The sequence below is a fragment of the Plutella xylostella genome, chromosome 10 (assembly GCF_932276165.1).
Source record: "Plutella xylostella chromosome 10, ilPluXylo3.1, whole genome shotgun sequence".
NCBI lineage: Eukaryota > Metazoa > Arthropoda > Insecta > Lepidoptera > Plutellidae > Plutella > Plutella xylostella.
In genome coordinates, this window is record NC_063990.1 from 9,651,522 (window position 1) to 9,939,879 (window position 288,358).

Sequence of the window (288,358 nt, forward strand, 5' to 3'; positions counted from 1 at the left end):
ACTGAAATAGTTTCTCGATCAATGCAAGTAATGCAATCGTAAATTAGGTCAAATATTCCGATCTCTAATTATATTAAATACATAAAATATGTATACCTAACCTTAGATATGAAGAGTCTGTAAACAGTATGGCATGGGTGCACTGGACCGCTGTGGGCGCGGCTGAGGTCTATACTCGAACAAACACTCACTAGTTATAAATTTTCTTAAAAACAGTAACGATCAAAAACGCCTTTCGAATGTACAGAAAGATTAATATTTATTTCTATCGCGCGATATTGACGAAGGACAGTGGTGACACTCCCTTGTAAAAAAATTATATTTATTTAGGTGATATTTTTCTATTGGCTACTGATAAGATTTTATCTGTCGTTATGCGCCGCCGTGCGTCGTTGTAAGTAAAGTAGGTCCGCGCGGGGCCGATATTCTCTAGCAATAATTTATCAGGTTCCTAAGACAACTCTTGTAGTTAGGTTCTATTTTGCACGAATTTTGTAAAACACTGCCGCTTTGTTTCTAAAATTTATTTTATAAAAATATTAGTCGACCCATTGCTTCCTTTATTTTATAAAAAAAAGTCATTTTGTTTGTTAATCAAATTTTTAATAATATATGTATATGTGAGGCATTTACGTGCTGTATGAGGGACCGTTGCAATTGCAAAGTAAATATATTGAAATGGCATAATTTTTAGAACTAAAATAGGAATATTATGTAGTCATTTCTTTTTATTACTATAAGTGTAAATGGGAAAGAATTTATTTTGGAGAGTATCAGGAATGGATATTGAAGAGTCTTTGGAGTGCTGTGATCAAGATGGATATAATGCAGTCATATTTTTAAATAATACGTAAGAATTATTAAGTAATAATAAATAAATAACCTTGTGTACAGTAAGGTAGCGGTCTCCGCCGTCAATTGCGCCGCGGGTCACGACGCCATGCTCCGTGTGTTGGTCATATCAAAAAAGCAATAACGTTAATATAAAAATCGAATTATTTTTAAAAAAGTACTATTTTAACGAGTTGTTATCACTAGTAAATTAACTAAACTAATAAAAAACTAGAGAAATCCACCCCGGTGGTAGTTGTTTAAAAACAATAATTAAATAAATAAAATATATCCTCGATCCCGTATATGACTCACGAGAAACTGTAATGATCATATCATTTTGCAATATTCCTGTTTCAAAAGATTTTATATAAAATTGTATATAAGCGTACATATACGTAAGACGTATGTGCGGTCCGCACTAGGAGGCACGCCAGTAGCGGTTATTTACACTACATCGAATTGAAATTGGTGTACCTACGGATAAGTTACTGTTACCAGAATTAGGATACTGTATGAAGTAGTCAAGCACTACAAACTAAATTTTTACGATGCCAACTAACTTAATGCTCAATTTTGCCAAATTTTACTTGCCGAAAATATCTTGTCTAATGATGAATGATACCCGCGAGTGTCGATCTCTCCTCGCCGTAGCCGTGAGGAGGGCCCCTTAAATTTGCTCAATCATATGTTTCTTTACTAGCCAGCTCTGAACATTTCCAAGCTATTTTTGGCCCAAATTAAATGTATATCATTAGAAAACAATTGAAAGGTAATTTAAAACGTAAATTTAGAGGAATGGGAGACATTAGAATTATATCGAAAATATTGCAAGTAGAATAAAAAAAACTTGTGTGAAGAATGCTCGAGATGCAATATGTTAATTTAGTGCCAAATGATAATTTAACTCGTAGCAATATATCGTACCCTAATGTCCTCGTGTAACTTCTCAACTAGTGTTAATGACCTGTAAGGTATCAAACATTAAGTTTCTTTTTACAAGACTATATCGTTTTTACAGGGAAGTGTTTAATGTGTATTGTTGGACGGTTGAGGGGTGTTGAGATATAATACTCAGGTTACAGAGTGTAAAAGTAAAGGTTTCTAAAATAGACTTTTAAGTAAAAAGTCTCGATTTTCTCAGTGATACGGGACTCTAAATTGTTTGTTTCCGCCGGCGGGCGGCGACGCTCGCCACTAAAGGCGGCTTTTCTAAACCTAAATCTAAATAATACCTATTTAAATTGGTTAACTAATTTGTCATAGTCATAGATTTGATAGTTATAAATTACTGTTATTATTTCATTTTTACACTCTGTACAAATGCAAAGAAATGATGAAGCAAAGGAGCAAGAGAATTTATTTACTCAAATAGGTTTTTTAATAGTTTATAATTAATATTTTACTGAATTTTAATATTTACATTATTTTGCATTTTATTATACTTAGAGGCAGCTGTGTGAACAAGGGTGAATGATGAAACAATTTAAATTGATCTGGTTACAGGATTTTAATGAAAACGATACATCGAACATGACATATTGGGCACAAAATAATAGTTATCTAATGTTGTTGCTTTGCTATTACCAGTTTGATTATCAGATGTTAACATAACCCAGCGCACTCCGCTTGGAGTAGTGCCTTCATTCTGGCAGCTTGTGAGACGGTGGTCACTGGGCCAGCTCAGCCAATCACCGTCGAATATACTCAGTACTATAACCCTATATGTTAATAAACCCAGGTCCGCCCGATAACTCCCGGCTTTGTGGCGGGCGGCCGCGGGCCTCCTACAATATTCGCCAACCCTCAAGTTTCCGAGGCGACAAAGCGCCGCATGTCTATATGTGAGCATAAAAACTGTGTAAAACAGTGTTGTGCCAAATTGTGTGCTAGTCTTTATAAACAGAAATGGTTTGTTATGATTGTTTCAAATTTTATTAAGTCCAGAATGCGTTTGTTTTTGTGCTGTGAAAGTTTTTTTATATATCGATCTAATCAATCAACAATGTTGATCTCTTCCGTATTTTAAGGCACTGTGTGGTCATGTTGTTACTGATATTCTTACTCTTGATACTGTTACACTGTAGTTCTCCCCAACGTGTGGTGTGTTTCTGCCAGAACTAACTAATTTATTCATGTCATACTAATGTTGTTCTTACTCATGCATTTTTCTTGAATTTCCTTTAATTTCACATCAAACTATATGACCATATTGTGACTCCTATTAGAAAATGACTATTTACTTTGATAATTTGTTTACTTACAGGCATTATAAGTAGAAAAAAACATTTACTATGCACATAATCCATGTAGGGGTTTAAGAAATGGGGAATGTTTTCAAGGTACTTTTCAAATAAGTAATAAATGTTAACCTCATGTTCAAATACCTACTTAAAATTTCACTTGGCATAATAGAATTCCAATGCAAAATATTGATCTCTAGTTTTTATACTGTAATGCCTGTTTGTCCATCACAATAGTATATAATTCTATGAAATTGTTGTATTGAAAATGCTAATTTCGCCTATTTGTCTCTTTCAAAGCCATTTGATATGTTATTTACATTTATAGGTAAAACTAAATGCACACATTTTAATGCTTTGCCGCTTGTGCAATAATACTACTAAATTTCGTTTTGTTGCATCATGAAATGAAATTTATAATCATATATTTACTACTTTTAAAAGACAAGGCAGTAAATCCTAGGTTTTGTTGTGCATTTATTTTTTATTAAAAATATGAAAAGTCTACCCACAAACTCATTGTGGACTGTTATGTGTATGCGACATGAACACAGGAAGTCATCGTCGGTTTATTTTGTATAAATGATGTGAGTCAATTCTAGTAATATTCTCCTTTACTTTAGAATTAATTTATAAACAAAATTATTATAAAATTGCTCAACCAGATGCAATATATGAGTTATGATCAATTTGTATGTTTTTATATGTTAAATCATTTACTACATATTTCATTTATATTATATTACTTTGCAAGTAAAGGCAGCGCATGTTAGTCTATGTTAATTATTAAGAGAGGCCAAATGTTGACTTGCTAATGTGAGACTGTTTTGCCAAGAATCAGAAAGTATATTATTACCTACATTGTTTTAAAATAAATGCTTTTATATAAATACTATAACATTACTTTTCATTTTTCTCTCTTTTACAGGCCTTACGTAGCAGTAGTATTATCATTATCACATTCAATGCAGTTTGTAAGGTTCTTAATTTATAATTATAAGCGGGGTTTACACTTGCTATGAAAGCGAAAAAAATATTGTAAACTTTTGTTATGAAATAAATAATAATAATGATAAATGAACAAAACTTCAGTCAGTAAACATTGCATGAAAAACATGCTGAAAAATAAACTGCCACACCTTTACACCATTGCACAAGTTCCAGATGTAAACACGGCTTAACAAATTAGTCCAGAATGCTATGACATGAATATGGTTCGTAATTTTTGGCCGTCTTTCGTGCTCACCTTTATAACTATGTAGCTTTTTATCATATTTAAAAAGTGGCGCGAAATAAATACCAACATAAGACTTCCGGTAGAAATTAAAATATTTTTTCTGAGCTTTAGTAGAAATTCTGTGTAAGCAACATGGTAAGCAATAAATGCAATGCGCTCATCCTGTACACAGACTAAAAACATTGTTTACCTGTGAATTTGTAAGCTTGGAAGAAGGACCGTTTTCTATTTTATGCTGCTACCCCACTTTTGCGTATTTTCCAAAACTGCCATGTGTGTTCAGATATTCGTCAAAGTTATTGATAAATTTGCATATGAAATTTACCATTTGCCAAAAATAGCGAATATTTTTTTGGAAAATATGAATAGCGTGGTGGGGTGCTTGTGTATGCTTGGAACATGACGTCACCGCGTCAGTAAGCCGCGTCCGCTAGTGTGTCGGCTCCTTAATCATACATTGTGTTCTGTGTTCATTCTTGCAAATGTCATTTGGCTTTAATTTGGTTATCTGTGAAGCTACCTCTTCTTGCTTCTTGTTGGCTATTGTTTACAATATTTTTATTGGAAAATATTAAACTTCATGAAATAAAAGTCTATTTAGATACATTTATGTTGTTCTGTAAAAGCTTCATCAGCATTTATATTATTTTGGATTATTAGATGGCGTTTCCCCAGCCTAACGCACAAAGAGGTTAGTTTACTTTTAACACTAAACCAAACTCGGTTTCTGTTCAGAAAATAATGATTATTTGTTTTACAGAGTTAGCAAATAGGAAAATCCTCGAAGAGCTTCAATTAAAAAAGCAGATGTTACTGAAACAAGGTGCCGTAACTCCTTTGACTGCAACATCTATTTCGTTGACTCAGCCGAGCCCGGTCAGCCAGCTGCCTATGTGCTCCATCCCACCCGTGTCTGCCACTGCGGTACGTTCCACCACAGCCCAATACACAACCTTGACAGTGCTTTTGCGTTTTTATAGAACTATACTACCTACCTAAGGCTCCCTGTACATTAAAATACTAAACCTTATTTTCCAGGGATTTCCACAACTACCTGAGGCTAATATAGTTAACACAAGCCATAGAGCAGCCCTGCAGCACGCCAACGCCACATCCTGCGGGTACTTTGTGTCACAAGACTCATCCTTTGGCAATCAAATCTTACCTGTTCTACCTCGGTTCGACTCTAAGTGACGCTAAATAGGTAAAGAAAAAAATTAAATCCTACAATTTTATGAAGCCCAGAATATCAGCTGATTATGCCTTTTGCTCAATTTTGTAACATAGTAAACTCTAGTCTAGCACTAGTTATCTAGTTATGTTCACTCTAAACACACTAAAGAATAATATTCGGAAAAGCAGTTGTCCTCTACTTTCAATCATGAATTTTTCACTTTCCAGATATATTAACCAATCAGAATGTCAGCAGTGTTGAAGCTGAAGGTGCTGGAGGGGCACCTGCAGGAGCTGAGTGGGTTCTCTGTGCCCAAGCTGGAGCTGGAGCAGTACATCACTCCGCCGCACATTGCCGCTGTTGCTCTATACACCATACAGGTATTGTAATAGCTCATTACTCCTAGGTTTTTATGAAAGTGACCTAACAGAGTGTTATTTTGCACTGTGCCAACTCTTGGGCACTATAATCTACTCTGGCAGATATAGCTAAACTCAGTGAATAGGTTGCCCTGGTTGAAAATGTGTTGGTTTAGATGTGTGAACTAATCACAGTGGACTAGCATGATGGGAATTGGTCATAAACACCTCAAAGTCAAAAACTTCCAATATCTTTCAGACACAATACGAGGGCATAGAAGACAAGCTAGTTCTAGACGCAGGGTGCGGGCCGGGCATGCTGGGACTGGGTGCGGCCATGCTTGCAGCCGGGGCAGTGACAGCTGTGGACATTGACCCTGATGTCCTCACAACTTTCAGGGAAAATGTGGAAGAGATGGAGATTGCCAATGTAGATGCAGTGCAGTGTGATTTCCTTGGGCCTTGTGTTGGGAAGTAAGTAGACTTAGCAATAACAGCAATGCTCACAGGTAGCATTAACAACATTGAGGTTTTTAGGGTAGAGGTTTTATTTCTTCAGTTACGAATTTATGTTAAGGACCCGATATTAAAATTGGAATGGTTCCTCATGAGGCACATTTAGAATAGCAAATAGGTATTGTTATTATTGTGCCCCTTGATTTATTATCTAGCTTATATGAATTACTCACAAAATAATAATTTAAACATGTAATTCCTATGTTTCAGATGGGAGAACTACTTTGACACAGTTCTAATGAATCCTCCATTCGGCACGAAGCACAACGCGGGGATCGACATGCGCTTCCTGCAGCGAGGGCTCGACCTCAGCTGCGACAGCGTCTACTCACTGCACAAGTCTTCTACCAGGTGAGATATACACACAATATGTGTAGTTTAAAAGTACATCACAGCATGATAACTGAGTAAGTAAATTTAAGAAACTAAAATTAAGTTACAGTGAGACTCTCAGAGTCACTCCTCCATTTAAAATGTATTGATCCTTCTGTTGAGAACTTTGTATCACGGTTCAGCTATAACAGACCATAGACTTCGCAATCGCAACTATATCCCATTCCACGGAGAAAGACATCTGATACAAACAAAAACTACCATTATTCGAATGTAATAAGGTTTCTATAAGATGTGTTTCCCCGTGGAATGGAATATAAGAAAATAAAGTTATGTGATTTCTGGCTCACACATTTTGTTTTTCAAACGCGGTAGTTTAATTTGTTAAATACCTACTTAAATTTATTTGCATGTTGTTGCAGATCGCACATACAGAAGAGAATAAAAGAATGGGGAGTCAAAGGCAGCGTGATAGCAGAACTGAGGTACAACTTGGAGGCTTCATACAAGTTCCACAAACAACAAAGCAGAGATATCGCAGTGGATCTATGGAGGTTGCATCACACCTAGCACTAGTAATGAGGTCATAATCTTGCAGTTTCATACAATGAAATAGAGTTAAATTTACTCTGACTATGGAGATCATTAGGGAGAAAGAGCGTGGAAATAGCTTGTTTTGTACATTGACTAATTTAAATAAACATGTTGATGAATTAATTACCTGTAAAAAATATGATTAGTGTCGATAAATGAAATACATTGGAAACGTATACATTTTTATAATAAAATAAAAAAATATGATATTACAAAAAACAATCAGTCTTCCTTATCAATCATATTAACACAATCATCCGATAAAATAATCTATAAATTAGCGTTAAAATTACTTTAGTTTTCTTGGCAACAAAGTACAGTCAGCTGAGAGTCATTAATTAAAAACAACTACCATTTCACATGGAAAAATTACACATAGTTGATTAATTAATAAATTCATGTTTTGTTCACAAAACGAGACTGTACAAAAAACATGGCGGAACGTCAAAAAAACAAAATGGCGAGAGCCGCCATCTTTATTCATCGCCAAACTTGATGTTCTGCGCCAGTTTGATGGCTCCAGAGTAGTTGATGGTGACGGTGGAGCGTCTCATGTAGTTCTTCCACGAGTCGGAGCCGCACTCGCGGCCGCCCCCCGTCGCCTTCTCCCCCCCGAAGGCCCCGCCCACTTCGGCCCCGTTGGTGGGGATGTTGACGTTCACGATGCCGCAGTCGGAGCCGTGCGGGCCGATCCACTGCGGATGGGATGTTTGGTTAGTTAGGTGGTTGGTAACTTTGAGATGGTACGAAAGTGAGAATGTGATTGTCTATCAATAAAATGTATTTTTTTAAATTGTCCGACACACAGGACACACATTATCACACTACACTAGGTTCAAGATAAATGTTATTTTCCATGCCAAGAAGACAATTAAATTTTTGCCAATATACGGCGTGAACAAAAGTTGACCACACCAAGCAGTGCCACACCATTGGTCTCAGCAAAATAAGCATAACAAATCCTTTAAATCTCACCTTGAAGACATCTCCAAGGTTCTCAGTGAACAGACTAGAAGACAGTCCTTGCTCCACCTCGTTGTTGTACTGGATCCCGGTGTCGAGGTCCGGCACCTCTATGCAGTAGACAATAGGGGCGAAACACTCGCTCTTGACCAGCGGGGAGTCGTGGGGCAGGCCCGTCACAATGGTCGGCTCCACGAAGTAGCCCTCGCGCTCGATCACCTGATGCGTAGGGGGGGTTAACGTGAGATAGGAAAGAATTGTATTTTAGAGAAAGTCTTAAACAGTCATTTCCACAGCCCCTTTCCATTTTCACATCCAAAGACGACCGTAGCTTACATACTTCGATAATTCGATTGATAATTATTTATACGGTCCCGAGCATAGAACACCGGGGACTCGATTATACCAATGCAGCAGTGCTATCACCAGTGTTTTCGACTTAAATCGATACCTATTCGATAGGAAAATCACTGGAATTTGTATGTGTTTTATTAGTTTCTAACGTTACCGAAAGGGGCGCTGACGACTTGAGTTGACAGTTAGTAACGAGTCTCGTAGAGAAAATATTCTAGCTGTTAACGGAAACAACAGCACTTACTTTCCCTCCAAACTCGATTTTCCCGCCAGCCTTGACCACCTCGGCGACGGTTCTCTTGTAGTTCTCCACAGCGGCCGGCGTGTGCAGCGGACCAATCAGCGTCTCTGGCAGCAGTGGGTCGCCGATCTTGCTCACCACGCCGGCGAACGCCTTCGTGAGGCGAGACACTACTTGGCTGTACACCTGGAAGGGGAATTGGGTTATTGCGGGGTTGTAGTAGGGTTAAGAGGTTCGGATAGCTTGTAATTTCAATCAAATTGGTTGGTATAACCATTGGAAGTTTCCGGGTTTTGTATAGGTATGTGATTAGATTAGGTACCTATTTATAAGTTGATGGCAGATAGTAATAAAATGTAGGTGAATGTGTTTACTGTAGGTTTACTGCAGGTTATCTTTTACCATTCTGGATTAAAATGTTATCGAAGATTAACTCGCTCATTATCATCAAATAACTTGTTTCCTAATCAAATAATTAATTATAGAATCAAACACACAACACGCCCACTCATGCCCCGCGTGCCTTTACGCTACAATATCAGTTGTTCAATTTCTGGGAATATTTGTTGGTTTACCGTCGTCGACTCCCTAAGAACATCTTCAAACAACACCAACAGATGGCGCTGTACCAACTTTTATTCCCACTTACCTTCTTATGAATGAGTAGTCTCCTGGTAGTAGTGCACCTCTGCCCCGCGGTGCCGGCGCAGGCGAACAACGCGGCGGATAGAAGGAGGTCGAGGTTGGCGTCCTCGTTGACGATGATGGCGTTGTTGCCGCCGAGCTCCAACAGGTGGCGCCCGAAGCGACGCTGCACTTCTACTCCGACCTGTTGGTGAAATAATTTACGTTTGTACAGGTTTGAAGGTAATAAGTTAGTTTTATTATCATTTCGGTGACAGACACTAGAGCTGCACTAGGATTTGTCACCGTGGTGAACGGATAATTCAAGCAATAGCCAGTCAGATTAGCGTCTGTTCCTGACTGCCCAGAGTTTGTTGCTGACTGCCCAGAGTCTGTTGCTGACTGCCCAGGGTGTGCCACAGTCGAGGGGATATAATTTGATACGTCATTCGACGAGGTTCCTTTCGTGCACTCCCAGACTTTTAAATATTCTAGAGAATAGAACGCTTTAATTATAGTTCTTAATACAACTATAAAATAAATATCGTCCAGACATGAGTGCATATATAGTTAGTTGCACTTTTCTTACCTGCTGTCCAACAGCGGTGCTGCCAGTAAACGACACGAGCTTCATGCGCTCGTCCTTAACCAGCTGTTCGCCGATGGTCTTCCCTCCCACACACAGCGAGGCGATGGCGGTCGGGATGTTGTTCTTCTGCAGCACCGACTCCACGATCTTGGTGACGGCCACCGCGACCAGCGACGTGGTCTCTGATGGTTTCCATACGCTCGCGTCGCCGCAGATCTGGATAAAGTGGTTTTAGGTGTTTATGTAGCAGTATTGGATTGTATTAGATATTACATTTATGTTATTGTAATAGGCATAAGGGGTTTTAAAGGTCCTATTGGTAGTCATTGGTCTAGATATTAAATAATTCAGCTACAACCTGGTGAAAACCATACTAAAATGTTTTCTTTGTGAAAAAATCATTTAAGTAGTAGGTGGTTTTTTATGTTATTGAGTCACAATCATCCAAACTTACACTGTTTGATAACATAGCCAACATGTAGGTAAGTATTTTGTTATTAGAAAAGGTCAAGTTCACACATCACACGTTCCTTAACTTATCAAACAAACAAGAACCCCCTCTCTCCCTTATCCTCACCATAGCAATAGCGCTATTCCAGCCGAACACAGCGACGGGGAAGTTGAACGCGGTGATGATCCCGATCACCCCCAGAGGGTTCCACTTCTCGAGCAGAACGTGCCCGGGGCGCTCCGAGGGGATGATGCTGCCCGGGAGCGTCCGGGACAGGCCCAGCGCGAGGTCACACACGTGGATGTATTCTACGACTTCGCCTATCGCTTCCGGCAGGATCTTACCTGGATTGATGGGGAGGTTTAGATGTGGGTTATTGTGATAGGATATGGATGCCTGGGCAGGTAGAATCAGCGTTTACTTCATTAAAAGTGTAGGTACTTCTGTTATAGTTATCCAAAGCTTCCAAAGGCCTATGATTTACATGGGTACAATTGCTTGGCATCTATTACTCGATTATACAAGCATTAATCAATCAACTTTCGCCTCCTCACTTATAAACAACGTTATCATATCATAAAGTACCTACTTTTACTAATTTTGCCTGATTTTAAATCTGTTAGAGCCTCACACCCTAATTCCCTATTCTATGAATCTCTCTACTTACCCATCTCCAACGACACGAGCTGCCCCAGCGGCTGCAGCTTCTCTCTCAGCGCGTCACCGATCTGCCTCACGACCTCGCCTCTCGCCGGCGCGGGGAGCTCGGCCCAGGAGTGCCACGCCGCCTGCGCCGCCGCCGCGCATTGTTCGTAGTCGGCGGGGGTACCGGCTTGAACTTCAGCGATGACCTTGCCGCTGGCAGGGCTGAAGGACTGGATCGTCTGGTGGGGGAAGGGCAAGAGTTGTTAGTTTTGGTATTGGATGTTGGGAGAGAACGTATAGGATGAATGACTTGGCGGATAACAGTTAAGGTAGGCTGAAGAACATGGCCACGCCTGATAAAAATAAGTTACTTCTGCAATGGCCAACGACTACCTATGTCAAATTTCAACTTTTGTAACTACCAATGACGATTTTATTTACGTCGATCACTGGTAAAATTCCACTCTGTAGAGTTCATAATAGAGTTGCTTTGATAATATACCGATTATGCTGGACGTCGGCGTCACGTCATGGGTTATTGTTACTTATCTGATAGTAAATATAAGTATGTACTTACTTCTCCAGAAGCCGTCCATTTCCCATGGAACACGCCGGGATTCTTCTTTTCGAGGCCCAACTCCTTCAAGAAGGAGTATTTTGGGTCCTCAATGAGGTAAGACACACTTCGGGCGGACATCGGAACAGTGTTCACCCTAAAAGCCAACAGGCGACAAACTAACCGATTCATCGGAGCTACACGACTGCAGTTTATGGGCCTTAATTATAAATGAAGTAAGTCATGAACAAACAGATAAAATTATCTTATTTGTGAACAATTAAAGGCGTTCGCGGCGTTATCTTTCTGATAAAGCTGTTGTTGGGTCAGCCACCTCGCTAATGTGTAGGACTTTAAATTAATGATTAAATGTAAAATTACCTAATGTTATCGTTATCCCTATCAGTTGTTTTTTGTACCTATGTAACATAAATCTACCTCACCTCACAAGGTAGCTGAAGGACATCACTGATTTAAAGTATCTACCTACAGTTAGGTACAGTTTTGAAAACATTTTCACTAGGTATTGTGGTTACAGATACAAGTGATTTAACACTAGGATATAGTGCTATTGGCATTGATATTCTACTAATGGCAGACTACATGTTGATATTTTGATAACTGTTTCAACTCATAGTATCCATAGAATTAATATCAATATCCATATGAATTCTATTATTGCCTCTGACTACAATTTAATATGACTTAACTACATATAAGTTTGTATGGGAGTTTGATCATGTTAGATGAGTTCAAAAATAAATCAATGTCTAAATTATTAAAACCTATATTTTGCTAAGAGGTAACTTTTGACTATCACATAATACTACAATATCCTTTATAAGGCTCCTCCTCAGGTTTCCCCTCCCTCATCTCTTGTGCTCTGGCGGCGAGGTAAGTGTTGGCGTCCCTCTTCACCATCCAGTCAGGCAAAGGGGCGGACCAGTCCGGTGGAGGGCCATCCCTCTTCTTCCAGATATCATTTCTGTAATGCGCCCTTAGTCTCTGCATGCGCCGTTCTTTTTCACTCTCTATTACTGCTAGCTGTAAAATAGAATTATTTGGGTTATGTAAGTACGGTGGCCTGCGCCTAAAAGTATACAGGCGGAATTTTTAAAATAGCGATCCCTGATGATGAAGAGACCAGCTACATCTGTTGTAAATCCGGGGACGTGTTGTGTGTGATATGTGTAGCAGTGGTGTTTATGTGGATGTCCTTGAGCAGAATGAGAGCTTGAGATCGCAATTTTAAAAACTCCGCCTGTATATTTTTAGGCGCAGGCCACTGTACATACTACACAGTATTAATTTTTACTTTGAAATGCTATATCAGGGTTGGTGTTTATTTTTTAGTTGGTTTTTATTTTTCTTTTAAAAATTATACTTTTAATTTATAAAGAATTATTTTCAACTGTAGAAGAACTGAAAATGCTATCTTCACTTTGAATGGTTCTGAGTTGGTAGTACAATAATGGATGAATGATAGAAAACTCACCCCAGCCTTTGTATCTTCCTTATCTGTCCACTTGCAGCAGTTGTCATAATCTTTCTTCCACTGGTTGCAGTTCAAGACATCTCCATAAATGAAGTACTGGTGAAATCTGCCGCGTATACTTGTGCATTCTTTGTATTCATCCTTGTATAGGTCACATTCTCTTATCTATAAATATTCATCAGGTTATAGATAACAATCATACTCATAGTAATCGAGAGGTAAGATTTGTATCAGTGTATGTATGCAAGTTTGTAATAAAACTCAAAATCTACTAATAAACAAATATAAAAAACTACTTTCACCATCATAAAACTACATAATCCCTGAGTGACATGGGTTATACTTTTAAACCCATAATTTCCATGGGAAACTCTTTCAAGGAATCGAAGTTCGAAGCTCGCGCCTAAAAGCTAGTAAGTATTACATAAAGTAAAGGTTAGAAAGCAGGAAGTACAAACCAGCCACTTTTCATCTACTGGTATTTCTGGTGTATGGTTTTGAGGTTCTGTGGATTCATCTTTTTTGTTATCTTCAGCCTTGTTTTCTGAGGGCTCTGGCATTTTTGGAACTGCTATGTGAATCGTTTTAAATCAGATGCATAACCTCAAATAAACCTAATTTTGCTAGATAATTAACCCAACTATATTTATTTTATAAGAATCACGAGTGCAATTTGAAGTTTGTTCAACACTAAATGTGTATATTTTGGTTTAAATTACATTATTTGAGAAATAATAATTTTATAACCTTAAAGTTTATTGACAAGTTTGACAATCAGCTGATTTGTTATTCGGGTGCATTCCAAAATTGATTATTAAATAATAAATAAAGAAGCTATAGAGTGTAGAAAAGTATTATGTTCATACGAAGTTACGGAGACAATACACCATTCACACTTCACCTTCTCGTTAGAGAAGTTGTTATGATCCTTGCACCACACCTTTGCAGCATGCCGAAATGCAACATGCATCTATTATTCTAAGACTCAGTTCAGTGACACTTTTTCTATGGTAAATAGCTGATGTCATGACAGCTGTCACCATCACAAATAAATAAATGTCAGACTTTGTACTGCGCGATAACCCGTTGTGATAAAAGTTAATGAAAACTAGGAAATAACATTGCATTTAAACTGCTTTTCTGACCTTAGAGTTTCTTTGTAAGAATACAAACGTTATAAACTACATTCCACATACCAAAATGTCACTGAACAAGCTAGTTGGAGGTGATTGCGGAGGCAACAACTCTCTGTTGCAACTATCGTCGATCGTGAGCCGTGATGCAGCAGCAGCCAACCTCCCGCAGTCCGACCGGTTCGTCAATGAGTTCCTCGCTCAAAACTCGCAAACTCCGCAGACATTCAACATGAGCGCACTGCTAAACAACATGCCGGAAGCTGAGTCCATGAAGAACATAAATAAGATGGCACGAGCAGAGAGGAGCTCGTTTGCTCCAGCTCAGTCCGCGTCCATGACTTGGGCGCCGGGGCCCTCGGGGGCGTTCCTCCCGCAAGCCATGATGCAGCCACTGTTCATGCCACCAGCACCCATGATGGCACATCAGGGCCCATCCAATGTACAAATAGAATATTTGAATGAATCAGATCTCATGGAAACAACTGATGTTAAAGCCAAGGCTCAAGAGTATGTTAACAGTGTCAAAGATGATGATGAGCTTGCCTACAACCAATTCATGTCATTTATGAAGAAAATCAGTGCTGGTGAGATGAACTTAGGGGATGGTGTTGAAGCAGAACAAAAGCAAATAACTAAAGACAAAATTTTGGAGGAAATGGCTGAAAAATACAAAGATGAATGGGCAAAGTTAAGTGATGTGTCGGAATACTGGGACTCTGAAACTGCAAATGGAATACCACAAGAGTATACATTCACTGAGGGAAATGTAATGCTGGAAAACAAGAGTGCTCTGGAACTTGGTAAGGAGAAATTAAAGATGGGTGATATTCCTGGCGCAGTGTTGTGCTTTGAAGCAGCAGCTCAGCAGCAGCCTGAGCTGGCTGAGGCCTGGTTCCTGCTTGGCTCCACACAGGCTGAGAATGAACAGGATCCCCTCGCTATTGCAGCTCTTAAGAAGTCTCTACAAATAGACCCAACACAACTTGAAGCTTACATCACACTGGCAGCTGCATACACTAATGAAAATTTACCAAAATATGCATTTAGGTCTCTACTGGACTGGCTAAAAGCCAGTCCGAAGTACAGTGATATGATACCACAAGATGTTGACATCAGTAAGCTAGACAACAAGGCACTAGAAACTCATGTTAAAAACTTGTATTTAAAAGCAGCACAAATGAATCCAACTGAAATTGATCCAAATGTTCAAAATGCTCTTGGAGTGGTGTTCAACATTAGCCAGGAATATGACAAGGCAGTGGATTGCTTCAAGACTGCCCTGATGGTGGCCAGCCATGACTCCAAGCTGTGGAACCGGCTTGGTGCCACACTTGCCAACAGTGACAGGTCAGAGGAAGCTGTTGATGCATACCATGAAGCTTTGAATCTAGAGCCAGGATTTATTAGGGCAAGATACAATGTTGGCATAACTTGTATGAACCTGGGAGCCCACAGACAGGCTGCTGAGCATTTCCTGGTGGCTCTGAACCAGCAGGTGAAGGCCAAGAGCATGCACCCCGGGGCAGGCGACACCGACACCAGCTCCTCCACCATCTGGACCACCCTCCGGATGGTGTGCTCCTTCATGGGAGAACATGATGTGGCTAAACTAGTGGATGAAAGAAACTTAAGTGAATTAAATAAGTTCTTTGAAACTGAACAGTGAAGAGTGATTTACATCTGAATTATGAATTTTGGGATAAGTTAATAATGTTTAGTGGGTATTGTGCATTATTTACAGTGATCATTTCATACTCATTACTTTCCATTGGGCTTTTAAGGGTATTTTATTAATTATACTAAAATTATGAATTAAATAAATATATTTATAGTTGTTTTGTATGTTTTAAATTCTTTTATTTTCATGTAAAAAGCTACAAGTTTTGTCAGACAGTGGGCATCCTTGTGGGTGATTGCTGAAAAACCAGCATGGTTTTTGTTGGAGTTGGATTTTTTGCACTTTAGATTTCTTTGATTTCATTTCATTGTTTATTTCATCAACACTTTTGGGATGGCGAAGTTGCACCTTTCCTCCTTGTACTTTGAAAATGTGATGATGATTTTTTAATAAAGTCTGTAGACCACCACATTCAGATTTGAGAGATTTCAGCTGATCTGATGGTATTAACTGAACTAATTCTGTTAAATCAACACTTCTACCAGGAGACCACCTTACATCTGTATCCAGTTCTTTCATCAGATACTGGGCTATACAATCTACTATACTCACAATGAGGTTTTTATCAATTTTAGTGCAATTTCTAACTCTTTCTACAGGCTCTCTAGCCTTGAAGTCACTTATCCAATTTTCTGTCTTTTCATCAGATTTTGCAGGATTTATATTGATTAGTTTCTGTATACTGTAGCAATATTTACTATGGTCCTCTTCAGGATAAGTTCTGCCTCTGCCAACTAGACAAATTCTCTTAGTACTGGGTATCTTCAATCTATCAGTATCAGTTCTAAAGCCGCATTCTTGACACAACTTCTTGATGTAGTCTAGATATTCTGTGTACTGGCTTTTAGAAGAATTTTGCCTTTGATATTTACTGCCATCAAAATTGTAAGCACAGCATGGAAGTAGGAAGAAGTTGCAGGTATAGGAGCTCCTGGCCGCCACCACAGGGATCCACGGAGTCAGCTCATCTGAGTGGTTGCCAATTATCCAATCAGTACTCGGAAATAGATTCAAATCTGAAGGAGTCACTGTTTTTTCCTGTAAATAAAATAATGTTTAAAGTTAGATGAAACTGATTTTTTTTTAGTACAAAAGGGAGAGCCACTATAATAACAGTATTACCTCTAGAACAACATTACTGGGATAAATATCCCAGATGTTCCTCTTCCTTATGTCAATGCCAACACCCCCGTGGCCCTCCATGGCCAGTATGTAGACCAGCAGGCCATTCCCACAGCCGAGATCTACAAATGTTTGCTTCTCAACTGTTCCTTGTATTTGCCTCTCATCCTCCCAGAGCAGGAGCAAGTAGGTGGCGATGGCCACATCTTCATAAACAAATTTTGATGGGTCTGTGCATTCTGGCCAAATCTGAAAAAGTTATAATGCTTTTAAGTTTGAGGTTCTCAAAATGTTGAATCATTGCTGGGTGTAGTTTTTTTTGTGTATTTACAGAATTACATTTGAAATTATGCTTACTTTAACCATTTCCTTGCCATATTTAGTCTTGAGTTCATTATATTTTCTGTAATAGTTTTCATTGGACACTAAGGATAAAGATTCTTGTTTGTTGGGGTCCCTAGCACCAGTTTCCTCTCCCCATTTTATTAACTGCGGTAGAATGGTCTCACTCAGCCACTGAAATGATTTTGAATCTTCATCTGTGGAAAATAATGAATCTGAATAGAAGTGGGATGAGGTTTCTTTATATAGGTTTATAATATATTACAATAAAAGGTAGGGTATTTGGTGACTTAAACTGATTGATATACTTAAACTTTCAATATTTTTAAATAATATTTACCACATTCAGCTTTTAAGAATATATTTTTCTCTTTCAATTGTACAGAAAAACTAAAATCTGGACTTAATGTTTGTGTTATGCCCATTGGCGTGACATCAAAAAAGTAGACAATGGAATCCCCTCTGTTTTGGCACACCAGCTGCAACGCATGTGGCTCACTGTAGCTTTTTGGGAGTAACTCAATAAGCGTAACTTCAACAGGTTGGCCATCCATTATGAGAGTACTTTGTAGTCTTAATTTACTCAGTATACATTCCATAACTGCTTCAGTATCTTTTAATGAGTCTACTCTAGGACATACTGAAGGTAGCCAGGGATTCAGTAAAGGAGAGCAAGTTTGTTTACAAATAACTTTGCAACCCCATAACCTCTTATTCACAACGTGAGGTTTGTTTATCAATATATTGATGGCAGCCCAGAACCCATCATCAGACATCGAAGAAGCAGTAATTTTGCAACCAGACATTGCAGGTTTTATAAATATCGCTTTAGTAATTAAAGTAAATTTCTAAATTTTAGTATTTTGCCACTTGCCACTTGTACACAACAATGTACACAGATTATACTTCATCAAGACATTTTGACATTTCATGATTGCTTGAAATTTTTAGAATACTTAGAACAAGGACTTGTATGTCTTTAAATGAAACAAAATGAAAAGATTCAAAGGACAACCACATACATATATGTGTGTATTTGAGGTGTATTTTCGCTTTTAATGGTCTGAGAGGTAAGGTAAAAAAAAGATAAGCACCATGCGAAGTAAATGGAGAAAATAATTATCGAAGTGTCTAGGTTGTGGCTAGTCGTGCCAAAGCATCTCCACACTGGGCTCGCTAGGTTGTAACTAGTCGTGCCAAAGCATCTCCACACTGGGCTCGCTAGGTTGTGACTAGGCGCGTAAACAGCCATTCGCTAGTCAACGAACCACTCAAATATGCTCCATATTGCAACACAATAAAGTTAAATTTGTATTGTAAGTATATGACATGAACATGACACAAGTTGCTCTTTCTACTTTTAAGGTTATAATGGCGGTCATTGTAAACAAAGGTGTTGTTTTTTGTTGAAAAAAATTGAATTTATTTCAAAGAATGTAATTTGAGTCGCTTGAAGAACTGGACACGTTTATTACAAATTACGAATTAAATAATAAATTGTGTCCAGTTGTGGAAAAAGACTGCGAAAACTATTAAAAAGTCCAAAGCCGTGTGCCCAAAGAAATTAGCATCATGCAACGAAGATCTGAAATACTATAGTCTGACGTATGCATGTAAAATGGGAGGCCGGGCTTTTAAGTCGAAAGGCAGAGGCATACGGCATACGACGACTTATAAGGACAACTGCCCCATGATGCTAAAGTTGGCTTTGAACAATGATGGCTCGAGACTGAAGATTGTGGAAAAGGTTGAAAACCACAACCATCCTGTTAATAGAGAATGTCAGAAAATGTCTCATTTAATTATACCATACGTTGAATTATTAATAGTAGTTTTTATTATAAATAAAAGATAATATTATGTATGCTATACGTTGTTTATTTTTGTAGAATTAAATTCGGGGATAATCATGTTGCATGTGAAAGAAAACATCGTGAGGAAACCCCAATATCTAGATTAAGCACATCTAGATATGTGAACCCACCAATCCGCAGTGGACCAGCGTGGTGGGAAATGGTCAAAGCTTAGGAAGGCAGTTTAGACCTTCGAGTTATGCACAAAAGTTCCACTTGAGAGAGCCAGGTCTTACACCCCTACAGACAATATAATAGAATGACCCACTAACCCTAATCTATCTTACTGAGAACCAAATTTAAGTACAGTACTTAATTACATACAATACAATTACTTTATATTCATGCAATAGAAAACATATTGCCACAATAGCGTTATATTGTGTACAAAGGTCCTCTGGTAGCTGTTTCATCGCGACCCATCACGTCCGCACTGCTGGGGCACAATGAAGAGCAACTTGAGTCATGTTCATGTCATATACTTACAATACAAATTTAACTTTATAGAGTTGCAATATGGAGCATATTTGAGTGGTTCGTTGACTAGCGAATGGCTGTCTACGCGCCTAGTTACAACCTAGCGAGCCCAGTGTGGAGATGCTTTGGCACGACTAGTCACAAGCTAGCGAGCCCAGTGTGGAGATGCTTTGGCACGACTAGTCACAAGCTAGCGAGCCCAGTGTGGAGATACTTTGGCACGACTAGTCACAACCCATACACTACCAAAGTGTGAAACGACTAGCCACAACCTAGACACTACCAATAATTATTGCAACGCGCTCTGACGTCATGAAAGTATCCACAGATTAACTTAATTTTAATTTTGAACGTAGATTTTGACATAATTTTTGCTTGGTTGACGATTTGTAAACAGCTGTGTCCGTTCATCTCTTTTTCTCTCTCTGAATTCCTTAAAATCTCATTATTTACGTTTTCTATCTTTTAATTCGAGAATATAATTTGTAACCATCACACACATACTCTAAAACCTCGTTACATGCGATAGGTAATGTCATATACAGAGCTTGAACATGGGTACCAAGGATTGCGGCAAGCTACTCAAGCTCCTCAATTCTACGTCGGAGATGACGGGAACCTTGTCCCGATAAGAACACCCGTAAGTGTAAACGATGAGTTTCACTCATAATTTTTATAAACAAACACAATTTAATTAATCAATTGTGTAAAACAGTTCGCACACAAGTTGCTACTGTAGAAGACGAACGCCGACTATTGTACGACTTTATCTTTTTGTTTATTATTCGAGATCATTGACCCCGACCTAGTTGACATTCCTATGTTTAAATAATTATGCGCTGCTTGTGGATCTACAATTAATTCACATTGACCAGTTGGTTCAACTGTTATTGCTAGGAATATTGTCTATTTAAAAGTACTTGTGTGAGCATTTTATGGAGTATTACTATGACTATGATAATTGGGTAAGTGATGTTATAATTTTTACAAATTCACTAGTTCTATCCATTCAAGTGTAGTAAATGTGTGAGTAGTTAACTGTCTGAGTAACATCTTTCTTTGTACAGTATATAGGTAGGTACAATCTGAATGGTTCATTGTCAACCCTATTATGTAATAGCAAAAAGATAAAACTGAAGTTGGCACAGACTGTACTCTTTGTTTACCAGTTAGTAGCAGTTGTCAGTTCAAGGGCAGCACTAATCCTTGGTTACTTTTGTAATTCCTACTAACACAGGTTTGTAAACCAAGATTTACAGTCCGAACCAAATATTTATTTTACATTAAGTAATTCACTACTTCAAACAACCCATACAAAACACACTAGATAAACCTTAGTAAACAGTATAAGCCTTTATAAAGCCTGAAGCTGGGTTGTTACTGCATTACTTCATAGTTCACTGGTGTGAAGGAAATCTATTTTTATAACAGTATTAAATTACTTTGTATTATGAATGCTGTTCCAGTCAGAATGACAGACGGTGAGGTGTGTAACAGCATGCTAATTCGCTTCAAGTTTATCTCAGTTATCAATGGCACAGTGAGTGCCATCCAATCATTTGCAAGGTTGCCTGCCTTATCTGTGTATCAGTTTACAATATTATCTTGATATTCCATTAAAATGTGGGTATAGTGAGTGTGTGGAGTGCAATGGAGTGGCAGTGGCTCAAACACTGGTGGAGACTCAAGCTCTGGAGGAGTAAAAAGAAAAAGGATCAGAATGATGATGAGTTTTGTTATTGTGATGACTGCTTACATGATGTGAGAGGCTTGTTCTATTTTCTTTTTTTTAATGCTGTGTTGAGAATTATCATTGAAGTGGTATACAACTAACAAGACAGTGAATCATTGCAGTGTTTGTGAGTTTTACTAGGCATTTTGTTATTGTTTGAAGTTTAAGGTCATGGCCTAGCATAGATTCAGGTACAGGCAGGTTGTTAATATGTAAAATCTGATTATGCATAGGACTATAGCTAATATGTATTGTTATACCAATCAAGAATTATTATTTATAACAAGGTAGGTGGTGTATGATATGAGTCACTTGACTGCTTTGGAGACATTTATTCTCTTATCTTGCATGCAATATTTAATATTATATTTTTATTTTAGAAATTGTAGGTATTGCTGATTGTACCATAGGTACCTCTAAAACTATGACTACCTTCTGCTGTTACTATTTCCCACCATACTGGTGCACTGTGGTTCTTGATCTAGATGTGCAGGTTTAATTAATGGTTTCTTCATTCTAGGAGTGGTACACCCTTAAATTCTAAAGAACCTCTGTATATCTCATTGAATGTGTTTATGCCTGTAATTATTTTAGTTATAAGAATTTTTCTACACAATTTATATTGTTTGGAAATAAATAAATATGAAATATGAATATGCATATTGGCAGGGCGAGCTGGACATCTGCGAGCCGCTGGACCCGCACTGCGATGGCGGCAAGAAGGTGGTGGTGGGCGTCTGCGCCATGGCCAAGAAGTCGCAGTCCAAGCCCATGAAGGAGATCCTCACGAGGCTTGATGAGTTCGAGTACATCAAGATGCTCGTCTTCCCAGAGGAGGTTATCTTAAAGGTTCTCCCTCCTTCTCTAACATAATGGTGGAGCAAAATAGATTTTGAATTTATTTGTTGCTATTGTAAGGCCAGTCTTGTCTCCTTTTTGGTAAGGCTTGCACATTACACTGTCTCTCTCACGGCCTACGAATGGGTAGTTTCTATTGGTGTTGATTTCATATTATTTCTTTTATAGCTTAGAGTATTGTGTTTAGTAAATGAAATTGACTATAGGAACTATTCCATAGAAAGTAGTAACAAATACTGATTAAGTATCGTAATATCAACTTATCCTCATTTTAATTAAATATTGGTATAATTTTTCAGGCGAGCTGTAATTTGTGTTGAAAAACAGAGGTTTAAGTTCATTATTTTGTTTCACTACTTTGATATACTCACAGGAATGCACACATGTTATTCGTTTTATAAATGTAAACCTTGCAAGTATGAATATCCTATGTGCAAATTGGACCTCTTGTTTGGAATACACTTTGTATGTTTTGTGGTAAAGCTTTGATGTTATGCATGTGACAATGTAGCGGCTTTTTGATATAGTCATAATAAACATATTTATGTAGTTTTCACAGAGTGAAATCATTACTGGGTTTTGTTTGTAAAAGGAACGCACAATTAACTGTGCTACTTCATTTTTACATATTTTACACTTAACTTACAAAACTTATAACACCCTAAAACTTCAACTTTAACCCTTCAAACACCCTAAATTGCATGTTGTTAAAAACTAACAAAGGTACAAACTGTACTCAGCTGGTACTGGTACTGTAAACAAAAATCGCCCTTACAGCAACCGGTGGAAGAGTGGCCGATCTGCGACTGCCTGATCTCCTTCCACTCGAAGGGTTTCCCGCTGGACAAGGCCATCCAGTACGAGAAGCTGCGGAAGCCGTATGTCATCAATAATCTGCACATGCAGTACGATATACAGGTATTTATGTGCGCCTTCATTTGTTTATGCTTCTAGCTTTTCCCTGCGGATTTGTATTGTCTTTTATGATAATGAATCCCAATGGAATTTAAAGATGGAACAATATGCGATGCCGAGACGGCCGGTCGGTTGAGCTACTGCTTAGGTTAATCTATTTATACATAGGTAAACCATATAAGCACTACATATTTCACCCTAATTAGCCGTGCGTGTTAGGTACTACCTAAATGCGTAACTTCCAAATCCATTTAGCCAAATTATACACTTAATCCAATAAGGCAGCATTCATATTTTTCTGCGAAAAGGAAGCTGACGATTTTACCCCACTTGTCGCAACGTAAATTCCTTGAAGTCTAATTTGTTAGCACTTCCTACTAGGTACATACTTAATTATCTATCTCACGATTCCTAAGCCAAATGCGTATATTGTAACCACTGAAACAAACCTTTTATACACTGTAGAGTATGACCCACCATCGGATGGAGTTATCCATGTTTATTTCATCCTGGCGTTTCCGCCAGAGAACCTTTTACGCTACAGTGTACAACCATAATTATTGTAAGCCTCCACTGCCTATCCCGCTAGTGCAATAATAAAAGTCATACTTATGTATTAATGTCATGTTCATGTTTCAGGACCGCAGAAAGGTGTATTCCATCTTGGAGGGCGAGGGCATCGAGATCCCGCGCTACGCCGTGCTGGACCGGGACTCGCCCGACCCTAAACGTGAGTGTTGATGTATTATACAGGGTGTTTTAATTGCAAAGTATTAACTTAACCGAAAAATCGACAGCGTTTGGTTTCAAATTTCCTTTTGTGCTTCGTAAAAAATGTTGATGAAAAGATTTTATCATGTAGTAGATTTGAGATTGTATCTTGAGAACGCGGGCTCCCTTTGTGGTATCTTTGATATTATGTATGTTGTTGATGTTAGATAAAAATTGTGATAAGATTGTTATGTTGTTTCAAGAGCAATAAATTATTATTTTCTCAAGTACCTACATAATTTATTCAATAGCAAGCGATTAACCGTATGGCCCAAATCTATCCCTATCCAATTCACTTCACCATAAGATCCACCTGCCATATAATTGCCAAGGTTATCACCAAGAGATCGCTCTAAGCGATAAGGCCGCCTATATTCTATTCTATTCTAATTCACCTACCTCCTCCCCCGACAGAGCACGAGCTAGTGGAGTCCGAAGACCACGTGGAGGTGAACGGCGTGGTGTTCAACAAGCCGTTCGTGGAGAAGCCGGTGTCGGCCGAGGACCACAACATCTACATCTACTACCCCACCTCGGCGGGCGGAGGCAGCCAGAGACTGTTTAGGAAGGTGAGTTTAACCCTCGCATTACAGTAAAGCAATGAAAAAGTTCCAGTGACATAATGGAACATCAATGGCTGCTGGAACTTTTCCATTGCACGTGAGTGTATGTATGGGTGTTTAGTTTTTTATTATTATTATGTTCAGAAAAAATCTTGTACCTAACTGTTTACTTGTTGATGCCCTTTGAAGGAGCGGAAAGTGTCTGTCTAAATCGTTTATTCATCTATTCTATTGGCGAGAAAGTAAAAGTACTGTTCGTGATCCAGATACATTATACAGCGAGCCATAAAGGAGGTATTACGACGTCGTGCTAGGAATATGGCCGATTAAGTTACATACATTCACATCTGCAAAATCACGGGGAATAACCATAGTCAATTTATGAATCAATCAATCAATTAGACATAGCATATTGTGGCAGACTGAACCCAAGACATAAACCTAGTTTCTATTTTAAGAACCTAATCTACAATCATTTATGATGATGATGATGATGATGATGTCTTCCAAGCCGATACGGCTACGGCGACTGCTAATGGAGATTTAGGCTTCGTTGGTGTGCCCGGATGTGGCTTATGTAGACAATCATTTATAGCGGAATATCTAATGATGAGCTGAACCGGCCGGCCCCTGCATAATACAAGCTACGCTATTGATTTTAACATTACAGTGATGTAGGTATGTATTTTTACTCGCCGAAGTCACGCGAAAGGTGTTAGGAGGTTCTGGAACACAGTTCTAGGTAAAAAATCCAACAAACAAATATAAAAAAAGAAAAAGGCAAGCTTTGAACTTCCAATAATCATCATATATCATGCTATATGTGTTTTCAATCGCCTGTGTTTCTTTTACATAATAAATAATACATAAATAGTTCCATTACTTCCCAATTCTTCCAGTTACTAGTTTCTAGATAAGTCTATGTGACATGTGCGTCCACGAACACCTATTCAGTGATTCTCGGAATCCCTTGAAACAATATGTTGTTAACAAGTGCTCGTATTTCTCTTATGTAATACTCGTATTCTTCCTTAAGGTGTAAGTTGGCTGCGCTGCGAACGAGATGAAGTTACAATAAATGAATTTATTTATTTGAGTGTTGTCCAGCGAAATGTTAGCTGCCAATCTTATATAAATATCTACATAGAAACCGCAGTAGTGACGTTGCGACACGTCGTCTACTTCAATGTTACGTCGTACGCCGCCAGTTAGCACCTTGATTCTCTGTATTCCATAGTGACTGTATGTTCGTTGTCGACAGATCGGCAGCCGCAGCAGTATCTACTCGCCGGAGTCCCGGGTCCGGAAGACAGGCTCCTTTATTTATGAAGACTTCATGCCCACTGATGGTAAGTCTACATACCCTACATATGTGACTTGACTTTGACATGACTTAACTATTATTGAACCATTGTTATTTTATGTGTCTATATCAGACATGGTTCTACGTTATTGAATTGAATATATTATTATTCTAAACAGGACTACGTGACTATGTACACACGTATTTAATTTTAAATAAGCACGCACATAAACATACACAACAATAATGTATGCGTCATGGCCCCTAGGACCCGTACACCAAACTGCAAACTGAAAATTCGTCTCTCCTATATAACACCTACACACCTAAGTGGGGTATCGTTTTTACTGACACACTTTAGTGCCAATTTCGCCATAGTGGGTTAAAGCATAACCAGGGATTATTGGTTGACTTTTGACACATCTGTCACGAATTTTATATGGAGATGACGTATAATTGATGAACCAATCCCTGGTTACGATCTAACTGCCTACCTATGGCGAAATTAAAGCTTAACCCCCAAATAAAAAACTCCAATTTTCTCCAGGCACGGATGTGAAAGTCTACACAGTAGGGCCCGACTACGCTCACGCGGAGGCTCGTAAAAGCCCGGCTCTGGACGGCAAAGTTGAGCGAGACTCAGAAGGGAAGGAGATACGGTACCCAGTCATATTGAGCAACCAGGAGAAGCTGATATCGAGGAAGGTGTGTCTCGCGTTTAAGCAGACGGTTTGCGGGTTTGATTTGTTGAGGTGAGTGGCTAAAGTGTAGGTTTGTTTTGAGTAATGTGGCTGGCCTTTTGGGAAGAGGCAGTGGTGCATCTGCACTTTTTGGTGTGTTAATCATCTTACTGGCCTGAAAACAAATTACTGACTATAAAAACGGAAATTGAACCTTTGAGCCTCGGTATAACATAGTACATATATTATTTCACTTTGATATAGCGAGTAAGACCGTAAATATTGATGAAGGAAATAATGGTATAATGAAGTTATTGTATATTCATATCAATATTACTATTGATATTCATATTGATACTGTAATATTCGTATATTGATCCGATGCATAAATCACGAACAGTGCTTTCTTGTTATTAAAATACCACATTCCAATTCATATTATACTTTATAATACTCATTTCTGTTAATCTAAAGCCACTCAGGCCAAGGGAGCTACAAAACTGCGAACACTACACAAACACAATAATAAATAATTTATTTTCCTAATGAACTAAATCCCAAAACCTTTAACCCGCAGAGCGAACGGCAAGTCGTTCGTGTGCGACGTCAACGGCTTTTCCTTCGTGAAAAACTCAAACAAATACTACGATGACTGCGCAAAAATCCTCGGCAACATGATCCTCAGAGAACTGGCCCCAACGCTGCACATCCCGTGGTCGGTGCCGTTTCAGTTAGATGACCCGCCGATAGTGCCCACGACGTTTGGGAAAATGATGGAGTTGCGGTGCGTGGTGGCGGTGATTAGACACGGGGACCGCACGCCCAAGCAGAAGATGAAGGTGGAAGTGCGGCATCCTAGGTAAATAGCTTACCACTTATAGGTACTAAATTATAATTAGACAAGCGTTTTCGCGTAGCCTTGAAACAATTTCCAGTAGAAATATCGGAATAAAAAGTAGCCTTTAGCACAAGGGAATATGTTATGGAAGACGCATTGCCTGTTTGATCTGTCTCTTCTTCTGTTAAACTCATTTTCGTATTGGTATTAAATGCAGCTTCGAAACTTGGTCACCTTCTACTTGTAATTCAAAAAAAAAAAAAAAAATTATGTTTATTCTCCTACGTGACTATGCACACACGTATTAAATATGAAATAAGCAAGCACATAAAGCCAGCCACTTCATCATAGACAGTAGAATTAAATAAATAAATAACACACACACACACACACACACACACACACACACACACACACACACACACACACACACACACACACACACACACACACACACACACACACACACACACACACACACGCGCGCGCACTCACGCCTTGTACTAATGTACTCCCTTGCGGGGTAGGCAGAGGTGCATTGCTGCACCCACTTTTCGCCAGAGTGTTATGTTAGTCCCAATGTAATAGGGGGCGGGCCTATTGCCATTTTACGGGCACATCCAAGACCTGAGAACAAATATCTGTGTTTAAACAAATATCTGCCCCAGCCGGGAATCGAACCCGGGACCATCGGCTCAGTAGTCAGGGTCACTAACCACTACGCCATTCGGTCGTCTTGTAATTCATCCGACTTAAAATCTTTTTCAGTCTCATTCCCTAATAAAACCAGACTGCGCAGTGCTTAACTGCTCAGTGACTCTTACTGCTGGATTTTGTGGATTACTAAAAACTCCTCTCATTTAGACCTTTACCTATCTGTATCCCCTCCAGATTCTTCGAGATCTTCGAAAAATACGACGGCTTCAAACGCGGCCACGTAAAACTGAAGAAGCCGAAGCAACTGCAGGAGATCTTGGACATCGCTCGAGCGCTGTTAGCCGACATACACACGCACCACGCCGACCCCGAGATCGAGGAGAAGCAGGGCAAGCTCGAGCAGCTCAAGAGTGTTCTAGAGATGTGAGTACTGGAGTGAGTAGTTGATGTGACACTGAACAAGCCGATGAAAGACTTGCAGGAGATACTGGACATCTAGAAATGTGAGTCTTTTCACACAGCTGCATCGTGAATGGCACATGAAAGAAGACTGTCGGCATCATAATAAGACTATAATTGTGGACGGCGGTACATAAGCCACTTCCAATGTGCGTTATACACTCATCCTTCTTTGTCTTCCAACCACTACCGGCAGACTGTCCAATATAGCTTGCCCAGTTCGCAGGTCATATGTGTCTTGTCTTTTCTTGTATGTTACATCTATCTTGTCTTGTATTTCTACTGCCACATCAGCTTTCCGATTTTCATACCTACCTATTGCGGGTAGATGTGAAATAAAGTACACATTAACTTCTAAATTAAATTTAATTAATATAATTAATTACTAAATAAAAATAAATATTTTTATAATTTTATGAAATTGTGATAGTTTTTACCTGCGAGTGACTATTATAATCATTTATAACACCACAATATAAACAACACTGAGATGGAGCATATTGTTGACTCAATCAATGAACTGAAGGAGCATTTTACTGCAAAAATGGCAGACTTCCACACTCAGATGTCGAAGGCCCCGCCCTCCACCACCACAGACGGACTGGCTGCTGAATTCTCTGTCTTCCGGTCGTTCATCATGATGGCACTGAGCAGCCTCCAGCAGCAGGTGGGGATGTTGGTGCAGCACATCGACAAGATGGAAACACACAGCCGCCGGAAAATGCTTCTTCTGCACGGTGTTCCTGACAGTAAGAGCGAGGACACAGTTGCTGCCCTTGTGAAGGCTGTGACTGATCACATACAGGACCCTGGATTCGTCTGCGCCACCGACATTGCGCGTTGTCATAGGCTGGGCCGCGTTGGAGAGAAGCCTCGCCCTATCCTTGTCAAATTCAAGGACCTCTCAGTAAGGAACAGGGTATGGCACGCTAAATCGAAGCTCAAGGGCAGCGGACGGACGCTAGCAGAGTTCCTGACCAAGCCGCGTCACGATGCGTTCCTGGCAGCCCGGCAGCGGCTCGGCGTCTCGCGCTGCTGGACGAGGGGCGGCTGCGTCATTGTGCTGGACCGCGACGGGAAGCAGCACACCATCACGACACTGGCTGAGCTCAATGTGATCTGCCCGGCCGCGGCGGCGCCTGAAGTACCAGCCTCTGCGCCTGCGCCTAGAGAAGCGAAAACGGCCGGTGATGTGGCCTCATCTGCTAAGGCTAGGGTCAAGAGGGTTCCAAGGAAGTAGTCCCCATCACATGTTCATTTCCTGAGTTCATTCTTTTGCGTTCAATTACTTAAATTTGGTACCCTCCACTGGTTCAATGTGTATTTTTCTATTTTATTGGTTATGTCCGTGACGTAGTAAATTGTCAACTTGACAACTGACATTATGTGTTAGCGTGCGTTACACAGACTATTATTTGGTTAATTTTTCCTGTTATAACTTTACTTAGTTTTTGTTCTAAGGCCAAGTGTTGTGTGTAGTATAGATTGGCAAGTTGCTTGGCGACCCTCCTTGCGGGGTGAAAGACGCGGAGGGGACGAGGTACCCAAGACGACAGCGGGTAGCGGGAGGGTAGCGGGGAAGGGCAACGCGTGCACTGCATGTCATTGTTACGGCAGTCTCGGCCGAGCAGTCGAGGCGGCCACATGTCTTATATAGCCTGTCATAATTTGAGTGCGACCCACATGAGATCATTGATCCTGAGACCATTAGTCTTAGGATGAGTGTTGAGGCCTTTTTAATATTATCATTATATTATTATTAGGTATCTATAATTCGTCAACAAAATAACGTTAAAAACAACAAATCGTATAATGTCTCAATATAGGGGCTTCTTGTAGAACAGCGTACCGGATCAGTCATGCTACGCGGCTAAAGGTTGGTACTGCGCAGTCAGATACGAAAAAGTAAACAACAAAGACGAAGAGTCCATATGACAGTGCGTCAGTTGTCAGTTCTTGTAACTAGGAAAGCAACCAAAATTTATGTGATTTAATGAAAGTAATTAATGAGCAAAACACAGAGAAAAATTACAAAATTGATGAAATTTTGAAAGAAAATGGTCATATCGTGCTTCGCCTACCCCCATACCACCCGGAATTAAATCCTATTGAACTTGTGTGGCGGTACGTGAAAGGCGAGCTCGCAAGAACGTCGATTGACTCTAACTTAGATAAAGAGATAAAAGACTTAGAGTTGCTTTTCTCTAATTATTCGCCTAAAAAGTGGAGAAATTGTGACGACCATGTCATAAAAAATTAAGACGAATATTATAAATCTGATAGAGTATTTGACGATGTATTGGACAGGTATGTTATTGTTTATTTATAATTTATTGTAAATTAAACATAAATTGGTTTTTGTCTTAGATTTATAATTGAAGTTAATGAAAACGATGATGAAGATGAGGATGACGACGACGATGAACAAGTTCAAACAGAGAGTGAACATGAAAGTGACATGGAAATTGATTTATAAAATAAAACACTTTTACATAAATAAATTCAAATTGGTAGATATTCTGAAGGTAAACATCCAAATTTTAATGCTGTCAAACTATAAATTTTAAGCTAAATATGACATTTACGGGAACACTCATAGAATAAAATTTTACTTACGTCAGAAATAGTTACAAGCTATCGCGAGATTAATCCGGGCACACTTTTCTACGTGTGTAGCATGTCGTGCTACCTCGCCCCCGCCACTTCTTTCACCCCGCAAGGAGGGTCGCCAAGTAACTTGCCGCATTATAGTAATGTAAAGTTTGGAACGACATAAGTAATTGCGTTTTGTTTCTTTTTGCTTTTAATGTTGTTTTGTGATGTTGAAATATTTTTGTTAGTAAAATTGTCTGTATTAATAGTTGCTCGCAGGTACCTACAGGTATTTGCAAGTTTAGTTAAATACTTTAGTATATTATTATTTGTACTGTTAGTGTAGGTTAGTATAGTATATTATTTTATTAAGTCTATTTAAATTTATATTTATTTTTGCTGGTAGGTAGGTATAATGCAAGTAGCTCTTGATGTGAGTAGTGATGAAGAGTCACTAGCATCTGAATATTTCGATGGTTCCGAGTCAGATGAATTGAACAGTGCCGGAAGTAGTTTTCATAGCCTTCCTGATCTACCTGATGTCCTTGACTCCGTATTCACGGATGTGAAGGATAATTTCAACGTTATTCATATAAACGCACAGAGTATTCCGTCTCATTTTCCTGATATGCTGACATCTTTTGAAAACAAAAACCTACACGCCATTTTAGTTTCCGAGTCATGGCTCAAGCCATGTCTCCCGTCTGCTTCGTACGCGTTGCCTGGTTTTAGTCTCATACGCAATGATCGCACTGGCAGTGGTGGCGGTGGCGTAGCTATCTATCTCCGCTCGCACATTCCCTACTCCATACTTAGCTTGTCCCCTCAGCCACCCCCAGGCAATGCGGGCGAACATTTACTTATTGAAGTAACGTTGTCACACGCCAAAATATTACTTGGCGTGTATTACAGCTCTTCTTTGCGTGTAAATTTCTTCAGCTCTTTTGAAACGCTACTGGTCAACTATATCCCAAATTACAGTCATACCATTATTATGGGTGATTTTAACACTTGTCTCCTTAAAAATGATTCTCGGTCTTCTACCTTTCAATCTATAGTCAAGTCTAGCAACATGAATATTCTCCCACTTAGTGCCACTCATCATTTTCCTAACTGCGAACCCTCTCTTCTTGATATTATTCTCGTATCCTCTACTGATCATGTTGCTAAGCACGGCCAGTGCGGATCCACTGGTTTCTCTTATCATGACTTAATATACCTTTCGTATAAAGTCCGCCCACCTAAAGCGAAGTCAAGAACTCTCATGCTGCGTAGTTTTGGTGGTATGGATCTGGACAGTTTGCGTCGTGATGCTCATCGTACCGATTGGACGCCTGTTCTCAACGCAGCCAGCGTTGATGAACAGGTTTTTAAATTTAACTCCCTCCTTACCGATCTATACGATGTGCATGCACCAGTAAAAGCGATTCGGTTAAAGCATCTTCCGGCTCCCTGGCTCACTGATGATATTAAGAAGGTCATCCTTGAAAAGAATTCAGCCAAGACCAAATATAAACTCCGTGCCTCTGAAGCTAACAAGGAGAAGTATATTGCTATTCGTAATCGCTGCAATAAGTTGTGTAGGGATGCACAACGCCGCCATATCCATCAATCTGTAGAAAATGGCGATCCAGCCAAAGTTTGGAAGTTCCTTAGGTCACTGGGAGTTGGTAAATCTCGCAACAGTCCTATCCGTAAAGATTTAGACATTGAATCCTTGAATTCACATTTCTCTTCGTCCTCGGCCATGAATGATGCCGTGAAATCTAGCACACTCGGTCGCCTATCGGCCTTACCAACCCCTGACTTTCCTTCTTTCCAATTAAGTCAATTTTCCAATTGTGATGTTAAGAAGGTCATTATTTCCATTACTTCCAATGCAATTGGAAGCGACAGTTTAAGTCGTAACATGATAATCCCTATCCTAGATATTATCCTTCCCATTATCACACATATCCTCAATTCCTCCATCTCCTCTGGCATATTTCCCTCTGCCTGGAAAGATGCTCAAGTTGTCCCTTTACCTAAGAAATTCAACCCAACCTCATTTTCCGATTATCGCCCTATATCTATTCTTCCTTTCCTTTCAAAAGTCCTAGAACGCCTTGTACATTTCCAACTATCCAATTTCCTTACCCGCAATAACCTTATGAATCCTTACCAATCCGGTTTTCGCCCTGGCCATAGCACTGTCACAGCGCTCGTAAAGATCTCTGATGACATTCGCCAGGGCATGGACAATGGTCAAATCACAATCCTCTCCTTGTTAGACTTTAGTAATGCTTTCAATACTGTTAACTTCGAAATCTTGCTGGGAATACTTCGATCACTTAACATATCTCCAATGGTAATTGACTGGTTTCGCAGTTATCTGCAGGGGCGACGGCAGCGTATACGCATTGAGGACTCATACTCCCAATGGTGTGATATTGCAGCCGGTGTCCCACAAGGCGGTGTGCTATCACCTCTGCTCTTTGCTATTTTTATTAACTCCATTTCTAACAAACTTATTTCTTCCTACCATCTTTATGCAGACGATCTACAGATTTATACACATGCTTCTCCTTCTGATGTAGCTCAAGCAGTTAATTTTATGAACACTGACCTGACTAAAATCGTAGACTGGAGTAAACACCATGGCCTTATGGTCAATCCGAAGAAAACCCAAGTTATCCTCATCGGAAGTTCTAGGTTAATGAATAACAATTTTCTTCGGATGGTGCCGCCAATTTATTTTGACGGGGTTCATGTACCTTATAGTGATACAGTCAGGAATCTTGGCGTAATTTTTGACAAGTTTATGACATGGAGTCCTCAGCTGGAGGCGGTTAGCCGGAGGATGTTTGCATCAGGGGGATCACTTCGAAGACTACGCAATTTCCTTCCTACCTCCACCAAAATTGCTTTAGCTCAATCACTCCTTCTTCCCGTTCTTGACTACGCCGATGCCAGCTATCTTGATCTCACTGAGGAGCAACTTAATAAGCTTGAGCGTCTTCAAAATTACTGCATACGATTCATATTTGGCTTAAGAAAATATGATCATGTATCTGTATTCCGACAAAAACTCAAGTGGCTCCCAATTCGCCTTCGACGGAATACTCACATACTTTCACTACTTTATTCGGTACTGTTCAATCCTTGTTCTCCATCATACCTTAAGGAGCGTTTTGAGTTGAGATGCTCTACACATAGCCGCTCACTACGTTCATCTCATAACCTTCGCCTTCATGTTCCATCTTGCACAACTGTGTTTTATGAGGGCTCATTCACATTTCAGGCTGTTAAATTATGGAACGATCTGCCCATTGAAATCAGACTCGCACCCTCTCTACCATCCTTCAAAAACAAGCTCCGACAGCACTACTTAAGTTTATCTTATCCTGATTAGAATGCACCAGCAATTATTTATTTATTTTTAATAATATTTATGTATTATTATAGAATATATAGGTATATATTTATTATTAACTATGTAGGTTTTATATATTATTATATGTAGGTATTTACATATCGTTATACTTTATATTAATGTAGTTTATAAATATCTCTTATTTTCACACGCTACCCTTTTTCATTATTTCTATGTCCTTTCAATTTGGTTGTCTGGAAGAGATTACTTTTAGTAATAAGGCCGCCGATTGTGCTATTTATTTTCTGTTCATGTTTGTAATACTGTTTCTTTTTGTGTGCAATAAAGAGTATTTTATCTTTATCTTTATCTATTTTAGTTTCATCTCTTTCTCTCTCGCAGGTACGGCCACTTCTCTGGCATCAACCGCAAGGTGCAGATGAAGTACCAGCCGCGCGGGCGCCCGCGGGGCTCCTCCTCCGACGACGGTAACCCCCCGCCCGCCAATGGTTCTCGCACGATTACTCTCTTTTATACCTTAGTGTTAGTGCTTTACGGTTGACTGTGCAATGGTACGGGGTGAGGTGAGGTGGTGAGTTAACCAATATAATTCAAGCGGAAGTTTAGTGAGATTCGATTGGTGGATTCTAACGCTTCGCTGTCTTGCACCGTACCAGTGGACAGACAGCTGATGACCGATTTTAATATCCTACTTTTTATGTTTTGTGTGGAGTTTTGAGATATTTAGGAGGTACCTATTTGTCTAATAATAATAAGTGCAAAATGCAAAGCTTATTATTTTCTGAAAGTTATTGGTAAGCACACCCAGTGTCAGTTTGGATATTAAAATCGGCTATAAACAGCTGTTGTGCTGGCGATTTTGGAGTACAAGTAAAATATCTAAATACATACATTTTAGTGCATTTCAGTATTTGCATATGCGTTACGTGAATGCGAGGATTTTTCACACGCTACTTCCAAATTGCTAGTAGAACAAGACCTTTGTTCAAACAGACAATAAAGACGCGCGTAGTATTCGTAAAAGACGCAGTTTCCTAACCATTTCAATGTACACAAAGTAACTATTGTCTGTTTGTTCAATGACTCTTACGATATGCGTGAACAGGCTCGCATATTACCCTGCATATGCACTGCCCACATAGAAGCATAAATTGGACCTTATGATTAAAAAATATGATATAATTTATATCATCTCTTTTGAAATCCGATGCCCCTGTGAGCCTGTAAACGTATTTTGTTCATTTTAAAAATATCCAATGGAATGGATGCTTTTGAAACCTAAATACCTACGCATGGAAAGTATTTGTGAAGTCCTTTTTTGATGATCAAGATTGTAAAGTAAGCTTGTATATGTAGATTTTATTGGCTGTACTTAAAACTGTGTGTGGTTTATGCTTCAAAGTCGTCCATTTCTAATATGGAATTTAGTGGTGTGATTTTTGTTGTACGGATCACTTTAGAGTCACACCACAGTTTGTGTATATGTACAAGCATCAAAATTCACAGCGGTACGTTCTAGGCTTGTAAAATATAATTAATTAGATTGATACGCTTATGGGGCCGTCCATTAATCACGTGAGGCTCAAAGGGGGGGGGGGGGGGAGGGGTACTGAAAACCTCACGAAACATCACGAGGGGGGAGGGGGGGTTCTCATTAGACATCACGTGTATTAATTTTTTGTAAAAAATTAGGTATTTCTGAACCGATATTTTGGACGGCTCAAAAATATTAACGATTTGTAGTATGAGCTATATTTTTTCTAGTCAAAAATTGCCTTTACATAGACTTCCAAAAAAATACACGTGATCCAGGGGGGGGAGGGGGGGTTGGTCCCAAACCTCACCAAATATCACCAGGGGGGAGGGGGGGGGGGTCAAAAAATGAGAAAAACGACCTCACGTGATTAATGGACGGCCCCTATCATCATCATCATCATCAGTACCTAGCTGTAAATACACATAGCAAATAATGTGACGTGTAGAGCTACAAACCGGCTTAACGCATTTTATATCATGTTTATTTCTACAAAAATGTATATAAACAAACAAATCAATTATGTTACAAACTTTCATTACCTAATTCATGTACATGTGAGTTCTTTTGAAGATTAATATTTGTAAATATCGATCTGACCGAAAGCAACGTTTCAATCTAAGTTAATAAATCCTACATGCACAGAAATATATTTCGATGTCCAGTGCTATATCTGTTAAGTTTCATCTCAATCTGCGCAAAAGAGTAACTAACACATAGGTACCCTACCTACAAACTCCCTCTTACCATACCTACTACCAACACCAGAAAACCCGAATCCGCATAGCTAACCCTCCTCTTACCCACAGTAGACGGCACAGGGGAACCCTCCCTGGTGCTGATACTGAAGTGGGGCGGGGAGCTGACGCCGGCGGGGCGCGTGCAGGCCGAGGAGCTGGGCCGCATGTTCCGCTGCATGTACCCCGGCGGGCAGGGCCGCCACATACCAGGTGTGTACCCGAGTGGACAGGGCTGTGTACCAGGTGTGTACCCGAGTGGACAGGGAGCTGACGCCGGCGGGGCGCGTGCAGGCCGAGGAGCTGGGCCGCATGTTCCGCTGCATGTACCCCGGCGGGCAGGGCCGCCACATACCAGGTGTGTACCCGAGTGGACAGGGCTGTGTACCAGGTGTGTACCCGAGTGGACAGGGAGCTGACGCCGGCGGGGCGCGTGCAGGCCGAGGAGCTGGGCCGCATGTTCCGCTGCATGTACCCCGGCGGGCAGTGCCGCCACATACCAGGTGTGTACCCGAGTGGACAGGGCTGTGTACCAGGTGTGTACCCGAGTGGACAGGGTGTGTACCAGGTGTGTACCCGAGTGGACAGGTGTGTACCCGAGTGGACAGGGAGCTGACGCCGGCGGGGCGCGTGCAGGCCGAGGAGCTGGGCCGCATGTTCCGCTGCATGTACCCCGGCGGGCAGGGCCGCCACATACCAGGTGTGTACCCGAGTGGACAGGGGTGTATACCAGACGTGAACCGGAGTGGACACTGTCTAGTATGTGATCAGTGCTGGCTGACTTTAAACAAATTAGCATACATAAGATATTATCTAGTAATATCTACTCTACGTTATTAATACGTCATGCGCTGCCACTGAACCCAATCTGTCGGGCTATTGTATAGCAGTTCTAGTAATAGTTGCCAGGTTGCCACGAACGCGCTAAAAAGAAATACCCGCAATCTTTATGAACCTATCTTTATATATCTAAACATCACAATGTAACAATAATCAACCACCCCAACCTCCCCAGGTGAAGGCGGCACTCAAGGCTTAGGCCTCCTCCGCCTACACTCAACCTTCCGCCACGACCTCAAGATCTACGCGTCGGACGAGGGCCGCGTGCAGATGACCGCCGCCGCCTTCGCCAAGGGACTCCTGGCGCTGGAAGGAGAATTGACGCCTATACTGGTGCAGATGGTCAAGTCCGCTAATACGAATGGGTTGCTGGATAATGACTGTGATTCGTCTAAGGTGCAGAATATGTGAGTGTTTTTGGTTTATTATTTGAAAGGTAATCCTAGTTTCCTCGACGTTTTTTTTTTCCGCCTTTCTTACCACTGACGTTGTATGTTAATATAATCATAATATACCTAACGCGGCCATAATTATAAAGTACATATACATACTAACCCCATGTTATGTATACAATTATTCTTATTTATATTATAACGCTAACTCTATGACTTACCCCTCAAAACCTCAAGTTTATGTAATGTTGTCCACATTGGGCGAGGTCTATATCCAGTACCAGAAGCTCATTAGTTTATAACCATGTGTAATAAAGACCTCAACAACCCTCTCATACCTCCCCCAGGGCAAAATCCCGTCTCCACGAAGCGATGCAAGTAGACCGAGAGCTAACAGAAGAGGACAAAGCCCGCATCAACCCGTGCGGTGCCTCGAGCGTGGCCCGCGCGCTGCAGCTAGTCAAGAGCCCGGCGCAGTGCTGCGCGCACCTGCACACGCTCGTGCAGAGATTAGTGAACGTGGTCACGCATAAGAAGGACGAGCCGAAGACTAAGGGTGAGGGTTTAGAATGCTTTTAGATGGCTTTTAGGCTGATTGCGTCAAAGGTTCCATGAAAATAGTTGGAGGGACGCCCAACAGCTGAACTTTTTTTGCACTATTTTTTATAATTTATCTCCTCCGTGGTAGTCTGGAAAAAATACTCTTAGTAATAACGCCGCCATTTGTACCGTCTATGTTGTACATTTCCTTCTGTTATTTCGGTTTGTGTATGCAATAAAGAATTATCTATCTATATATCTTTGCTAGTAGCTAAAGTGTCCTAGCTAGACCTATAGGGGATAGGGAACCCTATAAGATGAATAGTATACAACAATATGCTTTATTCGTTCCAGACACGATCCTCTATCACGGCGAGACGTGGGAACTCATGGGGCGGCGCTGGGGCAAGATAGAGAAGGACTTCTGCACAAAGAACAAGACGTACGACATTTCAAAGATCCCAGATATATACGACTGCATCAAGTACGACTTGCAACACAATCAACACACGCTGCAGTTTGACATGGCGGAGGAGCTGTATATTTATGCTAAATATCTCGCTGATATTGTTATACCGCAGGTTAGTGACGTGTTTTTTAAAATACTACTTTGATGTCGTTTTTTTTATGTAAGCTGTAAGCAGCTGGACCATCAATTTCAAGGACATTAGATAGAAGGTGAAAATAAGACACAATGAAACTCCTATTTTCTACGCCCATAGTTGGGTAGTTAAATTAAAGTATAATTTCAGTAAAATGTTAGGTATATCTCCATGGAATCCCCTGTATTACCTATTGCCATACATAGTGATGAATCTATTAAATAATTTGCAGGAATACGGATTGACGATGCAAGAGAAACTGACAATAGGGCAAGGAATATGCACTCCACTGCTGAAGAAAATAAGGGCCGATCTTCAAAGAAACATCGAAGAATCTGGCGAAGAGACTGTCAATAGATTAAATCCGAGGTAATATAACTTACGCTACCTTGGAATGAAAGTTAAATTAACTTTACATATTTAATCCATAACTAATGTTTTTATAAGTCATTGATCCTAATTTTAAAAGTGTTGTTATTTTGAGGATACCTAACTCCAATAGCGCTATCGCCATCTGTGGCCGGATTCCTTTTTAATTGGCTCTCATGTATAGAAAAATTCCGACTCGGGTGTACCCACTCTCAGGTAACGCTTCAGGTAATTCCTTTCGAGCAGTACTTCTCAGTTTCTGAACCGATTTTCATGAAACTTGTGTCACCCCACAGGTACAGCCACGGCGTGTCGTCGCCGGGCCGGCACGTGCGCACGCGCTTGTACTTCACCAGCGAGAGCCACGTGCACTCGTTGTTGACTGTACTGCGGTTTGGGGGGCTGCTTGATGTAAGAACCTAACTAATTTTAATAATCTGGGTTGCTTGGTATTTTGATCATCATCATAATCATTAGTATTATCAGCGCGGAGAGCACGAAATAATATGTGACGCTAATCTAACAAACGAAAAAGGGCCGTAATCGTCCATTGCGTGACATATAGGCTTCTCTCAAGGAGCACTTAGCCTAGAAGGTGTTCTAGCGGGTCTCTACATACCTACCTAATACATTTGCAAGCATTGCTCTTCGATAATTTTCTTATTTATATATAAGCAAGTACACAAACAACAACAACAACAAAAAAATTACAAATATAATATAATTTTAAAATACCATAAACTAATATTTTGAACCATAACCAGGTGATGAAAGACGAGCAGTGGCGGCGCGCGATGGAATATGTCTCGATGGTGTCGGAGCTCAACTACATGTCGCAGATCGTCGTCATGCTGTACGAGGACCCCACCAAGGACCCCTGTTCTGAGGAGAGGTAAATATAAACCTCAAACCTCTTTGATCATAAATATCCTTCCACCCTAAGGTTGTCTTGAAAAAATCGCTTTGAGCGATAAGGCCGCCATTTTTGTACATATGTGTTAGTATTTAAGTTTTGTAAGTTTATTTCATGTGTGTGTGCAAATAAAGAATATTCTATCTATCTATCTATAAACCATATTAGGTATTCATATAACAATGCTACGCAACCATCTTTTTTCGTCAGGAATTTATTATTATGATAACAAAAGTTAGTGCCCGCGAGTTCCCCTCCGCCTTTGAAAGTTTTGCCGTGGGATTATCGGGATATAAAATACTATGTCCTTATCCTGGTTCTTAGTTACCGCCCTACTAATTTTTAGCCAAATCGGATCAGCCTATAATATAGATGACCTAAGTGCGGCCAGTCACACATAAATTTTATACAAGTTGCCTTTACACATAGAACTTGATAACTAACAGGTACAAACAACACTAACCCTCATCCCCTCGCCCCAGGTTCCACGTGGAGCTGCACTTCAGTCCAGGCGTGAACTGCTGCGTGCAGAAGAACCTGCCGCCCGGGCCCGGCTTCCGCCCGCACAGCCGCAACCATTCCACCACTAACAACTCCGTAAGTTGGAATAGATTATGCCTCCGGCGTGCCTGTAAAGCCTACACAATGCATAGCCGAGCGGCTATACGCCGGGTGCACGGCGGCACACAATGCAGCCCGGTAACACGGCCGGTGGGTAGCCCGGCAGCCGTGCCGCCGGCACTGTGTGTAACAGCCTCAAAAGGCTTGCGTCACTGCGATTGTTTTTTATTGGGATCTGCAATCGGTTAATTGTATACAGGCAGCATAAAAATACAAAAGCTGAGGATGTTAAAAGTCCAAATTATTATCTAAGTGATTGAAAGAATTGGCGCGATAATTGGAAAAAGTTTTGGTGCAGAATTCAGCGTTCCATATGCCTATCCAACAACATGGAATGATCATCACACTTTTTGACTTCCAGTGAAGATTTTTCACCCGAAACTTTATGAATTTAAATTTGTTTATAACATTATGAATATTAATGTAAAAACACTTTTTTGTTGACAGAGTTCCCCAGAGGAAGTAAAATGTATAGAAGAAGAAGGGGAGGAAGATCAAATGGCGAGCCAAGAAACTTTGCAACCTGTAAGTTTTATCACTATAATAGGTGCATCGAATAAGAAATAAACACGTGTTCGTTCGAACATAAATAAGTACTTACAACATTCCGTTATCGTTACAGGACCATTTAGATGAGATGGATCAATCGTTCTCACCGAATAAGGTATCCAAGTCAAAGCTTAGACCTTCGGATCCCATACCAATCTGGTAAGACATCAATATGACTTATTTTGTCTAACTAACAATAATTATCTACGTCTCATTTCATTTCTAACATTTGTGTTTTACGCCATTTCATTGTGACCGTACAATAATCATACCATATTTTTTTAGGAACGCAGCACATGAAAATAAGAGGTAAGATTTCATATAACCATCTACATACAATTGCATCAAATTTCTATAGTCTATCATCATGATCCAACCCATGTCTCCTCATTTATACTGACATAGGTACACTTAAAATTTAGGACTTCTTGGTGAAAACGGGTATTAGTCTTTCTAATTCAGCGAATAAGGTCACGACACGACCTCATTCAATTCCCTACTGCGACTCGTATTTGTTTCCTGATTCACAGATATTATAATACTATATCCGTATCCGATTTGTAGTTCCCCTATCAACGTGCGAACTATATTATTTATTTATTTGTTTGGAGGAAAACTTACAGCTAAACATTGTACATAGTAAATTTTGATTAGTAAAACATAGCCAACTAAAAGTTATCAGACCTTATCTTATCAAACCTTAGCACTTAAAGCCATATCGGAACACATAAGTGCGAGAGAGAGGCCGTATAAGATCGTTTGTAAGTGTTTAGGAGTTATGATATTTCAGAACGTAGTGTTATAGAATTATTAGACTATGGTATGTTTCTTTTTATGAAAGTTCTCTTCGAAATATGGCGTCTAGTAAATAAGATTATTTTGTGTCATCCCACAGACAACGAATTAAATTTAATTAAAATTCAATGTGGTGTATGTTCCAGTAACCTGCACTACACAGTGAGCGGGCACGAGGCGTCTACTCTAGCGGCGAGGCTGAACGAGGAGCTCCGCGCGAGGTCCCAGCATGCGCAGGAGATACGGGAACACGCTCATGTAATTAACTTCATTCTCGTCATCTATGTATCAATACAAGCCATATACAGGGTGTTTCAAAAAGTTCCAAAGTTTCTATGAAAAAGTATAATTTTTTTTCGTTAATTTTTTAAAACTTTTAGAACAAAAGCTGTTCCGTCACCCCTTTCGGCTCAGTATACCCTATTTGCAACACTCTATATACAGTCGTTAAGGTGATGGTACTACTGGGAGACCACACAGCCCTTGTTAACTTACACTAATGAATAATAAAAAAAAATACCCTTACTGTCTATTTCCAGAGCGAAGAGAAAGAGACGAAAGACAGCGAAGAACACTCCACGTCCACGCCGCGAGCGCGCAGCTACGACCAGCACAAGCAGACCAGCGACAACGGTAAGTATATAGAGAAGATGCGTATGTGTGAGTGTCTCTAACGTAAACTTGTGCCGTTTGTAATTCGAACGCATGTCAATGGAATAGAAGCTAACGGTGAAAGTTGGAACTTTTGGCGCTGCTGTCGCAAGTTTTAGATCACTCAAAATATAATATGTATAGAGAAGACGCGTATGTGTGAGTGTCTCTAACGGAAACTTGTGCCGTTTTCAAATGGAATGCATGATTGTGGAATAGGAGAGAACGGTGAAAGTTGGAACTATTGGCGCTGCTGTCGCAAGTGTTTCGCCAAAGGATATAGTTAGATCACACAAGATATACCTAAGAGAGTAATGATCCCATTTTAAATATTTCGTGTTGGTCGTCTAAAACAAATCCAAGTAAAATATTCACGAAGCATAGTTACAAAATATTGATGTTGCATGTAGTTATGGCTGAACCTATGGTTGGTAGTACCGGTAAATGGGTTTAAAAATTACATAGGTCACAGATTATACAAACTAAAAACAACTCTGCTTATAAATATGAATGCATTCTTCTTATTATATTATTTAGTTATTCATGCACTTTAGTAGATCTCATTTCCTGTGTAAATCTGTCTGTCTCACATCCTTTAAAAAACATTTTATTTTTAAATAACTAGGCCCCACTTGCGCAGACCTGGGTTAGCGAATTAACTCGGAGATATTTGACATAAGAAGGGTTAGATTATTAATTTGTCTTGCATCGCTTAAATATGAGCGCTAACCTTGGGATAAACTCTTAAATATTTAACCCCCCAATATTGGAGGGTTAAAACGCTAACCCGGCTTACGTCAAAAGAAAAGGTTTTTATCAATATTCTTGTATTCGTTGGAAATGTTTGATTATGATGATTAACTCATCATTCTAATATTTTTCCCCTATCTAGCAAAGTAGCAAATGGTCCCACTTGTGAAATTAAGAGCACGATGGTGTGGTTACATACATATATGCTCACGACTATGACTGTAATGTAGTTACTCAGAGGTGACTCACCCACTTTTCGCTGTACATTTTTGTACTCACGTGATAGGTCGCGAGCCGTATCGCCGCTTTTGAAAGAGTGCAATGCACTTTAGGGTACACATTTAGATCACGATGTTTTTTCACCGTAAGAGCTATGGTATACATTTTTGGAGATATTGTGTAGAGTAGGTAGAAAATAATACTCAGAGTGGACAGAATAATAATAATTTATTTACAGAAAATAAGCCTACTTATACGCGCGGTGCTAACTTAAATACTCGTGGCGTTGGGAATGCACGGGGACTCGTTCCTTTTCTGCGCTGTCGGAGGCTCTCCTCTCCGAGCTGCCGCGGTGACTGACGGTGGTGGTCGCTGCTGCTGCTTGCTTGAGCTTGCTGAACAGTTATTTTCGGAACTCCCTCTTTGTTTCCAGAAACAGCTCTTTACAGGGCTATCTTTGCTGTTATCTAAAGGACAACTTGCAACCGCGATGTGTTCAATATATTCAATACTTGCTGTTGTTATTGGTTGAGTATTGCTTGCTGGTACGGTTAGATTGAAGAGAGCTGCTTATGATAAGGTTCTTGAACGTTTTGTGGTAAGTAGAATGTGTGGTAGTAAGTAGTTGCCACACATTGTACTTAAATTCCAAAGAACTCATTGACATGTCTGCGCTAGGATCCAAACACGCATCTTTTGTGTGAGAAGCGAGCGCTTACCCGACTGAGCTACCGCCGTTTCTTTTCAATTTTTTATAATTTTCGTAATGTAAAATAAAAAAAATTCGTAATGTGGAAATCACAAATATGACACTTTGTAAACAAAATACAAATTACTGACAGATTGCGAAAATGGAAATAGAGAGGGATAGTTTTATCCAAAGACGTGAGGTGAGATAGAAGACAATGTTTTTTACGGCAATAGAAACTTGGTCCCTTTCAGCCTGGAACGGGACATAGATTCACAGAGTGCAAAAAGAAACGTCAGGTTAGCTAACTCAGGGTTATTTTCCATTAGCGCAATCAAAAGTCCGGGTTAAAATTTTACAAAGTTAACCCTGAGTTAGTTACCTCTGAGTTTATATTTTTAACCCTGTGATCCACGCAAGTGGGCCTAGATAACTCAATTTAACATTTTGTATATTGCGGTAGCTGGTTATCCGTATATAGTTCCATATCATTAGGCATAGCTTCATAATAATAAATAACTTAATCCTGTATTCATAAAATCTGTGACCTGTGTATTTTGACGGCTACATTAAATATTGTACAGGCTTAAAAAACAGCCCATAGTTCTTGAAAGAATTACAAAACTGTAACTCTATTTTGGTTTTGTCTTGTATGTTTTACTTCAGCTACTTTCTGACCTTCTCTTTACTCGAAGTGGTTTACAAAATGTGTCTTATGTGTTAATATTAATCCTTTGACAAGTTTGTGAAGTGTTTAGCTGCGTAGGTCAGTCTGGCCGGTGAGCTTGTGTGCTGTTGCCTCCCGCGGTCTTCGCATCCTCGGAATAATCACTACTCTACATTGTCTATGTTAGGTTAAAGCCCTGGCAACTAATATCGCCGTCCTCCTCTCTAGGTGACGTCATACGTGGCTTATAGAGAACTAAGCGATAAGGAAGCTGGTGTTAGAGCCTTGCATAGAAATGTTGAGTTCAAAAGGGTTTATTACGTGTCCATTACGTCGCGATTCAACTATGGGTTATCAACATCAGTCTGCACGCTTTTATTGTACGTTTACGTTTATTTATATGTTTGTTATCTATTGTACCTCATAGAAATATTATTTTTGATATTTATTTACCACCCGATTTCTGTTCAACAAAACGAAATTTATTAATCACACCTTTATTACTTTCTCTTCCTCATTCACGTTGTAACGCATTCGTACGCTCACGTAACCGCACGCCCCTCGCTCTCACCCACTAACCCGCGCGCCCCATGACATAACCCTAGCGCGCCATTGGTCGCCGCCGCGCACGCCCGAGTTCGACCTGGAGGGGGTCGAGTCCTCGACCAATGAGCTGCCGCTGTCGGCCATCTTGTTTGCGTCGGGCGGGGCTAACGATCGCGGGTCGGCAGGGAGGCGGCAGCGGCACAGCCTGGCCGGCCAGATGACCTACCTGAAGATGCTGGGGCTGGGGCGAGGCAAGCTGCCGGGAGGGCTGTTCTCCACGGCCGTCATCAGCGGGTCCAGTTCTGCGCCTAATCTTCGGGTGATGATCCCGAGTGCGACGGCTTCTACTAGTGAGTTGTCTGTTGTGTATGCTGTGACTTGTGCTGTAGAAATAATGTTTATTGGCAGTTCCTGAATCAGCGCACATAATTTCGATAGCTCAATAGCGCAATAAAGGTTGTTCGATTAAATTACTGGTCTAATAGATAGTCAAAGCAAAGGTTCTACAGCACATAGCACGATATGATATCAAATTAATTAATTAATATTACCAAGAGCAGCTTGAAAGCTGCGTTGCTTTAATCATATAATTATGATCCATCAATAGATCTTGAATGGAGACATCAATACTCTTTGCATGTACTAAGAATTTAACGTTAACTTTTTAGGACCTTTATGATAGGTGAAAAGGCACCAGCTCAGCATTTGCTGTAGAGAACTATGGCCACATGTTTTTTTTAGGATGATATTCAGTCACAAATAACAATTAATTTATAAGAAAGAAAGAACAACCACCATCGTTAGGGCTCTTAACCTCTCAAATGTCCGCCTTAAACCTTAAAATGTCCATAATAACGCTTTCAGCGGCCCTGGAAGGCTTCGGCGGCGTCCCGGCGATCCGCCCGCTCGAGACTCTTCACAACGCGCTGTCGCTGAGGCAACTGGACGCGTTCCTCGAGCGGGTCACCGCGGCGCCCGTGCTGGTGCCGCAGGCTGCTGGCAATAGTACGTATATATCTACATACTCAAATACTCATACATTTAACAAAACATAGGTACATCAACTGCCTCCCAGAAGAGAAGGCAAATCTCCAGGTGCCACGATCTTCATACATAATCATCAATCATACGAGATACATAGATTAAGTAAACGATCGTACGCAATTAGGTACCTACTATAGTTCACGTAATCTATGGAAGTTTTCATTGTAGGTGGGGGTGGAATGTGTCAAAACAATGTGCTATGCCCGCCACCCCCCACCACACGACCTTGTTGGAGGATAGTTCTTTTGTGATGCACCAAACTAAGACCAAACTGGTGACCCCGATGTGATAGTGATAGATAGTAAAGATGTGTAACATCAAAATCAAAATCAAAAATCAAAATAGTTTATTGTCATAAACACATTACATTCAAAAGTGGCAAGGGCCCTTGTACTAGGCGGTAGCCTGTCATCCAACATTCCTAATACTTACCTACTTAACTATGAATGGCAACCATGAGTGAAAGAGTGCCCATCCATACCTTATTAGGTTTAAGAGCACTGTATGCATTATTAAGAAATATTATAAATAAATGAAAAATAAACAAACAGGTGTAGGCTGGAGCGGCCCCTCTTCGCTCATGTCGTCGTCGGGCGAGGTGGCGAGCGCGCTGTCATCCGCCGGGCCCTCCTCGCCCAACTCCAACTACGCCTCCACGTCCGACGCCAAGACCATCAGTGACAGGTAAAGTATGATAATGTGACGTTATTTGTGTATAGGCTATGACGTTGTGGGTTTTGAACTAAACTTGTGTTGCCATTTCTTCTCACCGTTCGAGCAGCAAGATGGATTCATCTGTGTATTTTTTTATACTTTCGGGTTGCTTCTTTCTTTATCCGCGCAGTTTACAGTGTTGAACGGAAATGATATCCGATTTGCATAGAGTGTCGCCATCTAGTGATACATTGCTAGAAATAATGCGTGTACTTTTGCTATTCAATCGTAATCGGTGAGAATAAATGGCATTAACTGTATAAAGTGATATTTTTTACCGAAAAAGAGTATATATACCTTTTTTGCGGTTTTATGAGTTTTAAATATTTTCCTATATGTTTTAAAATGTCCTCTCCTTTTTAACGTAAATTAGGTGTTGCTACCTACTTCGTGTCAGTTTTGGCGAATGGCTAATATTTTTTATGTTCAGTTTTACCCCCTTTTCTGTCCCTCATGTTGGTAACTCTATTTTCATAATTCAATGCTATACTTAAACCTATCATTATGTATTCGTTTGTGTGAATATGTGAAAATTATTTATACATGTATATTCAGGTAGGTTTATTTTGTAAAACTACATTAATTCATATGGAATACTTTACACATGCTTTGGGTACAGCTAAATTGTACCTATGCACTGTTAAATACGGTTCAAATTCGAAATTATCTGGTCCGCTTGGGGAATTGGCACTGTAAGTATCGGGGCAATATAATATTAAGCATGCTAGACTTCTTATTGGGTATATCTTCCTAAATGTTAATTACATAGATTCATAGCTATGTATATTCACACCTGCAATACATTCTGCTTGTATCATTACATCTGTTCCTTGAGTTTTATATAAGTAACCATGCAGTAAATTTATATATATTTTTAATATGAATTTATGAATAATTAAATTAAATATTAATTAAATTATTACCTATTACCATTTTATTACTGACAAAGGAAACTCAAGGTGGAAGATCGGCAAACATCAGTCTGTATTATTGTATAAAAGATGGAGAATTTCAGAGAATGCAAAACGCAATAATGATAATGTTGAAGCAACAATTTACAATTTTCTTATGCCTATGCAGATACAGACTGGTGTTAGCTTACAGTACGATTCACGAAAGTTGACCATCAGATGAATTTATAAATAATCTCGAACGCATTAAAGAGCATTCAGAGCGCGTCAAAACCGCATTAGACAAATAGCACCACGGTTACGCGGTCTTGACGCAATCCGCCAACTCACCCGCACCAACAATCGGGCTGTCAAACAGTGGTCAGCTTACGTGAACCCGCCTGTACGTCACTGTCCATTACCATTCCAGTAGCAATTGGAGTAGAAGCAAGCTCCCCCAGTGGGACGGCGAGCCCGCGCTCGGGCTGGGCGCCGGCCTGCAGCCCTACGTGCCGCACGCCAACCGACCAGGTATGGCTGTCAACTTAGAACCTAACCCGCTTAGGGCCCCTTGCACCAACACATTAAATCTAGATTTAGTGTCAAATGTCGATTTAAGAAACGTCAGTCCATATACAATTTGACACTAAATCGAGATTTAACACTAAATCTAGATTTAATATGTTGGTGCAAGTGGCCCTTATTCATAGAAAAGTTACAGAACGTTTTTGCTATTAAACTGTTGTGTTTCTCTCTGGGAAAGAACAATTTGTTTTTTGACAGAGAGGGGCAAAACAGTTCAACAGCTAAAATGTTCTGTAACTTTTCTACACATGAATAAAGGGGTAGATTTGTATGCTTTAGAAAGGTTAAACGAAAGGTGTTGCGGGTGAATTTTTTAAAAGATGTGTTGTGTTTCGTTGACCGTTTCTTCTACTATTGACCGAGCCTTTTCCAAAATCGTGGTAAAGCCTACTCATATTTAGATCTTGATATTCATAAATAAGTCGTACCTAAGAACTCTATAGTACACACCTCTTAAAATTTAAACCTTCAAAAATACCTTTCGCTTATCCTTTTAAAACTTTACCCTGAACTTATACAAAAGTATGCCTATGTAGGATGGAATATTACTTACTGGTTCGCGTTTAAAAGGAACTTTGTCCTACAGAAGCTTACTTGACTTACTTTGTACTGGGGCACCTTTAAAAAGAGCATGTCACCTTAGGTATCTACTGTGAGAAGATAAGTACTTATTTAGTATGTTGAAGCATGACTTCACCTAGCATGAAAATCAATAACATCTATAAATAGTGCAGTCAAACAAATGAATGTGTGCATGAAATGCTACTACCTACGTGGCTGCTCACATAATACTGCATGATTTATTCACGAGCCAATGAGGTTGCGCACGCTAGCTCCTATTAACTTACTAACTAGCATGTTAAATTAATTATAAATGTATCTATGAATGTTGCATCTTGTCCCTTTGCCTACCTACCTACATTAATAATTAACCCTGCAATTTGATCACGGCTATATTTTAGGTGAACAAACCACATTATGGTTACTGCCAATGTATTTTCTTATGTCACCAATTGGTAGGTAATCAGACAGATCTATGTTTTAAAATCGGCATTGGCGAAGATATTAGACATTTTTTTTCCAATTCTTGGGTTGACATCGGTCTCAGGCATCCCACTGATTATATTCCTTTAACTAAAGCTTATTTTCAAACTGTGTCTCATATAGTAACTATCGAACAGGTTCATCTATTAGTGGTGACGTCACTCCGGTGTCGCTGGCCTCCGAGCTGGACTTCAACAGCAACGAGGCCACCGCCGGCTCCATCACTGACCACGACCTTATGGTATGTACAATAAGGCTTAGTATAGCGTATAGCCCATGTTATAGAGGCGTCTAAAGAAAGAAATAATACATGTTTATTCGTCGTAAAATGACGAAAATTCTTGACGAAAGTCAACTTAAAGCTATACCCCTAATGAAAATAATATTGTCGATTTGAAGCGGATGATATGAGACCTTTAGTGGTATATTTTATAATTCGTTATTGATAGAATCCTGTTTACATTGAAAGGTACCTTTTCATAATGTGATAATCCAATTCCAGAGTGCGACGGAAGGTGAAGAGGACGAGGAGACGCTGTCAGCGGACCCGTGCGGCTCCCCGCGCGCCGACGCCGGCGCCTCCACCTCCGCCGCGCTCGACTACTACGGACTCAACCTGCACAAGGACCTCCCATCCAGCAGCAAGAACTTCAACCAGGACGAACACAGAAACAAATGCACCAAAAGCGAAGCCACACAACACATAGACGCCCTCACACAGAGCAAAAGCAAAAACAAAAGAAACGAGGTTCTTAACGGCAGCAGAAGATCGAGCGACAGCAGCGCTCAGAAGAATAACTTGACCCCGCACGGCGTCACCGGCAGTCGGTTTACCACCACGCTGGTCGCCGAAGGGTCCCCCGCCCCCGCCACATCCCCAGAACGTAAGTCTCACGATAACACACCTAACTTATCCCCCGATGAAACTGTCCAGCCAGTTGTCACTAAAGCTAAAAACCCTAGTGTAAAACCAGGTTTTAACATAAGCGACTAACTTGTTATTGTTGATAGAAGCACTGTTGGTTGCGTCCGGTATCTCACAGGTATAATATACACAATATAAATAGACTAGACTTATTAGTTGCTTTTAGTATCATCATATAAGTACTATTAAGTACACACTAGGAGTTATAAAATTGGCACAAAGCGAATTTGTATTGTAAAAAATATACATTATCTAGACTGAATTTCAGACAAGTGGATTAATAAATAGTAGTGCCGCATTCAAGTTAGTGACTTTCAGTCACATCAGTTTTTGTACCATTTAATTTTTATCATAACTGACAAAATATCATCATTTTGTGGAAGATTATAATAATCAAAATAGGGTTCCTATTTAAGCATAGAGCATTTCAGACACATAATTTTATAATCATTTGTGATAAAAATATATTCTTCTATTTATGTAATTTAAAATAAGTTTGATAACATTTTCAGATTGCGATCTACATCGTGAATCAAGAGAGGAATAAATCGCTTATTTTATAAAACCATTAAAGTTGTGTAAATGTTTACGATCCCAAGTGATAATAGTTAACTGCAAAGCATACATGCTAATTTAGTGGAATATATTATGTATAAAACATAGATTTTTAAGGTTTTATTGAAATAAATTATTATTTAATTTAATATGTCTTTGACATTACTATTCCCTATGTAAAAACCTATTATCGTATGGTATATATACTCTCTGAAACAATCGGGCAATCCTCCTTCCTACTCTTGCTCATGTAACGGCCGCTATTATCACCCTGTTTATTTTATTGCATCAATACGATTGATTGCATATTATTCACATGTACTTACGCTTGTCTCTCAGAGGGGTAGGCAGACTATTAAAACACGTGCCAAGATATTGATAATTTGATAAAAGTAGGTACCTATTTATTTCGCTTCTTTCGCCTATTTGGTCGTCATGGATATTTAATCTAAATTATTTGCCTGTGTAGAGTAAGTAAATGAAACGCAAATACAGACTATCTAAACAATGTATTTTTAATTTAACCAAAAACACATTTATCACACAGCTCAAACATTAAAGCTTCAACAGAATAAGCTAAGCTTAAACTTAACATAATTAGGTTGTTACATATGAAAGTAGTATTTCGTATGCATAGGTACCTACTACTACCAGTAAATTTTGAGATTTTATAAATTAGAACTCTTATCCAAACAGTACAAAATTGAGATCAAAGTATACCCACTAAATCAAAATTCAAATTTCATATGTAACAACGAAATAATAATGACCAGAATAGATACTGCATAGGAAATCTACGAAGATTTGGCAGACTTCAGGCCAACTGTTCAGTCAGCCTTGATGGGTTTGCACTTGTTGATGAGTGAGAGCCCCATGTTGAGGAGGCCGCGGTGCTGGATCCCCGGCAGCAGCACCAACACCACCTCCACGAGGAAGATCAGCATCATGTTGTTGATCCAGATGGAGATCCAGGTGAATATGGTCAGCGTTCCAATTGTGACCACATAGTACTGAAATTTTAAAATATTTGTTTTAAAATATGAGGGAGTAAAAGTGTGAAAGATCAGAGTGAAGCAAAATGCTGATAATTTCTGAACAGTTTGTACTAACAGAATTCAAGACTACTCACCATGACAGGACTGTTGGTCCTCAATGCCATGTATCTCTTGCCAAAGTGGACAATCTTTTGTTTCAGAACTGCAACACTTTCACAAGTTTTCTCAAACTCCTTATCCTGTTCATTGGTCCACGACTTTGGATTGTAAATTGAGTTGCAGACTACAGGTAAAAGGAAGTCTATCATGTTGAGTGTCATGCCCGTGAATGCCAGAGCCGCTAGAAAGTCCAGGTCCATAAGCCAAAGTAAAAGATGGTAGAAAGACACTCCCGCAAGTAAGGCAGCGGGGTGCCACGGCTGCTCCCACAAGATGACAGACTTCATAGGCAGAATAGCCATGCGCCAGCTCTCAAAGAATCTCTTCAGTTTCTTTATGTCATGCTCCTGAAAACAATAAATACAGTGTAGGTTTATCAAGATTTCAAAATTCAGGAGCACATTTTAGGATCTTTACAATAAAATTCAGAAGTGAGAGTATGGTGCAGAAATGTTAAATCAATCCATGAATCAAAAAATTACAATACTTTAGAAGGTAGTTGAACAAGTATAATTTAATTAGCCGCTTTCATAAAATAGGAAAAACGGTCACAGAAAGAAAATAACTTACCATTTCCGAAATATTCTGTTCAGGCATTTCTTACGGATCACTTTAAATTATATGTTAACGTTAACTTTGGGTAGGTAAAAAATATATTTATTAGAATTTTTCGCTTCGACACGAATTAAATTCAAAACAAAGGCGAATAGAAAATTGACAGCTTCCTACGGGACGAGTATTGATCGCATCGCAGCATATCGCAGTCGTAGCCACAGACTAGAAATACATTGATTTGGTCGGACTCCTTATTCTAAGTACAGCAAATCATAATATTTTTTTTCGCTAGGTTTTCTTCAGGGTATAGATTTTGTTAAGGTCGATATACACGGTTACGTTTTATGGCTACTCCCGGGTTTCTTTGCAGAACGGGTTATTTTTCATTAAGTATGTCGCTGTGTACACCTTCTCGTTAAATAGACAGATATCTCTTCGAGAAATATTATGTTCCATGGTGTAGGTACACCTATTCTATTCTATTCTCTGTGGGAGTGTAAGTACCTGCACCTGGCTCTCTCGAGTGGAACCTTTGTGCATATCCCCAAGGTCTAAACTGCCTTCCTAAGCTTGGACCATTTCCCACCACGCTGGTCTACTGCGGGTTGGTGGGTTCACATATCTAGATGTGCTAAATCTAGATATGCAGGTTTCCTCACAATGTTTTCCTTCACCGTAAGAGCGATGGTATACATTGTACTTAAGTTAAAGGAACTCATTGGTACATGTCAGCGCCGGGATTCGAACTCGCATCTCTTGCGTGAGAAGCGAGCGCTTACCCGACTGAGCTACCACCGCTCTTGTAGGTACACCGAAACGGCAGCTTGTTTATTCCTTGAATCTGGCTGTTTAACCCCTGTATATTGTATCATGTTTACGTTCCTACGGTATGGTACAGCTACGCACTACAGGGGGCTGGTACAAAGAAGTAACCTACAGGGTTTCTGCCAATCTTCATTCGCAATAATAAAAATCCTTTAAAATTAAATAAGTTGTATTTATTTTTGTACAAAGAATAAAAAAATAAGCTTAAGGATTTACAGAACATTAGGTACATTCCTATTCCTACTTAGATATACTTAATACATATACACAAACACCTAGAATTATTTATACATAATTAAGTAAACAGGAGTGCAATGTGCTTAAATGTTGTGGAGAATATCACTTTGAGGAGCTGGTCCAGTTCAGTTTACCCTTTTGTAGTGCCTTTTGGCTGGTCTTGCAGCTTTATCATGGCTTAATGTCTGAAAAAGATAACATAATGATAAAACTTTTTATTACAACACATAACTTATGCCTGCAATGTAGAAATAGTCTTTCAGCCTTATCTCTACAAGTACTCAGAAGGGAAACATAAGCACTGAGCTAATATTTCGCAGAGCAAACTTATCCAGAATGGTTAAAGCTCATGCTATAATTATCTACTACTCAGTTATTCATAAAATTTTAGTGAAAAAGAGGGGTTCCGCTCATCTCGCATAATCTTTATTGACCAAAACTCATTTCGCATAACTCATATGGTCTAAACTTTTTTGGCCGAACCATCACTTTGCCAAGACTTATGTGGCATAAGGCTCGTTTCGTCTAAAACTCTTTAGGCACAATCTTTAAACACCTAAGTTTCGTTTGCTCAAATTTATGTTCGTCTATACCTATGTATAATCTTGTTTCTCGTAATATTATCTTAATAAATAATATATTAAGTACGTAGTAAATGTACAAATTGTGGTATTTTTCTCCTACATCCCGAAAATCACGATATTGTATGATCAAAAAATCGAAAGTTAACGACCAATATAATTATTACAAACCCCATGAGATCGAAACCTAAAAATAGGTGCGACGACGAGCAAAGCGAGGAGGAGCGTGTTAGGTGCACATGTTCATCAAAACCAAAGCGGAGCGCAGCGAAGCGGAGCGGAGCGTTTTTCAAACAGCGGAAACAATACAAGGCACCAGTTTGCGCTATGTAGGGAGACGCTCCGTCAAAGTTAAAGCCAAAATAATATTATTACTTTGTATAAACCTAATAAACCTATGCCATAACATTATTAGGCTATTCAAGATTTGGCCATACCATTATTAGGCTTAACAATGTTATGCGAAATAACTTTTTACTAAACGAGATTTATGCCATACGATTTTCGGCGTAACGAGACTTTGACCAAACGTTACTATGCAATACGAGATTAGGCAAATAAATCTTATGCCAAAAAAGGTAGAACCGAAAAAGAGTTATCTGTCCTCCCTAATATTGATATGTAACTGTAACTACTTACCACAACCACTCCTTCATCAGTAAACTTGTAATGGCGTTTAGTCTTATATTCTGAATCAGGGATCAATGACTCTGTTAATAATTCATCATCTCCAATAATTACTGTTTTGCTCTGAAAAAGTTTATACGAATTATAAGTTAGTACTACATTATGAAAATAAATAGTTTGCATCATGCATAACAATAAATTAAAATACAAAGTAGTTACTTTGAGAGTTGTGTCCGGCATTTTTTCATCATATTCCTCGCCAAGTGTAAAAGTGGATTCTATTGTCCTCATCATGGATGTGCTTTTAATAGTCATTTTATCTCCATCCAATGAAATTTCCATCAATGGGGATGACATACTCATCATCTTGCGGGCTAGATATGGAACACCTGAAAAGATAATGAAATAAGTACTTAATTACGTGCTTATCTAATTATTGTAAATATGTAGCTACATAAAAACAAACCTATCCAATCAAATGTCTAGGTTACCTTAATTTTCGACAAAGAATTAAAGCATTTGTACCGAAAATAAAAAAATAAATGATCAAAAACATGTTCTTGTGTGTTTATGTAAACTAAATATGTATTATAAAATACAAGAATACATTTATCAACCACTTACCAACCGCAGAGAAATAATCATCAATATCTTCGTTTTTAAAGTGCTGATATTTCCCCGGAATCGAAGGCATTTTGATTGAATTTTTACTTAAATAATTATTTTAAACAAAATAAACTTTCTACTTTGTGCAAGTCAGATAACACACAGACTATCTCAATGCGTCCACCTTTGACAGCTGCTATAGCACAGTGGGCAACTTGTTGCGTGATCTTTTCGGCTTGTTATCGGGTTATCGTTTTTATCTCAGGTTTTTCATAATAATTTACCTACTTTCTTCAATTATTCTCGGTTAAGTAGGTACTTATATTAATCGAGCACGTAGCTGATAAACCTAAACATAGTGATTAAAGTGTTTCTGATAAAACAATACAATACAACAAATCCATCGAATGCATCGAAACGACGACCATCAAGCTAGTAGGAAATTTGATCTAAAATAGAGACCTCTGTAGAGAACTTATTTATTTATGAATAAGGAATTTAACAAGAAGGATTTGGAGATAAAGGTCTTCTAGGAGATTATACTGCGGTCATTTTTCCGGTTATAGCACCAGAAATATTTAGTTTAATTTACGTTTTTTTGATATAATGTTGTTTACTAAAAACAATAAAGTGGGGTACATTTTCAAGTCTCTTTTCGTGGTACAAAGTATTTATTTTGTTTGTTGAGAACTACCTACATGATGGACATTTGGACATCACTTAGCATGTCAAATTTGACATGACAACACTTTTTTAGTCTGTGATTTCGGCATTGCACATCACTAGCGCGGGGTGCGGTGCGGTGTTGTGTTTTGTGAGTGAGTGACGTGATATTTCGATGTTTTGATCTGAAACTTTGAACAGGAAATTAAAGTATTATTAAATTTAAGCTTTAACTGTGAATACAATACGTTGGTTAAGTAATTACACTTAATACTTTAATTGTAAGTTAGATTATCAGTTTAAACACATCTGACGTTACCTGTTACGCGATAATTGTTGTTGTTCGGGAGTGTTGTACAATGAGTGATAAAGAGGACTACCTGACGTCGTACCGGGAGTTCTTCGAGAGTTTCGCGGCGACGGTGAACCCGGAGGACCAGCTGCCGGTGCACGTCGCCGGCTACACCATCACCGAGGCCGAGCTGCCGGGGGAGACCCTGTACTGGACCACACAGTACCTCACTGAGAAGTAAGATTTGTCACTAAGTATCTAACTATCGTTGAGCAGTGGTAGCATCAGGTATCGTGCCCGAATATCATCTGGAGGGAAAATAGTTGCAATGCCACTTGCAGTCTATGTTGTGAACTCTAGTAGCTTTAGGGCTGGCTTTATTGCTGGGAGCACTGGATTTGAATCACAAATGGGCTAGATATTTTTAGAGTTTGAATAGTCATATACACATAGGTGAAAAATATAGCTGAGACTTGAAAGAAAGCATATTACCACCTGTACGTATTGTTAACATAAAATAAAATAAGTATTTTATACCCTTTATTGCCCAAACGGCACTGAATCACCACTTGAAAGAATAACAACATACATCTATATACTATCCAACAAGCCAGACTTGTTGGATAGTATATAGATGTTTCATATTTGAGTCAAGTGTAGCCCACACAGGATAGATTTACTGTATTGGCCAAAGTGTTTTAAACAATAGGCATGATTTATTGCTGATAAACTTTAGTAAACTATGAAAGTTACCATTTATGAGATAAGCTAGAATTAAAGTGAGGGCAAGCCCTTATTAGTCACCACTCACTCCCACCCATCTTGGTATCAGGTGCGTGCTTTGTAGGGTATCAATCTATTTTATCTGTAGGTTTTGTAGATCATTCTTCCTTTATAAACCAAATCTATGTATGATGGATACAATCCTATTAGCAATTTATGTTGATCCAAAATTTGCTTAAAACTATTTCTTTTCGAATTAGTTTTGAATTTAGATTCTGTGTTGATTTTTAATACTTCATCAAGTTACTTAGAACATCAGAAACAGCATGGGAGTAAATTTATAAAGATAGAAACAACAGATTTATTAACATTTAAAGATGAAATATATCTAAGAACATAAGGGCACATTAATTATTTCTAAGCACATTAACAAAGCCTATAGTAGCCTATTTCACTATAAAATCAGAATACAATAATTTAACTTGAGTGTTTAATTTTCTTTACTAAACAAATCATTAATCAATTTTAAACTGTATGTTAGTTTTTTGCTGAATGTTGGTATATTTTTTTAAATGGCTATGCTTTAATTTAAATTATGAATTAGTACCTATATACAGTATGTATAATAAATTTGCGATTATTAAAGACAGAAGTAAGAATTTATTCAAGCCCTTTTGAATTTTGCTAATATTATTTATTATTTTTACACCACTTATTCTTTTGTACACTACATTTTATCTAATCATCTTATACATAATATTTAAGGCCCATATGGATATCATAAAAATTATCAATCAAGTACAAATGAAAATAAATGACCTGCATCCTATATTCTTATTGGAAAATGCCTCACAAATTCACTCAGCTTCACTGCCATCAACATTTTGAAAGCAAATGATGATGTGCTCAAATTAGCTTAAAAAATATATTAGCTTATACCAAGTGGACATCTCTACCAATATGACTATTATTAAATTCACACACTTCTCTTTGGAGGTATAATACACATTTATAATTTTATATACATACATGTATTCATTTTACGATCTAGCTTAAAGAGCACATAAACCAGTCTACCAATGCATACGTAAGGTACCCACACAGGAGTATATGAAATACGTACCGAAATTATGCAGCATTATGTTAGGTTTGCTAAAAGAGCTACTTCAAGAGCGTTAGCTTTTGTGGTAATAATAATAGCTGCTAGGCGACTAATACCGATTGTGACCGATGGCAGGGTCAAGGCTGGCTCGGGCTGGAGGCTGCAGGCACAGGCATCGCGATTTTTTATTATCTTTTATTGATATCGAATGTATGTATAGATTAGTAGAAAGAAGGCTTAAAAACCAAGATTAGTCAAAAGTCAGCAGTCAAAAGTCCAAAACCTGATGACAAACTTTACAACAAAATGCGATATCATCGGTATCAGTTTTACTAACCGCCTCCCGCATCGCCGCCTCCGATATGTTAGAGATCAACTAATCAATCACTAACAAGTATGACATAGGCATCTCCCAAGCAGCCCCACAGTACTCTGTCCTCAGCCTTCCTCATCCAAAATACAGCAGATCGTGGATCTAGCGGGCTGGAGGGCGTACCCGTATAAATAAAATGCTAAGGTACACTAGGACCGCGCGCACTCGCGGATGAATAGGTAATGAAATACTTTGGAAAGTCGTAAAGTGTCCTAAGGTTGCGAGTGGCAACTGCAAAGGTCGCCGACCTTGCAGGGCTTCAAGGGCTGCACCTTGCTATGTTCGGGGCTCAGAGCAGTCCATATTTGAGCAGGTGCTTGAGTTATTTGAAGTCTGGACGAATTCTGTCCTGCGGTGAACTCAGATGCCTAATAATGCGTTCATAATGGTACAGTCTTCTTATGTTTAGTATCGTTACTATGTTCGTGTGTTATTTGGTAAAGCATTTCATCTTTTGAGTTCAAATGTATAAACATTTTTCGTCAAATGTTATAGTATGATCCGTGGTATCAGCTGATGTCTTATAATTCGGGGTTTTGCTTCGTGTAGTATATTTTTATATCCTGCGATATGCCGCCCAGCCTTTGTACCCATATGTGCAAATTATTCGTTATCTTATCGTAACTTCACCAGAAACTAAACAAACTTACCTTTGTTTACCGCCCATCACTACATCTACATTATACATAAGGCATCACACCAACATTAACATACAAAACTATATCATCACATCTAATCTCTCTCATATATGATTCACATTCACCCGCTTATCAATAATAGAAACTAGTCGTTGATTTCAAACAATAACACCTGATTCCGTATTCATCAGTTGCGCATATTATCTGCCCGCTTATCTCGGTGCATTGTTTGGCTTCCACTTATGTAACAATTTTATGGTTCGCGAGACCGACTCGGGGTTACTCATCGTAGCGGAAGGTGTGGCCACACCTGTCACACTATGGTGTGAATAATTCTTATTGGAAAATTATCATGAATAACGTGAAAAAAGCTGAGGTTGGAACAAGGTGCACCATAATTTTCCAGGTGTAATAATCCTTTCTAAATAAGCTAAAAGCACAGCAAATCGAAGACAAAGCTCCGAACTTGCTAAAACAAAAAACCTTAAAACTAACATAAGGCCGAGGGATTTCAATAAATTAGAGGCATTATGCAATCGCTATCGTATATTTTTATTAAAATACATCTGCAAGGGAAATTTATTTTTAAAATTGCATTTCTATGAATGCCTAGCGCAGAAAGAAACTGGCTGTTTCAACGTGTTGCTGAATGGGAATTGAAGTTCTTACAGATGGTACTGAAAGTTCCCGAGAGTAAAATTCATATTAAATTTCAAGCCTTAGTTTGCATAAATAATACTGTAGAAATATGTTGTACTTACTTATATTCTACATTTCAATTTAAAATTTTCTGAGCTAATTAAGTAAATATAAAGAATATAACTAGCCGTATTTATTTTTCATATAAACTATTACATACATAGGTTACCTACCTTTATTCTAGTTCCTACCGTTATGGATAGGTACCTCGTATAGCAACGACTATGGTAGTAATTATGGCAGTTATGGCACTGTCGAATAATTTGGAGGGTAACAGAAAAAGTTGTGGTTCCACCCTGATTCCTTTACCTTTGGTCATCTTCACACACACTTTTCATCAAATTAAGATTTAAGTAAGTTACCGTAAGTAAGTACAGTACATAGATCATTTTTTTAATCTTATATCTAGCGGTCGAGTGGTCTACTGTTGTGGTAAACAAATAAGGAGCCTTAGATCATGCATCGCCAGTAAGATGCTCCATTTATTACAAAGTATGCAGGCAGAGCGAGTAAACATCGGTGTTACGCGCGTCCATCGGCCGGCGTTGCGTCATGTGTTCGCTTCGGCGCCCCAGTAATAGTGGCTCTTTGCATCGACAGTATCAACATCAAGCATTTACTATTGTTATCTATTTTTGAGCAGATCTAAAATCAAAAAGGCTAGCTGTAGGGCGTGTAGGTTTGATTTTTATCGAATTGTGAAACAGAATTAGAATTAGGTATATTTGTTTTCACATTTCAGGTATATTTTATTATTTTTCCACTTTTATGTTGGATCATTCAGTTTGATATAATGATGCCTACTTTCCGTTGAAATAGATTTAGTTTAGATGAGTAGATATCAAGTGCCACAGCGCTGCCGCTGCCGCTGATGGCTCATGCGCGGTGTTTGCCAAGCAGATTTGGCTCCCTAAAACGATTTTGTTAATACCTTCAGATATAGGATTTTCTAAAGGAAGTCTAACAGTATGTAGATTTTACAAGTATACTTCGTAATCTTCGTACACACCATAGAACCAGAAGGACTCTGGTTGGTGTACCGCCGTGTACCCTCTCAATGGTACAGTAACAAACAGTAGAATATAATATTATGTATTATTATATCTCATATATCTCATGAGTAAATAAATACTTAGTTCAATTTTAGATCACCTAGACAGTAACAATGTTATCTCGAAATGTACCTAAATAGATAGGTTACTCTATTTACAATTAGAGCAATTAGCACATTTGTATAATTTGCATTGTTATATTATAAACTGTGGCGTTATTAGGTACTTAATAAGCTTTAATTGAATTATTATACTGCGTTACGAAAATACTGACTTCCTAATTAATAAACAAGAATTCTGTAGATTCTCGTTACACTATACATCGTGGGCACATCTGGAATTGAGAATAATTATATCCCCAAACTTGGCAACAATTAAGATTTGTGTCTGCCTGTGACGCCGAGATAGCCCTTATCGTTCGGTGACCTGCCAAATTAATCTTAGCATGTTTGCAAACTAATGTGTTCACACAACACTGCTGGTTGGTGCAGATATTAGCATTTTTACAAGTTCTTTGAACCTTTAAAAGTTGTAAAAAACTCGTACAACCACTCCGTAGTGTAATATGATAAGTATTATGTACGGTGCAAACTGCAAAATTATGAATACAACCCTAGAAATTGCTAGCTGCTAATGAGGATTCTGTTGATGTACAGTTTTAAAGTAGTATAAGAAATAAGGAAACTTAAAGTTTAGCCTTGTATTTTTTTCTTCCTCATTTTTATCATGAAATTAACGTTATGTAAAATTTCTTCAAAACTTTCGAATGGCATTATATCATAAAAAAATAAGTGTCTCTTACAGTGTGAATGTGTTGTGTAATAATAATGAATGGATGTTGAACTTTCACTGCGGCTCGTGGGCAGCTCGTAGGATGCGCGGAACAATGCACAAAGCTGCGCGAATTAGACTATACTGAGCTGCGCGGGCGCAGGTGAGATGGTTATCTTTTAAAATCCAGGCCGATTTACTGTCAGTTTCACAACTGAAAACGTCAAGTTAATCAAAACTCTTGTATGGAACGCATCGCTGTGATTGGCTGAATTGTCATCGAGGAAGATGAATATCTTTTGGACTGGAGCGCTTTTAATTGCCCATCCGGCAAAAGCGATCGTTTAACTTTTCGTTTCCAAACATAATGATGATCAGCCTAATTAACAGCCCTAACTAACAACTAACCCCAGTTCTTACCCCAAACCTCTGGGCGCTGAAGCAAAACTTTACATGTACTGCAGTAAATCACAGTTGTACCCACAAAATTCAATAAATGTTTGCTACAATAGCGAATCTAGCGTCAGATCGTAACAAAACGTTTGGCCCCTCGCACTCCTAGCTCCTGGCTGTGACACCAGCTGTGCGACTGCGGCCGAGTGGGCTGATGCGGATGTGCACGATAATGGACACGAGAGAGGCGAGTCAACGCACCGGGAATGTGGGGGGAGGGGGGACTGGAGCTCCCTTTGATGCTGTACGAACGTAAAAACGCAAGCTTTGGCTGCAATTGCATTGTAGGTTTGTTTTTCAGACGCTTTCGGTTAAAAGCGGTGTGGAGGTGTTGTGCAATGAAAATTGTCTCGCGATGATTCGTACATAGATGTTAGGTGGATCACATTGTTGCAACCGCACCACTATGTACCTTTTATCCTGCATCATCACAGAACTACAAACTTTTTTTTTGCCTATTGAAAAAGCTGTGAAGTATAAAATTTTCACAATATAAACTTTATAGAAATAACTTAGTACATTCTGAATAGATCAACTCAATGGTTAAGCTAATATATTTTCAAGATCTTTGTCCTAAAACAGGAGCATCAACCTTTTTATGCCATTCTCGTATAGACAGACAGACGTGGTAGGGTAGACTATACATTTCTCTTTTATATCAAACGGTGCCACCATTTAGAAGCTAATGCCCCTATAGTTTATTTTCGTGGTTTTCTTTATCGTCCATGTGTTTATTTCTCATAGGATTCAGTACCAAACAATATAGAAGAATAGATGGTTCATAAATAAGAAAATAAACCTCTGTACCTATTATGATACATTATGCAGTAGGCAGAGGCCGAGTTTTCGCTACGCATAGAAATTATTGTAACTTATACCTACATAGTTTGCACTGGGAAATAGCGATTGTCTAATCTGCAGTTACCATCGGCACGCAAACTCATGTTATGCAAATTTAATTAATATTTTTCTATTTGAGGGTATAATTTGGCCGATATCAATATCATTGCACCTGCAAGCCCGCACACTGCACGTCGCGTGAGCCAAATAAACAAACGCATGCATCTTGTTGACTCATCTTCTAGATCGAACTAGGTACCTGCCAATATTATATTGGTAACCAAATACATCATGAGCTACCATTACACCATATATTGTTGTTATTTATATAGGAAGTGATGATTTGCGAATATAATGGTTCCCTAGGTAGATGTTGCCAGCGAGCTTCACTGTGCCATAAAATTTTCTCACGGGCATAAAAATAACCTAATGTGCCCTGGGCGTTGGTTTCCTGCATACCAAGTTTCATGAAAATCCGTTCTGTATAGTTTTTACGTGAAATTTATGATAAATTAACTTTTCATAGCCTTTCAGTAACTCAAGGATATTATGTATGGATGATATCATCCAACCCTGCTAGATAATAAATTCATAATTAATACTAAAGTGCCGTGTGGTTGTTTCCAGACAATGTCCGCTGCCGCTGCTGACGCCGCTGCGCCGCATCGTGCTGGAGGAGGTGCGCGCCGCCGCCAAGAAACAACCCACCGACTTCGGCTTCCGAACTGAAGAGAATGGTATGTACTTGTACTACCGTCAGCCTCTTCTTGGAATGAGCATCGCCGAGTGACGTATGACATGTCACTACAATCTGGTTAATCCTTCTTGCTCCTTGCCTATGTCCAGTATTGATTATAATACTTTTTAAAACACCTAGAGCTTTAGGGTAACTACGAGGAGTCGTCTACCTCATATTCTAACTGTACTAAGTTAAACTCGCATGTTGATGCTAATCACGCCATGGATATGAACTGCAATTAGTAAATATTTCAGACTAAAACCACTGTTTCCGCAACACCTGTCTGTAATAAAACAATGCACCCCATCGGTATGCCTCTGAAAAAGCACAGTAATATAAAAAATTGCATTGCACCGTCGTCTGCAACCCTTTATGGTGTGATATCACGGCAGGCGCCATGAAACCTCTATGCCAGTCAGCCAGCGTTGTTAGTACATACACAACTAGTTCCAGGAAACGAGGGACACCGCCTGGGTTATCGATGTTGTTTATACGAGTACCCGCCACCCGCCACAATTAGCTCTGAAACTCTGTAAGTTACGTGGGTTTTCAGCGATTACGGTATTACATAATTTTGTTGAGAGAAGTGCTATCCATTCAGTTCCGGTAAATTAATTTGGCACGTGTCGGTAGTGCTTGAAACAATACAAAAAAATATATACTGGACATCTATTAGTTAGGTATGTTGAGTGAAGGAGCACTACTAGTAGTGTTGCTAATATTTTATGTAGGTTTGTCCCGACTCATCTGAGACATTCTGGGAAACAGTATGATATAATAACATTTATTAGGCATTAAAATGACTTCAGTCTATCAGTGTATTGTATTACAGAACATGATCACAAACACTCGAGTACAAACAAACATCTATTTGCACTGGTCTTATAAATAACGTCTCGTCTCGTGACATCATGCGCACAACGCAGTGTACAATCATCACGTCCAACTAATGTAGTGTAGGGAAGTAGTCTAGGTAGGTACTGGGTAGACACCGGCTATTTAGATTCACATTACTGCGATAAGGAATAACTAGCGATCGCTAACTTGAATTAAAAACGTATACTTACAAACAGAAATCATTATTTGAATGTAGCTTTGTTAATAAAAACGTATTGTGAACATATTTTTCTTACATCTAACCAACAAGCCCAAAACCAATAGCTTGCCAACCTCATTTTCTCCAAAAGCCTATAAGACTCGGGTAAACCCAAAACCCGTAAAGTAACGGCCTTTATTAAGCGATGGGGTTCAAACCTTGTTTTATGACTCGGACTGACCGCTTGCCTCAAGTGGTCCCTGTGGTCGAAAGTTAAACACGACTTGAACTGAATATCGATCCCCTGTGCAATGGGACGGTTGTATGGAATAGGACTGCATAATAAAACCACTTTCGTTATTAAGTGAAAACTACGTTATTGAAGGCCTTATTTGTACTCTGGTAGACTTGAGTATGTAAGGTTGCTAACCACGATCGATGAATTGTAAGGTCGTAAAGTGCAGCTTTGAGATATTATTAGATTGGTCAAGTAGTCAAATTCAGGAACGATAAGTACAATATGATGGTGCTGTGTCATGGATTTCATAAGATATTATGGTAAAATATCGTATCTGCTATAGAAAGTATACCTTAGATACTGACATCTTATTTTATAATGACTTTCCTCTTCGCTCTGTTCATTAAAATATCGTATCTGCTATAGAAAGTATACCTTAGAAACAGACATCTTATTTTTATAATGACTTTCCTCTTCGCTCTTTTCATTAACTTGGCAAGAGAAGCTTTTCCGTCGCCCATATGGCTTATCGATCAATGTTGAAAGGACCATCTGCTCTAAGCTCAGACACATATAGGAAAGTTCTAAAAGGTTCCTAATGGCATCACTTACGCTACGCTTCATCTACCGAGCGATGTCGCTAGCTTAAATGTGTTCTGTGGACGTCGCAGTGAGATTAAACTTTGCAGCCTACTTCGGTAGAGTAGGTACATTGAAAAATATATAGCGTCTAATAAAATTCAGCTACGAATGTTATGATATAACCTGAATATAACATAATTATTGAAGTAATTATTTTAGGTAATCTTGTAAGGACCCACTCTTATTTTTGAATTGACAAGATTGTAATCATCATCGTCAGATCGTCAGACCTTTCAACACCTCCACTAGTCCTTATATCTTTGAAGAACCTACATTAAATATCTTTACTTTAAAGACATCTTGAAACGGCATAGCTAATTGCGAGTAATTAAGCTGTGGACGAGCTCTCTTAGCTCGATCGTTAATACTAAGTAGAAATGACGGCATGCCAATGCCAAGACGACTTAATTGAGCAGCTTTATTATAACTCCTTTATTATTAATGCATTCGAGAAAGGTGACCTTAAATATTAGAACCTAAATGCTTACTGGCTGTTGTTAGTAATTTCAGTTACCGTTCTGTAAACGATTTAACACTGTAAACAAATTTAATGTATACGTATACCTACGACACCTTCGCGAAGCCTAATTGGCTGGTACTGCTGGTGAAGGTATCCACCAAAGAGGTTCTCCACCATCACCACAAAAACCGCCATCTATGCAAAACCCGTCACACTAACCCATCCCCTCTCCATTCCAGTATACATAGCGCTGCGTCTGATGCAAGCAGTAACCGCCCGCGTCAACACAATATGCCTCCGGTACCTGGACAACGCCCAGCTGTCCACCCTCCCCCCGCCGCCCCCGCCGCACCTCCGCGAGCTGAAGACCACGTCCGCGGCGCACAAGAACACCCGCCGGGTGATGGAGGATAGGCATGTGGAGATCGGGAACTTGGAAGCCCTGTTTGGTATTGAGGTAGGTGACAAAACCGTACTAGCGGACCCACCTTTGGACTCTTACAAAACTGACAGCTTATTATAATAATCGAGAATACGTATAGCATTTGCTGCAACTATTGATGACTATGTTAAATGCGCATGATGGTAAAATCCACTGCTGCCGATCTCTATTCAGTAATCATTCGCCTATGGATATTCAGTAGATTATATTGCATAGTTCCAGAGTCATTGAGATAAAATGCGAGTTCCGTTAAGAAACTAAAGTTCGTATAGCGGTTCACTCTTTGCTAATAATAAAACCCGAGGCGGTGGGTGGCCATCATTACCTCTATTAAACTTTATGATGGAATTAGGAATATCGAATTAATGAAATCTGCACTGGGGTACAGTTGGTTTATCAATGTATATCCAACTACTATAAAACTGTAAACTGAATTGGCAGTCATATTTGTCGAAGAATCGATGACCGACGAGTTCTCGAGTGGAGACCACGAAAAGGCAAACATAGCCTTGAATGCTGCACCGACGGCCTTAGACAAGGAGTCGGTAGTAGTTGGATAAGGAAGGCCGAGGAGCAAGCGTTGTGGAGTTTCTTGGGAGAGATCTATGGTCTATAAAAGTTTATTTTTGTTGTGGTAAAAAGTAGCTTATTGCACTGCCAACATATAATACATACATGACTTACTCCGCTGACTCAGCGACCAGAAAATAAGTTTTTGCCCACAGACTCATATTGCTAAAATAATTTCTAATTGCACCTTAATCCAAGCCTAACCAATTCCATCTTACTATCCGCAGACGACAGAGCCGACGAGTTTCTACGCGGTATACGACGGACACGCGGGCTCCGCGGCCGCCGTGTACTGCGCCGCGCATTTACACCAGTACCTGGTGGAGAGCCCACACTTCAAGACAGACCTCCGGCATGCCTTGAGAGACGCGTTCTTGAGGACCGACGGGGAGTTTGTCAGCAAGAGTAATCAAGAGGTGAGGTTTGGTCTTACTTAGCGAAATATGGCTTACTAGCTGTTCCCGCGAGCTTCGCTTCGCCTTAAAAAGTTTTCCCGAGGGAATTCCGGGATAAAAAGTAGCCTATGTTCTTTCCCAGGGTCTACACCATATGTGTACCAAATTTCATTCAAATCCGTTCAGTAGTTTTGGCGTGAAAGAGTAACAGACAGACAGACAGACAGACAGACACAGTTACTTTCGCATTTATAATATTAGTTAGGATTAGGATTAGGATAATGATGACAGATCGAAAATAAGTGCTTTGGGAGAGGCCTACGTCCAGCAGTGGACTGCTATAGGCTAATGATGACGATGACGGTACGCAGATTTTAACCAATATACGATAGCGGCATTTAGAAGTTAGCTAGATGAATGAGGATGGGCAAGACAGGGTGTTGTGTGCACCTTGGGTGAAGGCATATATCTGGCAATGCATGATTATAGCCGATGATGGAATAGTCCTGTATGTCAGTAAGCATCTAGGGCTCTGCACCAGTACCTGGTGGAGAGCCCACACTTCAAGACAGACCTCTGGCACGCGCTGAGGGACGCCTTCCTGAGGACTGACGGGGAGTTTGTTAGCAAGAGCAATCAAGAGGTGAGTTACTGAGCGATTGATGAGAATGATGATGTGCAGCGGCCTTATGACGTGAGTTAGATGGATGAGGATATACGTCAGTAAGTATGTCGGGCTCGGCGGCCGCCGCCGTGTACTGCGATATAGATGGCTGTAGTGATGATGGAATGCAGATTTTATTATTATTACGATGGAGGCCTAGTAAGTAAGCTATATGAATAAGGATGAACGAGTCAGGAATTCAGGATGTTGTGTGCACCTTGGGTGAAGGCTTATATCTGGCAATGCCCGATTATAGCCTGCTGATGGAATAGTGACTGCCCTGTATGTCAGTAAGTATCTCGGGCTCGGCCGCGTTGTACTTCACCAGTACCTGGTGGAGAGCCCGCACTTCAAGACAGACCTGAGGCACGCCCTGAGGGACGCCTTCCTGAGGACTGACGGGGAGTTTGTTAGCAAGAGTAATCAAGAGGTTAGTGACTTTAGGGTGATAGCCGCGATAGATGGCTGTAGTGATGATGGAATGTAGATTTTATAATTATTACGATGGAGGCCTTGAAAAGTTAGCTAGATGAATGAGGAGGACAGGCCTTTGTCTAGCAGTGCACGATTATCAGATGGCATAACATAATGACAACCTGGAATCTATTCTCTAGTATCTAGCTCGATATGCCACATAGCAGAAATCTAACCCTCGACACATAACAGTCAGTGCTATGGACGAACGAGACCACCAAACAGAACGGATATACTCTCAAACCACCTCAAACACCTCTTCTCCTTCCTGTGCTTGTAAAATAAAGTCAGACTAGATTTATGTTTATGTAACCACCAATCTCCTTGTTCCAGCGAGCGAACGGCGGCAGCACAGCAGTGGTGATAGTGGTCCGCGGCAAGACGCTGCACGCGGCGTGGGCCGGCGACTCGCAGGCGCTGCTCGCCAAGCGCATGCGACTCATGCAGCTCGTGCACCCGCACAAACCTAGCAGACAGGTGGGTACTGTGTCTATACACCTGAAGGGCTAGCACGGTAGTCAAGAGCGAGCGCGACGGGGAACTTTTGTCACGTCTTAATAGCGCCCTGTGCTACAGGGCCTGGTGTAGTAGTCATTATAGTCCGTGGCAAGCTATAACAAGATTTTGATCCATCGAATGGGCGTGTAAAATAATCGGTTCTGCACCAAAGCCTCTCCAGTTGTGTCAATTATCCGTCCCATTATGTTAGCTCGACTTGAGAGTGCTTTTGTGTACTGTGCTAGTTTTATAAAAACTCCACACAAGTTATTGCTAATCTCGTGTTATTATTTCCGCAGGATGAAAAAGATCGAATAGAAGCGTCCGGAGGGACGGTGATGTACTGGGGCACGTGGCGGGTCAACGGACAGCTGGCCGTCTCCAGAGCTATAGGTGAGAACTCAGTATTTATTTATTATTTATTAGTTTCACATAATAATTATAGTTTTACAATGTGTGTCACAAAACTGTTCATATGTATATACATAGTTTGTCTGTTATTTAGTCAACTAGCTGTTGACCGCCAGTTTCGCTTCGCCTTAAAAGGTTTTCCACTGGGAATTCCGGGATAAAAAATAGCATAGGTATGTGTTAATCCAGGTTATCAGCTTACTGCATGCAAAATTTTATGAAAATTGGTCCCGCTGTTATTCTGTTACAGAGTAACAACCATCCATCCATGGTGGTTGTAGTTTTAATTATCGAAATTTCCGCTTGTAGCGCCATCTACAACACGATGATTTTTTTAAACTTTATGGTCACCAATATTTTTACTAGGTAAATAATGGAAAACATCTGAATATATATTATTCGGATGAGACTGAAACGAACTACGGTTCAGTTTCAGTTCAAACATAAAATGAGTAAAGTACATAACTCTACAAGTTCTAAAACTTATCGCACCCTTATGTAAATTTAAGTAGCTATAAAATGGTAATAGCATTTTCAAAGGATACTTAAGGTGTGTCTATAAAATATAGATGTTAACGCTTGTCAATACTTATTTACTACGCAACGTAACGGGTCATATCGCCGTACGATGCAAACTATTTTTTAAAGCAACCTCTAACATGTCATACGGTTAGGCAAAGGCTCCTTATATTTTAGCCATTTATGGCCGTCTTGTTGAACCTCCTTCCACTCCCGAAAGCTTTCGAAGTCTTCCCGCCATTTCCGTCTTGGTCTTCCTCGACTACTGCGTCCGTCACTGGGCACACACGTCACTTTGTGATGAACTAAGGAATTCGCTAAACCGGCTTGAGGTTCAAGTATTTTTGTATTTCCTTTGTCATTTTATCATAACTTTTAACTGATTATTCTGAAACAAAAAGTTTAGATATTGCTGTTATCATTATTATAAATTGAAAACTTAGTTTAAGAACTTATTAAACAGTGCTTTTAATAACTTAACTACCTACTCTAAATGCGACTTTTCTTTTAGCATCTTCACACACTTAGGTCTTTCTCCAATCAAAAGCTCTTAGACCTAATTGCTAATAAAACTTTATCACGGATCGGCAGTGGCAATAAAAACAAATTTCCCTTAGCTTAATATCTGGCCCGATTACGTCCACCATACGGAATGAGACTGTTATTGCACTTGCAAATTGCAACCTTGTGGAGTTTTGAGATGACCGTGTAAGGGCATCAAAGTTTATGGTGACCATAAATATTCTATGGCCCAAGTTTATATTTCGAATGCCTTCGTTTTAACAGCCCCGCGCTTTTTATGTGTGCATTCGGCGAGATTATTCCCTGGTTTTAATGCTTTGAGTAGTAGCTGTATAAATAAAATTATCTTTTCATTTCCTATGTCGCTCACAAGTTTACTGTCATCACTATGGTCTTTATTTGATTATTAGTTACTCGTTATGTTGCAGCAACTTTGCAGATACATAAAATAGGTAGACGGATCCCATCAATGTTTTATGATGTACATCTTCCAGATCTTCATGCTTTAGCGGTACTTGGACTACTGTGGTGTTATGATTTATTTCTGTCAGATACTTCATAGATAGTATTGCCTGCATAATGTAGGTATACATGTAATGTAAGACATCGCTCATACATAATCTTGATCTTTCATCCTGAATCACAAAATGATATGGCAGTGGCAGTCTCCTGCTGAATATCTTCAGTGCACTAGACGTATTATGATTATCAAGCTTTCTGCACTTACCAGCTACGTTTATATAGAGTTTCCTCCTTCCTTGCTGCAAGGCTACGCTACGTTAAGCTAGGCGCTGTCGCCACTTAAGAAGTGTAAAAAAAACATCAATCCCCCATAAATTCAAATGCCATTCATCTGTGGCTGTTAGCAACACAATAATAAACCCATTAATCCACCTGCGGAACGCTTTCATCGGAGCATAATGCAGAAACGTGTGAGTAAAAGGGCAAACCTCCCCTCTTCGCGGGTAGGTCGAGTTAATCGCTCGTTTCATTGTTATTGCCCGTTAGCGCATTCGGCGCCGTGCTAGCTATACCGCTCTACGACAGATGTATGGAGATCATTAGTGGAACACAGGACGGGAAAGCACAGGTCCTGATTGCTTGGTGGATTTACAATTATTATTGTATAATATATGATAGGATTGATCGGTGTAGTGTGCTAATTGATTGCTTCCAAGTGAGTAACCGGTATGTTTGTTGTAAACTTTATTGTTTATCAAAGTTGTAAACGCATAAATGCTACGCAGGCGATCGTATATCGTGCAGTCTGTACCTAGTGCAACTTACGAGTATCGTAGTTAGTTTTTTACAAATAGTACTGAGATTTATAAAAACCTTTGGGCGCTAATGAATAAAAACTACTTAAAAATGCATTGGGGCATATGCACCCTATCCCTTTTACACTCAAGCGCATTCAATACTTCCAGAAACAAATATTTTCCCAACAATAACTTGAAACAATATCCTCCTCAATCGGTTCGAAAGTACTAGGGCGCCAGGCGGCGCGGGAAGTGGGCCTGCCGCCACCCCTGCTTCCGCTACAACCCTACTTTCACTGCAAGTATCGATTAGTGTTGCCACGAATAGTGAATTGGCCGAATACCGAATACCGAATATTCGGCGACGCTGCCGGCCGAAGCGCCGAATATTCGGCCGCCGAATATTCGGCGCTACAACCTGTTTTTTTTGTTCCTGGAACTGCTTTGAAGAAGTCGCTACAGATTATATGAGAAATGCTAATTATTAGGAGGCAGAATGCTGTGGCAAACGAGTTGAATTTTTATTTGATAATAGTTCGCCTAGATCGGATGGCCGATCCTTACAAGTGGTGGTCAGCAAACAAAAAACAATACCCGAACCTTGTGAAATTTGCAAAAACTTATGTTTCTTCAGCTGGAAGTAGCGTTTATAGTGAGAGGTTATTTTCTGAGGATGGTTACAATGAAAAGCGCAATCGTGGGCTACGAAAAAATGCTGAAATGCTCGTTTTTATCCAGCACAACTTACTACTAGGGCATGCAATACCGCAATACCGGTATCGCGTAATACCGGGATCCCGGACAAAATCCACGTCTTTTTCAATACCGATATTGAAAGTTAATACCGGTATTGAGGTAATACCGGAATCGGACATTTTTTAGGCTATAAATCAAGCGATTAAGATATAGTTAGCCGTGTGCTCCTATATACTATAAATAATAAAATAAATAAATAGTCATTTATTTCAGGTAATGCATAGGTACCCATATTGTCTTAAAAATAATTAAAATTAAAATTTAAAATCTACATCTACAGTCTTAGGTCTTACAATAATAACTAGTATAATGTATAGGGTTACACTAGCTATTTGCAAAAGACAGTCATTTGCGATTCGCGTCCTGATGAACAGATATCCAATGCTTGTAAAAAGGATTGGTGATATCTTGCGACTATGAAAGTGCACTGGTTTTTATTCGTTACATACAGTTTTTGGCCTTTAGAAACCTACTTGTTAACCATGCGTTCAAAAATTTTAACTCTAATACTCAATTCTCGTAAAAAATATTACATAATACAGAATTTCATTGCTTTTTCTTGTTGTATTATGCCCTATACGACCTTTAAACAAAATATATATATGCCATTTATAACAAGGAAGTCTAATACCGGTATTAATACCGGGATCCCGGTATTGAGTTCTAATACCGTAACTCAATACCGGTATTGAAAATATTACCGGTATTGCATGCCCTACTTACTACTGATTAATTTTAAGTACTAAAATGTTGTGATTTGGATATAAATACACAATTTTGATTAAAATAAAAAGTTATTTTTTACATGATATACTATTCGGTATTCGGCCCGAATAGTACGCACTATTCGGCCGAATACCGAATACTGAAAAAACTGGCCGAATAGGCCGAATACCGAATAGTTGCCGAATATTCGTGGCATGTCTAGTATCGATCCTCCTTGCTCGGACATGCCATGCACGGTGACAGGGATGGAGTTTGGAACCATCGATTTGTTACTGGCCAGTATTTTAAATGGATAATAAAAGAAGTAAATCATTAAAAGAATGAATCATTTTGTTAATTTTACAGCTGCCGGTAAAAAATATTTTCTCATTGTATAAATTCATGTATTTCCAAATGAAATCCTTGGCGTATAATTGTATTGCTGATAATAAATGTTATTCATATATATATAACAAGACCGCTACTCTTGATGGAAATAAAGTAATAAAAAGCAGAAACTGTTAAATAATTAATCACTATTCTGGTCATCGGTGCAGTAATATCTGCTTCCCCACTTTATAGGCTCCGGAATAACACCCATCAAGGTTTTATGTTTTCTTTACAGCTCCATGCTACCCCCCTTAGGCATAGTCCAGTCCTAGTTCCACTGCAAACTATACCTAAGCTAATTTATCTTAGCATGAAAATCTTATAACGATTATTTATTTTAGCCAATGGAATGGAAGATAGTGTTTACGTGTCAACAAAACTTTATAATTACTGAAATATTTTTTTCTTTTATCTTTTTTTATCTAAAATGTTTATAAAGTTTTATTATTACAAAAAGGAAAAAAAACATACTTATATTCTATAATTTCTATAGCTATCGCTGGCTTCACATCTTTAAAACCTCATCGATGTCAGTTCACGCAAGATTGGTTCTGCGGAGGCTTTAGTTTGTAGTCGGGGGGTAGATGTCGATGGTCGTACGTGCACTTTCACGCTAGATTAGGCCCTTGTTGTCACGAAGTTGAGACCTTTTGTTTATTCCATGACTTCAGTCATGGGCTTTGTAGACATTTTACATACATAGGTACATATTAAAAAAATTAAAAAAACCGACTTCAAAAAACCACTAAAATGTAAGAAATAATTTAAGGTTTACACAAATTCTACTCGTATGTGACAGTACAAATATACCTAAGCAGGAACTGTTCTCTTTTGATGTTGGTGCGGTGACAAAGTAATCTGAAGAAATATGGCACCAACTTCAAAAAAGAACAGTTCCTGCTTAGGTATATTTGTACTGTCACATACGAGTAGAATTTGTGTAAACCTTAAATTATTTCTTACATTTTAGTGGTTTTTTGAAGTCAGTTTTTTTAATTTTTTTAATTATTATTTTATTTTATAGTTTTTAGTTTATTTGCAATATTTTTCAATCAAAAGTAAGGTGCAAATGATACCAAAAAGTCCTACTAATCAATACGAATCATTCAAGCCTAAACACGAAGTAGTTGCTATATACCGTTGAGGAGTTCCCCTGACTGCCTTCCGTTTCCATCATCAGATCAGCTCAAGGTCACCATCATATTTTTTTGTTATAAGAACTATATTTACATTCTTAATTTCATTAGAATCGGTTAATATGTGCCCAAAATGGAAATTCATACCCTGTTTTTACCCCTTTACCCACCCTTGGGGGTGAGATAAAATTCTGAAAAAAAAATGGGACCACCTGGGAGCTCAACCCAATACAACAAAAAAATAATTTTCAAAATCGGTCCATAAACGGCGGAGTAATCGGTGAACATACATAAAAAAAAATATAAAAAAAAAAAAAAAAAAGATCCCGACGAATTGAGAACCTCCTCCTTTTTTTGAAGTCGGTTAAAAATAGGTGACTCAGCTTGTGTTGTGAGCATAGCTCATCCGTAAATCAATCAGCTGAAAACTGTTATTGTTGATCAGTTGAGTTGGTTTGCAGATATTAGTTAAATACAGGGACGATTGAATTTTGAAATAACAACAATAAGAGGTCTTTAAAGCCCTCCTTATATTAAAAAAATACTTTATACAACCGTAACATACATTTACTAAGTTATGCAAAACCTAACCTTAAATCCCTTCACCAGGTGACGCCCAATACAAGCCGTACGTGACAGCGAAGCCCGAGATAGCGTCGGTGGACCTCGACGGAGATGAAGACTTCGTGGTGATCGCGTGCGACGGGCTGTGGGACTTCGTCAGCGAGGACCAGGTCGCCATAGCTGTGTACTGGCAGATCGGTGCTGACCCTGGTGAGTCTTCCTCTTCTTGTAACAACTCATAATAGCATACTTCCTGTCGTCTAAGCGCAGGCCGTACAGTTTCAGATACTAGTGCGACTATATGCTCGATGTGAGCTGATAGAATAGCCAGCCGAGCCGATCGAGCAGCTAAAGAATAACACAGGTAGAACAGTCACATCGAATATTTTAGCCAATATTCGCATAAAGCTCGAGATTCAGCTACAGCTGTCTACGAGGACCAAAGATAATCGTATGCATGTGTATTTAGTACACCTACCCGAGCAAGTCATAATGACGTGGACGAGAGGAGACCGGAAGCGTGTCATGTCCCTGAGGCTTAAACTTATTATTACGGGGTAGAGTTTGTAACCCACGCATGGCCTGTCGCTGAATGTAATAAACATCCCTTTGCTCTCCACTCCACTAGATAATTGTGTTAGTATTCCATCGTTATACAGGATGTTAAAATGGGAGTTTAGTAGCACTAAGTAAAATAGTAAGCGAAAAAGGGTAACTATAACAACCAGGGGGTCATTCATATCAACCTTTGTTCTACAACTTTTGAAATTCGCAGCTGAGGTACCCCACCTCCGCTTAGTATACCATTTATGCAACACCCTATATTTAACCTTAATAATATAGACCAGGTAGCGCGATGGAGCTTGAAGCTTTCATCGAATGGATAAAAGCAATATCCCTACATAAACCAATCAACGCAAACCTTTTTTGCAATGTCGACGGTACACGACAAGAGGTTGCTAGCGACAAGTGTACATAGTTTTATTATACCGTAAAATTAATAATACAATACAAGAACAGAAACTTACCCTTTACTCGCATAAATATATTTATTTATTTACAATTAATGTACGCATTAGATCCAAGATAGGTTATTGCCTTGACAAAATAAAATTAGCTTTACAGCGTGATTTGGCGATCGACACGGATGGCACATTGGCACGCCTTTCAATCTCATTATTAGATACCTGGGTACTGAACAAATACATGATTCGACCCATTTTGTACAAGTTTACAACTACATAGTACATGCTTTTGAAACAAGATATAAATCGCCATTGCAACTGCCTCTTTTCCATTCACATTCCTAATGTAATTGAAGGTCAATTTTAATTGTCTGTATTTCGTGTTGCCCTAAAATCTTTTCTAAAGTATTTAATGGACCAGGCCCTGTAGCACAGGTCGCTAATAAGACGTGACAAGAGTTCTCCGTCTCGCTCACTCTTAGGGCTGCGCGATTTGAGTGACGGCGATGCAAAACTTTTGTCACGTCTTAAATGCGCCCCGTACTAGCCCTTCTGGTCGCTAGAGGCGATAAGAGCTTTCATGTTGTTCGAATGTTTTTCTCGTTCTGTAAATATTAATGGTATTTGTAGCGCCCTACAGTTTTAACAGAAACGGGGAACTTTTGGGGGAGCTATTTCGATTGTTAATGACTTGAAATTTTGTTTTTAAAATAGCAATTCTTTAACGTTGATTGACAGTAGCTTTTAAAAAATGTCTACAATAGTTTGTCTTCGAGAGTCCTTCCTTGTTATTTCCTCGTTGTTTATGAATCAATATCGAGACCATTGTAATAATGCGAATCCATTCCGGGAAAATGGACACGGCTTTATCATGTCTCGTAAATTTAGCTGTGATATTTTCCTCAAAGCGACACTATGGTATAACGAACCCTCGCTAATATAGTAATCCGACTTGTTGACATATCACATTAAGGGGGTCTATTGTGTCGGCATCGGGATCCCCTGCAGTCTGTCAAACTGTGACAGTGTCCGAGATTGCGCCTCCCTCGGCTACGTATGAATAATTTTGATGAATGCCGCAAATGGTCTGGCTCGTGTTACTGACAATTAGCTGATAATATCTAGTTGCTTCATCCCCTTAATGCACTGTGTGCCGTAGATGTGTGTTTAGATATAACGTGTTCAATTTAATACTTTCCTTAACGTCCGCCACTGGGTATTATTATGTTGCTATCTAACAACTATCGATAGCGTCTGTAATTCCGCGACTTTCGCTTCTTCCCGACTATTTTAATGGCTAAGTTAATAGCCAATACGTTTCAATAGGTTCGAGAGAAACCTAAGACAGTAGGATTGTTTCAGTGTTTTATGGTTCGTAACGAGGCTGCAGCGGCTGCCTGCGGTCGCGCCGCCGCCGCCGCCGCCGCTGCCCCACACAATATTGTGTCGTAATTGCCCCGGAACTGGGGAACTCGAGAAATTGGATACTTTGTTTTCGCCTTTTGTCCCCTTTGTTTCCGCTCCTCCCCGCAAGTGTTGCCAACCTTCTTTCTAATTATTGCCATTTCGGAGATAAGAGCAAACAACGTCTACGGTTATTTGAAATCTGGGAAAGTCAATTGTTTTCGTTTTGTGATTTATTTCGCTGGATTGATGTGAAGGGATTGAATTAAATTTAAATGCGTTATCCCTTCCGGCGTCACGCTCCGGTGACTGCTGGCATTTGGGTGGATTATGCGATTTGTGAGCTTGAATGTGCGGAGCGAGCGCGGCTCTAATTCCCTCGGGACAGTCGGGGCGTGGGATTACAGACATTCAAACCTGTACAAAAGTGCGGGGCTTCAAAGCTTCCTATTACAAAAGGGGTACAGTACAGGTCACATTCCAGCTCGCAAGTCGTAGCACGTCGTCAGGTGCCACTCATATGACACTTTCCCTGAGTAGAGTTACTCGTTCGGAAAGTTTGGTCTCGTTCGAGTGTTGCTGTTACTTGGAGTGTGATGATTAACGGGGTTCGGTGAAAGGTTCTTTGAATTAATGTTAGTTTTGGATTGTGTGCGTGACGTGTTTGCTTTGGCCCTTTTACTCGAGCAAAGATATCGTGTATCGGTGGGATCGGGCTCTTTGTTTTTAATTTCCGTTACTAGTTATTGTCGCTGTTACTAGCTACTAGATTACAATCAAATATCGCATTAGGTATTACATTTTCAAGCAGTTACCTATTACGACTATGGCCACTAAAGTGATTTTGAATGTTATAGCTGGCGAAGTAAAATCAAATCACGCATTAGGTATTACATTTTCGAGCAGTTACCTATTACCACTATGGCCACTAAAGTGATTTTGAATGTTATTAAGGTTATGACTATGACTAACGTGACCATTTATTTTTTTTGTCAAAGCGGGACACCTGCGGAATTTCATATCCTTCCCTCAAAGATACTTATGTTATCTTTCTTTCTTATATTCTTATCTTTTCGCTCAGTTTGCTCAGTGCATCAATTGAAAGTTCAATCCCTACGATGAAAGATTGAAATGTGAAAGATGAAATGAATGGTGAATGACCGTTTTTTAATATTTATCTAATAATCTTGTAAAGTTAGTATATTTAGGATACCTAAGTACTTACTATGTTTTTAAAAATATACCAGACGGGTAGACTACATAAATCCGAATTATTTTTTTACGATATTTTACTTTTTTACGATATGAAAATAACGATTTTTTAAATTATGAATTTCATAGTTCTAGTAAATTTTAAGTTTCCGAATAACAAAAATTACTAAAAGTTGATAAACGAAATTTTAAACAACAGATTTATAAAAATGACCAAAGTAAATTTTTCTAATGTTATAATTTCAATGTTTTAAATGGACGATTTTTTAATATATCTAATTGTGTAAATAAACAATTTAACTTTTTTTTGCTTCGCTCCGCTTCACCGCGCTCCGCTTTGGTTTTCGACATCTATGTGCACCTAAACGCTCCTCCTCGATTTGCTCGTCGTCGCAACTATCTTTAGGTTTAGATCCTAAGGTTTTTAAGGTTAAACACCGTAAAAATCCGAGCAATTGTTTTGCTTTGTTGTGTAACTTAAAAACAACTACTACAAATAGTTTTCTATTTAAGAAATTTTTACTCTATATTTGAAACGCTCCGCTTAGTTTTTCGATATCTAAGTGCACCTAACACGCTCCTCCTCGCTTTGATCGTCGTCGCACCTATCTTTAGGTTTTGGTACGTTCATTTTATTTTTGACAAAATTACGAATTATCATATTTTCCGTCCGGATTTGATATTTTCGTCATTAATAAATAAATAAAAATAAATCTGTATTTTATTTTTTGTATATTAAAGTAATCGTATTTTTTAACGTTCGTGTATTTAACCATCGTAATAACAAACCTTCGTCATTATAATATCTATTCGATTTTTAAAAATAGTTATTGCAATATTTTGTAAATTTGGTACATATTCGGTGTTTCTATTACGGGAAAAAGTTTTTCGGAATTTTTGGGTGTTCTCATACCAGATGCTACAAAATTCTTAAACATCATACTTTGATTTTTTCAATAATTTGAGAAGTTTAATTTAAAGTTCTTATCAATAGTGCATCTTATCTTATTTTCACATTCATAAAAGTTAATACAGATAACTTTTTGGAAAACATGTACTCCCACATATTTCTTCTTTGTTAGGAAGCGGTAGGTGAGCGAGTTAAATTTATATAAGCATACACGATAGAGCTGTACACAAGTTACTTGCGGAGTCTCGGTGGAACTCGGACTCATATTACTCCCTTTAGTCTATGTGAGTAAGTGATAAGAAGATAAATAGTTGTCTCAAGTGATTACAAGAAAGAAAGGAAATATGGGATGAAGTTACAAAATGTAGGTAATTTAAATTATCGTTTTGCCTGTTTATCAAAGCGGGACATTTTTGCTCTCGCGGGGGACAGCGGGACGGACAGCTTGAAAGCGGGACTGTCCCGCCCAAAGCGGGACGTATGGTCACGTTAACTATGACCCTTCATTTGCCTAGCTAAGCCGTAGTAGGGCAAAAAGTAGTATCTACTTGTTTTAGTCCTAGGTCTAGCAGGGGTCCATAGTTGATTGATGAAAGTGTCGAAGAAGCTATAGTTTTTTTTTCACAAAACAAGTTAAATGGCCATCACATTTTCGAGTGGCGTGCACGCCGCGCAGTCTAGAGTGCGTCGCTCGCCGGCGATTGATCACAGATAACATTGTGCGTTTGATACTGCGATAAACGTTTAGTCACCGGCCCGCTGTACTTGCTACTCTCTGAATGAATCATCGGTACAGTGTTTTGTATAAAACGCTGTAAAATTGTACATTGAAATTATATTTGCGATAAAAATGATATTATTCAGCTCTATGATAAAGAGAAAATGATTCTTTATCGTGATGTAGACCTAATCGCAATTTTATTATGTTGCACCGTGATAACCTTAAGGAGATAGGCTTGATAACCTCTAATACATTCTTAGAACTACGATAAAAAAGCTTATGAATGGTCGAGTGATAAGCAGTAGTAGAAAATAGATTTAACCAATTCTGTAAGTTCTCTCTCTACATATACTTATATCAAAATTTCCTCCTCTTGTTGCTGCCACATCTCCACGTAGTCCACGCTAGTCGTGTCCGTGAGTGTACTTAGTGTTGTTTTCCCGTCCCTGCGCACGCGCAGCCCGCGGGACGCGCCGCGACCTTGACTCTAGCGGACGAGCTGCCAACTTTCATTCAACTCTTATCGACACCTATCACACATTATTCTGACGCTAATATTATTGCGAAATTTTGTTTAGATTTATTTCATAAACAAGTAAATATAAAATACACTCTGCTCAAACTCTCATGAGAATTAAGAATAATTTTTCGAAGTCCAAGTAGACAAGAGACATAATCCAATGTCCATATTGACCGTACATCGATGTCCATGTCCAGTAACTTTTTTTTTATAATCTCATTTATTTTATAAGCCATACATCCTAAGATTAAGTCGGCTTAAAAACTAACAAAAAAAAATAACAATTCTTAAATAATTAACAAAAATAGTACTTAGTAGTTCAACTATGGGAGTAGAACTTAACCTACAGATTTATAATAATCTTGTCTTAAGGTTAGGGAGTAAATGATAAAACTAAGGAACCGGCCACTGTGATCATGAGTGAGGCTTGAGCTGAGGATGCCGTGCACGAGGAAGAGGAGCTCCCCGGCCGTGCACTGAGTGTCGTGTAAGAAATCAAGTCGGGGTTGTTCGTTAATTTTACACTCGAGAACAAAGTGAACAAGATCCTCTTCCTTGTCACATAAAGTACAATTCGGACTGACCCTTTTTTTCATGTTAAAACTAAATTTATTAAATGGCATATGAGATGTTCTGATTCTGAAACATAAAACCAACTCTTTTCTATTCATATTTGATGTGGAAAACCAAGGTGTGCGCGGAGGTTCGCTTACAATGGTTCTGTACCAAATTCCCTTAGTTTTGGAACATTCATTGAAATATGTTTTAAATTCACTATGGTTGTTCTTTTTAATCAGTGGGAGATGATCCATAAAATGTGGTAGTATATTAAGCGGAATACCGTTTCGTAAAGCGTCTGACGACAGTGAGTCAGCCGTCTCGTTTCCCGCAATACCTACATGGGAAGGAACCCATTGTAAGCGAACTTCAGCCCCATTACGTATCAACCTTGCGATACATTTAATAACGAGGTAAGCTTCTTTTCTACCGATAATGTCGCCTTTTATACACCTTAACAAATGTTGAAGACTGCTCTTGGAGTCTGTAAAAATTACAATCTTATGATAATTTGTCGAACACATATAATTAACTGCTTCATTAATTGCTGCTAGTTCCACTCCCATAATAGGAATACAAAAGTTTTCAATACGAAACTTTGCCCCAAAATCGGCATCCTTATCGTAGAATGCGCAACTAGAACCATCCGTTGTTTTAGACCCGTCGGTGAATATGTGAGAGAAATTTCTATACAACTGGTTAATAGACTTCGCTACGTTGTTTAAGATCTCGTATTGATAATTTAGCTTTAGGTTCGTCAATAGTGTGAATTTTTGTCATAATTATTTGGTCCCAGGGAAGTGTTTTATCAGGGAAAGTAAGCTCGAATTGCGGCAGAATTTCGAATTTTGACATAGGCAGGTTAGAATATTTTCTGAAACTTTCCAATAACAATGGAAACTGATTTTTACGCCAGTACTTTAGACCTACCTTTAACATATTATCTAAGCGTTCTAATTGTTTTGTAAGATAATCACATTGTCTTGCGGAAAGCTTCAGGAAATATTTATCACTAAGATATGCTCTTCTATATTTTAGATGCGGTATACACAGTTCACTCTCCATTGTGAAAATGGGAGTATCTTTTATGAATCCTCCGCAAAAACGAAGACATTGATTTTGAACCACATCTAACTTATTTAAGAGACGCGGGCTGGCATTACCATACATCGTACTACCATAATCAAGTCTAGAGCGTACTAGAGCGATATATAGTCGTCTAAGCTGGACCGGGTGTACGCCCCATTTAGCTCCACTTAGCGCACTGAGAATATTGACGTAGGCTGTACATTTTTGAGCGATTTCCGTGATTTGCCTGGTCCAATTTAGACGACTATCCACCCAAATACCCAAGAACTTGACACAATTGAGAACTTCTATCTGGATGTCATCCACTTTAACAATTATATCAGGAATCCTATATCTTCTTGTAAGTATGCATAATTTTGTTTTGGAGAGTGCTAACTCTAAACCAATTTTATCTAACATGGATTTAAAGATATTGAGGCTTGACTGGATCGTTTCAATACAAATATTAATATTTTCGTTGATACAATATAGGGCAAAATCATCCGCGTATTGAGATACCTTAACTGTTTTTACAAGGGTGTTGCATATTTTAATTGTGACGATGTTAAATAAGATTGGAGACATAGGGTCACCTTGAGCCAGACCCTGTCTGCATATTCTTTTAATTTCAGTGCCATCACTAAGCCTATAAATCAACTCGCGTTCTTTAAGAAATTCCTTGATATATCTGCATAGTAAAGTATCGACACCTAATTCTATAAGCGATGAAATAAGAGGTTCTATTGCTACATTATTATAAGCATTACTTATGTCTCCATAGGCACACATAACGTATTGCCTGTTTATAAAAGCAGTCTCTGTGTCTACTATAAATCTGCTTAAATTATCTTGACAAGAAAGTCCGCGACGGAAACCTAGAGTACTGGGATTGAAGAGTTTATTTCTTTCAAAGTAATATTCTAAGCGACGTGTAATCATTAAATTAAAAGTTTTACATAGGCAGTTGATCATTGAGATAGGGCGATATTTTAGGGTATTTGGATTTCTTTTGGGAATTGCTATAAGTTTGATCTTACGCCACTGATCCGGTACCTCACCTCCTTTGTATATATCATTAAATATTTGTAATAATAATTCCTTCGCATTATTTGGCAAATGGGTAATCATGGAATATGTAATGTTATCTACACCGGTCGAAGTATCCGTCCTTTTAAGAATCACGTTTAATTCTGACAAGGTGAAAGGCTGCAGAGAGTTGGGATCATGATAAGTAATCTGACCTGGATGTAAGGAGACACTGTCTGGTGCAAGTTCGGTTAAAAAAGGAATGGCTGCGCTCTCTTGTAAATATTCTTTAGGGCTACGGTATCCTTTAAGCCATCTGAGTTTCCTCCAAACCTCACGCACTGACATATTAGAATCGATACTGTCACAAAAGCTCCGCCAAGCGTTTCCCTTCATCTGTTTTATTAATTTACGAGCAGCCATAATCTTTTCTTTGTATATCATATAATTTTCAACAGTGCGAGCTTTCCTAAAATATTTTAAAGCTAGCCTTCTCTCTGCAACTGCTTTGGACAGTTCAGGATTCCACCAAGGTTTCGGCCTGAATTTGTTAGGATTAGGACTATACTTAACAAACGGGATATTTATATTAGCACTATCTTCAATTACATGTAAGAGTTGATTGTAGTTACTTTGTAAATCGGCTACTAATTCTAGATCCTCACATGCTGATTGGATATGTTGTGTATACTCGACCCAGTTTGCTTTTTTTATATTTCTTCTGAGTTCGGGATTGTTTGGAGTTGTGTCTAACGTTTTCATGGAGATTATAAGATGATCGCTACCCAAAGATTCGTTACTCACATTCCAGTCAAAATCCAGTGCAAGATCAGCACTACAAAAAGAGATATCAGGTGAAGTACAAATTATACGATCATTGACTTTAACGCAACGGGTAAAGTCTCCATTGTTAAGAAAAACGTAATTATGTTTGAAACTTGCGTCTGAAAGGAGTCTACCCCGAGTGTCGGTTGCATATGACCAAGCCGTATGGTGAGCATTAAAATCTCCTAATATTAAAGTTTTTTCTGAAAAGTGACTAAAAAGCTCATCATAATCTTCTGTACCTGCATGAATATTTGAAGGAGAATATACGCCGATTATATGTTGTAGTTTACTACTGTTAAGGATTTCAACACATATGGTATCAATATTATTGTAAATAGAAGGACAAGTTTTAAGTGAACAACCAATAGATTGGTGGACTAGAATAGCCAAGCCTCCATATCCATCTGTTCGGTCATTTCTGAAAACAGAGTAGCCCGTCACATTTATATGTTTGTCATCATTTAACCAAGTTTCAGAGAGAATGCATATATGTACCTTTTCCTTGTGTAAATAAGAATCTAAATCACTTAATTTTAGAAGCAAACTTTGACAGTTCCACTGAATAATGTTGAGTTTAAAATTTATCTTATTATTAGCCATTACTTAATTTATCTTAAAAAGAAACAGGTACTTACTACGTATTTTATACATGAAAAGGTGATTAGAAATATTTGTACCTATACTTTAAATTTAAACAGTAGGATTGACAGAAGCTTCTTCAGTACACTTTACCTTTGCCTTTCTAGTTATAATTTTAAGTTTACTTACAATACGGGACAGTCTATTCTTCACGCTACGGTATGAGATGTTGGGTATCAAGTCAGTTAACAATTCAATTAAGGTATCAATCTCTTCAGTGTACCTAAACGTGATGTCTTTAATATTTTTTACCCCGTATGTATCTTCTAGGTATTCTTTGACTTCTTTTCCTGAGAGAGGGTAATTTTTAGATGAAGTTGCGATAAAATCATCAATTTGGTCCCACTTAATCGAGTCCAAGTCACTATGGGGTGTTCTTTTAAGTTTTTTCCCACTTGCGGTTTTGAAAACCTCGTCTGAACTGGAAAGGGAAACGTTGTCTAAGTCGTCGCCACTGTTGTCGATAGATAATGCAGTCTCTTCATTTATAATTTCAGACTCCATACATTCTTTCGAGGTAGAAGATTCCGTCGGTGGGTGCGGCCGTTTAGGGATAAGAGTGTCCGTATTCTGAGTCTCCATGTTGTTTCTACTACTAGCTTCATTGTTTTCTGGGCATTTCGACGCTACGTGGCCATCATTTTTGCAGATAAAACAGGTCATAGTATCTGACGAGAAATATATCCAGTATGTTGTCTCATCAAAGTCTATCGATACCTTTTCAGGGAGACGATTGAAATCTTCGGGTGTTACATAAAGTTGTCGTCGGAAACTTAAGATATGATTGTAACCGTTTTCGTTAATACCAGCGCGAAGGAAAGAGATAGGTGACATTGGCGTGATTTGCATTTCTTGAAGTCGCTTTTCTATTTCACTGTGTGGAATTATCGGGCATACGTTAGAGATAATTATTCGTTTATTTCTGTTTATGAGCGGTCGGATAGGCAATCTTTGATTTTGTATGGTAATGAATTGCTTATTTTCCACGATATCATCAGCAACAGACTTCGAAGATAAATAAACGCACACCCTGTTGTTTGATATTCTTGACAAGAATCGAATCTGGGAAGGGTCAACTATCTTTCCAAGGGCTTGCGCATAATCCTTAATCTGAACATTTTCTAATGAATCCAGGATGACAGCCTGGTCTTTCTTTGGGAACATTGTTGACTGAGTTACAGTAGCGTAACTAGGGTTTTTATTTAACGTTTGGGAGGACATAGTTATTTGTTCCTGTAGTCAGAAACGGGTTCACTCACTAGTATCACTTAATTGTATACGAAAACAAAGTTCGATGCCATTATTCGCACAATGAGGGTAACTCGTAAAAAGTTGGAGAGCGCGCGAGCGACGACCGGTCACGGTGACTAATCAGCCCGAACTGATCAGCCCGAACTGATGTCCAGTAACTTTTTATATGAACTTTCTCGATACTCAAAGTCCTGACCTGATAAAAAGTACACGCCTTTTGTCTTCAAATACGTACCAACTTGTCTCTTTTATTGTCAAAACTAGCGCGGTAGATGTTCAAAGAGACAGTTCCGAACAATTAGCCAACCGCCTCGGATGCGCCTGCAAATGAGCGTAATGAAAATAATAGCCCACTTTGTTTGATCACCATCGCGCCTGACACCCGAAAGTAGACAGAAAACATAATTTCACTATTTAAACATGGTAAAAAAAGAAAATGCTTATTGATAAATGAGAGTGGAGCCCCAGTTGCTTAACTAGCCGTGGGGTATTTGCATAGCCCATTAATGCTTCCAGTTAGATTGTGTCACTCAAACCTCGCTTGGGAATCTCAAGATAGGAGGCAAATCTGCGTGGATTCAATTTATTATTGATTAAAGAATGCAGCGAATGTACCAGCGGATGTGTGAACGAGCTGATTCCAGATATGATTAATCCATTCGCGCACCTGCCGCGATTATGACGCTCATTTCCATTAGAGCCTCGTATTTATAGATCGGTACATTTCCAGTGCAACATTTTCCGGCCAGTTATTATTTTCAACACTTTGTAATTACTGAGTACGCAAATGTCCAGCATCAGTTGTGCCAAATATTATTTTAAATTTCAAAATCCAATCGCAGCTACAACACTCACCATTTGTTTACCGAAGTGGTCGAAAGTTCTCGCAGATGATTGGTTTCCTATGAAAGTAGGGGCGAGTCTTGCTCCACATGACATGTCGGTCGGCGCTCAATTTGCATTGCAGACACGCGCGTGCCGCGGCGTAACTACCACAATAGCATGGTACATCCACCTCGCCGGCCGCTGATAATGATAATGCTTACGTATAGTTACGTACTCGTACTACCTGACGATTTTTTCCACCTCCAGCTTGACATGTAATCAACGCTCTTATTTATTACCGTGTCAAAAATTATCACGCCAATATATCACAGAAGCAATTAAGGAAATTATATGAAAATTAATTTATAGCAGTGCCAACCCACTGTGTTTACAAAACGATCCGTATCTGGAGTGATTATATTTCTAGTCGAGTGCTCGGGAGGGTGCACGCTGCAGCGGCATAAAAATGTACGCTCGCCGGCGGAGGAGGGTCGTTACCGCGCCCGAGCCTCTCTCGCTTTGACATCATTACATTTATTGAGCCGCCCCTGTCTCCTCGCCGCAAAACCCCAACTTTTGTTGCATCTCTTGCCACACTCGATACTCTGTCGTATCTGTAAGCCGCAAAGCTGCAAATCCCTCATCAAAAGCATCCGTGCTTCAAATATGTTTATCAAAATTTGCCATCTATTCCGGATTTCTAAGTCATTGTGACTCAATTAAGTTCGGGTGACTCGCGGCTGCTCGAGTTCTGCCAGTAGCTCGGAATTATTATCATCTTTTGTGGAAAGTTTCTCAATTGACTCGAGTCGACTGTGGGTAACGTTTTGTTAATTGTGCTCCCGTCAGCTTCCCCTGAGTTACGAGCCACGATATGTAGCAGGCCTGAATTGTAGTCGTAACAAAGTTTTCAGGTTTTCATAGCCTTCTGAATTATTCATCGCATATTTTTTGTGGTAAACTTTTATTCGTAGGAAATGGGATGTGGCTTTTCATGCCTTAACTTTCTAACCTTAAACGGGCGCCCGCAATTTGTCCCGGTCCTTTGTGTGGAGCCCTATCTCTCGAGGGCTGCCAAAGAACACCGTAATCCCTTCAATCGAATAACGGGGGATTACCGCTCGCAATTTATGCGGGCCTCGACAAATAATGTTAATGTAATTCCGCGACACAGATAGTGTATCGAATTTTAAAATAAGTGCACCGTCACGTCATCATGACCGAGGACGCGGTGACGCGCTCCGGATGTTCGTACATTTTAAGTTAGCTAAAGCCATCGCTTGCCTCAAGCGTGAATCCTATATCTTAGCAACAGAGTTAAGTTTTGTACGACAATATGTGGCGTCGAGAGACAACGGACATTGATCGTGAATATTGCATACTGGAGTGAACAGCTTGTTGGAAGTGTTCCAGAGAGTGTTACTCTTGTTTGGCGGATCCGGGCTACCACGTGGGCGACGCTAGGAGGTCACTGTAGCTTGCAAAAAACTAAGTTCCGGAGCGTTGCTGTCCTGAATTACCACGACTCTATTGTCGGACAGCTCTCTTTCGTTCATTTTTCTAAAACTAGAGTAACTCTTCTGCTGTTACTCTCCCGATGGATCCACTGGCACGGGTACCAGTGACACTGGTATACATTATGTGAGCAATCGCGGTAACATCGCCATATTTATTATCTGATGCATCTGTGTGCTTCTAGGACATGCTGGTAATATAACAAATGTGTTTTATGCACATTTTGAAGAGGTAGCAGATCATATTTCATACATCTTTGTTTATTATTGATATCCGGGAACGGCCGCTTCGTTACTTTTTTTAGGCACACTAGATTAGACAGTCTCATATTTTTAGTTATCTTTTCATATTTTCAGACTGCCTAGGCCTGAAGGCAAGAACTGGTTCAAAAATATTATTATTCCTGCTGTATATTCGTGGGCTGGCAGCTTAAGTTAAACATGAGTTATAATGTGCCCATAAATTGTAACAGGATTATAAAAAGACATCCAGAAATTCGGCTTAATTTCGCATGTTGAACACGCCCAAATATAGTGTTGCACGAAGTTTACAGGTTTGGTGCAGTGCATGGGGCTGGCGCGATCCCCTTCAGTCGGTATAAATAATACATGGTAATGTGATCCTGACAGGATCCTGACCGCGACCTGTCCCCTGCGTCGAATCGATCTCCGACCGCTGCGCCGCGTCAGGTGGTTTGACCCCAATGTCTATCGCTTACCTAGGATCAAATTCATTCAGGACAAGTATTAAAGTTTCGTAGCTTGCTATTTGCATAACAGTGTAATGACTCTTGTGGGTGGTAAATAGAAAGTGGGTGGAGCGGCGCGGTGGAAGCCGTGGTGTCGGTCGGAGTTATCATACAGCACGTCAACTCGTCTCTGCTAATTAATCCCACTATCGTACGTATACCATCGGCAACAAATTGCGGACATGCAGCCTTCCGTCACGACAACTGCAGCGAAACTATCTAATTGAGTTCACACATGAACAACGCCACAGAATGCATTGCGCCCACGCGCATGCCCGCAACTTTGCATTCGCTCCTACGCTCCTCATTATAATTAACTCCTTAGACTTAGACCTACTCGCTTAATTGCCTTCAATTATTTACATTCTGATTTATGCAGCGTTAATGTGAATTATTTCTGATTAACCAATTTAGGTCCCGTTGGGCCCTAAGTGGTTCTAGAGACAGTTTCTAGTTATGAGCCAATAAATCGCGATAAAGCACTAATTTATAGTAAAACTGTCTGCCGCTCATGTGCACGGGAAGTAATATTTCAAGCGGAGGCTATCTTATGATCGATTATTAGTGATGGATGGACGGAGGCCCACGTTCGGACACGTCGCCCGCGCTCCGACAGGGCAGCCCGCAGTAGCCAGCCCGCTCCAAATCGGGAAACGGATTGTTGTATATTCAGTCCCGAAATTGTATTTTTTCCGTGGAATAAATTTGCATGTCGAAGCACAATTGTCGATCTCGAGACAGTCTCTGTTTGTGGAGTGCTTGTTTGCTGATCCGTGTTTGTGCGGCCGCTGCCGCCGCCGCCGCCGCCGCCGCCGCCGCTCGGCCGCTGTGAGACGAGCTTTCCAACAATCGTGATGCAAAAAGATTATGTGCTATGAATAAGAATTTATGTTGTAGGGTTTGCTTGTCCACTCGGCGTCCGTAATGTGGCTGGAGTTTATTATGAGTTATTGCCGTATTTTAATTATTATCTCAGTAGTTTATGGGACAGCCGGCCGGCAATTGGTTTACCGGGAAGTGGAACGACCAGAATAGACATTACTAATGTCGCGTGGTAGTGCTTCATGACCATAAGTGAACTGGCCAGCGTGTAGAGACTTCTCGTGAGACACAAGTTTCCTATTTAATTGGTCTATTAGATATTCGAGATGTAATGAATCGTATCTTAAATCAGAGTTCTGAAAGTGGTTCCGTCAGTGGCGCCTGCGATCGCCTCGTCGGCTGTTTCTCACGGTGAGAGTAGAGCGCTATTGTGCTGGAAGGAATATGCATATCGTTGTTTGATGCACCGCCGCCCAAGACCGGGTTCAATCAATTTAATTAGAACTTCGTAAATTATTATCATCGGAAAGCTTTCTTGGTGCTCCTTCGGCTTCGGCACTCCTTTCACGTCTTGATACACTTCTACTAATACACACATACATAGTAGCTTAAAGTAATTCAAAACGGAATGATACACCTGTGCACAATGATATCTGTTGATGTAATTCACAGATAGCTGGTTTAATATCTGTGGTAGCGGTGAGCCGGCAGCCGGCGTTTGTACCACAACTCACAATAGACCATGTTGTTTTTGCGCAGGCCTGGGGTCGACGCCCGCCTGTTTCGGCGTAGCCACAACCAAAAGCCTGCTGTATTATTATTCTGATGAAAAAACATTACATAGAAGATAAATTAGCAATCCACCTGAATATTACATAGAAGTTTAATTCGACGCTAACATCAATTGAAATGTTTTCTAAGAGTTACCGCGTCTTTATGAGTTTTAGAATTTATTAGAGAGTATGAAAAGCGAACTTAATGTTGCACATTTAAACTTCTTTATATTCTTACTTTTTATAATACATAATTACATTTATTTTGGTTTCATTCAATGAAAGGATCTCCAAGAGACTGTACTGTCTAGCTCCTAAGTTTAAATCATGAAGAGTCGCAAATGGATTGGTGAGTTCACGTCAATCAATTACTCACTAGTTTTCTTTTGTGTCATCTTTTTTTACTGGATCCATTGAACACAAAGAAAGCTAATAAGAATTATTAGTATTAGAAATGCTTCCCAAATGTTTATCTATAAAAAATGCACATACGTCAATATAAGAAGTGATCGTTCAATTGAGATCTGTATCTATCATACTTTGTGTCTTAATATTTTTATCCAACACGCATCGGCATAACCTGCTTACACCACAACTAGTTCAAGGGTTCCAACCCGATAACAAAACAAACAAAATTAACCTTCATATACAAACACAAAGTACTCAATGCGAAAACAGTATTTGGCCTGGGGCCTTTTAATAACCAGTTCACAGTACACTCACAGGGGAATATACTACACTCGCGAGCAACCAAATCGACTCAAGCCTTCACGGCGCACATATACATTGATTTTCCTAAAACGATAAATGGTAAATATAAAAGTGATATGTCATTCGAAAGCTGAAGAATTAGGCTTTCAATTAAGATCAATACCATAAAAAAAAACTAAGCGCAGATTTAATGACGCATTTTAATTGCCCGTCAGTGTTAATTACCTCATTAGGAATCCACGCCTTGCGCTACCTGATCCCGCTATAAAACCTTTCCACATCCGGTGTACCTTATCAGTCGCTTGTTGCAAGTTGACCGGTACACATCTCGTTGCATTGTATTCCTTGTTTTCGCAAACCCATGGATACCACACCAGAAGAAGCTGCTCAAGTTGTTGCCTTGCTGCAACAAGGGTTAAGTCAGCGAGCAGTCGCTGCCCAGCTCCACTTGAGCCAGTCTGCTGTATCCCGAGTATACAGACGGTTCCAAGAGACTGGTGCCTTCAATCGAAGACCAAGAACGGGCCGCCACCGCTGCACTTCAGAGAGAGACGACCGCTTCATTGTCTCAACCTCGCTGCGCAATCGACACCTTACGGGCGTTGATGTGCAGCAAGAACTGAGACGTGTACGACAAGTGGCTGTCAGCGAGTGGACAGTGAGAAGACGCTTGAAGGAAGCCAACTTGACACCAAAAAGACCTGCATCAGGCCCCAAATTGACTGCAGGCCACCGACAAGCGCGTCTTCAGTTTGCTCGAGAGCATCTCGATTGGAGCATTGCGCAATGGCGGTCGGTCCTGTTTACTGATGAGTGCAGAGTGTGTCTGCATGGCAGTGACAGGAGAGGCCGGGTCTACCGGCGTCCGGGGGAACGATTTGCCCAATGTTGTTTCGCTGAAACAGTAGCATATGGCGGCGGTTCCTGCATGATGTGGGCTGGTATTTCTCTAGAGGGAAAAACCGCACTTGTTTTCGTGCCTGGAGGCGGCCGAGGAGGCGGGTTAACAGCTGATCGGTACATCACCGACATTCTACTCGGTCATGTTGTGCCCTATGCAGAATTTGTCGGTGAAGACTTCGTGCTAATGCACGACAATGCCCGCTGCCACACGGCACGAGTCAGTCGGCAGTTTCTGAGAGAGAAGGAATTGCGCACGATGGACTGGCCTGCGCTCAGTCCTGACCTGAATCCCATCGAACACTTATGGGACGAGCTCAAAAGAAGAGTTCGGGCCAGGAATCCAGTCCCTGCAAGCGTGGACGAGCTGAAGACAGCTTTATTAGAGGAGTGGGACGGCATTCCTCAGGAAACTGTCAAAAAGTTGATAAGGTCTATGAGAAACAGGCTGCAGGCTGTAATTAGGGCAAGAGGGGGCAATACAAAGTATTGATTTAAATAAATAAATTTTTATCTTAACATTTTTTGTTTAATTTGTATAATACGATACCCATACCCTTTTTTCCTAAATTCCCGTTTTTCCTACAATTGCGTTCAGACATCATTTATTTCAAAAATGATGAATGGATTTCAATAATAATGATATCAAATTAAAGCTGACATCTTAAGCTTTTAAATGACATATCATTTTTATTATTTCTATTCATAATTTTACTTGTATTAATGTATGTTTGCGCCGTCAAGGCTTGAGTCGATTTGGTTGCTCGCGAGTGTAGATAATTTTATCAATAAATATTAGACGTACCTACGTATGAGTAATCAGCTGACATATCCCTGGTAATCGTCCGTAATTGGCTATCAACTTGGAATGGGGATCGTGACATCCGCCGAGTGGCCAACACCCGCTACCTATCACTTCATGCTCCCCATCCGTCTCGTTAATAATTCTAATTTCTTCCAGCACTTAACCACAATCCTTATCTGATTGAAAATGGAAATCATTTTGAGTGGATAAAATTTTAAAGAGATGGATGAGGATCTAGTAAAGTAGACATCATCTCTGATCTTTCCAGTTCGCGAGCACGTTCGAATCTTTATTCGGGTGTTGTTAATGAAACATTGTTGTGGATGGTCGGCCGGTGACTCATACGCGGCTCGTATCAACGTCCACATCTATCCATTTATGTTATGAGGTGTGGACCTGATTGAAGCTCCGGGGCTTCATTGGGATTCAGCACGACCCCGGCTAAACTTCGCGTCGCCTTATCCGGCTGCCTTGTAATGTCTCCATTGTTAGGCTTACCTAATCCACCTATTATGTAGGCAGGAGCGTAGCCAATATTCCATCCTAGACTTACGTAAGGTTCATTTTGCAGTGATAGATTTTTCTACGAAGTTTCAGTCGTGATGGCTGCAATTACACTTGACTTTAATGGATTCTAGATTTGGCAGCGTTCAAGGTGATGATGGCGGAAAGGCTATTGGCTCTATGACTCTATGAGTGTATGCGCGTGATTAGCGTCCGATGTGTGCCCTGTAAACTGATGCTAGCCTTTAATGGCGTGTCTTACAACAACAACAAATGGTCAGCTTCAGACAGTGATGCATTATTGTTAGCTTTTATAGACTTTGGAAATATCTTGAATTTTTCGCATCTTCGTGATAGCGTTAGACACAGATATAATATGTGGCTTGAATCGCAAAACTTATTCAGGTGCCCGAGGGAATTTCTGAAACTTTGTAAGAGAATTCGCTTCGGTTCACATTTGGGCAGAGGCGGTCTGGAGCCGGTGGTTGCGTCAGATTTGCAGCAATTTCACGCAGCGCGGTCGGCGCTTCTCGTAGAAAAGTGAAGTGCGAAGTTTCGGCGAGCGCCGCCGCCGGAGCGTGGCGGGGTCGACGCCCGCTGCATCGCGCCGCGACCTGCAACTCTACGCCCCTGGACATTAAGCTCCTTATTCCCCACACTGAACGATCCAGCCGTGTCTGTAGCAATATTTAAAAGGTCGGGTTTATAATATATCGGATAAGTCGTCTCTCCAGATTTGGAGGTCCCGAATTTGGTGGCCCTGAAAGTATTGAAAGGAGTTGTTTGAAGGTACACAAAAAGTAGTGGTGTATAGCCGGCGAGGGTGCCGGCGCGCGGCAGGTGTGGGGCGGCGGCGGCGGCTCAGTCCGCGCCACACCGGCGAGCGAGCGCCCGCACCAGCCTGTCCCGACGCATGTGAGTGCGCCCCGCGCCCCCGCCCCCGGCCCCGCCGGCCCTACACATCGTGGTGGTGTATTTCAGCTGCAACAGTTTCGTGATCGTGTCAAAAAATATTGTGGAGTGAATTTTATTGTGTTTTCGATTTATTTATATCCGAAAGTAAATACACCACTACGGTATTGTATTTAGATTTTAAGTTTGAAGTGTTTGTTTTATATCTGAAGGGACGCTGTATTTTTTGGTGCTGAAATTCAGGTTTCCAATTAGATTCTATTTGGATTTTTCATGTATGTCTATCTATTTTCAAATTTCTATTTTTTTTATTTAATTGGTGTCCTACGACTACTTGTCGGCCCTTTCCAAGACAATAAGCAGAAAACAATTAATTTTAGTGAACATTAGTCACATGACACATAGTCATAGACAACTATTACTACTATTATTACCGACTCTGCTAAGCCACATTTAATGCTGCGCTTTCAATTAGATTAATTATTACCCGACGGGCGCAGCACGCAAGCTCTGCGCCATATTGTTACGAATATTTTAAAATTATAACTAAGTGAGTACATAGACACATGCTGCCGCCGGCTTTCTGCTCTACATAATGTATGGTTTCATCTGAATCTCATTACTGTTCTTAGACGCTTATTATGTTGTTCAATGATTAGGGAGACCTTTCTTTATATTGCCAGGGACATCGCGGAAACTTATTAGGTTTAAATTTTATGTGAAAAGCTATTAGATTTCCTATATTGATTTTTATTATTTTTATCCTGGAATAAATGTATACGTTTTTGTCTACGGCGCGTTAACTTTGCGTGCAACATAGCATATTCACTCAAATAAGCCCAACAAGAATATTTTAATGACTTGACTAATTGTATTTTATAGCTTGAATTACAATGGTTGTCTGCATGCAACCGAGTGGCACCATACACGGACTACAAGATGTGTTGGACACAGTAATAACTACCACAAAACGAAGAATACAGTTGTTAAACTAGCGGCTAGGATCACCGTTATAGCAATCATCAAACAATACCGAAAATTCCAATTATCCTAGCTCGATGCCTATTTAAAATTCTAGGAATAAAAGCGATTGTGTTTTTATCGATGAGACACGGGGAAACAAAGGCTATAGTGTAGCCGATGGATGGAGAATCTTCATTTAAGATCACATTCATCTTATTCCGCCGTTTAATTAATGAATTACACATGGTCTATCATCGATTGTTTCACTTTGTATCAATGGCGTTTCGTTCTTGGTTGCTATAATATGGCTAGAAGTGATGGATGTCCATTTCATTAGATAGGACAAAAGACCACCTCAGCCGTCGCCGCGGCCACATCGGGACCCCGCACGAACACCGGACCATCCGCCACTATCGCTCCCTGCCATCGCTCATCCCGCTTCTAATGTTCTGCTTTGTCTGTCGATACATATCTGTTTATAGCTCTAATGCAGCTGGCCTGGAATAAATCATGTTTAAACATAGACCAAGTTTAAACACTTTTGTTTGTCTTTTATTCAGGCCGTGCTTGCGAATCGGAATGAGTTTGCGCGTCAGAATTATTAGTCCGATCATGATCATAGCCACAAAAAAACATTAGTCATGTGCCGGTGACTCAGCCGAAGCCACCGACAAAAACTCAACACATCGTTGTATCACTCTCAGCTCAGCTGGAACGGGTAGTTGGGTTTTTGCAATATTAGATAGTTTGTGTGAATGGTATTTATTAGCATACAAGAGCCGGCTCATTGTTTCGGCTATCTGTGTAATCTGCTGCAACAGTCTGCATGCTAAACACCTCGTTGTGGAGACGGTTCCCAGGTCATTAGATACAGTTGCCCGTCTGTTCTCGTAATATTCGAGAGCACATTTCGGAGTATGAGTCGGTCTGACTGATTGCTCGGCAGATCTGTGGCGATCCCGTTCTCTCTACGGTACTTTTCTCGCTGCTGCTCTCGGGTAATGCGCTTCGTCTAGCGCCAATTACTCACGCAGTCAGCGCCGCAGCGCCCACCTCGCCTGTGACGGCTGAAATGACTGTCTGTCACCGCTATGGAATGATGGAGGCAATATGTATCACTCTCTGTTTGTTCAAGTTCAATTACTGACTCACGAAAGGATCGTTGTTGATGTTGTACACTTCTCATTGCAAGTAGAACTTGTTTAGTAGTCATTACCAACAAATAGATGGACGTTTTGACACAATGATGAACGTTAATATCGCTCTGTTAGCTTAAAGCAACCGGTCCGGTTAGTCCCGGAAGCACAGATTGTTTGAACAGCTGTTGTAAGAAAATCCTGAAATAAATTGCCCTGAGATACCATGCAAGTGTTGTTCAGTTCAAATCACTTGATATCAAATGTGGGTATCACGTGTGGCCTTTAGATTGGGAGATTTAAAACTTGATAGCGGTGTGTAGAGTGCGTTTTGTTGTGGCGGGTCGGAGGGCGGCCGTGACGTCAGCGCAGCTGTAGGGCGGGTGACGTCACGCGGTCGTCGACCCCGCACCCCCGCCCCCGCGCCGCCCCCGCCCCGCCGGCTGAATTACTTATATCTATTGTATTATGACCGCCGACCTGGGGCAACCTGCGCTTCAAGCACGCTGAAGTTTTTCAAAACAAATGAATGTATTTTTTGCAACCCAGTCCGCTCTTTTGTTCGGCTAGATATAAAAGTTCGCTACGAGTGCAATTTTGCGTTTCAGCGTTATGGAGGATCAGAACGCAAAGCCCATAGCATAGACTCGCTACACCTAAACAATAATTTATGTGTACAGTCGCGCGCGGAGTTTTCCCTTGAAACCGTGTAGTTTATGGAAAGGTGGGGATTGTGAGGCATTCGCATTCCCTACCTGAGTTGGTTTAGTGCGCCCCTGCAGCGTGTACACCTCCCCCGCTGTATGTGACCTCCCGAGGGTCGTGTATATCGTTAATAAGTGCTAAAATGTCATTTGCCCTTCCTTCCTCTATGGCTGAAAGAAAATAAAATATTTTTCTTACAGAAACATGGTTTATTCCGAGTTACAGTTTATGAGAAGACTCTAATCCCTAGGTTGTAGGTTTTCATTTTCTTTTCACATAAATACAGCTCTGATATTTACAGTTTGTTTCGTTGATTTTTTATCAAGTTTCGTCTCTTATATCCGCTTTGCGCGGAAAAACTAAATCGCGTTACAGATCACGCGATGATTACAATTTAATACTAGCTGCAGTAGAGTATGCAACCGGGTAGATATATGTTAATGAACAATAGAAAGTTATAACTTAATTAAACGCTTTCATTCTTTCAAAATTAAATTGCTAATCTAATTATTTTAACAAGTTAAAAATGAATATTTAGATGTTGCGTATAACTGAAGAAGAAAGTGAAGATGTCAAGATATTAATCATCATTAACAATAGTCATATTTTTGTATGCTGCCATAGTCTTGAAAATATAAACAAGAAGTGCAAGAATTTTCATCTGCAGATTATTCCCCGTACCTCTGTTATGAGCAGAACTTATCACCAAACTTATAAATCAACACGTAATGAAGTGCCAAAGGGGTGTATTACGATTGCAATTTTCCTCCAATACTTAATTGCTAACTAGGTCCGGTGTAGCTGTGTTTATTAACGTTTCATTACACTCGGGCATAACTTATCTTACAGTTACTAGAATAGGAATAGAATTACAATCGGAAATCAACATTATAAAGGTGCGAACATACTGATGCATGCAACCTGCGCTGGGCGAGGTATGCCTAAAACGTAGTGTTCTTTTCTCTATGGTATGCCTACTTCCGCAGCCGTACCTTATTCCTAGTATAGTAAACTCATAATTTGAAAGGTTCTTATGTAGTTTAAATTTCGAACGGCATTTCAAACTCTGAAACGACGGCTGTTGCGAATAAAGCTTCGTAGCGCGCTCAAAATATGTACCTACTACAAAATAAATAGGAAGTATAATTTTCAGATAAACATCGTTAAAAATCCCTGAAAGTGCAATCATAACTTTGAATGAATGAAAGGGTTGATGAAACATAATTTGTTTGTAATAAAAAAAAAATCTACCTGCTACCTTGTTCTGATCCGTCTGCGTTTGGATGCTACGAATAGATACGCACAAACTTATGCACATGTAATAAATGTAACAGTTTTTCGTTTAGGAGTTATAAGGCGTTGGTTTGGGCGTAGGTACCTCTAAAAATGCTTTGAATGGCCCTTTGGTTCTGTTCTGTGTTGTCGATTGCGTGCACGTTGCGTCCCCGCCGGCGGGGGGCTGGAGGGTTACTCTATACTGACGAAAAACGAACGAACGAGAGCTGTCGTGCAATCGACACGTTTGATATTATGAGACAGAGTCGTGGCTCGTGAAACAGCGCTCCGAAACTTGGCTTTTCGTCTTAGAGAGCGACCCCCCTGGTGCTGCTACGTGACCAAATGTCCCCCAGAAGGAACATCTAAAGCTGATTCTGTTACTTTTGCCGATCTAAAAAGGAAGCTTGTATCATCAAGAATTTATGTAAAGAATCCTGGCATTGAATGCCTATTTGATAATATTTATATTTAAAGAACAAAAATGCTAAGGCTCAAACAAAAATGCGTAAAAAACTAGACAAGACAGGTAATCGAAGTTGTAGAACGAAGAGTAGACTTTTATCTACTCGTTGGAATGAAATGGATTAGAACAGTTTCGGAAAATGCACCAGAATAAGCGTATGTCGATTGTAGAAGACACAGAATGCTTCGTCATCGTTTTATTTTGCTTATCCCGTTCCTTTTCATCAAGAAATACCGTTGGCCATCGCATTGAGTGCTACTATTGAAAAACTAAAGTAGTAGTAGTAGATTTGTCTAGAGGGCTATGTATACATACGTAAAACAAAGAATGTTGATCTCAAATATTCAGAAATATGAAAAGTACGTTACTTGCGGCCGACTCTACCGGCGACATTAATTAGTTCGTGTTCTCCAGATACCTCTGCGCTGCCAATCGAACTCATTAGCGCGCTGAACCTCACATATTTTAATTAACTAATGCCTACTTCACACGGGGAGGGTGGCCTGTTCGTTATCCACCGCGATTTATTACCACATGCGAGCCTTCACCAGCTTCACCATTGCACGCTATTAAAATCCCTTTCAACTATATTTTTTATACCCTGAATCAAGTACGAACTGTGTGACTAATGGCTCACAGTACGGTGAGCTAAATCGTGACCGCTTTGAGCAAAATAACATGAGCCGAAGAATACTAGACAGACAATAAATTGTAGTACCACTTTATTTATGGTGGTTCACTCACTGTATAAGTTTCAAAGTTTGTAACGTGAAATAAAGGCTTAAATCTGCTTTGAAATGGAACATACAGCGACACGACGCGAGCACCTGTAGCCGCCATGTTCCTCGGAACACATTCCCGTCGGCGCATGTCTAGCTCCTCGTCTCTATCAGCTCTCCGCCATTGCCCGACTTCTTGCCGCCGTCTCGAACGCTTTAATCGCAGTAAAGAAACTCGAAATGCGAGTAAAAAACACAATTGCCCAGTACACGTGCCTGCGATCCCCCTTATTTATCCTCACTGCATGCTCCGCTCGCTGCTCCCTCCGAGCCCATTCGTTTCTTTATTCATTGCGTCAAGAGTTAAAAGGTTAACGGGATCTCGATGCAGCAACAAATTCTCATCGGTTATTACATCCACTTTGTGTACTCAATTTAGGCTAACGCTTTCCTATCTAACTACTTTACGATGATATTTTAAAGCCGAACATGCATGACAGTACGAGTAGCATAATGAATATTAATAATCATGTCTGCGGTTGTAATAACGTCGAGGGGCGTGTGCGTTCATTCCCGCGCGGGTAATGCCGGCCGGTGCGTCGGGGGTGACTCGAATTAGACCCCGTCGCGTGTCACTCCGCCCGAATACTTTACTTTACGGCTCTCACCTTGTCTCTGACACCGCCACATTTACCACATGAAAACTTCTGCCCTCCGTCTTGTCATGGGCTATTTATAAAAGCTCCTTGTTTAGAAATGATTCTTGTGTCTCGGGTCGAATGAGAAAAACTGCTCAAATAAGCATCAGCAGTTTTTTTTTTGTTTTAATTCAGTAAATATAAGTTTCAAAGAATATACTACTCCATGGTCGACATCTCGTGTATTGACTGTACGACATCAAACGTCTTGACTAGTAATTGATTTGGATTAACATTGAGGTAAAACAGGCCACCGACTCTGTCAACTTCAATCCCATCGCGTCTAAAGTAATGCCTTGTGCTGTGTAGTTTAACTTCACGAAAATCTGTCTGTACTCGTAACCTAGCAGATTATGTGCACTGTTTTCCTTATTCTAATTACGGTTACATGACATTAATTATTTTACTAAAAGCAAACAATGAGGCAACTGCTGCACTCATTCCTGCCGGTAGACCGTATCACAATTTCGGGTCATCACTCACGCGTTCTCATAATCACTGTTGCAGCTGCATTGTTTCGGCATTCCTTACTTAATTAATGTTTAATTATTGAGTATACAAGTATCCATGGGCCGTGGCATCCAGTGTCTCGCTGAACTGGGAAGTGGAATGAGGATAAGCTGGTCCGACATCAACCCGTTAAGTATGTGCCATCAAGTGCCATCGCCAAATACATCAAGTGGCCGGCGCCAGGCCTCGTGTCGCCATGCCCCTTACAGACTGTTCTTTTTTGGCACCGATAAATCGGCGTATGTTTTCAGTGCATGTTGTCATCGTCATCTGGGAAAATCAATATAGGTATTTATAATAATATTGATGAGCTGATGGTCTGAAATAAATTATTTCAATTTGCACCTTAACGACTAATTTGATGGTTAAGTACCGTTTTCTTCCTGTCTCATCGGCAGCTTATAAGGCTTACCGTAGCAGACAATAGCAGGGTGTGCGGCGGGCTACGTGCGCTGATGCAAGCGCTGATTTCCTGCGGGCGGTGCGCGTGCGATCGCTTCCTAATTAGCAAGTGACGTCACACGGTGTCCGACAACTGCTACTGCTGACCATTAGCTCGGGCCCTCGCGCGGAAACGACAACGACCGCGGCTTTCTATGCTCTACTCAAATACTTCCCTAACATCCCACACGCCGTTATATGATGCCCTCAAAGGTCACCGAAACCCTGAACATTAGTTATCCAAACATCGACGCTGCTAATTGATGGCTTCATTAGCCAACAACCAGCTTCTACATATACGAGCGATGAGAAAATGTAGATAATTCAAATGGGCGCTAATTTCCATGTGCAAGTTCCAAGTGCTGTTATTAAATTTGAAATTGCAAGAGTTGGAAGCGTCGCTCCACAGCCGGGATGAGTGTTTCTAGCGATTGCGACGGATAAGGCAGGCGGTGCTCGGCCGCATCGCCGAGCGTGACTCATCTTAATAGTGGCAATTATGGTGGCTCGGCAACCGGCGCGGGAGAGACGAGACGGCCACGTGCCGCGAGCTGGACCGGCGGAGCGCCCGCGTCGCCCGCACTGCAGGCCCCCGTTACCAGCGACACGGCCCCACGGCTCACTGCCCGCGCTCAATCGAGGCTTACCGAAAACCTGCAATTTCATAGTAGACGGTACGCCGCGAACATTCCACGGCGGCGGCGGAAGTGTCACTGCCTTCGTCCGCAAAACGAAGGTCGAACGCTTATTGCCTGCAGTTGCACCAGACAACTGTCTAAATGAGGGAAAAACCAAGTTTTTCTTCTTGTTTACTAATGAGGCCAAATGCAGCCGTAAGAAACGAAACAAAAAGCCTATTATCAGCGCAACAGTCTAACCGCTAATAACCGTAAAAAGCTACATTTTCGCAATCATGTCCTTCCCGAAATCTTGGGACAAAAACACGATTCAGCCACAAGAAGTTTGATATTTATCAGTATTATGTGACGTTATGTGGAAAATATCGAATCTATCTCTAGTTTATAAAATACTAATCGATTTATGGCTTGTGCCGGTTTGACTAGAAATTAATATACAATTATACAATGTTGGTTTCATGCAGGCTGGCTCAGACTGTTTTAGTCTCAGATCCAAAACTTGACTCATTTCCTAATCCAATTTATTCCTGAGCAGTCCAGATAAGTATGTAGTAATTTCCTTGAATATAACAATGATGAATTATTGTGGTTATATTTCGCAATATTTCGTCTCAAAATGAACCATCTTGGCACTTTCATCAGCGCAAGTAGGTACTCACCAAAGATCGCTCTAATAAAAGTAACTGTTACGTTTCATGGTAGTCCGGTGCACAGTGGATTCGTGAGTCGTGTTTGCGCGGTCTGAAATGTCACGCGTTAGTCTGAGGTCCCGGCGAATGCCGTGGAAATACCATCACGATCTCATTTTCATGGTTATTGTAGAGGCCGGACCACGACCGGCGCGGCTCACACTTGCCATAGACACAGCGACAGACAACTCATATCGCGAGTTTAGTGCGATGACTCATTCGCAACACAACCATTACTCCCAACTTGATTTCGGAACCTGTTTTGATAACCTCTTCGTAATTCTTATTGCCACTTGATAATGAAATAGTTTTTTTTTCAACAACATCTGTGTGAGATTATTAAACACAATCCGTCATGCCAATATGTGTTGTTTCTATATTGTAAGCAACTTAGTTTTTGGCGTTCCAGAATCATCCAGCATGTGAAGAGGGTTTAGTAATTCCGAGTGACGTCATTAGCTGTGCACGCTCCGCTCCGCGGTTCATCTTATTTCCTACTTTCCCCGCAATGGCCGGCGCACCGCAACTCCTATCATCATCAGGCCCACGCGCGAATTATTATATTTACCACTTGATTGCGGATTTTACCGGACCACAGTTTATCTCGATGATAGCTCTGTCTCGGGATGCTCATTATAATTTTATAGTACAGAAGAAGTGCATTATTTTATTCCAGTTCGCGCCTAGTGTAAATTACTTACCTGCGTTACTTAGGTTTTGCTGTCATCAAAGCCAATATGTCCACCTAATAGGAAGAACTTGTCGAACTAGGCAATTTCCTCCCGATATGCGCACGACATAAACTTGTCAATTAATGCTCCGTCCCTTCGGTCGAGAGTCGAGATTGCTAATCTTCCTTTTACAGCTAATGCATTCGTTTTAACTACCACTCCCTATAACATCTTCTCTTATCGTAGTGATCGCACATATTTTACAATTACATTTGCGCATAAACTGACTGAACAAATAGCTAGGCAAAGATAGCCGCCTTTGTACGGTAATAGTTTCAACACGCCTTATTAAGCGATACATCCATAGACAATGGGCTACTAAATAACGCAATTCAAAGAACGGAACCACTTTCAGAATGTATCTATCTAATCTGGATCCTCCTACGTTCGACCCACATTGCATATCGGCTGGTTATTAAGCTGTCAATCGGCTGACAGTTTACGAAACGCCGTATTTACATCAATTAATAGGGGTATAGGTTTAAGTTGTCGGTTAATTGTGAAGTATGGTATCGTAAAGGATTCGTATCGGAGGAGGTATCATGTCGGCTCGTTACCCGCCGGCTCCGCAACTTGTGTTGTCCACCCACACGCGTTCCGATAAGCCCTACATGCTGCTACAAGCATGCTTCAAGCTAAAACAACGTTTACTGCGATAGCCCCAGGCTCTTCCCCAGTAGCTGTCTCTCCAGTGCCATGTCCGTTGCCATCGCTGGAAGCCTCGGTCCGATTGCCAGGCAACTTTATCACCGGGCCGACAACATCTCTCAGTGTATCTTGAATGTGTCTAGTAGGCTTTGGACACTGACAGATGCAAAGTAAACAAACTCTATCAAGCGAAGAAGTGTCTGTACGTACTTTGAGTCTGTACTTTTATCAATCTATTTCCACTAAATTGAATCCAAGCATTTTTTTTCGTAAAACTTGGCTTTATTTTTCAAGAAAAGAGCACCTTATGCCTTGCTTGGCCTGACACGCGATACAGGGCCAATATAAATACAATTGATCGCAGAAACAGGTTCCCTCCCGTAAGGCGCGACGCCCACGCGTGCAATATTCTTGTGACCCCACGTATTACCCTCCCGGTGACTCACTTGTACAAATGTACAGCCAAGGGCGAAACTAGCACTGAACGCACTTACTGTGACTGTTGACAGAACAAACATTTCTTGGAAACTTGGAAGGCATCATTTTATTTACCATTGCTGTATACCTAAAAATCCTCCTAAAAATACCATGACCTCTAAATGAATTTAATCTTCAAATAAATTATTTTGATATTAATAATGCACGCAATGCAATTTTGAAGATGCATTTATCATAAGATTCTATAATTTATTTTACCATGTTATTAATGTACTCTTTGATGGCGAAACCAATAAATTAAAAAATATTTATAACATTCTTCTTCTATAAACATTCAATGTAGAATAATTATTACACCTTATCCCATATATTTCACACTCAGGACAATACGTCGTTAAATGGCTCTGTGAAGCAACAAATCATCATCGTATAAATAGAGGCGCGTGGCTCATGCCAATGGGGACTACCGTTTTTTTGCTCACCAGTTGGCGCCACTGTCGACTGAGGTAAAGAGGTACCATAGCTGTCAAATTTATCAAAGGCGACTTTATCAAATTGGCGCCAAATAAAGTTTTTAAATCTTGAATCTTATAAGCTTATTAATTATAAAATAACTATCATCATATCGAGTTACTATGCCGCAATGTTGTTCAGATCCGTTATATTGGGAAAGAAAAGGAGGACGTATGTTACCAAGTGATAAAACTGTTCTAAAACAGTGGCTTGTGAAATAATTATTATCCGATAATCTCGTGTTTGTGAAAATCATTATAACCAATTTCAGAAAGAACATAATGTAAATAAGGATTAGGCATTTAATAAATACACTAAAAATAAAAGAATTACACACTGATTTAACTTTTATTTATCCTCTCCGTTTAAACACACTGCTATACAAAAAATATAACACATTAGTAATCCACACAATGAATGCTGGTTGAGTTGTTAGTTGAAACTTAATAATGGTAGTATAGTATACTAAGTATTCTATTATTTGTGGGGGTGTCAGTACCTGCACCTGGCTCACTCGAATGGAGCCTTTGTCCATGTCCGCCTTAAGGTCTAAACTCCACTCCTAAGCTTGGACCATTTCCTACCACACTGGTCCTCTGCAGGTTGGTGGGTTCGAAAATCTAGATATGCAGGTTTTATCACGATGTTTTCATTCACCGTAAGAGCGATGGTATGTACGGTGGCCTGCGTCTAAAAGTATACAGGCGGCGATTTTAAAATAGCGATCTCAAGCTCACATGCTGCTCAAGCACATCCACATAAACACCACTGCTACACACATCACACACAACACATCCCCGGATTTATAACAGATGTAGCTGGTCCCTTCATCATCAGGGATCGCTATTTTAAAAACTCCGCCTGTATACTTTTAGGCGCAGGCCACCGTACACTGTACATAAATTCCAAAGTAGTTACTCATTGGTGACAATATCTAGATCTGGAGTTTCATTTTTAGTGTTTTCACTGCTATACAAAGTTTCTTAAGGCCACTCAACAGTATACACTGAATCATTTTGTTGTATGATGCTGTCCTCTACGTTAACAACCAAGTTACTGTTACGGTCATAGTCTTGGTGTCTGTAAAAAGCAAAAACATAGCTGTTACCTAAGCAAACAAGCATACATTTCGTAAAAAATAAGTTTGTAAACAGTAAACAAACTAACCTCTGAATTAGCTGCTCTTTGAGACCGCTTATTTATGCGCCTCTTTTCCTTAATTCAGCTTTCAAAGCGTGCACATTCATCGATAAATAATCCATATTTGCGATAATTTCGCGAAAAGAGATCACTTTTCAACAGGGAAATGAACGAAAATATAATTTATCACGAAGCCCGCCAAACAAATTATATGAAAAGTAAAATGTCACTTAACCTCAGTCGACACCAGCGCCCCTAGCGGCAAATTCACACGCGTTACTCCCCATTGATTCATATTGTCTCCCACACCGAATATGACACATGGACTTGCATTTAACTCGTTTAATTTTACAATATGATTGGTTTAACTCCCCCTGAATGAATATATTTGAATGTCTGAAAGTCGTCTGGAAAACGCGACACAAATTATAAAATTAAGGCCGCTGAAGCCTAACGCTGAACAGCTGAGTCCGTAGAAACTTTAAGCCAGTCGGGTTTATAAAGTTTTCGAGTCCAACTTCCAACAAGCGGCTAACAAATGATTCAATAAAACGACGGCTGCCTGGCCTGTTCAAAAATATGAAGTTATTAAACTGTGAGCAGCCGGGCGGAGCCTCGTTGTCGGTGACATCATGCGGTTCCAGGTCACACGTCACCGAGGGATTTGCGAGCTCAGCTATCACATTCCCTTCGTATTAAACACTATTTACCCTGCATTAAATTAGACTAATGGATTGCCTTCACAATAATAGCCACACCTAATATTTGGCAACACAATTAGACCAATCATGTTTTGACGTCTTCGTCAGTGGTTTAGTCAGATATGAGTTAGATGTACTGGCTATAACAGACAGATGGTGGTCGCATCTGTGTGCGGTGGCGTCGGCGAGGCGGCGCACTCATTCGCTGTCTTTTTGCATCGCACTTATTTATACGCAAGTAGCAGCAAGTGCGGCACGCTCCACTTGCGCCGGCCCCTATCTGAACCACCACTTTTTATTTACATACCCACTGCTTTTATCAATCGAGAAACTCGTGTTTTTCCCCTTTGGAAAGAAGTGTCGCAGCTACATTCGTTTCTTTGTATCGACCGAGTCTGTCTTCTCGATAAGGCACAGCTTTCTCAGATTTACCATTACCCGTTGGGTTGCTTTCGGCAGAGTTTTTTTGCTCACGCAGCGTTGCATGCAAGTTTTGTAACATAAAGCCAGTAGAGTGCATCGCCCGACGCGACGCTTCAAGCTGTTTTGTAATTGCAATGACAAATTTATTGTCAATGCTGCCCGATGTCCTTTTAGGGGCAAGATTTCGAGTCTGGTTTAGTGTTGTTTTAACGACAAAAATATGTAGACTGCACCGAAACACTGACATTGGACGTCGAAATATGTGGCAGATAAAATTAAAGATAGCAGTAAATCCTGGGTTGCACAGTTTTTTTTAATTGAACAAATTCATTGTGAACACAACAGCAAATGTGAATAAAATCTCGTAGGTACTAAAACGTCTCGAGTGCTATTTTGGTTTGAAGTAAAGTAATAAACTGTGCTTCCTTTTGATGTTGAATATGTAAAGCTGGAAACGGATATTATAAAAAAGGAATTAGAATAAGCCGAGGCTCTTTTAAAAAGTATTACTAAATAAATAAAGTACTACGATGTTAATCTAAAAGCAGGTACAGATGTAATGAGCGTAATGTTCTCAACAAGCGGCAACCATCTGGAGCGCGGCGTGCCAGGAGTTATGTTTGCCATAATCCTACGGATGGCTGGCTTGCGACAGCTTTCGCGAAAAGCACAGAAATAGCCTCCCCCTTCGCGGTGATAATTCTGTCGATGCGCCGAATGCACTTTGCACACTCACCGCTGGAGACGCCATTTCATCCTCGCGGGATGTACGAGTCGGTGTAGCCAATTGTTACTCTTAAACGGATTATTTCTGCATGTACGTGCGCCCGTGCCTCGCATCTCGCATGCTTCATATTATTTTCTCCGCTGGCACTTTCTTTTGAAATACGATCATCAAGACCCGCATTGGCTTGCGTAAGTTAATATTGTAGTCGATATTCCAATTTAGCTTTCAATTGAATTAAGTGCCGTTATGTAAATTGTATTGAAACAAAACTAAAGTTGTATCATTTCATGGTGCTTTCTGGCCTTAATGGTTACCTACTACTGGTTGGTTGAATTTCCCATTTGGTGGTTTTATTGATTTTGCTATCTTTTAGTGATAATATAGGTGATATTTCGCGATGCAGGTGCGACCCACCCCCGGTCTACACCGCGATATGCACGACCGACTCACAGATAAGGCTCCGTGCACGTTATATTTACTCACACCCACGCTGCGAATATTTCCATGGTACGCTATAATCAATACTTTACTCGATTAGATATTGTACCAGATTATCAACACCGAGTGAGTTAAAAACTACAAAGTAAGCATAGTTTACATGAAAAGAAAAGTAAGAATTAAAAGAAAGTCTCATTTAGAAGATTAAAATTTAAAACCGTGACGAAATGCAACAACCAATTGATTTTTTTCTTTCAGTATGACGAACAATCGTTCTTCTTTGTCTGAGTATAAGAAATAAAATGGCATTTAATGTTATCGCTATCAGGTGAATGGCCGCGCCTTTCTCCGACAAACTTGCAGCCACTATTGATCCGCGGTGCTGGGGCACACCATTACACTTGCACATTGCCATGGAGCTCAATCCCTGGAAACTTTGATATCAGTTTCCTATGTAAAGTAGTCACTTTTAGTTTAGATATTATACCTATGATATTAAAAGTTTGTTAGATAGTTAGACAGATCTATTTATTCAATTCTTATGACTATTTTTAGTCCTCGACTTCTTGCATTGCATTGCAAATGTACTATGTATTTTTATATTATTTGCGGAGGTCGTAAAGGCTCGATTTCTCTCGGCCCCGGCCCAAAACACGCACAGTTGTTGTTCGTGAATCATTCGCAGCATTCGACACCTACCGAGTGCTTCAATCTAATGCTATTGCAATCGCTGCTCTCGAGACTTCTCTGCGATTCGATCTGCAGTACTCAGACACGATTGAAGTTATCGAAACATTCCATAAATTCTCACGCTTCACATTATATCCTGAGTATCCCTACTGCTTCTTACAGATAGTGTGTGTTTGTATTTCATGAAAGAGGAAAATATTTTAGATTTCTTATCTTTAAATTAGTACTAATTGCAAAAATAAATTTGACCTAACTGCTACCATGGTTTTTACCATTTCCGGTGGAAGCTACCTCCTTGACCGCTTCCTTCGGTCAGGGATGACGAACTTGGCACAATGGACAATACGTCAAGTCTAGACATTTCGATGCCGATGCAGTGCGCGTTAGACAACTGGAAACAGTCCTTGAGCCCAATGAGTTCTTGCGGTTAGCCAACTGACGGTTCATTGGTTTACAAGACAAGACGGTACAAATCGATGGACGCCATTTGAAATGATAAAAGCAAGTCGATTTACCACTTAAATGGCCTGTCTATTTAATGAAGAAATTGGTCCGAGTTGAAAGGTCGTACACTAAACATGTTACTAAATAAATGTGAGCAGTTAGACACGGTTCGCCGACAATGGGCGCGCAAGAACAAGGGTCCGATTGAAACATAAGTTTTGGTTAGCACAAGGCGGAGCGTCGTCGCTGGTACGGTTATGTTCGGTGTGAGTGGTATTAATCGTTGATTGTGAACGGGCGGGTTGCTCGCAGTGAGTCACACAGATGTGGGCCGCAGCGCAGACCGCATTGTATGTAAAGGAGGCGCAGGCGGCGCCCGCCGACGCTGAATTATCCTCGAGAAAGCGACGCTCCGCTCTCACTGATTCAGCTCAGATTGCACTATCATTTGCTTCATTTAGGTTGCAAACACTCGTTTCAACTATTAAAATAAGATCTATGGTTGCTTTTGTTTTTAAAATGTACACCACTTTTAGATCACAAATGGGTTTGTTTATGTACCCCTGCAGTGTACAGATGTTTCACTCACGATCTACTTCGCGATGTTAGTCTTTACAGATTCACGAAGCGATAATTTTTCGACGATCGTGAGTACCTTTCATTTCAAGATAATACATGTTTGAAGTCGGCTGAAAAGTGCTTCTCATATTTTTAATTCATTAAAATACTAATTTTATTAGTATAGAAGATTTTTTATAATATTACATTTTGAATCAGAATTTGGACCCTGTGTTCTTGACAAGAAAAAATCTAATTGCTATAGCAACGACATTAGTAAGTACGCGTAAATACTGGATCGTGACATTCAAATGTCTGGAGGTCGGCGGTCACGATAATTTTAATGCGTTGGATTCTCTCATGACCACGATTCAGTTTTACGAGCTGAAGGGTTTCGCAGATGCGGTTTATACACACACGTTCCCTTGACCTGCGTGAGAACATGCAAAGTTTATTTACTGAGCCTAGGAAATTAAATAAATATCCTCCTTCAATTTATTTCATGGAATAATAGTGTGTCTTCAGCATTCATGTTGATGTTCATTTCTGCCTAAATTGATGACAATGAATATGAATTGATAACTTCAGTCCTCATCTACAATTCAGATTAGTTCTGTTCAGGTGTTGAATGCCAATTGTTGTTCAATTTATGTGCAAATCATAGGAGCAATAATAAACTATGGTGCAAATTATAAGAGTTTGCAGTTGTGCATCATTGGCCGCGAAGCTATAGAGGCTGCTATAGCAATAAGAAGCTCCTTGTTATATTGTTGTTGCGTGACCTATCCCATTCTGCATAGAGAGTCCCATCTCGCCAGTGATAAAGTAGATTTATGTTGTCGATTGTTTTTGTTGGTGCGGTCATCAGCGGAGCGCATCCGCTTCCATTCCTGTTGTTTGTTTATGTTCGCCGAGTGGTTCTTGCGCTTCATCAGCTCTATTCCGGTCACGAATGTCTATTTCTTCCTTTACTAGTCGTGTAACACCATCTCTACAAATAGACGGTTTACAGTGTTCGTGCTTGGATTTTGCGAACTTGATTTTCTCATAAAATTTATCGAATATGAATGGTAGAGTAAGTCGATGTCTTGTCCAATACGACAATCATTGTCCATATAACAAAAGAACCAAAATGATCAGCATTATAAATTTAAAACGGGCAACAATCAATCGCAGTGAGGGTTTATTCGACTAAGTTGATCACAACACACGGTCCGCAGGCTCGCTCGGAAATTGCAGTTGATTGCATTCAGAGCGCTGCAGCCTGCAAATGAAGTACCTCCCTGCTGCGTCGCCCGGCTCAATTACGATAGCGTTCCCGTTTAATACACAGGATAGGGCTGGCACCATTCGTGCTGAACGATTCTATAGAATTCCACCTGGATATATGACGTAAGAGATCCGGCAAATTGCTTTTTCCCTTTAATTTATTATCCCTGTGAACTTTATGGTTAGTACCTAGTGATAGTAAGGTATAGACTTTAGCGGGACTTTCATGTACCTATATGAGTCATAAACATTGACAGCCCTAAATTTATCCCTGGCTGAGGCTTCCACTCTGCTCTCTCTAGCCTTAGCAAACTAACCGAGCGTCGAAACTCACATAAGTTAGCGTCCGTACGACATGGATTCTGCATTAACGCCAGTCATGTAATGATTGTTGATGTTTAATCTTTATAAAGACTCCTAACTACCACTTAATTCATATTTGGCAGCTATCTTTCGGTCAGATCATTCGCCTAAAACCTGAATACTATGTAATTTTAAGATGTTTAAAAAATAGATTTATTACGCTGTTATTACTATAGCCAGAGATATTCTACTTCAGACTAGTTTTTGCAAATCTTGGCATAAGTACTTGTTATTTTAACTACCCAAGTCATCGCCTCTTTGATATAGCTCTGCGAAGCACAACTTAAATTGCCATTGCTCACTACCATAGCTGCATGATTTTACGCAGCTGTGAATTCGTTGAAAAGTGTCGTGTTAGAGCCATTGCTGGGCAAGGGTAATTAGCGTCACCGTGGACGAAAGAGAAGCTGTTGTCTGTTGTGTCTGTGTCTCGAGCGTCTAGCCAGCGGGCAGCGGTCGTCGACCCGTCATCAGCGGCGTTACCGACTCGCAATTTTCGTGACCTTTCGTGAGCTCACCGCGCCAGATTCATCACGCCGCAGATTGCAACGCTTTGTTTGACATTCCTAATTTAAATCCTCCAACTTGCTCGGCTCTGCAGTGACTGGCTGGTGAGGAGTTGCCATGTATTTAAGTTTAAATTTGGAATTGCCTGCTTCCTGGTCGTTGACACTGTTGGAAGTTTATCAGATGTTGGCGACGACGCCGTGTTTGTATTGAGGATTGCAGCCCACACGCATTGACGCATTTATTTCAATGATAGCGGTCGCTTTTTAATTGTGATTGTTTATCAACATTGTAGTACTTTTCTTCGAATTGATATTGTGTTGTGAGTAATCTTTGCAAACATTTCCTTAACATACTTTTCCTCAACTACTATAAATGCTTTTCTGATCAGTTAATTAAATGAAGGTTAACATGGTAACAGAATTAGACCATTAAACTGTCGTATTGCCAAACAAAGTAGATTTAGGTAGGTGGGTGATTAATCAAGTCTAGGGCTTTATGGCACCCTTTTGGGCAGGTTGGGGCCCGGCGGCACTTGTTGCGTGGGACCGGCGCTCCTGCATTATACATCGGCCGGGGGCGTGTGTCACTGAACAACTGGCCGCACTAAATGCAAAACCTGAACGATTTATCGCCACTCATAACTCGGCCCGACCATAAACTTTGCATGATGCGACAACTCGCACATATAAACAACTCGTGCGAGTAATATTCAATAACCTCCCGAACAGACAAGAATGGCTTCCTAGATATGTTTATTGGCTTTGCTATTCCTTAAAGGAAAGGGCGGACGTCTGTGAATGGCTAGAAAATCAAGTCTTTATAAAGGCTGTGATGAAGTCTTTACGACGGCGGTAGGAACTATAACACGTCGCTGTAGCCGCCGCGCCGCAGCCGAACGCTCAGCCATTGACACAGTTCTCCGTCTACAGTTTCCTTAGTCATACATAACTTCAGCAATTTAGCGCTGGCAACTTTTAACGTTGCCGTTGATTGTCCCGTTACTTAAGCTAATGGATTTTAAAGTAACATTTACTTATTCTCTCGAAGCTTAATCCTGCTGCGCAAATAAACTTGAAAGTTTGTTAGAGACATGAGTTTGAAATCACGAAGTTGTCAGCGAGCACGACGCGGCACGGGGGGCATGCTGAGTCGACATCGACCGTCGAACGCCCCCCAATTACCGTGCGAATGCGTCGCGTTAATTAGAGCCGCGGTCGTGTGCGCCTGCGCAGGCCTCGCCGGGACGCCGCCGCCGCCGCCGCCGCCGCCGCCGCCGCCGCCGCCGCCGCTCGCTAACCAATTACCGGCTAACTGATGAACGCCGCACAAAAGTTCACACCCAATCCTATTACGCTTCGATTACCGTACGCTAAAGCTGAGAGGCGCCACGCTAGCTTTTATACAACTTATTTCCTACGCAATAGCGTAAGTGGCCAATTACCTACCTCTCAAGTTCGTATTTAGTGGGTGGCCATAAGCGACCTCTTCCTCGAAGCTTCGGAATCAAAATTATAAATGGCCGTACTAATTGTTGTGTAATTGCGCGCGGTGCATCGCTCTCCGGGCCCGACATACAACTGTGTCGAATCAATTCTGGACGACTCTTCTAAGAGTGTTTCTATACAATTTGCCGGCGTTTATAAACTTAGTTTATCGTTGGTAATGTCCAAGTTTCCTCGGTATAACGAATAAAGTTTAAACTGAATATCCCGAGTGTTGGTCGATTTAATCTTGTAGTCCGCCGACGCAGCAACAGTGTTGAGGGTGTAAAACCGTGCGCTGTGAGGTCGGTGCAATAACAACAAAGTTCTCAACCTCGCAGTTTTCACAAGGATGCGATTATTAAATTTTCCAAGCCTCTGAATTGCAGTTAATTTCACTTTGATAACATGGCTTTAATTACTGCAAGCAATAAGCCATTGATGCTTTTTAGCTTGTAGTCAATAAATGTTGAATAGCTGCTATTGTGCTCGGACATTTATGGCTAAATACCTGCCTATTAGCTACCTAAACACCTCTTTTCCATTAAACCTAAATGGGTGGTCTTCACTTCAGTGATAGATCGGTGGAAAGCTCTTAAAGTTTTCTGTACAATCTTTTCTAGCACATGACTTCCATTTCCTTTAGTGTAGTCATTGTTATTTGTGGACCCGCTATAAGTAGCTACGGCTAGTTGCTGAGAGCATTTGTCTGTTAAATATATTCTCTCAACAATATTTTATGTAAGAAGAGCCTTTTAGAAAGAACTTTCTTACACTAAGCAAGACTGAAGAAATTATTTTAAAATCTGAAAGAAATGGTTTTCTGATTGTGATTCTGATTTATAACAGTAACTGTTATACATCAGTCTTCTATTGGTTACCGTATATTGCTCATGAATTGCCGGTGGGAATAAAATATTATCCGTTCGATCTTCAATTACAGTGGCTATTACTCCGGTGCAACTTAAATTAAAACCCGGGATCAGTCGTCTGCTATAGATAATCACATCTAGTTAGTTATATATTTCTTCTACATCACTATTATTGCTTCGTGATGTTATAACTGGATAGATTGGATACTTCCTCAATTATTAATTTATGATACCGTACTTTCTATTATGCAAGGTAGTAAATTTTTCTAATTAACAACGAAAATATGCTAAGTAATCAGACCTGTATTAGCTATAATACAGGCTGTATTGATTGAACATGTTGATGATACTTATTACTTATTATAATTATAACAATAACATATGGCTAGTGCTTTGCGCGGTACAGTTAGACCGCAGGGTGTCGGGTTCGAGTCCCGGTTGCACAACGCATTCCTCGGCCACGCCGCACGCGTGCTCAGGAATGCCATTATTGAACAACGCCGTGTGTATGCGAAATTACATGTATATTATGTACTTGATACTATATTTAGGGAGGATGGAATGGAGGTGGAATTTCTCCAACTCTGTACATGATAAAGATATGTAAAGCGAAGTGGGAGTATGTAGGTACGGTCAGGTGCAGATAAACCTGACCCCCCTCAGAAGCATTGTTAGTATAAGAGGGGGGTCTTATACTAACAATGCTTCTGAGGGGGGTCAGGTTTATCTGCCCCTTACTGTACATACATTGTACTGCTAGTTTACAGATATTGAACAAAATAAAACAGACGCGCAATATTGTTTGATGCGGTCGGTGGCAAAACGTTTTATGAAAACCTTATCTTTTATATTAATTTTCCAACCATGTAGGTCATTGTAGGTATCCTATCAGTATGCTATCTAGAATATTGGGCACTCATAGGTTAGTGCATCAATAAATGATATACATATAAATATTATAGCTAAACTGAGCAGTATCTGTCCTATGCCTATTGCCTATGCCATTTTATACTTAGTCGTCGACTACTATTTTACTTTTAAAGTGAATTTTCTGTACATTTTAAATATTCTCCCTTCTTTTTCATGGTAATTTGCGCAGTTTAGTGGTCTATCTTCATAGTGCGCCGGAGCGGTAACTCTAGCGGGTAACTCTAGGCTGCACTGAGAGCCCCCCCCCTCCCTGCACCCCCCTGATCCTGCCTACAAACTGGGTGTCTGGGGGGTGAGGCTTTGAGGCATAGGGGGTCGTTCCTCGACACTTTTATACCTATATTGAATTGAATCTAACGTAGATGACAGATCTAGAGCTGGCAGCCTCTCGCCTCCTACCTCCACCCCAGATTCGATTTCCGTCCACAATTACATCAGTAATGGCATTAATATGCATGAGGACCGCTTCCCACTGGCCAGCAAACACACTGCAGCGGGAATTTGAATATTGTGGCTTATGAATGCCTATCTAAATTAGGATCGGGATTGCGGCAGCCATTGTTGACCAAAATACTTTAACATGCTCATTTTCAGTTTACGTTCGTGTTCAGATAGGATCTGATCGAGAGGTGTTTACTGATTGTACGATAGTTGTAGGTGGGTTGGCATTTTGTAGTAATGCAATCCTTATGCGGCGCAGTACTTGGCATCCGGCCGGCATCTGTTTTTTGCCCGAACAATGGCCGGTCGCATTCCGCGCGCGCACCGTTACCGCCGCTAATCCGCCGCCCATCGCCCGCGCGGCCATCAGCCGACCTGATAAAGCGAAATTATAAACATTCGCCACTTCCTCGCTCCACCGACCTCCTATTACAAGCCTTTATTACTTACATTACAGATGTTATCTCAGAAACCAGCTGCACACCTCGTGGCCTCCCCCCAATTTATCATCTCAATTTATGCAAGGCTTCTACGTAAACAATAACAATTCGCATAACTTATGAGCTTTGAGTCTTCTCTCTTAATAAAACTCGCGCGTGTCGCTTATAAAACAAATTAATAAGTTGGCATGAAGTTAGACGAGGTAGTCGGAGCTTAGAGGCGGGAGTCGGTTGGCGCCGCGCCAGACCAAACAGGGTAAAAAGCAAGGGCGGCGGCGACCGCGCCCCGAAATAGCGGGCAAAGTCAAGGCGGAGGATCCGCGGCGGGTGACATCTGCGTGACTCCCCGCGCCCGCCAGACGCGGCGGTGACCGCGCCCGGCCGCTCCCTGACCTCACCTCACAACCCTACTAGCCCCACTACATGCGATCACAACGTTAAACACCCACCATACTGTACATTGTCAGCACCTCGCCATAAACACTCCACCGGATAATGTGAGCATTTCACGCCAACCAGTAACTAATTGCAACCCGCCTCGATAAACCCTAAACTCCCAGAGTCAGTTCGGTTTGCGATATTCGAATGTGCGGCAGTGCTTCGGTCATAATTAAAATAACCCTCGCGACATAATTCACACTCATACGCGTCAGTAAGGAATTCGTAGAGCATTCTGAATTGAGAAATTAGTGAAGATAACGGGCGTCGTCAGCTACGGAGGCTCATCACGTACAGGCGTCGGTATGGAACACAATAGCGGCACCACAGTGCAGCCATGAGTCACGCGCCGGCCAACTCCGCACAAGGACGGTGTAGCTGTGCCAAAACAAAACATTATTAAAGAGCGTCGCGCCTTGCTCCATATCCGTCTTTCCTATTCAGCATTGTGCTGCAACAAATTGCATGCGAAATGTAGGCACTTCGCAACATCACCGATGTCACGCAGACATCACATTCATACTCGCCGGTTGGGTAACCCGGCCAGCCCCAGACACTGTGTAAATAATGGCTCGGCACATCTTAATTGCGTTTCTCGTCCTTCTGCGGTGATCAGATAACGAGATCTCTCGGTGTACACTTTCCATTTGTTAAAGTTTATGCGAATGTTAAATGAAAACGCCATTTGAGTTATGAAAATATCTTGTCGAAGCAGAATATTGAATCAGTCAATTTAGAAGTAGCACTAAACTATGTATAACTACACAGATAGAAGTAGGCTGAAATATCGAGGTAGCCTGGAAGAAATTGCTGTTAATATAAGGTCGTCAATTGTACGTTTTTGCCTCCTGTTAGCGATATCTATGTGTGTGTAATAAATAATTATCTATCTATCTATTCCCATGAAATGTTTAACCCCGAGAGGATTGGCCGAGGCTGTCTAGTAGGGTGTCTGTAGGTCGATTCAGTCGATAATATTATCCTTCGGGCCAGTTATCTTAAATTGAGTTGCCTAGATCTCGTCGTATAACGTAGTGTTATTGTTGCAGATGACCTGAAGGCGGTGTCGAAGCGACTGATCGTGCAGGCCAAGCGGCAACAGTCGTCGGACAACATCTCCGTGATCGTGGTGTTCCTCAAGGAGCCCGCCCTCATCAGCGCAGAGAACCGCCCGCCCATGGACCTGGGGTCAGTATCCACATAATGCTACACAAGTACAACCCATATAAAATGTCATGAAATGAATGTTTAAGGAGATAAAATTTTCAGGAGCCTGACAACATTAGAAATAAACTACAGTTTTTTTTTCTTTTTGTACACATATTATCAAGCAATAGACTCAGAACCTATTTCACAATGTCTGGATAAAGGTTTTAACTGTGGGATAAACATCATTAAGACATGTATGGTACCGCTGGACCGATGATGCTAGACAGATAGCCGCTAGTGGCTGGGTAAGGAAGGTTGCCACATTGCGGCGTTCAAGGAGGAGGAGTGGACGATTACGAGCTGATGATGATGATTTTAGGCAGCCTATAAAGGTGTTGCAAAAGTAGCATATAACGTGGGTCACTGCCTAACTGATTGACTGACTAACATGGGTTCACTGTGAACAACTTTTTTGTTCTAAGTTTGAATTTTGTAAATTAGTGAAGCACGCACGAAAAAGCTTGGTAGTTACTAGTTACTCATAGTAAGGATGATTACACTGTAACTGCAGCTTTTATCATGTTAACGCTGTTATTGTTACGGTTTATCCACGACAATGTTTCTCAGTAAACGGAACCCATTGTTATTATAATTTTATTTATAGTATGAAACATGATGTCATACACCATTAAAAATAATTCTTTCACGGTCTTGCAGTACGATAGCGACAACAACTGTATCGATATCGAAGTTATCGGTAATAAAAAGTTTGTTACTGCTCTTTAACTTCACAAATTCCGGCCATACCCAAACATTTCACTCCTGAAATTACAGTTTTATATAAAACTTCGATGTTATATACTGCTGCTTTGTAAATTTTAGCTTTGCTATACTCTTCCCAAGGATTGTTTCATAATTTTAGACCAAAAAAATGGGGTCTTTTCTTATCATTCGTTGTTGAGTTTTCGACTTGGATTATTTGTTACTATTTATTGTTAACTACAATCAAACTTATTCTTCTCTCTTATCTTAAAACTTTAAAAGTAAATTTTCTACTGATATTTTTAACAAAAAAAAGTATTTTTAGCATAAAACCTGAGTCAGCCAACGGATAAATATTGTTAAATGGCGGTAAGAGGACCGGTTATCGAGATGACAGCATGCGGGGCGGGTGCGGTATAGAGCCCGAGTGACGGACCCTGCACCCGGCGGCCTTGGCTAATAGAACCTTACCTTATCCGCCGCTTTTTGAAAACGAAAGTCCACACTTACTTTTACTTGTCACAGATCTTCTGCTATTTGCATATAATTATTTTAGCCTCCCTATTCTACGCTTAAGCTTCTGGATCTTCCCATTGCCTTAAAACGTTTTAAAACATTAATATTGAATTATTTTGTAGTGGGGTTTAATTCGCAATAACCCTAAAACCATTAGGTATTAGATAGGTATGCCTACCATGAAATAGTCTACCACTAGTCTCTTTTCAAATCCCATAGCCCCCCCAGATTCCAGATCGCTCAATTCGTTTTTAAGCTCTTTGTTCTACTTAAAACTCAACTTAAAAAACTAGTTATCTGCGTTAATGTAATATGCGAGAACGAATCGCTTTACAAACTACCTAATAATTATTTTTAATCTATTCCATTGTATAAATGCGATACATATCACTGAAATTAATCTCAGCCCACTCAATTAAATTACAAACAGCATTTCCCACACACAGACCAGAAATTGTAGCTCAATTCAATAACGCCCAGACGAAACCTAGATCAGTGAACATAGCAGTCCTGCAATGTATAAGTAAATGCTTCAATCGCCAAGCTTCGCCACACGTAATCCTGGCTGAGCCTTATTAATGCCGGTGTGCCCGTCATCTGGAATCGGAAACCTTACTCCGGTCTTACTTACACGAAGTTTGTGATCAAGATTATCCAATGCTAAAGAACGGTAGCCATCGCATCCCGTAAGTCTTCGTAAAGTCGGAGTAGGCCAACGGAAACGGGTGTCGGTCCCGATTGTAATAGGCTTTACCGGAATCGAACCCGGGGAGACGTGATGAATCTGGATCTGCCGACATTGAAATCGCGCCACCATTTGTCTCTCGCCCTCCTGTGTCGTTTATCCTCAATGAATTCCGGCTTTCGCATGATTTAAGTATGGATAATCCAGGATATTATAACGTCTTGCAATAAAATTAGATAGTTAGCGTAATATAGGTACTCCATCCTGGAAACTGGAAATAGGCAAACTATAAGACAAACTTGTGCAATAACTTTTCTTATATTTCGCAAATGAAGATTTATAGCCAACACTTAATGCTGATAATAATGATTTATAATCAACACCTTTCTTCTGAAATTGAGACTGTATACTTAAGCACATTTTCCTTACAGGCTGGACAACGCCCTGGCGAACGGGCCTCCGCCCTTCGCCGTGGACGCCGACGCCTGCAAGCGTCAGCTGGATGCCGTCCCTGACCCTGTCGATAATGGCATCCTGCATCCCGACAATGGCCTCATCCACCCGGACAATGGCATCCTCCACTCTGACAATGGCTTCATGCACTCTGACAACGGCCTCATCCACCCTGACAACGGGCTCATCCACCCTGACAATGGACTCATCCATGGTGACAATGGCCTCCTCCACTCTGACAACGGCCTCATCCATCCTGATAACGGGTTAGACTCGGACAGCGACAGCGAGGACGACCTGGGCCCGGAGACGGCCGTGGACGTGGATGTGGATGATGTGGATGCCGACAAGAACCACGCGGCCGCCGCGCCCACCCCTCCTGCACACACACGTGAGTTTTTTTTACGTTATTTACCTGTATTGTGTCCCACTGATGAGCAAAGGCCTCCTTATAGACAGTCCACCGTTAGATTCGATCATGTACTTCCTCCGAACTTTCAGGCAAAAACCTATCGAACTATCGAAGTCGTGAATTTATATTGTTTTTTGATTTTATGAATAATGTGCGTATCCGTATTTTATCACCCCTTTCGAATGTATCGATCAAAATCCTTTAGGATGGCATCGATGAATTTTGGTCCAATATTGGAATTGTAAATTTTTGCAGTTTTTAACACTTTTGCCGATTTTTGGAGCTATCAACGAAATATAAGAATTTATGTAGTACTTAACATTTTTCTTAGGTTTTCGGTGAGAAGTTTTTTCTAGACTTGCCAAGTGTTAATCTTGTGACCTACAATATGAGTCAGTTATAAATTCAAGGTTATCCAGGTTGTTAGTCAGCTGCTGAAAAACATTGTAATAGTGTGATGAATCACTCTCTCATACATATTATCATTATCTTGATTCTTATTTTCTATTGTAATATCCTGTATGGTAGGTAAGGTAGGTAGCTAATTTGCCACACTTTTAAGTGCACTACAGTCATCATACAGATACAATAACACATACTACAATATGCCGTACCCCTATACCGGAGAAAGCATAGAAACGCGCGTTTAGATTATCATACTTCAGTTCAGTTCAGTTCTTTATTGCCTTAAATTACATGTATATTGTTAGTCTTAGGTACAATAATAAAAGTATCAATGTAATTTTACCGCTTTGGGTGTAGCACAAAATAACAAAATTTAAGTATCCACAATTAACATTATAAATTAACATTGCCTTGCATTAACATTATAATTTAACATTACATTGCATGAGAATAGAAATAACAATTTAAATAACCACAATTAACATTTTAAGTTAACATTGCCTATGATTTAATTACATATCATTCTTACAATTATTGTTTTAATAGCAAGATAGGTATATGTTATCGATTTTTAATAAAAATAATTTCAATTCTTAGAGATATAATAGTAAATAAATAAAAAATAATTAAAATCAATCATTATAAATCATTAAGTATATTGAATTTGCATTACGTTTATAATTTTTAACCATTAATTTTATTCAACTCATAAAATTCATTGAGGCTATATGGGCAATGTTGAAGCAGGTAGGTTTTTAATTTCCAGAAAAATTTTGTTCCCGTCAATGATTTGATATCCTCTGGTAGGCTATTAAAAGTTTTTATTGCCGCTATTTTGACCGTTCGAGAGTATGTAGAGGTCCTGGTCTGTGGCACCTCCAAATCAAATTTAAGCCTCTCGTTAAGTCGGTTGCTCGGGCCCTGGGGTCTTGGGGGGAACTTTGATGGGTATCGCTTCACCAATTTACACAGCTCTTGGTTCTACCTTTTTTGGCATAAGATTTATTTGCCTAATCTCGTATTGCATAGTAACGTTTGGTCGATGTCTCGTTACGCCGAAAATCGTATGGCATAAATCTCGTTTAGTAAAAAGTTATTTCGCATAACATTGTTTAGCCTAATAATGGTATGGCCAAATCTTGAATAGCCTAATAATGCTATGGCATAGGTTTATACAAAGTAATAATATTCGTTTGGCTTTAACTTTGACGGAGCGTCTCCCTACATAGCGCAAACTGGTGCCTTGTATTGTTTCCGCTGTTTGGAAAACGCTCCGCTCCGCTTCGCTGCGCTCCGCTTTGGTTTTGATGAACATGTGCACCTAACACGCTCCTCCTCGCTTTGCTCGTCGTCGCACCTATTTTTAGGTTTCGATCTCATGGGGTTTGTAATAATTATATTGGTCGTTAACTTTCGATTTTTTGATCATACAATATCGTGATTTTCGGAATGTAGGAGAAAAATACCACAATTTGTACATTTACTACATACTTAATATATTATTTATAAAGATAACATTAGGAGAAACAAGATTATACATAGGTATAGACGAACATAAATTTGAGCAAACGAAACTTAGGTGTTTAAAGATTGTGTCTAAAGAGTTTTAGACGAAACGAGCCTTATGCCACATAAGTCTTGGCAAAGTGATGGTTCGGCCAAAAAAGTTTAGACCATACGAGTTATGCGAAATGAGTTTTGGTCAATAAAGATTATGCGAGATGAGCGGAACCCCTCGATTACATATAGAGATGTGATGGTGTGGATATTTAATTTCTTAAATGATTCCATACAAGACTCCCTATTTGATTTTAAACCATCCAGAATACGTATACAACGTTTTTGTAGAAGAAAAATAGTTCCAATGTGTACACTACCACCCCATACTGCCAGCCCATACAAAATCCTGGATTGGAAAAAAGCAAAGTAACTCTCGAGGCAAGCTTTGCTTGTGGAGATGTAGGACAGTGATCTAAGTGCGTAACAAAAGCTGCTTAATCGACTTTCAAGCATTTCGATGTGTTTCTTCCAGTTTAAGTATTCATCTACATAGATGCCTAGAAATTTTGCGTGAGGAACACTTTCAATAATTGAGTCATTATAATTTATCACAAGGTCATTTTTGGGTGTGTTATAGTTCCTGAAGTGGAGCATTTTAGTTTTATTAACATTTGTACTTAAATTTAATTGTTTATACCAGGTTATTATATTTTGAATTGACTCTGAAGTGACAGTTGCCCTATTGATTACGGTGTCTTTATCAAATTTGAAAAATACTGAAACATCATCAGCGAACATAATAATTTTTTCATTGATAATATTGGGAAGGTGGTTTACATACAATAGGAAAAGTAACGGTCCCAGTATGCTTCCCTGAGGCACGCCTCTTCTGACAATCAATACTTCCGACTCCATGTTGACCATTGTATGTTTTTGATTTATGACAGGCAAAAGTACGCTTTGCTCTCTGTCTTGAAGGTATGACCTAAACCAATCATTTACAGTGCCCCGAATCCCATACCTATCCAAAATATCTAGAAGAGTTTCATGGTCAACATGATCAAAGGCCTTTGAGAGATCTAGCAGAACTGTAGAGATGATCTGTCGATGGTCCAGAGCTTCTGCGACAAAGTCGGCCATGTCGAAGATCGCATCATTTGTGGATACGCCCTTCTGGAAACCGAATTGTTCCCTCGCAAGTACGCTATTCGACACTAAAAAGGACCGTAACCTGCTTATCATGATCTTTTCAAAAATTTTTGAAAGCGTTACCAGCAATGATATTGGTCGGTAGTTGTTAACGTCTAATTTGTCATCTTTTTTATGTATAGGTTTAATGTGTGCTTTTTTAAGACGAGCTGGGAATTTTCCTTGAGATAGTGACAAGTTTATCAAGAACATCAAGGGACCAGCAATTGCTTCAGATATGAACTTGATTACGCTGGTTGGAATGTTGTCATAGCCACAAGATTTCTTATTTTTTAATGAATGTATCGTTTTATGTAATTCTTCCAATGTCGTCGGTCTAGAAAACATCGTGTTAGAACTGTGTGTAGGTCGATTTATTTGATCGCTATCGTCTGTACCTGAACCAATTTTTGCTTCACCTGCGTTATTATTAAAGAAATTATTGAACAGGTCAGGAGCACCGGTATCAGATAAAAGCTTTTTATTTCCATCTGTTAGTCCTATGTAGCTATTTACTTCTATCTGTTTAGTGCCTTTGACGTGCTGATTTATTAAGTTCCAGGTAGCTTTTACCTTATCATCAGATTTCATAATTTTATTTTCATTGAATGTCCTTTTAGAATAAGATATAACCCTATTAAGAATTGAACAGAATATTTTGTATCGTTTAATTAAGTCTGAGTTTTTAGTTGTTTTCAATTCAATGAACAATTTTCTTTTCGTGTCGCATGACTTTTTTATACCTGGAGTGATCCAGCCACGATCATTTCGTGTATTTCCAGTTCGGACTCTGATCTCTGGACAGTAAGCATTAAATGCGTTGATTAAGATATCGTGAAAAACGTTGAATGCCGTGTCACAATCTAACGATCTGTAAACGTCTTCCCATGCTAATGAATGTAAGTAGTTTTTAAGTTTAAGTAAGTTTTCTTCCTTCGTGTCCCTGATTAAAGTGTAGAAATTAACTTGTTTTGTTACAGGGATAGCTAAATCCGCGTACTGTAGTGTATGATCTGACAGACCGATTTCTGTTACCTGTGCATGACCCAGTGCCACGTTAGATAGTATATTGTCGAGGCATGTGCTACTGTGGCTTGTTATGCGAGTTGGTTGATTAATATTTATATTCAATCCATATGATTCAGCAAGACATCTGAACTCTCTAGTTTCTGAGCTATTCATCAAGATATCCACATTAAAATCTCCACAAATAATAATTTTATGCTCTTTGTGTTTTTGGACAATGCTGAGTACATTTTCCATATTTTTAATGAAATTGTCATTTTTCACTTTTTTAGGCCTATAGATACACAAAATATAGGTACCATTCAAATTAATACCACACAATTCAAAAACATAAGGGATAGTCAAGTCACGGATTCTAGGTAGCTCTTTGTAAATAATATTTGAGCGAACAAAAATGCATGCCCCTCCTTTACTCCTATTTTTTTCGCGGGAGTAACTGGCAGCTAGTTTAAAACCTGACAACGAGAGCCTTTCTAGGTCTTCTTTCCGCCGGTGGTGTTCTGTAATACAAATGACATCGATATTTTTACCTTCTTCTGAACTCAGCCATGTTTCAAGGATTTGTATTTTAATATGATTACCCCTCTAGGTAAGCCTACCTAGTAACAGTACATTTATGAAAAAATATAAAACTTAATAATGTTATCTAAGTACCTCTGCTATGACTGCTATACTGAAAGGAACATTACTCATTCAATAAATAAAATTAATATTCGCCTACATCTCTGTCACCTTTGTAATATTTTGTAGACAGTGTGGGTTTGTTTATTGTATGCAGATGATGACGAATGGACGGTTCCTAATACATTCCAGTCTATCTCTGACTCGAGTTGAATGTAGAATAGAAAAAAAAAATCATCTATCTGGTTTGGGTTAGTAGGTAGGTAGGTGGTAGGGGAGACAGAGGTCCTTCCCCACCCCCAAATTAACAGCTGCGAGCAGGGTTGCCCGCTTTACAAGCTTTGAATTCTACTGTTTAGGCAGATACAGGAACAGGATATATTTTTTATAAATTATCGGTTGTATTTTTTTTGTATTTAGCTAGGTAGGTTTGTCATTAACTACGTTTGTCTGGACAACTTGCGGGTCACCACCCGCTTAACTAATTTAAGTACTTAATATTAAATAATAATAGATTATGATGTATAAATGTTGGGGTATACGAGTTCTCGAGTGGAGACCACGAACAGGCAAACGCAGCGTGGGACGCCCTCCTGCCCGCTGGACTGACGACCTTAGGCGGGTGGCGGGTAGTGGTTGGATGAGGAAGGCCGAGGACCGAGTGTTGTGGCGCTCCTTGGGAGATGCCTATGTCCAGCAGTGGATGATTATTGGCTGATGATAGTGATTTATTTATTTATTTATTGATTAGGTTTTTCAACAGACACACACTTTACATTTATAAAAAGAAAACATCACAATACATGCCACAGTGGGCATCCAATTACAGAAAAACACAACATTTACAACACAATCGAGCCAAACTTATGCACTAATAGCCGGCATATAACTTAATATCTTAAATTTATACAAGTTAAAACTAAACATTTTACAAAAACAAATTTTACATGAATTTTTTATGAATTAAGTACTTAATAAAAGAATTTTTTTTAAATTTTTCTAAACGACATGAAAACAGATCAAATTTTTGCGGGTCTTTTACAAAAAGTTCGTTATGCTGTCTACATATTCTGTTTAAAATTGAGAATTTTCCAACATTAGTTTTTGCAGCACGAATATAAAATGGACGATAGTTTGCAATGCGAGCACCACGACGCGGAACAACTATGTTAAGTTTAGAAAGCAGAAGAGGACACATAACTTTGTTGTTGAAAATTTTGTAGAGGAATATCTGATCAGCGTTTCGACGTCTATCTTCTAGCGAAAGTAAATTAAAATAACGTAATCGTTCATAGTAATGCGCCAGACTACGACGTTTGCCTTGATGTCCACTCAGATAGTACAGAAAACGTCTTTGTACTCGTTCGATTCTTTCTATATGGCAATTATAGTGAGGGTTCCAAATGGTAGAACAGTATTCTAGAGAACTACGGACCAATGCACAATAAGCTATTTTAAGAGTACTTTCATTTCTGAACTCACGGCAATTTCGCCATATGAAACCTAACATAGCGAGGCTTTTTTTAACTATATTATTTGTATGGACATTGAAGGTTAAGCGATCATCAATAGTAACCCCCAGGTCTTTTATTTCTGTAACTTTATCGAGTGTTTTCCCGTCTAGTCCATAAGAAGCTAAAATTGGTGTTTTTTTTTTTGTAAAGGATATATATTTACATTTTTTTGTGTTCAGAGGTAATTTGTTCACGATACTCCATTGTAAAACCTGTGAAAGATCCTTCTGCAAAAGTATTACATCACTGGAGCTTCTAATGGGCCTATATAATTTAAGGTCATCTGCAAAAAAAGAATAGTGGGAGCTTTGAATAATGTCAGCAAGATCATTTATAAAGACCAAAAATAGCTTTGGACCGAGATTTGAACCCTGTGGAACGCCAGACGGAGCCGCAAATGGAGAGGACTCATATCCAGCAACTACAACTTTTTGACTTCTATTTGTGAGGTATGAATTAAAACATTTCAATAGTTTGCCATGGACTCCGATACAGCTGAGTTTGTTAAGCAGGATTTTATGGTTTACCCGATCGAAGGCTTTACTTATATCAGTGTAAATCGCGTCAACTTGCAATCCCTGATCTATGTATTCCTGGAGGTCTGATATATAACATGCTAAGTTTGTATTTGTTGACTTATTTTTGAGGAAGCCATGCTGATTAATATTTATTATAGGGTCAAGCATTTGTGTAAAAGAGGGACTTACGACTGCTTCAAATACTCTTTCCATAATACTAAGCAGTGATATCGGCCTATAGTCCTCAATATCGGTAGCGTTGCCACCTTTTGGAATTGGTATCACATTCGCTAGTTTCCATTTATCGGGGAAGATGGCAGTATCGATAGATTTTACAAAGATCATATAAAGGGGCAGCACAAGTGCTTTTACAGTTTTTTTTAATAAAAATAGCTGGTAGACCGTCTGGTCCAGGACCCTGATTAATATCCAGCTTGAAAATGGCCCGTTCAATATTTTGAGGAGTTATTTCTATGGTTGACAAATAATCACACGCTAAATAAGTCGGAGGAATTGGGTCGAAGTTGCCGTTGTCATCATCCGCATAGACTGAAGCAAAATACTCGGCGAAACCGTTACAAATAGCTTGAGGGGACGAAAGTTTGTCTTTATTTAGATACATTGTACTTGGGATAGCTTCAATAGTTTTTCGTTTGTTTTTAAGAAAAGACCAGAAAGCCTTAATATTATGGGAGCATATACTGTCTTCAATGGATTTAAGATATATATTGTAGCATATTTTTATATTTTTATGACATAAAATACGAAGTTCACTATAATATAAAAATAATCTAATGGATTTTTATGTTTTTTGTATCTAGCATGTAGTTTATATTTTTCTTTTATAAGTTTTTTTAAGTTGCAGTTGTACCACACCGGATATTTATGATTAAGTTTTTTTTTCTTCGGAACATGTTTATCAATCAAATTATTTAAAATAGCATAAAACTTATCCAGCATTACATTGACATCTTCATCATGTCCAATTGCGTTTTTCCAATTCACAGCATTCAGATCTATATTGAGAAGAGTGTAGTTAGCCTTTCTAAAGTCATAACGAGGCACGATGATAGTGATGATAGTGATAGATGTATAAATCATGTTTAATCAGTATTTTATTTATGTAGCACACGATTAATACAATGTTTGTAAGAAAATAAATTATTTCAAAGTACATTTTCAACTGAAGGGTAAATAGTTAGTAAGCACGCATGGCATCCCCGACCCCCACGTGCGCCCCGCTCCCCCCGCCGCCCCGCGTCCCGCGCCCCGCCCCGCGCGCGCCGCTCAGTTGCTCTCTGAACTGCGTGGGGACTGTGTCGCTCCGCGCCGCTACATTCTGTTACCGGCTTTTGTCTTTTTACCGTGAACACCACCGATATTACCCGACAACGTTGATAACAATCTGTTCAGTGAAATTACCGTTTACGGTATGTGATTTTTAGTTGATGTTTGTTTAATTTCACATTCCGAACCGTTTGTGAAAGGTTATTTCTGTGTTGATTCATGCGGAGCACTGTTCTGGAAATAGAACACACTCGCCTGAAAGCGCATCCCCCTGCGGAGATCCTCGCTCAGGTTGTCTGCTGGTATTACGTGTTGAATATTGAGTTGTCGCCGCGGGCGTGTCGCCGGCCCCAACTCGAAATGGCGCCCGCGAGTGTCTCGCGAATTTGAATTTTTGCGACCGGTAAAAAGATCGTTGCGGCCGCGCGCCTTGTTATCATTATCACCGTGACTTCCCTCCGGAATGCGGCGTCTTGACTCGACGCTGGATTGTCTGTCTTTGTGATAAACTTGGTAGTGTGAGCTTAGGAAGTCTTAAGTACCAGGGTGTGTCACCTGTTGAGCCCTAGGGCTGACATAAGGGCCGAGGGCCGTGCTCAGACACGGCAGGTGCGCTTTGTTTACCCCCATGCTATTACTATTATCATCATTTGTCGGCCTTCAACTTTCCGAGCGAATGTTTTGACCCTGATACACGAGGAAAGTGATATCATACCCAGACTGAGACCGGTCGTCCTTAGCACGTTTCTTTTATGTTATCACCAGCGACAGATTAGCATTGTTAGCAGAACAAAAGTTATTTTAACTATTGTTAAGTTGTCAATTGTTTCATGTTTATAAATTAAACCTATCCCAACACAAAATCTGAATTTAATCAAAAACAGCTGACTGTGTGCAAAATGTCAACCTGAGCTAGGTCATCCGAAATCGTATCATATTTTTATTTACCTACTATTGCACAATATTATTGAGGAAGGTTAATATTTCCTAGCATTTTGTAGTGAACTAGTCATACATGTAGAAGTGTAACTCAGACTACTATGAATAAGGGTTACAACTACCATCTCTGAAGTACAGCTAGCATTCATAACACTAATCCATGTGTCCATTTGCACCCACAGTAGAAGAAGAGGGTCAGTCCGCTGGCGCGCTGGTGGAGAATGTAGGTGAGAGCGGCGAGGAGTCGGAGGACGAGTGGAACTACTTCAAGGGCGAGGGCGAGAGCAAGGAGGAGGCGCCGCCCAGCGACGAGCGCGACGACCTGCCGCGCTCCGAGACTCCCTGCCAGGATACTGTGAGACACTTACCTACATAATATATTATATTAGATTCTATTCGCTGCGGGGGTGTTAGACAACACCTTTTAAAATGGAACTTTCGCAATGTTGCTGAGTATCGCAGTGTTGTGTTCAGGCCCTTAGTGCCTGCACCTGGCTCACCCGAATGGAACCTTTGTGCATATCCTCAGTTTGGACCATTTCCCATCATGCTGGGTCATAAATCTTATTGAACAACTGATTTCAGAGTTATTTTCATTGTGAAAGTTGTTCAGTATGTCAGGCACATTGACGAATGTCACTGACAAAATTAAACCCAGTAGTGTATGAACAATGATGTATGAATACATCAATGTATGTCTTAGTACCACCTCTCAATCCACCAACTTGATACATCTATAAATCTGATAAAATTCTAATATTTTTTAATATTTATCAAAGGACTGATAAGTTACACTTTCACAAAAAACATTCCATAAGCAGTCATTCCTTAGGCAGTCGGGTAAAAAGAGCCAGTCACTGATTCTGGTAACCAAAAACAAATTTTAAGACTGGCATAATGAAGCAATATTGTTGTTACTGTTATTAATAATTCTAGTTTATGCTACGATTATCGAATAAAAACCTGCAAAATTGGTGCATTGCATGCAACTAATAGGTTACAAAAGAAGTCTGTATGATTATCACAATTTGTTTGTTTAATCAAAGTATGAATGGACACAGCTGCAAAAGTGCTGTACCAATTTATATTGTTGTATTTATTTAAGTGTATATCTGACCGAGGTTTTAAGATTTTATAGAGTTCCTTATTTAATTGAATAGAACGTTTAACACTGTTTAATCGTTTTATAACTGCAATTTTACAGTGCAAGGTGTTGTACTAACCTCATTGCCTCATTTTTGCAACACATTATCTCACCAAGGTTACTTCTCATGATCAAAACACTGACTACATTATGCCGAGTATCTACAGAATGTCCCTTGAGATGCATATCCATGCATAATTGCATATTCGAACTTTAGACGCAGACTGACCATGACAAAAATACATATTAAATTGATATCAAGTAACCCCTAAAGATAGTAGTAACTTTTTATTAGTCAGAAATAGACATGATGTAACTCTCTTGTGTAAATCAGCCAGTTAGGGCAATAAACCCAGTAGCATAACAGAGCTCATAATTGTAACAGACATTCGTAAACATTGCACAACAGACACACACTTCCTGTCTTTGTACATTTACTTTACATTAGTGCATACCGATCAAGATTTACAATCACACTGTGGTTGCTAATTACCGACGGTGCCTCAACGGAGCTTCTCCTTTGATTAATATACATTCTAAAGACATGCTTTTGGTTGTATGAAGGACCTTGGATGACTAAGTATGTAGGGTTTTATTGTAACTGAAGACAGTAATTAACATCAGTTTCACACCTGAGGACGTCAAGTTAAGCAGAATTTGAGTATGGGGTGAGGAATTGTGATTGGCTAAGTTGTCTACTGACCTATGGTCCATGCTTACTACTTAGGTACATATTCTCAAGCCAGAATCTAGACTCATGTAATCTGTTACACTCACACACACACATCTCATTTTTTGGTTTATGTCTTACCTCGGGTTTTATTCATAGCATATCTCACCGCAAAATTGCGCTAGTAGGAAATTATTTTACCGGCTGCTTATTACATTCAATTCTTCTAGCGTCAATTATATTCTATAAAACATTCTACAACTAACCAAAACCCCCCCATTCCAGTCCGCGTGGGAGACCAGCTCAGTGGACATGAACAGTTCCCCGCTAAACCCGGACGCGCCGGTGTTCGTCCCGGGCACGGCGGCCACGGACGTGCTGCTGGCGGAGTCCCCGCGCAAGCCGCTGCCCATGGACGATATCGAGCTGCCGGACCGCAAGCAGTTCGAGACGGAGGCTGTTGTGAGGCCCAAGGAATTGTTGGACCTGGATAACTGTGATCAGCTCAATGGGCATCATGTAAGTTGCAGTTCTACATGATATTTTTTCGGTAATGTTGGAGTTTATGACCGTTCAAAATCTCTGTTTTCTTTATCTTGAAAGATTTTGATGAATGTTAACCGTTAATTTTAATACCTTCTTATTTGGGAAACCTTACTTCGAGAAATATATATGTTACTGTAAAAGCCCGAACAACGGTAAATCCTAGGATTTACCAGTAAATCTTAGGATTTACCAACATGAGTTGGTAAATGTAAGGATTTGTGAAAATGGGTCATTTTTTTCGGGCTTTTACCATCAGAATTTGGTAAATGCTAGGTTTTACCACTGACACCTAGTAAAAGTTGGTTTTGGGAATAAAACAAAGATTAATTATTACCTATTCATTTATTTCAACCCAATAACCACTTGTCGAAAAGAAATTGGAGGTCAAGGTCATTCATCAACTTTAGGGCGATGCAATGCACCGGATGGTATTTATGTGTATAGTAATAGATGCGAATTATCATTTAATGCTTATTGGAAAATAACTTTATTTTCACTCATTCACTGAACGATAACTTAAACACGGAAACCGGAAGTAAAATAATTTTCACGTATTATTATTGTTGACGTCGAGTAAATTAGATTGCAATAATAAATATTTCTTAAGTTCGGTTAGTTATAAGTTATCATCATCATCACGACTCATTACGTCCCCACTGCTGGGGCACGGGTCTCCTTCCAATGAAGGAAGGGTTTCGATCTAGTCCACCACGCTGGCCTAGTGCGGGTTGGTGGACCCCAACACAAGCAAGCTTGTGCTGAGCGAGTTGTCGGGTAAGTGGGCAACCTGTTTCAAGCCGCCCGAAGGCCTCTGACTAGGCTTAACGACTGCTGCCGAAGCAGCAACCGGGACCCACGGCTTAACGTGCCGTCCGAAGCACGAAAGCATCCAGAAAAGAACCACTTGAAATCGGTCACCCATCCAATGGCTGACCATGCTGGTTGTTGCTAAACCTCAGTGATCAGTTACGACCACTGAAGCCCGCTCGACTACGGACGCTTTGTTCGACTACGGAGGTTATAAGTTATAACCTGGCTTTTTCAAATTTACCGTGCCTTAATGTAAATCCTAAGATTTACCAAGTGAATAGTGGTAAAAGTGCGAATCGCAAAATCTTTCGGGCTTTTACCATTAAGAGTTGGTAAATCTTAGGTTTTACGCGTAAATCTTAGGATTTACCGTTGTTCGGGCTTTTACAGTAACATATATACGTTAAGAATTTTACTGTAAAGTATATGCAAGATCCTAAGTGCCTAATATTTTTTAAATAATTTCATTAAAAATAAATCTTTACGTCAAATATTTGTACGAATATGTATTATAATTAACAATATTTTATTTTCATAACAACAGAACATCTCGCTCGACGATGCCGCCAAGCTGAACGGCAACGACAAGGGCGCCGACAGCTTCGGCACGGACAGCTTCGGAGCATTCGCGGCGGAAGCAGACTCCGCGCTGCTTCACGACCTCGAGCGCGTGCAGCGGGACACCACCGACTTCTGCAATATACAGGTGATTGCAGAGCTAGTAATATAGAGTAGAATTTTATAGGGATCTTGAGGGATGCATGAGAGGAGAAGTTTCATAGTAGGTAGTCCTATCCTACGTGAATGTTATAGTAGCATAGTTCCGTGCATTGTGCAAATTATTTTGAATTATCAATATCAATCCGTAATTATCATCAATATCAACCAAGACTTCGTCACCACTGACTATTTTATTATTCTGAAAACTGAGGTGGTATAACTAAAATATCTTACTGTAAGATCCTAAATAAAATTCATTAACTGTAACCTCACCTTCACAGGTATTCCAGGCGCACACAGAAACAAACCCGTTCGCGACGGAAGCGAACGAGGAGCTGCTGGAGCGGCTCAAGAACAAGGAGCGGGACCCGATGAGCATGAGCTTCTACCAGGAGAAGGACGCGGACTCGCGGCCCGCGTCGCCCGTGGACCTCAACGCCGTGCGCCCGCTGCCCGACAGCGACGACGACGACAACGCCGACCCACGCGATGATAAGGAGAACCTCCTGCCGCCCGACAACGACGCCGCCCTCGACCAGCTCGAGAACAACCTCGCCGACTTCACCAGGGACAACATCTCCGACTACGAGGCGGCCAACAACGCGCAGAACCTCGCCGACATAGACTTCGGCACCATCGACGCGCCCCAAACCGACACGCCCGAGTCGCACAAGCTCATGTTCGAGCAGATCCCCGAGATCCCCGACGGGAAGAGCTCCGAGCTCGGCTTCTGCGACGACTCCTCGCAGGACGTGGACATGGAGCCGGCCGAGCTGGCGGAGCCGGCGGGGGACGCCGACAGCGGCGTCACCAGCGAGCCCGACCAGCACGACAACGAGCTGGTGGACTTCACGTGTGAAGACACCAAGGAGGAGGACAGCGCGCCCGAGAAGATGCTCGACTTCGTGCAGCTGCAGGCGGGCGAGGGGCTCGACGCGGCGTCGCCCGCGCCCTGCGAGCCCGCGCGGGAGCCCACGCCCGAGCCGGCGAGAGAACCCACCCCGGAGCCGGCGGTGGAGGCCGCCCCCGAGCCCCCGCGGGACCCCACTCCCGAGCCGCAGCCGGAGCCCCCGCGCGAGGCGTCGCCGGAGCCCGAGCCCGAGCCCGCCTTCATGGCGTCCTCCGAGCCCGAGCCCGAGCCCGCCTTCATGGCGTCCTCCGAGCCCGAGCCTGCATTCACGGCTTCCCCTGCGCCCGAGCCCGCGTATACTGCGGAATCGGAGCCCGAGGTGGCGGCGTCCCCCGTCCCCGAGCCTGCCCACGCTGCGTCTCTTTTCCCCGAGCCTACCTACGCTGCGTCCCCCGTTCCCGAGCCTACATTCGCTGCATCCCCCGTCTCGGAGCCAGCCTATGCTGCGTCCCCAGCGCCGGAGCCTGCCTGTGCGGCATCTCCCGTGCCCGAGCTCGCGGTAGCGGCGTCGCCGGTGCCTGAGCCCGAGGTGGCGGCTTCACCAGTGCCTGATCCCGCCGACCTGGCGACCCCAGTGCCGGAGCCCGAGGCCGCCGCGCCCTCCCCCGCCCCGCGCGAGCCCTCCCCCGCGCCCGCCACGCTCCCCGTGGACGTGCCGCTGCCCCGCGACTCCCCCGCGCCGCAGGACACACACACAGAGCCCGCGCAGTCTCCAGCGCCAGTTGAAGAATCTCAGCAACAGTCGGCGAGCGCGGAGCTGCTGGCGCGGCTGAGCCCCGCGCCCGACGCCGCGCCCGACCTGCTGCCCGGCGAGCCCGCGCCCGCCGCGCCCGTGGCCGCCGCCGCCGCCGCCGCCGCCGCCGGGGCCGCCGCCGTTGCCGCCGGCACCGCAGCCGCCGCCGCGAAGGGCAAGACACCGATAAAGAAAACAGCACCAGCCACGAAGACGCCGGCGAAACTGACGCCTAAGCCTGCTGCACCCAAAACACCAGTGTCCGCAACTAAGAAGCCGGCAGCGAGTCCCGCCGCTCGGCCCTCCCCGCGCCCCGCGCCCGCACGCCCCTCCGCCACCGCCGCCGCTGCCAAGCCCGCGGCGACCGCGGCCGCGCGCCCCGCCGCCGCGCCCGCCGCGCGGACCTCGCTCACAGCGCGCGCCGCTCCCGCCGCCAAGCCAGCCGCGCCCCGCGCCGCCCCCGCGCCCCGCGCTGCCGCCCCCAAGCCCGCTCCGGCCAAGGAGCCCGCAGCCAAATCGGCCACGGCCCGCCCCGCAGCCGCCGCGCGCCCCGCGCCCCGCGCCGCGCCCGCCCCACGCGCCGCGCCCACCCCGCGCCCTGCGGCCCCGCGCACCACACTCGCTGCTAAACCCAAGGAGCCGGTGGAAAAGAAGCCGCTCACTAACGGCACCGCCGCGCCCGCCCGCAAGCCGCTGTCCGCACCCGCCGCCCGCCCCGCGCCCGCCGCCCGCGCCGCCCCCGCGCCCGCCCGCCCCGCGCCGCGGCCCGCGCCCCGACCCGCCACTACCACTGCTACAACTAAGTGAGTATACGACACTATCAGTTATCTTATTATCTTTTTAATTAATTAAACGCTCATAAAAATTACCACAGTATTGTTTATAAAAGCCCTCCACCATTACAAATCGGACCCTTGCTAATGATGAACCTCCCCCCCCCAGGAGCAGCAGCGCTCCGTCCCGGCCGCTGGACAAGCCGGGCAAGGAGCTCGCCAACCGCCGCGCCACCGCGCCGCGACCGCCGACCAAGATCGCGCCCGCCAAGGTACGTACACTGCCCTTATTCATAGCTCTTTGTATATCATTAAAAGATAATGTATCCGTACTAGATCATTGATAATTATAATAATATCTTATTGGAATGTATCCAATTATTCACATTGTAAATGTCACGAACACCTAACAACATTGCGGCTAGTAAATAACACGAGAAAACATTCGTCGGGAAATACCGCGGCGCGCGAGGTTACACCCAGTTTATTTTGGCTGTCATCCAAACTGCGTGCGAAGAAATTCCATTCAGATCATAATAAGGAGACTCCCGCATCTCATCTTGCTTTGAACTTTCGCTAATTAGATAAATTGTGCACTTGCAGGCTCCCGCGAAGCCGAACACGATGAGGCCGGTGCCGAAGAAGCCGCTCGAAGCGAAGAAGGCGGCGGAGATGAACGGACTGAGCAACGGAGACGGCGCCAAGCTGCCGCCCAGCCCCGGCGACGCGCTGCCCGACGTCATCGCGTAGACCCCCGGCCCCCGGCCCCCGGCACCCCGGCCAGACGGAAACGGGGCGCGACGGTCGTGGCGCCGCCACTGATCGTCTCCAATTCCTATTATTTCCGCTTGAATTTTGTGATTTTCTATAAGTGTATGATAGTTATTAACGTTACTGTTCGTAGCGGCATGATGTAGGTGCGGGAGGACTCCCACTTTATATTATAGAGTCGCTTTTTATAGACGAGACGTAAACTCGCGGCGCAACCGCCTTCGATACAATTATCAATATTATGATTATGAGTCTGTTTTAGAATTTTATATTACCAACGAATAATTGATTTTAAATCCGGCTTTTAATTTATTATCTTTGTATAACCGTATTATTTAAAATAAAAAATGTGAAGAAGGATCTGGAATCGTTTTATTTGCAATTTGATACAAGAATTTACAATATAAATTATAATAATCAAGCTCGCTCGTATTCCACGTGTAACAGATGTTGCCTAAACTAAGCTAAATTAACTTATGTATATAAAATTCTGTTTTCTAATATAAAATTCAGTTTCAAATTTCCTATATTAATTCTATCTTTGTGGATATTTTTTGTTACTTAATAATCTTAGGTAATTAAGTAATTGTAAGCATGTTATTCCAATAAAACATTTGTCATATAGTAATACTTTCACTGCGCCTCCTTGTCCATGTGCGGGAACCGGAAGTCTGTTCCCCGCAGGTTGTCGCTGATCCAGCGCTCCGCCTGCTGCGCCATCTCCTCGTCGAAGTGCTCGCGCCACCCGCCCGCCTTGCCTGTGCACATCACATATTAATTTTAAAACCAGTTAATTTTCGAATTTTAGACAGTTGCCTTGCCATAATGCTAAATAATTATCATTTAATTGTGAGACCGTGACAAACTCACATGGGGAGAACTGGTGCCAGACCATTTTGTAAAAGACACAATGCCATCCAGATCTGATAATAGCCATCAAAATACATCAATCATGTGGACCTATTAGAGAATTTGAGACAGTCTTTATAAAGATTTAATAACATTGGCTAATTATTGAATCCAGAATATGAAAGGATTCATAATTCGATCACATTACTCACAGGCAGGCACATTTAAAATAACATGCATTCTATGCATCTCACCTTTTCTTATGAATCCGCCCTCGCCCTTCACCATGATGCCGAGCTCGCTCATGACGTCATAGTTGACGGACTTGTTGCTCTTGAAGCTGTCGACGCTGAGGTGCCGGCAGAGCCGCTGGATCTGATCCTCCGAGTAGCGCTTGTTCAGGAATGTGGACACGCGACGCACCGCCGCCGGCAGGTCCTGTTAAACACACATCATCTTAAAATAGTATATATGTGTATATGATACAAGAAGTTCTAGTTTGCCCGCCGAACGAATCACTTAGCGATAATGCCGCCTAAACGTATCCCATCATTATAGAGTCCTCATACGTAAATAATGGGTACGGTAACTTTTGTTCACAGTACCTACTCATGACCTACGGGCCGAGCCACGTACCTTTGATAGTTCTTCATAGAAAAGGAACAGCATATTGGGATGATGTCTCTTTTCCCACGCTTCTTTTAGGTGATCGAAGTATGGAGTCCAGTGATCTGAAAAACCATTATACTATGAGAAAAGTTATACAATGACTCCACTGAAATATTATATTAATTAAGAAAAACGACGCATACTTTCCATAAACTTTAGCTGTAAGTTTTCCTTTTAAAAATAAATTAATAAATAAATAAAATAAACTTACGCAAATCCCGAATAAAGTAGTTCCAGTAGGTCTTAAAATCTCCCACATAACCCTGCGTCCTCATGGACCTGTTCAGGTGATAGAAGGAGACGACAACATCCCGGGGGTCGCGCGCCACGTACACCATCTTGCCGTGGTCGAGCAGCGCGGGCGGCAGCAGCGACAGCGGGAGGTGCGTCTTGATGAACCGCGCGCCGGTGACGGCCGCCAGCTGCTCTGTCCCAGGTTGGGAGACTAGCTCGAGGAGTTTCAGCTTCTGGGGACTGTGCTTGTTCTCTTCACGGAAACGCTCCTTCATTATCGGGTGGACGAATATTGAGAATCTGAAAATTACAGTTTGATTAAAGGTAACTAGATAAATAAATTATGTGCATAGTTGGCGGGTTGGCGCCTATGTAATATAGGAATAAGTACATATTACTATTGATAGGGGCCTATTTAAATATAAAGATAAAATACTCTTTATTGCACACAAACAGAAACAGTTTCACAAACATAGAAAAGAAAAATGGTACAATCGGCGGCCTTATTACTAAAAGTAATCTCTTCCAGACAACCACATTGAAAGGAAATATAAAGTATAAAGAAAGGGGTAACGTGTGACAAGACAAGAAAAAATACAACATAATTACTATGAACAACAATTTAGTATATTAATGTCTTACTCTAAAAACGGATATCTTTCTGTGAGTGGGATGGCGTCTGATTTCTCGTAGTCCAGGTCGTTGGCCACCATCCACACCAGCTCCTGAGTCCATGTTGTGCCTGTTACAATAATAACAATTAATAATTTGTTAATAATTCATTAATTCACCAATAGCTGGCGCAAGAGAAAATAGTGCACAAAACGGTGGCTATTTGGCATATCGGGGTTGGCATCCTCATCCTGCGAACTGCCCTTTAGCCCGCTAGCTAGCACTTTGACAGCTAGCCGGTAGTGGCTGGCTGAGGAATGGCGATTACAGAGTGGTCTAGCGCCTACTATTCAAGAAAGAGGCCTATGATTCCCGAAGTGGACGACAAAATACAGGCTGATGATAATGATGATGTAGTAGTGATGATACTAACCGGAGCGTGGGTAGCTCGCGACGAAGATGTCGGTGGGTCGGACGGGCATGTTGTAGATGTTCCTCGCCTCCTGCTTGTACTTATTGGGCAGGAAGTAGCGCTTCGGCCCCACCTGCACGAAGCCCGTCAGCTCGCCTGGAACACGCGGGGGGAGGTGTTAAGAGACACATATAGTTAACTAGTAGTATGAAATTGCGACATAATCCATATTTTTAAGCAGTACCGGCGTTAGGGTAGGGCGCGGTTGGGCGACCGCCCAGGGGCGCCGGACTTTAAAGGGCGCCGTTAAGCGGCGCCCCTTTATACAGGGTTATTGATAAGTAGACCTGATCCTTTCAGGAGGTGACAGAAGAAGGCATTTCCAGTCGATTGAACCCTATAATGTATTATGCGAAACTTAACCATTTCTAAGATATTTAATATTGATTTTTTTTTCCAAAATTTTATGATTAAAACCGAAAATAAAAATAACTAGCCATATTTCAATATTCTTTTTTGGATGTTTTGCATAAGTAAAACCTTAATAAACTAATTAAAATAATCAAATCTGCATTATTGGACTCAAATTAGACACAATACCTCAAAATAGTTAAACATTTAAAAAAAATATTCAAAACGCAAAAACAAATAAATCAAATTAAAAAAGAATTTTATATGACATTTTTTTGTATGTGTGTGACAGTTTAAAAACATAGTCAACTTATAAGCTTTCAAATAAGATAATTCAATATCAAATAGATTTAGATATCACCAAAATATGGCCAAAATAACCAGAGAAAGCGGAGAAAACTCAATAGAAGTTTCCATACTACAGTCTGACTGAATTCAACAGGACTGAAAACAATCACACTTTTTACCTTTAAATTGGGCTAATTATGTTACTTTTCCTGTTGAATTTTGTCCGTCTGTGCTGGTTGTTTTGGCCATATCTTGGTGATGCCAAAATCGATTTGATATTGAAATATCTTATTTGAAAGCTTATAAGTTGACAATGTTTTTAAGCTGAAGTGCACAAAAAAATGTCATATGAAATTCTTTTCACGTTCAACGTCATCAAAAATGTAGTGAATTTCCATTGGGGCCATGGCGGACAGTGCTGGGCGACAACAAGCTTTTCCATTCGGGCCGTGTCGGTCAACGGTGACCGCGAGTCAGAGTGTTTTTTTACTTGCTCCCAGAGGCCGACGGGCAGTAATTCTTAGGCGATTACAATGAAGGGTGACCCGCGTGGCTCTCTAGTATGTCCTATACCACTTGGTTTTTTGAAACTGTTTAAGATCAAATTTTTAAAATCAAATATCTAGGTCATGTTTTTTTTTTATTAGAAAGGGAAGTATGAGGATAAAATCACATGGTGGGTCGTTAGTAATTGATATACGTACATAACTTAACGAATCTTTTGAAAAACTGACGGTCTTTTAAGTTTGGGGCAAAGTTTGCTACTAGTGGGGGGTGGGCGACACACTGTGGCCGGGGCTGACCCGCGCGGCTCTGTGCAACGAATTTTCGGTTTTTCTTCCTTGGAGGCCGCGTCGGTCATTGCTGGGTGATACCCCATAACTCAGTAAATAATCAATATAAATACACCGCTGTTAAATAGAATACTATTAAAATCGGTTTATCTATTCAAATAACTCAAAAAAAAGTTGCGAAATTTTGACATTTTACTGATTTGAATTGGCCCGATTGAAATATACCACTGTCGCCCAGCAGTGACCGACATGGCGTGGACCGTGTTAATTTAATTTGTTTGTTTTTGCGTTTTGAATATTTTTTAAAAATGTTTAGCTATTTTGAGGTATTGTGTCTAATTTACGTCGAATAATGCACATTTGATTATCTACTTGCCAATAACCCTGTATTCCCATCTCTGTAAGCAAAAAAAAAACGATGTTTTGGCAACACTAGGATGGAACGCAGTGCTCAATCCGTTCGGTCGGAACACTACATACATACAGTTCATTTTACTGGGAATCCCCGACCACAGAGAAACACATTATCTATGTTTTTTTAACATTTTGGTTCAAAAGAGTTGGCGTTATTTTTGATGGAGCCGAACACAGCTCATTCTTATTCATTCAATCGGTGCACGCTCTTAAAAACAGTTATCGCAATTTCATATTTTAAAACAAACAGACGCAGTAATCAGGCGGTCCACGCTAAGTTACGAAGTGCCTGTTTTTTTTTTAATAAATGTTTATTTCTTTTCATAAATGGTTATTTTATTATTATCCTTCGCCTTTTTTCGTATGGGCTTGAATTGCAGTTAGGGGGCGCCGTAGAAATCTCGCCCAGGGCGCTGGTAGTACTAAAACCGGCACTGTCTTTAAGTTAGAGGTAAAGTACCTAAGTTAGCTTATTACTTTGTAGAAGTTAAAGTGCATCGATAATTGATAGTACTTTATCATTTAAGGCAGATTATTGCTCTCGGATAGTAGCACCACTAGGTAGGTACTATCATCATCATCATCATACATTGATAAAAGCTTAACTTTGTTTTTAAACTATGATACGCCTTTAAATGTTCTAGTGTAATATTGTAACTCTACGGTATAAATGTTGTTGACTTCGTCTTATATTGATAAGACGAAGTCAACAACATTGACAATGCATTGGCATTCATGTTAAATACTTAATTGTAGTCTTAACTATGTAGGTACTTCGGTAGTCTATGTCTAGTTATACATAGCAAATTCTACCCGTGTCAAGGAAAACACAGTCATCAAGTAGAGTCAGCAACATTCGATTCGAATAAATTTAGGGATGGTTGGTATTTCTAAATTAAAAAAGTAGGTATCTAGAGGTGAGCACCCAGAAAAGAAAGTTCTGCATTAAAATACAGCGCCCCTAGCGGTAACTATCATAAAAAAAAAATATATCAGACTTTTGTTAAAGTACAAATTGTACAAGTTATTTAAGTATACTTAACTTTATTGTATACGTAAGTACATATTTATTTGTAAACTGTACCAGACAGATAGTGATTATGTATGTAGGACTGTAGGTAGATACGGTAGAGCTATTTGCTAATAAATTAATAAGCACAGATGAATGAGTTGGTAAAATCCAAGGTATACACAACAATTATTAATCTGCTCTAGATTCACATACTTAATCCTGTTTTACACCTACAACTGATAAATCTAAATCTTTGTTAACAGTACCTAGGTTAAATAGGGCATTAGAAATTACTTTTATTTTATCTATAAAAACAAATTAGATTATGAATGAGTGTAGTGCGGATTGCTAACCCTTATCTACCTAAAATATTGTTTATTTGGGCTTCACTGAGGTCGGTGACCGGGCGACAGCTGTTGTGAATTTGGGTCACGAAGCCAACAAGCAATAAACGAAGTGTCTCTTTCGACCTCCGTTTTTTGAGACCATACCTAAAATTGGTAGTGATCTACCAGTTAGATAGGTATTTAGTAGCCGATGTGTAAAATGATAGCTTATTATTCATATTATTATATCAATTCTCTTACATGCCAAAGTGAAGACCTCTAACTCTAACCGTATCGTATCGTATGTTGCCTACCTACCTCAAGAAAACGACCTTAGCATCAAACATATTTAAAGGAAGCCAAGAGGCAGTAATTTAGTTGCTACAAGGTTAGTTAAACGATGTTTAATGAATAACGATATTTATGGCAGCATCCTTGATGCTAGTTTCACAACTGCGCTTGATCTTAATAGATCTATGCAGCCACATTCACGTACTAAGATCGTTAAATTTAAATTCCATACATACTGTGTTAAATCAATCGAAGTTAAATCAACAAATCGAGTAACTATAGATCCTCAGATCATTATAGTAGATCCGTCAAATTGAATAATTAAAATCTGAAGATGCTGAAGCTTTGATGATGATTTATTATTTTCTGTCTTCTGATATGGTTCGGAGATAACGCGGTTTTAACTTTTAGTTGTATTTTCCTAGTGCAACCTAGGTAAGTACTTAGATCATTAAATAAAGTACCTACCTACCCAACTAGTTACAAATAGTTTTTTACAGATCTATCTTATTCATCATCACTATTCATAACTCAAAACTCAAATAGAAAGTTTACTATTGGTAAACTTTGGTCTATATTTTATTACATTACTAGGTAAATGTATTAATTAAAAAAAAACAATACGCACTAACCAGTAAAATACTTCATCAGCTCATCAGCCAGTTCAGGCTCCACGTCCCTGATCTCGAAGGGCAGCACATTATTATTTTTCGCGTCCATATTTTTTTGTGTTCGAAATTTGAGTTCACGACATAAACACAAGTGACCTGCGCGCGCGCACCACGGTTAGTGAAAGTGTTGTGGAGCAGAGGCCTCGACCTCGCGGTACCACGGCTTGTTGACGAATGACAGGCCCTACTGAACTGCACTGAGGGTTACTGCAGACACGGCTGATAAGCATTATCATATCAACAATTTACTATGTAAATAGGTACATTGAATACATGATGTTATAAATAAGTCTACTAGTTGACTAGTCTAGTCTGATTATGGTCGCAACTGATAGGTAAGTAACTATAAGTATTTGATACTTACTTTTTGAATCAAAGCACTTAGTTAAGTATTACCTAATTGTCATTATATATTATATCATATATTATATGTCCTTGTTCTTTTCGAAAACTGTAAGTAAGTGAAATCGAAAACCTAATGATTTGGTACTTAAGTACCCCCTAGGAGGAAACACCCCCGCAATGAGGGATTCTCTTCACTTTTGACCCATGTAAAAATGGTCAAGTCAAAATCATGAAGAGCATTTGGTGTCTTTTTTTAAGTAGCAATATTAATGTGCTACTGTTGTCTTCTTAAATCAATCAATCCCTTATTTATCTCTCATTGCAGGTATGTATCCTCGTAGGGGATAAGATATTTTCATTAGTTTTTCTTTGCCCTAGATCTCTTACGGTTTTCGTTAGTTTAAAAAGAGTCAACCATAATTAAGAGATATTGAAATACCTACTTATTAAAATTTTGTACCTACCCCCTAAACGGTAAAAGGAAAGGAAACAAGCATGGCTCTGATTTCTTTCAGGGACTATTTAGAAACCAAATGCACGCAGAGCAACTATCTGTAAATTGATTACGATCACAAAATAATGAGTGTGTGAATGTTTTACTTTCTAATAGAGATATAAGTAACTTTCTTTGCATAAAATATAATTTAAACTAGTTTAAAGTAAAAACAAAGACACAACTTTCCAACGTTTTTTATTAAACTTACACAGATTTCAGCTTAGAGCGGAATCACTAAAAAATAAATAATAAATACACTTAAAATAACTTAGGGAGGTATGGCTTGAGATTCAGACGGATTCGGGTAGTTTTTCAGACTTGATATCCAGTTCATTTTGCGTGGGCTGCTGGGGTTCCTCCGCGGCGGCGGCGGCGGCGGGGGGCGCGGGGGGCGCGGGGTCGTCGCGGCAGGCCAGCGAGGCGGGGTCGCGGCGGCGCCCCGGCCCGCACTGCTCCGTGGCGCCCAGCAGCTTGAGCTCGTCGTCCCCCGCGGCCGCCGCCTCGGCCTCCACGGCGGCGCGGCGGCCCGCGATGGTGACGGTGCGGCCCTCCCCGCCCGCGCGCTCGCCGCCGATCTCCACGCGGTACGGCGTCGGGGGCTCCACGAAGGCCTCCAGCACGCGCACGGCGCCGCGCTCCTGCACCTTGCCGTCCGCGCTCTTCGTCAGTCCATTCAGGTACAGGCCCAGGTCCTGCAGGCCGAGGCTCGCCGGCGCCTTCTGCTGCGGCAGCGCCACGATCAGCACCACATTCTTGACGTCGGCCTGGAAGTTGAGGTCGCCGTCCTGGCGCTGGTCGACCAGCACGGGCGCGGCGGCGGCGGCGGCGGCCACGGTCAGCAGCGCTAGCAGCTGCATGCTCGGGGGCTGGCGGGGCACTGCCGCGCCGCACGCTCCGCGCCGCTTTTACCTCGCACCGACAACCAGTCGGAAACGAGTGCACACTAACGGTGAACACGACACGAGCCGGTCAGCCTAAGTAACACACGTTGGCAAAAACAACGTTATTTTTTATTACTTATTTATATTTTTTCCGAGCCTTTCTATGAAGTTGATGTATGTTGTACCTACCTACATGCCTACTTAGATAGCAGTAATCAGTGTTGACCTACTTGGTAACCGGTCCAAAGCCCGCTCTGCGCTGGTCAGCCGACAATAACAAGGTGAGTGTGATAGGATGTCACAGACAGAGGAGCGTTTTTGTTGCAAAGACTGATAGTTTTTGTTCAATATCTTTAAAAAATCAAGATAATATAGGTACTACCTAGCTAGCTTCTTGCATTGTTGCTTGCAAGTGACACCTATATTTTTTTGTGGATTGGTATCGAATTTCACAAAAAAACCGAGACTGTCCGAAGTACGTACACAATAGCCATCTTCGAATAAAAACTCCATCTACCGTCAAAATCTAATGTAACGCTATTTACAGAGGTGATCAGGGTGTATTCTTCTTCAAGTATTCTTGCGGCCATGGACTCCGCTTCGATATAGCTCACAGTTTGTTGAATAAGGTTGCAAAAAAAGGCTTAATTTATAATATTATGCCTACAAAATTAGTATTATTTGAATGAGCAGTCATGCAGCGACTGACGCTCATCTACTGTATGTATAATATTATGTTGGTCACCGACATGATAACAAGAAGATAGGAAATGGAATAGAAGTATAAATAGGTACCTCTGGGAATTAGACTAATCAGTTATGGCTATGGGCTATTGGCAGATTGAGATTAGGATAAGTAGGTTAGGTTAAACGCGACACTCCCAACACCTAGGGTAGGTGTTGGGAGTGTCGCGTTTAATACCCATTAAAAATTTAATACCGATTTTAAAACCCATTACAGATTCATCCAACCTTTAGGAAGTTACAAGCTGCCAACCTTACCCTGATGTGAAGACTTACTTACCTACCTAGTGGGTAAATAAGGAAACATCTTAATTAAAATTATTGAGTCGCTCACACAAAATCAACGATTCTAGAACTTGTTAAAAGTACTTACTTATATATTATGTGGGATGGGAGTGATATCTTAATACTTACACATACTATTGTAATAATCCGATACCGTGCCGTCGTTGGGTCGACAATGAGCACGCGCGTAGCTTCGTCGGTGCCGGCTATGTACCCGCCGCGCCGGTCACTCCAAGTCATTGCTATGATAACGCGACAAAAGGAAAGATGATCTTTGTAAAATAGATCTTCTATTTTTAGACACAATAAGACCGTAAGTAAGTAAATCGATTAATCTAACGGTAACAGTAGACCTTCAATGTTCCTATTAGTAGTAACATAGGTAATTATAGGTAAGTATACTTTCTCTAAGTAGGTATTGGAGACACCTAAGAAGTACCCTAATCTAAATTTTATCGGGGCATCACAACAAAATGTGTAAATATGACCTAAAATAATTTAATATAAGTACCTAAGTAGTTAAACCAGGTTGACTTTCTGAGTTTTTTTGCTAGGAAATGATTACTTCAGTAAATTCCTTTGATTAAAAATCACATAGGTAATAAATAGGTAGTTAGCTGTTGTTTGTCCAATTGTCATGTCTATCGATAGCCAGTGTCTAACCACAACTAGACATATAAGTACTTACTTTATATCATCATTCAAAGTGTTACATACATACATAAGTAATGCATATACATACCTACATAAGACTTAGGTTCTGCTAAAGTACCATACCGCTATTAAAAATATTGTAGGTAAATAAGACTATGTATACTTATCATGTTCAGTGTACATTACTGGGTAAAAACAAAACAGCAAAATTATGGCTTTTTCAATAAAAATTCTGTCATTTATTTTCAACGAAACACTTATCTTAATTAACAGCTAAAACTTACATAATACTTATAATTAATTTAATAAATGCATCATCTATCACTCTTTTAGGGCAATGGCGGCTATAACCTAAGTACATAGATATACTTTTGTTTATGAAACATTGTTGAGTATCGTGGCCAGGGTGCTGGTGGGACGTAGACTGGCAGGTCAGTGGTGCCGGGTCTTCCTCAGCAGGGGGATCAGCATGTTCGCCAGACGCATCTTCAGTCTGAAACAATAGAGAAAAAAAAACTAAAGTACACCGTATACCGTCATAGTCTAACGACTTCCTGGGCAGGTTTAAAAAAACTCTCATTTATCGTCTTCCTGAACTCTTGGTAGTTCATTTGATTTTATTAGATTATTTATTAGGACCTATCTTAAATTAATCCCTTTAACCATTACTTATTAAGTAAGTATAATTTCTACTCATTGCTGGCTGAGTTAAGTGCGAGGATCTTTTTATCTAACACAGGTAGATATAGTGGTACCTGTTAAACTATTTAAGTACCTCCTGCATATTTTAAGTAAGTAACTACCTAATTTGATTTATGAAAACCAACTAAGTAAGTTAAGTGAGCACACAGTAACTTATTTTAATAATCTTATGGTACCTTTGCGCCTTCTCTTGCTTCCTGGCGAAGGCTTCTTTCTTCTGTCCCTTGACGTCGTTGTTGAGGCTGACGTCGCTGAGTGGCGCGTCGGGCTTGGCCTCCTCCGGCTTGGCATCACCGGGCTTGGCGTCGTCGGGCTTGGGGTCCCCCGGCTTGGAGATGATGGGCTTCTCGGCGCCGGGCGGCTTGAGCGGCGCGTCGTAGTCCTGCAGCTCCAGCAGGTCGCTGAAGTCCAGCTCGGAGGCGGCGGACAGCAGCGCGTCGGCCGGCGCCACGGCGATCACCACGCCGTCGATGTTCAGCCGGTAGTTCTCGGAGCCGTTCTGCCGCTGGTCGTAGTGGTGCGCCTTGTCGCAGTCCGCGGGCGCCGCCGCCGCCGCCGCCGCCAGCAGCGCCAGCACGGCCGCCTCCAGCACTCGCCTGTAGTTGACCATCGCGCTGCCCGCTCGAGTCTGCACTGACGCCGCGCTCGCCGGCTCCGCTATGTAGCCACTCTCCCGTGCATTTTTTATTTATTCGCCGAGATAGCGGTACAGACAGCAGCCGGCGCGCCGATAGATGGATACGGCGGGAATTTCTAATAATATTACTGTTGGTCGGACAGGATCTCGTCGCCGTTAGCTTGCGGTCAGCGCGATTGCTGTCATCCGACAGGGATCACTCATCATCTTGTAATAGGCCTTCCTGGAACGTGATCGTGGCGAAAGATATAATTCCTACTTAGCAAAGTCTTTGATAATATTTTAGTAAAAATCTTTCCATATGCCACAGTGCGGCTTGCGTGAGGCTGTCTCGCGTCCGCTCGGCCGGGGCGATGTGGTTCACAGTCAGGGTCACGGCGCCCTCGTGACCTGGAACTGCCGCCTCCGCGACTGCGTTTGAAGAATGTAAATAAACAAACGAATTCATCAATTGTGTAACAATAATGTTACCGCGTCATTACCGTTTGTTAGGTTCCTAGTATAGTTACATCTTCCCATTAGCACTTAGATCGCCTTTATAGTTGTAGCGAGTTGAGTTATCGTACCGTCTATATTAACAACACAATTTCAGGGCAAAGAGCACAATATTTTGCTCTTGAAAAATATTATAAGTATGACCTCTATTATTTGAAGCACACATATTCCGATCATAGAATACTTACTAATTAATCACAACCTAACTTGCTATGGGCATTATCCAATCCATTTATTATCATCTCACAATCTCATCTTGGTAATCTAGAAGCTTCTAAATAATCCGAATCGGCGGAAAGTTTGGAGAGCGCGAGTGCAGAGGGTCTGAATAATTGGTCCACTAAAGACAGGTTTATTCGCTGCATCCGATCTCGGTCGCCGCTGTTAAACGGTGAACCTGCCTCGGTACTTTCCAACTAACTGTACTGCAGATAAACGGTACTACGTTAATACACTGTTGTGTTTGCCTCCCGAATAAACGATCGAGCTTTAGTGTTTAGTGCTGTGTCCTAGATTGCCTACAGGTAAATACAGTAAGTATCTACCAACCCTTTATAGGTAGGTAGGTAACTTGTTAGAATGCCTAAGTAGCATAGGTACGACTAGGTCGTCAATTAGGTATGTAGTTACCTAATTTGCTTATTATGTACTGGGTGATTTTTCAGTGAACAAAAGAATATATCAGCTTTTATTAACTTCCACTTCTTTGTTTCCATTTATTTATATTTCTGCCACAGAGGAAAAAATACTTAGTAGGTACTTACTACCTACGATTTCTACGACTTCACCATTTACTTACAAAGTATCTCCTTCACTTGCCTGGGAGATATTATTATACGGCAACATAGATTCTTCTATTATGTATAAGGATCAGATATTGGGGGTCACTTTTCGATAAATCGCGAGCAACGGCAACGGTCTAATATTGGATACTAGATAAAAATGGTCTATGGTCTCGGGTTCTATTTCGAACTGGGTGGTGATGATTAGCTTTATGACTTATTTTAATTTTTCGGATGCGCCCGTTTTTTTCGGATGGCTCTGTTCTAGATGGGGACTAACGTAAAACACTGTCGAGTGGACAGTAGGTACTTATATGCATGCAACGCGGTTATACAGTAGTTAATTATGGTCTGATTGGGTTATATTTGTTAAATAAAATACATTTTAGATTTAATGCTCAAATATATTTGTATTCTATGTTATATCTAAGTATAACTGGTGATCTTACATGATACACTCGATAATTTTGTTAATATAAGTTCGTCAACAAACAAGTCTAATATATTTCTAGAAACTTAAATTTAATGTAGTTATAATGCGGAAGACACTTAATAATATCAGTGGTAGAGGAAGATAAAATACACAACACTTTTAAGGCACATTGTTAATATCAGTTAAATAGGCTTTTCGAGTAAATATAGCTTTAATAAATTTTGATCCACACGTTTAAAAATCTAAAATTATGTAAAAATTATGATTTATGGAGCGGTTGCCCATCAGTAACGTTTTCTCTTACTTATTAAGTATTTTTTTTGCTCAGTAATCTTACAATTATCCAATCACTTGTTCTATAAAAACAAAACAAACAACATTGTAAAAGTAAATTATACTTTTGAATAAACACTTACAGCTAGTAACAGTTGAAGAGTTAAAGTATGGTAAGGCACACGAGATACATAAAAGGTAAGCACTCTTCACAATAATTGAATAGCAGTAATATCAACTCTTTTCAAATTTAATACCTAAATTTCAATATATTTTAAAACTATTTTAATACTATTGTTCCTTAATAGAGAACAGTAACTATTTGCGCAAAACTTAAACGACTTAACTCCTGGTCTAAATCATCTCAATATATTGTAGTTATAAGGGCCCGTACTCAAAACTGCTAATAGTCGCGATGCAAAAGGCAACCTGTCTACGTCATGACGTACACAGGTTGCCTTTTGCATCACGACTTTTGCGTGCACGCTCTCTACTAAGGTACATGTACAGTCAGCTGCATAAGTACCTGTATATTTTTAAATCTTGTCAAACTCACCAACTGCTTATTCATTTATTCAAACATTGACGGTTTGTTAAGTAGGTAGTTTGACAAGTTACAAATGTGAATAGCTACTTACGCAGCTGACCGTACATAGGGCATATGCGAGCGTCGTCGGCGTCGTTCGGAACGTTGCATCGCAGTATTGTGTTCAAGCTCTAAGGGTGCCTATCCTCCAGAGATATGCTATGCTGCATTGCCATTGCTGCATCTAATATCCACCAACCATATTTATTGGTCAGCATAGTACTGGTGGAGACGGCATTCTTTCATAGCGCATCATACCTGCATAGCACATCTCTGGTGGTTAGACCTTAAAGCCCGATTCGCACATAGATCATGACTATAAAAGAAGAATTTTCCCTAACACAGAACTTCTCCGGACCTGTGACGGCACGAAGCAACACTAATATGTGCGAATCGGGATGAATACCACACCAACGCAGCATAGCAAATCTCTAGTCAGTAGGCAACCTAATACTGGGAACAATTTCACCACCAAACCGCCTACTCCGCCACGCCGGCACACCTCTTGGCTGCCAGCGCCAGCACATGTCCGAAGTAGCCGTCGTCCCAGCGCAGCCGCTGCGGCGCCGCGCGCAGGTAGCGCTGCACGGGCGCCGCGCAGGGGGCGGGGGCGGGCGCGGGGGAGGGGGTGCAGAGCGCGCGGGACGCCGAGCAGACGGTGAGGGCTTGGCGCCAGATGCGGTCCGTCACTGGAAGAATGATATAACTGTAATTGCCTATAGTCGGCTATATGCTTTGTACCATTTATCCATAGTTAGTGACACCCTAGGGAAGCAACATTTACAGTGTAGCATTTGTTTACTATATTCTCTTAATGAACAACAACACGTGACGTCCGCTGCTGAACACAACTTTAATAAGTGCATCCCAATAAGTGGCACAATACTGTCCTCTTCATCCAGCCACCACCTCTTTCTAAGGTCATGCTGATGCTACATTAAACTACTCACAGAACTTCTGCATATCAACATCGCAATGCTTCAACAGTTCCTGCAGGTCGGTGACCGCGGCCCCGCCCCCCGCACGCGCCGCCGCCCCGCCCCCCGCTACCACCAGCGAGCCGGGCAGCACGCGCTGAGAGAGAACCTCTGAAATCTCGGCGGCTAGCAGCTGTGATGAAGATGTAAGGGTCATTTATACATGTATATTTATAGGAATAATATTATATGCCTTAAAACTGAACCTGGTAATATCTGGGGCGGATAATATGAATCATCACAACCCATCAAGTCGCCACTGCTGGGGCACGGGTCTCCTTTGCAATTCAATGCAAGGTACATTCATATTTATCAATTATTAATATTTGTAACTAAATATATTATATCAAACACTAATTTACATGTACAAACATACCTTGTTGTCTAGACTAGAGCTGTTTGCTGACTTATCCTTTATCACATGTAGACAATAACGTGTGGGTATGTGCTGAAACAAGGAGATAATAAATCAATTAATAATTTACACTTAACATTAGTTACATTTAACATCAATAACCCTGCCCGAGAAACCTTTACACCTTTATGTAACATCACCAAAGCATTAGATGCAAAGATGGATTGCTCTGTCAATGAAAGATATACCTCTTTTAGAGTTACTGAAACACTATTGGGTCCATCTATTTCCAAACCCGCTTACACTCAAAAGCAAACAAAAAAACACTCACATTAGTATCAGCGAGCATGAGCACTCTATGCACGTGCGTGTGGTCGGTGGTGTCGGGCGAGCGCCGCTGCAGGCAGTCGGGGTAGACCTCCACTAGCACCACGCTGCCTGGACCCCCGAGCCGGCTCCGCTGCTCCTCTTCTATCACTAGGTTGTCTAGCTTGTCGTAGAGCTGGGTCGCTACTCTGTGTTTTACACCTGCAATGTGGTGATAAGAGTTATTAGTGGAGTTGTAATTGTTTCGTTTGACGCAACTGCATACAAAGAATATGAAATCATGTGACAATAGTACTCTGAACAGTGTTTATCAGAACAATCATTATGTTATTAATGTTATTATATAACATTAAATACTTTACCTTCCAAGCCTTATGTATGACCTATAATGGTTGCATGAAAAAATAAAGTTTTGTTAGTGTAGAAAATCTGTTATGGAATTTCTATAGTTAGTATTGAGAGTATAGAAAAATACATTAAGAGAGAATAAGGACTAACCAAAGTGCTGAGCAGCGACTTCACAATCAGCGTCTTCGGCCCACGCGAGGGTGAGTTGCAGCACCTGCAGCATGGAGCAGGCCAGGCGGTAGAAGAAGGAGTCCGTGCGGATGGACACCCGCGTGCCGCAGCCCTCACAGCACCACTGCACCCTGTGATAAGTTGCTAAATTAATAACATTTCTACATTTAGGACACAACTTGTATTAATTAGTTATGCTGCCATAACTAATTAATACAAGTTTAACAAATTCTAAAAAAAGCATGTAGCCTGTAGGAGTGATGGCTGGTGATTGGACTAGTTAGAGTAGGCATCAGGCTACAATGGTACAAGATGTCCAGTGCTGCTGTATATGTCGCAGGCATCTGGTTTAATCTCCTGTTTGATTGAACCGCTAGCCCGTTCATTGGATGACGCTATTCAGTTGTATGACTAGGCCGAACGTTGATTGTACAAGCGTCACAAAACGTCCAACTAGTTAGCGGACTTAAAATCAGTCAGGTGGTGAATAAAACGAATATGGCGTCTAACAGCGAACAGCTGATACAAAAAGCACTTGTATTGTTATTTTTTGCAAATAAATTAGCTTTAAAGTGCGTTATTTATGTTAAAATAGTGTGACAACATGGATTTACCTATTATTACACCGCCGGCGGATAGTTTCAAATAAAAAAATGTGCTGAAACTGGATAATTATGAACAACAATATCAAGGTACGTTTATTTATATTGTTTAGTTAATTTGTGAGATGAGAGCTTTGTAACATAGTCTTTTTGTTGACTCTTGTCTGGTCATGTTCATCCTAACCAGACATTACAAAGTTGCTATACTATATCCCATTTAACGACTTCGCTGAATAACGTTTAGTCAAGACGTTGGACGTTACAGTCAACCACTTGACGAGTTGTTCTTTAGTCATTCAACTGAGTAGCGTCATCCAATGAACGGGCTAGCGGTTCAATCAAACAGGAGATTAAACCAGATGCCTGCGACATATATATTCCACCCAAAAGGCCCTACACTACAATCTGAGTTAATGGGTGGTTAGTTATAGGGTGATTTCAATTAAATTGGCTCAGATTAGCCAACTGTGCATTGTATTTAAAACAACATGAATGGTAACAAACCTGTCTACGACTCTCGCAGGTTTAGCCTTCAAACAGCATTCTGGAGTGTTCTTAGGACACTTCAACTCCCGAGGTATCAAGCCCAGCTGTTGAAATGTTTTGACCAATTTCATCTCAGTAGTACCTTCACCATCTTTGTGAATGATGTCCAGGTACAACTTCAAGTTCCTAAAAGATAATTATGGTGGCATTTTCTTCAAATTACTAATGAATATGTATGTTCATATAAAAAAAATAAAAAATTATATTTACCCAGGATGCACAGGAAAAGGAAACTTAAGTGATTCTTCACCACTTTTTACAGTGTTTTCACAAGTAGTAGAGTCAGCCTCCATGATTAGAAATTTATAGCTTTTATTAACACATCAAATGGGCCATTTTGAGATTGATTAGTAAATGCTGTATGTACCTATTAAGTATTTTATATTTTTATTACCATGCTTGGCTTGTTTTGTTTTGCATTTTTTTTGACAAGTGACAGTGATAATCTGAAATCTGACATCGACATGTGAGTTGAATGAATGAACGAATGAATAACAGCGGTGTTGCCAATGTTAAAATTATAGAGCTACAGCCCGACATTCAAAACGGAAGTGAATCCTAGTGGGAAACTTTTTGACGGTGTTGCCACCTTAGACTTTTTGGGTCTAGAACTAATTATAGGTGAACTCGTTCCAAGGACTTTATTGTTCTGAGATGATGGGGAATCTAGGCCTTTTAGATCTTAAAATATTGTATCAAATTCTTTAATTAGCGCCATGCTAACAACGCAATTCGCGAAATCGAGACGCCAAATCGGTTTACGCGCTGCAGCTGCGCTGCTACTAGCTCCGTGTCCGTGCCATACGAGTCGAATGTCCCTGTTCGATCTATCAGCTAAAGCTGCGTACAGACCAGCCCAACGATTGATATTTATCATAGATAATACAGGGCAGATTGCTGCAACGAAGGTCAACAAAACCCGTTCGTTGGGCCGCTCTGTACGCAGCTTATAAGCAAAATCTCTGACTGATTAATTTCATCATCACGACGTTAATCGACGCGCTCAGGAGCATTAAATAAATTTTATGTAAAAAAAATACCTGCTGTCTAACGCTATGTTACTCGTACCTACAGACGAAGTCTTTCTATTTAATTTCAAAATAATACCAAGTCATTCATCAAAAACCCGTGCTACGCCTTTCGTAGCAGGTCTACGACGCGGCGTAGCAGCTTCGTAGCATTACTACGCGGCGGCGTAGCATCGTAGCAAGCAACGTAATTATTTATTTTTATGCTTTATATTATTGTACAAGCCAAGCTAACTCTTGAATTTCACTAATTATATAATGTTGAGGAGTGTACCAAGCACAAGTACCAAGTACAAACAAGTTAGGTAATCACATAATACCTCTATGTGCAGATAGGTTACATTCAATGATCTATAGACAGTGTGTAATATATGTACGTATTGTAAAAGTTTTGTAAGTAAAACTCATCATACAGCAGAAAACACCGTTTATTTTTATAATGATGAGAGAATTTCAGATTAATAACCTACATACAGAGTATGACTATAAAAACCAATCTAATCTGAATTTTACAGATGTACTGTCCAGAATCTCACTTTTAATTTGTAATACATTATTTTATTACCATAACATTGATAGTAAGTAATCAGTGTTCCTTTACAAGAAGATTACAAGACATATAAAGAGGAATACAATTTTAAATATAAATTCTGAAATACTTATAGGTACAAGAAACTCTTCCGCAGAACGGATACTAATCTATTTCAACATTTTCGACTAAACTAAGTATAAAAAATAACATGATTTAAAATAAAATATAAACTCTAATATTCAATGTTTCACATTATCCAACGCCAAGCAATTACAAGGCTCTTCCTACAGATCAGAACCACTCGAGCAGCGATGTCTGTCGCTCATACCTCCCGACTGCCCGTTTGTAGCTGATTCATCATGGGTCAAGAAATATGAGGTAAAAAGGCATCACTACTCTGCTTAAGTAAAGTTCTGACGCCAGCTGTAAGTCAGAGAGACCAAGCACGAAAGGGAACGTTGTGGGCATATGAACAAGAGCTACTTTACTGAGTTCTAGCGATGCTACAAGTATTTCAAACACTTTTGTTATGAGGAAAAGTATCTGTGGTTAACTTGGATATGCACATACGTATATGTATCGGGTAGATTTGAACTTTGAGAGTCACACTTTCCTGTAAGTCTGTTGGATGAGGGCACATTCAGATGGTATGTATGTATATGTAGCAGCGGGAGGGTGGCTGGATAAGTATTATGTCTTGATACACATAAAACTCCTTATCACCCGCATTTAATGAGAGTCTAGATTTAGGTATCTCTATTTAACGTTTTAGACAACAGATAGATAAATAGAGCAATGTAAATGCAGCCTTCCTCTGAAGGTCTAGCAACAGCGAAGGCTTAGAAAAATACAAGATTCGCAAAACACATTAACACTGAGAGAAGTACATAGACGCGGTAGATGTGTCCCTGCAGGTGGCTGATTCTGTGAGGGGACATCGATGAGATATTTCGAACATTTAGGCTTAAAAACCTACAAACTTTCGTTGTTACTTAAAATCTTTATGAATAATCCAATTACACACTCATTATTGCAATCATAAATCTATGATATTATTTCCAGTTTGCTATACATCTTCGGGTACGATCCATTATGCATTTGTGTCCTATGAGAATTTTATATTATCAACTCCGTACATTATATTATTATTTAAATGCACGTATTAATATTAGAAATAAGCTTTATATATTCAGAATTTTAATGGTATTGCATTATTTATGGTTTACTTTTAACACTTACTAGCTATCTTCTGTTAATGTAATAAAACGCTATATGAATTGACACATAAGTATATAAACTATATATAATTGTGTACTTATACAAAATTAGCAATTCAACCAACAATACACATACTATTGATTATGAAAATATCTATTATACGAGTAAATTGTTTGTATGTAAGTATGTATAGTGTACGCGGTGACGATAGCTGGCGCAGGGCGGGCGGCCGGCTTGAACACGAGAATCACCGAATCGTTTATTTTATTGTAAACACTAGGCAATTAAACACCACTGCCAGGAGGTGCTTAATATTTATCAGAGTAAGAGATCATTGAAAGCGGACCTAGAAGTTTGCTTATGCCTAACGCTAACATTTTTACAAATAGGCAGCCGTTATGTTGAAGGGTTTTGGCAAGGTTAACTTTTTTCCTTGCGCCCATCGCCACTATTGTAGATGTATGAAAAGTTACAATGAATTCATATGCTGCAACTTTGAGCTTATATCTATTTAACAAGTAAGAAACATCGGATCAAAGATTTCATTTTCTAATAAAATTTAAATTGACTGATAGGTCAATATTATTAAGTATCAATACTTGCTTAGTAATCCAGTAATACTTTTAGGAGTACGCCTAAATAGCAAACCCATGTGTCAGACCACGGACAAGATGTTCCATAAAATGGACTCTGTATAGATCCAGTAATCACTACTTATGGTAGGATCCTATAGATAGATAATAACAGACTGGGGACAAGGCGAACAAAATTGAACCTTAAACCCTTCAATTAAGGCCTTGTCCGACGCTCCTCGTGAGGTTGTGCGAGTGCCCGGCTGCGGGTCACGCCCCACTATCTACTACTATTAATATAAATTGGTGTCAGGTACGATGCCTCGACCGGAGGCCTTCATATACTTAAATAGACTAAACGAGATACATAGATCGGACACGACTAGCTGGGGACTAACATACGTGTGAACTAGCGAGCGAACGCAGCGACTAAATGGTACTGAGGGCAGGAGAGCACATTGTGCTCCTGGGGTTACGAGTGTTGGGTGTTGGCGCGACGGTCGCGGCGCCGGGCGGGTCGTGCCGCGCCCGAGGCAGGTGGCGGGCGCCGGCCGCGGGAAGACAAGCGGGAATTGACCGACGGGGGCTCGCACCGCCACCCATCACGAAGCTACCGAGAGAAAAGAAGTGCCTAATTCCTCTACCGTTACAAAGGCAACTAGATGAAATCCTACTTCTTAAGAATAAAACTCTAATTATGTTATAAATGTTAAAAATAACATTGCTTGGAACCCTTATTATAATGATGCGACTGCGCGGCTGGGAGCGTGGTGGTTCGCGGGAGGCGGGGTGCCGGCAGTATCGGTTAGTGCCATGTCCTCGCGACTACCTCGCTTCTCTACCACCCTAGAACAAGGAGTCGCAGCTTCAGAGGAACTCGACTCCTTAGTCTATGGTCACAACGGTCGTCGCCACTTCTTGTGAATACTACTTTTTGTATTTACCTTAATTTATAACGTTCTTTAGATATAGGTAGCCTAAAATATCTTGGTGCTTAATTTTTTTCATGTGATTTGTCCTACTAGATTGTAATATTACATACATAAACAAATACTGCCTGATATCTAATCTTATATTGCTGTCGAAGACGTTTAAATTTATTAAAATTTATCCTAGCTAAGAGATCTAATTTATGTATTACTGTACAAAGTAGAGCATCTTAGTAGGTAAGAAATAAAAAACCGAGTAAAGTTAGTTATACAATTCAACAACTACAAATCTGACCATGAAAGCGCCAAGTTTTCAAAATGCCTGCACGTTTAAATTGAGAATTTCAAAGTATCTTATACTGTTTATTTAAAAGTTACACTCACAATAACAATTCATTAATTTTATTATAATGTTAAAATTAACTAAACAACAACTGCATCTACTATCACACATTCGAAAGTTTAAAAACAATTTTACATTTTGTAATCGAACATTATTGCTATGCGTGGGCGCGGGCGCCTCGCGATATGCTTCGTCCGCCGCAGCGTGCACGGTGCCTCGGCCCGAGCGTGGCGTGCCTCGGCGCGTGCCTCGCGCGGCACTGCACGCGCACGCCGCCTCATCTCTCTATCAGAACTCAGAACATAATCTAACGTTACCACTATTAGCAAACAGGTGAACTATGTTGACTAAACGAAATAATATCACAGATATGGTATCATTTAGATATCATACCGACGCTTGAATACAAGTTCTATGCTGACGCGACCAGTAGTAAGCTATACGGGGTCGCTCCGGTGTCCGGAGCGACCGACCAACGACATTCTCCAACTGCGAGCCAGTGGTATATCTAAATATATGAAAGATCTAAACGTTATAAATGGACTAAAACTATTAAATATCTCTTATACATGACAAAACAAAGTGTTAAATTATTCGAAATTCTGCTTAACAGCTAAACAGTTTTAGATTGTTGATGAATTTTACGTTTTGTCATAGGTTTAAGTTAGTTTTAGTTAGTTACTAAAAAGTGACGTCGTTTGATAATTTTTATTACAGAATGTTAATTGATTTGCCAATACGTCTCCAGTGATTAAAATGATATACGTTATTTGTCCTTATAAATACCTCTAAACAAAGTCACCACGAGGCGAATACTGATAATAGAATCTGCAGTTCCATCACTAATGCTTAACCGCTTGTTTGAATTCCCCTGAATTCCATAGTTAACATTGAGAAACTGTTGCATTTCAAAGCGGTTAAGTATTTTTGATGGTCCTGTCCATGTTTGCCTCCGATGTATTTGCTCATGCTTTGCCATTAAGTATAGCAATGTAGCGCATCGTCTTAAACTTAACATCAAAATTAGCGCAGTAGCAAAATCTTGAGATTACTAAAAAAATAGTCTATCAAACATTTAGTACTAGTTATTCTTTGAACAGCAAATTGCAAGATGCAATAAATTAAAATTAAATTATAAATAGCACGAACGTATCACGCCTGAAAAATAGTTCTACGTTAAGAGCAGCAACGCACTCTGACAGCAACGAAATATAGCAACGTTACATAAACGTTGGGGTTATAACGAAAGTAAAGTGTAGTCGATGATTCGCCTTGCTGGTGCAGCGAGGGCGCAGCCTTCGTAACTCCAACAGTTTCTTCTTTTGTTTGTAGTTTCTGAAACGTTGTACGGTGTTAGTTCACTGCAATGGTGTTGAGAGTTAGGCAAGCTATGATTATGATGCTGATTTTGGCCAAAGGGCATTTGACTGCTGGATATTGTTACTGTACTAGCTATGGTAGCTTTGTATTTCTATTGCAGTATTTACTAGTCTTCGTTTACCGCTATCGCATTTTACAGTAAATCATTATCATCACTACGTCTCAGGGAGCCTATTCGTTCACCTCATCTCTAGATTTTAAATTTAAGGAAACCAAGTTCTGAAATGAGACTGTTTACTAAGTCTTGTTTATTGCAGTCAAACACCCTGCGCGTCTATGTTGTACTCATGCCGCGGTGTAATGTGAAAGGGCATTTCGGCGATTCTATTTGAAACTTGATCTAGGAAAATTCAATTGCTACTGTCTTTGTAGAACCTAGTATCTTTTCAGTACCTACTTAACTAATCGTGTGTACTTAATGCTACCTTGAAGATTATGTGCACAGCTTATGCTATTACTTACCCCACGTTAACATTTAAATTTTGACAAAGATAGTGTGCATGCATAAAGTCCAATTGGAAGGCCAAAATAATTCACACAAACGCAGAAGTAAGAAAGTTAGAAAATTGAGGGAAAGAAAGAAATAGAAAAAGGGTTCTAAGTGAAGTGATTTTGAATAGTTTACGTGAAGAGAGATCAGAAAGTGAGCTCAGTGGTTGTCACAAGTCTGGCACAATGGCGCAGTATATTGTGATCATATTCCGTGAGGGTGAGTATCGTTTTCATTGTATTTGTATAGTAAACAGGTCTTCATGCAGGAATACAGAATTCGCTATGGGAGGGGTAAAAGATAGAGGAAGGTACAAGTAGTGATATATATTTAATGCACGTCTTATTACGTAGGAAATTTTAACCTCTGTAACACCTGATGAAATTATGTTTTTTCCCATTGCAAGTTGGTACTTATACGTATTACTATGATCAATATACTGCAAATGTTTTAGACGCACATTAAATATAATCCAAGATTACTCTCATTTCTTCTTCATGTAATGACGATGGCTGTGCATGCAAATACATCGTATAAAACCTCAATGCTGCTGAATGAATACTCTTGGCCGATGATTACTGACAAAGCGGCGCTAACAACGATGGCCAACCATCTTACGTTACGCAATCACTAAAACGGCTGCGTTATTCAAAACTGTGAATCTACTGGTCAATGACTGAAATGACTCAATATTATGTAAGTAATATATAAAAAAGTTAATGCGGTATCCAACAGGCCGAGTATCGTGGTTCAAACCTGCCGCGCGGTTAGAAGAACGTGTTATAGACGTAGCCGGTCGCAATGAGGCCGAGCACGAGCAGGCACAGCATAATCATTATCTTCTTCTGCACAATGGACAAACACAACACACATTAGTGGTGGAGGGGCGGGGTTACCTGCGCGCGCCGCCGCTACTTGAAGTAACTGATGAGGTAGCCCACGATCACCAGCCCCAGAATCAGCAGGCACACTAGGATCATGATCTTCTTCTGCCGGACACATGCAACAGTTCGCTTTACAGTCTCCGCCCAGAGCCCGCCCTCATACAACTACTACTGGGGTGGCTTTACAACGTATGTGCGTTATTCACCTTTGTATCGTTCGTACGAGGTACAAAGCTGCGGGTTCGAAAAGTAAAAAGAAAAGCGAATAGAAATTAAAATAAATAAATGTAATTTTAAAGAAATTATAAACATATTTACATCTTGGTTAAGATTCTTAGTTAAACAATTAATTAAATAGGGTTCACGAGACCTTCCCAGTAACTTTTGTTCCAATGTATGGTTATGAATATTTTTAATACATACCTACTAGGAAGATCCGTCTTAATCATAACAATCCTACTCAATAAAGAATTTGGTTATTATTAAATTTAAAGAATAATATGAAAAACATGGCATAAAATTATACTTCACAGTCTTTTGATTAAATAAATTAATATTTCGTACATAAGTATATGCTCACACTACGAAGAGTTATATCAGAGCCATCTTCTTAACCAGCAATTAATAAATAACAACTAGACATTTGCACAAATAACTAATGAAATGTTATAACCAAGTTAACAAAAGTTAGAATTCACATGAATATTCATATAACATTTATCCACTTTAAGATTTGTGCAAATATTACAATATAGACCGATTACGCCGAGTAAATGCGTGATTATTCCTGATTCACAAGAAAATATTAGTTACGTTATTAAATGTAATATAGATGTGAAAATTCAATGAAAATCTGATTGAATACGATTTACAATAAATTGAATGTACCTATTTGATACAAAGATCACACGAATACTTATTTTCCACGCACTATAGATCTATAAAAGTGATATTTTATAATAGTGACAGACAAATAAAATGCACCCATTAAATGCAAGACAATATAAGCAAAAAACAGAACTAACTTTATAAATATTTCAGTAAACAGAACAATTTTTAAATATTTGATATTGTGACTTGAAACTATTATAAACAATTTAAATTATATCTCTCAATGAATACTTCATAGTTCTTTATATTATTAACAAACTTAAATATTTGAATACTGGTTGAAACAACTTGTACTAATATTGGTTTTCCCGGCATTTCGTAAAAGGATAAACAATAAAATCAAAAGAACTACTTTGTTAGTTTATGGTTAACAAAGTACTATAGTATTTTAAATAAGAAACAATCACATAGTTATATCTTTGATATTAGAATATGCACGAATTGCAAGATTTTCGTGATTTTCATACAGTGTACTTGTATTAAACGGTGCCCTAACACTTGTGATGAGACTTATATCTACTTGATAACTTAATAGATAATGTGTATTTACATAAGATTAATTATATAATAGTTCCTATTATAGGTATATTTAGATAGCCTGGCTACAACGGGTAAGCTATATTGAGACCTTATGTTAAATAGAGCACAATCTACTTATTGCACTTTACACATATTGTCTTGTGGATATCTATAATAGTATTATTATGTTGATTATCTATTCTAGCTAGCTACTTAGCTACATTATAGACTTGATTCTACTGTAGAATGCTACTATGATATCAAAATGTATAGGTACTTAATAAGATGATTGTTTTCACTTTTAAATCAACACACATTACATTTATCAGTAGAATCAGGTGAAAGGTTAATGTTGCACATTTGGAAATGTTCTTTAAATGTCTTCTATCTTTATAAGAAATTATATTATTTCCATAAAGCAACATGAACCTGGTAAATAGCTAGCAATCTTTACAAATGCTCAGTGACGTCATTAGTGTTTTGTTTTTCACTATAATCCTGATCAGATTATGATTATAAAGTTTGCGATAGCGCAGTGCAAGCAAGGTAAGGAAATAGCACCTATGATTGCTTTAACGACACATGACGTCACTGTGCCACACTACACGACTAAAACAATGGTATACAGTAGAGGCAAATGAATATCATATCTGAATTGTCCGGGACAAGTCAGCAGAGGTGCCGGGCCGCTCCGCCGCCGCTTACGTCAGCGTGGTGACCAGTATGATAATTAATACTACCAACGTGACGGACAGGCATATTACGATGAAGATCTTTTTCTGCAATGACAAAGGAAAAACAAAAACAAAATAAAATCGCTGCAACGCTAGTCGGTCGTGGTGGCAAGCTGCTCGAAACAAACATAAATGTGAATCTTGAAATTGAAATTTCACCATTATTTTGCTTCCAAACCAAAAACAGGATAGGGGTATTTTTTCACGTTATTGTTTAGTTATTAATATGAGGTCAAGGTTTTTCCTTAAAAATATCACGTTTTTGGTTTGAGTTATTTTGGGATGAAGGATTTCATGTTTGCATTAATGGGATGGCACTAATAAAATTGTGCTTTGCTTGAAAAGATAGAAGCATACTGTCGGATGCGTTGGGTTGGGACTATCAAATGTTTCTGAATCCAATTACATGTAATTCTTTAGTGATTCAATTCCAGTGAAAAGCATGTAGCAAAACAAAACAGCCCTCATGTTTCCCTCAGATCCACATCCTCTTTATACTTTCACCCGTAGAAATTGGAAATGTGCAATATCTATATGAACCAAGTGCAAATGTCTACAGAGAAACGAACGAGGTTCTATTCTTTCCCATTCAATCATCATCTTTCTGTCAAAACAGAGAAGAGAGAATGAGGTCTAAAGTAGCCGACATTATAATATATATATATTTTGTTGAAAGTTTCAAGAAAGTAACATTTCTTTCAACCGCACTGCCTCGTAACATATACCAAAAGTCATTCGTATATTATTATGTTCACTATTGTGATTGCGTTAAAACATAACACTGACAAGACACTTTAAAAATGTTGAGAATAAGCTATCTGAATTCGTTTCTTTGCAGACGATTGGGTAATTCAAATATTCGCTATAATACGTACGTTGTAGCATTCCGCCGAGAGCCATGCAGAAAAGAAGGGAGCGGAGGCAGTGGGAATGCCTAATGAATTGAGAATACATGGCTTTAAAAAAGCTGTTATTCCTACGGGCTATGGATAAATTCCGCTCCTCTCTTTCGACATCGAAAACACACTGTAATATTTACATGCAGATTTGCAGAAGCTAGTGCAGGAATACTGTACAATTTTTCACAGTGAAAAAGATATGATAATTTAAGTATGTCAAAACAAATCCGTATTTGTTTCACTGTGAAAATATTGCCTAATTGCATACTCCCATGCAGTTAATATAAACGAAATTGAATGGTATTGACTTGAATTTGAAGTTTTTATATTCTCATATAATACTTACGTAGTATAAACCATTTTCTCGCAATATTTTTTTATAAGAGGTTGTTCAATTCATTGCAACTTTTATCATTAAAATATGTTTCATTGGATATTTTTTATTATTTGGAATTATGTAGGTAAAGCATGCAATTAAACAGATTTTAAAACTATTATCCGATAATAATTTCCGTTCAACACATGCAATCCGAGCGAAAGCAAATCATAACAAACTGTTTACAGAAGGTGTGAGACTAGAAAGTAAACTAAAAAGAGTCAGTCGACAGATGCGAAGAGACATCGAAGATCCTTGTTATTCCGTGTAGATAGTTAATAGCTTCTGAGCGCTAGAGTAGAGACACTAGTGACCCGTCTGTCCCGGTTATCGACATGTTTCCTCCACAGGTTAGTGTGTACCTTGCGCGCCTTCTGCTGCCACTTGAGTGCTTGCGTGAGGCCGCCGCGGCCCGCCTCCACGTAGTCCGCAGTCGCCGTCACGTGGTGCTCGATGCGGTCTATCAGCTCGCCCTACTCGCACTAAGCTGCGGGGCGCGGGGGGGAACGGGACAACGCTAACCCGACGATTGGTTCATACCGTTTCATCATACATCCGCAATTTTCCCGGATTATAATGTTAGAGTTAGAGAGAGAGAGATAAGTAGCGAAGAAGAACACCTTAGAAATAAAATGTTACAGGTTTACAACATTCAGCACAAACGGACATCGTGTTACAGTTATAACGGAGTGTTAACTTATAGTTGTTTATACAGTATGTTATGTTATAAGACAGTTGTTACATCGATAGTACACTTGTTACATAATAACGGTTAAGCGGATGCAATTATTTGTTAATAGTTAGTTATGAGATGTTTAAGAGTTATTATATAACAAATATCACCATATACCAAAGGCAAATTACGCACACACCAAATACAAACTTAACGAATTAGTGAAACATGAACAGGCAAGACGCCCGTATCCACCCAGTGTTGTTGATGACATGAATAATAAATAGGTTCAGTTATAGAGACAACAGCGAAAGCCGGTTAGTTTGATGCAGAAAATAAACAAATAAATAAAATAAAAAACAACCAAAAACAAAACCCAAAAGAAACAAAACATGATTTGAACCAATCACCGTATGGCATGATCGAACATAACGAACAAAAATCGGGCGGTAAATTAAAATCAAAACAATTCACATAACAGGGCAGGATGTGGGATGCGGACGCGACAGGGGATCGAAAGGGAGGGGGCGAAACAAACAGAAAAAAGAAACACATTAGCTCGGGGGATGAGTGTGAAACGTGGGGGACTCACCCGTCGAGCTTTGCTCTGATATTTGAGTGCTTTCTTGGTGTCCTGCGTGGCCGTCTGCACGTAGTCCACGGCGTGCTCCACGTGGTACTCTATGCGGTCGATCATCTCTCCCTGCGCGCAGTACACTGGCCTTTATTACAAGTCCCGCAAAATGCTGTTTCGCCTGGCTGTCATGCCCACCGCAAGCGATAATCACCTTTCGTAACTTGTGTCGGCGACGGCATTTAATTTGATCGCTTCAAGCGCGGTATATGACCATTATTGACTTGTATCGATGACGTCTTGAGGATTGTATATGATTTTATCTGAGCTTCAGGCGCAATAGCATTTTGCGAGGCTTATACTAAGGAGCTGACTGGTCTACAGTTTACCATTGTCTATGCTACCGAGTTTAATTGACACTGATGTGATCGGCCATAACAAAATTTCATACAATTTGGGGACAACATATTATCTACATACATTCGGGGGAAAACATCGCAGACAAACCTTAATGAAATATTGCAACCCGCAGAAGATCTGAACTTAATATAAATGGAGATTATATTACTAGAAGTGCTCATATAACGCTGAAAATGGAATCGCAAATTAATTTATTCTAGTATTACTTACACCCCGAACGGCTGGGAATTTCTAGATGACTCACGTCTGCCTCATGCAGTGTGACTCACGATTTATACTCCGCTATTCATTTTAGGACGTTTTTCGCTATATGAACAGTCAGACAGACTTTTTCAGTCAATTTGGGATATTATATAGTTTTTTTTATTGGTATAGAAAACATCTTAAAACTCAACCTTTACGTTTTTGTATAGGCTAGATCTCTTTGAGGTTTTACTTAATAATTCCATCTCTGACACACAGCAAGGCAAGTAATGCTTTATAGATGCTGATTTTTCTCCGTTCACCATAACAATTTTGAGTTTATTAATGAAAACTGGTTCTAATAACTGGCTTTAAGCTACAAGAGTATCATCTGCATTATGCCTGACTGATTCAACCAGCACCATCAATGCTCAATGAAGATGCGCAGACTGTCTTGTCTGACTCTTATCTTCATGGGGTCACCACTCTCAAGTAAACCTTACAATGTTATGTGTAAGGTATATGACCGTCTGCCCTTACTGTCAACCAGCATGACCATGTGAAGTTGTCAACCTAAACCATATCATCCTTGGGGTCACCACTCTACAGAGATCCTTATAACCTAAGACAAAAGGTTTGTGACGGCTGACCTGACTCTCGACCAGCATGGCCATGTCCATGAACATGTCGTGCAGCTCGCGGATGCTGGTCTCCAGCTTGATGATGTCGGCGTGCCGCGCCTCGATGTCCGCGAGGGTCTGCTTCGCCTGCTGCGTCTCCATTATTATCTGCAATTTGGAGGTTTGGAGGGGTTACATGGTGTTTAGGTGTGCTGGTGAATAAATTGAAACATAAGGTTTTATTTTACAATTGCTGTTTTCTCATCGAGTAGTTGAGTGAACTTCCAATGTACGGTCAGGTGCAGAGAAACCTGTACCTCTCATAGTAACAATGCTTCTGAGGGGGGTCAGGTTTCTCTGCCCCTTACTGTACATGGAGCTGTCTGTCAACTAGAACTGGGCCAGGCTGCCTCAAGCCCAAGATCGAAAAAGTGCGCTATACTTCTGATCTTTTCTTCTGTCTATGTAAAAATGTACATCAATAAAATGTTGTTTTTTCGCCTATTCCAGAATATAGCATAATTTAACTCATTTTGAAACTACAAACATAAATTGAGTCTAAAATATTAAAATAACACAAATTGTATTTTATTTGAAAGCAAACAGCTGTTACCGTACCCATGGTTTATAAATCTGCTATAAGTAATTCCCTTTACGATAATACGTTGCAAATTGAAACTGAACGGGACTTTTGTTGCGACGTAATGTCATGAGAATCATAAACATGGTACAGCCAGTATAACTATCTAATAACCCGTAACCCTTTGATAAACGACAGTCGTTATTACCTCCTTGTACACTTTAATGACCAATTGCGTCACAACAGGCGCATGTACCAGGTACAGTCAGCTTCATTGAGAATTCAACTCTAAATGTTGAATTCTCAATGAAGCGAAATTTTACAAGAGATTCAATGAGGAAAATTGACATTTTATGTATGTTTATCAAGGATAACTGGCATAACCGCTGTTATACAGTCGGAAACGCAGAAATTTGACACCAAACATTACCGCTTTGGTTTATTAGTTTGTCGAAGCCATAAAGTGAACTCATTACCCACTTGTGTGGCACCGCCGAGTGTACTTACACTTCACTTAAGCGCCTTAGATTTACACTTACAACCTAGGTTACCAAGTATTTTGGAACCTTATACCTATTTTGAAAACTTAACAATGTATAATGATTGTAGAATAAAATTAAAAATTGTTTATTTCAAAAACTTTTCACTTATAACTAATACAAGGTAAAGACCTCCTATTAAGTATAAAAATACCTGTGCCAGGAGATCTCGCTCTCCATATCAAAATTATCATTAAAATTATTCAGTTTCAGAAATAAATAAACTTAATTAAGTGTATGAGTGTGTGTGTGTGTGTGTGCGTGTGTGTGTAGATAGAATACTCGAACTTATCAGGAAAAATATCCAATAAAACGGCTATTGTTCAATGTATTCACTATTATTAATTAAGTAGCTCATTAATACGTATTGCGAGGCATAGCCTGGAAACTAGGTTACGCTGGACAATGAGTGACCTAGGTTAGTATTCTGTTTATTATGTCGCTGTCAATATTATGTTGGCTTTTCATGCGTATAATATACGTACTCCTGTAATAAACAATTGATATCGTTGCACATACGGTATTTTACGTCTACAATAGATATTACCGTGACATGTCATGCAAGAGTGAGACTCATCTCTCAAGAGATATTGCTTCCCTTTTCGAGCATTTCCAAAACTTGTGTATAAAATCGTATATGAGTCAAATATATGCTATTATGTACATTGTACAACATAGGTATTTTGACCATCAACCAAAATTACAGGTATCCTAACAGTCTTTTACAGTGCAAAACAGTAATTCGCGAATTAAATTGTCACCTCCCTAATTCCCAAGATTATAGTGACAATGAAACGGAGACGGGCGCGCGTCGCTCAGCCGCGCTAATCCACTCTAAACGGCTATTAGCGGGAGCAACGTGCGATATTATGTATGCGAGATGGTTACATACACTAAATGACGGCGTACGATGTTACACGCACGATTTCTAAGGTACCTAGGTAGTATTTACGAAACTGTGAATATAGTCGTACTCTCTAATTAGTCTTTGTTCCTGTGAGCCGTGCGATTTGTTCGCTAATTGATATAATTGCCCCTGCTATTTGGTAGACAAATCCTAGTTGACAATATCTGTGTATCACTGAAGTATTTAAATCATGTTTCGCACAGTCAGTCAGTAGCTGACACTATCACATCACACACGGTGTACAATTAAGGGACACTCACGCATCGCTCACAAGGTTCGGCCAAGATCAAGTAATGTGTTCAGACCGTAAAAATGATCTGGTTACAGCGGGTTACTGATGTTTATAAGGCTTTATTTGTTCAGTTATGACTGTTTTATGTGCAGGTAATGTTAATTGTTTACAGAACAGACATAGATTTACAGATCCTGGGTGTTCTCTACATGGTGTGATATCTCCAAACCGCCTGCCGAGCCTGGAGATTATTGCAATAATCCTCCAGTCTTGGAAGAGGCTCATGTCCCGTAGATAATATTACAGGATATGTGTTAGTGTGAAAGAGTAGTAGTAGTAGTACTAGTAGTAAATGGTATACTACTCACCCCCTGCGTGAAGACGGCGGGGTTGTCCTGCTCCAGCATGGCTTCCAGCTCGTCATCGGTAGTCGCGCGGCCGGTGATCTCCAGCTGGCGCAGTATCCGGTTCTTGCAGCGGTCCCGGTAGTCGGTCTGCGTGCGGTTGTACTCCGTCATCACCTCGACGAACTTGCGCGAGAGCGTCGAGTGCTGCGTCTTTCTTATTCTGAGGTCCGCCGACGATTTGTTCGAGTGCTCCTCCTGTTCGATGTTCTGCTCTATGTCTGGAATGGTTGAGGTTGGCTGTTTAGTAAAATGGGTAGGTGATCTGTGTACAAAAAAACTGGCATTTTTGGCGCCACAGTCGAGAGGATACGGTTATTTACTAATTTAACATGGCATTGCATTGCATGCCTGTGCTGAAACTTCATGTTACGTTATGCTGTAATTATAAAACATTAATAAGCGTTAGGTTACATTGTCGCCGCCATAATTTTAACACTGGGTTCAAGATATCGAGTTGACCTGTGACCGCTTTAGCGAAGAGACTGCATTCTAGGAAGTCGTCGCCTCGTTTCGTAATAAATGACGTCGTAAAGAAAATTATGGAAGCGGTTGCATGTTAGATGATGCGATAGGCGGAATAAACGAACTTGGTGACGTAAAATGTATAAGAAGTTTAGTAAGAAGTGGGAGTTGTAGCGCCATATGGTCGCGGCTTATACTCGATATAAGTACGAATTTAAACCGTCTTTGACTTACGTTTTAACTTTCCTCTAACTTTGTTCGCCGTTTTCTTCACATCTGCCATGAGATCTTCTAATTCGTGCTTTGTCTCTGAAAATAAAAAGTTTCATAGTAAGTTTAAGCTTTAAATCGTGGAATAGAAACAATAGAGTTATGAAAAAAAACAAACTACCAACTATGCGAGGATTAATATGAAAATATGAATTCATCAATATGCGAGGGAGCGATTGTGTACTTCTGCGTTCACAAATTCGACAGAGCCAAACGGTTATTAGATCGCAGTAGCCATTTTCTCGGAACATGGCCAATCAAGTAATCTGGTCAGCAAATAACAATCCAGTACAAGTGGGGATGTTCCAGCAACAAAGTTAGGTGATTATGAACGGCGAGGGCGACCGCCGCTCACTCCACCGTGTAATGGCTTTCACCAACTATCAGACAAGTAGTCTTCGAGACACAGCAATAAGCAATAACTCAGCGAAGATCCGCTGTAAACGTAAAACGGGATTGTTTGCTTAATTTCCAGGCTATCGGAGCCGGGGGAATCAGCAATAAGTTGTAGACGCGGTACATTCAGCTGTCACCGGCAGGCGGAGCGGCGGCGGCGATAGCGTCGGTAAATCAAGCAAAAATCACCTCCAACCAGCGGACGCCGCGGGCTCCGCAGGCCTTATCGGCTTACGAAAGAGCCGACTCACCCTCATAATATTCTCCAGAATATCACACTAATACTGGCGGCTCAACGCGGCCGCAATAATACATTCAAGAAGCGTTCTTTAAATGTGGACCTTTAGAAGTTGAAACCCCGATTGCCCCGAACGGCAATTTATTGTTTATGCAGAATTCAGTCACATTAGCCGAGTAATTTCGCGACTGGAATCCTGAAACCGAGCCAACGCGCGTCCCAGGAGATCTTATGAATTCAACCAGAAAAGAGTTTTAGTGTCGAAACAATATCTAAAACGACGCCTTTGTCTCATAAAAATAAAATATATGCGCCCTCACTTGAGTTTTCTTGGTTCATTCATACTTATATTTGGTATATAGAGTAGCAATATTAATTGTCGGAATTGGTACTCGACAAGTTATTTGAGCTGGTCGCGTAGAGCGCCGCGATCGATATTCAGCCATTCATGCTTCACGCCGCGGCACTACGGCAAACAATTTATGAAAAAATATCGTTTGCTCTTGTCAAATAAATGGTGAAAGTCAGGCAGATATTTTTATTCGTTATTTGTACAACTATAAATCAACACGTTAAATAATGTATGATTTATTGTGGTAGTGGGACGAACGAGGCGTTCAGAAGCAGACGGTGCGGGCTGGATACAAGTTGAGTAGGTATCATTTATAACAGAAGGTACTTATGTAGAAGAAATAGCGAAATATAAGTAGCTTTAGCCGCATTTTAACACGTGTCTTTAACAAAAAGGATTAGCCATTATTGAACTTTCCCTTTGTGCTCCCGAGGGATAGATAAAGCCGAACAGCCAACAGTTTGTCGCATGTATTGTTGTGTGTATTTTTATTAGAATTCTGTATTTGTGTGACACTAGTCGTTTCCGATCGATGTCGATGCGGAATTGTTTTTCTATGTGCGATGAAATTTTAGCGCTGTCGTGTCGACCGTTGTGGTTCGTCCACGTCCGACACAAATCTACACCAACTGCGTTCTGGATAGCTTTTTGTGGATTTGAAATGCGTATCAATAACGGATTTATATTTTGTAAATCCTGTTTTTTATTTATGGTCATTGCTTGACCGTTTCTGCTCTCAGGGCTAAAGTAAACTTAATCCCCGGGCAGAGTGGATATTAAAAGCTATAAAAATGTAGCATTAGCAAAACCAGTGAGAATCTTTATCCGCCCTCGGCAATGTAGATCCGAGAGCACTCCTCAAGTGTGGGATCGGGAAAATCCGCGCGATAGAGGCATAAAATAAGCCTTTAATAAATCACGTCTTTAGAGCACGATGACTGCACAGAGTTGATAAATCAGTGGATGAAGGGAAGTCTGTATGATCAGGACTTTGTGAGTTATGTAAGTGGAAGAGCTCGGGTTACACGGCATATATTTATTCAGCTGTGTGTAGCTACAGGATGGCGTGCATTCATAAATAACGAATGAGAGCACACGGCAGGTGACGCTCGCTTGTCGCGCTAAAATGACTCAATAAGTGACCCTCCATATTCTACAGCGCCGCTATCAACTAGCCTTTTTGCTGTCCGTACAGCTATAAATCTGTGATTGGCTGATTGAACTTTATTCGTCGCCGCGTCAGGTATTCACGGCGCGGATTCGGTTTATAGTTTCGTCGATATAAATTTGTTATACGACATTGTTATTTCTGACCGTACGACCCTCGGGATAGTATTTCAGACACAATGTTGTATTACAAACATTTGTAACTCGGCTGAGACTGAGGCATTACAGATTCAGACGGGAGTCTCAGGCCGTGGCTGGAATTCCGGGACCCTCGCGGCCTTGGGCCCTTACGGATAACGTTTTTATTTGTCGGTTTAGGCTCAACTCGCAAAAAATAAATGGTAACATAAAATCAGTAAACTGAAACTATTGGTTGGACCACGCCAGTGACATAATACAAACTATTTTCATAAAACCAGTTGTGCTGAATTAATAAACTGTTTTTATTCAATCAAAATGTGAATAGACTTTATTTCAGCCGGGACTCGGCAGACCTAAATAAATAAAGAACAGCGCACTAATTTGACTAACTTCGTTTTTGTCGGCCGCCGGGGTAGCAACAGCGAGTGTAAACCTGTGCGCCGTTTATTTCAGCACTGGAAACCTACTTTATTAGCCCCAGTACCTACGTACGTCAGCTAAAGTGACGAGAGTATTTATGAGTTAGCCCAGCGAATAATTAATTTTAGAACGCCCGTTCTCGAATCTGGCTCAGGATTTTCGCTCTCTCGATATTCCCTGATACACCACATATATCTTTTGTATCGAGATTTTGTCGAGGGAACGGAAATCGGAAGCATGACTGTAACTATAACAGGTATTCTGGTTGGTATACATATTTACATACACATTTAAATGTTAATTATAAAAATACTTATACTTACGTGGGAGAAATTCAACCGGAGAATAATTATTAGAAGTCTGCTATTACGATTACGGCTGGTTAACAAAGAATAGAATATAATAGAATATTTATTCATAAAATACTTAATGCTAAATGTGATTTACAATAATAGGTCAACTCTTAATGCTAAAGGTAGTTTAAAATGCTGATCTGAAGTAGGAAATATAATTAAAGAGGACTATGTCGTTATTGATTGTCGGATTATAATAATATAATAAATTCATGTTAGCCGCCCGCCCAGGCCTACGCCGCAAGTTCGTAGCCGTCGTAGCCAGGCTACGGCGTAGCGCGTAGCAGAAATATCCGCTACGAGACGGTTATTTCAAGATTTTACATAAAATAATAATTATTATTAAACTTTACTTTGTACATAACTCAGTAGAACCTAGAAGTATAAGGGATAGCCAGTTTCCTTATAATAATAAAAAGGCCTTTCGAATAGAAAGATTCATTTGAGTTTCCCTAAAATTTATTTCCTCACATCAAAACGTATAAAATGTTAAAGTAAAGTTTTATTAATTCACTTTTAAATACTAAGTTTCATTTTAAAAACCAACAGAGTAATAAATATATATTGTATTCCCGTCGATGGTAAAAATACCGGTTTAATGGAGATGCCTATTAAAAGCGTACTCGAGGAGAAGCAATTAAAGTTTTGATTTACGGAAGTCGAAGTAGGCCGAACCGGGAAATCGAATTGCGATGGCGCCCGGTTGTATTAAAAGTTAAGTCCTTCCTTCCCGAAGGTAAAGGTACCTGTCATTATTCGCAGGATTGTTATGATTATACGGATGTTAAGTAAATATATTATTTAAAGGTTTCTAAGAGTATTCATTTCTATATGTAAGTGAATAAATAATTACATTTTATAATAAACCGAGCTAGCTACAGATATAAAGCCACCAATACTCAGAAAAGGTAATAAAACATATATTGTAGCCCCAATCCTTTTAGAATCGATTGGCTAATTAAGTTCACTGTCGCAAGACACAGGCGTTGTACCTATGTAGCACCTTACTGTTCTATACAATAATTGTTTTATACCATTAATCCGTAAAAGTTAAATCGTATACTATTATGATATGTACCTAAATATACCTATACACATTGATTACGATAAATTTAGGAGCTAGTCCTAGTAACATTCATTCGACATTCAGGCAAAATTTACGAGTGCTTGTTGAGGGCTATTTGTCTTGTTTATTATGACTATTGTCTGCCGTTCGTCAGTCATTGGGGAGTCCATAAAATTCGGGCCGGCTTGTTCGAAATACGACCGATAGTTTTTGGCTACACAGTACAACTGCGGGCAAAGATTCATACCGAAAAAAATATGGTAATATCTGTTATAGACAGGAGCTTGTCTGGATTTCGGGCTCAGACGGGCTTTATCCGCGTGGAAACATCGATTTTACTGTCGTGGCAGACGTCGGGAGCGTACGCAATCTGTGGAGAACATTTGATTCCATATGTTTCTGGGAGATCGATGTCTACATGTCGCTCGTCACGTATCCGAATAGGTAATCCCGGTTCAGATGCCTTTACGAAACAGAAACAACTTGTATTAAATTGGAAACCCTTCCAACTATAATGGAATCAAGTTTGGCTCGCTGTAGGAGATAATGGTAAGCGCGTAGAGGACCATCGATGGCATCCATTGTCCAGGCCACACGGTTGTTCCCACAATCAATCGCCGCCCAGTCATTGCGCAGTATCACCGCCGCCGTACGCAACGTGTCACGCTGTCGGCGAACCACTGATTAATTGTGAAGGGCTCGCATTGTTCCACCGACTCCCAGACAATACCTTTGTACTTAAAGATAATTTCCGTCAGCTGCCTTGTTGAAAATGAAATCTGCGCAATAAAACGTTCGTTGATTCTAGGTACTCGCATTGTTTTATCCAGTACAAGGGAAAGCACTTTGCTGATATGGTTTCATAGAACAACAAAGTTTATAGCATGTTGAGGTGCACACAATGGAGTGTCCAATGTTTTAGCTGCAACATCACAACACGGGGGTATTACCGGCACGGAGCAACCCGCATGCGGATACAGACGTCGAGACTTAATTGTGACAGAGAGATTACGATTCACGCGAGATGGGAATGCAAATGCATACAGTAATAACATTGCCTTTGGGTACGATTAGTCAAATTGAGTGGGGGTAGTCTGGTGATTTGAGATGCGGTTCTGCAGCGAAGTGGAATGAATTTTTTAAAGAAGTGGAATGAATGTGTGTGAAGGTTCCGGAAAAATGTACATACAGCTATTCCATTTTAAATGATATGAAGACCCGTGCATAAGTGTTTACGACTACTTACAACGACTCAGACACTTCAACACTACTTTCAATAACTATTTTAAGCTTGGACGTTAAATATTTTCCTTTTTCGTCGTGGATTTATTTATATAAAATCAGCAGTCTAGGAGCAGTCATATTTTCAACCGTACATATATGAGTGTACAGTGTACACTATGCATAAGTACTAAGGAACCTTGCACTAATGGATATAAGATTGAAAGTATAAAATAAATCAATCAAAATTAATAAATAGTCACAATGCGTACACAATTTAACGGTCTTACACCCAGTTGCAGAAACGTCCTTTAAGTATTAAAAACATCATTAAACCTTAAAGTCCAATTAAGTCGTTGCAGAAAAGCATTTTAATGTGACGTTTCATGAGACTTTTAAATTTATCTAATGAAATGTCAAATTTACCCTAATGAAATGTCAATGTCGTTTTTTCTTCATTTTTGCGTTGCACAAAGCCACATTAGCCACGAAAGTGACTTTATTTTGACGTTTGGTCCCTTAAAATATACTTCAAATCTAATGAGCCAAAAAGCATCCATAAATCAGATTTTAAATTTATTTTCGGTTATAATTTATATATTTGAAACTATTTCAAACAGTGTAGTGTCTTTAACAGAATTGTAATCGTTATGATGTCAGAGGAAAACATTTATGTGCTTGAATTGGAACCAATACACAAGTACTCATTACCAAAATTTCGCAATCTATCTCTGCAGTGTTATCCTAACTAATATTATAAATGCGAAAGTAACTGTGTCTGTCTGTCTGTCTGTCTGTCTGTCTGTCTGTTACTCTTTCACGCCAAAACTACTGAACGGATTTGAATGAAATTTGGTATACATACGGTCTAGACCCTGGGAAAGAACATAGGCTACTTTTTATCCCGGAATTCCCACGGGAAAACTTTTTAAGGCGAAGCGAAGCGCGCGGGGACAGCTAGTCTCTTTATAAATAAAAAACAGTATTTTAAAATTGTATTTTTAATGTTTAATATTACTACAATAGTAGGTAATTCATATTTATACTATGATTGTTGAATAAAAGTTATCTATTCAATTCTCTGCTCTCTGATGAGCCTGCCCAGCCTGCATCTGCATATCCACAAAGCGGCTTTCTTGTACTTCTTCAATACGTAAGGCAATGGTCTTCCAGAGACTCTGGTCGTAGCAGCATCTAACCTACCAGTTAAAATAGTAACGAATAACGCGTTTCTATCCGCAGTTTATTCACACTTGCATTTTTCACTTGTTTATCTTCCAGTATCGGCATAATTTTGCAGTTATGTAGTTAAGTAGGTAAAACAACATTGTAATTATAAAGAAAAACGATGCGGTGGTATTGTTTGTTGACATTTAATTTTGCGTTTTGTTATAGGTGAATCAAATCTCAGAATAATGTAGAATTTCTTTGATTATTGTAATTTAATGCCAAACTTTATGATTTTTGCATGATCAAAACGCATTCGTTCACTCATTTCTACTCCAAAGTTCATTCATTTCCTAATGAGCACAGAGTAGATATGTTGATCTTGTCATTACTTAAAGGAGCAATTTCTAAGTCCAAAAAAGTTTTGTGCAACAGCTTTATTAAAATAATGGAATCATTAGTGGTAATGACATAATAGCTAATGTGACATTTTAAAGAGGCTTTCTGCAACTGGGTGTTATTCATAAAAAGTTACGGGAGACCTATAGGCCTGCTATAAGCAAATGTCAAAAAAACTTTATTCATAAACGATCAATAGCGCTAAAGAACTCTCCAACTGATTCGTAAAACCTTGATATGCTAAAGTAGGCTGGACCCTACTATACACCTTCCGTAAACCTCCTCTTGTACAAAAACATGGCGGCCGGTCAACAGCTGTTCTGCTTTATTGACGATTTGACATTTGTTGTGAGTTAATATTTGCTGAAAATAAGTTGCCATGGTAACGTAAAAATTTAATAATTTTTTTTGTGGGTTTTGGCTTGGCCACTGCACCTTTAAGCCAACGTAAACTTTTTTAAGTGCCGCGCCGTGGCTAACATAGATAATAGAGATTGATAAATGAATGAAAGTTTTCGCTATTTTTGTTTATGGTTTCGTCAGACCGGCAACTTAATAGGGTAAATGTCAAAATGTTTGGTCTGGGTAATCTATTAGCATCACTATAGTTATTTAAGGTTTACGGAACGATTATGAATAGAGATTTTTATGAAACCTCAAATAGGCTTAAAGTGTTCCGTAACTATTGAGCTCAGTAAACCTACTTTAAGGTTTTTTTATGAATAAGACCGTAAGTTTATACGTATGAGTACTAACATAATATAAATATTCCCTCGATACGATATAAACAGAGAAGAAGTGGGTCCTGTGGGAAATCCTGCGATTCAGACACGTCGCTCTGAATCATCCACACACGAGCCACCGGCTCCAAACTACTCCAAGTCGGCGAGGGGAAAATTAGATCCTGCAGGATATTGCGAAATAACCTGTCCCTTAAATTGTCATGAAATCATGAAAAGTTGTTTGTACATCTGTAATTGGATCTGTATCGTATAATAATTCTTAGGTATTAATATATTCGTTTTATTTTTAGCCCGCCATGGCTCGCACTCAATTTACAAAAGCGTGGGCACGCAACGTTCACAAATGAATTCCATTATGTATAAAGGAACTTTGTGTATGCCGTTACTATTATTGGCCTTATTAATAGGCTGAAGAAGCCCTCATATCTAAATAGCTCCATTAGTGAGCCGCGGGCATACAAATTAGCAAGTTTCATCATAACACGGACGCTTTCGGAGCTTTTTCGATAAAATAACGGCTACAATGGCCGGTTCAGGCAATTTGGGTCGGATCAATAGCTAATCATGCTTTTGCTTAGAGTTCACATTTATTAAGTGAGCGCCTTGGAATAAGGTCGGAGTGAAAGAGTGCGGCGGACAGGGGTCGAGGTCGCGCGACGACAACCGGGCCACTGTCTAGTGTCTCCTGGACTTGGCTCGGCGTCTCAAGACTGCGTCTCAAAACTCAGGCTTCACAATGTGAAGTGACAATTTACCCAGAACGGGCTGTAATTGTGGCCAGAGCTAAGATATCGGCGAGTGGACAGCGGCTGGAGGCACGTACTTGGGAATCGTAATGTGGGACACGAGCGCGGACAAAAGAACCTATTACCAGACGGTGTCGATGAAAAGAAATGCTGCGACCGCCTTTAAAAGATCCGATGTTATGGGCCAGCAATTATGAAAGCGCCTGCAATGTTAAAAAGTGTCCCTTGAATACAGATTAGGTTTTAAGAGGGCTAGAGAATTTGCTCTTGAAATAACTAAGGGTGGCAGGCTGTTTTTTAAGTGTAAACAGGAGACAATATATCTTAGGGCGAGGAAGGGAGGTGGAAGTATGCAAGGCGTGAGGAGGTGAGTTATTGGAGGGTCGGAAGGTTCCAGATGGAAAAGGGAGGTGATTTACCGGCAGCCCGCACCTTGGGTAACTTCCAATTTTAACGGCATTGCGAATAATTTTATTCTTTGCTGCAGAAACGAGGTAAAGGCATGCGAAATTAAAAAATATATAAATATTATGACAAACATACATACAAGTATTACTTGAATATTTGTATGTGTAGAGGTCTATCAGAAAAGATGATAAGGATATTTGACAAAACGAAAACTACGACAGTCGAAACGACTCTATCAATATTAGTCTCAAATGTCGCTGATGCTATGCCGATTCTCCGAGCCGCTGCATGTAATATCCGTCTGGCCCCGCCATGTGGCCGCAGCTCGTGACGTCACGGCGCCGGCAGCCGCCACGGCGCCGCGCCGCCCGCCCACGCGCCTCTCACACAATCTCCTTACACGTCAACCTCCATGCTCCCGCCTTCGACACTCTTGTACGTATGTTGCTGGCTGAATGCTCAGACATTTTAAAAAGTTTCACTCTAAACGAGAGTCGTGACGTTAAAATAGAAGTTTTTCTTTAAAAGAAGCCGTATTAGTAGTTCTAGGAAACCGAACTATCGTCGACTTTTACTGAATGAAAGTTCCCGACATTTATAAAGTTGTTTATCGTCTAGTTTTAAATGGCAATTAATTTAGAGCAATCCCGGTTCACCCACGCGGCCCAATGATGGGTCTCAAACCGAGCGCCGCCCCCGGAGTATCTCAAATGTCATGGGTTTAATAAACGCAAACAAATTTAACATAAAGCGTCTGGAAACCAACGCAAAAAAACAACTCAGATAAAATGTAAGCACAAAAAGCGTTGTAATTTATCAGCTGAGGATAAACGATATTATGGTAGAGAAATAGTAAGGGTTTCTCGATTCTTATTAAGCTTGTATAACGTTAAGTTAACTAGATTTTTTAAATTTAAGAGCTGGCCTAGACTAGATAAATTGGAAGACCTACGTATATGTGAAGCTAACGTAGCAGTCACAATAATAACAATTGATAACAGATGTATTAAAAATGCTAGTTGTATCTGAAAACATCGACTACCATAGATAATTTATCAAAATTCAGTCAATAATATTTAAGCCAAACGTAATTGTTAGCAGGCCGCCCAACACAGGCGACAACGGTTCATTACCCGTCAATTTCACTAGTTCACCACCCTAATAACATGTAAACTGCCTTTATTGCAAACCAAATTGATATTACTGTGATTTCGGGAGAGTACCGACACACCGATGAAACAGTTAGCGAATTGCTCTGCACATTATACGCTGCCTAAAATTCTTATTCATTGTAATAAATGAATTGGATCATATGTAATTCATCAAATTATGTGTGATATATGCGAATTAAGAATTCTTATAAAGGTTTCTAATACCTACATAAAAAATGTGTATTTATTTTCTGTGGACAATTCCTGGATTGTCATATTAATATTTACTTTACACAAAAGGACTTACAGATACTAAAATTAAAGGTGTAGGTACCCACCTAGGTTATAAATGGACGTAGATTAAATTTATAAGGCCTTATGAAAGTAATTAAAAGATATGCTATTTCGAGAGCTGTTAAAGAGGAATTTTAACGCCGGATTCAGGATAATCCCCGAGACAAAGCTTTATATAATTTATACTAAAATGTCGACTCATTTATGATTATTATGGCTTTTTCTCTTTTTGTCTACTGCAATTTTACAGCAATTATTTTTCATTCTTATAATAACGACACCGATATGTGTTGTTCACTTTAATTTTACCGAAATCGGAATGAAACGTGTAGATTCATAGTAGCAGAGTATATTTAAATTCACAACCAAAATGACTTTTTCTGTTCTAGTGTATGACACTGTTTACAATACAAACATATGTGTCTCAAAAATTCTCATAGTAGCACAGTATAATACCTGCTTAAATTCATATCAAAATGAGGTTTTTAAATTGAAATTCATCAGCTCTTCCCCGCCACGGAATATATTATGAATACGAGAACAGAAGCTCCCGCTCACCGCATAAAACATGCATGGGGCGGATGTAAATCAAATATCAAACCTATTTTTTGGCGAAATATGTATTTTCATGGAAATACACCTGCTATTCGGTAATGAATTGATAATTAAACGTATCTGCTATAATTGTGCGGATTAATCTGATAGAAGTGATTAAAATAATTCAATGCCTTATGTAAAACTGCTAATATTCATTAGCAGATGTATTAATGAATAAGTGTAGATATTTGCAGTTTCCTATTAGTTTATCTCCAACTTTTCTGTCAAATAGCAAGTAGAATGAAAGTGTACCTACAATCTACATTCATAATCTTCCAGTAAATGGTGTTATTTTTAATAGATCTTAGTTCAACTAGAAAGCACGTCTCTGTCTAAAATAGCTAATTCAAAATCTATCTTGGGGTTTATTAAATTTGTCCAGGTCGCCCCGTGCCGGCGCGGCGACCCCGCACGCTGTCACGACGTGGAAATTAATTCATTTTCAATGTGTTCCTTACTTGTTGCGGCTTTGCGAAATATTTCAGAGCTTTAGTTACTTTAATAATTAAATTTGATAAAGAATATTCTACTACGTATGTGCCTACGGTTATTTAAGCTCACAGAATCAATTTTAAAACAAGTACACAAAACGCATGCTCGCTCACGAAAAATATTTACTCATGCGAAATTTCGCTGAAATGTTACGCCCCGGCAACTTCCAACCACTGTAAAGTATTTAACGATGTGACGTGTGAGTCTGAAAGTTTCGGCAACTGCAACACTGTGTTCTTAGCGTGTTACAAGTTATGTTACAGCTCGACAGATCCGAGTGTAACATCCCAAACATTCATCGTTTGAGAAGCCTTCACCTAGCAGCGAACCCATTGTATCTAATATTAGCGGTGAGTAAACTTGCTAACGTAATTTCCCTATGTCAACAGCACGCAGAACTCTGCTCCCTGGAGCTAAAGCAACTACCTATATTTGAACTACCGAGTCTGACGAGTTTCACATTGAGTTTGACTTTAAAGCACTTTATAAACCCGCATTTTAAATTACAGTATGCTATAAATAATATACTATGCCACATGTTTTCAATACAGTGACCGTGTAATATGCACTAAAAGTTAATTAAATGCAAAAGGTGTTTCAGTAAAACGTATCGCTCAGGTAAAACTAATAATGAAAGCCACATCGTAATTTGCACTTTCCGCACTTCAAAATGGCCTACTATAGTGATGGTGGAGCCCACGCCGGCGAAACCCGATAAAGAGTGGGTGAGTCCCATTCAAGTGCCCCTATTAATGTGGGCCGGAGCTTTTTATAGCTCACACGTATGAGGGCGGCTTCACTACACAATCCATTCAACATATTTTACTTGCAAAATAAGCTGAAAAGGGCCAGTCAAATTCAGTAGTTCCGCGGGTGTTTACTATTTATCGTAGCGTAGTGAATATATATACGCGATATGCGATACGAAAAAGTCTGTAATATTGTTCATTTCTCGGCTACGGCACCCGGGGATACGGTGTTCATTAAAAATATTACTTCAGCGAGAATTCATAGTTTCGTGCGATAGGCACGGGAGGGGCGGCGTGGCGACGAGTCGACATCCTCCCTCTACAATCTCGAACTGCTAGCTTTAACTACGGTGATATTATAAATATCCGTATTCTACTATATTTTCTTCAGTTCCAGAACCGGCTCTCTCGGTTGAAATTTAATCTTAAGGTCTCCACTGCGTTCCATAGTTTGGACTATTTCCCACTACGATGGTCCACTGCGGGCTAATGTGTTTGTTTCTTCACGATATTTTCCATCACTGTGGTATCACTGAAGTCTACAAAGACCTCTGAAATGAGAGGAGAATAGTTATCTGTTCTGTTACAGCACCACGGCTCTGAAAAGGTCGCGTTATATCACCTTCCTTCGATCTGCGAATTATGCATACAACAAAAAATATGTACTCACTTTCATCTGACTGCGGTGCTGATAAAATGGCACTGTGCTTCTTCTTCACCTCCTCGACGTTTGCCTGGATCTTGTCTATCATCTCTCGTATTTCTTCCACCTGTAAAAGGGAGACGACAATATAGTTCTCGTTCAGTCCCGTGCGTTTAATCAGAACTCTCGGGAAGTTATATAAAGACTTGACGGTAGATCGAAGTAGTGCATTGTACTTCGCAATCTAGATTTAGTTGTATGGTATCGGAGAAAGTTCTTCAAGGCTCCTATGGCTCCGTAATATGAACTATTTTAAGACATTTCGAACTGTGATTGCAAGTACAAAATTATATTTAAATAAAATTTACATTCACTGGGAAATTCAAACATTGAAGATGAAATAAGTTTTATCGCTCGCGATTCATTTTGTTATTAGAAATTGGTTAGTTTGTTAGGTATCTAACTATATAGGTAATATAAAATTTTAGTGATCTTTCCTCTTTTCAACAAAACTAACTGAATTCACTTCAGAGTCTACTGAATTACTACATTAAATCAAGTTTGACTTCAATTTCAGAAGTACCTACATATTAAAGCACAAGTGCTTTTCATTCATTTGTAAAGTTTAATCTAAGTTTTCTAAGCCTAGCTTGTTGACAGAATGTAGGGTATAACTTAGGATTACTTCTCAACTGCACGGCTTAGTAAAAATCTACAAGTCTTTTAGTGCGACGGGCTGAGTGCGGTGAGCGAGATAAAATCTTAATTCGACGTAAAAGGGCGAGCTTTTCACCTCAAAGCTCTTGCAAAGTAATTAATTAATCACCAGTACTGGCTGAGATTACTTTTTCTGCGATGAGATGGACTACACGGGTATACGAGGTATCCATAATTATAAAGCGCTAGTACGGTGGCCTGCGCCTAAAAGTATACAGGCGGAGCTTTTAAAATAGCGATCTCAAGCTCACATGCTGCTCAAGCACATCCACATAAACACCACTGCCGTACACATCACACACAACACGTCCCCGGAGTTATAACAGATGTAGCTGGTCCCTTCATCATCAGGGATCACTATTTTAAAAACTCCGCCTGTATACTTTTAGGCGCAGGCCACCGTACCTACATGTATATGCATCTTGTGAAATGAAAATAAATACAGCCATCTCATGATTACAGGGAAAATCCGTGTCCGATTCACAACACCATTTCGTAATATATATACCATTTATAACAGCAAAACAATGTTCCAGGTTCATTTCAGTTCTTGGAAACTACAGAACCCAACTGCACAGAGCGTGCATGTTTTTTTATTCTTTAGAACCAGAAATGTTCCACACCTAATATTCAATAGTACAAAGGCAAGTTTTTGCCCGCGAATGTATACTGGAGTTCGGGGACAAAGGTAGTGGGCATCCAGCCAACTACCACTCCTATATTGCCTCCAGTTTTCTACAGACTCTTTCCGAATAAATAAACTAACCGGAGAAAAAGTGGTGATAAATTCCAAGTAGCCTCCAATGATAAACAATAATTCATTTATTATACTCATTTATCGAATTTATATGTAAGTTTCAGAGAATGTTACACATGCCACACCGGAAAATCCGCAACATAGCTGACTACACCCCCATGAGCTTTCATATTCCAGCGAGAACACACAAGGGTTATTCTAGCTTTACAAAAACTGTAATCGAACGAGAGCTGTCAGACAAACACTCACGAGCAGTGAAACAATTTCAGGGACCATCACAGTCTTCAATATTGAAGTACATTTAACAGCGGCAGCGCATCAGAATATAACCCACAAAATACGTAAATGTATATATGGTTAAAACTTTAAATTAAATGTTTAAAGATTAGGGATATTTGATATTGGCATTTTGTAAGTGGAACCTTTTAATTGCTTGCAAGTGTATGTTATCGCGGTTAAATTTAGTTTTCCTCAAGAGAGTTAGTTAATGTTTAGCCGGTTCCCGTGCATGGTTGCGTTACGTGTTACGTGTGTCTCTCGCGTCGCGACGCTCGTAACGTTGTGTTTGCTCGACACGTAACTGGAAATAGCTTACTCGAGGCAATGTGAGAATATCCTAGTGGTGATGGCCGAATTAACTTTTATATCGCAATTTATGAGAAGCCGGGTTATTTCCTATTTTCCATAAAATATGATATGTAGGTATATGTATAATAAATAATGTAGTATGTAATGTATACACTATGATCTATAGTATTTTAAGAACCTGTTTAATCACTATTGAATATGAAGAATGACCGTAAATTTTATTATGCCTCAAACGACGACGTATTTACATAATATAAATTGGTACACTTTGTGTTTACCTAAAGTATCATCTACACTATCTATACGAAGGCTAGATTTGTAAATGGAACTTCTGGAAGAGTAGGAAAGGCTTAAGTGTATATCCGCTTTGGCAGGCTGACGGGCTGACGAAGGCTCAAGTTGAAGCAAGTTTAAGATACTCGGTTAGGCGCAGCCACGAGGCTCCATTTTGAATTAAACTCGGTTTAAAGGATCGCTGGCATGCGGCCAGCCACAAAGCAAATTCTCACTTACATGCTTGGTTTAGCGAATGCTATTCAAAAGCAAAATGCCATGGTTTCCACACTATTACCTTCGTGGGAGCGACTTTTATTCACTAAATGCCATCTTTAGGATTTTATCTTATAAAGATGACAATAGTAAGTTTTAAAGAAACATTCGCGCTTAAATAAAGCTCCTGTTATTTGTAATGTTAGCTTTACTTGGGAGAGTTATATTGCTAGTAAAGCCAAACGCCGCAGACAAATTATGGGTAATTTATAGTTAAAGCTTATATACCAGGATACAGTTTCTATATATTTTTAGTTTTGTGACTGTGTCTGAGCAGAATCCAGAATTCGCGTAAGTAGGTACCAATATTTTATAGAGCTACATATACTGTTAATTTTAGGGATAAACTTTTTACATTATAATCCAAAACTACAATCTCGAATCAAATATTTTACTCGAAATTCTAGAATATCCCAAGAGAACAGTAATGGATGTGCATAATTTGAATCGATTATCAGTTCCCAGGATCGCGTGGCTGTGAGCGACGATAATGCGAATAAAACCTGTGGGACCATAGCACTGTTGCCGCATAATAATAGGGTAGTTTCCATGAAACTCCAAATTCTATGAAGTCTGTATTTTAGAGAATGAAATAACTTTTTTTTAAGGGCGGATTCGACCAACGACGAGTAACTTTTTACTCACGAGTAAACTACCAGTTACTCGGGAGTAAGCAGATTTTGCATTCTACCAAACCTGAAACCCAGATAATTAGCTTATCCCAAGAATAAAATGTTATACCGCCAAAATTGACCGTGTAACGAGCTTATCCGAGAGTAATTTTGTAATGGCGGCAGCACATCAGCTGATTAGAAAACCGTCATAATGACATATAAACACATCTGTCAAAACATAAACAAAAGTACGTTTAAAGGCAAAGTCTCCGAATAACAACAGCGAATAAAATATTAAAGCATAAACAATTTCATACTTTTATAATCCATTCAAACTAAGTTGGCATGTCATTTCTATTGCATGCTTTGAAACGCAGCTATTTTTATTTTAGTTGCATTACAGTTTCGTTCCTCGTTCATTCAATTTAATCATGGTATAACTTGGTAGAATGCAAATGTACTTATCCTGGATATTTACTCGCGTATAAATTTTATTCCGGTATAGTTATTCTCGTGTAACGTGATGTTTGGACGAATTCACCCTAAGTGTAATTAATATGTTTAGAGGTATTTAATTGTACTTTTATATTTCTTCTACTACCAAAATTTGGCATAATTTATGTTAGCACCGTAAGTACTAATGATCTAATATGGAGGTTCTTGGTCAATCCAATTAATTTATATTTTCTGTCCAGGCGATGTTCTTCTGACGCACGCCACGATGATGTCACATTGACTCTAATTGACTCCACATTTGCGCCATTCACATTAACCAATATTGGCTTCAAACATTAATCAACAGTCGAACGCGCGCATTATTTTATTAGAGGGCTATTGACAGATTAGCGGTTATGGAGTACGTACTGCTGAACGTGCGATAATCGGGTTCCGTAAATCAAGTTCAGGGTTGAATGCTGAGCGGGTCGATAAGGCCGACGAGACGCGGCGGCGGCGCCACTGGGCGTGCATAATCCTTTGTCAATCTGCGAGGAACTTTGGTACTTCTGTGCGACGTACAGTGAGCCCCACAGCCTCAGTAATGCTCTAACTAGTTGCATTGTCCGGGTGGTCCCTCTGCAGTAGTTATGTGGGAGTGCAGCGTCGATGTGAATCACCAATTAATCAGATTGCTCGATAGCCGCTATCGCTTGAGCTCGATAGTCGCTGTTCATTGTATTCGTGTGTATTTTTACTTTACGAAGAAACCGATTGAATCTACGTAATTCTAGATTGCTGATAAAAGAGCTTAAAAGTATTTATCTACTGAATGAATTATTTGGTATCACTGTGTCCAAACTGTAGCAAGTCAACCGTACAATAATATTTAGTATACCTAAAATAGTAATACCAGTGGAATATATTATGTGAATTATGTCATACGTACGAGATACGAAATTCAAAGAAAATATTTACCGTATACCTTCGGAACTGGAGAAGCTATGAATAGAATGGGCAATAAGTTACCGGCGTGATTGCCCGAGCGTAATGTAAAAATGAGACCCCGTCCCTTGAACCGTGAACTTGACAAAGACGAATCGCTTCGCAAATGCGTTAAAGATACCCAAATTGCTACTTCAGTTGTCGATATTGGTTGAAAAGCGATTATGCTCATTCTTTTCTTTCTTATAATATCGGTTTTCCAAGTGGTTGGCTTGCGGAGGCCCGCACTTCTATTAGAGAATGGCATGAAAGCGTTTCAGCGATGCGTTTCAAAGGCTTTGAAATACGTTTTTAGCTTGTAGAGCGCAGCTAGCTTTATAGAGCGCAATAATTATTCTGGTAGCGTTAATTTACTCTTCACAATGAGAGAACCCACTGAACTCATAAAGCCCAAGAAATGGCGGCGAGCTGAATAAAATATAGCACTAAGTTCACCGACACAACTCAGCGGTTTTATTTTAGAAGCAACGAGCGACTAAAATGTTAGGTACTTTCACTTTTAGAAGATTCTTATAGGTACAGTTTTAGTATTATTGGTGTGATTATTTACCGGGGTCTGAATGACTTATGTATGCACCGAAGTTAATATGAGAGATGATAACAAGTTTTTTTCAACTTCTGCTGAGTTGGTTCCCACTGGTTTACAGAAAGCGTTTCAAAGAGTCACAACACAGTCATAGCCTGTGTTGATTAGAATTCGTCGTCGACGTCTGCTTTGGACCGCCACGTCGCGTCGCTACTAAATCAAAGCAGACGGCGAATAGTTACCACATGCAACAAAACGAATCCCTACACATTGACTCTTTGAGAACCATATAACGAGCCGGACTACATCTGCAACACAGACTGTTCCTGCCCAGTGTCCACTGTAGGTAATTACAAAACTTCGCACACCGAGAGAAACATTCCAGGCCAGCTGGAGGCGGCGAGGAAATGCACGTTCATACTCGTAATAACTGAACAAACTTCGTGCGAGAACCGAACTGCGATTTATTAGTATTACGTATCGGTATCGTATATCGCCTACGGCTGAACTAATGAAATTTTGTATGTAGAAAGCTGACATCCTGGTTACTTACTTACCAGGTACATTTTATCCTGAAATTTCCACGGGCAACATTTTAATTTTTGCGGTTAAGGGTCGGCAATAGGTAATCGAGGGTTGGCATTGTCATAGAATTATATAGTAAATGATGCTCTACAGCCTTGAAAAAAATCACACAGGTAGCCGAAGAGTCTAGCTAGGTGCTGAATCATTCGAATTTAAGTAAATGCTTATGGATAACTGTAAATTAAATCTGAAAAATCACTAAATCACACTCCCGTATTGTAACAACTGTGTCGTAATTATCAAGAATTTTCATATAATTCTTATCAAATTATAAAGATGAATGCTTGGACTAGGCGCTAAATACCTTGTTTTTTAATGAACACACACCTATTTTGTGTAAATTAATCCCAAACTTGAGCAATTTTTTTTCCCTCAAATCTTCATACAAATATCTATGGCGGCTTTCTGTGTTATAAAATCATAAACACAGCGACGTTTGACTCAGTCGGCCGGTGGCCTCCAAAGAAGGGTCACGTCGGTTTAGGCAGCACTGACAGCTCGCGATCTTTTCGTGTACAGATACAAAATCACTGCACATTGGTTGTCATTGCACTTTTTCAACTTTTATGACACCAACATAATTTGATTTGAAATTGAGGAAGCATAATTCTTACACTATATTCAATACATTAAATTAAATCAGATAGTAGGCAATGTTCTCGCGTGACATTACAGTCTCGTAAAGGTCCGATGAGGAGCAGGAATATAGCGAATGGATCTAAGTGATGACAATACGTAGGAACATTAGGTTAGGATCATCAAAAACACAGTCTCATGGTACTGGTTGAGGAATGGTCTCGTGAGGATCTGATGAGGGCAGTAACAAGGTGGTGACTGAATTTTATTTCAAAGATGTTAATAGCTAAAAGCATCGAGTTTGGGCTATTAAGTATGTTTTTCAGAGAGACAGAAAGATATTTTAGGTTTCCTCTGGATTAGTTAGGTTTACTGGGTTTACTAAATTCATTCGTAACGTAAAATTGATAATGACGGAATTTCTTCTATAGACAGTAGTTACTAAAAAAACCAACGATAGATGGCGTAATTTGCAGAAGTACCTATCTAGTCACCCTGTCACGGGGTGACTTCGGTTGGTAACTCAGAAAAAAATACTATATGTTATTGCATCAATAATAAAAAAATCAAGAAAATATTCAAAGTTTCCATCCTCGCACACAAATCACAAACTCATGCCCTGTTCTAGGAGCAGGGTCTACCCTAGTGCATTTTCATGACCACTTTTCGGTTCTACCTTTTTTGGCCCAAGATTTATTTGCATTAGGCAAATAAATCTTGGGCCAAAAAAGGTAGAACCGAAAACTCGTATTGCATAGTAACGTTTGGTTAAAGTCTCGTTTCGCCGAAAATCGTATGGCATAAATCTCGATTAGTAAAAAGTTATTTCGCATTATCTTGATTAGCCTAATAATGGTATGGCCAAATCTTGAATAGCCTAATAATAGGTTTATACTAAGTAATAATATTTGTTTGGCTTTAACTTTGACGGAGCGTCTCTCTATAGCGCAAACTGGTGCCTTGTATTGTTTCCGCTGTTTGGAAAACGCTCCGCTCCGCTTCGCTGTGCTCCGCTTCGCTGCGCTCCGCTTCGGTTTTGATGAACATGTGCACCTAACACGCTCCTCCTCGCTTTGCTCGTCGTCGCACCTATCTTTAGGTTTCGATCTCATGGGGTTTGTAATAATTATTGTATGTGTATTATAAATGTATGTTGTATTGCTCGTTAACTTTCGATTTTTTAATCATTCAATATCGTGATTTTCGGGATGTATGAGAAAAAATACCACAATTTGTACATTTACTACATACTTAATATATTATTTATTAGATAACATTAGGAGAAACAAGATTATACATAGGTATAGACGAACATACATTTGAGCAAACAAAACTTAGGTGTTTAAAGATTGTGCCTAAAGAGTTTTAGACGAAACGAGCCTTATGCCACATAATTCTTGGCAAAGTGATGGTTCGGCCAAAAAAGTTTAGACCATACGAGTTATGCGAAATGAGTTTTGGTCAATAAAGATTATGCGAGATGAGGGGAACCGCCACTTTTCACTTGTGTCCCACCGGTTTCGGTGCTCAGCGGAATAGTACCATTAACCATTATTATTCTGAGATATCATCACTTCTTATTCTGAGTTACCCAACATAAAAACACGCCATCTATTGAAATCATTTTTTAATTAGGATTTGTCTATGGTGTGGTCCCCAAATTTAAGGGTAAAAGCAAAATAATTATATTTTAACCTTTTTTTATATCTATTATATTAAAAGACCAATTCAACGATACCCTACCTACACCATCAAAATAACCGGAAAAAATATCAGCCCCAATTTACTTGTATGGGAGAGGGAGTACCCCAATATTTTTTTGGGGTACTCCCCATATCTATGCGAAATATCAGCTTGATATCTTTACCCGTTTCTGAGAAAAAGGGCGGTGACAGACAGTCAGTCAGACAGAGGGACAACAAAGAGATCTTATAACGGTTGCTTTTTTCCTTTTGAGGTACAAAACCCTAAAAATAAGAAAAAATATTATTCTGCTACCAAAAAATATACTTACAAACATACAATCGAAAAATATTACCCTCCTCCTTCGGCAGTCGGGTAAAAACAAGTGAGACAGGGGGTCATTCTGAACTTTTGTTCTACAAGTTTTAAAAATTAACAAAAAAAAAAACTTTTTCATAGATTTTATCGGTTACAAATAATTATAGGCCAATATCCCTGGCCACTGTATTGGCAAAGGTCTTTGACAGATTAATGGAACGGCAATTGGATAACTACCTAAAGTTAAATGAGAGACAGTTCGGCTTTAAAGAGGGTTGTTCTACCGAAAGTGCCATACTAGTACTAAAAAGTACGATAAAATATTATACGGATAGGCGCACGCCGGTATATGGATGCTTCTTAGATCTGTCAAAGGCCTTTGACCTAGTACAGTATGATGTATTATGGCAAAAATTAATTAAGACGGGTTTTCCGGTGGCCCTTGTATCTGTCTTTCGCTACTGGTACAGCAATCAAGTGAATGTGGTCCGATGGGGCGGTACATATTCCGATGAGTATCGTATGGAATGTGGCGTGAGGCAGGGGGGTTTAACCTCTCCGTTACTGTTTAACCTGTATATGAATGCTTTGATCGAGGATCTCAGCAATCAACCATATGGTTGCTATATTGATAATGTTAGTGTAAACAACATAAGCTATGCCGATGATATGGTCCTGCTGGGTCCCTCGATCAACGCAATCACTAAACTACTCAACATATGCGGTGAGTACACTAAACAGCACGGACTTGTATACAATATTAAAAAAAGCGTATACATGTTGTTTAGTGCAAGGAAAAGGGCTCAAAGTGTTTTACCTCCAGTTGTCATGAACGGGTCGCCTTTGAAAAGGGTGGCAGAATTTAAATATCTGGGCCACTATGTAAACGAGGACCTGACTGATGATAAGGATATGGATAGGGAGCGCAGGGCGCTATCGGTTAGAAGCAACATGGTAGCTCGAAGATTTAGTAGGTGTACTAAGGCAGTCAAGATTACGCTATTTAAGGCATATTGTCTGTCTTTTTACGCCTGCAGTCTTTGGGTGAATCATTTGCAGAAGACCGGTCGCGCCCTGCGTGTCCAATACAACAACGCGTTCAGGATGCTGATGGGGCTGCCGAGGTGGTGCAGTGCATCGGGTATGTTCGCGGAGGCCCGTACGCCTAACTTTTACGCGGTCATGAGGTCGCGCTGTTTCCTTAACCACTGGGTGCAGTTGTCACTCCTACCAAATAAAAAATAGATGTGTGTATAGAGTAATTTTTTGTGTGTTATGTAGTTATAACTAACATTAGGTTAAGATAAATGTAATACTAACACTTTTTTGGATCGTTGGTCCGTAATAAACGATTATATTATTATAGAAACTTTGATGACACGTGACTTTTTACCATGGAAAACGAATATTTTTTTTCGCGAATTTGCAAAACTCGTTGAACAAAAGTTGTTCAGAATGACCCCTTGAGTTGAGTCATCGCCTTTCGGCTTAGTATACCCTTAGTATCTACACTTTAATACCTGTAGTTACCTTTCTACAAGTAAGTAAATACTACATTTGTTTAGAAAGCTAATCGGGTTCCGAGTATGGAGAAAAGTGGCACCCCTATTAATTTCTACTCTTTCCTGGTGCTTACCAGTGTAATTAAAAATTATACTTACCCTCAAATCACTACTTGAAAATAATTGTCAATAAAGTTGGCGAGTAAAAGTTTATGACCCACTGTGCAAACTTACATGTGTGCGTGTCACTGCGTGTGCTGTGTGAAGAGCATTGAAAACCCAAATTTGGCGGGGCACGTCACCCTGTACGGGCCCTTAAAGCTAGTACCCAATGTTATGCACAGAACATTTCCAAATATACGAGTATGAGTTTAAATTAAAACCGGGTTACGTTACGGTGCGAACAGAAGCCCTGTCAACGTGGCCGCGCTATTAATCACCGTAAAACCGCTTTAAACTTTGCTGAATTTATGTTCATTGTTGCTTTTATTAGCAAATATTTCTTATCCAGTTGGCTGTTTGTTTTCAATGATTATCTTGTTAAGTCTTAACGGATATCAATAATTGGTATAATGTTGCAGTACCTATATACATATTAATATGATATTGAACAGCACCCATGTAGAGGTAGTAGTTTAAAAACTTCTATGAATTGATATTTGATGTAGAGCAGAGTAGGTATGTAGGTTAAAGAGAAAGAGCCTTATTCTAAAAATACAGGCTATAAAGTAAATAGGTTCCTTTCTAGCTTTTACGTTTTCAATCAGAATGCTATTTATACACTCGCCGTGGCGTCTCCAGCGGGACAGCGGACGCGACATAATTTGAAAAGAGAGCGCATCAAATATTCAGCTAGTTCAGAAGTGCAGCGAGACAAACTCCGAGCCTGAAGCGTCCAGAAGTGTACTCGTGATTCATTTACTGAGTCGCTGGACTGCACACATACATTCCTGAGGCCATTTGGCCACGCCGCCTCGCCGTACCGAGGCATTTAGCGCCGATTTTTCATCATGCTCAGATTTTTATTGCTTTTCCTTCTTCGGTGACAAACATATGTAATAGATTAGGGTTTGGCTCCTTTAGTTGCTTTTCTTTTACACAAATATACAGCGTGCCGCCTTGTCAGAGTTATGTAATCATAGAAGTAAATACCTTTAGTTCAGAGGTCGGGTCTAGTGTGTTTTAATTTAACCTATGTTTATGAGAACGATACTTCAACATACACGTGCTCCATAAATATTAAAACATCAGCTCGGGACGTACATAATGTGCGGTCGAGAGTACTAAGAGCAGAGCCCTGACATAATGCCATGTAAATGATTACGATGAATACCAGAGTAAAGGTTGAATCATTACAGCATAGCTATATGGATGCAAAACTATGTAAAGGAGACAAAGCTATGACTACGTATATGGTAAATCTAGAGAAGCCTATGTCCATAAGCAGGCTGACTAGGTATATGTATCGGAGATTTAGCTAACAACCATGCATAGGAATAAACTTATTGTGGACCCAGTTTTATGTCTAGCCACTGTTTGGATTATATGCCTATATCGCTACTATCGCTAGTAGGACCATAACAATTATCATGTCGATGTACGTCAGCCTCAAGAAACTAATCATTCCTATATCAGGGCACGATTATAAACACTTGAGGAAGGTTATGGTTGTAACTGAACCATAATATGATGCTAAGCGTTAAAAAAAAAGCGAGAAAGCGTGCTACGACCCTTTGTTGAGCTATTTACAGTTCACAGCATCATGGAAAAAGTATAAGTAAAGGAATTTATAACTATTTTTGGGGTTAAAAGGTTACTTTGTTCATTACAACCGAAAAACAGGTGAACCCGAATTCGCAGCACGTACCCGGCTCATCAGTCGTTTCGCTACAACCGTATTGAAAAAGTAAAAGCATTATGTTTATTTCCTAAAAGATAAAATAAAAGTACGTGCCTTTGTGATGCTGAGTTTTTCTTAGGCGTTATTTTCATTCCATTCCCTGTTTTGTTATGAAAAGGCCCTTTTCTTTTTAGGAAAAATATAGTATTTTACGGCGTTCTTTGTCAATGCCATGTTGTATGTGAAATTAGGCAGCTATCTCAACGGCGTTGTGTTAAATCTTGTGTAGAACAAGCATTTTGAAGGTGTAAAAGGTAATTGGTCTGTTCTGAACCGTGGCCGGAGACTAGCCTTGACATAAAACTGAGTCGTTCAGGTATTTCGGAAAATTCTAACACTTTCAACTTGCAAGCTGAATTCCCGAGGCGACCCGACAAATCGAATCATGTTATTGAGGTGGAGGATATGCTATTGTCTTTCGTTTCAAATTTCAAAGATTGTGAAACTTCTTGGGATTATTTACTGACTTACCGTTTTATTATTTACCAACTCTTGAATACTTTTAACTCAATAATGTGATATATGTATAGGGGTAGGGGTATACCGTAAATATCCAAATTCCAACTTAAGACACCTCAGTTCTTCATAGTAAACAGACTCTCATGGAACAATACAAGGCGAGGTTGTCAACTACAGTATAACAAGCACTGCATATTGTTGTGAATGAAACAATAATAGCGTGGGAACGCACTGCATCCAACGCTGCAATTTTCTTTAAGATGGCATAAATCATACGCAACAACAAGATAATTTTAAATTACAAAGTTGCTGCTGCTAGCCGCACGTAGAAAGAGAAATGTTAAACAGATTCCATTTCCGACGGTAACATTGCTAAGTTCGTGTTTCAATGAATAACCAGAACGCTCACAATAGAAATTATGCATTCCCCGATGAAACTCCACGTAACTGCTTCAATCTCTTCAGCACTTTATATTCGCATTGTTGAGATGTGGCTTCTTATACAAAACGACAAAGTACTTTAGCCTTTTGTTAAGTAACTCACAAAAGTTATTACATACAGACAAGGAGAAAGTAATGTTTCTTCTCTTATGAGCTTACACATTACTCGTACAACTTAATGAATCATAAAACATTTATCCGGCGGCGCCGTCGACGCTAACACACGTCTCCTTGTTCAAACATTATCGATAAATCACGCAGTAGGCTGTAGACTAAAACTTCAGGCTACATTATCTTAAAATTCATTACCTAGACATGCCAAAATGCTTTATCACAGTTGTGCGTAACTGAAATGATCTTCAGAATGGGCGGAGCAAGTTTCGCCAAGGTGTGACGTCATAACAAATGGCTGTTATGCAAATGAAACATTTCGCAAGTAAGGTAATGTTACCGCAGAGGAATTTAGAACACTCGGCCCTACCATTTCATTTGCATCCAACAATTTTAAATTCACCGCCACCCAGTCTTCGCCGCTGAAGTTCAGCCTTCCGTTGTGAGGTGCTTCTTTGTATTTCTATTACAGCGTTATTGCATGTCCGTGAAACTTTTCAACAGTTATTGGAAGTTTGCGTTCTTTTTTCCTTGTCGCTTTAGCTGTAGAGAAGATATATTTCTATAGAAATACGTTTGTCGGGCGAGTTGGACGGATGAATACGGGTACCTGACTGAAAACGGTGTGCCTAGATGTAGGTTAATATAAGATTGTAGGCAGCAGTAGGCCATTATGCAAACACAAACAGACTGGCTAATTGGCGTGTCTGTAGTCGGGCAGGCACGTCAGGCCGCCACGCAGCGACAACAATAGCCCCCCAGGATCCCGCCGCGTTTCAAACCCGCGCGCACATTAGGCCCATTTAAAGGCATAATTCATCTTGTGCCTTCTAAATGGCGCAGTATTCTTGGTTAACGAAAATTACCCGAGATATAATAAAAAGAAACATCGCAAAGAAGCAAGAACTGAGCTATTCAGAATGATAATAATGAATTTGATGAAATCATTCTCTCCGTGTACACACAACTGACAAGGCTCTGAATATTTTAGTTATCTCGAGGAATCTTCAGCTATCTGAATTATTTATAGACTCCCGTGATCTAAAAACAAGACGTGTTATTTTATTTCCCATCGCAACGGGTTCAATAAAAACTCATGTGGGTTCAAAAAGATTTGCAGTTCAAACTGGTGCTTTTTTAAATGTCAATCGAAGTTATTTCTGAAAAAGGCACGTGCACCGGGTTCTCTGTAAAAATCCGTCGACCTTTACGTTTGTTTGGAGCCAGGTTCTATTTTCCCCGGTGCTGTGCGGTGTACGCCACAGGTACGGGGGGGGTCACTCTAGTTTGCGAAAAACAAAGTATCGGAGCGCGAACTGCGCTAACCTAGACTTTTATGTCATTTCTGGACAGCTCTCGTTCGTTTGTTTCGTTGTGAAGCTAGAGTAGCCCTCCTGCTTGTGGCCGGCGCCCCCGCTGACGCCGTCTTTTTGCACACTCTCGTTATGAAACGACTCTGCAGTTCTACTGTTCGGCTTCAAACAAGACTTTTCCGTCGGTAAGATGCGGCTACGTGTTGATTCAATACTATATTAAATAACAAAAGTATTTATATTCATTCAGCATAAGCCGTGAATGTCATGTTTATCACCCTTATCAAGAAAGAGCTTTTGCAGCGAGCTTCGTAACGCTTTAAAAGTTTTGCCGCGGTATAGTTTTTTATTTTTATTTCAGGCAATCAGTCCACTTTATGAACTTGTATTGAGCTACATAAAACGAACAATATAACGGCAACGTTGTTCGCATGGCGTATGTAAAAGTAGATGTCGTGTGGAGCGGTGTCCACTCCGGCCGTTGTTTCGTCCGCCGGGTCAAATAGCATTTAAAATTGTTTTTGAATCGCCACGAGCTTCCGATAAAAAAGGGTTCAAAAGTCAAAGGTTATGGCATTTTCATAGACCCCTTTGTGAATTCACACAACACAGCGTTAAAATTAAATTTGTTTGATAAACAAACTTTTAGTACCGAAAAGGTAGAAAAATACAGCTTTTTTTCGGGTATTCTTATTTGGAGAGGACACCATTTATCATTGACATAATCAAATCATCATGGCTAACAAACATCCACTGCTGGGTCGAAATGTTCCCAATTCAGAGTTACCGGTGTCTGGACAAGTTTGTTATTTTAATCAAGCTTTGTAGGTGTAATAAGCTGAACATTTTCTTATAAGTAGGTATTATTGACTATAATTTTACAGGCATGTCTATCTGCACCCGACACCGTAAATTACTGTATTCGTCAGAACGAATTCATTGCTGATATTTATTTTCAAATAATAAGAAACGCCAGTGTAATAAATATACTACATACATTACGCCAAGTCCACGGGGACATAATTTGAGATTAAAAAGGAGGGGCAGGTTAATTCAATCAGCACAAAGTGTTCTGGAACCTACATCTACATGCAGACATATCTCCCTGATGATTACTGGCTGATGATGATTAATTAGCAGACAACTCACCTCACTGAAGAACTCGTCCATGAAGCCGCCCTCGACGGCGACGTTGACGTCATCGGGCCCGACGTCGTCATCGTCGCTTTGCGCCTGCACAACAGAGAAGTACAGATTAGACATCAAATTAATATTGCTGCAACCACTTTTGCGTGTAAGTAACAAGTGCAACATTAGAAATGTATGACAATGGTGACGATTTTAAACAATTTTCCGCACCAAATAATATAGCTTATATTTTTTTGTGATTAGTGATGTAAATATTTTTTTTGGCCGGCTAAAGATCGTAACCATTATCCATCTGAGTCTGGGTATGTGTTTGTGTATGAGGAATAAGAATGAATGAGTTCGCAAAAGATACAGCGTCCTCTCACGAAGGACATGAACTCAGCTCACACACAATCTGTCATGTTTACTTAGAAGTTATGAAGGTAGACAAAATAAAGATAACACAGAAAATACATTTAGGTACTATTCATGCCATAATAAAGAATAAAGACGATACTCTTATATATCTCGTCTATTTTCATATATAACACGTCGAGTTACTCGAAAAGACTGACTTCGCACAGAGCGTACGCAAAGCAAAATAGAATCCATTTAGTCGAGCTGAGGCGAGGTAGCCATTATTCAATTTGAGGGGCCATCCCCACAAAGGTCTAGTTCGGATGCGGGGGCAGCCTTAGCAAAATATCCCTCGTGTTAGTTCAATTCAAACGATCGACGCCGCCGTTGACCGGGCGCACGGGACGCTTTCCGGTCACCTCGTTTTCTAGTTGTCGTACAGTTTTAGCGGGTTGTTTTAAAGCCGGTGTTATTATTTCCCCTTATCGAGTGGGCGGGCTTTGTGTGAAGTTACCGCGTATGCAGCGTGCGCGAGGAGTCTTTGTTTCCAACAATTCGAGGGCGGGATCAAATGTAGGTCACGGCGAGCCGCCCGGCGCTCGGGGCGCGATAATGCGAGCAAACCATTTCATTCTAGGGAGAGCACGCCAACGCAAACGATTACTTTTATTAGCTCACCTAATTAACCGAATTGTCGGTATGATTAGTTCTAGCGCGGTGCCGCGGCTCGCTAACTTCAGTTACGTTCATTATCAATCGCAGCTAACACAGTGTTTAACTCACATTGCCGCAACTAGTGCCCCGAGTGACTCAAAAATTACTACAGAAGGACAAATATATTTTAAGAGACATCGCCTTTTTCCACCGTTGTGATCCAAATTCACGACCCGGCCGCATTCAAGAATACAACATTTTTGTATCGTTTATAAAAAAAATGCAAACTCAGAGATACGTCGTAGCAACCGGGAAGACATTCTTTGAAAATATGGTTGGCATTATCATGCGGCACGCGTAACAGGTGACAGGGCTTGGTGTTAGGCGTGGTTAGGCCACACGACGGTATATTTATTACCCTTTAAATGTAAGGTTACACAAGCAAAAGCAACTTCCTCGGAATCCATATCCATAGACCCTATTTTTATATAATTAAAATTTACTCATTGGTCAGTTCCGTTTAATGGCTGATTTGTGATTGCGTTCCGGTCCAAAGGGCTGCCTGGTGGCGGCGCCGCTTGTACCTAGAAACCTTTTGTCAATTTCTCCAATTAGTCTGGGCCGAATCCGCTTAGATTAATTAAATTGGGCAACTCAAATAACGCCGACAGCTGAAATCTCTAAGCTTATTTTCTAAGGCTCATCTCAACACGCGCATCGGTTGTAATTTAGTACGTTTCATTGTGTTCGTTATTTAGTACAGGATACCCGTGCCAAATAAATCCGTTTCTTGTCTAGCCACAAGGCGGAATATTCTGTAGCCCACCAGAACTTAGATTATGTAGCAACTTTATTCATTATGTAGCTTCTTATTTTGTAAGGCCAGACAAGTTAGTTGATTATCAGCAGTTGTATAATACGTATCCAAGGACTACAATGGCTACCAATTATTATCAGTATACTAGGTATCTGTGGACTGGAAGAAGTTACAGTCGTGGTCGATTTGAATTATGTTATCACAATTCGCACACGTTCTGCCGCACAACAAGGTCGTGTGTTACATAAATTAACGTTATATTTTGATAATAAACAATGAATACGTTTTGTGGCTGAGAGGATTTCATGGCGGATTGCCCTCTGGGTCTGCTGGCCGTGTGAGTAATTAGTGGCGGGTTAAGGAGGCGGGTGAGCCGGTGCGGAGCGGGCAGGCTTCGGGTCACCATCTATTAGCAACTCGAAAGTGGTTTTAAATTTACACCAGTCGCTTTGAATTGCAGTTGGGCTTAAACTGTATCGATTTAGAGTTAGGCTGTATAGGCTGTAGGCTATAAAGCCTCCAGGATCGCGGTCACGCCGCCCCGCGCCTCCGACATTTCCATACTTTCTGTATAATTGCATTAGGCGATGGAATTTGATGAACTCATCAGCGCGGAAACGAGTTAATTCCTCAAATACCTTTTTGCAGTATAGCGAAATTCTATCAACTATTACATATTCATGATACTAGTTAGCTAAAGCTGCATTTTTATGCTGGCTGGATGTATTTGTGAAGCATATTTTTTTTCTTTCTAATTACTTTATTTTAAGAAACCTCTAATTAATGTTTACCCTTTAAATAAATCAAAAGTTGTGTTGAATTAATCTTAAATCCGAAACGGAATCATTTGGACGTTTCAAATGATTAAGAAAATCCATTATGTAGCGATTGTTGGGAGCAAACCAGTCAAGAGACAGGGACAATTTACAGGCCGAGAGGGTCTGCATTTAATTAGTCGGGAAAAGAACACGAACAATAGTTAATTAGGAGGCGAGTTGTAATGTTGCGTGGGAGGCTATCGGCAGGCGCGTCACGTATTTCAATCGAACATCTGATATCGCACTCGCTTCGGTACACGATCGTCTGCCCACGAACTTTGTCTATAACCGATATTGAAAATACTCGTAGTAAACTGAAAATAACTCAGCTATTTATCTAAGCAGTCAAGCTATTATAATTCTCTAAAGATTTCAGTTATTACTATATTTAATTGCTAAGTTTTAAGTTCATTAAAACTAATTGCGTGCTACCTTAAATAGTGAATTTGTTTGCAAAGCAAATCTCAACAAACCGTATGTATTCTGCACAGAACCGACATGATTCGGGGGTCCAATTAACTAAAATGAGCGAAGCGGTGATTTCTCGCAATCCACACATAGCGGTGGGATTGCGCAACAAATTGTTCAGTAAACACGCCGTCAACTCTCATCGCTGTGACTTTATTTAATTTCAGTAGCTGTGTATTTCGTAAACATCATAGTAGCACATGGGACTAATTAATGCCGCCTAGAAATGACATTCGCCAACAAGCTCGATGTGCAATTAGTACGCAAAAATAGCACAAAACAAACTAAAGCGCATTATTCGGCTGAGAGAGTTTCGCGTGGTTTCGCACTCGAAAATAATAGCGGCCATTATGGAAAATCAATTAACTAGTCGCCATGCCGGAGAAGAGGACATTTCTCAGCAGGGGAGAAGGGTAGGAAAAACCCGATTAGCCTCGATAAAAACCGTCTCGTCGCTGAGCCCCGCGTAGCTATCGTTTCGTCGCAGACTTGGTGACGCAATCACGAAAAACTACCTCATACCCTCTACCTTCATTCTGTAGCCGACGTGATTCTATTCTTCTCCAACACTAATACTAAGTCGTGTTATCAACTTTCTCACCATCCTATTTTCTCCTTGCACGTTCTATATTACAGGTGTATGTATATAAGGCTATAAAAAAATCGATACTGTCGCAGTTTTGTTCGTATAACAAACTTTTAACAAGGAAGAAAAGGATGGAGGAAAGTGTTTATGAATTCGGTTATTGCGCTATTCGCGGAGCGCGGGATGTGCCGGTTATGGCTCGCTTCGTAACAACACAGCTCTTATGCGTACAGCAATAAAAAGCGGCGAAAATTGTGAAAGAGAAAAATCTAAATCGATACTGTAAATCAACCTTTGAAAGAAACAATTACGTTGGCTGCAGATATCGTCATCGTCACACCGTTTAGCAATATCCATTGTTAGACTTATTGGTTGAACGACTTTTCTTTTTCTTGAAACGTTTGGAAAAAGAACAATGTTTATCTATGTAATTGCGTCCACGACCGATATCGCTGGTCACAGGGTGTCGAGTTAATAGCGCTCGCGCTCCAACAGCAAGCTTCACTCGCTAGGCGGAGAAAACTTTGGCGAAACAGGATAAAAACAATGCCTGATACAGAGTGGAACCAACCCCGGGGGATTACGGGGATCTAGGTCAATTCAGTGAACGCGACATCCCTAAATCTCGCCGCATAATTACACACGGAGGCCGGCGCACGTTGATTCTGCACAAGTCAAGGTATACATTTACTAGAGTAGTATCTTGGCCGTATTGAAATTCCTACCATTGCGCACCATAGGGGTGCTCATTACAAATACAAATAATTTATTTACCAAATCAGATACATAATTGGAATAAACGAAAATCTTAAATAAAAATCTCAACAATAATCGTAGGGTACTTTGAATTTACTCCAGTGGTAATTACTTTTGAACTTTGCACTAGGCGAACCTGTATCGCAGAGATCGTTTTCCGTATCTCGAGTGCCATGGACGTGCCATAACATTTATAAGTACTCTATATTCCATCTAGGTACCTCACGTAGTAAGCAATATAAGCCTGGAGATACTTCTAGGACAAACCCTTTAACATGCTCACCAAACATCCCTGATTATCACATGTTTCGGACAGATATTTAAAAACACTAATAATCGGGAAACCATTTTCTTTTGGAAATCAAAACAAACTACTATATAAGAATTCTCTTTATTCTCTCTGTTTACTATTCAGGAGACATACGACGCCGATCGCCCGTGGCCTTCCGACAACCATCACTTACATATAGGCCGGATCAGCCAACAACTTGACCCGGTTACATTGCTCGTGATAAAAGTTATGTAAGCAGGCTGAGGTGCTATGCGGTCGTGTAGGAGGCATCTAGTGTTTGATGCGGACATAGACTAATGCGGGCTAATGATAATGCAGGTGTAAACAAAACATCTATTTCTTAATACTTATTAAATATCTTCTTAACACTAATATCTAAAACGATATTGTTTAGATTTTTCGAAAAGTCTACCCCACCGAGGGCCTCAAAGCAACTCGAAAGTTCCTCACGTGAACGGTCTCGCTTGCCAACAAAATTTACGACCCCGACGAAACTTATTAAACCCATCTCTTAAGATATTATCCACTTTGGGAAATATATCAGCCTTTAGCATCAGCATGCATGAATAAAGAAAGGAGACTACTTAGGTACCTACATGAATATAATTTTTAGGTAATAAGAAGTTTCCTAATCTAAGTAAATTCTAATTTAATACCTACTTACCTAATATCGAGTCCCAAAATACATTTTGCTTGGCTTTCAAATCAATCAAATTGGTTTCGCATTCTCAGTCCGAAATTAAATCCTAATAAAATTTCACTCGGAATATCTACAAGTTTCCCTTTGAATTGATTGGAAAATACCGTTAATTTGACGACCGAACTCAGATTCGGTTTGCTAATGCGGGACGCAAGTGCGATCGATCAATTCGGCATTGTGACATGAGCTGCTCGTGTTGATGGCTGCAGACAGTCGGTGCTGTACGGCGGTGTAGCGCAGTCGGCACGCGACGGTCGCCGAGGGTTCCGCACAGTCGTAAAACGCGAAGGCCGGCCCCAAGCGGGCTCAGGGGTTCTCGCACACACGCGCGCTTATTTACGGCCCCTAAACCTAAGAGCTTCAGTGTACAGATTACTCCCCACAGCCGCATTGCACAACCTTTATTTGGAAATAAAAGGGAGCCGGTGATATCTGAACGTAATGGCCGACCATTTCGCGAAGCTGCTGCTAGAAAGATGAGATATGTAATTTACATCCCGACTTCACAACAATGGACGCCATGCTGAATGACGAGCAGCGAGACAGCAGCAATAAAAATGCGGACATGTGGGGAATGAGCGACGACAATAGGAGTCGCGGCGTGCGTTGACAGCGCACCGGACGGGCGGCACGGCGCTGCCGCAGCCTTATGTAAACCTCCCTCGCCACGAGACACTGTCTGAAGCCGTCCTTTACTCGCTTAGCCAAACGCATGCTTTACTCAAAATTACTGTCTATGAAAGAAAAACTATAACTTCAAGGTTACCGGTCTAAGGAGTCTAAGGACAAGCCATATATGAAGAGCAAACTAAATAAAACAGGTCAAGGATAACACTCGAGACAGACTGGAACGACGGACCTTGTCGTTTGGAAACCCCCGTTACTGAAACTATGCTCACTTTCTCCTTGTTTTACTGCTGCCGTTTATGTAGAATCATTATCGGGAATGTCCTTAATTTGCCATAAACGGGGATCGGAGATCCGTTTAAAATATAAAGTCTACGATATCTAACCAGTCATAACAGATTGCATCGCTGCGTCAATTTAGTGGAGTCTTATACATAATAGCCATCCAAATCTATACTGATTATACTGTTTATATCCATTGAAGCACGCTAAGCGCCTGAAAGATATTCGGATTACAGTTTGAAAGTGTTTTCTTCAGTTCAGCAAAAAACATTCAATAGTTTCAAACAATGGGCGACACTATTAGAAACTAACAAGTAAATAACAAATGAGTGGACATACAAAAAACCGGATCAAAGCCTCATCAAGTCTCAAGGATTGTTCTAACAAAAACTGACCGCATTATGTACAGACAAAAAACGGTTGTACATCGGTCTGGTTTCAGGCTATATAAAACATTTCTCAAATTCTATAGAATCACAGTACATAGTAGGATAGAAACACTATAAACTATCATTTTAGTATTACATATTGTATAAGTATGTTATTAAATATATAGTTCGTATAGTATACTAGTAATATTTAAATTAAAAATCTGACTATGATGCATATCAGAAACTCCTACATTTTGGCACAACTGAAATTCTTATTTTGGCAATATACACATTATTAACAAGCTGAAACCACCAGCCTCAACGCAAATGCGAGAAACATTATTAGTCAACGACGGAGATAACAGAGTGCTTTGTTTTCGTACACAATCTCAATATATAATCTCAGGAGACAAATATTGTATTTCCACTCGGGAAATCAGCAGGTATCCCCGATATACTGTTGTTACTGAGGTCACGAGGCGCCCCAATACTTACTTAATGGTCGGCTATAACAAAATGCGGTCTTGGTTTTTTATGGTTATGTTTTTAGATGTTATGATAACATTAGACTGAAACGGCCTTCTCTCGGAAAAAAAGATTTCTCAGAAATCTTTGAAACCTAAGAATTTCATACTTAGTTAAAATAGCAGACATAACTGAATGAAGGACCAAACTAGAAGCTTTAGCGAGTACCTTCGGAAGTCCCAAATCCTTCTGTACGAGCGAAGCATTACCCATGTTACGATGTCACGAATCAAGCTGAGGGATATACGTTACATATACTGCCTCAAGCCCCAGGGTACCCTTATTTATACTAAATTACTTCGGGTAATCTTAAACATGAGTGGTGAGAGTGTTGGATGGATGTTACATTTAGATACAAATTCTTAGTCTCTCTGTCTTGAAAGAATACAGAATATGAGATTATCTATAAAGATCATAATATATTACTATCACACACATTACATGAAGTCCTGCTGTCGACATGACCGCAGGAAACATTTGCAGTCGACTGATGATGATGATGGAACGTATGCAAACAATTAAAAGTTTCGTAAACCGATAAGAGCACCGCATGACATGGCCTTGCATGTTTTAAATAGAGGAAATTTCATTAAGAACGCAATTACGTATGTATTAAGTCTATACTTCGGCACGCACATTAATTTCCTAAGGCGAAGGAAAGGAATTTCTTAAAGTATCTTGAGTTTAACTAAGCGGCACTCAAATTTTTGGGCCTTTGGAGTTTCTGCTGTATTATGAAACTTGCCTACATCGCATATATTCTGGCTTCAACAAAGATTGGAAATGAGAAAATTATGATAAACGAATTCGTGATAACGACGTTTGGTATTTTTGTTATCAATAACTCTGTCAGATTCATGTTATCTTTATCAATCCCTCCATCTAAACTCGGATTGCAAAGAAAACAAACTCCCGACAAGTAAACATTGTTGAGATGGAAAGTAACATTCTAACTTTATGCAGTGTCTGTTTTTTATTTCAGCTTTGAAACACAGGATATTTAATTAAACTGGAATAACTTATTCAATCTTTGAAAAGCTAAGCTTATCTAGGTCTTGACTTAGACAGATACAGTAGTTAAAAGAAAATAGGTTAAATTCCTTTACGTACTTGCTTTTTCAGTTACTTCTTGAAACAAGCGAAAATAATTAACAACTCAAGTGGCTCTCGGGGTCTGCGTTAAATGCCGATTCTATAGAATCGCGTGACAATGATTCGTCAGTAAACACAGACGGGTAGGCGAACATTCGTCATACTTTTCTGAACGCAACAATATAATTTCAGATTGTTAATAAATCACGGCAAGACACGCCACAAGAGGCTCAGCTCACGAGCCACGCGGGGGAGCATTCGCCCCACGTGAGCTATGATACATGGTGGCAGCGAGTGAATCAGTGCAGCGCTCAGTGATCCATTTCAGAAGTGGGGCTCGGCGGAAGTGCACGAGCCTGCGCCGGTCGACGTGCATCGCGACGAAACGCTTCCGTCGACGACTGCAGCTATAGGCAGATTTGTTTTTACCTCAATCCACAATCCACGTTCATAAAATTCGGTCGGTTGGCAACAAAAATTGAATGTTTTGTCACTTGAAACGTGAAATGCCTTTCTGGCTGCCGTATGGGATTAATTTGGATTTGAAAAATTATCGTTTTGACTGACATGCCTGCTAATTAGGGGAGGTGGCAGGTGTTAATGAACAATCGATAAGGAAGCCATTAAAACTTGAGCTGCTCGATTATGGTTGATGTCTGACGATTTTTAATAATATGATAGTTTTGGCCATGTCCCAGTGGCGACCTGAAGCGACCCCGAGTCGGAGGCTTCATTTGGAGTGTTGCCAGGAACATTAACACAAATACCCCGCGACTAGACTTGGACAACTAACGCGGAGAGCTCGAAGGGTAGTTATGTACTGCATGCACGCTCCAAACTTCCGACACACCAACCAGCGCAAATTGAATATGCCACATATTGATTTCGCTTCTGACGAGACGTGAAACGAAATATGCTCACAAGAGAAATGGTATGGTTTTTTGGTGGAAATGTTAATTTGGACCATGACTTGTACATTTGTTCTTTGAGCTCTGTTTTGTCGGACACGTGCACGACAGTCGTGAGGGACGGGATCGTGCTGGAGGCGACACTTCACGGGATCACATGTCTTCGACGAGCCATAACTGTTAAGTTTTGTTTTATAAAGTTGAACCTGAGTTTACATAGTTTTAAGTTGTAAACGAGAAGACGGTGCGATTAGTGAGATAATTGGTAAAAATAGAAGGCCGTACTGACTCCGACGTCACCCCGTGAATCAGCTGTTGCAACGTGATGTCATGGCAACAATAGCTCCGCCCCACATTCAAGCCTCTTTTCTTGGCACAAAACGAGACGTTCAGCACATCACATGCTTGTGCTACATAGTTTTTATCCTAGACAGTTGCGGTTACGTGTCATTGCGGATTATAATATGTAGTCTGTAATCCCTGACAAAAATAGGAGGTTTAGAACCTATGTCGGTGCCTGTGGCTTCAGTCACATTTAGTCTGAACGGGTGTACCGATTTTGATGTTTTTATACGGTGTTTATAATTTCGCAAATGACCTCAGCATGTTTTACTGTGGTTGAAGGTGTCTCAGAGCCGGGACGTGTAAACTCAATAGGGGTAGCTTTTGCCCAGCCGTGGTGGGACAGCATAACATAAACTACATGCATACTGCATACACCATACTATCCAAGTGTAACAAGCAAATATGACAGAAATTACACTTTACACAAAAAAACTAAAGCCAGCAACCTACCTTTACCTAATTAAAATAGTTGCGGCTGGTTTAATTGTAATAATCTCAAGTATCTGTTTATTTTGGTAAGCTGTAGCCAACACTGATAAGTAGACCGCGACTACGAGTTGATCGCAACGACCGACGGGGTGGATAAGTAGATCGCTTAAAAATCTCCATGCGAAACTCTCAAGTAATCAAACTAGCCCCCAAGTTTCTTGATGCGATAAGGCTACTGTAGATAAAAAGAAAACAGCGTTAAACAAAAGCAATAAAGAAGAAAGAGATCGTTTTTTACGGGTTACCATAACTTTTTTTTTACTTCACTGCTCGGTTGATTTTTGGGCACGCTTTGACTTTGTTGTCCACACTGATTTGGGCCCTTTGCCATGGTGGCCCAAGTTAACAGTCTATTGTAAAATTAATGAAACATCTAGATTTAAGTTTTTAATTAAATTATATTTAGTATCTGGGTGGCCTTTTTGTATATCATCGGCGAACATAGGAGTTAAATGGAGTGTACGTACGTATAATCGTGTAAGGACATTGTAAATATGTTGCAAAACGAAATATATATTTAATCCTAACTAAACAAGGAAGATCTTGAATGTAATTAATCAACTGCACTAACCAAATGAAGTCATCACAGTCATGACTAGTGGTAAAGACTGAGGAAGGACAGGTGTCTACGATGTAATGTTGTTTGAGTAATGAATGACTCGTCTTCAAGATCACTTCACATACCTAGACCTAATCATAGCAATAGATGATACTAAATAAGTAAAAATAGTAAAATGACTCCTTATTTCATATTGAACTACTTATTTCATCCCAGAAGTTTTAAGTGCAAAGAATAAGCAGTGCATCTTAGGTTTCGTATTATTAGTTCTCAATATTCGCGCTGCTGCAGCTCTATATAAGGCAGTTGAAATATTTGCATGGGTGTTATTTGTATATGAGGGATATTTTGATGAGTCAGATGGCTGTTGGAGGCCGCGCCACGCCAGCGGGCGCTGTCAACTGATAACCGTATCGCTTTGAGTGCATATTTACGTGACTTCACACTTACGCTTTCATGGCGGCTTTAAATATTCGACATGAATTAAAAGCAACTTTGAGATGTTTTGTCGTGTACATAAACAGAACTTATTTTTATGTATGAGGTAGGTCAACTCAATAGTTACTCAATTTACCATAGATTTTTACAGAGTCATCAATTAATCACTTAAGGGAAATGAATGACTCATATTGTAAGTAAGTATGCAAAAAATTATTATAGATTACTTTAGGAACTTTATATCTCTAGATCCAAAATATGTTTTTTAAACTGCATATAAAGCAAACTTAAGTAGGTCTGACTCATTTGAGGACTGCCCCAGACATTATTACAGTTTAAATGGTGAAAGTTGGAGGCAATGGGTTGAGAAAATAGGCACAACTTTTGAATATTATAACGATAACAGTGGAAACTCTAAAACTGTAGCATGGAAATGGTAAATGGCTTAATTTCATAGGGTGGAACTTAACAAAATAGTAGTGTTTGAGTATTAAATTTAAATATCAATATTTTTTTATAGTAGAACTAAGTTGATCTACTATCAGTCTATTGAAGGGAAATCTAACCAATGTATAACCAGACAAATTTCCTGCATGTAAAGACATTGCCAAATACCTCATAAACACTTATTAAACATGGCTTTTAATAAGGTATATTTCTTGACTCAGGATAAGTATAAATCAGACTTTCAGACTTTTAGGGTATGATTTTTATCCCATTTAAAAACTGTATTTTCAAACCAATACCTATTTAAACTTTAACATAAATTCAAGCATACATGTAAAAAGTGTCACTATAAAAATTTATTTGCTGCAAAAAAAAATACCAAAATTCAATTTGTAAAATGTTTCAAGATATCATAATTTTAACTATTTTTGTAAATCTCAATACTAAAAGTGTGAATCAATGAGGTGTTTTACATAAAAGTATGCACATAGTTAGTAGGACTCTGTGAGACCCAAGTACCCAACCAAACCAATTAAAAATGTTTCATGATTAGGCTTCATCACCATTATCAATCATTCATCATTTTAGCTCTTAGACTATTTTCCTCCACTCAAATCAATCTTTAGCATCTTTTTTCACCTTTAAAGGATTAAAAAATCATACAATGATTATCAGAGCTCCAATAATCCATCAAATTATGAAGGCAAGTTTTAAATACCCATTTAAAACTTTCCTTTCTTAACTTCTACCTTGTTAATAGGTAGATATGCATGTTAAATAAACCAAACATCATGATAGTAAGTTAATGATACAAATAAATAAATAAACTAAGCGCATTGACAAGACACTATACACAGTGTAAGTATTTTACCTACATACTTATGTTTTTAAGATAACAAACACCTGATAGATAAATGTAGTTATACTTATCAAATGTTATTGTACCTTTTAGATCAAGAAGAATGTAGAAAGGTGAATGTATAAGGGCTGAGTGTTGAGGTTAACCTAGTGCCAATGAAGTACCTTACAAGTCTCAGTAGTAACCAGTCTATTGAGACAAGGGAAACAGTCACCAGAGTATTGACTCACACTAATGATGACAATAAATCATTTGGCAGGTCCTGGGGTGGGGCGAAACACCACACCAATCAGACAAGACTCATATTCTAATAAGAAACTGATAGACTCCACAAGGACCAAGGCTGTGCCTGGCTACCATGTATCGTAGACCAACACCAACATTGAGACATGGCTAACACCGGGAAGCGCAAGAGAAACGCCTCCGGATACTATGCAAATTCTCGGTTTCGAGGCCGCCAAGAGAGGCCTTTGGTTAGACTAGCGTTGTGAAGCAATTAGAAAAACTTACCGCTTGAAGCGCCGCTAACCTGTCCTTCGTCATCCTTTACAGGCAATCACACACCAGATAAATGTTTTATCTTGTTACACAATCCCATTCACAGATATTTTTATTATAAACGTCACTAAACTAAAGGACACGAACACTACGTTCACTTCACTCAAAAATCGATACACACGAAACTTCACAGACCGTCATCCGTTCGCGCTCCGACCAAATCGAGAATAAAAGTTGCAGATGTCGCTACTGATCTAATTATTGTGACGTCATAAATCAGTCGATAAAACAGTGAGTCAAATAACCAAACTTTTATTTTGATTATTACTGTAAAATCCAAAGCTATTTTAATTTAATAGCCAAAACTGTTTACTTAAAATAAAATATCAATTTATGTGTTCTTAATGTTTCTAACTATTCTTGTTTGATATATTTTTTAAATTTAAAGTTCGACACTTGAACTTTTGCGCCATTGCGCCTGTCATCTGTCAAAGTATTCTTCCGTTGAGAAAAGTGACGCCATTGTGAGCCGTAACGACTTTGTGCTAGGACGAGAATAATCTCGATTTACTTTAGCAATCTTGGTAATTTCCATTAATATAATTGTGCTTTTAAATCTGTGACCCGTGTTCTTCAATTTCCATGTAATATTTATGCCCTCCCATTCGTATTTCATCTAATATTCAGTGTTGTGTTCGGTGCGATAGTGCCAAATTCCTGTGAGAGTGATTGAGCGCCATTTGATATAAACTTAAAATCAAATTTAACTTGTCAGTGAAGCAATATCATTGTTTTAAAAGTTTACATTACTTTTGATAAAGTCTATTTTATCCATTTGCGACTTGATAATAACGATATTAGTAGCTTGTAAACAAACTATGACAGTGGCTTTGTCTTGTGAAACCATGTTACAATAATTTTTCCATTACTTCTTTCAGCGTACAAAAGTACTCAAATAAACCAAAAATGGCAGATGATATGCCCACATTCAAGTGCGTGCTCGTCGGCGACGGAGGTACCGGCAAAACTACATTCGTGAAACGTCATTTGACTGGAGAGTTCGAGAAGCGATACGTCGCTACCCTGGGAGTCGAGGTGCACCCCCTGGTGTTCCACACAAACCGAGGGCCCATCAGATTCAACGTCTGGGACACCGCTGGACAAGAGAAGTTCGGAGGTCTCAGAGACGGATACTACATTCAGGGACAATGTGCCATCATCATGTTTGATGTAACATCCCGAGTCACCTACAAAAATGTACCCAACTGGCACAGAGACTTGGTCCGTGTATGTGAAGGAATCCCTATTGTGCTATGTGGAAACAAAGTAGATATCAAAGACAGAAAAGTCAAGGCCAAAACAATTGTGTTCCACAGGAAAAAGAACCTTCAGGTATGTAATACATGAGTTATACTTATTCAGAGTTAATAATCTCATATCATTTGTGTAAATATATATATGCCATATCCATGTATCAAGCAAGTAACAACATTTATTTTTCCTTTCCAGTATTATGACATCTCAGCCAAATCGAACTACAACTTCGAGAAGCCTTTCCTTTGGTTAGCTAGGAAGTTGATTGGTGATGGAAACCTAGAGTTCGTCGCCATGCCCGCCCTCGTGCCCCCAGAAGTCACCATGGACCCACAATGGCAGACCCAAATCGAAAAGGACCTCAAGGAAGCACAGGACACTGCACTGCCCGAAGAAGATGAAGACTTGTAAATAGGAACTAAAACATTTGAAACCCAGTGCCGGCTACCAAATTTTGTTTTCAAAATCTTATGTAAACACTAACTGTGTCCTAAAACATCATTCCATTATGTCTCAAGATGAAGTACATGTTAAGTAAACTACTGTTTGGTAATGTTTGAAGCTATTAAGTTAATTGTATTATTATTTTGTAGTAATTTTATTGCAACTTATTAACATCTACACTAATGTGTAACACTATGTATTCCTAGTAGTTTACAACTCATTTGGTTATTAATAAAATTGTAATTAAAGGTAAGTATAAGAACCCATTACTGAACATCTTAATTTATGTCTAAATCTCATGTTATTTTGTTACTTATGAGGACTGACAATATTCACTGTAAATTGTGGTGATGCCTTTTGAATAAAATTTTAAAATCAATGCATTTTCTTTTATTTTACTGCTTAGATAAATGATTTTATTGTAACCTATTCTATGAGTCATCATAGGTATTGTATGACATCATGATTTCATAGATCTGCGAAATTACCTTACTATATTGGGAGAGGCCTTGGTGTTTGCTGATGAGATAGGTATCTCACGAGCATAGGTGTGTAGTTCTCGATCAAATGCTGCTGGTGGTGTGATTATGAATAACATTTTTAGTTACGCGCCATTTTTGTGTGAACCAATCACACGCACACCTTGTGAGGGGGAATATACATGCTCGACAATACGCTGCAGATCTCCGGGGCGGGACTTCCCACAAAGTACATTATAGTAGGACTTCCTGTGTAGCCTCCTTGTACTTGTGTTTGATTTAGGGCGAGGCCCCATTGGCTTACTTCTTGTCAAAGGTTTTATGTGCACATGTAAAACAAACAAATAATATCACAACAAAACTTTATTTAAGAATTACATATCTTTAAATGCATACATACATAATTATCTACGGGTACCTAAGCTTAAAACTACTACGAAATTCACTTCTTCGACGAGGCCTTCTCCCTGGCCTTCTTTCCTTCGGTGAGCTTCATCCTGTCTTCTTCGGACAAGTTGTTGTTGATCTTGGTGATGACTCCGGTGCCGAGGGTCATGTCTCCCATGCGCAGCGTGAACCTCTGGCCGGCCTCGCACACCATGGGCTTCATCAGTTTCAGCTGCAGTCTGTTAACAGAAATGTGGTGATTAATGGTTGGAGTTAGAATAATATAAATGTGAAATGTGTTTCAAATTATTCACACTATAGAAAATTATAGTTACCTACGTAAAGAGAATAGAATTTTGCTCTATTTAGCTTACGACTGTCGCGCGCTCAGGCCGCGATACACGATTGTACTTTTATGAACAGAACTTACTTAGCATCTTCACCGGGCATGACCATTTCCTTGTCAGGGATGGTGACCTGCGTGGCGCAGTCCCAGGTCATAGAGAACATCTGCAGCTGGATGAAGGAGGTGAACGGCTTGGAGCGGCCTCCCTCCTCCTTGCTCAGGATGTAGACTGCAGCTTCAATGTTGTCAAAGGCCTTGGCAGTGCCGGGCTTGGCCATGACCATGCCTCGCTTGATCTGCTCTCTCTTGATGGAGCGGACGAGGGCCCCGAGCTGGTCTCCGGCCTGCGCCTCCTCCAGGGTCTTGTGGAACATCTCCACGCCGGTGACGGTCGTCTTCATGACCTTGCCGTGGCCCACGATCTCGCATTCCGTTCCCTTCTTCAGTGTGCCTGGAAAATTCATTTTAAAAATTGTTTTTTAGGTTGATTTAGGCTAAACACGATAGAAACTGCTATTTAGACGATATGTAGGTATATAACTTATCTCAAGAAGACTAGCTGAAGTTTTATTTTAGAATAATTTGGCTTTTAATCAGCAACTGACACATTTCACCAGCACTACTACCTACCTCTGTATAACCTGCCAGTGATGACGGTCCCTCGCCCAGGGATGGAGTGCACAGACTCCACGGGCATCAGGAAGGGCTTGTCCAGCTCGCGCACCGGCGTCGGGATGAACGAGTCCACCTCCTTCAGCAGCTCCGTGATGGCGTTGGAACCGATGTCCGGGCTCTTGCCTTCGAGGGCACAGAGAGCTGAGCCTGAGGAAGTTAATGTTCAATGTTACAGCAAAACTGATGCTGCCATGAGTGTAGATGTATACCTAAAAATGCAGTAGTAGTTGTAAAAAACTATGTATACAGGGTGGAATTTTATTAGTTAAATTTCAGAAGGCAATGTACTCGTCAAACTATGCTACTTTCAATATGGGTCTGAAATCGCAATATTATTTATGAGCTCTATGGCAATATCATATATTAAGAGACACCAGAAAACTCCAATTTTTGCCACTTGTGTCCAGTAATGCATGATTATTTTGTGATCATGATAGAAACCTCTACCAAGCTCACTTAGGTATCTTGCAGAACAATAACAACATTATCATTCATATCAAACCTTTGACAACTGGGATTTTGTCTCCATCGTAGCCCATCTCGGTCATCAGCTCCCTGATCTCCATTTCGACAAGCTCCACCATCTCCTGGTCAGCAGCATCCACCTTGTTGATGAACACCACCACATGCTCAATGCCGATCTGTTTGGCAAGCAGCAAGTGCTCTCGGGTCTGCGGCATGACTCCATCTGTAGCGGCCACAACAAGGATTGCTCCATCCATCTGCGCTGTTCCGGTGATCATGTTCTGTTGGAGAAAAATTACAGTTAAAATTCAAGAAGTCATAATCATCAGTCCTATTATCTCAAAATCAGAGTTGGCAGTATTTTCCTCTGTTCGGATTGGTTTGATGGTCATTGATCCACTTCTTGCCATTTTAGAAAGAAAGCATACCTTAATGTAATCAGCATGCCCCGGGCAGTCTGTGTGTCCATAATGTCTGGTTTCAGTCTGGTACTCAACGTGAGCAACATTGATGGTGATACCTCGAGCCTTCTCTTCAGGGGCATTGTCGATGTCTGCATAACCTTTGCTCTGAGCTAAGTCAAGGTCTGATAATACTGTAAAACAAAAAAATATGTCCTTATTAATTCAGTAATAGAACAATTCACTTAGCATAATACATGCTAAGTGAATTGTTCACCGATCTACAGTTTTCTTTCTCCATCCATTTTAATGTTTATAAATACAATTCAAAAGTGTGTATACCATCCCTGGAACACTTTCCAGTGCCTGTCACAGACTTCTATTCAATAAGGATTAAGGTTTTAAAATACTCTGGTAACACTTTTCAATACATACATTTTGAATAAACCTTGTTTTACCTTTGGTAATGGCTGCTGTTAAGGTGGTCTTTCCATGATCGACGTGTCCAATGGTACCGACGTTGCAATGAGGCTTATTTCTCTCAAATACTTGTTTTTCCGCATAATTTCTTCGCAGCACAATACTGAAGGGAGTGATGCTAGGCAGGCCAACAGTGTTTCTGAGATGTGTGTACTGGCTCTGTTTTAATACCAGTTTTAAAGCTGAAACATTAAAAATAAACCCATTTTAAATGACCAAACACACCAGACGCTATGTTTATGGAATACAGACTTTTACATAATCCGAGATAACCAAACAAAAGTTGAAACCATTGCAATGTCCTACATCTATTAGATCGATAATGTACGAATATGGTTAATTCTAAATACTGTTTATTCAAATGCTTTAGTAGTACTAGTTTTAATTAGTATTATCGGTTTCTAATAGGAATTACCTAGTGAAAATAGCAAAGTTACCTGGGTTAACCAAACTTTTGGCAAATGATATCGTTGCCATTTTAGAAGATTATCCTGGTTCAGAACCTAGGGAATATTTTATTAAAGCTGAACCTGCTCCTTATCAATTAGGAGCACTTGATTTTAAATTAAAGTATCTAAATTCAGAAAAATATTTTTATTCACACACCGATTTTGACCCTAGCAAAAACCATAGACGAAAGAATAGATAGACTTGAACCATAGACAAGGAACTTCGTTTTTTTATAATTGGTCTGTGGCTACCGGACATACACTGAGCCAGTGGCAAGAGTGTGATTTAAAGTTACTACCTCCACATTCTGCACGTTCCCGTGCTACGCACCATAGATTACACAGAAGCAAATTATGTTTCCGTTTCCGGTGCAAATGAATGAAATTCTAGCTGAAATCATCATGAACTTCATTCTTACTTCCGGTCATGGTGTGGCCATACCGGGAAACAATATTCCCTAAAGCTGGTAGGTACTAGTTATTATTCTGAGACCCTGACCGCCACGGAATCTATCGACTCGATCCAAGGACTTTGTATATATAGCTATATATGTGATTGGTGGTACCTGTAGTCGTAGTGGCACCGACTTGGTTATTTATTTAGGTAGATAAGTGAAAGAAACACATAACAAGTACAAATCATATATTTATTGGGCGTCCACTTCAAAAATACCTACCTATAATAGGTATCCTTACATTTAATAACGTTTATTATAAATCTATGATAGGTCATAGATATATACTAAGTCTATGTGATAGGTAGCTTATATTTAAATGGTTAAACTTTTTGTCACAGAATTCATTATAACAAGGTAGTTACTTAAGTAAAGTATTTTATAAGTACTATGGATACACTTATTATGTAAAGATATAAAAATATAGTTAATAAAAAAAACATAAATTTTTTCTTCAAAGGTAACATGCCTAGAACTCAAAGTCGTCACTGCTTGGTGAAGGTGCAATGCGAATGTCGAAGTCAGGATCAGTATCATTAGTAGCCGGCTCCGACTGAGTCATCGTTTCTGGTACAGACAGTTTCAAAGCATTGTCTGAAAGAAAAAGAAAATTTAACTATTAGGTAAAGTCAGCTGAACGCATAAGGGGCCGTCCATTAATCACGTGAGGTCGTTTTTCTCATTTTTTGACCCCCCCCTCCCCCCTGGTGATATTTGGTGAGGTATGGGACCAACCCCCCCTCCCCCCCCTGGATCACGTGTATTTTTTTGGAAGTCTATGTAAAGGCAATTTTTGACTAGAAAAAATATATGTCATACTACAAATCGTAAAAAATTTTGCGCCGTCCAAAATATCGGTTCAGAAATACCTAATTTTTGACAAAAAATTAATACACGTGATGTCTAACGAGAACCCCCCCTCCCCCCTCGTGATGTTTCGTGAGGTTTTCAGTACCCCCGCCCCCCCCCCTTTGAGCCTCACGTGATTAATGGACGGCCCCTAATATAAGATATTAAATTGATTCGAAGTTAGGATGGTTATACAATAGGTAGCTATAGTTACTGGTATATGATAGGTGCATAATACGCAAAACTGGTCCAAATCAAGGAAGCATTTATTAATTGCAATAAGTTAATTAAGATATCGATAACGATGTACAGACAGCAATGAGCACGTTAGTTAGGTAGGTAAAAACATAAACGGTGGCAAAGATAGATGAGCAGCAGAAGAAAATAAAGGAAGTAGGTAAGTATAATATTCCTCTAGTTGTAACGGTTATGGTATATGGACCCTAAGTCTATCTTTTCTACACTACCTACTTATACTAATTAGGTAGGTACTTACCAATCTCAAGAAGTTTAGCTGAAGGATTGTTTGTTCCCACTTGTGCAATCATGGAATTCGGCTCTTTGAAAATATTTTCAGTGGTCTCATCATTTGTAGAAGGAATTTCACTTATTTGACTTGCACCATTTACGATTTGTGACTGCAACAACGAATCCTGAAGGTTGTCAATGGTATTTTCTACAATGGCACTCAGTTTCTGAGGATCCGTTTCACAAGTTTTTACTTTCTTGGATTCCTTGGAACTTTTAGGAGTACCGACTATAATAACGTTGTTATTCTTTCTCCTCAAAGGCGGACTATCAGGAATATCATCCTCAGATTCTGAAGATCCTTCTATCGGGAATTGTATGTTATACTTCTTTTGCAAGCGCTTTTGGTATTTTTGCAGGACATTCTTGCTTATTTTTTTCGGGGTTCCAATAGTCCCATTGTATCTGGCAATAAAGCTATACTTCTCTAGGCGTTTCGGTACAGACAGGGTTGCCGCATCATCGGCCTGCGATACAGCTGCTTGCAACCGCTGTTTGTTTTTGCCCTTCTGTAATTTTCTGAAAGACTTTTTGTTGTCAAGGAACGGCTTCAAGTTCTCAGGCGTAATCCAAGCTCTCGTCGCGTCGGCTGCATCGAAAAATACTACGTTGTAGTATGTCTGAAAATACAAATAAGGTACTTATTAATGCTTAAACAAATAATGCAAGAACGGCATCACAGTATGGCGTTTTAAGTAAGTATAACTACTTATAGTTTTTTGATAAGTACCTTATCTAATTCTATGTGGGGCATGTGGGCTTATAAATGTATGGTGTCCGTTCAGACGAGAACACGACGTCTAAGTACGTTCGCACGACCCAATCCGACACCTGTAACTGCAGCCCAATCTAGATTCTACAAGGTGTCTATCTACAACCACGGACCTATCGTCATTCCGCAGCTGCCTACATATCTGATGCCACATATTCCGCTGTCCTTTTGACTCCTACCTGCCATAACTTTACAACGTCACTATACATACATCATCGGCACTCTTACCGGTATATCAGAGAAGCCATCCAGCCAGTAGAACTGCTTCGTGTCAGGACAATCGTCTACCATAGCGGGCCACCACGGCCAGCCGGGCAGCCGCGCCCACACCACCGACCCGGCCGAGTACTCACTGTGTAGGTATGTATATAATCACCCTAACCTATATGGGGTGACGACTGGAGAAAGGTGCCTGGAATTGATTGGATGCGGAAAGCTATAGATCGCATCCAGTGGTATGCTTCGGGTGAGGCCTATGACCCTAACCTTACTACATTATATGTATACTAATAGTAACTAATCACCTTACCGGTATATCAGAGAATCCATCCAGCCAGTAGAACTGCTCAGTATCGGGACAATCGTCCACCATGGCGGGCCACCACGGCCAGCCCGGCAGCCGCGCCCACACCACCGACCCGGCTGAATACTCGCTGTGGATGAGGTCTTCTTCGTCTCTGACTCGGAGTGGGGATTCGGGGATTGAGCAGTCCGCCATTGTTTTGTCTGGGGGGTTTAATTGGAGGTGTGTGAGAATGAGAAGTGTATATAGTTAGTGCAGCAGTGGGAGAGGTATATATAACTAAATTGGATCAAAATTACAGCATCTAACTTTATAAGTATACTTACCAAAATTTTGTCAGTCAACAATCTGACGATACATTTTTTAGTTTTTTACAAAAATCATAAGTTTCGTTATGTATCAGGACGCTAATACATCCGATCCGTTAACTATAAATGGCTATGGTGGATTCATATAAAGCCAATACCTATTTTACCTATCTATTAAACATTCTTCACAATAATCTTTACAAACTTAGGAATCTCTTACCAGGATTAAACCGACAATACCACCTATTCGGCAGCTCATGCCGGTCCAGCACATCAGCCAGGTACCGCCAGCGCTCGCAGTCGTCACACAGCACCCACAGCCCGACGCCGCGCCGCTTCTGCAGCCACAGCATCTTCTGCCGGTGAGAGAGGCCCGGCGCTGGCTGGCTTAAGGCTTCTTTGTATGTGCCTCTGTTTGAGAGAGTGAATTGGTTTATTTATTTGTAGAGAAACAAGGAAGGAAGGAATTTAGTGCAAGTGTGCTATTTTTCGAGTTCTCAAATGGAGATCATAAACTGGCAAGCGTAGGGGACCTTAGACAAAAGAAGCCGGTATTGGCTGGATGAAGAAGGTGAGGACGGAGTGTCATGGCGCTTATTGGTAGTGGCCTATATGTATATGTCCAGCAGGGGATGATAACGAGTTAATGATGATAATTTTACCATGTGACCTTCTTCAGTTTCTTGGTACTTACCAATTTTATGAAGAAAAAATTGGCTATACTAACGTGCTGCTTTGAGAGCAAGTTTTTTCAGTGTTTTCTGACTTTGCAAATGTAATCTTTTGTTTTTTCCTCTTCTTAATTTCACCATCAGTAGGCATGGCTGGTGTTTCAGATGTTTGGTTGCACTGAAATAAAATAACCATATTTGTGTCGAGGGTGGGTAGTTGAAAATAAATTAGCACATTATGTCACTGCTGATATTGTACTAAGTACATACACCACTACACTCACATACAAAAGTAAGTATATGCGTTTTCATTAATAGGTTTAAACAGAATAGAATAGAGATAGTAGGTAGTATTCGACAATATTTACGTATCCTACGTTAATAAACTTGAAAGTTTGCTACTTTATAAGCCGGAATTTTCACAGGAAAACTTTTTCAGCCATCGTGATAGGATCACCAACATTAACGTCATCATTACAATATCATAGGGAGAAAAACCATAATTTCATTATGAGAATAAAAATGAGTGTAACTAAGTCTCGATGCTTTCCATTATGCTTACCATGGGTTGTCTGGCATCTTCGTTTGGTTCGATAGCTTTCTCAGTGGGCAAATTCGCCTTTTCCATATCCACTAAGTTAACGAAAATTCAAAGTAATTTTAAGTTGAAGTTGAAGAAGTGACGAATCGGCCTACGGAAAAAAGAAAGAGAAAAGTTCGAAGGGAAGTAAAATAATTTTCATTTTCCCTCCATTTCACTACATCCGGAGGTTTTTCAAGATTATGATATTTTTTGCATAGCAAAATTAAAGTGTTGCAAGAACTTTTAAAGACAGTGTACATTATAAAAAGAAAAAAATAATTTAATTGTATTGTTGCTTATATAAAATAGTAACTTTAAAACCACAAAAAACTCAGTAATTTTTTTATGGCTTCAGCCGGCGGAACCTATGATAGTACATGCATTTGAAAAACCTAAAAATAAATTTATAGTCATGTCACTTTCCTTTTATTTTAAAATCTAAAATTTATAAAAAATATTGACAAGATAAAATTTATTTCTGAATAAATACATCTTGATAACTTATTTAAATATACAATAGTAAAGTTTCCAATATTTTTTTGTATACGGAAGTGCGCACCATCTTTATAAATTTTCTGTCTTGGTCGCCATTTTTGAGGCGGCGAACGTGAGCTCTGTTTTTTTCACTAAAATATTCGTCGATATCGACGAAAGGGAGTAGATTCTACTCCCTTTTTGATTAATACAGTTTTAAGTCTTTCTATTTACCGAAAGGTAAAGCTATTAGTAGACGGGTGTGATATTTTCTCTTTGTGTAATTTTATAAACATGGCATTCTAAAATGTCGGGTCTGTACGTAAATTCGTTCTCTACTCGCGGAGTATCCCGCTCAGCTGTTTTTGTGTATGTTGGAGGATTCAAAGATGGACAAGAAATCAATCAATCGATCTTCTCAGCCGCAGTCGAGGGCTTCGGCCGTCGACTGTAAAAAAAGTGCAGGTAAGGGGTCCAGCCGAAGGTCACCAATCACCATGACGTGTTTTGAATGTTGTTGTTATCTAATTGAGGCTAATGTTTTTAGAATTGACCCACAAGCCTGCGCCTAGATACAACAAGAAACGTGAGGGACCAGCCAGTGCGCCTAAGAATGACCCAGCTCGGAAGAATGGACCAGCTCAGAGAGGCCGCGGGCAGATGGACCGGAGACCTCGTGCTAGAGGCTCGCCTGGTTTCGCAATGGGTGGAGCAGAGATCACCGGGTAAGGTCTCAGAATGACATAATGTGATAATTGAATTAAGTACATGTTTTAATTAATAGTGTTCTTGTTGCAAAATATTCATTCTTAACCATGTTATTCCTCATTGCAGGATAGCTGAGGATGAGCCCGAGCTAGGCTCGGTGTTTGTGCCTGGAAGCAAGAAGCAAAACCTGAACCATTTGCTGAACTTTATGTACTCTCCGAGGGGAGCGCAAGACCGGAGGGTCCCAGCGCCTCGCCGGAGTGCTCCGCAGAGAGCTGCTGCCATACATCCTCACAACCATGACTTGTATTTGCAGGCGAGGTGAGAATATTGTATTTAGCTATGTAGTTGGTTCATGATTGAAATTATTGTCAGTCATGTATGGGTTCTTAAAGTTGACACAGCTGTTTGATGCATACATTTTGTTTAATTTTAACTAGGTTACATAGTACAAAGCCATCCTGGGCTTATTATTGTGAAACTAAAGGTGGTTTTCTTATATGTATTATAGAAATTTCTTATCTTTTTCAGCTGTCAATTTGTGGTGAAAGAAGATGGGGAATACAAGGCGAATCTGCTGGACCCAGATGTGGCAGTCAAGTGGGATCTTATTGAAGAAATTGTAAGTCACTGAAATACATTATCTATTGCCTCAACCTTCTTATCAGTTTAGCTGTGACTGATAATGTTATGTATGATCATTTTTTTTAATATTACACTGAAATTCTTGCTTTTGTTTGCTACCTATTGTAGCCCCTGATATCTCAGCTATTGCAACACCCGGGCTTGCTACTCCAGTTTATTCGGGAGCTAGGCTAGCTGAGCTGAAATCAAGGGGATATGTACAAACTAGTACAAAGGTTCCACTCGAGAGAGCCACGTACAGGAACTTCACCCCCTACCAGAATAGAATAGCCCCTGATATGATCTTATTTTCTACAGGTGGTGAGGAGCACTGGCAAGTCTGAATGCCCTATATGTCTTGGAGAGCCGGTGGCTGGTCGAGTTGGCCGCTGCGGTCATGTCTACTGCTGGCCCTGCGCCCTGCACTATGCGGCCGCTCATGAGAAACAACCGCCGCCATGCCCCGTCTGTGCTGCCCCATTCCATGTGGACCAGATGAAGCCAGCCAGGATCTTGCAATGGGCATCACCTGCTGAAGAAGTAAGAACAGATTTTGTAAATACAGTTATTCATGAAATATAGTATTTGTTCAACAACTAATGATCCATTATGTATAAAGATTAATTTATGCAATAATATTTTACCAAGACTATTGATACGAAAGTAGACCATACAACATTTGCTATCACTTTATACCACTGCACTCATAGCTTAGTTATCAATCATTGGACCTGCAGCCCTGTTAAATAACTTATCTGGGGTTAATCCCCATAAGTAAGGCCAAGTTTACAGACAATTCTCATGACTCAAGCTCGTCAAGAAACCAAATACTACTAGTACTACGACCAAATACCATTGCAGGTGACCATGCGTCTCGTGCGCCGCCTGCGAGGGTCCACCATGGTGGAGGTGGCTCCGGCGCGCGGGGAGGCGGTCGAGGAGTCTGAAGCCAAGGTGCTGCCGCTTGCTGACATCCACACGGCACCTTACGCCAAACTGTTCGCTGCTTCTACTCAACAGGTATTAATTTAGATATGCAATAGAGAATACAATGAGATAACTTGATGATACTGTGTTGTCTTATGATCATTTCCATAAACGTAACGTAATGTTATGTATTTCAGGTAATTGAAAAACTACAGCAAGACAGGGCAGAGTTGCAAAACCAAATAATGGCCGAGATTGACACTACTGAGATAGTTTACATGGAGCAAGCCATAGAGTCACTCAATCTTCAAGAGGAAAAACTGAAAAACCAAAAGGACATAGAAATACCGAAATACACAGTAGTTGAGAAAAAAGACGAGGCACCAACTGTCTATGAGAAACAAGTGAAAAATGATACAAAGATTGACTGGTTTGATGAGGAGGAAGGCGCATCCTGCATGGAGTCTCTCCAAGCAGAAATAGACAATATAACTTTACAAGAAACTATCAATTCTGAGGAAACTGTCAAATCTGAGCTTAACCCTGAAGCTTCTGAGTTCAAAATTGGTGGAAATCAAAACGATGAAGTTGCTGAAGAGTTTCCACTCATTCAAGATGACGTAACACCACCACCTTCCGATGTTGATCGTGAAACTCAATCCAAATACTTCTACTTTTATCAAGGTATTTCTAATTTAATTACATGATTAATGCATGACTAAATGATTCAATACTCGTATCTAAGCAATAATGTATTAATTTATGTATGGTACCACTGACAGAATTACATTCACGATATTTAGTTAAACTAGGGCTAGTAGCACGGGGCGCATTTAAGACGTGACATAAGTTTTGAATCGCGCTCACTCACATCGCGTAGCCTCAAGAGCGAGCGCGACGGAGAACTTATCACGTCTTAACCCGTCATGACACATGTATTTTTTTAGTCTTCGCAAACTTCGGCACAGTAAATAATGGTATAACCTCGTTTTCAGCGGAGGATGGACAGCAGGTATTCCTGCACAGTCTGAACGTACGTCTGCTGACGGCGTCCTGGGGTCACCTGTCGTCGGCCCCGCCGGTGCTGCGCGCGCGAGTGCTGCATCGGGAGACTTTGTCGCTGGTTGAGTCTGTAAGTAGCATATTCACCTTTTTTATAGTATTAATCGACCAAGACTTAAAGTTTTATATGTAGAAATATGAAGCTGTTGATCTGCCAATAATCGTCCACTGCTGGATATAGGCCCCTTCAAAGGAGCGCTTTAATACTATGTTTGACTATCTCCATCCAGTCTCCACCGCCTAAAGATGCATCTAAGCATGGTTTTTTTTCATAGTCCTCTTTGTATCTGCAATCAGTCTCAAAACTATGAGCAGATCTCGTCTCAAATTCAAGGCATATTGTAAGCATGGTCTGATTGTATTTTTCAGTTCTCCTAACCATCCTGTTCCTAACCATTCCTATTACATTAAATGTTCCCTTATTGTTACGATTATATCAAAATAATAAGTAAATATGTATCTTCACTTTCAGTCAAGGAAACACATGCCGTATGCCGCCCACCTGCCGCTGCACTGTCCCTTCGACATTGTGGAATTGGATTTACAACCTCCTATTGTGACTATCGACGCCATCAATAGTCATTGGGGTATATACCATTTATCCGATAATTTTTATCGACTATTTCATCGAGACTCTAGGGCCAAATCTAGTGCTATTATATCTCTGCCAAGCCTAGTAAGAAGTAACAAGTATGAAGTCAATGCCCAGCAGTTCATAATAACGAAGCTTTTAACTAGGTAGCATTATATTAACTTGGTAGTATACCTTCTGTTCCAGACGCGCTAGAAACCCGCGCTCGCGCCCGAGCCCGGTGCGAGCGCGACGAGAAGCGCCGAGAGCGCGCGTACCGCCGCGCCATGGAGGGTCCGCCGAAGCCGCAGTTCTCGTCGTCAGACTTCCCGCCAGCCTACAGCCCGCCCTCGAGCTACAGCCCGCCCGTAGCGGTGCCGCCGGTGGAAGCCAGCCCTTCAACGCCGTCGCTGGCGAGGAATGTTGCGCCGTCGCCTTCTACACTGTCCTTTGCTAAGGTAACGTTTATAGTGTGCTTAAATTTTATAAATCGTCGTTTATGCACCAATAAGGCGATTGTTGCACTGCCACGCATCACGCTACATGTGCGTCTACGCTGTGTGGTGCGTGGTAGTTTGTTAATCGCCTAAGGCCCTCAACTATTGGCAGGTGAACCCTTTCTTCACACAAATCAATAACCCCATGTTCCATTCCCAGATGGCAAGCACAAGCGGAACCTGGCGCGTGAGGCCGGCCGCCCCGGTACGCCCCGAGACTCCGCCCCCTGAGGACGAAGAAGGTGCCGCGCCCCGCTCCGTATCGCTCTCTGACGCGATCACAGCCGCGCTCGACGCCCGCTCCGAACCCGCGCCTAAAGGCAAGAAGAAGAAGGGAAAACAGAAGGTTCTGTTTGCGATGGGCATGCAGCATTCGGCATAGGTTTTTTTTGTTTTACATGACGCTGGGGTAAATCTTGAGGGTTGATTGTGAAGTTAATTGATAACCGCGTTACATACTACTACTGTTGCAACTAGTCCAGAGACATTTGTATGTTATGATTTTCGGTCCTCAAGTTTTTCACGCAGATCGTTTACAAGCACAAAGTATTGAGATTTAGGTTATTGGTTTTATTAATAATGGCATTGTATGTAGAATAGGCAAATCTTATGTACTACACCATACATTTAGATCCACTTTTATTTCTTCAAGACCTTTTAAAAAAAAATAACGTAGTACAAACATATTTTAAAATATAATTAAAAAAGAAAGAAAATTTAGTTTGTGCTCGATACTTTGTGCTTGATTAGATAATATTATATGGATAAATAAACTATTTTATTAAATGTGTCCAAGTTTAATTAGATTAACTAATAATGGATTGACTTGTTGAATATGAATTTATTGCTTGTTATGTTAAAAACATTATAGGTACAGTAGTTTACGTAACCAATACTTTGGTTTTTGTTTTTTTGCTGATCATGGTATGGATTTTTTCAAAACTTAACATTGAAAAGAATTGAAACATATTCGGTAGGTAGTAGTAACCTATTCGGAAAAAAATATAAAAATCTGTAACGTAAATACGGTTGTTTCATTATTTGTCCTTGATCAAAATTAGATAGTCAGATTTCTTGCCTACCTTCTCTCGTGCAATCACCAAACATAGAGCCCTGCGCAGACGAGGTACTGTCCCCGGCAATATCGACGGTGGAAAGGCAGAATGTTTTATCCGCCACTTTAGGCGAATATGAGTTATATACACCGTTGGAATCGCCTGATTTTTCTCTTTCGAATGGTGCGGGTCTCGTTTCGATCTGAGCACTTTTTTGGCGCTTAAGACATCGGTGATTTTGGAAATCTTAATATTTTTTTCTTGTATTAAGAGCCACTTTTTTAGTCATTTGTATGTTCAAACATACATGATCAATAATAAAGTTATATAAAACATTTTACCCTTACTAAAACAGTAAAACACTGTGACTTCATTCATTTTGAATGAATGTGAATTTGCATCATTAGTTACTTAAGCGACCTACCTGATTAAGAAATAAAACATAATGGATATAAAACTAAATGCCTTCTTGTCAAAAATAACATACAAGCACTAAATATATTTTACGTAATTGTAATTTAAGCCTCACTGGCGCTTAAACCATTTTACCGGTCAGCCTTACTCGCGGCGTTTGGCGGTTAATACAACTTTACCTAAATCTGTTTATTGGTACAATTGGCACTTAAGCGGTTTTTTGCGATTTGTAGATAATTGATATACCTAAGTGATATAAAACAATTCAAAAGAATCGCAATGAAGCGGTTTATGGTGTTTAAGCTGTTATATCCAGACGGATATTCCGTGAAAACGCCAATAATATAAATAGGACCGGTTGGAAAGGTGTCGCTTCAGTACCCCGCCGGGATATTCATTGAGAGAGGGCTGGCGTCTATGCGACAGTAGGCGCCGCGTGCGCAGCGTAATTTCGTAGGTACAAACTCAGATTCGTTCGCCAGTATAAAACTATATTTTTTTTTATTATATCACCAGATAACTACAATAAATTATAACATCTATTTATTACTGTAATATAATATCTATTATATATTACTCTTTACACAGGTTCTAAATAATAGTGTCGCTATAATTAATATTTATTGTGTTATTAATAAAAAAAAATATGCACTTGGATCCTTTCTCCTAAATTGCTGTTTCTATGCAAGTAGGGAATTTTAACGTTTCTCTTAAAGGATCCAACCAAATATTTATTTTTTATTAAATATTTTTCTATGTCAATATGGTTCTTAATGCAAAATATTTGTATTGTATTAACATGACATTACTTTTTATACAAAATGAAAATTATACATCCAAAATAAACTTATTCTTAAATAATTTATATCGAAATCTAGTCAGAAACAGGATTTCATATCTATATAAAAATCTAACCATAAAAAATGTGTTCCCAAGCGCAAAACTCTGGATCAACTTAACCGATTTTGATAATTGTTTGGTAATTATACGAAATAGAAGACCACGAGTACCACGACCTGTTTGTATCTGTATCTTCAGAATAAAGTATTTTAACGAAAAGCAAACTTTATCGGAAAAAGTTGGACATGAATTAAATTAACTTTTACTCTAACTTCACTTCATCATCCTCCATCGCTGAAGAGTGCAATATCTGGTATATTGCATATATCCTGCTTTTTATGCCTCCGTAGGAAATCCATCGTTCCCTGGTACTTTGCCACTCTTCAGCGATCGTATGGTCCGTATCAATTCGTCTTATTTGGGGGTTGGATATTTAAATTTCTGTCAAGATGCAGGATAGTCATAAATCACATCTGCATCTGCATCTGCATCCAACTCCTCAGGTTGTGGTTAGAATCATTAAAAACTTTGGCAATGTGGCCATACCATCTTGAAAGCCAGTCTTCCATAGTAACAAAGAGATATCATGGGTTTTGTTGCAATGTTCTTCAAGATGCTTTGTATAGATCCTTCATGTTTCCTATGGCAGCCGATGGTTGTGGTCTCATCTCTAGATATACAGTCCCCCCTAGCAGCGTTTGTCCTTTTAAAAATTTCGTTTGATATTAAGTTCACAAAGAAAATACTCGTACGCAAGTGCTTCTTTAGAATGGTCGTCTAGTTCGACGTTAAGTCTTCCTTGATGGTTGATCATATCCCATGTTTCTTTAGACATCCATTCATTCTTTAAGTGTTCCTTGTGCCTTACTATTTCTTCGCAAATTTTTAACAATACGTCTTTGATGCCAGACCTGTGATCTTTGAATGAGACTTAGTAGATGGTATTTGATGTCGATCTGGATACTAAGTTATCTTCTAACTTGTGGGTCCTGCAGCTTAATTACACGACACCTTCGGCAGATCTTTTGGCCTGCTCCTAAACTATCGCTATCTTCTTATTGACATCAGCAACCCTCTTATTCCTAACATCCAGAAGTGTCTCCATTTTCGACTAATCGTCGGTCGATTTGGTTCTCGGTCCGGCTGTCGGGTGAGACCCAACTCACATTGTGATAGTCCTTTAGGGTTACCACCACTAAACATTAGCCATTAACAAGCCTAAAGCATCGTTGCTTGCTTATCAAATCTAGCGTATCTTGTATGAATCTGACAGATAGTTTAAAGCGAGCGACGCTGCTTATGGATTGATAATTGCTAATGTGTCTTGCTCACACTAACATACGGTGCCGATACATGGACGCTGATCAAGGAAACTGTGCACCGAATCAGAGTTGCATAGAGAATTTTAAGCACATGTTAAGCATTTTGCTTACAGACCGTATTCCCAGCGTGGTAATTCGCCAAAAGACAAGTCTTCGGCGTCGGTTTTCAGGTCACTGAACTGAAATAGGAGTCGGCAGGACACTTAGCTCGTAGGCAGGATGGAAGGTGAACAAAGGCGATGACTGAATGGTGGCATAGAGATGGACGAAGAAATTCAATGTCGGTTGGATTATCATTATTAATTAATGAATAAGTAAACCTGATCCACTTGGATCTCAATCTCAAAGTGATTTCGCGGTGAACAATACGTTAATAAAGTTTATAATAAAATAATGCTTCGAGAAAAGAATGCTACGGCCGTGCCGCTTCTTTGCCCGACTTGGTATATAAAATTTATATTCATTATATATTTATTTTTCATATTATGAAATTTTTGTTTTCAATCTAGCTGGCCCGCAGGTACCGCCTCTTACCCTATCCTACCCTATCCTACCCTACCCTTCTTACCTTTTATACCTTCCCCGGACTTTCACAAATGTTTCTAGACCAAAATCGGTTCAACTGTTCTCGAGTTCTGAGGTCCAATTATAAGTTCATTTATTCTTTAAGTCATTCATCTTAGATATAAATTGCCTTAGTCTGGCGGTTAATTCATTCTAATGGAATGTTTAAAGTAACATATATTATTATAAAACATTATGCTGGTGTGATGGTTAAATCTCCTCGGTCTTTAAATTGTTTTTACTTGTATTTTATTAAAATGTTAATGTCGTTTAAGCCAATTTTACCTGACTGAGATTTCAGATGCCTATGTCTTATGTCCCTTATTACAGTAAATAGAATATGTACATTCATTTTATATACAGAATTACATAGAAAACTATTTCAATTTTACGTATTTTAATTTTTAAATCCATAGCTAGAATAATTACAGAGATATGATTTTTTTTCGAAAATTTCAAACTTTAAATCGCTCTGGTGAACATTTTATGTCATGGCGCTTCAAACATTCTGCCTTTCCACCGTCGATATATCTGTGGTCTCCGGAGACTGTCCGTCGTTATAGGTCTCTTATGAATTAAATTAACTCGAGCAACAAGTACCTATCCCGTAATTTAGAGCTGCGTACTGACAGTGCGTACAATGGTACGCACTGCCCGAACGCAGCTTTAAGAGATCATTATCGGCGGATAAGTCTGCGTGGGCTGTAAAGATGTTAGCACACGACCGAGAATCAACCGTCTTACAAAAAGTCTGTCAGAAATATTAATAGTAAATGAATAGTAAGTAAATCGGAACGGTGGTAGCTCAGTCACGCCAGAGATGCGGGTTAGAATCAGGGCGGTGACGTGAAGGAAAACATCGTGAGGAAATCTAGATTTAGTACATAGGTACCTTAGAGTAATAAGGAACCGGCCAGCGTGATGGGAAAAGCTTATATAGAAAGGCAGTAAAGTTTAGACCTTTAGGGTTATGCAAAAAGCTCCCATTCAAGATAGCCAGGTGGGTACTTACACCCCCACAGAGAATAGAATATTATAAAAATTTGCAAATCAAATGAATATGAAGTTAATTTCGGAGGCGGGAACCGAGCCACATTGCTTTGATTTTATTGCCCTGCTGTAAAATATATTATTCGGCCCGAAGGAACCAAATACATAGTATTTAAGTAAGCTATAGTTATGTACCCAGCCGATAGGGCATCAATAGTATCCTAACTAATATTATAAATGCGAAAGTAACTGTGTCTGTCTGTCTGTCTGTCTGTTACTCTTTCACGCCAAAACTACTGAACGGATTTGATTGAAATTTGGTATACATATGGTCTAGACCCTGGGAAAGAACATAGGCTACTTTTTATCCCGGAATTCCCACGGGAAAACTTTTTAAGGCGAAGCGAAGCGCGCGGGAACAGCTAGTCTTCTATAAACGATGCTTGCAGCTTGCAGAAGGGCTGTCTTGAATCTTGATGCAGCACTATCACCACGGCTCCTGTGTGGGATCCAACGAACATAATACTTATGTAAAGCTGCGTACAGACCGGGCCAACGAACGCCAACGGTTATCCCAACGATGGATATTTATCATACATAATACAGGGCAGATTGCAGCAACGAAGGTCAACGAATCCCGTTCGATGGCGTTCGTTGGCCCGGTCTGTACGCGGCTTTAGTGGGATCTATCGCGGGGTATCTCAGAATAACAATTTAAAACCGACACAGAGACGAAATTAAATTTTTTAATGTAACTTTAATCTGTGTTTTTGGCATTGACAATTTGATTTGACATTTGACCTTTTCACTTGACAGGCGAAACACGAAAATAAAATTATTTTGCTTTGGTCAAAATCAAAAGTATTGGTAAAAACCATATGAAAGTGATGCTGTGCATTTCCACAGTAGGTTAAAATCTACTCGTGCCCGTTCCAAAACGTTGTGTGGAGAGAACCTTCACCATGAAAAACGTAGACGAATATGCCTTCGCACCATTAAAGGTGACTGAAGTTAGTTTCCGCGGGGTTGAGGTTCCAGCTCCTCGGAGTGGTCACAGGATTGTTTGTGATCAGAACAAGATGTACTGTTTTGGAGGATACAACCCGACGCTGCCAGAGACTCCCAGAAACAGTCCGGACAGGACGCAAGCTCTCCCTCTGTTCAAGGAAATGTGGACCTTCAACATCACCACCCGCCGCTGGAAGCTACATAGAAACATAGAAAATATGCCGAGCGAACTGGCGTCCAATGCCATGATCCTGTATGGCGGCAAATATATTATGGTGAGTACAAATTCAAAATAGACAATAGAATTATAAAAAAGCGACAACAACAGTACAATGTGGCTGCTGGCTGGCTGAATATTTGTTAAATTGTTTAGTGGGTCATGTTGGGGGCAGTTTCTTTTTACAATACTATTGTACAGTAAATTATTAAGTACAATGCACCTAATAAATAAAAATGTAAAGTAAATGGAAGTGAAAATCTAACACAAGTTTGTTAATGTATTTCAGATCTTTGGAGGAACAGGGGCACCATTTGGCCACAAGTGCAGTAATGATCTCTATGTGTGGTGCACAGACCCACCAGACGATAAGGTGTTTAAAGCTGAAGCCCTCGGTGTGAAGCCCCCTGGAGCCTACGGACAAGCCATCACATGCTACAAAGGACACATGTACACTGTTGGAGGCACTAATGGTTTTGCATACAATAGTGACATATTTAGGTAAGGTTTAGTGGCCTGAACTAATATTTAATTCATTACGGAACAGTGGTAATGTGAAGAGATCCCCTAATCTTGGGGGTAATTTGTCTAATATGTGTTCATGTAATTTCAGGCTGGATCTACGGACGTACACCTGGGATCAAGTATTCATTGCCACTGGACATGAATACGAGCCTATGGGACGGTACCGGCACGAAGTGGTGAAAGTCGATAACAAGCTGCACGTGCTGGGCGGAGGCACTGGGGACTGGGCCTTCGAGCTCATGGACATACCCGTCTTTGACCTGGACACAGCAAAGTGGTCACGCTTAGAGGCCAAGGCAGACACCAGTATGTCAGAACCCTTAGCTCCGTTGGCGAGGAAGTGCCACAGCGCAGTACAAATAGACACTCCAGGTGGAACCGAGGTCTTTGTGGTTGGGGGCACCGATGGAGTTGGAGTTTTTGATGACATATGGAAGTTGAATATGAAAACTTTACAATGGACTGTCATTAGGGATGCTTATCTGCCACACGGCTTGTACTTCCATTCAGCAGCGGTGACCCCTCAGGGATGCATGTATGTGTTTGGCGGTATTTGCCCGAGGGATCCATCTAATAGCCGAACCAACACACTGTTTAAGATGTGGGTGACAATACCAAAGTTGAATGAGATGTGTTGGGAGGCTCTCTTGCATTACTATCCGAATTTGGAGAAGGCGAACCGCGCCCACCTCCGCTCTCTGGGTATCCCCTGTCATTTCTTGGATCGTCTTGAACAATAGCGAACAGTTACTACTTTAACATATTATTATGTATAAAGTTATCTTGAGCTCACGGTGATGCAACCTCTAAACAGACATTGCTATGGTTAACTCTAGTCATTTAAAAGTTTAAATAAAAAACATAATAATAATTATATTATACACCTTTGTAAACATTTAATTGCATTTAAGGAATAGCATTCTATTCCTACCATTTTTGCATTTTATTTACATATCATGCTTGTCTCTTATATACAATCAAGGACATTGTTATACTGTATATAAATAAAATATTGCTGTTAGAATTTACTTAGTTCCCTTTTTGCCCTAATAGATTTTCATGTAATGAAATTAAAGTAGGTAAAGATTGAAAATATAGGGTGTTGTATCACCGTAGGTAGCATTTTGATGTCCCCATGAATTATACATGTTGTAACTGTGTAGTAGGTACCCAACCCTATATAGTGTATTTTTCTGACTGGTGATTCTTTTCCAAGGAAAGGTGTATATTCTATATGCTCATAATTATGTGTTTAATTATTAAATTATGAAATAAATGGATATCTATATGTGTAATATAATTTTACTTTTTTATTCTCATATGAATGAGTTATAACTTATAAATGATAATATGGTGTGCAGTGAAACGTAAAGTCAAAAGATATTGGGATTGACCTTGTAAACTATTTTATTGTTTGAGTGTTTATTCAAGTGCTGCTTTTACGTTATTATATTATATTTGTATTTTGTATCAAAAAAGCGAGGGATTTTCAAAATTTTACTTTTTTGAGCTATTAGGTATTATATTCGGATTTGGACCGTACCCACTTTTGAATAACAGTCACTGTACCGTTGATTTAAAAATCAGTTTACTATGAAATTAAACTTTAATTCCGCAAAAAAATCGCATTCATGCTAACAGGTACTTTTATCCCGGAATTCCCACGGGAAATCTATTTAAAACGAAGCGGAGCTCGAGAGAAACAGCTACTTTTTCAATTAAAGGTCTGGAAATGAATTAATGAATATTAATATTTAAAATATACCTTATTAAAAATACGTAAGTAAGTGAAGGCCGGAATTCGCAATTTTATAAAATAATGATTTGCTAGAAATAACATCGATCTTACTATATTTGTAATTGGCATAGTCCTGCATAGTCCATGTCCTACCAAGAATTCCCTATCATGAGTAATTGCCACTCAATCACGGCGCTACGTGGCCAGGGGTCCGCTTGACCGTGGCCGTGAAGTGATTATGGGGACGCACGCGGGACGACGCGTCAACAAGTAGCGCCGCGCGCTCCCGCGGCTCAGTGTCAGGACTGTGGCGGCCGGCGGGACACGCGCCCACACCTCGCGACTCGGATCCGTGATCCGACTGAGAAACAAACTTTATTCAGATTAGCCGAGATACGCGACAGGTTAACAACTCGCGAATAATTCGCAACAGATATGAATTTCTTAGTTCCGTTTTTCTCTGTGCCAATCAGTGTTTGCGTTCCTCCTGTAAAATGAGTTACGTGCGTTGTCAAGATGAGATCTAACTACCATCAGCGGATTCTGCACTCGTTGGTGTGTGAGTGTTGAATTGTTGATAGACAAGCCATGGAGGGCGAGGATGTGGTGTCGACGACGGAGGCCGGCGCGTACCGGTCTCCAACCCCGGAGCTGTATGTGACTTACACCACCCTGGAGATAATAGTGGCTCTAGTGGCGGTGGTGGGGAACGCTATGGTGATCCATGTCTTCAGGCGGGACCGCCGGCTGCGGCGGCGGACGAACTATTACATAGTGTCGCTGGCGTTAGCTGATCTCCTGGTGGGTCTGCTGGGGATCCCCTTTGCGATCCTGGCGTCGGTGGGCCAGCCCAGGAACCTGCACGCGTGTCTGTTCACGGTGTCGCTGCTGGTGATGCTCTGCACCATCAGCATCTTCTGCCTGGTGGCGGTGTCGGTGGACCGCTACTGGGCCATCCTGCACCCCATGTGCTACTCGAGGAATGTACGCACGAGGACTGCTATTGGTGAGTACTTTTTTACTCCTAATGTACGTTTCCATACGTGGGAGGGCGAAGGATAACGAGGATGAATGGACATGAATTCTCGTTAGGTAGGTGTGTGTTTTAGGTTTAAGTGGCCAAATTCTGTATGACCTCCTCAAAGGTCAGCTCTGTGATTCTACTGAGTAAAATACGCAGTCTTACGTAAATGTAGAGATAGGTCCGTATACATGTTTTTTATCAAAAGCTTTTACATATTAATCTATATCGTGACGTAGAAAGAGGTACCTGTTTTAATCGTTTATTTTAAAAACTTGTCGCAGATAATTTAATTATCACAACACGTGTGGGGTCAACCAGTTTAGTCGCATTCATTAACAAAAACTCGCAGCTCTTTATTATAAACAGGGTGGAATTTATTAGCTATCGACTAGAAGACAGGGCAATAAATTCAGCGTTAGAAAAACACAGTAACAAATCGCAACTAACTAGCCATAACCCAATAGGTAAGCCTTCCACTGTAAAAAAATATTTACTACAATACTACCTAGGTACTACTTGAAGAACCTAGGTTTTCACACAATAAGTTTCTTCCATCATGGTTATCTTTACATAAAACTAGGTAATTCTGTAAATATAGTAATTACTTACCTAGGTAAGCTACGATTTCTTCTGTTTTCATTGTAGAGGTAGGTCATCACCGGAAGTCCTAAATGTCAATGTTAAAATATAATGTGAAAAGGACATTTTACAACGATGTTATTTGTCGGAACTACCTTTTTTTTTTATAATTTATTTTATTATTTCCCAAAAAATACACAATCAATTTTAGATAGTAAATCTCCCAAACTACAATATAGTTTAGCGGGAGAGGACTCGCTAGGTATATAACAATATGCATAATCTTAAGTAGGTATATTTAACTTACACTAAATTACTTATTTCTAATGTAGGTAACATGCCACTAGGTAAGTACTTTTCAATGTTTACATATATTTATAGTGTTATTAACAAAAAAGATTTTAATTTTTCTTTTACAACTTTTTTGGATACATCAGCTTTTAGTGTTAGATCTCTGGGGAGTTCGTTAAAGATTTTAGGCACAATGTACTCTTTGGTCCGGTGGCTAGTACCTGGTGCTTAAATTTATCTAAGTATTAGGTTAGGTACTTACCTATGACTGTAACTGTAAGTGTTCGTATTAGGTGCCTACCTTATGTTAATATCTGACCACCTATGAACACTTCACAATCAACGATTACTGGCGCTACTAAACCCTAAAAGGTAGCTATATCAATACAAGATGACTGCATGCTATCACACTGTTTATCTAATAAGGTATGTGTCGTAAGGCATACTCCTGAAATTTTACGTTATTTTTTATAGATAAAACCGCAGTATAACAAGTTGTTGTACTTAGTAATATATTATTAAACGAATACATATTATTATATTGTTGTAAATAGCCCTACGTTACTATCCCCATAAAATAAATGCAACTACACGCTACACAATTTCACATTACATGCGAAAGTCCATCTATAAAGTCATGATAACGGAAATGGATCATAAATAATGGCTTAATTCGGCATTTAATCGATGAATTATATTTATTTAAGCACAAATCTGTTGAAAAATAGAAATATTTTTCAATCGATATTTAATCTATAAAAAAATAATTAAAAATGATAAAAAGTCTTTGCAAAATCGCACTCTAAGGCACTCTTTATTTTCATAACTTTATACCTACATGGTCTGTATATTGATGTTAACTATTCAACGTAAACCAATGTTTTTAGAGTAGACCTACCGTTATTAGCGTCATCCCGTAACGATTAACATACAAATGATGTTGTGTCTATTTGTATGTCAGTAGCTGGTAAAAAACAAGAAGTGATAGTTTATACGTTTTATTTTTTCTGTGTGACGTAGGTAAGTAGGTATATACATATAAAAGTACCTACTTACTAACATAGCTCAGAGTAAATAATGTATAATTAACCAAATTCAATTACAAGTTCACTTTGTCACTTCTCACTTTTATGAAATTTGCACTTAAGTACTTACACGTATGTACTGAATATAATTTAATAAGTAAGTACCTAATTTATACAATATCCAAGGAGAATGTCGAAGTTCAACGTTACATTTTACCTACATGCTATACCTATAATATGCACCAGGTTCAAAGGTTGGCATTGTTGATTTACAAAGACAAAGTACCTACAATAGTGACTTCAGGACAGAAATTATTGAACTTTGACGGAACTTCAAATCAATAATGAAATTAAAATGGACAACAAGAGATTAGTAGAAGCTAGGGAATGTTGTTGGGAGATAGCAGTGAAAAAATAGTTCAGTCAACTCAGTACCCGTATCATGAAAATTCGAGCTAACGAATAGAATCGAATGCGAGTGCGACTATTGTCAACTTGACAGCACTTTCGAACACTTTTTACCTTTCGAATGAGTTTCGAAAAGAATGACCACAGAGTACATAATATTATCCTGACAATGAACTATGGAATGATAGCTGTTAAACTTTCGCAAATCTGTACACCGCAATACACCGCCATTTTGTTGTTGACAGGTTGACAGCACTTTCGAATAGACTATCGAATAGAATGTGCTGCGTTTTTTCCGGATAGCTCTACACTCCTGAAATAATGTCTTATAAAATGCTGAAGAATTATGGGCACGTTGCACTTTCGTAGGTACTTACATTATTTTTTGGTCGTAAATGGAAATTTTCACCCTCCGAGTGCCTCCGACTGAAACGTAAGCTTTTTTTACATTTGTATGATATTAATGTAAATTAACATTTTCTTACAACAAAATATATGATTTGATTACTTTAAGTATAGGAATCATTAGTTTATTATCTGTTAAATAAATCTATGAAACCTGGTTTCAATAATTAATTATAGTGTGTATGTGTAATTTTCGAGACATGCAGTAGGTAAAACCCCAAGGTGCTTGTAAGATATCACTTTTGGAGATTAGGCCGCCTATTTAAATATTATTATGTTGGGTGTTTTTATCAATGAAGTTATAATGTATTGAATTGTAGTTAATACATTTTCGAAAGTGGCACATCACTTTGTCGCTCATACAAACACTATTCTATGTATGATGGTAGAAATATTGAAGGTCAATAAAACGGAACTCTTTTTGCGCGAGTTTAACTCACACTTGGCCGGGCTTTATAATTTATGTTAGACCATGCCCGCCACTGCTACTGAAGAAGATTGATTGAGGCAAAAATTTGGTAAAAACGAGTTCCAACGTTATTTTCATGCTAATTGGCCATAACTTTGTTTACTAAAACACCGATATAAAATATAACTTTTACAACCGATTTTATACTATAACCTACAGCCGGTTTAGAAAACAATAACCAATTATTAATTTTTTTCTCTATTACAATAAGTACATAATGCAATACACAAATTTCGAATTTATTTTTACTTATTCAAAGAGACGATACTAGTGTGTTTCTTGTCAGTGGCAGCGGCAGCGTGTAGCATTAATTCGAATATAGGAAACCCGAGGGACACAGGAATATTTCTCTTTCTTATTGTATTTCCTGAAAAGTTGGATGAAACGCGGTCCTCACAATGAAGCAGCAATAGCTATTTCATCAACGAGAACGCAAAATGTCAGCACGATGATTTCAACACTCGAGAAGTGTCGATTAAATAGTAATCGATCACTACCCAGAGTCACAGATTGGACGAGCAGTGACTGGACGCTCGCTGGACTAAATAAAATACAAGAGTCACCAACAATCATGTCTGTATGGCTTCACTTTGTACCAAATTAATTTGATGAGAATCCTAGATGTGCTCCATTATGTATTGTGTATCAGAAAAAGGAGAGGGATTTATACACTTTGTATTCTGTAAGTTCCTTTGATTTGATTGGTTAGGTACTAACGTTTGTTCGTTCTAAACAAAACAAATAGGATAAAAAACAGAAATGTTTAAGAATGATAAATTATCCGAATTAATAAATTATTTACAGAAGATTAATCGCAACACTCTACCATTACACATTTTTTAAAACGCATTTTGCGCTTTTTTGTTGTTTATTTTAACAGTTTTTTAACGTTGTTATATCTTTTAGGGCTAAGTTTCGACTCGTAGACTTTATATCCCAATAGGATTAGGTCAGTGACATCAGTTAGGTCTCACGTATTACATACAACTAATATTATTAAACTAATATCATGTAAGTACTTATTAATAAGTATGATAAAATATATTTGTATTATATAATTATTAAAATTTAAAATAGGTGCATTATAATCCACGTATCTGTGCTGTCTATAGATCTACACATAGGTAATTAAGGCAAAAGTTATTATTGTAAGCGGTTATCGACAGGTGGATCTTGATGACTATCGTAAATATGTTTATTCGACTGAGACCTACATTTTGTTATCGAAGCATCAATTTCTAACTACAATTTCACCTATTCTTATGTGTCATGTCATCGATAGATATTGTTTTCAAACTACGAGTAAGTACAGTACTATACTAACTACTAACTACAGTATAATGAGAAGTATTGAGACGTGCTGTTTTTAGGGATAAAACAATTTCAGCTGCATTTTTAAGTTTGACGACATTTGATTATTTGAAATCTTTCGAAGGGTGGCTTGCCCAAAAAGCTAATCAAACTGACATTATAGGTATTACTGCAAAGCAAGACAGTAATTTATTTAATTGCGTTTAAATGTTTGGTGCAAGCCACCCTTAATGTATAAAAAAACGAGCAAAGTGTAAAAACACGAAGTCTCAATATTTCTAACTATTACTGTATAATAAGTTTTGTTTGTTGTTTTACTTTGATGAGTTTCGACGGTTCGTCTGATCTTTTATCTTATTTCGGCAGAATTTAAATGAGGTTTTCGAGTTAGGGAAGGTTTACATACCCACTGAAATGAAAGTAAGTAGTAACTTACATACTTCATTATATCACTAATTAAATTTCCACATTTAGTAAACATAGAATGGCCATGCCATTGTGGCCATTGTGAATTTTATCAGTCGTGTAACAAGCTGTATCCGATTGCCTTGTAAAGTTTAACCTAGTGCATACGTTTTATCTAGTACCTAACTATTCTCGCTATGATATAATAATGTAATACATAATTATGTTTATGAGATTTGCCACTGTCTACTAAACATTTTTTATGAACATACTCCTCTTTCCCGAATATAATTATTAAGAATTAAGATATCCTACCTATTCTACATATTAATATTATACAAGTACCTTATCTTAATTAGCGATGTAACTTAGATACCAAGCTTACCACAAACCTTGGTAGTTGTCACTTTGCGGTCGGACCCAGTTGGTTATATTGTGAGTTCCTGGCGAATACGCAAAAAATATTTCTTACATTCGAAATGGAAATAGAAAATATAAAAAATAGAGCAGCCAGTGAATATTATAAAGTTAAGGGTTTTTATTAATATTTCCAATATTGTGTTTTAACTTAGACTTGAATGAAACGAGTCACTTGTTTCTAAGCAAACTGCTCCGGCCATGAATTGAACCGGACCGGGGACCAGCGATTCAAAAATAAATGTTACAGTTGCACTAAAATTTAAAACGAAGCTAAAACCAAAACTTATTTATTCATCTCAAGTACCTATTAAAAGTAGGTAAGTGAGTACTAAAAGTTGTGCTATTAATTCTAAGCACTTCCCCGGACTGGAACGCCGTCACCGGAAAAGAAATAAAACTTTCTATTGTTCGTAAGTGGTCCAGTTATGGCAACTGTTCTTATCACTTTGTATTGTTTTTTATTGTTAAACTTTCTTCATTAGCCAACGTCCACTGCAGAGTAGTGACATATGCTTCTCACAAAGAGCAGTAGTAGGACAATTATCCAGAAGTCGTCAACCAACCCCATAACGCAATAAAAATTGTGACCATATTGCAATGAATTCTAGCACTAAAATCGAAGCGGTTGATTCATTTGAGAATGAGGCTCTACACAGTGTGTCCTCGGCTTTCCTCATCCAGTTACTACAAGTGTCCGTCTGGTGTCGTCGGTTCTTATAGACGATACTTCAAAACTTTGACCCGCCATGATAGTTCAGAACTTCTTTTTAAAATTTTCCAGGGTACGTTTTTACACGCGAACACTTGCAGAAAATAAAGTTTTGGAGTTCATATATAGGTTTCTTTCAGTTATTCAGGGATTATGAACTTAACAGATTTATCTGAAAGTTAAAAACACGTACTTATTGAATAGCATTCCAGACCAATGTAGCAATTTAGAAACCTCGCTGAAAAGGGTTGTTCTACGTTTCACACGTACCTAAACTTTGTTTCGAAGTTAAATAATTTTCTTCATACACTATACTAGTGTAGAGATCACAGGCACACTTTCATTATTAAGATCCAGTGACAAATGATAGATTAAATTCATCTTTATTTTTTTCTAGCGACTCTTGACATCAAACTGTGTGCGTAGGAGGTTGGATAGACATCTTTTTTGTTGATTAGACTAACTTTTACTCGGAACTCACCGCACCTTACGAACTCCCTCGCTAATTAACAATAACTATGATTGTTCGGGTGACCTTCCTAGGTATTGTCATTTCGCAAATGGTTAAGCACTTATGGCCCTTATGGGGTATGGGTTATAGCCTTGACTTTTACAAGGAAAGCAACTTTTACGATCATACATAGTTGTTATTCGACAGTCGACACTAAGTTAGATGAGCGAACCGCTTAGTCGGATATTTTACGAATTTATTTTTTCCTTTACCCTCTTAAGTAATTGGGTGTATTCGTAATTGACTTTATTAACCTAATTGATTTCGAGAACTTTTTTTTGCCAAAACCCGTATCACGGTCTCTATACTATTTGTAAACCGAATCTTTTTTGATCAAACATGGGTGGTAAATAAATAGGTATTCGACCAAAGTCACTGATTTCACCATTTTACCATTCGAATCTGTACCACACAAAGCTGAACTTATTACACACTGTTCTTTATGGGTCAGGAGTTAAAACAACTTGAAGATCCATGGATTCCTTCTTTACTCTTAATTAGAAAATCAAATTACACTGCGAGAGCTATAACCTACCGGCTCATTTGAATAGTAAATGTTATCTCACAAGACGCTGGCTAGGAAAGCTACTTAGATGTTAAGCTACCACCTACAAGTAGCTTTAAAGTCGTCATAAATCTGAGGGTTAATAAATTCAAGATTTTCTATAAGTATAAGAAATGTTTTTAATAGAAATGATGATGGGCGAGTAATTTGGAACACACGAGGACTATCAACCAAGGAGTTCCAACTACCAAGTAATATATCGTTTGTTTGATTAGTACTTGTGCAAATATAAAACAATTATAGGAAATGGGAACGTTTCCATCAGGAAAGTTAGGGTATTAGGCTTATTAGTAAGTAATTATATTGGTCTAACCAACGCCCACTGACCATAACCAAAGGTCATTAAGGTTATTGTGTCTTCTTAAATAACATAAAAAATGTAGAGACTACCTACTTTTTGAAATTTAAATATAAAGTAGTAGTAAACGCTTTTAGTGATAAGACCGCCTTTTTTGTACCTATGTGTTTGTATACAGGATGTTGCAAAAAGGGTATACTAAGCCGAAACCTACATGTGCAGCATGTTATATCTGAGCCCGAAACTGAAATCAGAATTTGAAAATTCGCGAAAAAAAAAATCATTTTCCATAGAAACTTTGTTGGTCACGTGACTTTTACTATGGAAATAAAATAATTTTTTTTGCTAATTTCTGATTTCAGTTTCGGGCTTAGATATAACATGCTGCACATGTAGGTTTCGGCTTAGTATACCAATTTTGCAACATCCTGTATAAGCTTTATAAAATCTGTTTTTGTGTACAAATAAAGAATATTCTATCTATCTATCTATCTAAAGTAGGTACCTTAAAATTTAGCTTGCTACTACTTTACTGTACTTATAAGGTAATAATTTTATTTTATGAAGTTACAGTTAGAAATTGAGATATACTTCTCACTAACATACCCTTGCAGCTTGCAGTGCAGTGCTTTTGCTACGGCGCGGCGTAGCAAAAAGGTTATAGCTACGACTCGGCGTAGCAAATGGCGTAGCAGTCGTAGTCAATTATTTACTTTTCTGTTTGTGCTGTTTTCATAGTGATTCCTTATTATCTACTTAAATATATATAGGTACTTAAATATCGTCAGAATCGCAAACTTACTTCGTAAGATACTTTTTATAAATTCCCCGATACTTTGTTGTATGTTCTTGCGACGTGCGGATATTAAATGAAACAACTTTTACCACAAGCTTCGCATCGCCTTACAAGGTTTTCCGAAACCAAGAGTTTCCCAAGTTTTTATTCTTCTAAGAGGAGTGTTTTCGATTTTGATAGTTTTGCATGGCTATTTTAACCCCTTAGAGTATAATCTCTCTCTGGCGACTCTCAGCCACATACATTATATGAATAACTTGTTTTAGTTCAGTAGGAATATCTGTAAAGAAGATAATGTTTCACATACAATGAAATGTTTGTATCTTATTATAACTCAAAAGCTTTTACGCAGCGAACGTAAAATGTGTCATAAAAATGTACTTACTCGAAATGAAATGCATTTACAAATACTTACCTAACATTATATTGGCATGCGGTGGCATGCCACATTACTGACGATGACCCTAGTATTGAAACCGAGGAAATTCCCTTCTCCTTATGGTTTCGATGAGAAATCAACAAAGTCGCTAAATATTATTGCCGAGACTTCCCACCCACTGCATACTAATAAGTAAGTACATATGTATATTTAACTTAAAATTGCTGTAATACATTATAATGATCCTTATAATATTAATATTCACTGTACATTCCTTTAAAATAAAATCTACTAACCCCCCCCCCCCCCACATATTATTATCAGTCTATCCGTTCCGGCGATGCGCACCCAGGGCCGCTAGGAAAACAAAAAAGTTTAGGTTTTCTTCTGGCATCTGCATACATTATCTGTCAAAAGTTTCATGATAGTTTTCGCTAGAGGCGCTACTTTGTATGCGAGAAAACGTAAACTTTTATGGTTTTCGACAAACTATCAAACCGGTACTAGACGTACAGACGCACGCATCAAACTTACAAACTCGTCATTTCGTTTCTCAGAGCAGTCGCTCCTACCTGCGCAGTAGTTGTTCAGTCGCCATCACACACAAAGATCGGGAAGTGGTCCGCTCCATATCTCGACAGGATGCGGCACCATTGTGCCGGCGTTGATCTATGATGACTTGATGACATTCGTGATACGGGTCGCGTCAATGGGCAGAGATGACACCGCATTGTGTCTAGAATCTAAGCTCAAATTCTTCATGAATCATGATTCATGACTATAGATTCAAAATTTTGTAACCAAAATTTGCAATAACAAGAAAAAATTCAGCGGAAAAAAACAGTTCAATATTTTTTTAAGGTAATAACATGTTTTCGACTTTTAATTGCTGTTTTTACAGATAAGGTCAAGGTATAAATACAGAAGCCCTTAAAAAGTTTCTAATGAGAACAGGAAAATCTGTAGGAATATAATTCGTCATAATTATTTGATTTCTTTCATAAAGCTTCAGCTAAGTTCATATTATTATGATCTGTCCTGTTTATTTTTTTTATAAATATTATACAAAAAATAGAGTTAGAAAAATAACACGATAATTTGCTGGCCTTGAACGATAAAATATTCTTTTGTGCTCTATCTCAATTTCGCTTGATTATGCGGATCGTATGGCCCTAATGTTCCAATATGTCATTGTCTCGTTCATATTTCCCGCAAGTGGATGTTTTTGTTCAACCCACAGAAGGGCTGTTATCAGTCTGCACGTATATTGTATAAGCGAAAATGAACATTTCATTTATTCGGAATGAAAAGAGTAAAAATGTTCGATACAAATATTTCGGTCCATTTATAAATATTTATGAACTTTTGTGGAAACATTTTGTTCTGCATTAGTTTGCATAAATATTCCTAGACGCAATCCCGTTGGCCGCAACCCGATTCAGTCTACACATGCACGTATTTACAAACAAACCTAACCGCACACACACATAAAAGTCGTTCCCCTAGCCAGTAATTGTGTTGGAGCAAACATTCCCGATGGGGGGCGGCGTGGCGGCGCCAGCGTGTCTGCGTCCCGGCGGGGCGGCGGTGCGGGCCAGTGCGCGCCCCGCCCCGGTCGCGGCACCATGCGCGCCCCCTGGCTGCTGCTCCTGGCGCTCCCGCTGGTCTCCGCGCGCCTCGGCGGCCGCAACGGCGGCGGCAGCGTCGCCCGCAGCGGCGTCTTCCAGCGCTTCTACAGCGCGCCCCCGAGGAACAACGCGCACGTCAGCGCCAGACATGCGCACTACAGCTACCACCCGCCGCAGCAGATCAACTTCATGTGCCGCTTCTGCTCCTCGCACACCGCCTACCCCGTGTTCCACGCGCCGCTGCCCACCTACGTGTACAAGTACCGCGAGTCCGGGGGCCGCCTGGGCGCGCTGCTGGCCGGCCTCGCGCTCTACAACCTGGGTCGCGCCGCCGCCGACCACTTGCACTTCTCGCACTACTACCACCAGCAGAGCGCGGACGAGGACTGCTCGCTGCAGGTGCTCGACCACCAGCACTTCGAGGAGACCCGGGTGCCGTGCTTCATGGTGTCGACCTTCATGGAGCGCGCGGCCGCCGAGCCGCAGGGGCCGCGGCCGCAGGCGAACCAGTTCGACATCACCACCTCCCACATAGACGTCACCTCGTTTGTAAAGACTAATGGTTCGGAGACTCCGTTGGAAGTGACAACCGAGCAGGAGTGCGTGATCTGGCACAACACGAGCCTAACCAAGGAGTCGAACAAAGTGCCGTGTGCGCTGCTGAAGCAGTACGCGGAGACGCTGAAGGCGGGAGGGGTGCCGGTCTACATCTGGCTGCCGGCGACCCTGGCGCTGGTGCTGGGCATCTCCGCCTGCTGTCAGTGCTGCAACCGGAAGAAGCGACTGAAGGAGGAGGCGCCCCTGGCGGAGACCACGGTGCTGGGATACTCCTCCTACTGCCCTTAGTTAAACGTGTTTTATTAGACGAGCTATTGCTTAACGACATGCACGAGTAGGGATCATGACTGCGAGTGTGATTTTAACTTAGCACTTTTATTAGCGAATGCATCTTAATTAGAATAAATGTTAGCTAATGTACGGTGATAGTAATAATGTGTCTTATTATATGCCTATAAGTAGTATACTTACTGAGACAAACGTGTGTGTTCATTAGAGTTTCAGAGATCAGTTGGGATAAAATATAATTAGTCATCTTATTTACTTCCATTGATTTATTTATTTAAATAAAATTATATTTAGTACGTACACGTGCTAGTAATGTAGAGCAAAATATTTTTACATGTCAATAACATGTCCGCAGTGTTATGGTAACCTAGTCAATCTAAACAAAAATATGTGATTTGTACTGGCAAATAGCGATTAAATACTGTGATGTTTGTATGAAATACAGGATATGAGGAATATACACTCCAAACAAAACTAACTGAACCTTGTAATATTTTGCCTATAGCTATTATTCATAAGCTTCTGAAATAAAATGTAACCAAAGAAGTTTTTTCTACTAAAGTGACGCGTTTTTTTACTGTATTGTAACTGCACTATGTAAGCAAAATGCAACTTTAACGGACGACGTCTGGGATGATTCACACTGTTTGATTGACTATATTGTATTTATTTATTTATTTGGTACACAAAACAGAATAAAATCATTACAAATTAAGAATATAAGCATTGAAGAACATAGATCTAGATTTCATTCCAAAGCATGCATACACATAATCATATTAATATAAGGAACATGCTACATAATTAATTTATCATAATATCTATCAAGTGTTCATAATTTCATTCAATAGGTACAAACAATTTTACATAATAATTTACAAACATATTTCAATAATTATAACTTACGATACAATTTAAATTTAATTAAAAATTTTAATCGATATAAAATTTAAAAATGTAATAATACTGACAATATTCTATTCTACTCTATTAAATTAAAAGTAATTTTGAAAAATAAATAATCAAATTGACAAAATTAAATTTATAATGGCGTGCTATTTTGAAAGACTTTGGTTAAGCATCCTTTGAATTTATACCTACGGCAGTCAAAAATATCTATGTCTGGAAATGATTGTATGGTTTCATTATAAACTCTACACATTCTCACTATTGGATTGTAATAGGAAGTGTTGTTAATGTACACCCTCAGGGTAAAAGGTAGGTATTTGCGACATCTATTGCGGGTATTAAAATTGATTAGGGACAACAAGTCGGGACAGTCTATCATGTTGTGTATGATTTTGTATAAATGAATTAGGTCAGATTGTTTTCTGCGGACATCCAAACGCATAATGTTAAATTTATTTAACCTTTGGTCATAGTTAGATAGGGTGCGTCCAAGATTACACCTGTACGACAATATCCTGAGAAATCTCCTTTGTACTCTCTCTATGCTATCGCTATGAACAATGTAAAACGGAGACCATATGATACAACCGTATTCCAGAATACTGCGGACAAGGCTATAATAGAGAGTGACCGAACTATAAGGTTTTTTAAATTCCTTGGTAGACCTAAGCACGAACCCCAATATTCTGTTTGATTTACTAACTATATTTTGATAATGGGGTTTAAATGAAAGTCGTTCATCGAAATAAACACCCAAATCCTTTATAGTGGTTTCACGACCTAGAGTTCGACCTGATAATCTGTAATCATAAAGGATTTTATGATGCTTATTCGTAAACGAGATCACTGAACATTTACCAACATTGAGCTGCATCAAATTATTACTGCACCAATTCGCAATCAGATCAAGATCTTTTTGTAGCAAAATACAGTCACTTGCGTCTTGAATGACTTTGTAGACCTTCAGATCATCAGCATAGAGCAGGCATGGGTTAGATAAGGTTTCAGCAAGGTCATTTATAAAAAGAATAAAAAATAGAGGTCCCAAGTGTGATCCCTGGGGAATTCCAGAAGTGACCTCTATAGGAGAGGATGTGAAACCCCTAACTGCAACCAGCTGAGTTCTCAACTCAAGGTATGATTGCACCCAGCGGTATAAACTACCCTTTACCCCATGAGCTGCGATCTTTCTGCACAAGAGAGCATGGTTTACCTTATCAAAAGCCTTGCTGAAGTCGGTGTAGATGCTATCGACCGGTGTAGATGCTATCGTGTAGTCTTCAGCAATTCAATAGTATACGAAATAAAAACAACCGCCTTTTGGACCTGGTCCTGTCTACACTAACAGATATTAAAGTTTATGGGGCAGATCCAATGACTCGGCTTGACGGTCACCATCCTGCTATAACTTTTGAAATTCCTCAGATAAAAAATTTACCCCCATTATTACCAAATAAATCGAAACGTTATTTGTTCAGTAAATGTAATTACGAAGGGGTAAAAACGTCATTACGTGAGACTGACTGGCAAAACATTCTTTCTTCTTCTGAAGACATAGATGTATGTCTAGATATATTTTATGCAAAACTGTATAGTATAATTAATCAACACACCCCACTGGTTAAAAGCGATTCTCATAGATACCCCATATGGTATAGTGCAAGCCTAAAGAAATGTCTCGCCGAAAAGAACAAATACCATAAACGATTTAAAAAATATAAAAATCCGCGAGACTACGATACGTTTTCTCTTTTACGTGCTAGATGCAAGGCATTAACTACTACCTGCTACAAGGATTTTATAGAGTCAGTTGAAGATGCCTTGGGAGATAATATTAAAACTTTTTGGAATTTTATTAACAATAAAAAAGGACACACTTCTATACCACAGACTATGATGTTTGGAGATAGAATCGCGACTGATGGAAGGGGTATATGTGAGCTGTTCTCCGATTATTTTGCCTCTGTTTATGACAGCTCGCAACCTAGAACATTTGAACCTCTCCCTGATGTTAGTCGAGACACTCTTCATAGTCTTTCAATCACAAAAAATGAAATAGTGAATTATATTAAGCAGTTAAATGTCAACAAAGGTGCGGGTCCAGATAATATTCCACCAGTATTTGTCAAGAATTGCGCTGATGAACTAAGTACTCCACTACAAATAATCTTCAATAAGTCTCTCAAATCCGGACAATTCCCAAAGCTATGGAAAACTGCTCACATTATTCCAATACACAAATCTGGTAGCAAGGCTAACTGTGATCACTATAGACCCATAAGCATACTATCATGTTTGGCAAAATTATTTGAATCAATAGTCTATAGCTCTTTGTATGCACAATTAAAGCCCTACATATCAGATAAACAACATGGCTTTGTCAAAGGTCGTTCAACTATAAGTAATTTGCTGGTGTACAAGAACTTTCTCTGCAACGCTTTTTGACACGGTAGGAAGCAAACAGATGATGACTCATACATACATATTGTATGTATGTATGAGTCATCATCTGTTTGCTTCCTACCTTACCTTATGATTCTGGTGAAACTTTAGCTGAGAATTATTGTAATACTACTAAATAAGCAAACAATATTAAGCAGGTCAATTGATATTGATGTACATACAAATATAGACGTCATTATGTAAGGTACGTAGGTTTTAATTCGATATTTTCCCTCACTTCCTAAGAACGAACATAAACGCCAATTAACTAATTTGTACTTACGAGTATGTCACTGGATTTTTAGTTGCACTTTTTGTTCAGGAATAGGCTGTGAAAAGACTAAAGAGGGGAGGGTATGAGAAGCGGTCACGTGCCCATAGAGCTACCATGCGCTCTTTTCAGAGCCAATTTCTGAACAAAAAGTGCAACTAAAAGTCGATACAGGCGCCGCGCCGCTCCGACGCCATTTGTTAGGGGTTCATTTGTATGCTTTTGTTTTTGCAACTTGTGGCATGAACCCAATGAAATAAAGCCAAGGATTCATTCATGAAAACTGAGTTGGAGAGAAGCAAAGAATCGAAATAAATTTGAGTAAGTATAACACTGTTAATTTAAAACCTACACTAGCTACGTAGAGTGGTATGTAATCTCGTAATATCTACTCATATTTATCGATAGATCTGTAAGTTGTGTACTATAAAAAACTTTTTCTAGCTACATTAACCTACTACAATATTTGAAACCTAGAAATAATGTAGATAATATATAATTCTATCCCTCAAGCTCAGTGATAAAACAAACTCAGCTCTGCCCACTTTTCTCCATTTATAACGTTTTCACGTTGAAATATTAATGGTGCTGATGTGAGAAGGTCTCTCCATTCTTAGTAAATATGTCATCGGTGTGGATATCAAAGTCGTGTACGATTCGTGCCACCGAGAGAGTCGATGTTATTTTAATTGATAAACCGATAAAGTGTCATCGTTTATAATATTTGAAAAAGACAATCTCTTCTGATTTTTGTCAGTCAGTTCTATTTTCACGTAGTATTCAATGACAAAGAACAACGCGGTCTCGGTTGTACCCTCTTCAATGATGATTCTTATTTCAAAATAAAAAATATGATTGTAACGTGTATCCTTTCCAAATTCTATAAAATAATATTTTTTTTGATGTTTTAAAATTGAGTAACATAATTCACGAATTTTTGATAGCCAATTAGCAGAGCAACCCGATTCTGCCATGAAAGTAGGCACCCATCTGTTATTTAAGTGCTGTAGACATTGTTTGTGGGCACTGCGGTGTCCTAATAAACTGTCAGGAAAGCCGAGCCTTGACTGTGGTTTAATGAGAACAAGAACAAGGTACAAGGTACAACTATGGAATAGTTAATCAACTAACTAAAAACTTCGTGAAGAAAATTATCTAGTATAATGATATAGTATGATATATCTAGTACGTCTGAAAAATACTTTTATTTTTTTGGTAGAAAAGTAGTATAAAACTAGTTAAAAACCTCACTATATATATTTACTGGGGTGTACAAAAATCCATAAGGGCCAATTTCCAACCCGATATAAAAACGTAAGATAGATTTCCGCCGGCTACGGGAAATTTGACATGAAAAATGATGTATTATGTGATCCTGAATATGGTTAGATGATGAATATCCGTTTTGATGTCACTCGTTTATTGTAAATATGAGACGTCGAAACAATGAGTACAGTCAAAATCTGTCTATCTACTAATAAAACCTATTCCAGCTCAGTCAGTAGGTATAGAGTCAAAGCAAGACAGCAATAGATTTAATTTTGTTTAAATATTTGTTGAAAGTCACCCTAAATGCTAAGTAATCGCTGCACAAGTTATTGTGAATTTAGTCTAGCCAGTGCTTGCCTAAACTAAAGCTTATTTTTTGTTATCGGGTGATCAGGCTCAAAGTGATATCGGTAATCGTAGCTTCTAATCTCTGATTGGTGCGCGGTGTATTATTTGATGATTCACGAAAAATCAGGCCCCGGATTCATGAGCTTTTAGGGTTCTGTAGAAAAAAAATGGTAAACGTGAGGCGTCGTCCTAATTGGCAGCAATCGTACGATGGCACGGTGTGTTCTTGTTGTTGTGATAAGTTCAAACATTTAGATATCTTCGTCATAGTGCGAGCACATAAAATTTTTGCCTTAAGGTTTATAAGAATTAACCAAGCCGAATGGATTACAATCAAATATGTAGGGTATTCTTACGTTCAAGTCCCTAACACTAAATGAAAATCATAATTCATTCGTGTGTTTCTTCTACTCTTATAGTAATATCCTCTTTCTTTGACCACGGCCGACAATGACTGAGGTCTACGTAGGAGTAGATTATAATGCCCTAGAGTGGGCACATTACACAGGACCACTCCATGTTCCATCGCTCTCATCCTAACTAATCCTAACTATCCTAACTAATATTATAAATGCGAAAGTAACTGTGTCTGTATGTCTGTCTGTTACTCTTTCACGCCAAAACTACTAAACGGATTTGAATGAAATTTGGTATACATATGGTCTTGACTCAGATAAAGAACATAGGCAAATTTTTATCCCGGAATTCCCACGGGAAAACTTTTCAAGGCGAAGCGAAGCTCGCGGGAACAGCTAGTAAGCTGATAATTATGATAACCATTAGGGCGGATGACTGACGCTACTGCAAAATTAGTCACCTCTAGTTTCTAATATAACGAAATCTATATTAACTTATTTAAATATAGAGGTGTTGGTTAAATATAACCATCATATTTTTGCCCGCGGAAATAATAAAGTGCTAGTCTCCCTACGAGCAGTTAATGACATTTTAGTATCATAAAATTTACTATTCCACTGCTCCTGACGACATCTTGAAATAGTTTGTTAGTATTTCAGAATTAACGATCTAGCATCGTATAATAATATGCGATCTAGCAAACTTGATTCGTGTTATTATTTGGCGGTTTACATTTTCATTATTCATGAGGTAGACAGTAAAAATATTTTAAAATATGGTTACAAAAGAAGAAAATTTTCTCACTATACTGGAACTAATTTTCATGCTTTCAGAATATACTGACATATTTATATGCTATATTATATTATATTATTATTATAGAGCTAGAGATAAAGATTTAACTTAAACAAATCTGTAAATTAGTACATAGTGTTACGAGTGCGGAAAGCGAGTCATTACAGAGGATTTGCACAACACGCAATGGAGTGCAAACGGAAAGCTACGAGACTGTAAGAAATAAAAGAGTTTAAAAACTTTTAAACGGCTTCATCTGTCCACTAAAAGTTCCTGTCTCAAGATAATTCGTGCGTGTAAATTGTCAACTGCTTCGTAGGCGGATAAGCCGAGTGTCGTGCGTGTTTGTGCAGTGGGAAAACATTACAATTAAGGCCAATACCTCTGAATCTTTATTAATAAATGCCACGAAAAGTCTTCTCACAATCATGAAAGTGACGAATGCACACAAAAGTCGAATTAATTTGCACTTTGTAACATCCAAAGACTAATTTGTCAACCAAATTAATTTATGAAATTAAATATACTTCTCTTTAATATTTTTGTTGTGTGGATCTCAAGCTGGCGTCAAATTGAAGAATCTCACATGTGACAAGACTTGGCCATTCTCCAGAGAGGTATATCACTTGAGGAATGATCATCCAGGATAAAACTGACACACGTATTTACTAATTATTATTTCATTGCTGTTTGCATGCAAGATTCACAAAAGTTTGATATAAAATGTACTTATACTAAATGATTTCCGATGGTACCTAAGTATTTCTGTATAAAAAAGTTTACCATGTCTACCTGCATATTATAGGTATTAGATATAGGTATATAGATATTTTAACATAAAGATTATTTCCTACAAATACCAATAGGTAGAAGATCCTACGGCGTTATCGGTGCGTGGAATCTCGGAAAATTTTACAAAGTCGTGGAATTCTTCAACAACAAAATACAGAAAGGGAAATCTCATTCTGTATGCATTAAATAAGTTTACAACATTGCCAAGGGCGTTGTACTGTACATTGTACTCGATACGTAGTAAATAATATGTAGAGAACCGATACACAACGGTTTCAATGAATATAAGTTTACCTATATACTTACTAATATTATCTAGTAAATAAATGCAAAAGAATGTCTGTTAAAAATTGCCATGATTCTGTGTGTGCCTGTAGCCTAGTTTTTATCTCAGAAACAAAGAAGGTAAGAACATTTTTAACATGAAACACTTACATCTAGGTAGGCTGAAATATTCCTGCAATCATAAACCTAAACCTAAGACTGAACTACCGTCAAAACTACTATCACAAATATAATAAAGAAAATTTTGCATAATTATTTGGCCTGCTAATTCGTCCCTTTTACTCAATGGCCAATAAAATTTATAGCGCACATAAACGGCTATAATTGGCGATTGTTGACTGTTGAGTCACATAATACAATTAAATATTCCTATCATACGCCCATTGACAAATGCAATTTGAACAACTTTGCATACCATTAAGGATTAGGTAACTCGTATTTAGTATGTATATTAAGTATATTACCCGTCACGTAGATCGAATGTTGCTGTTCTATTCTCACCTCAATGAGCCTTTTAATAAGAAAGATCTATAGAGTTGGTGACGGAAATAGATTTGCGAGTATCTGAGCTCATTAGTGTCATCTTCAGAATTTACTGCGAAGGGCTTGCTCTCACAGCGTGTCGATATATAACGCTAACTTTGTAACAAGTAAAAGATTGGAAGTCAGTATCAGAAATTACAAAGAATAATTGCTGCCCGAATAGTTATTATTTTTTGGGATTGACATTTGTTTCGGGCACTTCGCGAGCATATTTTAAGAATGTCAGAGAAACTGGCTAACTGACTTCCTACTTATTCATTCTCGAACATTATTTATTCGAAGACACAAACAGAATGTCCAATTGAAACATAAACAATACTTGCACCAATTTTTCTACCAAGCGTTAATAAATAAGATTAACTTATATACCGACATCATCCAGTAAACTAAACCCAAACTAAAAGCAGGCCTTTCCACAAAGCAAGGCTTTCATTACTAACTTTCAAAGTACCAGGGCGACATAAATGTTAAGAGGCAATATCGAACTCTCTCGTGCGATTGTCCCTCGAGACTCTTCTATCTCTGAAAGATTACATTGTAGAGTAGACATACCAGTAGCAGACAAGTAGAGTGTGGACCCACTACGACATATTAGACCAGTGAACCTGCTTTATTGGAAGATGGACCTGCCGTGCCACGAACTGAAGCGTAGGTGTCAGCGATAGTGTTGCCTGATAGTCGATGATCCATAACTATCGATTTTCAACGGATACTTTATTGGGGGTAAATTATTTTGATCGACTGATTTGCTATGATCGTATTGATTATGAACATATTAGAGGTATACTTAGAAAGAATCGATATACTTAGGTAGGTATTTTTTTTTTTTTTTCTTAACCTCTATTGTCCCACTGCTGGGCAAAGGTCTCTCCCTGAACATTCCACTTATCCCTTTCTTGGGCCTGCTCACACCATTCCGTGTTAAAATTGTCCAAGTCGTCCCGCCATCTCTTTCTTGGTCTGCCTCTGCGCCGGCGCAGAGGCGCAGGTAGGTATTAGAAGCGATTATAAAGGCACAAAACATAATTTTAGAACTGAAATTAGGCGACTGTAGAATAAGCTCAAATTTCGCCATAGTCAGTTAGATCGTAACCAGGGGTTGGTTCATCAATTATACGTTATCTGCATATTAAATTCTTGACAGATGTGTCAAAAGTCAACCAATAATCCCTGGTTATTGTCTATCCCACTATGGCGAAATTGGCATTTAGACGTATAAACTAATTGTAGAGTCCTTATTTAACTTCATGTCAGGGTAGTTACTAGTTACTGTGGTCGGGGTTGAACAGTACTTAATTTAGCTATTTTATATCGATAGTTGAGCGACACTAGCCAGCGGATAGCAGACGCGTGTTTGCGGATCATTGGAATTGTTCCGTCATAGGATGAACCTCCATTGTTGCACACAAGGTCTGTGTACTTACTTGTTTCTTTTCATTGTTGAAATATTTATGAATAAAATTATTCGATTTTTATAATTTCTAAACCATTTCTAAACATAAGTATCTCAGAATTTTATTAATTAAGTACCTACTAGGAAAACTGATGTCATGATTCGCAAACTATAGGCTGATGACGGTTGAAAATTCTGCTGGAAAAACACCAAAACTTAAAATAACAGTATTTATAATTTATAAATTGATATATAATGTTACAATAAATATAGTTAAGTACAGTTTCAACTCACACACTGGTCATAAATCAAAGCGACACTTTATTCCACTGGTGATCATAAAATAGATGAAACGTTCTACAGTTGACACTCAGTTACCATCTATTAATAAATTCCGTGTCTATGCCCAACAGTTAGTAGCTAAAATTAATTAAGCGTGATTCAACTATCAAGTAAAGCAATATAAAGTTGATCCTAGCTTGTGGCTGTAATGACGTCACGTCTCAAAGTAATAAACGGTAAGTGACATCTTGTGTCCAGTGCAAGAATAGTTTGTCACTTCTTTGGCGTCTATTCATGGTAATTAATAACTGTAGGTTCTTATTTTTTACTCTCGTGTGGTATCGACAGTTTTACTCCACTTTGAGAAATCTTGTTATCTAGGGATTCCAGATGGAAGTTTGGTACCTACTTATAGCAGAATTTGTTTTTATAATTTGTCTCAGTATCTAGTATATTTTTTTTAAAAGGTTTCAATCTATCCTATTTAGTAATACGAGTAAGTTGGTCGGGTAAGCATATTTTTTGATATCCTATCAATGATTAATGAACATGATGTAGCACTTAATCCTTCTTTTTGATAGCCTTTACATTTTGCGCACAAAATAGATTATGATTCTGTCACGAAAACAACGTGGCACGTGGGAGGGAAACAAATTGAGTTCGATGGAAAAAAACTGCCAAGTTCTCCCCTTTTTTTTGGCGATAAGGTTCCGACATTTTTTGTTTACTAATTAAATAAACTGCAGGGAGAGCCAAATTGATTGGATCGATGATAGATTTTTTATTGATTAAATTAAGTAGTAAGTACGGTGTAGCTCGTTCACATAAAAAATACCAAGAAATATTATATTTGCAATACCCTGTTTAGATTTATAACTCAGTAAAATAAAACCTATTGGTAATGGAAAGCCCTCGCTCCTCAATATTTTATAGTCTCACAACAAAAGTGCATACATTGCAAATGGCTGCTAGGTATGCACGATGTAGTTACTAGAAATATTTTCAATTTTCCTCTGTTTTCCTACGAGGCGAGACGTGTCGGGATTTCCCGCGACACACACGGAACCCTAAAACAAAGAAATATTGCTTTCCAATTGCGTTTTAAAAGGAAAATTGAAATGTCCTGGCTGTCGCTCATTTTCATACAAATGATTGTGTTTGTTGAAACGTTTGGCAGTCCATCACACGTCCTACATTAGGCCTTCTTAAGTGTACACTAGCTAATACTAAACGGGTGTGAAACCGGAATTGCCAGCAATAATAGTAATCGTCAGCAAACACATCATGTTCACAGCTGGAGAACATGACATGAATAGCTCTTACAAGAGTGCTATAATGAGCTGATCTGGCCCTTCTCATTCTACCAGTTACCCCGGCATCCCGTGTGTCTACCTAGAAAGTCGCAGAGAGTCCACCCAAGAATTCTAAAAGTCTAACGGCGTGCAGTCGGTTCTTCGGCAGATACCTACAACCAGCGGGCAAATCCACCAGTGTTTAAGTCCGCAGACTAATTGGAGGTTTAAATTTTAGCTTTAGACTAGGTCATTAAAATCTTCAGGCTTCATAATATGAACACTTGCGGTGTGCTTCCCCTTTATCACAATATTCACAATAAAATTAATTATTGTTATTAAAACATCTAAATAGACAGTTAAACCTTTATGTTATGAGGTTATTTTAACCAAAAAATAGGTGAAATAACCTCTATGTAATAACGGTATATAATAAAAAATTCACATCACAAGTAACCGCATTATCTTGCCACTATAGTTGCCACGAAGCTCGGGTTTATCTTTTTAATTACGTTCTCAGGTGAAACATAAAAGTAAAGAAAAGGTACCGTCGATTTATGAATTTTCGAGCTAAATATTTGTAAAGAATGCTTCAAAGTACCTAAATGTTACATAAACCTTTTTCAAAGAAGGTTTAGTTTGCGGTTGGATAGTTCCATAGCTTGAACGTAGGATCTTGAATCAGACCCTCACATAGCCGAAATACCTCCGGAGATTGCGAATTACGAAGGTAAATGATCCTTACCCCTTAATTTGTAGTTGAGGGTACCTGATCTTTGGAGGTGGATGACCTTGCCATAGGTAGACTAAATTTCACCATGTGTAAATCTAGTGGTTGGGCTAGTTTTCGTTATTTTTTGTCAATTTTAAAAATAAGACACACTGTAAAAAAACAACGTTCAAATACTGTGCGACGTACACAATTATCGATTGGTCGAACAGAATGTAAGAGGTTTGACGGTACTACCCCCGGGAAAATGTTTAGTGGGTTTATCTCACATAAATAAACTATTTTTTCAAGCATCGAATAAATAAAAAACAGACCAATTTCTACCTAGGATTGCTACGTATAGCAGACTATCTTCTTGCATGAAGCACAACTAGCAAAGAAGTAGCTCTTCAGCTCCGTATTTCAGAATATGCAGCCTTTAAATTACATTTCTCGTTAGACATAGTACACTTCGCGTGTTCAGAATTCCTGATGAATTGACGAACGTTTCGCGTTGTTTTTTACTCTATAGGAGAAATAATGTCGTTATAAGTTTACGCGGGAACATTGGGAGGAACTGATTTGAATGAGGTTTGCTTTTTTATCAATGATTGTTCGTTTAGTATCGTGCGCTAAAGGTTTTGGGTTTTTTTCACATAAATTTACTTAAGTAGTTAAAATATGATGTTGAAAATTCACGTTAATTATGTAAATGCTGGTTATTTGGTTATTAATTATATTCTGCCAAAGTATTTTTTATAGAAGTTAAGAGTTAATTGTATAAGTTTCAATAAATACAAAACAGCTCTTGCAATCATAACTTATACTGATTTAATGTACTCTCTAATGGAAAAGTATAGATTCCAGCATATTATGACTAGGTGGTACATTCCATACCTAATGATGAAACTATACTTAACTTACACCGTTTATGCATCAAACCGTGTTTAACTAAAAGCTTTCTTCATCATAATATCGGTAAGGATCGATCGATTTATTCGAAAAGTACAAGAAGGCTCATAAGTGGGAGCCATACTGCGGTCAACAGCTTCATCTATGAACACGATACCCGTTTTCTAAACTACGTGATATATTTATAGTGAATTCCCGACGACTTGGTCATAAACTACAGGCACTATACCTTCAGTCAGACGGCAGTCTGACATCAGGGATCCATGGAGCAGTGGATCTAGCTGCTGCAGCGTATAGCCACAGTACTCACAGGGAGAGTCGCCTCAAGGTGGTGAGACCATTCCCTGTTTCTTCTATGATCATTGCAAAGTGGCTTCAGGTTAGTTGAATATTTATTTCATGAAATACCGAAGATTTTTTACAACCTGTATTTGCACAAACTTTTTCTCGAATTTACAGAAAATGTATGCGCTGTTCCATTTATTCGCTTTGATAACGCTGACATGTGAGTTGGTAGGAATATGGAATCCGATCCCATGTACGTACTTTTCACATTTAAATATCTGAAACGTTTGTTTGCGTCTCTTACTGAGTTAATTAATTAAATGAAGACAAATTTGAATATTCCTAAGCAAAAGCTGAATTCAGGTATATTTATAAGCCTTTCGGTGACATTCATTTTAGGTGGATATGGTTAGTCACCGTTTAAACCAGCACCAGTCAGGGGCTGATTGTCCAGGGTACGGGTATTTCATTTCTCATGCACCCATGATAATTCGTGTGTCAGCACTAGGGAATGCAATCTCGATCTCGCGAGATCTCGGCCTTTCTGAGCGAGATCTCGGGAGATTAACGAGATTGAAATCGAGCATAAAAACGTCCTCTTCGAAGCGATTAGTTGCTACTAAAATATTTTTGTTTGCGTTTAGAAGAGATTAGAGAAGACTGTTTCTTTTTGTATTTATTATTTGATAGATTTATATTTTTTATTTATTGATTTATACGTAATAATTTACACATAAAAAGCAAGCTTAAGGGTCTGTTCCACAATGTCTGGTTAGTGGCTACCTGACGGATAAAATACATGCTGTCACTTTCTGTTATTATTTTTTAGACAGTGACAGCATGTATTTTATCCGACAGGTAGCGACTAACCAGACATTGTGGAACAGGGGCTTAAGATACTACATAATGCTCGCAGGATTGTACGCGGCACCTTCATTCTGCGTTATAATATAATTATAATTATGTATATTGGCAACTCATGTAGGTATCTATTTGAAAGTGAGTATAACATAATTATTATGATTTAATTACTTAATATTCATAGCAAGCAACAACGATACAATGAGCAGATACGTACTTCAAATTTTATTAAAATATTAAAATTTCAGATATAAATTTCGTCAAAAAATGTTCGATGAAAAAATAAAAAGAAAGGTTTATCTTACAATGCCTTTTTTATTTTTATAATTGCTATAATATAGTAATTATTTAAAAAAACACACAAAACTACCAATCTCGCGAGATCTCGAAATTGACGAGATCTCGCGAGGTCTCGCTGGAGCCCCAATCTCGCGAGATTTGCATTCCCTAGTCAGCACCATCACCAAGTCCACCTTGAAACGATCATGGCTCACAGGGCCACCCTGTATACACCAATAAAGATTTGGTACAAACGCATTATGCCAACGACCTCGCAATTTACAATACATAACGATGTGTCTGAAACAGACCCTTGTCACTGAGCCTGACTTATTGTGTGCCTCCATAGGATGCTATCTCTTGTATACAGTTTGTCAAACTTTTTGCCCCACTTTTGGGTGAAAATTGCTCTTACGTGGCAAGTTGGTGGGGTGAATTAAGTAAATAAACTAAAATGTAAGTATACTTAATTATTGTAAATGAGAAGTTATTTTAACGAAACTAATGTGGTACAACAATTCTCGTTATAATTTTTAGATAATTATAAGAACCTAGATTATTTCATGAAAAGTTCAAGTTATTGATCGGTGCCTATATAAGCATTTACAAAAAACACAGTTCACCAAGACCATACAAAAACCTGGCATGACCTGTATATTACACTTTGAGAGCCGCTGGCAAAAGCAATAAACAGAAAGAAACGTGGTCTTAACTTTCCTAATTTTCCTCTTATTTTTCAAGGAATTCTTGGCTTTGACCTTGCAAGGACACAATGGAAGGGTAGCCAGTTAATCTCCACTCTGATCTAGGTTTCGCTCCCGAGGGATTAATTATGGCTTTATCTGATGACTATAATTAGACATTTTGGTTTCTGGTTGACTAAAAAGCAGCTATCTCTGAGCTTAACTCTCGGAGCTGAAGTCTGAAATATCTATACTTTCCGAATGGCTCAAACATTACTTAGTACTGAATGGTAGGTAGGTACCACGTAGGTGCCTACAGGGTTTTGGATTTAGTAGTTTATTTTGTACAGTGTATAAGTACGTACTATAGGTATGAATATGAATTGTGTAAGTACTATAAATTATAGATTTAACTTTTGCTGCGTCGAATGAGGAAATTGACAATCAAATTTACACCCCCAATAAATATAAGGAATAGGAAGTGAGGGTGAAGCGGTTTTAGTAAGCTCAATAAATTTTAAATGCACGAAGTACCTACATAATCCTAACTAATATTATAAATGCGAAAGTAACTGTGTCTGTCTGTCTGTCTGTCTGTCTGTCTGTCTGTCTGTCTGTCTGTTACTCTTTCACGCCAAAACTACTGAACGGATTTGAATGAAATTTGATATACATACGGTTTAGACCCTGGGAAAGAACATAGGCTACTTTTTATCCCGGAATTCTCACGGGAAAACATTTTAAGGCGAAGCGAAGCGCGCGGGAACAGCTAGTTATGTAATAATTTTGTTTACTCATTTACAGTACCATAACAAAACAATAGAAATAACAAAAAAAAAAAAAAAAAAAAATACACGCACTCACGCCTTGTACTAATGTACTCCCTTGCGGGGTAGGCAGAGGTGCATTGCTGCACCCACTTTTCGCCAGAGTGTTATGTTAGTCCCAATGTAATAGGGGGCGGGCCTATTGCCATTTTTCGGGCACATCCAAGACCCGAGAACAAATATCTGTGTTTAAACAAATATCTGCCCCAGCCGGGAATCGAACCCGGGACCATCGGCTCAGTAGTCAGGTCACTTACCACTACGCCATTCGGTCGTCAATAGAAATAACAACATACCTAAAAGTTGATATGAAATGATCCACGTTATTATCAAAATAACAAAATATACTTCCACTTAGGCGGTTCTCATACTGACCCGCATTACGCTGCGTTTAATTAATTTGTATTTTAAATTTATTTTAAAGCATGTTTTCTGTTATTCAAGTGAAACAGGGTTGCGTTCAATTTCGCGTGTCAACAAGTGTCGTATCTGCGCACTGCATATACCTACTATATTGAATGTAAACAATGCACCTCGCCATCCAATCTCTCATGCGCTGACATCGACAGATCCCTAGACCATTGCAACAGGACAGACAGCCAAATGCATAGCTATGGTAATTGGTAAGTATACATATAAGTACATATACCTACATATGTAGATTTGGTTAGTTTCAATTAATCGGCCGTTCGACCTATGGTGGCCTTATAACGTATGCAAAGTAATTTATTGGAAGTGCATCAACTTAAATTATGCATCATTCATTGTTGATTATAAAGAAATTAATACATCCAAGCTATAATAACTAAATTTTTACTCACTAATCTAATTTCAAAAGCGCTTCTGTTGATTAATAAGGATATATTACTAAGTAAGTTTATTTCTTATCTTTTTAAATAATTGGTCTTTAAGTTGATTCCAATTAAGTATCACCGGTTTCTAACGACCAAAAAATTTACAGAATACAGGGAAAATCTCTTTCAAGTTTCTACCCTATCAATCAATCATCATCATCATCACGACCCATTACGTCCCCACTGCTGGGGCACGGGTCTCCTTCCAATGAAGGAAGGGTTTAGGCCTAGTCCACCACGCTGGCCAAGTGCGGGTTGGTGGACCCCAACACAAGCAAGCTTGTGCTGAGAGAGTTGTCGGGTAAGTAGGCAACCCGACTGTCAGATGTTTTCAAGCCGCCCGAAGGCCTCTGACTAGGCTTAACGACTGCTGCCGAAGCAGCAACCGGGACCCACGGCTTAAAGTGCCGTCCGAAGCACGGAAGCGTCCAGAAAAGCACCACTTGAAATTGGTCACCCATCCAATGGCTGACCGTGTCAGTTGTTGCTTAACCTCAGCGATCAGTTACGATCACTGAGGCCCGCTCGACTACGAACGCTTCAATCCTATAATGTAACGAAAATGTCAGTTACTCCGGCTAAATAGGTAACACGCGTAACGGAAACACATTAAATTACCTATCAGTCTGAATGAAAGCGGATATCTATGGCGGATATGATCTTAAAGACACGAGTCAGGGGTAAATTTTGTCGAAGCCCAAGTATTTATAGACGGATTCATTCATCGACAGGATTACCTGTCTTATATTATTACTCAAGTTTTACCCTCATAGATATATGAGGTCGTTCGTGGTCATATACACTCACGAGCAATGAAAAACCCCGAACTGTCTACTATACCCCCAATATTTAAGTTTTTAGTTGCTAATATTCTGATGCGCTGTTAAATGTACTTCAATATTGCAGACGGCGTCATAAAGCTACATATTCTGTTTAGAATTTGGGGCTGTGTCACTGTAACTTTTTCATTGCTCTCGAGTGTATATTCAAATTCATACAATTTGCCCTAACTGTATAAACCGCTATTTTTATATTAGAATATGAGTAGGTTGGTTGTATGAACCCTCACGTTATGGATTCAGTAACACCTCCTTTTACTTTTAGGGTCCCTAAAAGATAATGTTATTCTTGTGTGTTATTCTTGTTTCTAACTTTACGATTCGCACTTAGCTCTACTTCGTTTTCTTTACCATGCCCTCTTTTTATTTTCTGTAATAACAAATCCATGTCAGTATTTACTTTGCATTGATATTACCTACGATCAACGATTTCAACCCCAGACATAATGTAACTGAGGTTGAAATCGGCTAATAAAAAGCATATAACTTAGCAATATGACTAACCGTAGATTTTGATAACACAACAAAAAACGAGTCATGTCGCCAACCAAAAAAACTACATTATTAATTACTAGATGTTCCCGTGAGCTTCGCGGGGAAAAATGGGAATTCCGGGATAAAAAGTAGCCTATGATCTTTCTCAGGATCTAGACCATTTATGTATACCAAATTTCATTCAAATCCGTTCAGTAGTTTTGGGTGAAAGAGTAACAGACAGACAGACAGACACAGTTACTTTCGCATTTATAATATTATATTATTATTAAGGATTAAGGATTAGGGATGCGTTCCTTTCTGGTAGCTACTACAGACACACACCATTCAGTGATTCAATGTCACCAGATGAAAGGGAAAGTGGGAACAACTTCGTATCACATTTTACTTCCTTCAGTGTTGCTAAGTCTGAAGCAGCAGCTCTTCTTAGACCACAGATTAATTGCCTGAAGCTGCACGGTATTACGTTTACTCACGTACAGCAAATAACTAAGACTGTCCTACAGGGTGGATTACTTCAGTGATACAGTCCAGTCTGAGTCTGTCCGTGGCAATGTTTACGATCAAAATCAGAAGTGCATTTTGTTTAATTAATTTTGTTTAGTAGGTAAGTAGTTAGTTAGTTGGTTCAATTTGGAAAAGTTGATGCGGCGGTTTATTATATGACTATAAACGTGGCTGCTATCTACATTTACTTATTTACATATTATATAGGTTGTAGTAGCATTTTGTAGTTAGGGCTTGCAATAAAGATGACAATAGGTTTACCTAGGGCATAAAAAAAACTCTGCGCAAATTTAGTGATTGTTTAAATGTTTAAATCTACATACCTTTTGTGGTGCATTGCTAGCCTGATGCACCCCGCATATTGAAGGCGTCTTATGAATGACCATGGTCAAATCTGCTATTACCTCACAAAAAACGGGTCACAATTATTTTGTAACAATATTGATGTTTAAGTATACCTGCTTAAGATAAGAACTTTGTGAGACGGAGCCATAACAAACGAGTCTCCCTGTATTGTATGCCTGCTCTAGAAGCTTTTTACAGAGGACGGTATGGCAGCAGTTGAGGCGCTAATGCAAAATTAATGATAGCCAGTTTAAATAAAGCTCTGGCCAAAAGGAAGAAATATTTCATGAAAAGTAAATTGGGCTCCGAGAAATTGTCGTGGTGCGGTGACGAAATTTCCAACTCAGAAATATGACGCCTGAGTCCTTAGCAAGAGTAATTTGATGACTATAAGGCTGTCGACAAAGTTAAAACATAAGTTCGTACTTATACTGAGTATTTTTATGAAATCTAAAGAAAATAAAATTTCATTGGCACCTATTGAAATTCATGATGCTTGTACGAAAATCTTATATGCATAATAACATTTCAGCACGCATTCCAATGTAAGTATCTTTTGAAACGTATTCGCTTGAGAAAATCGCTTAGAAAATTTGTGCCATTCATGTTCTGATGAGTTGAGAATTCACACAATGGGCCGAAATCTTCTGGTATTTACTCTTAAAATAGGTTTGAATGTTAGAAATGAATCTAAATCTGGGTGAGTGAGTATCCATTATTTTCAATTATTTATTTACTTATCCCGTTTTGTCCATCAGTGACGTGAATATAATTGAATACTTCATGTATTTTTCAGAAAAGTTAGAAATCTAGGTATGGGCGAGCTTTTTGAGCTTTATTTTTTTATTTTATTTTTATTTATTTGAGACAATAAACAGGTACATTAAAACTTACTAAGTAGACTTAGATTAAATATAATTATGTTAATATACATCCCACAACATTGTCTACAAGTATGTTAACATAGTACTGTTATTACAGTTCAAAATCTAGAAGTGCGATGATTGGTGATTTGATAGTGGAAGTAAAGTGATGTTTACGAGAAAAAAAAAAGAAGATATTTCTGTAATGATTTAGGAAGCAACCTGTTGCTAATATTGTGCAAATATGGTATAGTTAATGCAAATATGTAGTAATCCAAACATAATAACAAATTAATTCTAATTATCTAGTTAATTTCTGAAAACTTTGTGTATATTGTTTTTAAAATCTGCAAATTTTGAAAACATATCAATATGCTCAAAGTGCTTATTGTAGGAATCAGCGATGCGGCAGAGAGGCGCGCGCCGGCCGGCGTTCGTGTGACGCAGGCTCGTCGCGAACATGCGGTATGCGCGCGCCTCCCGCCGCACCACTGTTCTAGGTACAACATAATACAGCTTATTAGATAGGTCTGTGCAATCAAAGTGGCTATGACAAAGTCGGTACAGCGTTACGGCTTCCAAGATAAGTCGCCTTGAATCTAGTGGAATGAGGCCATATTCGTCCAGTAACTCGGTGTAAGAGAGGTGGTTGCGGTTACGATGAACTCGGAAGTGTACTGAACGGAGGTACTTGCGTTGAACACTTTCAATTGCGTCACTATATTTTTTATATATGGGATTCCAGATTGGTACCGCATACTCAAGCTGTGGGCGGATTATGCTTTTATAGAGGTGGATATAAGTGTTTCAGGACGTGAAAAGTCTGTGGTTGACCTCATGACTAGCCCATACATTTTATATGCCTTACTCACAATACTATCAATATGTTGATCTAAATGTAATTTAGAATCGAGAATGACTCCCAGGTCCCTCAGGGCGTCTACTTTATTAAGTGGTGAATGACATAACATGTATTGAAATTGCGTAATTTTCCTTTTTTTTGTAAAATTTATAAAGTTGCATTTTGGAAGGCTAAGATGTAGTTTATTATTATTGCAGTATTCTGTAAGTCGATCGAGATCTTCTTGGAATAGTAGGCAATCATTTTGTGAATTTATGCTTTTAAATGCTTTTAAGTCGTCAGCGTAGAGTAAAAATTTTGAGTTTCTAAAACAAGTGTTAATATCGTTAATGAAAAGAATAAAGAGTAGAGGCCCCAGTATAGACCCCTGAGGGACACCGGAGGTAAGTCGGATAGTATTGGACTGATGACCGCAGATAACTACTGTTTGAGTTCTGTTAGAAATATAGGATACCATCCACCTAAGTAAATTACCCCGAATGCCGTTGAACGCAATTTTATGTAGGAGCAGCTCGTGGTCAACTTTGTCGAAGGCCTTCTGAAAGTCAGTGTAGACTGCATCCGTTTGGGTTCTGTCATCGAGATTTTGAAATACGAAATTTGTGAAGACCATGAGGTTTGTAGTGGTTGATCTATTTTTTGTGAAACCGTGTTGCTCAGGCAAAATTATTCTATGGAGCGAAGGGTAAATTTCATCATGCACTAATCTCTCGAAGACCTTCGACAAAGCTGGTAGCAACGAGATAGGACGGTATTTTTCTACGTTGTTTTTAGGCCCACTTTTGTGTACGGGAATTATGTTGGCGTGTTTCCACGCTGTAGGGAATGTTCCTTCCGACATACATTTATTGAAAATTAATGAAAGGGGTTTGTATATATCCTTAGCGGTGTTCTTAAGAAAAACAGGAGGAATTCCATCAGAGCCGGGGCCTTTGGTGGGGTCAACTGAGGACAGTGCCCTACATATTTTATGGGAACTGATGTGTATATCACTGATAAATAAATCGTGAGGGGCGTAGTCAGGTACCGGAATAAAATTATCACTCAATAGCGTGGACGGTTCATAGACGGAGTGGAAGAAATCGGAAAATAGGTTACAAATATTTGTGGGATCATTAGCGGTAGTGTTTTTATAGCACATAGAGGAGGGAATTCCCGGTTTTTTTTTGCGATTATTTATATATGTCCAAAAATATTTACTGTTCTTGAATACATTATCTTCGACCGATTCTATATATTTTGAGTAACATTTACGGGCCTCAGATTTAAAACGTGATCTATAAAGTGAGAATATTTCATAATCAAATAAATTATTGTATTTTTTCCATTTTACCCATGCCTTTTTTTTGTTATTAAAAATGTGGATTAAGGCTGGAGAAAACCAAAATGGGTAATTGGAGTTTTTGGGTGAAGACTTAGGACAGTGCTGTATTATAATGCTATGAATTTTATTGTAAAAAGCTGTGAGGGCTGCGTCTGCTTTTAGTGGTGACAAAATATCATCCCAGTTTGTGTTGGTAATATCGCGATTAATAAGGTCATAGTTTGCTTTGTGAAAATTTAGTTTAGATATCAATTTTCGTTTCAGAGGCGTGTAGGAAGTCTTAAAAGTTACGGTGGCGGAGAGTGGAGGGTGTAGTTTATCTGGTGGGCAGAGATGATTTTGTGAGCCTGTCAGGGAACATTCCTTGTTAGTGATAAGTACGTCTAAAATGTTGTCGTTACAATTTTTACGGTCGTTAAATTGGTATGCGTTGAAAAAATTCATGAAATCGGCAATATACTGCGAGACTCGGCCGGTGCGCAAACATGATAGTGCAGAATTTTCAGTGTTAGAACGCGCCCATTGAATAGCTGGCAAGTTGTAGTCACCTACAATTATGAACCCATCCACATCTGGTTTATCAACCAGTTTGTGCATAGCTTCGAGGTGGGTCATGTATAGAGAGTCATTAGAGTTAGGTGGAATATAGGAGGCTATTATTAAATTTTTTCTACCCAACGAGGGACCAGTACCCTTAGCACGAACATTTCATCGTTTCCGTATTTCATTACTACACGTTAACTTTGAACGTATTGAAATGGCAGCATAAGCCTTCGTCGTGTGCCGGTCGTTACAACGTTACCAGAGTTAAAATAAGGTTGTACCACACTGAGATTGTTAAGTTCAAAACCTTCATAATAATTTCAAAGTAAGCAGCGATTCCTTATAAACGCACTTTAACAATTGTCTATGGATGATAACTATGATTTGAACGCACATCGTAACTTTTTTTTTTGACATTTGTCATCTGTCATCTGTCAAATTATCAATCTATTGACACTGACAGGTCGGCTTTCATAATTATTTGTTAAATTTGTTTATTGTTTTATTGAATTCAACGCAGTGATATTTGCCTACGGATACCAACGCCAAGGCCCACGGATGGAGAGGTCGCCAGTGGTGCCTTAATAAGTGGAAGGAACTAGCCAAGCTCAATAGCGAAGGGACGGGACAAGGAGTGATAAGCAAAGGAGAAAATTAAACATGAAACATAACATTAAACATTAAACATAAAAGGTTGTCATGACAGATTATCCCCTCGTCTCTCAATGATTTCCTAATACCTAGGTACTCTTTAAAAAGCATTAACTAGTTACCTTGAGATAAAGCATCGGCAGTACTCATGTTTCTTTGAAATAGTTAGTAGTTATATTCTTATTCTTAATGATCCAATTATCATTTGTTTTGCAGGTATGGAGTGATTATAAGAATAATAAAAAGAGAAAATGCTCCCAAATTGCCTGAGGGGGCACAGTGAATGGTTGATGGTTCAGCCCTAAAATGAATATATGTCAGATTGAAAGCTGCCGGTGAATGCTATATAATTGATGTGATGAGATATAGAATCAGCATGGAACATGTGCCTGGTACGAGGAGCCAGCCCAATCCAGCTATACCAGCGTATCCTGTACCCAGCATCACGGACCAGGCCACCGCCTGCAAGTGCACCCCCGTGAAGGCATAAATTATAAATGTGCATTTTGATTGCTCGGTGAAGAATACATTTAGGAGAAAAGATAAATCATACATTTTGTTATACTATTCTGATGTTTGCAAATGTTACATGATACTACCTACTAAAATAAATATGTTTTTTTGTAAAATAAAGAATAAAAAACTGTTAAACAGAATGTAAATATTTTATTAATTTTGTGGTAATTTCATTTATCCAGAACTTTTTACCCATTAGTAAGTGGGCCCAGAAAGTTGATGATTTATCATTAATTAAGTCTATTAATCCTGCCTACCAAGAGACTTATTACCTTTAGTTAGGTTAAGTGCCAATTTCTCCGTAGTCGCTTTGAGCATAACCAGAGAGTGGTTGATTTTTGACACATCTTTCGTGAATTTTATATGGATATGACTTATAATTAATAAATCAATCCCTGTCAGTTAGATAACCCACTATGGAGAAATTGGCACTAAAGTTTATAGTCAATAACTAACTGTCCTTAACTATTCTAGAGAGGGTAGAGTTCAAACACATCTAGACAGTAGCAATAATGGTATTTATTAATACAATTACACATAACTACAGTTAGGTACATTAGAATTTTACGAATTATAGCTTACAAAGCAAAACGTGAGTAAGTATAGGTGTTTGTGTACTGTGTTGCTACTTCTTACTGCTATTGGTGCCATGGATGCCATGGATCTCATCCGTCACGATGGATTCTCGGCACTTCCAGTCTAGTAGGTATTCATCACGAGCTTCAATCACCACGTCATCACGGTCAGACACGCCAAAATCGAGGGCCACGTAATGCAACATACGGCACGCTGTACTTAATAGATTTTGCACACTGAACAGTTGTATAATGGTCTTGCTCCAAACAGCGCCATCGATTTTCAATCACACACATCACAACCCTACATTTCCCATGATTTTTTGTAAATTTTGCCTCTGGGCTACCCTCCTCATCTACGTCTCTTGCTGCGTTTAATAAATACTAGTTTAGTTTAGTAGGGTATCTACGTGGTCGTAGCATATTGGTAATGAATAAAAAATACGAAAACCAAAAGAAATAAATGCTCTAACTTCCATTTTAAATAGTTGTCACTGAATAATTTGCAGTGAGAAAATCTTCGAGTAAACTCACGATACGATATGTCAAAATCAAATTCATGCTACCATTTCCTATACAAACCGCAAAATACTTCACGTTACCATACACGTTACTACACGACGAAAAGTTCCTGCTGCCGATTTTAGTTCTGCTACTGCCCGCCAGGGGCGCTGTTCATATTTCCCTACAAAATTCATCGTGTCAGATTTACTTCACGTCCTCGACGAAAGTTCGTGCTAAGGGCTCAGGTATCTCTACTACAACGTGCTCTATGTGAGGTGATACAGACAAATATGGGTGATGTAATACAGCTTTCAGTTCCTTAAGAACAGCGATCCATACGCCACCACCGTCCTTTTTATTCGTTTTTATGCGATCGCGATCACACCTAAATACCGAGTATCTATCATCGATAAATTCACTGTCATTAATTTCTGGAGATAGCCACGATTCTGTGATTATTATGACGTCGTAATTATTGGACAAAATATTGAAATAGATAGTGTTCAGTTTAGTGCGAGTACCTCTACAGTTCTGGTAAAATATTGTTATTTTTTCGTTATGTGACATTTAGTTGAACAATATAAATGATAATATTTAGTAATATTTGAGAACCACACGGTAGTTTATCATTAGATTTTGGATGGTGATACCTCGTCTCGTAACCTTTCAGACGAGAGCAACCACTACGCTTACTTGACTGAAATTTCCGCCTTTGTATCACAATGTACCTACTATTATGTATTACTTTTATTGATTGAACTCACATCTAGACAGTATAAATCCAGAAAGCTTGACTTACAGAACTTTTCTCGTGGGAGCTGACAAGCGGAATGAATAATGTTTAGTCAATAGAAAATTGATTTTATATGCGGTTCAGTTCGTTGCACTGTTTTATTATACAGGATGTCCATAAAAGTATGAATCAAATGGAATGGGGTTACTCTGGGGATCGAACTTTCCGATAAATATTTGTACTACGACATTTAGAAACGTTCCTACCTATAAGGGGTGGACCAAAGATAGCAAAAAGATACGCAAGGATTGTTCTCAACTGCAATATAATATGTCACCGATTTTAGTGACAAGAGTTATACCTACTATTATTACTGTATCTGTAACTTGATTTGGAAATAAACATAGAATTACTGAAATCATTCAAATATGATTCATCAATGCTGTGGTCATTGACATACATTTATATATTAAAGCTGTTCCAGGGGCGTATTTAAAGATTGCGCGCCCTGGGCTCCTGTAGTTTTCCGCCCTATCAAGGAATGAAAGAAAACAATAAGAGCAGTTAGTGTAGAGTACCTACCGACCTACATATGTATAAGAACATTGTGGTGATAGATTTTCATACATAAGGATAACTTCCGAACAAAAAAAAAAGATTTTTCTGGACAGACGAGTACATTTTAGATAAAATAATAATTAAAAAAAAACCGACTTCATAAAAACCACTAAAAAGTAAGAAATAAATTAAGGTTATTTTTTTAAATTATTATTTTATTTTATTGTTTTTATTTTATTTGCAATATTTGTCAATCAAAATTAAGATGCAAATGATACTCGTAACAATAAGTCCTACTAGTCAATACGAATCATTCAAGCCTAAACACGAGGTAGTTGCTATATATCGTTGAGGAACTCTCCCTTGACTGCCTTCCGTTTCCATTTTAAGATCAGCTCAAGGTCACCATCATATTTTTTGCTATAAGAACTATATTTACGTTTTAAATTTCTTTAGAATCGGTTAATAGGTACCCAAAATGGAAATTCATACCCTGTTTTTACCCCTTTACCCACCCTTGAGGGTAGAATAAAATTCTGAAAAAAATTGGGACCACCCCTGAGCTCAATCCAATACATCAAAAAAAATAATTTTCAAAATCGGTCCATAAATGAAACTTCTCCCGAAACAACCTTCTGCAACGGCTTACGTCTACCAGCTGAGGCGCCTCTCCGCAAGTTCTACGAACAAGTAGCCTAGCACTCTGCTTCTCAGCTGCCGAATTTGCCTGCCCCATATGGGCAAGGTCCGCGCATGCTGGAGAAGTAGGTAGATGTTGCTCTTACGACACAGTTCGTATAGTAACGGGATGCCTCAAACCGATACCGATCTACAAAGTCTACTCTCTGGCTGGGATAGCACCCCCTAGCATACGGCGAAAAGTGGCATGTTCTTTACTCACACACACCTTCCTGCCTTAAAAGCCGCTAAGCGTTTCTAAATAGTGAGGTGTCCTTAACGGATGAAAACCCACAAAACGCAAGGCTAAAGCTCTGGGAGGAAAAGCAGCCCCAGGATCCTTTCCTACCTCTTGAGGAAAAACTTGCTCCCGGTAACAGTCTCCCCTGGCACATTTGGAAGACTCTAAATCGGTTGCGAGCAGAGGTAAGCTGCTGCAAGGACAATATTTGCAAGTGGGGATAGACACAAGGTATAGACCGTTGATACCAACCTATGCGACTGTGGTACCGCCCCCCAGACTATGGAGCATTTAATCTCCTGTCCCCTGTGCCCTTCCACCTGCACTGGGGAAGACTTATGAATTAGAAAATTCGTATGTTCCTACATAATATTGTGTATAAGAACATTGTTGTGATAGATTTGCATAAATAATGATATCTTCCGAACAAAAAAAATTTTTTTTTCTGTATAGACGAGTACATTTTAGATCGTTTAGAAATAAACTTGCGCAGGGCGACTGAGTGAGACAATTTTTTTGTTTCTTTAGATTTCCTTCAAAAGAAAACCAAGGCGGAAATAAATTAGACTATTCCACCGGTTCAGAAAAGAACAAAGGGCGGCTTTGATACTTTAAATCAAATTTCTTCAGACATATGGAAAGGTGGCTCAGGGCCGTTCTAGGCTTACGTCCTAAAATATTGTTCTGTACTTTTTTAATCCTCCAACCCAAAGCACAAGGGCGGCCCGCCGGCCGCCCCTGGGCCGCCCTTGGCCGCCTGCCGCCCCGGGCTGTAGCCCTTTTAGCCCTAGGGTAAATACGCCCCTGAGCTGTTCCCTTTAAAAGTTTTCCCCTTGGAATACCGCGATAAAAAGTAGCCTATGTTCTTTCTCAGAGTCTTAGAGACCATTCGTATACCAAATTTCATTCAAATCCCTTCAGTATTTTTGGCGTGAAAGAGTAACAGACAGACAGACACAGTTACTTTCGCATTTATAATATAAGTTAGGATTAGGATAGTTAGGATTACTTTGGCTGTTGTATTGTATAGCGCCTGGAGTGTGTGGTATAGTTAGAACTCACAGATTGACGTTGCTAATTAAAACTTACATCTAACCGACACGAACCGAACACTGGTAAAGTTAAGTAGCTAAACTAGGTAGTGTAAGTAGATACTACTAGATACTTACCTTTACCTGTACATACTAACTTTAGCTTTTATTCATATTCTTAGTTACAGAAATATCCCTGCTAAAAAGGTTAACAGAGGTTAATAATAAGCTTACACCAAATAACGTGCCTGCCGTGCCTGGACACGATGTCTAAGGATTTGAAAAAACAAAGTGTATTATGTACAACTCTACTTACTCACACTCTGAGCCTGTTTCACAATGTCTATAGAAATGTTATCAGGGTGATAAAAATTATGATGTCTAAAACTTTATTGTGAGTATAACGTAACGGCGTTATTTTTAACCCACTGATAACCTTTATACAGAAACTGTGAAACAGGCACTTAATATTGTACCTACCCCTATGATAATGATCGCAAATATGGCAATAGTGGTTATTATTCTTGGGCATAAATCTAGTGAGCATAGCATAGAATCAGCTATGATAAAAATAATAGAAAATTAAGTTTTACCTGTGTTTACGACACCTTTTTTTGCTGTTTCATATCTTTCAGATAGATGCAATGTTCACATGAGTTTTCAGTATGAGCAGTAGGTATTTTTTATCGTAAAACCCTAGAACAAAAATTACGTTGTCCTTACAGACAGAGGGAACAGACTATTATTAAGTATTTAAAATATGTTTCCATCATACCTTTCTTCGTTGTTGTTTGGTTCGTATTCCGTTCCCAGAAGTACATAATAATGTTCCTTGATATTCCTTGCTTGACGAAACACATACGATGACACTTCTAGAAGATCCTCTGGCATGCATCACAGTGGAAAAAACAATGCAATCTCAAATACAGCCTTTGAATTTGACCTTGACAATGCCAGACTTTTTGTTCCTTTATTCACGCTCTTGAGTAAACTGTTGCTGAACAAAATAAATAGCATTGAACGGTAACTTTGTTTCATTATTGAGAAAAGAAAATTGTGAAACTGTAAATGATTATCTAGTTAAACATTTATAAAATTTTATTTTATGTTACAGCTACAAAATCTCTACTTAAATAAAAACTAAAATAGCAGAAAACATAACACTATATTTACAAAAATAAATACTTAACTATTTTATTTGCTTCACGTGAGTCACGAGACTAATTAACGTCTTTTATCGCAGGCAGGTAGGTACTTTCGATAGAACAAATGCAGAAAAACTGGAACCTCACAGGCAATTTGAATCACATTATACACAACACAAGGAAAACCGCCATAACAAATGTCACTGAAATGGGTTCGAGAATCACGGAACGCCCTGTCGCCCTCTCATTGATGAAGAACAACACTTTCTGGCAGTCCACTCTGTAGTTGGACATGGCTTCTCTGCTATACATGATGATGCGACAGTCGGCTTTCTGCGACACGTAGATGCGTCTATGCGTGGTGGGGTCCAAGACGGAGGTAGACCGCCAGTCCTTCACGGGCTTCTGATAGTTCACGAAGCCGAAGTTTCTGGAGCCCGTGGTCTCTGCAGGATCCCGAGGGTCTATATTCCAGGAGTCAGAATTGACCCCCTCCTCGGCTGACTTTTTCTTGTTGTACTCGTAGAAAAAGTCTTTGAGGAATGCGTTGGCGATGTAGCAGAAGAGGGTTACGGTGTCGCTGTAGTCGGCGTCTTCGACCCTCAGCCAGCACTGGTCGGCGCGGTCGTTGCGGTTCGGCATCTGCATCGGCATAGGTATTGCCATGTTGAGCCGGACATTCTCCTTCCCATTCTCTTGGGTGACGGCCGCGGTGGTCAAATGTAACGTTGAGAATAAAAGTTGCAGTAACATTGTGAGTGTGCGCCGACTACGCCGTCATGGTGGTGACTGCAGTCGCGTCTTGTTGACTCGTGACAAGACAACGCCAGTCACAGCTGTGACAGCATGATTGTGGTTAGTTGGATTACAGCCGCGTTTAAATAACAGGTGGTGATCAGATGACGCGATGATTTATACCCTATTGTTATGTCTATTAGGTATCGAGACTAGTTTGGTCTAAGTAGGTATTGTTTGAGGTTGTGAAAAATATTGCCAGTACGCATAGTATGAGTTGATTACGGTTCAGAGGGGTGGAATTTTATCAGTAGACTTATTGAAAGCAGGTCAATTTACCCGTGATACTGAGGAGCTTCCATTAGGAATCTAGCTCTGAAATTTCTAAAAATACGTTTATATACTTTAAACACAGCTAATCCTCTCTAATACTGAGATGGCAATGAGTGAGATGTCCCCACATAATAATATTAGGTATATTATTATTATTCCTTTATGTTATTTTTAATTTGTCATGAAATGAGTTTGAAATAGGGACAACGTTGTTACGAAAAGTACAAAAAACTTTAGTCATGTAATAATTTTCTCCACCAACCTGCCTACCAACTGTGGAGATTATGCCTACCCTATGACCATCTTATTGTCACCAAACAAAAGAAAAACCTATAATATTGCAACAAACTATGTTAAATTTTAAATAGATGAATACCTTATTTTTTATTATTATGTTCTGATCGAAGTATCGTTATCAAAACGCATGCAAATTTTACTGTGTAAATAAACGAAAGAGCATTCATAAAACTACAGAAAAATCTGTATAATAGACACAAACTGGTGAGAAATAAGGATGAAATTAGTTTGAATGTTGCAGTAGAAAGTTGTTTACGCTTGTGATATACATTAACAGTGTTGCTAGTTTAAATATTTGTCTATTCTTAGATTTTTTTTATATAATTTTTTTGTTATAAAAATTTGGTGAAATATATCGGGACAATAGACAGTTGGACGATTGTGACGATTGTCCACAATAATATAGGTACCTGCCTACCTAGAAATGGCGAATCCAGGTAGGCAGTTTTGTTTGGTTTTACTGCAGGTAGTCAATTACAAATGAAATAAAGTTCTGGATCTATTTCATAAAAATATGATCTTAAACATGAAAAAATAGTGAAAATTACAATACAATATAACTTTATAGAACAAACACACAACATACATTAAATAACAAAAGGAGTAAGCACAATAGGCGGCCTTATCGCTAAAAGCGATCTCTTCCAGGCAACATTTGGGTGAATGAGAGACTTATTGAGTAGAAGAGGAAGGTGTACACGTATTGCATTTAAATACTAGTGATAAAATTATTTATTATTTAATAAGTTTTGGTAGTAAATTTAAAACTTAGCTGGCAACACTTTCCATTGCGCCATCCGAGGCCATGATTGGCCGCCGAGCGTGACGTCAGCGGCTCGCAGCTTGCGATTGACTTCAGTTTATATGCGCAGGAGTGAGAACTAGACGTGTGCCAAATTGTGTTACGACTTTGTTGTGAAATTCTGTTGTGTCTAGTCGTAATGTCGCGACTAAAGTGTGTGTTGTTGTGTGCGTTTCTAGCGCTTTCTGCGCTGGGACCAGCTGATGCCAGGAAGAGTTTCGGAGGTCGTTCACACTACCCGAGGTCGGGGGGCCTCTCCGGATCCTCACATGGAGGCTCACATTCTTATCCAAAATCGCCAGGATTGTCCGGTGGAGGCCACGGATATCCTAGCTCTGGAGGCATGTCAGGAGGAGCGCATGGCTACCCAAGCTCAGGAAATTCACATGGCTACCCAGCATCAGGTGGACTATCCGGGTCAGGGTCGAGACCAGCATATCCAAGTAATACCAACACTCATCCGAGCAGCAACCACGGCTACCCTGCTAGTGGAGGACTGTCAGGGAACTCCAACAATAATGCGAATCGAGGAGGACACACGACTATCAACAATCATTACCACTACAGTCCTCCTCAACAAATAAGATACCAGCCTGCTTATGGCGCTGCTCCCGTCAGCTACCCCGTGTACCGCGGCACTCCCCCTACTTACGTATATCAATACCAGAATTCGGGCAGCAAATACAGTACATTGCTCGCTGGATTAGCGCTGTTCAACCTTGGCGCTCTCGGCGGCGCCGCGTACGGCTTGCACCACAGCAGCAGCAACTCCGGCAGCGGCGGCGGCTACAGGGCACAGCCGGGCGAAGTCTGTAGATTCGGCCTCAAGAAAGAGAACGGAGATTATGAGGAAACCAGAATCGATTGTAACCTAATAAGCAGTTTCATATACGAAGCGGAGGCGAAGAAAAACAACAGCCCGACAAATACCAGTGTCGTAACCACGACCGTGACGAACGTAACCGTGGTGAACACGACCAATGGGGAGCCAGCACCGGTGCCAGTCGCCGACGCTACGCCGAACTTCACTGTGCTGGAAAACGGCACCTTAGTACCTGGAAACATGACGTCTAATGGGACTGCCGCTAATGTAACAGCCAATGAATCAGATAGTACGCACAAGACAGATGATTCTGTGAACACGATGACGTCATCGGTGATTACGTCGACGACGACGACTAATACGACGGTGGTGAACGCCGTGGACGTGAAGGGTCCGCCGGTGGACGTGACGCCGGGGATGACCTGCTACGTCATCAGGACCACTCCGTCGTCGCGCATGAAGAAGGCGGTGCCGTGCGGCCTGCTGCAGACCTACTCGCAACAGTCACTCAAGAGAAGCGCGGCAAATAGAAACGCACCTCTGTTTACACTGTTGTCGGTCGCGATCGTTGCATTTGCGATGTATTAGGTGAAAAAGTTTGTATGTGTGTGTGTGTTCAATATTTGAGAGGTTGGACGGACTGTGATAGTCATAAACTTACTTGATATTATACCATTGTATTATTTTGTTATATTTATGTTTTATACTAACATGTTATGAGACTTAAACCATTCGTATACATCACAAGTATTTATATCTAGTATGTAAGCATAGGGAAAGTATTTTTATCGAAATTGCTACAAAGGTATTCTGAACAGTAACTTATCTAAAAGTAATAAATCTCCTATTTTGAATGTGTGCGTTAATTAAATCAGTTATACCTATGTATAAGTAAACTTTGTGATTCGTTAAATTCTGAACATAAACCACTATTTTATAAGAAATGATTTTAAATAAATAAACTGTTCCAATATGTTTTTTCAATGTTTTAATAATGAAATCATTTGTAAAATAGCAAGATAGATTACTAGGTTATCACATCAGTTAGGTTCTTTTAGTTCATCAACAATGGCTAGTCAATTGATTTTTTGTAGTTTTTTTTGATTATCTGGTGCCGGTGAGAGAGCTACATAACACTTCTATGCACATAAGAAAATTAATGTAGAACTGTTTTGTTCAGCTTTATCACAAAGCCGTATTGGGTGAGGGTGACAAAAAAGATTTCAATAGCCAAATAACTTTCGAGGGCTATGGTTTAGGTTAGGGAGAAATTGCAGAAAAAATGTGAGCCAACTGTTTACGAAAACACTGCATTTCACGGTTAGTTTTGTACCTACACCGCAAAATGAGGAGTAAATTTTAGCATTTGAATGAATTCCAACTGGTGCATGCGGAACACCGGAAAATGCTTTTGTAACAATAATTACGTCCGGAAATACAAAAGAGAAAGCTGAAACGGTGTCCCACGGTGATTCTCGATATGACACTTTTACATGTTACAGATGGATTTGTTTTTTTTGCGTTTTGGTAAGTATTAAGAAGTATATTTTTTATTGAAGAAAATACTAACTTCATAACTTGTTTTACACTGATAAGCAATAGGATCGATTGGATTATAAAAAGGTTTTTAAGCATGACTACAGAATAGCATGAACGCCATAAAATATTGAAACAATTGAATTTGATTTAGCGTTCCTTATGGCTTATCGTACGTTTACCTTTTGACTCCTTGCTACCATAATATTATCTTTATTTTTCATCCTGTATTGTATAATTATTATTGAACTCGCTATCGAAACTTGTGATAAAGTTTTTATAGCTGCAAATGAAATCGAGGTTTCTCGGTGCGACCGGTTTCTACCCAGTTTTCACCTTGAGGTATCCTTAAGGTCAGAGCATTGTTTATCGAAGCTATCTTCCTGTATGCTTTAATATATTTTATATGTATTTTACGCAGACACTAAGCTTTCCGGATCGAACTTAGGGTTTCCATAATTTCCATAAATATACCATAGTTGAATTTTATCAGTTTTAAACAGGAAGGCATTTAACACTGAATTTCTGTAGAATCATATAGCCTCCATATGTCACCCCCATTCTGGCACATATTCAAACGCCCAAGGCTAAAACTGATAAGAACTATTTATTTAAAAAAACCACACAAATATCGGAATAACACAGTAGACTTTAGGACAACACAAGAAGAGTTATTATTGCATGTAATAACATTGGAATTACAGTGTTAACCAGTAGGTAGAATAGATTTTTTTTTGCATTTTCCTTGTTTGATTCTGTATATGAAAATAAAAACCTAAAGCATTTAGGGGATTCCCTTCCGTTTCGGTTACCATAACATACATATCCTACAAAACTCCCCATTTTTCTTTGTCGAAGGTTTTAAGCCAATATTTTTCGTACTAGCTAGCCGATATCTCGCTCTTGCATGATATGATATAACGTTAGATATTAGATAAGTTACATATTCTTGGGAACTTGTTAGATTTCACCAGATGTGGACGCGAAGACTTTTCTTTTTCGACGGAGGAAATACGCGAATAGACGGCTAGCTCTTAGAATAGAATTCGGTAAATGAAAAACATTCTGATCGAAATAAAATATGTACTTGAAGCACTATTTTCCTGCATAGAGATATCTGTTTGAATTTACATCTAGCTGAATCGGTAATATTAAATTTCTCATGTTATTTATTATCAGACCATATAAATAACTTAGGTATACCTATTTATTAAGATTTTGACGACTTCTAGTTAGCTATTGTAATAGCTGTACCGAGTGACACGGGTTCAATTATAAAATTTTATATTTAGCATGCTTCCATAAAATAATTTACCTGAAATATTTTGTATAAAATACATTGAATAAAATAATTCATTGTATATTGTGTTGTGAATGAGTAATGTCATTGTCTGATATTTCAGCGGATGCCTCACTTGTGTGTAACTTTATAGCAATGCTTGTTATGAATTATGAATCAAAAGTAACTGACGGGTAACTTTAGCTTTACAAAATCCATACGAGAGCTGTATGTTTAATACGACGAGATAGAGTTTTTGTTCGTTTTTCGCAAGATAGAATGATCCTCCGTTTCAGTGTTTCCCACCGTACAATATTTGTGCGGCGTCACTATGAACCAGTCACCCTGACCCATCCAGTCAAGCTGACGGTTGCACAATCTACAATGTTACGAATACAAGGGTTTGGTGCAGATACAAACATTCCTGCGGGCGCACCACAAAGCAAATATCTGTATTTGCTTTGTGGGGCGAACTTATTGTATACTAACGGCACTTTGTTATACGTCCGAAAAAGTACCACCTGTCATTGCCGATTCATATGTCATTGCACAGTGTCCCTGGGACTTTTTCATTGCTCGTGACTGTTGTGGCAGTCGTTAGTACCTATAGTCCTATACATACTTTTATTATACGTGAGACTCCGCACAAGTTGATAATGCATGACAGGATACTCAAATATCTTCTATTTTTCTTACATATTTTGGAAAACACACAGTGCAGCTAGATTTAAATTACAGAAAAAAACTCGATAAGTACCAACCTAGGTACCTTTAGGAATTGGTATAGTACTTATTTAAATGTCCAGCCGTGGACGACTTTTGGCTGATTCTGATTATGACGAATCAAGAATAGTTTAAGTCACGAATTATTGTGCCTTGCGTGTCTCCACTCCACTGTTAAAAGTGTTTCCTGCATTGTACAATTTCTTGTGAGTCAACAATCTCGTTTGTAGTCCCGACGACTCATTGAGACGAGCTAATCGCCCGAAATTCGATCAATTGGTGTCCAAGGCTACCATTTTGCCGGAGTCCCACGCTTGGTGAAACAAAATGCAATTGGACATGAAAGTTAAAAAAAATATGATTATTTACTTATACAAGAGTAATTAAGTAGCTTTACAGTTACAGCACATGACATTATAGGTACTAAGTAATATTAATAAGGAATTATACTTTTGTCCTGAACATCAGGAAACTCTTTGAGGAAACATCGTGCTATGCATTTTAATTTAAGTAAGTACTATTCGTGAGCGGTAACTTAAAACGACAATAATAAAGATTATTTTCAAACGAACCGGTTCAAACGCATTGGCATTTCAATCAAGATGAAGCGAATGTAACAAAGTGGAGGCTCCAAATAGTACGATAACAATATAAAGATTTCAGTTGGCACGGCCTAATTCACAATCTGATAAAATGAAATCTAGATAATATGTAGGGACATGTAGGGATAAGGACCCGAACACGACAATGCGAAAGTCGCGTCGTAAAAATATATGACATTTTTTTAACCGTTTTCAGCGCGGATGCTTGATTAATATCGCAGATCTTTGCTTTTTTAAGAGAGAAGTGAGAACGTACTTATAGTTGTGTCCAGAACCTAACATGACACCTACAACAAAACAACTGAGCACCATCAACGATCTACACTCAATTCATTACGATACAGTTCAAATGAAGTACATAAGTGTTTATTGTAACAGAAGCAACAATGGCCAAAACAATAGAACATGCAACTAGAATCAAAATATAAATATACTTAGTAACTTTTGAGGAATCGAAGTATAAAATCAGTGTAGGTATAGAAATAATTATGTATCATAAAACTGTAATAATAGATTTAAAATTAAGTTTCAGATAGAGAAACCAGTTTCCTAGGTAGGTAACGAGATACGCCACACAACTAACAACACAGTGACAAAGGATAGTGGAACTAATTGAAACTTAGTTTAGTGAATAGTCATTCATTACACTGTCGTGTTGAATGTATGTACAGAAGTACGTTTTGTTTTCAGTATAATTTGAAATGATTTATGTTATGGAAGGGTGAAAATGGAACACTGATCACCTATTTTTTCAAATTAATTAGGTACATTAAGTGCCAATTTCTCCAAAGTCGGTTATCTAACCGACCGGGATTGGTTCATCAATTATACGTTATCTACATATAAAATTCGTGACACATGTGTCAAAAGTCAACTACTAATACCTGGTTATGCTCTAACCGACTATGGAGAAATTGGCACTAATACCTATGTCGGCTGTTTAGTTAACTAAGGGCTGATTTATCAATAATCAGATAAGCTGTCACTGTCTATTACAAACATTCAGACTCGACAGCATTAGATATATTCCCCAGATGACTTTTTATAAATCTAGCTATTGAAATACTAGTTTGCAATTAAAATACTACGGAACTAACGTATTGCACGAAGCACCGAAACTTACGACTGTCGCAAGCGGTTGATGAAGGCTGAAGACGTTAAAAATACTACGTCATATGGTGCAATTTTCGTCGTAATCAGCCGTCAAAATCTGCGATCCATGGAACTTGCGCCCTTGATAGATCGCGAACCGCACCGCAACCAAAACAAATAATTAGTTATCAAAATAATGGTGTTACAGTACAATAAATTATAGGTGAGGCTGATTCTCCATTGGTGCATTGCCCTGCGTTGCATCGCATCGTCCCAAAGGAACAGACATACCTAGAATCCTTTATCCTCAAACTACATCATAACACTCCACTTTTTCCCCCCAGTAATAATCTCCATATGCTGGGTGGCGGGCGCGGGCGTGGGGTTCCTACCGCTGCTCGGCTGGCACGCGGCGGCCGGAGACCACCCCGACTGCTACTTCGTGGAGGTGATGGACTACGACTACCTGCTGTTCCTGTACCTGGCCACCATCATCACGCCGAGCCTGCTGCTCGTGCTGTTTTATGCGCATATCTACAGGGTGGTTGTTAAGCAGGTGAGATTGGGGTTTTTTTTAACTAGGAGTAAGTTTATGATCGTATTGATCGAGTGTTTCGAAGTCTATATATGGTTCGAAACTCTTTCCCGTAAACTTTGCTTCATCTTAAAACGTTTTCCCTTGTGAATTCGTATAAATATTAATCTTAGACCCTCGTATCGTATTAGGTATCTAGTGAAGCACTCAACTATCCTAGCTTTCTTTCTGCCAGCATGAATTAAACATAGGTGACTAATTGATAATGATCTCACTAACTGTACGACACGCAGTCTGTAACTAATTTGTTTTCAAACAAGTACTTTAAAAGCACCTACTTAACTACGCATCAACGCACTTATTCAACCAACTGTTTATACAGAGTAATTATTTACACTTGTCTGCTTGTAGCTATATTAGTTATCAAGATGATTTTAACTCAATCAAATTTTATAATAAACTTTTTAAATTCTTCTGAATCCACTAATCGAATGAAATGGCATCCTATACTATAAGTATTTACATAATTATATGACACCCCCTTTCAGCTTATCATACCTATTTTTACGCCTGTACATAATTTTCGCACATAAGTAGTTATATAATGTATATAGGCATATATCTACATGCGTGCAAGGAACTATTTACAAACAAACTAAAAAAACTTAAATTCTTCAATTTTCCTGCTAAGTAAAGATTTATCTGAGTAGGCGTCATCGTCAGTAGGTATACTTAGCTTAGGTATGGAGGTAGGTACATACCTACCTACTTATGATTGTGATGATTGGGTAGATTAACATCAAACTGATTTTAATTATATATTGTTAGGTACGTATATAGGTAATATTCCATGCTCCACTCAGTGATTTTATACAGTGACACAGAATAATAACTTAGAGGATCGACTGCCACTGCCGCTTTATTTGATCGACTGGGCGGGGACACTGCCGTGCCCCAGATTCTGACTTGAAAGGAAGCAGAAGGGCTGCTGCAGCAGATATGACGTAGTGACGCGGGTGACCTACGCGGTAGTCCACGACGGACGGCAAGGGGTGTGAAATCCATGTATGCTTCCGTGTCAAACAAAAATACTAATTTCGATCAGAACAATTTATTCACGAGTATTTCATGGCATTACACATATAAAATTTACACGGCATTGCTCAAAATCCAGCTGGTAAAGGCGGAAACCTTGGTGAAAACCGCTGGTTGCACGGGACTGCCACACGGGAATGAACCCCACGACACTACTCCTACCAGGACATCACCGCTTCCGTCGAGGTAGAACGCTGGCCCGCCCGAGTCCCCGGCGCAGGCATCTCTGCCGCCGTCCCCCTGGTTTCCAGCACACAGCATGTTGTCAGTCACCACTTCCTCGCCTTCGTAGATCATTTTGCACTCTTCAATGTTCTCTGTGAAGAGGGTCACCTCTTGCAGGATGGGTGAGTAGTTGCCTGACGAGCCCTCAAGAGAATCGCCCTGTAAGTAGTCGGGGAAGATTGAGCATG

General features: G+C 39.5%; 23 protein-coding genes across 27 annotated transcripts in view; 9 read left to right on the forward strand and 14 right to left on the reverse strand.

The window, feature by feature from the left end:
• Positions 1–5,373: 5,373 nt before the first annotated feature.
• Positions 5,374–7,403, forward strand: LOC105385638 (rRNA N6-adenosine-methyltransferase Mettl5). Its single transcript, XM_048623586.1, has 5 exons — positions 5,374–5,515; positions 5,713–5,865; positions 6,104–6,318; positions 6,571–6,711; positions 7,116–7,403. The coding sequence occupies exons 2-5, from the start codon at positions 5,731–5,733 to the stop codon at positions 7,261–7,263; spliced, it is 639 nt and encodes a 212-aa protein (XP_048479543.1). The 5' UTR covers positions 5,374–5,515; positions 5,713–5,730; the 3' UTR covers positions 7,264–7,403.
• A 53-nt stretch (positions 7,404–7,456) lies between these two features.
• LOC105385639 (putative aldehyde dehydrogenase family 7 member A1 homolog) lies at positions 7,457–11,972 on the reverse strand. The gene is made up of 8 exons (XM_011556051.3): positions 11,732–11,972; positions 11,177–11,393; positions 10,636–10,853; positions 10,059–10,274; positions 9,495–9,674; positions 8,849–9,031; positions 8,263–8,469; positions 7,457–7,982 (listed from the first exon to the last, which is right to left on the reverse strand). The coding sequence occupies exons 1-8, from the start codon at positions 11,900–11,902 to the stop codon at positions 7,764–7,766; spliced, it is 1,611 nt and encodes a 536-aa protein (XP_011554353.1). The 5' UTR covers positions 11,903–11,972; the 3' UTR covers positions 7,457–7,763.
• Positions 11,973–12,481: 509 nt separating this feature from the next.
• LOC105385641 (UPF0545 protein C22orf39 homolog) lies at positions 12,482–13,983 on the reverse strand. Its single transcript, XM_011556052.3, has 3 exons — positions 13,664–13,983; positions 13,206–13,370; positions 12,482–12,754 (listed from the first exon to the last, which is right to left on the reverse strand). Exons 1-3 carry the CDS (start codon positions 13,763–13,765, stop codon positions 12,527–12,529), a joined length of 495 nt encoding a protein of 164 aa, XP_011554354.2. The 5' UTR covers positions 13,766–13,983; the 3' UTR covers positions 12,482–12,526.
• A 260-nt stretch (positions 13,984–14,243) lies between these two features.
• On the forward strand, positions 14,244–16,184 carry LOC105385642 (peroxisomal targeting signal 1 receptor). Its single transcript, XM_011556053.3, has one exon. The coding sequence runs from the start codon at positions 14,406–14,408 to the stop codon at positions 16,005–16,007; it is 1,602 nt and encodes a 533-aa protein (XP_011554355.2). The 5' UTR covers positions 14,244–14,405; the 3' UTR covers positions 16,008–16,184.
• Positions 16,147–18,360, reverse strand: LOC105390138 (probable tRNA (uracil-O(2)-)-methyltransferase). The gene is made up of 4 exons (XM_011561384.3): positions 17,824–18,360; positions 17,499–17,680; positions 17,142–17,390; positions 16,147–17,057 (listed from the first exon to the last, which is right to left on the reverse strand). Exons 1-4 carry the CDS (start codon positions 18,287–18,289, stop codon positions 16,188–16,190), a joined length of 1,767 nt encoding a protein of 588 aa, XP_011559686.3. The 5' UTR covers positions 18,290–18,360; the 3' UTR covers positions 16,147–16,187.
• A 2,965-nt stretch (positions 18,361–21,325) lies between these two features.
• LOC105385667 (inositol hexakisphosphate and diphosphoinositol-pentakisphosphate kinase) lies at positions 21,326–51,675 on the forward strand. The gene is made up of 28 exons (XM_048623316.1): positions 21,326–21,574; positions 22,215–22,394; positions 23,181–23,321; positions 23,958–24,048; positions 24,504–24,658; positions 25,914–26,001; positions 26,503–26,707; positions 27,213–27,494; positions 28,365–28,553; positions 34,936–35,042; positions 36,901–37,038; positions 37,841–38,072; positions 38,405–38,613; positions 38,952–39,178; positions 39,432–39,568; positions 39,865–39,979; positions 40,333–40,460; positions 40,964–41,078; positions 41,550–41,627; positions 41,725–41,810; positions 42,593–42,673; positions 42,970–43,079; positions 46,153–46,317; positions 46,832–46,972; positions 47,563–47,695; positions 49,046–49,146; positions 50,382–50,485; positions 50,747–51,675. Exons 1-28 carry the CDS (start codon positions 21,464–21,466, stop codon positions 51,236–51,238), a joined length of 4,341 nt encoding a protein of 1,446 aa, XP_048479273.1. The 5' UTR covers positions 21,326–21,463; the 3' UTR covers positions 51,239–51,675.
• Positions 51,676–52,216: 541 nt separating this feature from the next.
• Positions 52,217–53,629, reverse strand: LOC105390117 (ADP-ribosylation factor-like protein 6-interacting protein 1). The gene is made up of 3 exons (XM_011561362.3): positions 53,449–53,629; positions 52,854–53,225; positions 52,217–52,734 (listed from the first exon to the last, which is right to left on the reverse strand). Exons 1-3 carry the CDS (start codon positions 53,473–53,475, stop codon positions 52,552–52,554), a joined length of 582 nt encoding a protein of 193 aa, XP_011559664.3. The 5' UTR covers positions 53,476–53,629; the 3' UTR covers positions 52,217–52,551.
• Positions 53,630–54,409: 780 nt separating this feature from the next.
• On the reverse strand, positions 54,410–56,526 carry LOC105385643 (fatty acid-binding protein). Its single transcript, XM_011556054.3, has 4 exons — positions 56,328–56,526; positions 55,923–56,092; positions 55,716–55,826; positions 54,410–54,680 (listed from the first exon to the last, which is right to left on the reverse strand). The coding sequence occupies exons 1-4, from the start codon at positions 56,395–56,397 to the stop codon at positions 54,621–54,623; spliced, it is 411 nt and encodes a 136-aa protein (XP_011554356.1). The 5' UTR covers positions 56,398–56,526; the 3' UTR covers positions 54,410–54,620.
• Positions 56,527–57,075: 549 nt separating this feature from the next.
• LOC105390792 (neurofilament heavy polypeptide) lies at positions 57,076–138,799 on the forward strand. Its single transcript, XM_038117694.2, has 15 exons — positions 57,076–57,501; positions 64,543–64,652; positions 67,270–67,487; positions 68,270–68,458; positions 69,909–70,052; positions 70,373–70,466; positions 76,381–76,545; positions 119,437–119,575; positions 121,931–122,343; positions 131,548–131,717; positions 133,462–133,695; positions 135,077–135,238; positions 135,534–137,698; positions 137,838–137,940; positions 138,272–138,799. Exons 1-15 carry the CDS (start codon positions 57,332–57,334, stop codon positions 138,416–138,418), a joined length of 4,623 nt encoding a protein of 1,540 aa, XP_037973622.2. The 5' UTR covers positions 57,076–57,331; the 3' UTR covers positions 138,419–138,799.
• On the reverse strand, positions 138,794–145,612 carry LOC105390097 (sulfotransferase 1B1). The gene is made up of 7 exons (XM_011561339.3): positions 145,384–145,612; positions 141,237–141,371; positions 140,834–140,933; positions 140,169–140,491; positions 139,925–140,019; positions 139,543–139,726; positions 138,794–139,197 (listed from the first exon to the last, which is right to left on the reverse strand). The coding sequence occupies exons 1-7, from the start codon at positions 145,469–145,471 to the stop codon at positions 139,073–139,075; spliced, it is 1,050 nt and encodes a 349-aa protein (XP_011559641.3). The 5' UTR covers positions 145,472–145,612; the 3' UTR covers positions 138,794–139,072.
• Positions 145,613–146,441: 829 nt separating this feature from the next.
• LOC119693719 lies at positions 146,442–147,231 on the reverse strand. The gene has a single exon (XM_038117999.2). It carries the CDS (start codon positions 147,118–147,120, stop codon positions 146,554–146,556), a length of 567 nt encoding a protein of 188 aa, XP_037973927.2. The 5' UTR covers positions 147,121–147,231; the 3' UTR covers positions 146,442–146,553.
• Positions 147,232–149,036: 1,805 nt separating this feature from the next.
• On the reverse strand, positions 149,037–150,221 carry LOC105392622. Its single transcript, XM_011564277.3, has 2 exons — positions 149,706–150,221; positions 149,037–149,320 (listed from the first exon to the last, which is right to left on the reverse strand). The coding sequence occupies exons 1-2, from the start codon at positions 150,137–150,139 to the stop codon at positions 149,260–149,262; spliced, it is 495 nt and encodes a 164-aa protein (XP_011562579.3). The 5' UTR covers positions 150,140–150,221; the 3' UTR covers positions 149,037–149,259.
• Positions 150,222–151,826: 1,605 nt separating this feature from the next.
• On the reverse strand, positions 151,827–156,444 carry LOC105392854. Its single transcript, XM_048623774.1, has 7 exons — positions 156,272–156,444; positions 156,020–156,187; positions 154,893–155,044; positions 154,399–154,595; positions 154,089–154,160; positions 153,686–153,845; positions 151,827–153,424 (listed from the first exon to the last, which is right to left on the reverse strand). Exons 1-7 carry the CDS (start codon positions 156,352–156,354, stop codon positions 153,216–153,218), a joined length of 1,041 nt encoding a protein of 346 aa, XP_048479731.1. The 5' UTR covers positions 156,355–156,444; the 3' UTR covers positions 151,827–153,215.
• Positions 156,445–157,499: 1,055 nt separating this feature from the next.
• On the reverse strand, positions 157,500–213,794 carry LOC105386730 (syntaxin-1A). Of its 5 annotated transcripts, none has more exons than XM_038117813.2 (9): positions 213,574–213,793; positions 200,695–200,778; positions 185,494–185,593; positions 172,688–172,762; positions 171,953–172,209; positions 169,357–169,494; positions 168,122–168,232; positions 163,310–163,398; positions 157,500–162,018 (listed from the first exon to the last, which is right to left on the reverse strand). In XM_038117813.2, exons 1-8 carry the CDS (start codon positions 213,604–213,606, stop codon positions 163,321–163,323), a joined length of 876 nt encoding a protein of 291 aa, XP_037973741.1. In that variant the 5' UTR covers positions 213,607–213,793; the 3' UTR covers positions 157,500–162,018; positions 163,310–163,320. The 5 variants fall into 5 exon arrangements, with proteins under 5 accessions (XP_037973741.1, XP_037973740.1, XP_037973742.1 ...); XM_038117812.2 differs by lacking the exon at positions 163,310–163,398 and adding an exon at positions 163,450–163,542; XM_038117814.2 differs by lacking the exons at positions 157,500–162,018; positions 163,310–163,398 and adding exons at positions 163,706–165,626; positions 166,457–166,515.
• A 215-nt stretch (positions 213,795–214,009) lies between these two features.
• Positions 214,010–215,698, forward strand: LOC105386728 (GTP-binding nuclear protein Ran). Its single transcript, XM_011557345.3, has 3 exons — positions 214,010–214,145; positions 214,500–214,953; positions 215,071–215,698. Exons 2-3 carry the CDS (start codon positions 214,528–214,530, stop codon positions 215,284–215,286), a joined length of 642 nt encoding a protein of 213 aa, XP_011555647.1. The 5' UTR covers positions 214,010–214,145; positions 214,500–214,527; the 3' UTR covers positions 215,287–215,698.
• Positions 215,699–216,143: 445 nt separating this feature from the next.
• Positions 216,144–219,199, reverse strand: LOC105386659 (elongation factor Tu, mitochondrial). Its single transcript, XM_011557269.3, has 7 exons — positions 218,990–219,199; positions 218,531–218,734; positions 218,100–218,266; positions 217,709–217,952; positions 217,162–217,353; positions 216,616–216,982; positions 216,144–216,424 (listed from the first exon to the last, which is right to left on the reverse strand). Exons 1-7 carry the CDS (start codon positions 219,027–219,029, stop codon positions 216,241–216,243), a joined length of 1,398 nt encoding a protein of 465 aa, XP_011555571.1. The 5' UTR covers positions 219,030–219,199; the 3' UTR covers positions 216,144–216,240.
• Positions 219,200–219,634: 435 nt separating this feature from the next.
• LOC105386684 (zinc finger CW-type PWWP domain protein 1) lies at positions 219,635–223,838 on the reverse strand. Its single transcript, XM_011557296.3, has 6 exons — positions 223,670–223,838; positions 223,164–223,285; positions 222,657–222,847; positions 222,135–222,331; positions 220,802–221,453; positions 219,635–220,050 (listed from the first exon to the last, which is right to left on the reverse strand). Exons 1-6 carry the CDS (start codon positions 223,733–223,735, stop codon positions 219,926–219,928), a joined length of 1,353 nt encoding a protein of 450 aa, XP_011555598.2. The 5' UTR covers positions 223,736–223,838; the 3' UTR covers positions 219,635–219,925.
• A 339-nt stretch (positions 223,839–224,177) lies between these two features.
• On the forward strand, positions 224,178–229,577 carry LOC105386660 (RING finger protein 10). The gene is made up of 11 exons (XM_048623581.1): positions 224,178–224,629; positions 224,712–224,889; positions 224,999–225,193; positions 225,404–225,494; positions 225,815–226,036; positions 226,358–226,516; positions 226,621–227,107; positions 227,419–227,555; positions 227,958–228,072; positions 228,264–228,514; positions 228,714–229,577. The coding sequence occupies exons 1-11, from the start codon at positions 224,536–224,538 to the stop codon at positions 228,933–228,935; spliced, it is 2,151 nt and encodes a 716-aa protein (XP_048479538.1). The 5' UTR covers positions 224,178–224,535; the 3' UTR covers positions 228,936–229,577.
• Positions 229,578–234,541: 4,964 nt separating this feature from the next.
• On the forward strand, positions 234,542–236,788 carry LOC105386725 (kelch domain-containing protein 10 homolog). The gene is made up of 3 exons (XM_011557342.3): positions 234,542–235,021; positions 235,253–235,464; positions 235,577–236,788. Exons 1-3 carry the CDS (start codon positions 234,701–234,703, stop codon positions 236,226–236,228), a joined length of 1,185 nt encoding a protein of 394 aa, XP_011555644.3. The 5' UTR covers positions 234,542–234,700; the 3' UTR covers positions 236,229–236,788.
• Positions 236,789–237,381: 593 nt separating this feature from the next.
• Positions 237,382–288,358, forward strand: part of LOC105386685 (adenosine receptor A2b) — a 54,078-nt gene continuing 3,101 nt past the window's right edge. Inside the window, exons 1-2 of the mRNA XM_038117501.2 lie at positions 237,382–238,232; positions 286,660–286,871. Of these exons, the coding sequence (XP_037973429.2) occupies positions 237,815–238,232; positions 286,660–286,871 (630 nt within the window). The 5' untranslated portion in view covers positions 237,382–237,814. The remainder of the gene's footprint in view (positions 238,233–286,659; positions 286,872–288,358) is intronic.
• Positions 278,095–278,972, reverse strand: LOC125489032. Its single transcript, XM_048623361.1, has one exon. The coding sequence runs from the start codon at positions 278,844–278,846 to the stop codon at positions 278,253–278,255; it is 594 nt and encodes a 197-aa protein (XP_048479318.1). The 5' UTR covers positions 278,847–278,972; the 3' UTR covers positions 278,095–278,252.
• LOC105386724 (protein lingerer) lies at positions 280,301–282,051 on the forward strand. Its single transcript, XM_011557341.3, has one exon. The coding sequence runs from the start codon at positions 280,400–280,402 to the stop codon at positions 281,669–281,671; it is 1,272 nt and encodes a 423-aa protein (XP_011555643.3). The 5' UTR covers positions 280,301–280,399; the 3' UTR covers positions 281,672–282,051.
• LOC105386686 (trypsin) overlaps positions 287,946–288,358 on the reverse strand; it is a 2,042-nt gene continuing 1,629 nt past the window's right edge. Inside the window, exon 4 of the mRNA XM_038117502.2 lies at positions 287,946–288,329. Within this exon, the coding sequence (XP_037973430.2) occupies positions 288,000–288,329 (330 nt within the window). The 3' untranslated portion in view covers positions 287,946–287,999. The remainder of the gene's footprint in view (positions 288,330–288,358) is intronic.

Coding starts and splice junctions, on each gene's coding strand:
- LOC105385638 (XM_048623586.1), top strand. CDS start 5,731: ATGTCAGCAGTGTTGAAGCTGAAGGTGCTGGAGGGGCACCTGCAGGAG. Junction 6,319..6,570: donor CTTGGGCCTTGTGTTGGGAA/GTAAGTAGACTT, acceptor CCTATGTTTCAG/ATGGGAGAACTACTTTGACA. Junction 6,712..7,115: donor CTGCACAAGTCTTCTACCAG/GTGAGATATACA, acceptor ATGTTGTTGCAG/ATCGCACATACAGAAGAGAA.
- LOC105385639 (XM_011556051.3), bottom strand. CDS start 11,902: ATGAATCGGTTAGTTTGTCGCCTGTTGGCTTTTAGGGTGAACACTGTT. Junction 11,394..11,731: donor AATGGACGGCTTCTGGAGAA/GTAAGTACATAC, acceptor TTCCCCCACCAG/ACGATCCAGTCCTTCAGCCC. Junction 9,675..10,058: donor GCACCGCTGTTGGACAGCAG/GTAAGAAAAGTG, acceptor TTTCACCAACAG/GTCGGAGTAGAAGTGCAGCG.
- LOC105385641 (XM_011556052.3), bottom strand. CDS start 13,765: ATGCCAGAGCCCTCAGAAAACAAGGCTGAAGATAACAAAAAAGATGAA. Junction 13,371..13,663: donor CAGTAGATGAAAAGTGGCTG/GTTTGTACTTCC, acceptor GAATATTTATAG/ATAAGAGAATGTGACCTATA. Junction 12,755..13,205: donor AGGAAGATACAAAGGCTGGG/GTGAGTTTTCTA, acceptor TCTATTTTACAG/CTAGCAGTAATAGAGAGTGA.
- LOC105385642 (XM_011556053.3), top strand. CDS start 14,406: ATGTCACTGAACAAGCTAGTTGGAGGTGATTGCGGAGGCAACAACTCT.
- LOC105390138 (XM_011561384.3), bottom strand. CDS start 18,289: ATGTCTGGTTGCAAAATTACTGCTTCTTCGATGTCTGATGATGGGTTC. Junction 17,391..17,498: donor ATGGCAAGGAAATGGTTAAA/GTAAGCATAATT, acceptor TAACTTTTTCAG/ATTTGGCCAGAATGCACAGA. Junction 17,058..17,141: donor CCAGTAATGTTGTTCTAGAG/GTAATACTGTTA, acceptor TTTTATTTACAG/GAAAAAACAGTGACTCCTTC.
- LOC105385667 (XM_048623316.1), top strand. CDS start 21,464: ATGGAGTGGCAGTGGCTCAAACACTGGTGGAGACTCAAGCTCTGGAGG. Junction 26,708..27,212: donor TGCGGGTTTGATTTGTTGAG/GTGAGTGGCTAA, acceptor TTTAACCCGCAG/AGCGAACGGCAAGTCGTTCG. Junction 41,079..41,549: donor ATTCCACCACTAACAACTCC/GTAAGTTGGAAT, acceptor TTTTGTTGACAG/AGTTCCCCAGAGGAAGTAAA.
- LOC105390117 (XM_011561362.3), bottom strand. CDS start 53,475: ATGCCTGAACAGAATATTTCGGAAATG. Junction 53,226..53,448: donor AACAGAATATTTCGGAAATG/GTAAGTTATTTT, acceptor TATTGTTTTCAG/GAGCATGACATAAAGAAACT. Junction 52,735..52,853: donor GGACCAACAGTCCTGTCATG/GTGAGTAGTCTT, acceptor TTAAAATTTCAG/TACTATGTGGTCACAATTGG.
- LOC105385643 (XM_011556054.3), bottom strand. CDS start 56,397: ATGCCTTCGATTCCGGGGAAATATCAGCACTTTAAAAACGAAGATATT. Junction 56,093..56,327: donor TGATTATTTCTCTGCGGTTG/GTAAGTGGTTGA, acceptor TTATCTTTTCAG/GTGTTCCATATCTAGCCCGC. Junction 55,827..55,922: donor TGCCGGACACAACTCTCAAA/GTAACTACTTTG, acceptor AAACTTTTTCAG/AGCAAAACAGTAATTATTGG.
- LOC105390792 (XM_038117694.2), top strand. CDS start 57,332: ATGAGTGATAAAGAGGACTACCTGACGTCGTACCGGGAGTTCTTCGAG. Junction 57,502..64,542: donor ACACAGTACCTCACTGAGAA/GTAAGATTTGTC, acceptor GGTTGTTTCCAG/ACAATGTCCGCTGCCGCTGC. Junction 137,699..137,837: donor ACTACCACTGCTACAACTAA/GTGAGTATACGA, acceptor TCCCCCCCCCAG/GAGCAGCAGCGCTCCGTCCC.
- LOC105390097 (XM_011561339.3), bottom strand. CDS start 145,471: ATGGACGCGAAAAATAATAATGTGCTGCCCTTCGAGATCAGGGACGTG. Junction 140,492..140,833: donor GAAAGATATCCGTTTTTAGA/GTAAGACATTAA, acceptor TGTAATTTTCAG/ATTCTCAATATTCGTCCACC. Junction 139,198..139,542: donor GGGCGGATTCATAAGAAAAG/GTGAGATGCATA, acceptor TGATGTGCACAG/GCAAGGCGGGCGGGTGGCGC.
- LOC119693719 (XM_038117999.2), bottom strand. CDS start 147,120: ATGCAGCTGCTAGCGCTGCTGACCGTGGCCGCCGCCGCCGCCGCCGCG.
- LOC105392622 (XM_011564277.3), bottom strand. CDS start 150,139: ATGGTCAACTACAGGCGAGTGCTGGAGGCGGCCGTGCTGGCGCTGCTG. Junction 149,321..149,705: donor AAGCAAGAGAAGGCGCAAAG/GTACCATAAGAT, acceptor CTATTGTTTCAG/ACTGAAGATGCGTCTGGCGA.
- LOC105392854 (XM_048623774.1), bottom strand. CDS start 156,354: ATGGAGGCTGACTCTACTACTTGTGAAAACACTGTAAAAAGTGGTGAA. Junction 156,188..156,271: donor CCTTTTCCTGTGCATCCTGG/GTAAATATAATT, acceptor ATTATCTTTTAG/GAACTTGAAGTTGTACCTGG. Junction 155,045..156,019: donor CCTGCGAGAGTCGTAGACAG/GTTTGTTACCAT, acceptor AACTTATCACAG/GGTGCAGTGGTGCTGTGAGG.
- LOC105386730 (XM_038117813.2), bottom strand. CDS start 213,606: ATGACGAAGGACAGGTTAGCGGCGCTTCAAGCG. Junction 185,594..200,694: donor TGGACGAGTTCTTCAGTGAG/GTGAGTTGTCTG, acceptor TCCCTTTTACAG/GTGGAAGAAATACGAGAGAT. Junction 163,399..168,121: donor ATCAGAGCAAAGCTCGACGG/GTGAGTCCCCCA, acceptor TCCATTGTGCAG/AAGAAGATAATGATTATGCT.
- LOC105386728 (XM_011557345.3), top strand. CDS start 214,528: ATGGCAGATGATATGCCCACATTCAAGTGCGTGCTCGTCGGCGACGGA. Junction 214,954..215,070: donor ACAGGAAAAAGAACCTTCAG/GTATGTAATACA, acceptor TTTCCTTTCCAG/TATTATGACATCTCAGCCAA.
- LOC105386659 (XM_011557269.3), bottom strand. CDS start 219,029: ATGGCAACGATATCATTTGCCAAAAGTTTGGTTAACCCAG. Junction 218,267..218,530: donor AACAGCAGCCATTACCAAAG/GTAAAACAAGGT, acceptor TTTGTTTTACAG/TATTATCAGACCTTGACTTA. Junction 216,983..217,161: donor CACTGGCAGGTTATACAGAG/GTAGGTAGTAGT, acceptor TGAATTTTCCAG/GCACACTGAAGAAGGGAACG.
- LOC105386684 (XM_011557296.3), bottom strand. CDS start 223,735: ATGGAAAAGGCGAATTTGCCCACTGAGAAAGCTATCGAACCAAACGAA. Junction 221,454..222,134: donor ATGGATTCTCTGATATACCG/GTAAGGTGATTA, acceptor TTGTATTTTCAG/ACATACTACAACGTAGTATT. Junction 220,051..220,801: donor AGCTAAACTTCTTGAGATTG/GTAAGTACCTAC, acceptor TTTTTCTTTCAG/ACAATGCTTTGAAACTGTCT.
- LOC105386660 (XM_048623581.1), top strand. CDS start 224,536: ATGTTGGAGGATTCAAAGATGGACAAGAAATCAATCAATCGATCTTCT. Junction 224,890..224,998: donor GGTGGAGCAGAGATCACCGG/GTAAGGTCTCAG, acceptor TCCTCATTGCAG/GATAGCTGAGGATGAGCCCG. Junction 225,495..225,814: donor GGGATCTTATTGAAGAAATT/GTAAGTCACTGA, acceptor TATTTTCTACAG/GTGGTGAGGAGCACTGGCAA.
- LOC105386725 (XM_011557342.3), top strand. CDS start 234,701: ATGAAAAACGTAGACGAATATGCCTTCGCACCATTAAAGGTGACTGAA. Junction 235,022..235,252: donor ATGGCGGCAAATATATTATG/GTGAGTACAAAT, acceptor AATGTATTTCAG/ATCTTTGGAGGAACAGGGGC. Junction 235,465..235,576: donor TACAATAGTGACATATTTAG/GTAAGGTTTAGT, acceptor ATGTAATTTCAG/GCTGGATCTACGGACGTACA.
- LOC125489032 (XM_048623361.1), bottom strand. CDS start 278,846: ATGTTACTGCAACTTTTATTCTCAACGTTACATTTGACCACCGCGGCC.
- LOC105386724 (XM_011557341.3), top strand. CDS start 280,400: ATGTCGCGACTAAAGTGTGTGTTGTTGTGTGCGTTTCTAGCGCTTTCT.